This window comes from Equus asinus, chromosome 30, assembly GCF_041296235.1.
Source record: "Equus asinus isolate D_3611 breed Donkey chromosome 30, EquAss-T2T_v2, whole genome shotgun sequence".
Taxonomy (NCBI): Eukaryota; Metazoa; Chordata; class Mammalia; order Perissodactyla; family Equidae; genus Equus; species Equus asinus.
This window is the reverse complement of record NC_091819.1, coordinates 19,145,443-19,420,912: the sequence shown is the minus strand read 5'-3', so window position 1 is coordinate 19,420,912 and position 275,470 is coordinate 19,145,443. Positions and strand designations below refer to the sequence as shown.

At 40.1% G+C, this 275,470-nt stretch overlaps 2 protein-coding genes, 1 long non-coding RNA gene and 1 pseudogene across 5 annotated transcripts; 3 read left to right on the top strand and 1 right to left on the bottom strand.

Moving 5' to 3' along the window:
• Positions 1–5,765: 5,765 nt before the first annotated feature.
• On the top strand, positions 5,766–20,422 carry LOC139042568 (uncharacterized). The gene is made up of 3 exons (XR_011499438.1): positions 5,766–6,037; positions 16,391–16,547; positions 16,706–20,422. It is a non-coding gene; the product is annotated as an uncharacterized lncRNA (long non-coding RNA).
• A 74,062-nt stretch (positions 20,423–94,484) lies between these two features.
• MARK1 (microtubule affinity regulating kinase 1) lies at positions 94,485–212,255 on the top strand. 3 transcript variants are annotated; one of them, XM_044762753.2, is made up of 18 exons: positions 94,485–94,618; positions 150,891–151,094; positions 152,261–152,314; positions 165,857–165,905; positions 166,985–167,050; positions 170,858–170,928; positions 173,963–174,019; positions 177,403–177,639; positions 177,728–177,847; positions 188,648–188,747; positions 189,824–189,936; positions 192,534–192,687; positions 192,991–193,184; positions 197,614–197,714; positions 199,157–199,321; positions 200,287–200,538; positions 206,236–206,280; positions 210,161–212,255. In XM_044762753.2, the coding sequence occupies exons 1-18, from the start codon at positions 94,568–94,570 to the stop codon at positions 210,513–210,515; spliced, it is 2,388 nt and encodes a 795-aa protein (XP_044618688.1). In that variant the 5' UTR covers positions 94,485–94,567; the 3' UTR covers positions 210,516–212,255. The 3 variants fall into 3 exon arrangements, with proteins under 3 accessions (XP_044618688.1, XP_044618689.1, XP_070357520.1); XM_044762754.2 differs by lacking the exon at positions 206,236–206,280; XM_070501419.1 differs by lacking the exons at positions 173,963–174,019; positions 177,403–177,639; positions 177,728–177,847; ... (7 more) ...; positions 206,236–206,280; positions 210,161–212,255 and adding an exon at positions 171,690–171,843.
• LOC139042545 (HIG1 domain family member 1A, mitochondrial pseudogene) lies at positions 120,081–120,588 on the bottom strand (annotated as a pseudogene).
• Positions 212,256–229,075: 16,820 nt separating the features above from the next.
• Positions 229,076–240,915, top strand: C30H1orf115 (chromosome 30 C1orf115 homolog). Its single transcript, XM_014838704.3, has 2 exons — positions 229,076–229,453; positions 238,435–240,915. The coding sequence occupies exons 1-2, from the start codon at positions 229,163–229,165 to the stop codon at positions 238,552–238,554; spliced, it is 411 nt and encodes a 136-aa protein (XP_014694190.3). The 5' UTR covers positions 229,076–229,162; the 3' UTR covers positions 238,555–240,915.
• Positions 240,916–275,470: the final 34,555 nt, after the last annotated feature.

Sequence of the window (275,470 nt, the reverse complement as noted above, 5' to 3'; positions counted from 1 at the left end):
ATAGCTACCAGGGAGAAGGTGACACACACGGCTGTCTTTTCCATTGCATAGTAAACTCAGCAAGTCCATATTGGAAACCTTGCCCATTCCTCCAATAGAGATTGCATGTAAAGGCAAGGATAGCTTTTAAGATATTGCTGTTTAGCAATCCCTTCTCTGAGGCCTAAAGCTAACTTCTTGATTAATTCTTTGTTTTTGTTTGTGTTTAAAATGTGTTGATTACATGCTGTTGATCAGAGCTGCTGGACTTGGGACCCTAGCCAGCTCCTCAGAGGGCCTCAGTGACACTGTCCTCGTGTTGGCCCAGGCTTGACCAACATGAAGGACAGCAATTTTCTGGGCTGGCAACTCTGGAAGGAAGGTTACAGGGCAAGCAGCTTCCACTAGATTAAATGACTGTTTATTGGGGACCTGCTTGGGCCACATTCTGTGTTAGAGCCACATGCTGGGAATGTAAAGATAAATATGATGCAGCCACTGCCTCTAAGAATGTCACAATCTGATGGGAAAAAGCACATAAAAATTAATGAATGTAATATGATAAATGCTAAATTAGTAATATGAACACTATTTTTATATGCAGGCCTCAGGGTTAGGGGAGGGCCTTAAAAAGTCCTTCAGCGGGAGCTGGCCTGGTTGCATAGTGGTTAAGTTCTTGTGCTCAGCTTTGGCGGCCCAGGGTTCATGGGTTCAAATCCTGGGCACAGACCTACACATTGCTCATCAAACCATGCTGTGGCAGCATCACACATGCAAAAAATAGAGGAAGACAGGCACAGATGTTAGCTCAGGGCCAATCTTCCTCACCAAAACAACAACAAAAAAAATTGAAAAAGTCCCTCAGCAAAAATCACGGTCCAACAGGATTTGTCTGGACTTAGTACAGAGATCTCTTTCTCTTGAACCCTGTGTCAGTGGTGTCCAAAGTAAGTGTGGGTACCCTTAAGAGGTACAGAAAATAATCATGCAGATACACAAATAAAATATTATAACATGTTTATGCTTTTTAATGTATCCTTGTATATTTTATTTTATTTTATTTATTTTTTTTGGTGAGGAAGCTTGGTCCTGAGCTAACATCTGTGCCCATCTTCCTCTGTTTTGTATGTGGGATGCTGCCACAGCATGGCTTGATGAGCGGTATGCAGGTCTACACCTGGGATCTGAACTGGCGAATCCTGGGCCAACGAAATGGAGCCCTCAAACTTAACCTCTACACCACCAGGCTGACCCCCTACATTTTATTTTGCCTATTTTTCATAACATGATGTAACAGTTCGGTAGAAAATGTCTATCATTTACAAAAATAAGGCACTATATTGAGAGGGAGGTTCATGTTCACAAAATTTTGACATGGGAATGGGAACAAAAGTTTGAAAACGATTGGGTCCAGTTGTTCCCCGCCTCCAAAGTCCTGGACGTCCTCCCTCAGGCCTCTGGGCAGGGTCTTAGCAATTCTAAGCTCACATGACTGGATTCCATTGCCTCGGCTCAGGAAAGAGAGGACCCTCCAATTATCTGCATCCTTTCCCCTTTGAAAGCTGCCTGTAATTGTATGACTTTCCCTCCTTTTATGTCATAAATGGATGAGGAGGCAGATGCACAGATAGATGAAGTAACATCCAGCATTACAGGACTAGTAGTACTAATGGGCTTTCTGGCAGAAATTGAGAAACAGAACAAAACAAAACAACCGTGATATTGGCTGCGGTGTTGTGCTAATAAGAAATGGGCCAGTCTTGGGCAGAAAAGCAAAAATCACAAAACCTGTTGCTACAAGAACTATAAAGGCCATGAAGGGAATGAGGGTAAATGAATCAGCATAAGTAATGGCCACCTGTGGAACCGTGTAGTCATCCAGGCTTGGGTTAAAATCCCATCTTTGCCCTTTAGTGCCTACGAGATTTAAGCAATTACTAAACCTTGCTAAGTGTATCACTTGCTGTTCTTGGGTTGCAAGGAATAGAGACTGGATCTGGCTAACATAAGCATCCCCAAACAGAAGTTTTGGGAAGAAAATGGGGTCATTCTCAGAATCAAAGGAAGAGCTGAAACCAGGCTTTGCGAAGGACAGTATCAGGGCAGTTCAGGGATCTTGGCGGTAATGTGAAACCTCTTGTATCTTTAGGGTACTCAGCTCTGACAACTCCACTGTAACTGCCCTTGACTCCTGGAATGTATCTCCACCCAGAATGCAAATTCTCAGGATGAGATTCTAATTGGCCTGTTTTGGTCACATGCCTATCTCTGCCGTTCTATGATTGGACAGAGCTGGAATTTAAACCCTAGTAGTTTACAGAGTGAAGGCCCAGCTGGTCCTCAAAGGAAGAAGAGCTGAGCAGAAAAACTCAAGTCATGTCTACTACACTGAGCTTCCGCTACCTCATCTGGAAAATGGGAATAAAAATATACGTCTCATAGAGTTGCTTTGAAGATTAATTGAACAAGATAATGTTTACAAAGTCTGGCCCTCAGTAATTGTTCAATAATGGTAACCATTGTTATTATGAATTATATGAGATCATATGGGAATTACTAAAAGGTCAGGCTCCCTTTCTTACACAGTACTGGTAGACGTGGCTTTATGTGTGGAAATCTCATAGAGGGATCTATCTGAATGCTAATGATGGAATGAAATTTGGAAGGGTAAGTGATAATACAATTACTCCAGTGAGAAATTTCAATTACTTTTACCCTCTGCTTTGTGCATGGAGTCCTGCTCCTCGTCATATTTCATTATTTTTAAACTCTGTGATCCCAAGTGCAAATCTGCAAAAAATAAAAAATTAAATCATCCTTTGACGTCACCCCCTCCCCATTTGCTCTTTCCGTAGATCTCAAGGTTCTTTTCTTGGCTCCCCTGAACTCTCTAAGTGCATGTTGGGTTTGGGAAGGTGGGAAAATCCTGCTTTTGGGGATAAGTTACTCACAGGAAGTGTCAGCTCAGCATCAAACAGCCAGTCGATTTTGTAAAGAAGCAGTTAAACCCATAGACAGAACTGTAGATAATTAATGGAAGTTTTTAGTCATTGGGCTGAATTAAATGCATGTTTAAACATCACATCAATAGAACCTCGGATCTGGTATTAATTTGTCCCGGGGTTGATAAACAATCTCCAGTTGTATAATTATTATCAGCTACATGACCCACGTCCCACGATCGGTCATGGTTTGTGATGGCTGATGAATCTGCATGGAGAGGGAGGCGGTGTCGCCGAGCTGGGGCCATGTGAACATGCAGAGTCAGGGCAGGTGGGATGTACCACGGCCCCACCTCTGCTCTGGCAGCATTGTTATCTCTCTGGCATAGAGCTGATCTCTGCCCTAGGACAAGTTATCCCAGAACAGAAAGTCTTGTGAGAAAGAACCTTGAGATGGGAGCCGTTAAACGTCTTGTTCAAGTTCAAGATGACCAGAAAAATATTCAGAAAAGATCCCAGACAGCCTGTGTCAGCTGCAGAATAAACAGATAGCTCTTGCATGCAAATGTGAGCCGTGCTTATACGTGTGAGGGTAAGGTTCCTGCTGACAAAGCAAAATGGGAAACTGGAGCAATGAGCTGGGTAATTCAAGCAACAGGCTCATTTTTGTCTGGCCGAGCTGAGTAATTCCGAAAGGTCCGGGAGCAGAGTTTCAGCAAAACAGTCCTTTGATCTGTGGCGTTTCTCCGAGCTGGGTTTAGCAATGTCCTCCTCCTCCCACCAGCAGGTCATTGCCTTGAGCAGTCTCTCCCTCCCCTCCCATTACACCAGCTCACCGCGTCCTTCAAAACAGACAAACAATATTCCACATAGACATCTGGGGAGATTCCAGACAGTTCCTTCCCTCCTCCCTCTTCTAGCCTTAAAAATAAAACACACTTTCATTAGAGATTCTTACCCCTCAGATAGCTTATTGTGGGCGTGAAGTAAATGACAACGAACTGGTGTCTTTCTGTCTGAAAATTAGGCAGATACCTAAGGCAGTGGTTTTTACTCTCTCGGGCCATTAAATCCTTGCAAAGGACAGCAAAGCAAGAGTTTAATAAATGGTAAATTTAGCAAATGAGTCAACCATAATTTTATCCTACTTTAAGCCAAGACAAATTGACTATATTCATACACTCACACACACATATGCGTGTGTGTGTTCAGTAGATAAAATGCTTACAAGGGGTTCTTTAAATAGCAAGGTCCCTGAGTACATTTAAAATATGATTTGATTTGCAACATGTGACTTGAACACAACCTTTGGGGAACGCATTCTTTTCATAAATGGAGGCAAATGTACAAAAACAGTGTTTAAATGCTATAAAAATCTTTGGCTGAAGAGTAGTCAGCTACATATATCTTTGGTTTACAAGAGGCCTAACATCCAATAATTTCCAAAAGAAAAAAACAATGTTTCCCAAAACCTTCGGCCAGCCTGTGGTTCTGGGTCCTCATAATTTGGCCCAAACCTTATCTTTTCAATCTTCTTTCTCATTACTCTCCTACACAATTCTTCTATTTCTCATTCTTACAAACTAAGTGACTAAACATTTCAGAGTGCACAAGACATTTATGCAGACTATGGAGTCTCTATGGTTCTCAGGTCTTGGGGTCGGAAGAACTGAAGAGATTGGGGTTCCCAATGAGATGTCATCCCTTCTCTCTCTCTCTCTGTCTCTTGCACATACACACCTCTGTAGAATATGGCAATACTACCAGGTACTAATAGAAAGGGGAGAATCCAACATGATGCTGAGGAACATGAATGGATGTCATGGGCAGATCTTACTTCAAAAGATGTTTTAACCAAGTTGACCTCAGGGATCACTGGCTTGAGTCTTGCGTTAGGGTTGAAGCAATGGGCTCAGTGGCTAAAGCCTACTTTGTGGACTGAGCCTGTCCAGTCTTTGGCCTAAGACCTGTGTGACACTTCTCTGCCTTTCAAGCTCACTTGAATTCTGCCTTTGACTATGACACAAATGAATCCTGTCTGTCCAACCACACTTTGTCTCTGTCTAGGGGCAAGGGGATCCCAGCTGAAATAAACTGTGACCTGCTGCCTAACCCTTAAGTCCTTGTCCAAAAGCCAAACATCCATCCTTCTGTGCAATGGCCCACCTCTGCCTTGTGTCACAGTGTTACTGAACCAGGTTCATTTTGCCTGCCACACAATTATGCCAATCACCAAGGTGACGAGTTTGCAAAGAGAAAGGATTTAATCACAAGGCTTCTAAGTGAGGAGACAGGAGAACCAATCTCAAATCCACCTCCCTGAAAAATGGGGCTTAGAGATATTTATGGGATAAAGGGGCAGGGTAGTCCAAAGTGGGAATAGATGATTGGAGGTAAGGAAAAGTTGGGTAATTGATGATCTGTGCCAGCATAGTCAAGCTTCATGGCTCTTCACAGAATGCAAGTTCATAAAATGGCGGTGTTATCATAACCTGAGTGTGGAGTTTTCAGTTCCTTGAGATCAAAGGGTCATCCATCAGGGATCTGTGCAGGCCCAGTTGATGAGTCAGTGGTCTTAACCAGCCTGAACTGGACAGAGTTGACTCTCAGTTCCTGAAGAACTCCAGTACCTGTTACCATGGTGACCTAGGCATGAGAGATGTTATCTATAGGGTGGATTTTAGTAATGCATTATCTAACTGCTTTTGCAAACAGACAGCTATTGAGTGTAGTTAAAGCAAGTTGGCCCCTGGTTTCAACAGCGTCTAGCACAGTGCTCTGTGCAGAAGGGAGGCGGGGAACGCTTGAGCAAATAAAAGAGTTCAAGAACTATTTGAGTGGGAAAAACTAAACAAAAAATAAATGTAAAAAATCATTTGCGTAATAAGCTGAATTTTCACGTTTTAATTCCAACATGTTAAAACCACACAGACCAGTTTGTATTCAATCCTCTCACCTTCCAAAAGTATCTCTAGGAGATGAAGCAACATTTGACTACTGCTGGCCCTTCCCTGGCATGGGGGCTCAGAATGGCAAAGCAAATGGGTGCAAGCCTGGGATCAGGAGACTTGAGTGCGAGTCACATATTCTATAGGAGCTTTGTGACCTGGATCAAGGTAAATTCTGTGAATCTCAGTTTCTTCATTTGCTCATGGTAAAGTTTTGAGGATAAAATGAGATGTTGGTGGGAACCTACTTTGGACATTGTCGCTTTTTATATAGCTTTTTTTCTACTGGTAATATATAAGCACAAAGAGTTTAACCTATGAAGATCTGAGGGGTCAAATGGTGTATCTTCTTACGCCACGGCAAGAGTAAAATCTAAACTGTGCAAGACAATGCTTTGTGTATTTAAAAGGTTCCCAGAAATGGAAAATTCACAAACACATTTGGCAATATGTTCAAAGCTTTAATTACTTGGATCCTGGGAAGGTTTTGCATGTAACATAGTTCAGGCTGCCTTTGAATCCTATAGCATCTATCAAAACAACTACCAATTAACTCCTGATGTGAGAAAGCCCCTCCCTTTTCTGTCCACAAGGGTGTGTCTCTAGCTATCCTTTTTGAGGAGTCAGAGCAGTGTGGGATAACACGCTACTAATGGCCACTTCTTGCTGTCCCATGGTCCAGCATGCTGCCCCTCCTGACTTTTCCTGAGGTAACCCCACACTGGACCTCAATAAAGACATGAGACATTTTTTTCTTTTTTTTTTTTTAAAGATTTTTTATTTTTTCCTTTTTCTCCCCAAAGCCCCCCAGTACATAGTTGTATATTCTTCGTTGTGGGTCCTTCTAGTTGTGGCATATGGGACGCTGCCTCAGCGTGGTTTGATGAGCAGTGCCATGTCCGCGCCCAGGATTCGAACCAACGAAACACTGGGCTGCCTGCAGCGGAGCGCGCGAACTTAACCACTCGGCCACGGGGCCAGCCCCACATTCTTTTCTTTTTTGAGGAAGATTAGCCCTGAGCTAACATCTGCTGCCAATGCTCCTCTTTTTGCTGAGGAAGACTGGCCCTGAGTTAACATCCGTGCCCATCTTCCTCTACTTTACATGTGGGACACCTACCACAGCATGGCTTGTCAAGTGGTGCCATGTCCACACCTGGGATCCAAACCAGTGAACCCTAGGACGCCGAAGCGGAATGTGCACACTTAACCCTTGTGCCATTGGGCTGGCCCCAACATGAGACATTTTTAATGGCTTTAGGTGATCATCCCAAAGGCACATAGAGTGGGGAAGAAGATTTTGATATTGTGATTTATAATAAGAAATACATATTTGGTCTTGGTTCCCACTTCTGGCACAGAGCTCCTAAAACCCTTGGAATTTCCTAAATGATGAGAGCCAGAAAGAAGTCTTATATCTTTTGTTATGTTAATGAGGTGACTTTTGGACCACATCACCTAAGGTTGGGTCTAGTTGCCAGAAGAACCAAACGATGTGATTAAAGACTTGGAACTTGCAGTCCCACCCTCCTACCTTGGGGAGGGGAAAGGGACTAGAGGTTGAGTCAGTCACCAATGTCCAATGATTTAATAAATCATGGCTATGTAATGAAACCACCATAAAACCCCAGAAGGATGGGTTTTTGAGAGCTTTCAGGTTGGTGAACACGTGGAGATTTGGGAAGAGTGGTGAGCCCAGAGAGGGCATGGAAGCATCATGCCCTTTTACCATACCTTGCCCTATGTATCTCTTCCATAAGCAAAATGCTTCTCTGAGTTCTGTGAGCTGTTCTAGCAAATTACTGTAATTGAACCTGAGGAGGATGTTGTGGGAACCTCCAATCTATAGTCAGCCTGTGAGAAGCCCAGGTAGCCTAGACTTGCAATTGGTATCTGAAAATGTGATACTGAGCCCATCACTTGTGGGATCTGATGCTATCTCCAGGTAGATAGTGTCAGAACTGATTTGAATTGTAGGACATCAGCTGGTGTCTGAGAATTGCCTGGATGTGTGTGGAACCCCTGCTTGCCCTAGCATACACACATTGGCATTGGTGACCAAAACCTTTAAGGATGGAGGAGGAATTGGCATTTTCCCCAGGTTATTTCCTTGGCCCCTCTGGATCACACAAGGGTCAAGGTCTCAGTGCCTAGGCCTGCTAGGTAAGGCTTACCTTGATGTTTCCCAGGCAGTTTGAAGGTGCCCTGCAGACTTGTCTTAGTCCTAAACTCTCTACCTACTTCTCTTTTCTGAGAGCCCTGTCTCTTCTTCCTAGTTCAAGGGCCCTCACCTGCCCTCAGAATGCCCTCCCTATGGAAGTCATCAAATTCCAAGTTCTCTTTCAGGTCTTGTGAATTTCACAGCCTTCATTACTGGATGTCAATGGCAGAGGGGTGGGGTACCCTCCCTGTGTTTGCCTGTCCCTCAGGATCTAGTCCCACGTGTGGGGAGGTAGGAACTCTAGAGCTTTTCCAGGCTATGGCTAGTTGCCTTGAATGAACTGAAAATCAAACATCCCCACAAAGATTGATTTCCTTCTTTTTGGTCTGCAGGAGAAATTGTTATTCCACCCCTTGACATAACTTTGACTCTCTTTCTTGTGAAATACTTTCATCATCTTTATTACGCAGAGGGAGTATTGATGGCTCCCTCCCTGCCCTGAGTTATTTCACAACCCGTCTTATATAAACTTGACACTGAAGAGCAGCATGTCTAATCGCCTCTCCTTAAATCCTCAGGTGTGGTGGTGGGGGAGATGGTGGGGTGGAGGAATAATCTCAGTTGAGTCCATCATAGTCATCATGATGTATTCAGTATTGGCTATGTGTCAGATTAATAATAATAGTAACTCTAATAGCTGACACTTTTGACTGCTTACTCTGTGCCAGACAGTGATTAGGGGCTTTACCTGTATTATGTATAATACATGTTGTAACTTCATGATGACCCTATATGGTAAGTACTATTGTTACCTCTGTTGCACAGAGCAGGGCACTGAAGAACTGGGACTAAGCTGTTGTGTCTGTGGTCATAGACAGGAAGAGGTAGTTCTGTGTTCAAATCCATGTCTGACGAACTCCAGTGGTTTATCTATTATTCTGACTATGGTTGGCATTTTCTAAGTATGATTGATTGATTTTTCAAAAGAACATTTGGATCCTTGATATTGACAACACAAGGTATAGTTTTGTGCTGTTGGTAGTGTTAGAGAAATCACAGATGTCTACAATAAAGACAATATGGGCATTCTCAGTTGAAGTTAACCCTAGCCGAAATGGTGTTTTTAAAAGGCCTTCATTTCTGCCTTGCTAAGTGAATTTAATGCTCTAAATGAGTGCCAAGTTGGCAGCCCACAGGACAAATTCCACTATTTATGCAAGAAATGGACACAGTGGCCATGTGCTTCAACCCCAACCTTGAAGGACCTTCTCCGTAGAACAGCAGGTTAATGCATCCTTCGCATCTTATTCCATCTTGGTCCCCACTGATGTAGATGCTGGGCCAGTAGATATCATTGTGCTGGGAGCGTTTACAGCTGTAATTCCCTAAACCTGCCTGTGTATCAAAGTCCCCTAGGGACTTTAAAAATATACAGATTCCTAGGCAATTGCCAAACTTTCTGAATCAGAACCTGTCCAGGAATCTGTACGTATTTTCTAAATTCTGCCCCAGGTTTGGGAATCACTGCATTGGGGAAAGGTCTAGCCTCTGTGGGCTATTGCCCATTTTTCTCCTGCATAGTCCTCAGCCATACGCTTACTTGTCTACCCTTCCACCTTCACGCACATACTATGAAGCAAGTATCTTACTAGAGTCAGAAAAGCTAGAGAAAATGTCAGGCTTTGTCAGCTGAAGTCAATATTTACTTGAGAAGCCTTTTGGCACATCTGTGTTACTAACTAATGTCTATCCAAACTGCTCAAAAAACGAAACCTTAATCAGCAGGCTATATTTAAATACAGCCTCAACTCCGAAGTTGCATTCACATTTTTGTTAACATATTTTCCTGATTACTTCTTCTCATTGTGTTCCATTGTTTGTTTATTTATTTCTCAAGAATTGTTTCCAGAGACTGGAAGTCAAACAAAATGATGCATGGTTAGGAACGGATTGAAAAAAACAAATCCCAACCCCTTTGATAGAGACTAACATAATAAGCTTTTTGGCAGTTGTTTAAAAGAAATATTATTACAGTACGATAACCTTGTAGTGATTACTGTGGAATTGGCAATGTTGCAAATCTATGGAGATTATAGGCAAGAAGGAAGATGTAAAATAAGTGGCCCAAATTCTTTTGTAGGTGTTGGGGGAGAAGAAAAGGGAGGATGATAGAGAAAAATATGCACATGACCTTGATTTTGGATGATCTTAGCATTATCGCCTTCCTTTTTGCCTTATGTTTTTATTAATTATATATAATCTATGTGTTGAAGAGTCCTCTAGTTATGTGATACAGGTTTTCACACTAGCTAGAATCAGAAATCTGGAAAAATACACTCTACAGGAGTGTGTTTCTTCATAGTAAGAACTCAACATAAAGTTGGAGAAAAGATTTAATGAATAGAAAATTGCGCCAATAGAGCTGAGTTCTACAATATGCCTCTGTGTTTCACAGTCTCTCAGAGGAATCTTACCCTGACTTCAGTGATTGTTGGACTTTTCTTTTAAAGCAATGCAACTCTTTTTTTCCATAAACAAATTTTATTCGGAACCTTTCAGGGTTAGCTTAGGCGGCTATAACAAAATACCATAGACTGGGTGGCTTAAACAACAAGCATTTATTTCTCACAGTTCTGGAGGCTGGGAATTCCAAAATCAAGGTGCTGACAGATGTGGTGTCTAGTGAGGACCTCTCTCCGGTTTGCAGATAGTCGCCTTCTTGATGTATGCTCATAAGGCAGAGAAAGAGATCATTTCTCTCACGTTTTTTCTTACAAGGGCACTAACCTTGTCCACAAGGATGTCATTCTCATGGCTTAATTATCTCCCAAAGACCCCACGTCCAAATTTCATCACATTGGGGATCAGGGCTTCAACATATGGATTTTGGAGGGACACAAACATTCAGTTCATAGCAGAATCCTAACATATAAGACAGATAAAAAGCTGTGGTTCTCAAGTGGAAGTAGGGCAGAGGCAGAGCAAGTGCCGTGCAGTCTCCCCTACCTTAGGAAACCTACCAGGAATTCGAGGGCCAAACATGAAGACTTTGAGTCCCACTCATCAAATGAGTGAGTGTGAGGACTCTTCCCCACTGGGCTCACTGACTGCTATCAGCCCTGCTCTTCTGCTCTATTTTTTCTGCTTGAGGCCAACTCATGCCTATTCTCCATGCAGGGACTTAATAAGATGCTCTGTTATGAGAACGTCATCTATTGTGCCTGTCATCCATATGGGGGCCCATCACTTCCTTGGGTGTGGTTTGCTCTCCCATGCCAAGCTGGTGTTTCCCTAGGATAACACTCCCCATCCTACCTCCTACCTCATTCATCCAGGGCTCCAATGGTCCATTCTGAGTCCAGTTCTGATTATGCAAGGAGGTATCTCCCTCTCCAAGGGGTGTCTGTTTTTCTCTTTAGTGTACAGTGCAATAGTTAAGAATAATGTTGACACAAAATAACCAATAGCCATTCTATAGATAAGAGAGATAAAGTAAGTTTTACTTGAGGCACGGTGAGGATTATAATCCAGGAAGGCAGTTTCCACCTAGGAAGAAAGCATTCTGGAGAAGCACGGTTTTCCGTACAATTTTATACCTTTGTAGAGCAAAGAATTTACGTTAAACACACCCTGGATACATATTCATCAAAATTTCAAAGAGGTATTCAGTTGCAAATTAGCAGGTCAACACGACCTGGATGTCAGGAAAGGGACTAATACTGGGCATTACTGATAGGGCGGGGGAAGTATGAATTCTTGTCTTAAGAGAGTGCATTCTTTCTTTTAATAGTTAAAGCAGATGTACAGTGTACGTTTGATAGGCCATAAACCAAGCTTCTTTGGTTCAAGCTGAATCAGTTTTGAATGTGAATAGTTACCCCATATACCTCAATATATGAAAATCTCTTGTCAATGAATGCTGACTTTGGGGGCTAAAGCTTGTCAAATTTGAGACGGGGTTCTTCCTTTAGAAAAATGATACAAATGGACAAATATAAAGTGCTAGGGTCCCTCCCAGAATCTTGGAAGCAGCCAATACAAGTGAGGGGCCCTGAAGCTCAGTTTGATTAGCTTTACAATAAATCCTCTTCTGAGATCACTTTTGTACCTCCTTCCAGAGCAACCCCATCCACCCCTTCCCACATTTGCTCCCAGGGATCTTGAATGAAAGTGACTCATCTCATTCCGGAAAAGACCATTCCTCTTCCTAGAAGAGCTAATCTTTGGACTCAGGCTGCAGAAAAAGAAAACAAAAGACTCAAAATGTGCCAAGAGTTACATAAATTTAAATCTAATTGAATCAGTCTCATTGAAAACCACAAAAAGGTATTGATGATGAGGAAGCCGCAAAAGGAAGGATTCCATCCATCTGTTGAAGATACTGGAGTTTTGCTCTTCAAAGTTAAGGGGGAATAGGGAAAACTGAGTAAAACAAAACCTGCAAAGATCCAAGTCTTCCTTTAAACTGTGGTTCCCATTAACCAAAAGCTATGGAATCTTTTCTAATGTATTACCACACAAAGTAAGGGAGTGTTTGGGGGGAGGGGGAGTTGAACTATTTCCGGAATAGCAATGGCGGTCAACCATCTTTGGGGAAGAGATTCAGAGGTTAGGAAGTTCGTCTTCCTAGGATGAAATGACTTTGCCAAACAGGAAGTTGAAGGTATCACTGGTTTTAATTGACCCTGGACAGAGAGAGAATTATCAATTTAGTACAGATTTTTCAGATATTAATGAGTGTACCTGGCAGATCCAGATCCAGACACATGAATTAATGTCTTCTTTACATAATACAATTTCTTTTATTTTTAATATTAATGGCAACTAAACAAAGTTTCCCATTGAAAAGGAAATGCTTTGAGGATGCATTGCAAATATTAATTTTAATAAATTAATCAAGAATGTTTCTAAAAAGAAGAAAGCAGTTTGAAGTTCAAAGTCTAAAATAAAGAATTTGGGGGGAGTTTACAAAATAAAACAACAACTCCTCATAAAATGTTGAAAGACACCAAGTTATATTAAAGATTGAAAATGAGTAATTGTGATGAAAGAAAGCTTGGAAAAGGAGTGTGTGTGTGTGTGTATGGTTAAAGGTGTGTGTGTGTGTGTGAGAGAGAGAGCACGTGAGCCCAACCTAACAACAATCTGAAGAAGATGAGGATGCTATTTCCTGGCTGTTTTCCATCTCCACTGCATAGAATACAAGGGGAAATGAGTGTCAACTAGAACCAGAGGCTTTATGTTAGACAAAGGATTTCCGGACAACTGATGGCTTGTTAATGTGGGTTAATGGGTGGGGTTCTGCGTCACAGCCCTTCATACGTTGAAGTAATTGGGGTGTGGTCCTGAGTGACTATAGGGGAAAGGTGGAGGAGTGAACCGCAGCAGACCAGTTGAGTATGGTTACTGGGAGGTCTGCTGCCTGGGAAGATTTTGGATAGGTCAATAGGAGGCAGGTTTTATCCTGACTTGAGTGGGGTTGTCCGTTTCACCCACCTCGGGCATTCCAATACGAGGCAGTAATGTATAGCAGTTAGAGCCAGGCTCTGAAAGAGACGGACACCATTTACTGCCTATGTGACCTTGGGCAACTCAGATTCCTCAGCTATAAACTAAGGTCAAGGATAGTATCTACTTATTTGGATTATTATGAAGGGATTAATTTAGATAATATGTGTAAAGCATTGAGCATAGTGATCAGAACTTAGTAAGGACTCAGCAAATATTAGCTTTTATTATTTTAATATTATTTTAGAGTGAACAAGATAGATTCTCCCATCTATATCCTTTCTTATTTAATAGATTTTTTTCACATCTCTTAGCTTACTACTGCAGCTGCTCAGATGCTCTCTACCCAACTGCCTTCCATTCCCTCCCTGCCTACATCTGCCAGGTGATGTCCTCATTCTCTGTTTCACGTTGGCCCATTGCAGTGGGTTGAATGGTGCCCACCGAAAGACATGTCCACACCCGTTCCCCAGAACCTGTGGCTGTTACCTTATTTGGACAAAGAGTCTTTGCAGATGTAATTAAGTGAAGGACCTTGAAATAAGGAGATCATCCTGGATTATCTGAGTGAGCCCTAAATCCAATGACAAGTGTCCCTTAGAAGAACGAAGCAGAGAAAAATGTGACAGACAGAGGAGGAGGAGGCAATGTGACCACAGACAGACTGGAAGGATGCAGCCACAGATGAGGAATGCTGACAGTCACCAGAAGCCGGAAGAGGCAGAGAACGGCTTCTCCCCTGCATCCTTCAGAGACAGCACAGCCCTGCTGGTGCCTTGATTTAGACTTCTGGCCTCCAGGACTGTTGCTTTACACTATCCAGTTTGTGGTCACTTGTTTGGCAGCCACAGGAAACGAATGCAGCCATTTTAGGATAGAATGCTTTGTGGTGGGTCTGGTGTGGGAAGAGGAAAGTAGAAAGAAAAGAATTTCCCACAGGAACTCCCTCTTTCTCCTTCCCTGTCTCCTCCTGCTTTAGCTTCTGCACTCCCTGGGTCTACCAGTGTCTTCTTTCTCCAGACATCCTTCTATCCTTCACTAAAGGGCTCCCACCAATCCCAGCTCCTATGATGAAAGGCCCAGAATAGTCTCAGTCTGGTTTTTCAATGAAATGTAAATAAATTTCATTTCAGGCCTTTGTAAGCCCAAAGAGACAGCATCAAAGTGAGGAAAAGAAAAAATTGAATAAGGGAGGCCAGAATAGAAGATGAGTTTTTATGACTATTTTCTAAAGCTACTATTCGAATTCTTTAAAAGCCTGTTATGTGTTGCTTCAGAACCCAGAGGATAGGGAAAAGTTGTCAGTCTGATTTCTGTTCAGTGGTAGAACAAATCATCAAATTGGCGGCTTCAGATGGTCAGAGTGAGGAAAATAATTCTAATCATAATAGTAATAACCATATGATGCAGTCTGGATGGTGGCTGCATTTTCTCAGTATCATTGAACAGTCTGCCCCAGTCCTAGCATTCGGCTCTTCGAGCCTCACGTACCCTGCCTGGTGCCACCAGGACCCAAGTTTTTGCTTTTCTTATTACCCATGTGCTTTTTTTCTACCTCTATCTGGTTCTTCCAGCCTCTCACCGTGATTAAACTCCCGGTCATCCACCTAGGCTTCATATCATGGTAGTAGATCTTGTCATTCTCCTTGACTAGTAGGCTACAGTAATCTTCCAGGAAACATTGTTGAATGAACCAACATCCCCAGTTTGACCTAGTTTCAGGATCCCTCCGTGTTGAGTACCATCGTCATAGACGGTACACCACCTGGCTTCTCTGAGGCTCATGGACAAAATCAAGGTGGAACCAGATTATCACAGATCTCTCCCAGCTCTTAGCTTCTCATGTCCTGTTTTTCAATTGGTAGAAATAGTAAAAGAAAATCGAAAACCTGATGCCTAGGAATCAGCCTGGGCAAGGAAGTATTTCTATGGATTCTGTTGGAAGAAGCCATGGACCCCATAACTCATAGCACATGAAGTTCTAGCCCTAAATTTCCCCCACTTTCACGGCCCAGCATTTGAGAAATTGAGATGCTTTGGAATAGAAAGGGGAGGAGATGTGTTCCTGGCATCCCCACTTGGAAGCTTTGATGCGTTTTCCTGCAGACGTGGTTATACATGGTGGTTAGAGTTTAATAACAGTAACAACTTATATTTGTAGAACATAATAATGTGCATTATCAACTCATTTTCATAGAATCTTGTGAAGTAGATATTTGTATCAGTCAGGGTTAAATCAGAGAGGTAAAACCACTAGGAGTTGTACATAATAAGAGATTTATTATGGGGACTTGACCATATACAATTGTAGGAGCTGGTCAAAACAATTTATGTGTGACTGTTGTCTTGTGTCTGGTGCTGAATTCAGGACCCTGTAGGGAAATGTGGTAGCCAGCCTCTAATTTGGCCCCAAGGATTCCTGGCTCCCGGCATTCCCACCTTTGTATAGTTTCCTCTTACATTGTACCAGTATTGGTCTGTGTGACCAACAGAATACTGCAGAAGTGATGGCATGTGACTTCTGAGGTTCGTTTATAAAAGAGACTGTAGCTTCTGCTTTTATTTTTGTCTTTTTTTGAGGAAGATTAGCCTTGAGCTAACATCTGCTGCCAATCCTCCTCTTTTTGCTAAGGAACACTGGCCCTGAGCTAACATCCATGCCCATCTTCCCCTACTTTATATGTGGGATGCCTACCACAGCATGATTTGCCACGCAGTGCCATGTCCGTACCCGGGATCCGAACCTGCAAACCCCAGGCCGCCGAAGCGGAACGTGCACACTTAACCACTGCGCCTCCAGGCCGGCCCCTGTGGCTTCTGTTTTGATCGTTCACTTTTGCTCTCTCCCTTAGATGACTCATTCTGGAAGAAGTCACTGGCCTCATTGTAGTAGCCCCACAGGGAGGCCCACATGGCAAGGAACTGAAACCTTTAGGCAACAGCCAAGGAAGAACAGAGGTCAGTCACTAAACACACAAGTGAGCTTGGAAGTGGATTCTTCAGGCTCAGGTAAGTCTGTAGCCCTGTCCAACAACTTAACTAACACCTCATGAGAGACCTTAGGCTAGAATTACCTGGCTAAGCCACTCCCAGATTCCCCCCTTAGAAACTGTGTAAGATAATAAATTTTGTCTAAAGATGCTAATGTGGGGTTATTTGTTACACAGCAATAGATAACTAATACAGGAAGAAAAGATGGATATGAAGTGGAGAAGAACAAAGATAAACTGGACCCCACAAGGATAAGCTGGAACCTCAGGGGCAGACTAGAACCTGCATTGGTCTTACACTCCTTCTAAGTCTTCATCTTTGATGATGCTGGTGACCTGCGCGAGAAGCTGGAATCTTTCATCACAAAGCTAAGCATGCACCTGCTTCAGTAGCTGGAGGAGCTGAAGGAGCATTCAGCGGGAGGATATAGAATCATCAAGGTGAGCTGCCAGATCAGCAACAAAGTGCACGAGCTGCCATGGCACCTGGTGCCTTACGCCTAATGCTGAGCCTAAAAATATGGGACCTGCTTCACCTCTGCCTTCCAAACTGTGTGCAGAACGTCTCTTGTGGCCCATGCCAATCCACAACTGTGCAGAGAATGAAATTCTGGGAAACATAGTTCCAGCTTAGCTAAACTGACACAATACATACCCACCGCAGCAGTATCTCATTTAATAGGTGTCAATTTAGAATCTGACAGATAAGTGATTTTTCAAATGCCAGACAGCCGTCAAGTAGAACTAAACTGAAAACCAGGCCTATAGACTCTTACCATGACATTTATTAGAACGCTTCTTAATTAACTATTTGCTGGCAACATAGGCTATTGCAGGTGGGCCTATGGAAACAAACCATTCTTGATACAGGAAGCAATCACTTACAAATGAATGTTCCAGATTCCACGCTCTGTGTGCAGTGCAGTTGCATGTCTGTTCTGCTCTCCTGCTCCTACAGTCATGTTCAGGACACCCAGCGGGGCTCAAGACTCACGGGCTTGTAGGCTGCCCTCTTGTCTAAGTGGGATTTGCCAGCTCAGAATTTCCGTGGTTTGTACCTTTTCTCCGGACGTCTATCCCCTTACTCTTGACCACAGTGAGGCCGATTTCCTGTTGTTCTGGCTCCTCTCACAGCATGACTTTCTGTGGAGTGTCCTCACCAGCGTGACCCTCTGTATTGAAAGAGCTTAAAGTCTGTTATCTGGAACTCCCGAGAATAGCCTGACTTCTGAGGCAGGAATTCACCTGGGTGGATTTTCTCTCATAATGGAGCAAGTGAATAATTGAGAGCTTAATCATTTTACGTTAGATAGAAACATTCACACACAATGTTTTATTTCAGCCAACACTGCATAATAATAATGAAAAAAATAACATATGTTGGTCATTTACCATGAGTCTGATCCTGGACTAAGTTTTACATGTGAATTTTTTAATTTAATCCCACAACAATCCTATGAGGTAGATACTGTTATCATTCCCATTTCACAGAGATGGTATGCAGAGACTGGCTAGTTATTAGTTATCAAACCACTTCCCTTTTCTCTTTGAATGTACAGCTAGAGTGTATGTTCCAGGCACTCTTGCAGTTAAGTATAGCTAGGGGAATGTGGGCATAAGTGGTATACGTCATTGGCCCATAGGAACCACTCACCCAACCCTCCAACCTGTCTCTCTTCCCTTGTCTGCTGAATGGATGCAAAGGATCCAGCAGAGAACTCCAAGGCAATAAGGGCTTGTTGGGGCCACTAGATAGAAGGAGCCTGGGTTCCTGAACGAGTGTGTGGGGCAGAACACACTCTCGTGACCTAAGCATGAAATACATATTCATTCTGGTTGTTTTGTTATATTAGATAGCTTACTTATATTGGTGCCTTGAAGTGAGGATTCTGCCAAAACCAAACTGCAAAATATATGACCTTGGCTTAGCAGTTGGGTAATGGGTAGTAAAGAAATCCACATCAAAGGCTGGAGAGGGAGCAACCCACGTGATGCAGTGATGAGATATCCAGTAAAACTGTTGCCTCCCTTAATTTGGAAGGCAGTTTACAAGTGCACTGACATTGTAGCTCCAGGGGAATTGTTGGAAAATATCAAAGTGTTAGCGAAAGTACGGCTATTATTGGCTATCTTTGACGAAGTATGACCAAAAAAACCCAAAAGCTCAGGAGTCAAGTGGCCAGTTAACAAGCTACCATGGAAAGGGATAGAAGGAGTCCAGGAATTTCGGGCAACAGGAATTTGGGGAAACTGACTTCTTCTAGATGCCAAAAGGTAAGACTCTTAAAAAGTCATGAGTGATAAAGATCTAGTAAAACTCACCTGAACAACGTGACTTCGCCCTGCGACAAAAATCAGATTAGTTGTGCCTCCTTCCTTCATATTGTTCCAGATGACTTCAAGGTAGCCACCCTTAAACAGAGAGAGAGAAAGGGAGAGAGAGAGTGAGAAAGAGAGAGGATGACAGAGGCAAAGGAGGAAAGAAAGAAATCAGGTTTGAGGATTATATCTAGGCAAGAACTTTGGGTGCGGCTACTGGCACATGGAACTGATTGGTGGCAAGTACGCTAGAAGCCTGTGAAGTGTTTGAGAGAACTATATTGCCAGAGAAATCATGAGCCTGGATTTTCCAAGATGTAAACCACCACAGGGCTTCCAAACTTGATTCAGTTGGAAGCGAATTCCTATAAAACTTCCAAGGAAGATATGTATCCCAGACCTCCCTTCAGACATGGACAGAGATTATTGACTGGAAGAAACACCACAAAGAGCAGAGTCAGGAGCCACAGACAATGAAGGATAGAAGAGCTCTTACCAGAGAGCAAAATTAGGATCTAATGAAAGTACTTTTCCAACCTCAGGGAAGGGAGCCTTCTTAACGCCTGTCTAGCTACAGGCAAATGTTACCGTGTGTCTCCCTTCTGCTCCTTTCTAAACAGGATTTTCTATTGAGAATACACTTCCCCTAACCCATGATTGTATACTGGGTGTGTATTGGAGAGGAGGGTGTATAAGTTGTGTTTTAAATCTAAAGTCACAGTTCTCTAGACTAGAAGATGGAGGGGACCATGCATCCCTCAGAGATCCTAGACTTCAGCTGGGTGCAGAGGCTGGATGGGGCTTTAGGCTTTAGGTTGTCTCCTATGGATTGCCTAGGTGACGGAGGAAGCGTAAATAAACATTTGATGACCAAAATGAGGGCCTACAGCAGAGACTGAATAATTGTTCATGCAGCCACTCAGTTTTCTCCGTGGCATACAGTTACATGACATTTTCTATTCTCCCTTATGGTTAGGGGCTACCATGTCACTGAATTTTGTCCTGTAGACTACGGATGGATGTCATGGATGCCATTCCAGGCCTGGCCCATCAATAAAAACCTTCTGCACAATCCTCCATATCTCCTCTTTTCCCTCATTTGCCAGCTTGGCTTAGAGGACTCAGCAGAGAACTCTGAGGGGACAATGGAGCCTGATGGAAGGAGTGTGGACCTGAATATCTGTGTGAGTGGAACCCCCTTCCAACCTGCGCTGGACTAGGACATGACTGAGAAATAAACCTGTAATGTATTAAACCACTAAGATTCTCAGGAAGCTTTTTATAGCCATTTGCCTACCCTCATGAATGGAAATAGATTAGAACAACTAAGTAACCTCCCCAAGGTCAAACAGCTACCAAACAGTAGAGCAGAAATACAACTGAGAAGTAAGCTCCAAACTGGGGTCTGGAGAAGAATATGATCAGATTACTTGGGAACTTTCTCAAAATACAGACTGTTCCGCTCCACTCCAAGAATGCTATTTCTTGGGGGGAGAGGAGTAGAGGGGCTTTAAATCTATTTTTACCAAGCTCCCTGGGTAACACTGCCTAACCAATGTTGAGAAGCACAAAATACCAACAGTTATTCTAAAACGTACAAGCCGAGTTCCTGTGGAGAGATGTCAAATGAGTAGGATGGTCATCTAATTTACTGTCCATTCTGAGACACTTCCGAGAGTGAAAAGAGGAACTATTAATAATTACACTTGGAACCCAGACATAAAACAGGACTTTCCCAGGCAAATTGGCACATAAGAGCTCTTACATTTGAGAGCAAAAGACAGGACAGCTGTGTTCTCTACTAATAAAAATGCTATTTCCTGTTAAGAGAATTTTCAATGTTTTGAAAGAATGCTATCTGCCATCTGGGCAAGACAAAGGTGGCCTTCAAACTACGGGAGGGAGAAAGCTGAGATCTGGAGGGAAGTCCTGAGGGGCAGCCCCAGACACTTGGAGTAACAAAACTAAAGTGTCTTGCGGAGTTGGAGAAGGGAGACCAGGGTATCCACAACAGCTCACACAGACCTGAGTACCAACAAAGACTTAAAGAGTAAACACAAGCAGCAGAAAATGGGTGGGAACAATCCTGAGGGAAACCAATAGAAGCTAAGAAACAGGCAAAGTGCAGAGCCAGCATCCAGGCTAGGGTGAGAGAGATGCAGTCAACTAATTTTCCAAGAGAGAATTTTGTGCTCCAGCCTCTCCTTTTGGATGCTCTCGGACCTGGTAGCACCTACAATGTACAAACGATGCTCAATTTGAGTGTGAAAAGGAAGTACTGGAGTTCAACTCATGTTCACTCTTGGGACCACACTAAAATAATTTTGGTGTTCTCCAATAGTTTGTCATCACTCAGTCACTTATTACTGAGCAATCTAGCAGCACCGTAATCTCTCCAAGTCTCAATTTCTCATCAGTCGAATGGGGATAATCATACCCTGCTTATTTCATAAAGGGTGATTGGGTGGATCAAACACCGTAATATAAATAGTAACGCTTCATAAATAGTAAAGCTTATTGAAATGAAAGACAACACCTGTGTTAACATTAACAAAAAAATATCAAGCATAGCATCAGGTAATAACAAGTTTCCCAGGATATATCAACATTTTCTTTGTGAATTGAGTTGATCCTTTTTTTTTTTTTGTAGTATGTTTTTTGGGCTTTTTTTTAAAGATTTTATTTTTTTCCTTTTTCTCCCCAAAGCCCCCCGGAACACAGTTGTGCATTTTCAGTTGTGGGTCCTTCTAGCTGTGGTATGTGGGGTACCTCCTCAGCATAGCTTGATGAGTGGTGCCATGTCCGCGCCCAGGATTCGAACTGGCAAAACCCTGGGCTGCTGAAGCAGAGCGCGTGAACTTAACCATTCAGGCACAGGGCCAGCCCCTAAGTTGATCCTTTAAAGCAGGAAGTAAGCTAGTGTTCTCCTTTATGTAAGTCAGGGGTGTGAGAGTGTGTGTGCGTGTGTGTGTGTTGTGTCCTTTATACTTCATATATCACTATCTCTTGGGGCCGCTTGGTAAAATGTCAGATTTGTGAATCTCTGGTAGTAGGGCCCAAAAGTCTGTGGTTTTAATAGGTGTTCCAGGTGATTCTTATGCATCATTTTTGAGATCATTTTTGAACTGCTTTAAGCAACAGGGCTCTGGGAATCAGCTTCCCCTGGTTTGGAGGCTAATTGGCTATCAAATATTGTTGTAACTTGACCCGGTCAAATCTATTGATCTATCAATTCCTCTCTGAAGCTGACAAGGTTCTCCAATAGGAAAACTAGTCATTGCTGTGTGTGGGGTGATGGGACTGAGTATCTTCTCTGAATTACCTAATAGAACCCAACTGTGGATCGTGGAACCTGATTGGTGGATCATAAAGGAAGAGGAGAGTAGGAAAGCTTCTTGCATCCATTCTGCAAAGAGCAACCTGAAACCAACCACCTGGACTTTTCCATGCATCTCTTCAGGTCTCACTAGAGCTTATGAAGATATGAATGAATTTCAGTTCCAGAGCATGACTGTTGGTTAGATAAGGTCTCATTCAAGAAAGTGAGAAGCATTAAAAATGCTTCTCACATCTCTCTCTGTGAGATATCAGGAAGCTTTCATTCATTTTGGACTAATATTTATTTCATTCATTCAACCAATATTTCTTTCTTACATGTTATGTGCTATGGATGCATAGCATATAATGAATAAGACAGACACAACCCTTCAGGTTAAGGCAGCTATAGATCCTACTTGTCAGACTTGCTTTCTTATTCTAGGCTAATCTTGAATGTTCCCGTGATAGTTAATTTTATGTGTCAACTTGGCTGGGCCATGGGGTGTCCAGATATTTGGCCGAACACTATTTTGGGTGTTTCATGAGGATGTTCAGGATGACCTTAACATTTAAATCAGTGGAGTTTCAGTAAATCAGACTGCCCTCCATAATGTGGGTGGGCCTCATCCAATCAGCTGAAAGCCTGAAAAGAACAAAAAAGCCAGTCTCCCCCAGCAAGAAAGAATTCTCCAGAAGATTGTCTTCAGACTTCGTCTGCGATATCAGTTCTTTCTGGTTCAAAAGCAGACTATCTTCAAACTCAGACTGGAACATCAGCTCTCCTGGGGCCCAAATGCAGATTTTGGACTTGCTAGCTTCCATAATCACATGCGCCAATTCCTTATAATAAATCTCTTTGTATATATATATATATACACATCCTATTATTTTGTTTCTCTGGGAAACCCTAACTAACAGTTTCCTAGAGTGAGCTGTAATCCAGAGAGATAAATGCAGCTTCCATTTTTCCCTTGGGTGCCCCAATACGAGCACACAGAGAAAATTGAAATATTAAGCACCGGGGGCAGACAGTGAACCCCAATTCTATGACAGGGTGGGAGGAATGCAGAAGGCCAACTGCTCTACCTGATTCTTGCTACTCACCGACTAGCCCTAGAAGCACAGATGACCCCTAATAACCCATCTCCAATCCCATGGACTGGTGAGAGAGGCTGGTAGGGGGAAAACAGGTCCCACCTCCCCATGGATTCATCCCTCAAACATTTATTGGAAAGTGCAGCTATCATGAGGATGGGGAGAATCCAAAGTGAAGAGTGATGTGTGCTTTGCTCTCGATTTGCCTCAAAGCTATTTGAAAAGAGACCAATGTTCTCTATAGACTAGAAGGTGTGAACACTTTCAAAGCAACATGCAACTACAGTCACGCACTGCATAACAACGTTTTGGTCAACGACGCACCACATGTATGATGGTGGTCCCATAAGATTAGTACCGTGTAGCCTAAGTGTGTAGTAGGTAGGGTATACCATCCAGGTTTGTGTAAGTACATTCTATGATGTTCGCACAACGACGAAATTGCCTAATGACACATTTCTCAGAATGCATCCCCGTCGTCAAGCGATGCAAAAATAAGGGAAAGCTCATAGGTATAGCTCTTGTGGTGAGGCTTGGTCTGGTTCAGGGTGGTTCTTGATTGCATCTCCTTAACATGACAAAAGGAAGAACCAATTTGGAACAACTAAATGCTTCCAAACCCACCCTTGAGTTCCTGGCTCTACCTTTGATGCTTGTTGTCTTTAAAAATCTGATGCAGGATTTGATTTTTGTCTTCAAACATTTAGAGTTAGGCGAAAGGAATTCCCCGTAGAAAATAGCAAGAGAAAGAGGAAGGGATATATGCAGACCTCTGTGAAGTGGTAGGTTTTGAGTGCAAAATAAGCTTGTGGTAGATATGAAATACAGATGCCTAAGCTGTGAGATATTAAATAATTTATTGCCTATTTTAGCTCACAAAAATCATTGCCCCTTCTTTTAACTCAAACCACTATTTGCCATAAGAGTTTGGATTGGAGTTTTCATATTTAGGCCCGTGGTTTTCAAACTTAAGTGTTTATTAGCATCACCTGGAGAGACTGTCAAACCACAGACTGTTGGACACTATTCCTGGAGCTTCCAATTCAGCAGGTCGGGGTGGGGTCCTGGCGTTCGCATTTCTAATAAGAAGATGCTGATGCTGCTGGTCCAGAAACCACATTTTGAGAAGCACTGCAATGACTAAAGAGACAACAGTCAGGTGAGAGAATTGCTGGTGAGGAAAAGAAATGGTTCATTAGCATGCTCACATTGTGTCTCTGAACTCCTGTGGCAATTATCGTCTGCACAATACATCTGGCAATTAATCATGTCTTGCCTTTTGACATGTCTTTTCTTTGCCTGAATGTTATTTACATATTTTTGTTGGGTTTATGCTTAAGAACCAGGCAGGAAGAGAGGCCAGCAATGGGACAACCAGTGGGAGAGAGAGGAGGGGTATCCAGGCCCCCAGGGAAGCAGGAAAAGGATCATTAGACAGAAGATCTGTCTGTGGGAAAGCGGAGTTAGGGCTGGACTCAGGCTAAGATGCAGGAGGGAGAAAGCAAGGAGAAAGAGAATTCACACAGTATCCGGAAGGTACAGTATGGGAAAGGCAGGCAGGCACCAGAAATGCTATAGGGTAACCTCATAGATAAATGACCCAGCCTCCAAGTGGGATAGAGCAGGGGAAGGGTTCATAGAGAACGTGGTATAGCCTACAAAAGGAACCCAAAGTTTGTTGGGCATTTTCTTTTATCCTCTGCAGAAGAAAAGAAACTCTGGTAATCCAGAAAGGTGCTAAAGTGTGTTTGTTGAATATGAAGAGGGTTGTTTACTACCAGGAGGCCGAGTTCATAGACCCAAGCAATTTGGGTAGGTGAGTTCCAGGAAAATGGGTTGGGGTCAAATGCCTGGGAAAATGGCCATTTTGAAAGACATCGAAACAAGAGGAATGGAGCTAGAGCCTGAATCAAAAGAAAAGCCAGGCTGTGGGTTGGTTTGGAAGAAACAGAATTGGGTCCTTGTGATGGGGTGGTCAGTGTTGTGCTTTAGATTGCTGTACTCCTCCCTTTTGCGGTCCATTTGCAAAGGGCAACATTTGTTTTCTTTTCCTTCTCACTCTCCCCCTCCTCCTCTCCTCCTCCTCTTCCTCCACCTCCTCCTTCCCAAAGCCCCCCAGTACATAGTTGTATATTCTAGTTGTAGGTCCTTCTAATTCTGCTATGTGGGAGGCCGCCTCAGCATGGCCTGATGAGCGGCGCTAGGTCCGCACCCAGGGTCTGAACCTGGGAAACCCTGGGTGGCCAAAGCAGAGTGCGGGAACATAACCACTCAGCCATGGAGTGGCCCCAGGGCAGCATTTCTTGACTGAATCTGACAGGTGAGTTAATCTGGAGTGCTAAACGTTTCAGGGAATTCTTGGGAAGCATCAGCAGCCAGAGATGTCCTAGAGAAGGGGGCAAGTTCCTCAGAGGAGCCATCACTTTTGGACCAAAAAAACAAACCAAAGAGCTTCTGGTGAAAAGCAATAGTCTCCTCTACTCCTCTCTACCCACGACCCTGCTTTCCAGAAGCAAACCCTTTTCCTTGCTTCTATCTCTAGTTCTTTGGACATATTCATACATCTAAATAATGTGTTTATACTCCTTGTTGTTGACTTATCTACGTATTATATTTATTGACTGCTCAATAGGAAAGTTGAATATTTAACTTAGTAACATTGTTTTCTCCCCTGGTCTTCCTACCAATGTTTCATTTTTTTAATTATTTTTAGTCCTTCTATGGTTACTTTCAAACTTGACTCTTTAATATACTAAAATTTCTATTTCTTGTTGGGTCAGCTTTGTACAGGATCACTCGATTCTCTGTTTCATAAAATGAAGATATTTTCTTCTCTATCTTTTCAGTTATTTTTTCTCTGTCCCCATTTCATTCCATGTTCTGGGCAAATCTTTCTATTTTTAGACTGTGTCAAAATTGTTAACCTTTACTTTTTCTCCTGCACAAGAACCAAGTCTTCGGTGCTGAGTCCATAGTTGACTCGAAAAGTTAAAAATCAATACACGCTTTACATTATTTTTGTTGGTCCACGCTATGCTTGAGGGCTATCATTACATTCCTTTCTGGGAGTCCAGTGGAAAGTTTCACAGGCTAATTAAAATAAAATGGTTCTAGCTTCAAGGTCAAATGGATATTCTTTTTTACATTGCATCATTTGCTTAAAATCTCAAGGTGTTTTTCTTTGCTTAATATTTGATCAATGTCTTTCTTGGATAGTATCTGTTTTTCCTGGACTTGCTAATTTTCTGTTCCCTTTCCTCATAATTTATCATATCTTCAAGTTTTTCCAATCTTTAACTCATTTCATCTACTCTATAGTATCTTTTTCCATACCTGCTCCTCCTGGAGTCCTTGATCCAGTTGAGGTTAGCTTCCCAGCTGACATCTGAGAATTCTCTCTGCTTTCCTGAGTTGGGTCCTCTGGATTTCATGTCATCTCTCTTTTGGTTTCCCTCTTATTTGCTGTGTCTATCACCAAGTAATTTCCTAAGAAGCCATGAAGTTTCATGTCTTTGAACATTCTTTGTTGTGCCCTCACACTTGCTTAATAATGTGCTGTGTATGCAAGTCTAGGTTAAAAAACTATTTTGGAGACAAATATTTGACATCCAGTGTTGCTGGGGAAACTTGGTGGCCGACAAATCCTCAGTCTTTTCTAGATGACTTGGTTTATTTTCTCTGAGAGCTTTGCTCTCTCTCTTTTGTCTTTTGTGTCCTGAAATTTCTTATCAATGAGTTGAGGTATACTGGATTTTTATTGTTCCCATCTGGCATTCGGTGGGTCTTTTCCCTCTAAAGAATCATGTCCTTCTTTAACTTTAGAAATTTTAAATTTATTGCCCCTTTAAAGATTTCCTTCCCTTCATTTCTTGTGTCCATTTTTTCCTAAGATTCATATTAGTCTGACATGGAACCAAATCTTTTAGATTATCCTTATGCTGTTTGTTCTGAGAGATTTTCTTGTTTGCAGTTCTTATACTGATAAAAATTTTCGTATTTTCCTCTTTTTCCATATCGTTTTATTATTTTATAGATATTATACACTATCTTTTCAAATTTCTCTGAATATATTAAGTAGAAGATTGTTGTTGTTAGTTCTTTTCTGTTCCGTGGACCATCTGTGCTATCCCCAGGGTCTGTTTGTGTGTGTGTGTGTTTTGGCCTCTGCATCCACACTGATTCCTCACAGCATATGCCTGAGATAAAACTGGTGTCCTCTTCGTTCCTTTCCATTTAAGAAAGAAGGGCCAGGGCTGATGAGCTGGTATATGGTTCCTGTGATATTACGGGGATTCTGATTTGGATCTCTGGGTAGAGTGGAGCAGGGTATAAGGACTCGAAGACTTTGCTTTAGGATAAATAGGAGTGAATTTAGCTTTCAAGCTGTGGGCCCCACAGCCATCCCAAATGCCAACTCCCACTCCAGAAGCTCAGTTAAACTTTTGTTTGTGGTGTGGTGTTATGCCTAGTTATAAATGTTGGCTCCATTTATTCTCCTGTTTACAACTTTATTTCTCTCTCTGACTTCTACAGACAGGCTGGCCCATGGCAAGATGCTCCCCAGGGATCTACCAGCAAGACTGGTTCCCACCTCTCAGAAACCCTCACACACTATATTCTCAGTACTGTTTTTCTCCTCTTTCATCTATCTCTTGTCTGCTTTTCATCTTCTATAAATTAGTTGAAATTTGCCTTTTGTCCATGTTTCTCTTCCCTATTATGAATTTATTCCTTTTTTCACCTCCAGGGTTTTATTTCAGTGAGTTCTTGGGAAGCAAATATGTGTGGCTAGTCTGCCATCATGAACTGGAAAGCAGGAGGATGATTTCAAAGATTTAGGTGCCTCTTAACAGAGGAATTGTGTTTCTTGGTGGCCAGACTATCCTGAAGAATTCTTAGAGGTTTGAATCTCGTGAATTCATTTGACATTCACTGGGCATTTCCTATATATTAGGCGTGATGGTAGGCACTGGGCCCACAGCAGTGAACTACACAGATGTGGTTCCTGACTCTAATGAGCTTAGATTCTGCTAAGGAAGACAGACACATACACAATTATAACACAAGGCGACGTGTACTACAACAAGATAGGCACAGGTGCTAAGACAGCATTATAGGAGGAGGACCTACTAAGTTTTGGGAGGGGTCATAACAGGTTTCTCAGAGGGCTTATTCTTTCCAGTGTCTGGCCTTCTGAGAATTGTGTGGCCCTTAGTCTGTAGGCCCCTCTAAGAAAGAGTTAGCCTATCTCCTCCCCTGCTCTGCCTTCCCACAGGAGCTGCCCTCATTCTGGAGACATAGAATCGTGACTACCTGAGCCTTTCTTCATACTCAGGGACATGAAGCCTAGAACCAAACAATTTTCCTGTTCGAATCAAAGTACATGGTGCAAAGTACAGTGTGTCTAAAGAGTTTATAATGAGAATCAGCAGTCCTCTGCCCACTCCCTGCAGGCTTTTGATTCTCTCTCCTGGTTCTTCAGGTATGTACTTCCATATTTCCCAGCAACGGGCTTTTAACACTACTTCTTGATTGATCAGTGTTAGATATTATGTATTAACTTCTTTTTCTGGCAGGTGAGGACATAGATCTACTGCTTCATTACTTCTCACTTTCGCCTTCCTCATTCTCCTTCCTCCAAAAAGGTGACATCTCCATTTTTTGATCAAATCGATTATGTTTATCTCATGATGATGATGTAAGATTTCACCAAGAGTCAAATTGTGTACTATAATTTACAATTACCTTTCTGTCCCTAGACAACCTTTTGGTTTTCTGATGTTAAATGCATCTTCCTATTCATTTCCTTTGTTTTCCAGGTATCTGACCTGACTTTCCCACCTGCTTCTTTCTATCTGTGGGAGAAGGTATTTGTTGGTGGTTAAGAGCACATGTTCTGGAGTTGAATCTCTTGGATTGATAGAATTATTGTGAGGATTAAAGGTGGTGATATACACAACTTGCTCAATAAATCTCATCATTTTTATTATTTCTTATAGGCCTGTTGATAATGTTTTGCAAACGGTCAAACATATTAGATAATCTATAAATGATGTATTTTTCCGAGAGACCTCTATCCTGGATCCCTTAGCCCTCCTTGCCCAATCTGCCTTATTTTCCAAGATTCTTCAGAGACTTCGCTTCATCTTCGACTTCCCTCCTTCCACTCTCCTGTGTGGGAGTCCCTATTTCCTGATTCCTCGTCTCTCTGTTGCTCAGCGTACTTCCTTGTCTTTCTGGAGCACATCTTCCAGAAGCTTCTCAAGAGAAGATTCATGAGAGATAGTTTTAAAATCTTTGTATGACTAAAAATGTCTTTATTCCATACTCCTTCTTGAATGATAGTTTGATTTGAATGAGAGTTATCATTTTGACAGTCATTTGCTTTTAGAAGCTCGAAGGCAATTTCCCATTTTATTTGTATTCTTTTTATGTGGTAAAATATACAAAACGTGAGATTTTACCATTTTAACCACTTAAAGTTACAATTCAGTGGCATTAAGTACATTCACATTGTTGTGCAACCATCCATTTCCAGAACACTTCCTTCATCCCAAACAGAAACTCCCTACCCATAATATTACCCATAACTCCTCATTCCTGTCCCCTCTCAACACCTGGTAACCACTAATTCTACTTCCTGTCTCTATGAATTTGCCTATTGCGTGTAAGTAGAATCATATAATATTTGTCCTTTTGCGTTTGGCATATTTCACTCACGATGTTTTCAAGGTTCCTCATGTTGTAGGATATGTCAAAATTTCATTCATTTTTATAAGGCTCAGTAATATTCCACTGTATGTATCTACCACATTTTTTTATTCATTCATCTGTCACTGAACGCACTTGGATTACTTCCACCTTTTGGCTATTGTGAATAATGCTGCTATGAACATTAGTGTAGACATATCTGCCTGAGTCTCTGCTTTTAACTCTTTTGGGAATATACCTAGAAGTGAAATTGCTGAATCATATGTTAGCTCTATGTTTAACTTTTTGAGGAACTGCCAAACTGTTTTCTACAGTGGCTGCACCATTTCACATTCCCACCAGCAATGCATGAAGATTCCAGTTTCTCCACAGCTTCACAAACATTTGTTATTTTTAATTTAAAAAAATACATATCAAATATATATTAAATAGTATTTATTATATTATCACATAAATTACATATTATTATATATTATATATATACATATATATTAGCCATTGATGGGTCTAAAGTGATATCTCATTGTGGTTTTGATATGCATTTCCCCAACGACAAGTGATGTTGAACATCTTTTCATGTGCTTATTGATCATCTGTATGTCTTTGGAGAAAAGCTCGTTTAAGTCCATTGCCCATTTTTTATTTGGGTTGTTTGGTTTTATGTTCTTGTTGAGTCGTAGGAGTTCTTTATATATTCTGGATATTAATCTCTTATCAGATATATGATTTGCAAATATTTTCTCTCCTTCTGTAGGTTGTCTCTTCACTCTCTTGGTAGTATCTTTTGATGCATAAAAGTTTTTAATTTTAATGAAGTCTAATTTGTCTAGTTTTTTCTTTTGTCGCCAGTGCTTTTGGTGTCATATCCGTGAAATCACTGCCAAATTCAATATCGTGAAGATTATTGCCTATGTTTTCTTCTAAGAATGTTAAAGTTTTAGCTCTTACATTTAGGTCTTTGATCCACTTTGCATTAATTTTTGTATCTGGGTGAAGTAAGGCTCTGACTTCATTCTTTTGCATGTGGATACCCAGTTTTCCCAGAACCATTTGTATGAAAAGACTGTCATTTTCCCATTGACTGGTCTTGGCATCTTTGTCAACAATCAACCATGAACGCCTCACTGTCTTTTAACTACCAGTGTTGCCATTAAGAAATTTGCTGCCATGCTGATCCCTGCTCCTTTGGAAGTGACCTATCTTTTTAGCTTTCTAAAAGATTTTAACCTAGTGTTGGGAAATTTCATGATAATGTATCTGATGCGTCTTTTTTTCATTCATTTTGATAGGTACTTGGTGGAGCCATTCTGGGGAAGTTTTTCTTGAACTGTTTCTTTGATAATTTCCTCTCTTCCATTTTGTCTATTATCTCTCTGTGACTTCTGATGTTTGACTTCTTTTCCCTCCTATTTTTCACGTTGTTCTCTATTCTGATCTACTTTATGGGAGATTTCTTTGATTTATATCATACAAACCTTCTATAGGATTTTTAAAAACAATTTTAGCCCCATGGTTTACTTTTCAAGAACTTTTTAATTTTTTTGCTGAAGAAGATTCACCCTGAGCTAGCATCTGTTGCCAACCTTCCTCTTTTTTTGCTCGAGGAAGACTAACCATGAGCTAACATTTGTGCTAAACTTACTTCATTTTATATGTGGGTTACCACCACAGCATGGCTGATGAGTGGTGTAGGTCTTAGCCCAGGATCTGAAGCCAAGAACCCAAGCCACTGAAGTGGAACATGCAGAACTTAACCACTATGCCACAGGGTCTTCTCCTTAAGAACTTTTGATAGCTTACTGATTGTTTCTTTTCATAGCATTGTATTCTTGTTTTAGGAAAGTCACATATTCTCTTGTCTTTTAAGTAGCATTTGATATTTTCTTCTGTTCCCTTCAGGGTTTCTTGCATGTTTCTTTTATCTGTTTAATTACTTGAGGTTCTCTCTTTCATGTTGGAGATTTTCCTCAAATGTGTGGTGATCTCTGCTCTTTACAAGTAAGGTACTAAAATATTGATTGAAAGCTTTATAGTGGGGGCGGGGGTTGTCTTTCAATGGGTGTCATCATAGGATAAGCAAATGGAGCTGGCTTTTGTGGTGGGAACTCAACAGTCACTATGACTTCTTTTAATATTTTTCTTCTTCTCATGTTAGACCATGAGGTCCTGGAGTCTAGAGACCTTGTTTTATAAATCTTTTTATTCCCTTCAATACCTATCATTATGTTCCAGTAAGTGATTAATTAATGTTTATTGATTCAATGATGATGCAGTAACAGAAAAAGAAGTGGAAAATTCCATCAATCAAACTTTTTTTTATCAAAACAAGAAGTTTGACAGTCTTCACCTTTCCTCTCCACCCGAATGAATCGGTCATTTTTCACATACAGATCTGGCATAAGGATATGTATTTGCATTCAAAACCCTTGTCTATATTTCTGAGTTACACCTTTGAGATGGTGGGTGAAAGTGGACAGGAGCTACGGCCTCAGGGAGAGGGCCAACAGTCAGTGACCAAAGTCACACAGGGGCATGAAAAAGCCATTCTTTGTCCAGAACATTCTGAGAATTCAGCAGAGATGGTGGAGGAGGAAGTGAGACAGTGAGGAGGGTGAGAGGGAATTGGTCAGAGAATGAGGTGGAGCTGCTGAGTGTGTGAGGTGGAACAGCTTGGCATCAGATACGTGGTTCTGAAAGTAAATATTGGAAAACGCAGAAATAAGGCTTGGACCTCAGAAAATGAGAGGGCAGGAAAGGGGACTCTGGCTAAATAATTACAGTGTGTCTAATAATTAGAGTGTGGAACACCATTCTCATGAGATGGTCTTGAGCAAAATACGGACTGTAGAAAAAAATGGTTGTAAGGTCAGATATTATCCCTCTTGCAGATTTGTAAAGTTCAATAACACTTTAAGAGTTTAAGAAGCTGCATGGTGAAACATTTCTCACTTTGTTTAATCCAGCCTTTCTTCAAATTCATTAACCTCTTGATTTCTGGTTCATGGTATACACTTTAGGAAATGTTCAGCCCTGGGGAAGGCAGAGCTCCACTCCATCCTGGCCTCTCTCCTCACTCTCTAAAGTTCTTTTAGCTCTGGATAGAACAGAGCAATATTAGACGCACCAGGAACCCAGGAGAGAGCCCAAATGACTTTGTGACAGAGACCAAGTCCTCTTGTTACCTGCTCTCACTTTCTGTGGCCACTCAACTAAAGACCACATTTCCCATCATCCCTTAATTGTGGGCAGAGCATGTGACCGATTCTGACCAATGGGATGTCAGCAGAAGTGATGTGTGCAATTTCTGAGTTTTGCCTTTAAAATGAAAGGATCATACACTCCCCTTTTCCTTCTCTTCTTCCTGCAGGTGGAACGTGAATTTAGCGTGGGAACAAGAGCAGCCACCTTAGACCATGAGATGGCTGCTGTGTGTTGAAGAGGAAGTGCAACAAGGATAGAAACAGCCTGGGTCCTTGCCACCACGGGACCCCCATGTCCATGCTGGGCTGCCCACACTCAGACTGTTGCAGAGGGAGAAAAAATCTTCTCTCTTATTTTAACTCCTGTTATTTTGTCTTTTATTCCAGCAACTGAACTGGTATCCTAAAAATACAGTGGTATCCTGGGATTTGCCTCCTGATATCACTGAGGAAAACAGCCAAAACTGGCCTCCTCCGACTCAGACAGCAGAGCAAAAATGATTGATTTTCGGCTTGGTACATCCTATAGGTTCTGTGAAGGGAGAAGCAGCCTAAAGATGTTTCCAGTTTCACTGGGATATGGTCCAGCCCTACAGAGCTCCTCTCCTCTTTTTTTTAAATCTTTCTAGATTTATTTATTATTATTATTTGACTTTTTTCTTTTTTTTTAATTGAGGTGACATGCTTTATAACATTGTATAAATTTCAAGCATTCATCATTATGTTTTGACTTCTATATAGACTACATTGTGTTCACTACCAAAAGTCTTAGCTGCCATCCGTCACCATACAAAGGTGTCCCTTTACCCCTGATCGCCCTCTCACCAACCCCCTTCCCTTCTGGTAACCACCAATCTGTTCTGTGTGTTTGTTTGTTGTTGTTGTTGATGTTGTTTTTATCTTCCACCTATGAGTGAAATTGTACAGTATTTGTCTTTCTCCATCTGACTTATTTCGCTTAGCATAATACCCTTGAGTTCCACGCATGTTGTCACAAATGGAAAGATTTTACATCTCAAAAGAGGGAGACTTCAACACACAACTGAGGCTATGACATTAATTTCAGAACCGTGTCCCTCAGACAGGTCCTCTCATTGACTGTGTCCTGCTTCTCACCCTCATCCTGCTGTCAACCCCTGCGGTTTGTTTCTCTCTTTCTCTGCTTGTATTTGCAGCACATACTGAGATCCATTTCTAGATCTGTGATCTTATCTCACCTTTAAAGTGATTTGGCCAATTCAGCTTAGTTCCTTCTTGCATTCCAGTTTTCCCTCTCGAAAGATAACTTTGCGATGAGCAGAAGCTGGTGCTTTTTTTAGAGCATAGGTTGATACAAGGGTATCCTTTGATTCCAGTTAAGGAAAAAATTAATTAATGGAAGGACACCAAATCCTTGGTAAATGAAGAGAAAATATCTGCCTAAAACACCTGTATGCTAAAACAGATTTCAAAAGAATAATTATTTTTAGTTAAAACATTTTATTTTGTAGACTAGATATAGTATTAAACACAGACTAGGAAATGGAGTAATGTTTCTATTTCTTTGAACAAATTGATGGATCTTGTGTTCCATAAATATTTGTTGGCAGAGAAGCTATCACCTGTTGAGCATGTTGCTAATGTGGAAAGAGCTAAAAGGTAAATGAGCTAAAAGGTAAAAGAGCTAAAAGGTAAATGAGATACAGTTCCTGCTCTTCAGAAGCAGAGAATTGAGTCAGGGAGAAAGAAATGAAACAAAGATACTATGTAATACAACGGAATGCTATAAATATGGTGAGCTCATGAACCTGATTGTCCTAAAGAGTACCCATTTAAAATACTCTGTTCTGCATACTTGTCAAAATATATGTACCAATTTCTGGCTTGGAAAGGATGATCTCTTTGGCTATAAGATTGTGTACAAAGTACTTTGTGAAGTCAGAGGTGGAAACATCTCATTCTGGCAGGGAGAACTGGGCAAGGCTTCAAGGAGAGCATTACATTTAAGTCTGGTCTGGAAGGGTAAGAGAGGAGGCTGACAAGCAGGTGAGTGGAGAAGACACACATGATAGGGAGAGGGAAATGAAAGACTAAGGCTTCCTGGAAGGACATTGCTTTCCATTGATTGTTTTCTCCCCATCCTTAGGTAATGCTATGTACATTAATTCACTGGAGTCTTATAACATCCCTATGAGCTATTGTGGTGTATTATGATCCCCAAATTTTAGATACCCCATGTAAAGAAGTCCCTGGAACAATGCTCCAGAACCTTGGTATTTCTCCAGATTCTGCCTCCAACCCACAATACTAAATAAGATTGTCTGCCTGGGTAACTCCAGTTTCCACGTTTACCTTCCACCTCTCTGCCCAGCCTTTAGTCAGATTTAGATTCCCACTTTACTTCCGGTGCTGTCTTTGGCACTCTGTCGGCCCTTTGCCCTGTAGCTCTCGAATCAAACGCTTCCCCCCGGGAATTCCTCAGCCCAAGACCCGGAGCCCAGGTTTGTAGTAAGTTTCAGTGTCCTTCATCTCTGTAGGTGATTTGGTACGGGCAGACATTAAAGAGAAGTAGGAATGGGTAGGTAGGCAGGGTTTGGATCAGCGTGCGTGGCCTCATATGCCCCGCTGTAGAGTGTGGGTTTTATTTTATAGGCAATGAATAAACCTTGTAAAAGTGACATGGTAAGATTGCTTAGTGAGCCTGGAGTTAGAACAAACGGCAACACCTTTATGATCAGATGGGTCAGTAGCCTGGGTCTCTGCCCCACAATAGAGGCATGCATCTCAGGTCAACAGATCCTTGTACCAGCATGAAAGACCACTCTCGGGGCCAACCTGGTGTTGTAGTGGTTAGGTTTGCGTGCTCTGCTTTGGCTGCCTGGGGTTTGCAGGTTCAGGTCCTGGGCACAGACCTATACACTGCTCCTCAAGCCGTGCTGTGGTGGCATCCCACATAGAAGAACGAGAAGGAGTTACAACTAGGATATACAACTATGTACTGGGGCTTTGGGGAAAAAAGAAAAAGGAAGATTGGCAAGAGATGTTAGCTCAGGGCCAATCTTCCTCACCAAAAAAAAACAAAGCATAAAAAAACAAAGAAAAAGAAAAATCACTCTCCTCTGCTAAATGCTTGGATGGGAGCTCATTTTTGACTCTAGGTTGCCAATCATCTTTCTCTTAGCCCATCTTTTTGTAAACATGGGAGGAAACAATTGATTGCCATGTTTCCATATTTCCTTCCTGAGATCATTGCACTTGAGAGTCCTCAGTCTCTTCAGAACCTGTTTATAGGTCATCTGCAACCTCACCTTGTATTTCCTGCCATTTCTCTCACTGATTCCCAGCACATGTTCTGCATTTGAGCTACGCTGAACTATTAACAGCTCCTGTACACACCATGGGTTCTGTCCGCTCTCTTTTGCTTATAGTTTCCTACAGTCCAGAATGTTCTACCTTCCATCTCTGCTTGTTGAAATCCTATCCATCCTTGGAGACTTAGTTCCAGCGTCACTTCCTGCCTGAAGCCTTTTCTGACTCCCTGCAATGGGTGATCTCCTTCTCGGCTGTGCCTACGACCCTTACCATCCTCTGCCTCCCAGGGTTGTTGCTGTTTGCATGTCTGTGAATTTGCACCAAGCAAGCACAAGGAACTTCACCTTTGAGCCCTCCAACAGTGCCCGGCCCCAGCAGGCGGTCTTCTGTAGGGATCCGCGAATCTGTTTAAAATGAGACTAACTGCTCTCATCAGGCTGATGGGAACTTGCATCTGAAAAAAATAAAAAGATGTTGATAGAAAAGTTAGCGATGGTAGCAATGGACAGTACTGGCAATCATAAATGTAAATAAAACATCCCAAGCCAAATATATGTATGCATGTATATTTTTTTAATGAGGGAATTAGTCCTCACTCAGATGTAGCAGAGAATCTCTTTGATTTGGAAAAGGCAAGTGACAGCTTTTATTTTTGAGAAAAAGACAATTAAGGAAAGTAGCAACTAAATCAACTGCTTGATTCTTGCGTGAGTCGTGAGTGGGTGTTGAAATTTGAAGCAAAGATGAGTGAAAATTTTATAGAAAGGATTTCGAAAACTTAGTCGAATTAAGTGAACAAAACAGAAGTTTAGTTGATTTACATCATTATTTTGTAAGTTTTCTCCACTTGGAAATTCTCAGTGAGTAACTTATATAGCTAATTTAAGGTTAGTTCAGAATTTTCCAGTTTTTTCAGTTGTGGTTCTTAAATATCTGGTCCCATTGTTAGCAAAGTCTATGGTCTGTAGTGAAATGTATTAGCTGAGTTTTACAGATTGGCCAGAATTCTCTCAAACCTTCAAAATACTAAGATATTACAGCAGCTCCACCTCCCTCTTTAGTTTGTTCTTGCTCCTACTTAGAATTCGGAGAAAAAACTTTTGACGTCTCCTGCTCCAAACTTCTTGACTTTCAACACCCCCTGACGCTGGGCAAAGACATCCTTCTTTATAAAAACTGGTGAATTTACCTCTGACAACTCCTCATTATCAATGCTGATCTTCTCTGCTGTAAAGACACATGTTATCTCAGCATGGTGTGCCTGTGACATTGGGAACGCTAAAGGAAGTCGAAATTGCATAGTCGTTCTCTTTCCTGGTCCAGGCAACAGGAAGCACCAACTGTTCAGGGAAACTAGATGCATCCTAGGTCAGCAGGTTGAGATTGTTCTTGAGTCAGAACAGATTTTCTCTTTGGAAGCAGGAGAAAGGAATAAAACTTAGGAGAGTCATCTGGAGGATTCTTTTCAAAAGCAATGGTCAGAGAAGCTGGTATGTTAGTGAGCTGAGTTCTGCTCAGCCAGCACAGCTTCACTAGATGACCAGGCTTAGTTATTGCCACCTCCTGTGCTGCCCAGGCTTCCTGCCAGCATCCTGGAATTTGAAACCAAGAAGTGAATTTTTCTAATATTTAGGTCCAGTGTTCGGATCCTCTTCCTCTGCCGCAAAGGGTGCTATTTATGCTCCATTTTTTCCATCTGTCTCCTTAAATGTGAGACTTGCTCTGTTGGGCATAAACCCCAAAGACAACACCAACATGGAGAAAATCTTTGCAGAGTAAACATGTTGGATTTGACCATCATCCTGTGTTAATTTGAAGTGGGGAATGATCATCACAACAGGATTTATAAGGAAGGTTTTTTATGAGCTTTTATCACCATCTCTCTTTTGTGGGTGAGAGGTATTCGTACTTCCTTACCTGTACAGGGAGAAATACCGGAGATCCTGTGTGAACGAATTTACATGATGTTTTATCTTCCTGCATTGATTTTTGCTTTTCTCCCCCACGGTCCTTCTGCTCTTCACATACTTAACAAAGTTGTTCCTTCCTCCTCTGGGAACTGAGAAGAATATGGTAGAATATTTCCTCTACGAGGCACAAAAGGTCAGGTTACCATCCTTTCTCTTCCATTCCCTGGAAATATGGTGCTCCAAGGGTCTTTGGATACTCCAGAGAGATGTAAATGGAAAAACTCAGATTCTCTTTCTTTTTTTTTGTTAAAATTCTTTAATTATTTTTTAAATTGTGGTAAAATGCACATAACATAAAATTTACCATCTTAATCATTTGTTTCTTTTTTTGAGGAAGATTAGCTGAGCTAAAATCTGCTGCCAGTCCTCCTCTTTTTTTTTTTTTTTTTTTTTTTGCTGAGGAAGATTGGCCCTGAGCTAACATCCATGCCCATCTTCCTCTACTTTATACATGGGATGCCTGCCACATCATGGCTTGATAAGTGATGCATAGGTTTGTGCCCAGGATCTGAACTGGCAAACCCCAGGCCTCTGAAGTGGCATGTGTGAACTTAATTGCTATGCCTCTGGGCCGGTCCCCCATCTTAATCATTTTTAAGTGTACAGTTCAGTGTATGTTCGCATTGTTGTGTACCCATCATCACCATCCATCTCCAGAATTCTTTTCATATTACAAAACTGAAACTCTGTACCCATTAAATAATAACTTCCTATTCCTCTCATCCCAGCTCATGGTAACCACCAGTCTACTTTCTGTGTCTCTGCATTTGACTACTTTAAGTACCTCTTAGAAGCAGAAGCATACTGTTCATGCTCTTTTATGACTGGCTTATTTCACTTAGTGCAACGTCTTCAAGGTTCATCCATGTTGTAGCACGTGTCAGAATTTCTTTCCTTTTTAAGACTGAGTAATATCACATTATATGTACACATCCCATTTTGTTTCTCCATCTATCCATCAATGGATAGTTGGGTTGCTTCCGCTTTTTGGCTGCTATGAACATAGGTTTGGATCCTCTTCTTTTTGAGAGGATGTAAAAAGGCATGGGAGAATTGTTGAGAGGAAAAGTTCAAGATAAAATAATTTTATCCTTCTTGAATATATATCATAAAAATTCAAGCAATTCTGGAAAATATGAGTCACTCTAAATTCTACCACCAGGAAAAAATCACTGGTAGCATGTTAGTGGTTTTCTTTCTAGTTGTCTCTGTATATGTCTATGCCAAATGCATTTTATATGAACAGATAGTATCTTTCATTTTGTTCAGCAACCTGATTTTTTAATTCAGCTTTATAATGTAAATCTCTTTCCATATTAATAAATGTACTTTTATACCGTTCTTTTCATGGCTGCATACTTTTATGGATGTAGCATAATTTATTTATTCAATCCTCTATTTTAAGTTATTTCCTTTGTTTTTAAAATGTTATTAACACAAAGCAGTGTAACAAATATTATTATACATTTATCTTTGTGTTCTTGTCTCATTGGACCCTAAAATTGGAATTAAGTCAAAGAACTTAACCTGACATTTTATTTATTTACCAAGCACAATTTGTTTATGTGAAAAGTCTGATGTCTTAGATCTCTTATTCTTATATATTTATCTCTGACAGAATAAATACTTCACATCCTAAATGACAGAATGGGAACTCTTTAGATCTTTTCTGGGGAATGCTCTATGGGAAGGAGATTAGAGACACTGGGTTATATCAAAACATTATATTGTATATGAATGCATGTCAATACAACGCAGTAGAGAAGGTTAGATGTTACCATCTTTGTGGGCTCAGCCAAGGAATGTATATGTAGTCATTAGTGAAGGGGGGGAGAAAATCTTGGAATGAAGCAAGTAATGACCATAAATTCAGTTATAATTTGTGCTAATCCAGAATGCCAATCAAACCCAAAATTGGTACAGAGCAGATCAAATTACAGTGTCCAAAGGGCTGGATTGGCCTGTTTTGTTACTAAATGGTGTGCAGTGGTGGAATTTCTAGGTAAATGGAATTTTTAGAATCTTACAGGTAATGGTGTCATAATTTAAAATGGTCTATTGGTCTGTCTGCTAAAGGGATGGTGAGTAGGATTCAACAATTTGTGAGAGTGGACAGGTAAGGTTTCCACAACGATTCTGATCACCAGCCCAGCTATCTAAAATTTGAAGCTTGGTCTTGACACAGGTGGGGTACTGGAGTGCAGGTAGCACTCTTTCACAGCATGAGTTTCCAAGAAAACAGACTGAGATGGAGATTTGCATGCAGGAACTTATTGGAGAGTGCTCTTAGGACCAAGACCTGTAAGGATGTGAGGGAAGCAGGATTTATCACAGGGAGAAGTGAAGTCATAAAGCCGTCGTAACAGAGGTCTCATTCAATCCCATAAGGAGCTCTGAAACCTGAATGGCCATTCAAAGATATCCAAAATGCAGCAAGGGGTCAGGTCTTTGGCCCCCACATCGAGCAGCTCTTGGATATGGGCAACCCCCAAAGAAGGGTTGTAATCTTGGGCAAGGCAGCTCCCTTTGGTTGAGGCTAATTCCTAAAGGGAGGATTTGGATGGCACACAACAGCATCCCTTATAGACTCTAAGGCTTCCAGCTATATGAACCAGGCAAAGATAGACACCCTTAGTTCACCCCAGGCATATCAGATGCAGCCAGACTAATTTCATATCTTCCCTTTATACCCTCACCTCGTTTCCATTCCATCCTACCTCAACACACAAACACATGCTGATGAAAATGGGATGCCAGCATTAGTCAGGATTGAGTCGGTAACTAGGTAGGGTTAGATGTTGGGGAGGAAAGTCTTTCCTGTTTACAGTTGAGCAAGAAAGACAAGGCAGACATGGACTCTAGAGAGCATAACACGAAAAAAAAATCACCCTTAAAAAGCAGAGATTTAAAGATCTCATATGCAAAGTTCAGATAAACTAAATTATTTATATACTTCTTTTTAAATAAGAAAGTCCAACTCTTAATCAGCCCTTTCCATTATATCACTCATAGCAAAGACTATGTTCCAGCAGCATTACAGAACATCCATTTATTCATTTTTAAAATATTTTAAAATTGATTATTATACGCTAGGCACTGAGCTAGATTCCAAGAAGTCAAAAATAAATAAAACACAGTTCCTGTTTTCAAGGGCTTCCCAGCTAGTTGGGGAGAGAGATAAGACAAGACTATGGAATGAGTGTTAACCAGGCACTCCAGGGATGTCGAGGGCTCTCTATTAAATGGAGTTGAGGGCATGAAAAAAAGCTTTCCATTCTGCATTTCTATCAACATTGCATTTAACAACAGTTGAAACGATCCTTTTTCATGTTTGGCAGAGTGATCTAGAATTTTAACTTCAGATCTAGTGAAAGCTGTCTGGCTTTCATTTGCAGAGGAAAAAATTACATTATAGTATAAAAGACAGTGACTGTAGTCAGAAATTAAGCCAAGCCCCTCTAAGATTATCCAAGAATTGGGGTAGGTATACTGTTAAAATATTTTGGAACTCTAAGAATCGTTGAAACGGAACAAGTCTTTCCAAGTTTCTACCTTTGTCTTCACTTGCTCTCTTTTATGTACTTTGCCCGAAGGCTTAGGAATGAAGTGACTTTCTTATGGAGCCAATTCTGTGGTTCCAACTGAAAGATGTGTTTCCTGGCTCTCCAGCATCCTGATTTTAGAATTTGCATTTGTATGCATCTTATTTGGGAAGCACTTCATCAAGTTTTCCATAGCACATATCACTTTCTAGCATACTATATAATTCACTTATTTATTTTATTATTTATTGCCTGTCTAACCCTGCTGGAACATAAACAGCACAAGAGCATGGATCTTTGTTTAGTTCATCATTGCAGCCCTACTGCCTAGAATAATACCTGGCACATGGCACATACTTTGAAATACTTGTTGAACGAATGGTATAAAATGAAAAGGGAAAATGCTTTGCACAGACCATTGATGATTATGTGTTATGAACTGAAGAGTATAAATAACTCAATCATCTGTACCCCTGAAATAAATTAAAATATAATGTCAGGTTGTTCGCCATTTGTCTGTGCAGAGAATAACCAATCTATAGCTTTTGAACCCCAAGGTTGTCCTATGTAGTATATTAGATTTCTACTCCAGACTTCTCTGGTCAGACTCATTTCACCCTCCATTTCTTGGGCCCATTTTGATATGGTTCACTTTATATCACATGGATCTATTAGAACTTCTTTGAGAATATTAGGCACATATGTGGAAAAACAAACTAAATCCAGATAGAGGCTTGTTACATTTGCATGTCCAATAGCACACAAAAATATCAGAGCTCTTCTGAAGAATACGTAATCAGTGAATGGAAACATTCCTGCTAGTCCGGCTAGTTTCTCCTCCTACCCTACTTGTTAGAATGAAGTTGTTCTGCCTCTAGTTCGAGTGCCAGGGGCGGATTATTTTGCAAATACATCTCTCTGATAAGGACTACCTTGACATTTTGACCTTCGAGACACAGTGTTAATAGAATCTTCTTTTTCTTATGCCACGTGGTTGAGTGAAAGTAAGAGCGGAGTGGTTTCACTCCTTGAAGTTCCAGTAATATATGACCATCATAAAGAGGTAAAGCACATGCGCAGAAATACAACCCACTCGTGAATGGACTAATCCTTTTGTGGGTAATAAACGAGGCTGTCTTAAGGCAGAGAAGCAGCTTGCTTCAGATCTAAAGTTCCTCAAATGGAGCCAATAAAAAAAAAAATAGAATATTGTGTGCCAGTAATGAATTTTAAAGCCCTGAAAACAATTTTTTTGAAGTTACAAATACAACTGGTGAGTCTGATTATTAATTTTAATGAATTTATCATCATAAAGGTGTGTTTTAACTGGATTTCTATGGTTTTTAATCCTGGAGTCAAGCTGTAGGCTCTAGAAGGCTACTACTCCCCAGAGCGCTGTCATCCAAAAGGACAGGCCGTTATCAACAGAGACAAGTTGGGGATCAGAAACCTGGGAGTCCAATACAGTGGAAATAATTTTGAGACTCCACATCTGATAAATGGGAAGTGAATAGGCAGAGGCATGACAGTGACCCTGTATGTGCTACATTACATAAGGGGGACCATTCCAAGGGCCCCTAATTCATGCCGGGCAGAGGTAGCAACTATTGGAAACTTTCATGCTATAAGAATGACCTTGATTTTACCAACACAGGGAAGTTGCCTCTTAAGCCTTTGTCCCCTTTTGCTTATATGATCGTTGGTCTCCAAGTCTCCTGAAGACCTGCAGAAAAAGCAACTGAAGATAGGTGATAGGACGTGAAGCACAGATTTTAGAACCAGATGACACCTCTGACATCCTGGAGCTGACTTATTCAAGCTCTTTTACAATCAGAAGGAGGCAGTCTAACGCACCTTTCACAAAACACCAGATTGAGCTCCTCTTTGGGGTGGCACCTCCTATTTCCACTGGTGAAATAATCCTCACCAACTGCTCTCCCCAATTCCCCATGGTCATTCTTTAATCTTACCCCAACACCTATCCCCTCCCACTTGAGGTGTCCCAGTGCTGTCTTGCCACCCCATGAGAATAAGGTCCCTTGCTTTGACCTCAAGTCACCTCAGTGGACTCTCTCAGTCTTCTTGTTCCTGAGGATGTGTTTTCTCAGGCTGGTGCTCAGCTCAAGCATCAGAGTTGAAGCTAATTTGTACAGATGACCCAACAGTCAGTTTACGAACATGCTTGGTGGATGAGCAAAAGTCAGGCAAAATATTTTTGAAAAGCTTCACTAGTTCCTATATTTTGTTTAGTTTATGCATTAGGACTGCTTTAATTTGGAGTTCCACATACAAAGGGTGCTGGAGCACATGGTAATCTTTTTCAGTGCTAAAAATCTGCAGAAGTCTTTATCTCGCCCTGATTCCTGTACCTTAATTTATTGTCTTTTCTCTGGATCACACCCCCAGATTTTCCTTAAACTAATCTCTTTCCTTTGAGTAGGGGCAATTGACCTACCTTTGCTGCTGTTTTCTCAGGTCCTGCTTTTCTTGAGTCATTCTATCTTTGCCTCCTTTTTTTAGTGTCATCTCCACTGCTCTCTCTATAGATGCTACAAACATACCTGTGGACAACGTTTTGGCATGAATTCATTGGTCCCATGTTCTATTTCCTTCTTGTAATAATCCACTACCTACCCCCCAACGAAAAATAAATGCATAAATATTTATCTGGCTAGTTCTTTTCTACAGCTAAAATGGGACGGCTAAACTACTACAATTCTTCACCCCCAATCCCAGTGTGTGTGGGAGGTTTCCACCAAGCACTTCTCAGATACCAGCTTGATTTCCTACAATTCAACTCAACGCTGACACCATCTGCCTAGAGATCCTACAAGTTAAGGGCTCGTAACTGCCCTACATGACTACCCCCTGAACCCCCACTTCAGATGACAGTCGCAAGTCTAGGTTGTCACCCGTGCTTCTGACCAACCAGCCATAGACTGGAATGTCGATGCAAAATAATCAATAACCATTCCACAGATAAGAGAGAGAAGGTGAGTTTTAGTTGAGCTAGAGTTAGGATTATAATCCAGGAAGGCTTTTTCTAGAAAAGAAGAAAGCTTTCTGAAAAGCATGGTTTTCAGTACAGTTTTATGCCTTTTTAGAACAAAGAACATACATTAAACACATCCAGGATACATATTCATCAAAGTTTCAAAGAGTTACTCAGTTGCAAATTAACAGGTCGACGTGACCTTGATGTCATGAAAGAGACTAATAAGGGCATTACCGATAAGGCATAGGAAAAGTAGGCATTCTTGTCTTAAGAGAGTGCATTCTTTACTTTAATGGTTAAAGCAGATGTACAACGTGTGTTTGATAAGCTGTAAGTCACCCTTTTTCAGTTCAAGTTGAATCAGTTTTTGAACTCATATACCTCAGTGTGTGAATATCTCTTGTCAGGAGATTCCAACGACCCCCACCTTGGGTCTGATTAATTTGCTAGAGTGGCTCACAGAACACAGAGAAACATTTTACTTACTAGATCATCAGTTTATTATAAAAAGATATAACTCAAGAACAGCCAGATGGAAGAGATGCACAGGGCAAGGCATGGGGGAAGGACTCAGAGCTTCCATGCCCTCTTCCATGGCCCCACTCTCCCTGAATCTCCACAGGTTCACCAACCCAGAAGCTCTCTGAACCCTGTCCTTTTGGGTTGCTATGGAGGCTTCATTACAAAGCCATGATTGATCAAATCACTGGCCATTGGCAATTGATTCAACCTCAAACCCCTCACTCCTCGCAGAAGGTGGCAGGGGGAATGAAAGTTCCAAACTTCTAATCCCATGGTTGGTTGTGCTGGCAACCAGCCATCCTTAGGTGCACACGTCACCTCATTAACATAATAAAAGGCATGTTTGTCATTCTCATCACTTAGGAAATTCCAAGGGTTTCAGGAGCTGTGTGCTAGAATCTGGGACAAAGACCAAATGTATGTTTCTTATTATAAACCACAATATCACAACTATGTATGCCATTATATAGAGAACTCCTAACCTCTTCCTCTCCTAACACTGCTTTCCACAGCTGTCTGAGCAGTTGGATCCTGAGGTGGGTGTGAGGTGAAAAAGAACAGCTCGCCTGAAATTGCCTGGAATCATCCACCCTCGCTGACAACAGCAGACCAATGCTGTCCTACAAGCTGGCATGGTGACCCAGAAAGCTTGAGAAAATGCATATTTTTACTTGTACAGGGTGATGAAAAAGTGTCATCACTTCACACTTACAACAGCATTAGAATTAGGTCTGTGGTCAACAAACACCTGAGGAATAAATTAATATGTCTTTCTGTGTATATGTGTGTGAGATAGAGACAGACAGAAAGAAATTAAATATATTTGTTTCCTATGGAAGGATCTTTTCTGTTCTACAAAGTATTTCACTGAAATACAGGAGTGTCTCCTGATAGAGTGAAAATGGGTCATATGTAATTATTCCTCATCACACCCATCCCCTATATACATATAGGCAGGTCCCCATCATCAATTTTTTTTTTTTACATTTACTGCCTTAAATTGATACTACCAATATTTAAATACATTCTTATTGTAAATTACTCCGATAATACAAAATACAAAAAGTACGTGGATGTAAACGTCAATATGCTTATTCTTCCCACTCTGACTCATCTACCTAGAGGAGACAATGTCAGTGTTTTGGTGAATATGCCTGTGGTCTTTTTTTTTTTTTTTTTTTTAAAGATTGGCACCTGAGCTAACAACTGTGGCCAATCCTTTTTTTTTTTTTCTGCTTTATCTCCCCAAATCCCCCTTGGTACGTAGTTGTATATCTTAGTTGCAGGTCCTTCTAGTTGTGGCATGTGGTCTTTTTTTTTTGATGGTTATATAGCTATACACACTACACACACACAGTTTTGTTCGGTGGTTTTTGTTTTACACACATGTGATCATGATATGTAGGCAGACCATTCTTCAACTAACTTTTTCACTTAACAGTAGATTTGGTGGAGATTTGTACGTCACTGCATGGAGCTCTGCCTCCTTCTTCTAATGGCTGCCTGTATTTCATATTATGGATACAACATATCTTGTATCACCACCTCCCTGTATAACCAACAGTGAGCATCCTGGCGTATTCATCTTTGTGAACATATCTCAGTATTTCTTTAGGATGGGGAAATTGCTGAATCAAAGGGTATATGCATTTAAAAAAACTGTTCTTTTAGATTCACCCATCCCTCATATTTTATATTACACAACAATTCCAGGTCAAATATTTGATACTTTCAATTATTTTAATTTTTTAACAATCCGATAGGCAAAACTTGATACACAGTTTTTAAAATTTTTACTTTTCAGATGATAATGAATTTGAATATATTTTATTTACTATTTATTTATAATTTCTCTTCTGTAAATTTTTTTCTCTCTTTTGCCCCCTTTTTAATAGGCTATTTGGCATTTCCTATTAATTTGTAGGGATTCATTATATGCTAGATATCAATTCTTAGTCCTTTAAATGTGTTACAATGTTTCCTTTTTATCACATAATTTAATTTTATGTATAATGTCTTTTGTTGTATTAAAGTTTTTAATAGAACCAGTCTACCACTATCTGCCTTTATGGCTTTTTTGGTCTGGTGTAGAAATTATTTCCTCATCACAAAGTTGGAGAAATACTCTAAAATGTTTTCTTTTGACAAACATTTTAGGAATAACTTTAAATTCATCTGGAGTTTATTCCAGTGAGTGGTGTTAGGCATGAAGATATTTTTCAAATATATTAATAGTTATTTCACTCAACATAATTAGATAAATTGTCCATTTTTCTAATTGATTTGAAATGTCACTTTTATCATAAACTAAGTTATTATATATAGCTGGGTTTGTACTTGGATACTGGTTAAGACTTCCATGTTCCAAGAAAATTTGGCATGTAATATTCAACATTAGAAAATATCCAAAGAAGTTTTAAGAAAAATATGAAGAAAGCACAAATACACAAAATTAAAAATGATAAAGGAGAAATAACCACATTAAAAGAATCTTTAAAAATGATGGAAATCTATGCAAAGGAATTTGAAAGCCTAGATAAAAATGAATAATTTTCTAGAAATTTACCAAAAGTGGTACCAGAAGAGCTAGAAAATCTAAACAATCTGATTTTTGTAGAAGAAATTGAGAAAATTGTCAAAGAGCTACAACCTCACAAAAGCAACAGGACCAGATAGTGTTACAGGTCAATTTGACAAAAGCATCGAAGAGTAGCTAATCCCAATGGCTCTTAAACACTTCTATAACTTTGCAAAAGAAATGAAACCTCCACATTCTCTCTACAAAATAAGTGTAATTAAAGAAAAATCCCATTTATAAATTTTGATATAATAATCCTAAATAAAATATTTGAGAATAGAATCTGAAAGAACATTAAATTAATAAAATCATGGCCAAGTAAGGTTTAGTTCAGAAGGGCAAGAATAATTTAGGATTAGGAAATCTATTAATATAATTTATCAAATTAATAGTTCTTAGGAAGAGAAACTATTAATCCTCTTCCTAGATGCTGAAAAACATTGACTAAATTCAACATCCATTCTTGATTCAAACAAACAAACAAAAAACAGCTCAATAGGGCAAGATAGATATTTCCTCAAAATGATTAAATAAAGCTCTCTCAGTCCAAAAGCTGAGATTATTTCCATTGCAGTCAGAAACAAGACAAGGATGCCCATTAGCATTACTATTATTTCATACTGTACAGAAGGTACCAGTCAATGTAATTAGAAAAAGGGGAGAAAGTCAGAATTACGAAATTGGAAAGGAAGAAATATAGGTATTACCATTTTCAGATGATATGAAGACCTGGGAGAATTGAGTGGAAAACTGCTATAAAAAATAAGAGAATCCAGTAAGGCAGCAGGGTGCAAAATTAATATAAAGACCGACAATGTTCAGATACATAAACACCACTACCTAAAAGCTGTCATGGAAGAAAAACTCTTCCAAATTATTCCAATTATAATAACAAAAAATAATTAGTGAAGAACTTAACGTGAAATGGTAACATTTACGTGAAGGAAAGCTCGCAGCACTTTAATTGGAGTCCCAGAAGAAGAGAGGATGGGGTAAAAAAAGTATTATTTGAAGAGACAATGGCTGAGAATTTTCCAAAATTGATGGAAGAGGTTGATTCCTGGGTTCAAAAAGCCCTGTGAATCCAAAGCAGGATAAGTGATTACTCATAAAACATGCAGCAAAACAACAAATGTGAAATCTCAGTTTATTGGGGGTGGTGAGTCCTTTCGTGCTCTTGTGGCATTGGAGGAGGGGAAGTTGGCCTCTTTTGATTGTCCTTGTAACCCACTTCTCAGACTTCCCAAGTGAAGCTTTCTGCTCAGGTCAGGTCTCTGAGTCTCTTTATATTAGCGTCTACTGAGATGTAGTTGGTGAACTCTCCTGGCTGAGTTAAGACTGAGTGATTCTTAGCAGTCTCAGCCCACCTCGGCTCTCTATGATCCTGTATCTTCTAATTCTCCATCACACCCCTCACTAGGTCTATCCTGCAACTTCTTGATATGGTCACCATCCTCTTGCTACAGATGTCCCTTGGCAATTCCTCTGGCTCTCAGTTCAGTTGTTTTTAACTTAGTGGTTAAGGGCATAGACTTTGTGACTAGATTGTCTTTGCATTCAAATTCTGGCCCCATTTCTTACATCAGTGGGAACTTGAGCAAGTTAATTAACATCTCTGTGACTCAGCTTCCACAACTGAAAAGTATGAAGAGTGCCTACGTCATTAGGCTGTTGAAAAGATGCAATAAGATCATTACTGCAAAGTGCCTAGAATTGTTCCTGGCATGTCAGCATTTGATAAATGTTAACTATTATTATTTTTTGAGGTTTGAGGAGGGCCAATAAATAACATCTCATTTCCCTACCTGAGGGCTGAACTAATGAAGACATATGTAAGGAGTAAAATAGATGGAGATCAAAATATAAGATTTGTTACTGATAACGTGTTATTGTACAATGTGCTTTGTATCTCTGGGCAAGTGATTTCCTTAGAATCCAAGAAGTAGAAGGACTTACCCAGCCACAGGTGGCAATGAATTGGGGCAGGCCTGTCTCTGTAAAATTTATAGCAAAGGGAGCTGAACTGATGCTTCTGTGACCAGAGCATCTCCTCTTTCTCTATCTATTACAGCAATTATTGCCTAGATAATTAATTTGGCAATCAATCCCATGCAGCCCAGTGCCACCATAATGGAGGTGGTCAGATGTTGTCAGCGTTCCTCTCATATCCCATTAGCACACTTGGCCATTTCCGCGCACACTGTTCACACTGATGACACACTGGTGTGCTTCCACTTCCAAGAGCCAGTAGATACACCTCTCTGTCGAAAGGCTGCTCGCAAGCAGCTGTAACCTGCTTTTGCCTTTCAGTAAGATAGCAGGAAATACCTGGAAACTTATTGTCACCTCTTACCCTCATACCCGCGCTCAGGTTGCCCCATAACCTTGGCTGATGAGTGGGAGGCATAAATACTCCAGCTCCCTTGCCTTAACCTGGACACAGTCTTCAAGTCTCCCCTGTGAGACTGAGCTAAAGTTACCCTCTGTGGGACTTCCCATCCTGGCCCCACTTCCCCACTCCCCAAATCATTTTCGCTTTCATACAAATCCCCATCTGGGGAGCCCAACGTAAGATAGAAACCTCTTCTTTTATAGCCTAGTGCCGTTCATATTTTTTTCTTGTTTTCAGTTGTTTTCCTGCACTCAATGGTTGCAGTAAAGCGTTCCATGGGGATAAGCAGAGCCCTGACAGACTGCAGTCTTTACACTCCTCACCGTACAGTTCTTCACATAATAGACACTAGACATTTTTTATTGCTTTCTCAATTGATTCTTAAAAACTGACATCAAGTAGTCTCAAACTATATGAAAAAACAAGGTGTTTGGAGACTGTGTGTATTTACCATGCAAAGGATGTTATTCACAGTCATCAGAATTTTAAAGTTATTGTCTGAATACAAAACTATGTTATACACATTTACAAAGATCTCAGAGAATATTTAGGTTGACATGAATATTGTATGAAATTATTATATGGGATTGAACAACTCAGTGTGTGCTCTTAGAGACGTTTTAGTGTTGAAGTTCCTTTTAAGAATTATTAACTAGTGAATAATTAAAATGTTGTCAGAATGGATTCAAGGCCAATTAGCTTGGTTGCAGATAAAAGGTCCTAAGAAATCCATGACTGCCAACGAGGGCAATTAATATGATTTTATTTGCATGCTAAAAAAAATTCAGCACGGGTACCAAAATGTGCATTTTCTAGAATACAGTAATTTAGCTTTCATGCCCAAACTGGAAATGTGATACTAACATAAATGAATCCAATAATGGAGATGCAGAAAAATAATGGCGTAGTAACAATAGCTCACATTTGGATATGCTTTTTTACTTTTCAAACAAATTCTACAGCTCTTTTATCCAGATTGCTGGACCTAAGACCTGTTTATAACAGTTTATGCAGGCTATAGTTTCCTTCACTTTGATTTATGAATTTCAAATGACGAATCTGACATTTTTATACAAACTTAACTGGTTGTTTGGCCAAACCAACTGACTTGACCTGTCATCCTGGTGACAAGCAGATAATTCCTGAGACAGTCTTGGTCAGTCTACGCCTTACTTAGGCATGCTCAGCCCGTCGGTCTCCAAGAATCAGATTCAGAACATGTAGTTGTGCAGGTACATATCCCCAACTCTGCATTCTACGAAGCACTTGGGGCAGGGGCTCTCCAACGCCTGTGAGTGGGCTTGCATCTTCCTTTACTCCTACTCTTTGTGTCCTTTGCTCCAAGATCTGTTTGTATATTCTGCTCTCCTAGGTGGCTCTCCCAGCCCTAATTCTGCCATTCTTCTCTCAGTTCTATCCACTGCCAACAGCAATGAACTCCATGCATGCCTTATAATAGCATCATACCACTCAAGACCATATTCAGTTGTGTTTCGGGTGAAAATGTTACTTCTAGAAAAGATATTTGGCTAAATAAATACAGAAGCTTTTCCTACTAGTAATATCAGTAGTAGTAATCATAGTAATTTTTCTACCTAGACTCCTTGTATTTAAAAAACTATAGTCAAATAGCGTCCTCAGGCATTTAATAAAATCTGTAGATGTCTTTTGATTATTAACTTAATTCAAAGCTCACGAGGGATATTTAAGTTTCTCTAGCATTCAAGCAAGTTGTGGGCCAAAAAAAAAAAAGGAAATAAATCTAGGAAGTTTTCTATACATTTTAAAACAAGGCTCTCTCTTAGCAAATTGGAGATGTTAGTTGAGGGTATTTTGTGGATGACCAGGGTCCCAAAATATTTTGAGCTGAAATATTCCAATCCCTAAGAAAAAGTATTTGTTTGGCTGAAATTGATAGGTTAATTGTTTTCATTTTTAATTTACTCCTTAGCATGTACATAACCATTTATTGTCTACTCCATTCTACTCCTGGAAATTTAGCCCACTTCACCAGTCTTCCAATAAGATAATGACAATCATAACCTTTTGGAGAGACTCATTCATTGGTGATTCAAGGAGGAAAAATTTGCATTCCTTTCCCCTATGGAAGCAGTGGGGCAGCCACATGTGCATATTCTATTTTAAGGCTACAAGAAAGTATCTTGGCCAACTAACTGCCCACATGGATTTCTAGCTGGAAAGAGAAGCTCTTTTTTAGAGCCAAGTAAAAATTTCGTTCAATAGTTGAATGCTCAAGGTTAAGGTACTCAAGAAATTTTTTTTTCTTTTTAATGGCAGGGGAACATCAAGGTCATTATTTGGAACCCAGGCGATGACATGAAAAAAAATAGATATTCCTTCAACAATAGCAATCTATTTCCTTCTTTGCCCTCAAGAAACCCACACTATTGCCCAAGTACATTTGAGAGCACCAGCCAGCGCCACAATTTATAACTTGCCCTCTTTGTAACAACTATGAAGTCTCGTTGGATTCATCTTTTGTTTTGTGCTTCGTTTTGACAAATCACTCGGAAGACTGCCAGAGATAATAATCTCCCTTGAGGAAATAAATATTTCATACCATTGCTTTCCTCCCAAACTGAAACTCTGGATCACTACAATCTGGTGTAGTGTCCTTTCTTAAATCAACTTCTGGCATAAAATTTACCCCATGGATTAATGGAAAAGAGTTTTTACCAGTTGTTTACACATTGGTATAGAGTTCCTCTTATTAATATTTAGTCTTTTGACCTTTTTGAGGCATCATCAATTGTTGGTCTGCACTGTGATGGGATGTCAGCCAATCTTAGAACAGGTCTAGACAGAGCAATCAACCTGGCCGAGGACAATTCAATATTCAATCATTTAAGTGGATGACCGTAACCTGATGAACTGTGTGGTAGTTTGATTCAGATTTTGTTGTTGAGATAGACCAAGAAGCTTTGTCAGCTATGTCATGATCTTTCAGACACGGCAGGAAGTTGTTTCTACATGGCTTTAACCACCATTGAAGAAAAGAAATCTCACGTGCTATTAAAGCAAACGAGCTGCGTCAGAGTGTTAGGCCATCGGTCTATATAGACACACAATCCTAAATAATATTACCATCTCTCATTATGGAGTACTTACTCAAGTGCCAGACATGACTCAACTCAATACTTTTCATGTGTTAACTCAATGAATCTTACCAGGACCCTATGAAGTAGGTACCATTTTTTATCCTTACTTTACAGATGGGGAAACCAAGACACACAGAAGTTAAGTAATTTGCCCAAAATCGCACAGTTGGTAAGTGGCAGAGTCAGGATTTGAACTGCCGGTGGTACCACCTGTCTGTAAACACTCATCTCAACATCTCAAAGTGCAGTGATCATCAAAACATAGGCCTAACACTTTTGGATCCCCTACATACTTTGGTAAAGTAAAGCTACATGATCTAAGTAGTGGGGCCAGTTCTTCATTTCACCCCACATAGGTAGCCACGACTTCATATTCTATGTGCTGAGTCATTGTCTTTTCTATGCTGAGTAGTGGAGAAATAATAGGTGGCCCACCTTCTAGGAATCCTATCATCAGAAGTGTCTTTGCTACTGGGAAAGTCACAGCTTTAAGAGAGAAAGTCTGACTTTTACAGGATCTTCACATAGATGCCACCGATGGTGACTCCGATAGCTCAAAGCATAATGTTGAGAGTGTGTCTTGTACTGTTCGTTAAATTTCTCTCACACCTCTGCTGGCAAATCAATTGTTTTATCCTCCACTTAGGACTGCATTTTGCCGTTTTAGAAACTACCTTAGAATGACTTTAAACAACTCGTCCTTGGAGAGTTAGTTTCCTTATCTCTGAAGTGGGTGTAGAAATGTAGACCTTTAAATGTTATGGCAAAAAAAATGACAATGAAAGACATCTAAACCTTTTAATAAATGTTTAAGTATGCACAGCATTCCATAGCTGACTGATGATACAGAATTTCAACAAATGCCTTCAGAAATGGACATTCATTTCTTTGTGTATATGGTTTCATAACAGTTGAATTTCCTGGCTTTGATCATTGTAATCAATTCAGCTTCATTTAGGGATATTTCATTCTTCGTGCAACTTTTTTCATAGTGTCTGTTCTTATTTTCAATAGCCATACACATTTTGGAATTTCAGGAAAAAAAGAACCATGAAATATATTCCCTCATCCCTCCCTCTCCCACTAGACTGTAATCTCCCTGAGGCCAGGAAATTTTGTTTAATTTGTTCATTGACTTATCACCAACCTCTGGCACATAGTAGACACTCAAGAATTATTTGTTGAATAAATGAATCTATAAATGTACATATCCAGATTTTAGAGGGAATTAAACTATTTTTGCTATTAGCTTTTGCAGTCTCAAGATTCTAGGTTAGAATTCCAGCACTAGTTACTAGTTGTGTGACCCAGAGCAAATTCTTAGGCTCTTTGAAATGCAACTTTCTTATTTGAAAATTGAGGGTGATATCGAATTCACAAGGCAGCTGTGAGGATGAGGAGCTCATGGAGGCAACATGTCTGGCTAGTGTCAAGCACCAGCTGAAGCCCCAGCCCCTAGGAAGGCTCAATACGTGTTAGCTCCCACCTATCTGTGATCTCAAAGCACTTAGTTATTTATGTGTAACAGGCAGGTAAAGTTTATTTCCTAGCCAATGGGAGGGAAAAAAGGCATGGTTGGCTAAAGACTATTCAGGAATCTAGCTATTTGACTACAGTTACACCTTGCTTGCCTCAATCTCTAGGATACTGAGGGATGACTTGAAATTTAGAACAAAGTTTGGGAGTTTGAGGAAGGTGACTCTGGGAAGCCTCTTCACAGTGCCTCGTGTCTTTGTAGTCACCCTCAGCAGCAAAGAAGAAACCATGGGTTATCAGCCCATGACTTGAGGTTTCACCCCTCTGGGAGGAGGCGGGACTGTGGGGATCAAAAGACACGATAAGAGAGCAGGTGACGACATGCTCGATGACTTTAAAATGTTATTTATAGTCCACTGCGTTGCTCACAACAATTTCCATTGCAACTTTCCTCTGGAATTCTTCGGGCTGCGAAACAGCAGCTTCAAAGTCTGCTTTCTTAAAGAAAACTGAGAGTGACCTTTTGCTGACAGTGTGTTTGGCGGGTTAGGGTGGTGGCTGGGCGGCTGACTCTGGATAAACATCTCCACATTGCAGTGTGGGTTTGCATGGCCTTCTTGCTCCTTGTGGTAGGGGACGCTGGGCTTAGAGGAGGCTGGAGAGGGAAGATTTGCCCATTTATGTTTGCAAGATAGTCTTACAGGTTCCAGAGCAAAGTTCCAGCCCCAGTCAAAGAGAAACACATATGTGCTGCATGTTAAACTCCTTCTGGGATGGTGTGGTGGGAGGGAGGAGAACACAGAGAGACAGATAACAGGAACCTTTGGATTGACGTTTCCAAGGAAAGCTGGTTTTGGCTGTCACCAGCATCATCCTTGCACTGGCAGCATGATTGCGGAGAAAGAGCAAACCGATAAGTCTTGGCAGAACACTTCCCATTCCTCAGTTTTTCTAAAATATGGCTCGAGATGCTGTGTTTGGTGGGAAACTCTTAGCTATCACTTCAATGCCATTAATTCTCCACTACTACATTAATCATACAACCATCTCTTTAAGAGGATCTTGTTTTTTATTGTGACACATCTCAAGCAAGATGCTTTAAGAGCATGTTGAATAAAACTGTTCCTGATTATGACCAGGACAGTAAGGGTGACTTGATTCTTCCATTCTGTCATTATTCAGGTGGAACTGATCAGAGTGATGAGTTGGAGAAAGCCAGGACCAGACAGGACCCAGAGTGGAGAGCAGTCAGCTGGCCACATGGAGATGGAGAGGCCAGTGCAGAGGATCCAGACCAAAAGAGAAGGGCACACCAGTAGGAGATGTGAGCAGGCATTCAGATCAGCAGAGGTCCAATTCACAGAGGAGGCGAGGCAGCCAGAACCCAAGCCATCAGTTTCTGGACATTCATTTCCTTCGCTGCAGGATCCCAGACAGCAGCTAGGTGTATGAGCAACAGGGAATGACAGAGACGGAAATGATGTCAAGACCCCAGTCAACAAGATGGGCTTTCCACAGGGCTCAAAGCTCAGGGCCAGGCACAGTTGGACTGTGGGCTCTGTGAGGCAGAGTCTGCATGTCTTCCGTCTACATCTAGGTCTTGATGCCAAGGACCGTGCCTGATAGGAACATGCACCTACTGAATATTTGTCGAATGAACAAATGGAAGAAAACAAAGCAAAAGGCAAGCCAAGCCATCCAGGCTGAGCTAATATTGGGCTGGGCAGGCAGGCTAGGACTAGGTGGGCGTGTAGGCACTTAGGAGAACAACAGCCTATGGGCCCAAGGCAGCAAGACCAATTAAGTCCAACCCCACCCCCCCCCCCACCCCCCGACCCCAGTGGATGGGCTGAAGTGGAAGGACTATATCCTGCCCACGACATGACTGACTCAGGAACTGCCAGGGACAAGGCCTTTGGTTAGAGGAGGGCCATCCCTCCCAGGGACCCCATCCCCAAGGGCTGGCAGAGGTTGATATCTACAGGTTAGCCTTGGAGGTGGTCTCCCTGAAGCAGGTTTCATTCCCTTGTGTGACATCCTTTTGTGACTCTGGCTCTGTCATGAAGGACAGACACTCAGATTACACACTTAGCGTGTGATGGATCTAGAGAATTTGAAGGCTGGAAGGGGTTTTGAAGGACATTTAATCCAACTTCCTTGTTATTCAGATAAGGAAATCAGGACTGAAAAGAGATTAACGACCCGGACAGAGTCCAAAGTATTTTCTCTTTTATTCTGTTTGTTTTCCAGTTTTACGTGGTTTTTCTTTTGTTCTGAGCCCCTAATAGGTTGCAAACGCCCCAAGGAAGCTATTTTCGTAATATCACCATCTCAAGTACACATGGCCTAGTTTTATGGGCAAGCCGTCTCAAATACAGCTGTTGGCTGACTGATGGAATGAGTGAGCAAATAATTAAAAGAATGCATTTTTTAAAAGGCAGAGTGACTTGTTTTGAAATTCTGATTCCCTGCATAACAAAAAAGGTACAGGGAGCTCAGTGTAGCTGCGCTTCCTCTCTTGCTTGTCCAGTCTGCAGGATTCAGAGTAGAAGTTGTGTTCCAGGTAACACCACCTCTGCTCCAGGGCATGGTACTGGAAACAGCAGAGACAGCTCTGGGGATTTCTTATCTCTGAAGACAGCAGATTCAAGCCCAGGCAGGAAGAGCATTTTTATCTTAATTTAAGGGGACCATAAACCAGAAACATCACTTAGTTCTTTCTTTTTTTTCCAGATCTAAAATTTTGAGATTTTTATTAATTCAATTTTAAAAATGACATGCTATCATTTAAAAAATTAAAGCGTGCCCTCCATATCCTTTCTAGCTATGCATTTATTATGCGTAAATGAAAATTGATATTTTATAAACGACAACTTCATTCCTGTCAAATTTTGCTATTTTACAAGTTATCCTTCTTAATTTCATTAATAGTATACTAAACTGATTTAGGAATGACTAGGCCATTTGCAATCTAAAAATCAAAACAAACAAACAAAACAAAACAAAACCAAGTTCATAGATACAAAGAATAGATTGGTGGTGGCTGGTGGGAATGGAGGTGGAGGATGGTGGAAACTTCCAGTTACAAATTTCAGTCCTGGGGATGTAACGTACAGCATGGTGACTATAGTTAATAACACTGTATTGCATATTTAAAGGTTGCTAAGAGAGTAAATCTTAAAAGTCCTCATTATAAGAAAACAAAAAGAAAAAAATTTTTGTAACTGTGTAGGGCAACAGATGGTAATTAGACTTATTGTGGTGATCATTTTGCAATGTACACAAATATCAAATCATTATGTTGTACACCAGCAACTAGCATAATGTTATATTTCAATTATACTTCAATTAAAAAAAAAGGAAATAGTCAATTCCAGCATTGAAGGCAGGCAAAAAAAAGTCACAAATTCTTCCTCAGAACAGTTGTTTTTTTTTTTTTTTTTGCGGGGAAGGATTTGCCCTGAGCTAACATCTGTTGCCACTCTTGCCTCTTTTTTTTCCTTCTCTCCAAAGCCCCAAGCATGGTTGTACATCCTAGTTGTAAGTTCTTCCAATTCTTCCATGTGAAGCCGCCATCACAGCCCGGCAACTGACAGCAGCCGGGTGGTGTGGTTCAGCGACCTGGAAACGAACCCGGGCCACCAAAGCGGAAAGCAGGAACTTTAACCAATAGGTCATCAGGGCTGGCTCAACAGTTAGTTCTTTTAAAGTGGAAACTCCTCATTTGGGAAACCAAGTCTGGGACGGTGGCCATACTGGCTAACGGTCTTTAGAGCATTGGCTTGAAGCCAGGAGTACACATCCTGGGGCCCTGAAGAGCTCTTTAAAAATACATGGCCAGGCCCAACTCTAAACAAAATTCAAGAATGGAGCCTAGGCAATCTATTTTGAAAATCTCCCCAGGGAGTTTTGATGTATACCTTTATTAACTGGATTAGAAGAAAAACCAAATTATCAGAGAGTGTCCCCTCAGTGCCTACACCAGGGAAGGTGAAATTTCCCCTGGAGTTTCAATTTTGAATTATCTTCACCAATTCCCACCAGCCCCTACCTCCACCAGTGTCCGAATAGTCCAACTCCCGCCCGTTCAAACTGCTCTCACGAAGGATCTCTTAAAGTCATTCACACTACACTGTACATAACTGGTAAGACTTAATCCTTATTCCCACTTTAGGGCTAATTTGATTTATTTTTCTTTGAAATAGTATTATAATACAGCTGAAAATGCAGAGATGACATCCCTTGAGTAAAGCAGGGCCTGTGAACCTTGACACTGTTGACGTATGGGGCTGGATACTTCTTTGTCATGGGGGCCATCCTGGGTATTGTAGGATGTTTAGCAGCATCCATGGCCTCTATTCACTAGATGATAGTATCACTCTCCCGAGTTGTAACAATGAAAAATGTCTCCAAACTATTTAGTGATTACTGGGGGGACGTGGGTGGGGAGGTGGGCACAAAGGGTGAAGGGGTGCACGTATATGGTGGCTGACAAATAATAACGTACAACTGAAAATTCACAATGTTGTTAACTATCATAACCTCAATTAAAAAAAGAAAGTCTCCAGACATTGCTAAATGTCCCCTGGAGGACAACCTGGCTCTGTCTTGAGAACCAGAACAATCCAATATGGCATATCAGTAGGCAATAGGGTGCTTAGTGCACAAAGGTAGACCCTGTAGGTATTCAGAAGTGGGGAGGACCATGGTGGGCTAAGAAATCTGGAGAGCTCCATATAAGAGGCAGAACCTGTTGGACCTAGATTGAGAAGAAGAGGGCATTAGTGCCTTCACTCATGTTTTTGTACTCTACATGTAGAATGATTTGAATTTTCACTATGGTCAAAGGACAGGAATGACTCAAATTATGGAATTTTAGGCCTCAGTTAATTCATGGCCAAAGTGTTTGAAGAATTGGAGAGACTTTCCTGGTGCTCCCCAAATCCAGGTGCTCACCTAAAGGTAAAAATGGCCTTGAGGAAGCAAACCCTGGTCAAAAGAGGCTCTGGGAAGCTGGAGACAGCTGAGGTAAATTGCAGAAGTTGGGTCACCGAAAAGTTGCCCACTTCCCAGTGCTGTCACAACACTCCAGAGCCCTGTGACACTGGGCAAAAGACAGCCCTGGCCCTCTTGGTAGACCTTACTGTAGAAACAGTCACAGTTCAGAAATAGTGTTGCTGTTTGCCGTGAAACAATAAAAAATAACGATGAAGGGTGCAGCACCAGCAGGCCAGAGAGGCCTCCACTAGGAGACGTTGCTGAAATCTGAAGGTGTCCATAGGGGTGGTGTAAATAACTTCCCCATTGATGAGTCCTGAATCAGAGGACAGCATTTCTATGGTGTCAGGCAATCGTCCTATTCAGGCTGGGCTGTCACCTGACAGGAGCCAGGGGAGTAATGCCCTGGGGAGTAGCTCCACTGTAACCTTCTGCCATGTCCTCTCAGCGCCTAGTTTTAATTACACCAGGATCCAGGGTTTCACATTTGTCCTGGATGACACTGTTCCTTCCAGCTACCTTCCCATTGTTTTACCTTTCTCTTGGGCAACTACCATTTCGTATTATTGACTCATTGCCATGGTTTCCATTTGATGTGGGATGATGTCACAGCCAGTGAGGAATAGAGCTCCCTGTTTTCTCTGTTTACAGCCTGCTACTGCTCTCTTTTCACACTTCCTACAGCACAGCTAATGCTCACGCAATCGGTTCTCTTTTACACGGCTCTGCCTTTCACTGGACATGTGATTTCCAGCAAAATGAAATGAAAACTGGGGTGCACAGTGTCAATGGTGAGCATCCAGAGGCGGGTTTGGTTCATTATCACAGAAACAGCCTCAGGCACAGGCAGTAAAAAGTCCTGATACAGGATGATAAATTCTACATCTTTTAAAAGTTTTTTTATTACACAAATAGAAAACTTTAAAAATAAAGGTCCATAAAAAGACATCAAAACCATCCATCATCAGACCACATAGAGCTCACTGCTGTCAACATTTTCACTCGTATCTAGACTTTGTTCCATGCATATGTGTAGCAGGGATGGGAGTCCCTAAATGGAGATTGGGTGTGTGGACACGGCTTCACCTTTATCAGACATAGAACGGTGTGTTTTGTTATGTGCCGATACGCACAGGGACTTTAGCATTCTGGATGAAGGAGAAGGGATTTATATGTTTACTTGGGGGAAAGAAATGAGGCTCTCCCAGGTCCCACTGAGTGATTTTGAGCCACTGTGGAAAAAAAAGCTAGATATAATTAGATCCGGAAGGAGCTAACTCTCCTGAGACTCTGGGACTCAGAGCAAAAGCCACCTTGCTCTGGTGGCCTAGTTGGCAAAGAAGGACACAGAATAAAGGGAGGCCCTTTCTCCCTGGGTCCACCACAAACCACCATGAAGCTGAGGCAGCCTGAGGTTTCAGGCCTTCTGTGGCTCAGGAAGGAATAGCCTTTTGGATGTCTCCATGGAAACGCCTTGCAGGCACTCACCCTCGACGTGTCGGAAACCGAACCCTTACCAAATCCATTCCCCTCGCTGTGTTCCCAACCGGTGAATGTCACCGCCACCACCTACCAGTTGTACAAGTGACACACTTGGGAGTCACCCCAGCCTTTTACCTCACCCTCATCTTCCATATCCCATCACCCATCAAGGCCAGCAGAATCTACACTCCACTTTTCTCTTGAATCCATGTCCACTGCCACTGTCCTAGTTCAGAACAACATCATCTGGTTACCTGGATTGTTCCATAGCTTCCTAGAAGGAATGGTAGCCTCTGTCTCAGCCCTCCTCAATACCTCCTCCCTAATGCTGTTGGAGTGGTCCTTCTAACACAAAATGGAACCATGTTACTCCGCTGCTCAGATGATGTCAGTGGCACCTCATTATCTATGTAGCCTGGCATACAAGGCTCTTCACAGTCAAACCTTACTGGGCAGCCTTATAATTTTGCCTTAGCCCATCTCTGCATCCTATTCACTCCTCACGCTTTTATAATGTCAAGCCATGTGAAGCTCCCTGAACGTGCCATATTCTCTCCCCCTCCCTCTCTACTTTCCCCTACTTATCTTCCTAAAAAACACTCTCTTTTCAACTTTCATTTAAAAGATTTCTCCTCTTTTAAGCCATCTCTGGCTCCTCTAAGGAGATTTAAGCATCTCTTCTCCTATGTTCTTATTGTAGCTTGTTCATAAATTAATTTTAGTTTCTTCACATTCTACTGTCATTGTGGGTGAGCAGGCCTATGTCCTCAATAATTTGTAAGCCCCCTTGAGAAGAGGAACATGCCTTTTGATCTTGAGGTCTCAGCATTTAGCACTGACCGTCATTAGTACACATGGGGTGTTCAGGAAATATTTGACATATATACAAATGAATGGACGAATAAACAAATGACAAACAAATAAACCCCAAATCCTAAACTTAAACAAATAAACCCAAACTTTTGCCCTGTCCTTAAACTTTCCCCTCGGTGTGGATACTGCACATCAGCATAAGGCAGATTCTGCCTGAGCCTATTAACACAACAGGAGGTTAGGACTCATGGAAATTAGAAGCACAAGCTTCGGAGTCAGACCACCCTGAGTTCAAATCTGGGTTGTGTCACTTATTAGCCATATGACAGTTAATCTGCATGAGCTTCTGTTTTCTACTAACCTCGGGGCAGCCTTATAATCTTACTCCTCTCTATCCATCTGTGCAGCCCAACTCCTTATTTATGTGATGCTCCCAAAACATGCCATTTCTGTCTCTTTCTGTTCAATGAAAGGATATTATACATACTTCCTAGTGTTTTTGCAAGGATGAAATGATGTATTTTATGTAACGAATTTAGCATAATACCTGACATGTAGGAATTGCTCAATAAATGACATTTGTTATTTCTATTATTTTTAGAGTTTATTTCACTACTGTGTCATCTAAGCACTGCAATAATTGTTCTTAACCTTTTTAGTGGCAAAGAACCTCTTAAGAGTCTTTCCACATAGACACAAATGTCACATACAATTTCAAGAATGTCAAGAAACTCTCCAAAGAGTCCCAAGGAATCCACATTGAGACTCCTCATACTAGAAGGTGGAAAAGCAAGAAGCATTATGGTTCTAACTGTCTTTTGCTTTTTAAAAAATCCGAAATGTAGTTGCAAATTGTCAATGACTAGGGGAAAGACCACAGATACATCTGAATTTCTTAATACCTCTGGCAAAATGCCATCAGACTAGGATAACTATTTGAAGAAAAACTTTGACAGTTTGGGAAATTCAGCCCAGGGACTTATCCTAACTTTCTAGTGAACCCCATTTGCTCCTCAGTTGTACATTGGCCCGTGATTCTCCTAAAACTTTTCAAGATGGATAAAGTCAATGGCAATCTGTTAGCCACAGAGTCACCTAAATTAGCACTATCAAATATTGCATTATAGGAAAGTTTTAAATCAAAATATGTCCCTGAAACCCCCTAGAAATGCCTGGAGTCTTCCTTACCTACTACAGAGATGAAATTACACACTGTAAAGTAAGTGTGTTACTGAGAGATAACACACATCTTAAAAAAATTCAGAAAAACTGGGTGTTATTCTGAGTCTCCTCCAGTCAGCCGGGAGTAGTATGCTCCCAGTGTCTGGAAATGACACTGACAATGTGGCAATCAAAACCTAATCGGTGCTTGCATTTCTAATAGAATTTATCAGGTACAAGTTTTTTTTTGTCAATAGGGGAATATAGATTTTTTCTTTTTAAATAAATTTATCTTTTACAGCCTGCTACAGCTCTCTTTTCACACTTCCTACAACACAGCTAATGCTCACACAATCAGTTCTCTTTTACACTAGAAATGCACTAGAAGCCCTCTTGAATTAATGAACTGTGATGATGAAATGTATAAAAAGTTAAGAATCCTTCTCTTATGTTAATAATTACCCAATAATTTGAAAATTTTCTAAGTTTGGATTTTAACATTTAAGGCATGTAAATAACAAAATACAGCCACATAATGTTGAGGTAATCTGTAATGCACTTAATTTTTCTTTCTACTTCGGTAAAACACCTCACTTGAACTGACCCTCATTTGGACTGAAATTAATATTTTAATCAAGTAGAAAATTGCTCATCTAAGATTGGCAGCCTTGCCTGCCAACATACAGTATTTTCTAGGTAATCATCATGGCTATAAACAGAATGTCAGAGCTGGGACAAATAAACATCTGTTGCATGACTTGAAAGTAACAAATTAAATGTTCAACTCTCCATTCATCCTTGGTCATTTTGGTGAAGACTGCTTATTACTTCCCAATATCCATCCTCTTCTCTTCCTTTACTAAGAACCTCCCTCTCAAGTTTTGACAGAACATACGGCTGATCAACAAAATGTGCTCCAGTTCCCACCAATGAGATGTGAGTAGGAGTGATTTGTGCAACTTCCCCACTGCATTACATCCTTAAAATCAGTTAGATTCAGTTCTTATTCCCCTCCCTTTCATTCTCAGGGATTAGAGTGAAGATGAGGTCTAAACCAGTTTTGACCATTGGGAGTAGAGCAGCATCCTGGGGGAGGGCTGAGAAACAAGATAAAAGGAAGCTGGATCCTTGGTACCTGGGGAGGCACAGCCACCTCTTTACCTTGGATTGCTTGCTGGCCTCTGGTCTGTTATGAGAGAGAGAAAACTAAACTTCTATCCCATTTAAGCCACTGTATGTGAATTTCTTTGTTACAGCAGCTAGCTTGTACCCTAATTGAGCCACGGTCCACTTTACGATGATACATGGTATGTTAGGTAGCCTCTAAGATGGTCCCCAACAATCCCTGCCCCCTGGTATGCACGCCCTTGTGTAAATCCCTTTCTGTTGAACGTGGGCTTGCTTAGTGACTCTTTTCTAACCAACAGAGTGTGGCAAAGATGATAGGATGTCACTTCCATGATTGTTTCAAAAGATTATAACTTCCCTTTTGCTAGCAGATTCTCTCCTTTGCTGGCTTTGATGATGCAAGTTGCCATGTAGAAGAGGCCTATGTGGCATGGAACTGAAGGGACAGCCAGCAAGACACTGAATCCCTCAGTCCAACAGCCTACAATGACCTCAATTCTTCCAACAACCCTGTGAGCTTGGAAACCGATCCTTCCCTGGTCCAGCCCGAAGATAACTACGTCCCAGCTGACAGCTTGTTTGCACTCTGAGAGACCCTGAAGTATCAGAAGTAGCTAAGCTTTGCCCAGATTCCTGACTCACGGCAACTCTGAGACAATAAATGTGTATTGTCTTAAGTTTTGGGGCGGGGGGTGGGGTGGTGAGGAAGATTTGTCCTAAGCTAACATCCGTTGCCAAAATTCCTCTAATTTGTATGTGGGATGCCTCCACAGCATGGCTGATGAGTGGAGTAGGTCTGCGCCCAGCATCCAAACCCACGAACCAGGGCCGCTGAAGTGGAGTGCGTGGAACTTTAACCACTCGGCCATGGGGCTGGTCCTCTATTGTTTTAAGTTTTGTGTTCATTTGTTATGCAGCAATAGTTAACTAATGCCACAGAGACATAATTTTACTTCTGTACAATGATACGATGTAGACGTAGTGTGTTGAGGTGAGAAAGTTAATTTTAAAATATCAGAGAAGGAGGTAGGACCTCACAGAGAAGGTTGGACCTCACAGGGTATCAGTTCTTCGACGTGCCAGCGAGTTCCAAGGCATGATCCTCTGCTTTGGAGGTCCATAGACTTGATTTACTAGTAAGCCCAGAGTTGTTCATGCTCAGGGGAACTTAACTGGCTAAATAAACTCTCAAGAGGGTTCTATCTGAATCAGAATGCTAATTTGTTAATTTACCCTGAGGAATAAAACTGCCAAGTGGATCAGATAAATTATATCTTTATAAGGTGGAGCTTTTCAAGGCTCATTTCAATGCCGCCTTCTTTTCTTCTTCTAGACTGTCTCCAGAAAAATCTCTAATAAACATACACACACATATAGATAGATAGATAGATAGATAGATCTCACACATTTTCACATTCAGACTATCTTTTGCGAGCTCATGATACCACTGATTAGGCCATAGCTTGCTTTCACAATCAGCCATACCTTGATTAGATTTCTAGATCTGGTTAAACCCGGTTGGTCCTAGTAGACATCTGAAGGCCAAATGAGCCTGGATCTTCCCATCTGGCCTGCTTCCTTGGGGCTGAGTCTTGCTCAGGCACAAGATGACTTTTCATCCAAATTCCTTTGGAGTCCTGGCCAAAGTTGCCAAGGGCTGACGGGACTGGACCATGGCCATTAATGCCATCCATCTTCAGCACCCCTGGTGCCTATGCCTGTGTTGGCTTTCTATTTGTTTCCACCTACTGCTTACAGACAATGACTTTCTTGCCCACTGTAACAGGGACCTCTTGTGCCCCACCTCACGTTCTCTCTGTCCACCTTTTACTCTAGTCACTGCTGTGACGACCAGCTTCAGGTGGGTTTATACCTGATGGCATATTGCCTCAGCTGCACTTTGTTGTCTTTTGATTTCTACTGGGGGCCTCTCAGAGGTTTTAGAGTAGGACACCTGCAGAAAGCTGCTTGGTACTCACCCTGGTGCAGCCTCAGCTATGGGGAGTTTAATCCCCCTAAGGCGACCCTGGACTAATGAGGGAAGATGCCAGTGGATCAATACTGAGGTCCATTCTGTTTGTCTTCCCAGGAGTTTCTGAAGGCAGGATGGAGCCCTCCTCACCTACAGTGTTGATGACTCAAAAGTGTACCCTGGCCTTGGCTCTCCCTCTCTCCTTGCATCACCCTCCCAGTTCCCCAACTCCTGTTCCCTAGGATTGCTTCCCCAAATCAACTAACTACATGCAAGTCCTTAACTCAGGCTCTGCTTCCTAGGAGAACCCTGACTGAGATTTACCCCAGAGGCTCATTCCCTCTGGGCCATCCCTCTGTGATGCCATCACTTACTGATTTCCCTGTCAGTGCTCTGCTGATGCCTTTGGCCTCTGCTACTACTGCTGGCATCCTACACAACAAAGAAGACCTGTTTACCTCCCAAGTCTTACATTTTACTTTAGTCTTCTCTACTTAAATGCCCTCCACTCCACTTTAGCATCCACACTGGAAATTGACATTACCTTCCACAGCTCCCTTTCTGAAATCTTAAACGTCAATATCCCATCCTTATACATCCATATCCTCTCTCTGTCCTGTTTCCTCATTTTTAACCCCATTCTCCCATCTTTAAACCTCATTGAGGCCTCTGGTTCTTGGACCACTCTATCTTCATTCCCTTTGAGCTCATTCCCTTCCCTAGCCATTCTAGACTTTAGACTTTGTTACTTCAATTACTCTGCAGGAGGGCTCTTTGCCTTTCTGCATCTGTATCCTTTGCCTTCTGGAACTTATTTTTTATCATCCAAATCATCCAATGATTCAATTCACAATCAAGCAGCTGTGCACTGCTGCACAAAATCACACCATCAGGCAGAATGGTGTCACTCTAGATATAGTCTCCAAACTCAGCTGAACATTCCTCACCACCCAACCCTGTCTAATTATGTGTCCTGCTTCTATGCTATCATAGCACCCTTTGCATTTGACACATACACACATCATTCAACACATATTTCATTAGCATTTATTATAAGTCAGGTGTTGCATTAAGTGTTAGAGATGGAATTCTGAATGACAAATATCGTCCCTGCCCTTTGTGATGCTCATATTATACTCAAATGATTGTACTGTACTTGGCTGGGTCCATCATTAGACTGACCTCGCCTTACTTATATTTAGGATCCAAAGTTTGTGGCCTATAGTAGAGCTTTTATATATTTTTGTTGTATAAATGAACAAATGACTGGAAAAGATAACTACTGCAGACAGCTAAGCCTATCTGTAATATCCAAATTTTCCTATTCAACACTTAAAGGGTCATCTGTTCTTAGGGTAACTACAAGGTCCATGAGAAGAAAAGAAGCATCACTTGATTCTACTTCACTTCCCCGAGTGTTTATTGTCATTCTCCGTTTGGATGCCAAGTTTTAAAAAATCTGTAGAGAAGTTTAGCCCAAATTATGCCCAAGACAGTACATCTACCCTCATGTAACTTGCGTGCGCTTCCCTGTCCATGTCTGCTAAGTTTCTATCTTTTGGCCTCTGCCTCCACGTGTCTCTGAGGGTCCTTTCTTGTTGGCTGCTCTCTGTCTGCTCTAGACATTAATTCCTGGGTTGGGGCGGGGAGTGCTGCAGTACGTAGGAACCATCTAGAATACCATGCAGTTGCCTGTTGGTTGGAGGAGATCTCTGTGGCCAAATGGGACAACAAATTAAGGGGAAAGCATGGCAGTGAGGAGGGTCTTAAGACAGATAAGGCTCCGGGAATTAAGAGGAAGCTCCCTTCCTTCCAACTCCAAATGTCTATGTCCAGAATGCTTTTATTTCAGAGTCTTTCTACCTAATTACTACATTGATGTGGTAATTGAGCACATGGTCCTATAAAGCCTGGATGAATAGCAATCATCAGGCAATAGGAGAAAAGGAAGAAATTGCAAAGACAACAATTTCCCCTGATATGAACCATTGCCTCCTTGATGAGCCTTACCCAGACACATCATTTTAACCCGATGGCTCCAGATCTGGGTTATAGGAACGCCTTTTACAGCTCTCCTACAAAATCTCTCTTTTACACCTCTCTCTACAAAATCACAGGAATTTGTAGTGTTTCTTTGTAAGTTTCCTAGACCATGGGCACATTGGAGAGATATTTTCTTATGTAACTCCAGGACATGGCTATTACCAGTTATTCAACCAATTCTGTGCTAATTAATTATTTTCTTCTCTAAAACGCATAATATTCAGATAAAGAAAAGGGTTTCAAACCCAATTTGTAACACACCAGCATATTGCTATTATTTTGAAAGTTGGTCAAGAAAGTCTCAGAAAAATTCTTCAAGTAAAATTAATTTATTTTGTATCAATAAAATACATGTATTTTTTAATGTTTTCCTTTTTTTCCGATAGGCCTGTGATTCAGGTGAGGAACATAAAGTGAAGCCGTAGTTTGATCGTATGTCCCAGTTTTAGAGAGTTGGTGTTAGATGCCAAGGGGTGCCTTTAAGGTGTGTACTTCTGACTCAGGAGTTCTGGTTCCTCCAGGGAGAAAGGACGCAAAGTACCAGCCCAGATTGCAGCTTAGGTTTCAGTCAAGCACAAGATAAAGGAAGGAAATGGAATTGATCACAGAGGGTTAGAAAACCGAAGATGTGGGAGCCAAACACGGAACTTTCCTCTCCAGCCTCTCCTTTTTTTTTTTTTTTTTTTAAAGATTGGCCCTGAGCTAACATCTATTGCCAATCTTCCTCTTTTTTTATTTTCCTCTTCTTCCTAAAGCCCCCCAGTACATAGTTGTATATTCTAGTTGTAGGTCCCTCTAGTTCTGCTATGTGGGACACCATCTCAACATGGCTTGATGAGCGGTACCATGCCCGTGCCCAGGATCCTAACCAGTGAAACCCTGGGCCGCTGGAGCTGAGCGCATGGACTTAACCACGCAGCCATGGGGCGGCCCCTCCAGCCTCTTCTTGACTATTCCTGTCCTGCTCCATTTGCACCCCATGTCACAGCCAAATGAGCTCCTTTGTCGACTCTCTTCAAGTTGCCCATGCCCAAGATTGACCATAGAAGAATATCCAGCTCTTCTCCGGACTTTTAAAGGAGCTAGGAATTTTGTTTTCTTTGTATTTTCCCCAGCCCCTTTTCAGGCAGGTCCCATTCAAGCAGCTTTGCTGCATTCTCCAATTTCTACTTAGGCAGCTTCAGATCCAGACAAGACAACAACAGCTAATATTTATCAAGAATATACAGCTGCCAGGCACTGTATTCTATGCCTTACATTGATTCATTCATTTAATGCTCTTAGCAACCCCATGAGACAGGTACCATAACAATCTCCATTTTAGAGATATGAAGACTGAGGTGCTGAGGTTAAGCAACTGTTAGTCTTCATACCTGTCCTCATTGACTCTGTCCTGGCTCACTTCTTACTCAAGACTGATGATATCTTCCTGGATGTTAGATGGTTCTTAATCTGGGAGGTATATCATGGTCCCCTAGATTTTTCAAAGTACACTGAATCAGAATCTATGCAGTGAAAAAGGTATTTTGAAAAAGCTCCCTAGTTAAATTGAATAATCATCCTAAGAACTTCTTGTGAGAAACAGACTAGGAGTCAGAAGTACGAGGCTGTCTCCATGCCTGGCAACCATGACCACAAGGATTTCAACCAAACCATCAGCTGTACTTGGCAGGAAGAGAACCAAGAGTACCTCACAGCTTTCTCAAATTATGCTACTGTTATACAAAGAATGTGCTGATCTGTTGAGTGGTCACAACCATTTTAGGTACTTCCAGCAGACTAACGACACCATGGAAACTTCTGCCAATTTGGAAGGAGCAGTTCTGGGCAGGTGCAGCTTGTTCCCTTCCCTTTCAACACAGTGGGTAGGTAGTATGGGCACACCACGGGGGACTGGAGGAGGGGAACATTTCTGCTCTTCTTCTTTGCCAGCTCAGGCCCTGATGTACACATGGCCTAAATCTCAGGCATTCCTGTTGCTGCCTTATCAGTAATGCTGGACCCATCGTCCGTTTATCAGTGTTTCACTGTTTTTCTTGGGAGATCCTTCCTTGAAATTACAGTCAAGATTAAGAAGTTCAAGTCCACAACTTGTTCTGTAAGTGTGTCAGGGTGCCGTGGGGTGGGGGCAGCTTGAAGTACGGAAGGAAAAGCTACTGACAGATTTTATTTTCTTGGCTTGACACCTGGCTGACTATCCCACCTTCCCTGACTGTACTGGCAGGTTTGGAATTATTGCCTAAGGTGGGAAGGCCACCCTCATTAAAGCAAAGAACACATTTTCCTTCAAAGCATTTGTACTCTTTGTGTCTAGTGTATCTTTATCTGGTATGGAATAACAGGGACACACAGGAGACATTTACCCTAATGCTAATCCATTAAGGTCAAGCATCACATAGCAGACAGCACATTCTATACCCACTTTGAGCCCCAAGGCAGCTGACATATTTAAAGTTGTGTTCTTGTTTGCTTATACCTACTATAAGTTCTCCACTTTGAACTCTTTGTAGGACTGCCTATAGTGTTAGAACATTCTAGGTTTCTCCCTAAAGATTTTTTCCCCTGTTTCTCCTGAGAAACATAAGAAGTCTCTCACTGAATACCAATAACGTAAATTGGAATTTTGTATTTCGAGAAGAAAATCTCCATCTCTCTCTCTCTCTCGACTTGGAGTATAGAGGCGAAGGAGAAGGGTGGGGATTCTCTGTCTAGTTCTTCATCTGAAGTGCCATCACTGTATCTGAACACCTCGATATGTGCATAAAAACTCAGGTAATAATGATGATGATAAATGTTGTGAGCGATGTGCAAAGAGAAGATGCTAACAGACCTACCAGTGATAAAATGACGTCCTGTATTTCTTCAGCTCACTTCCTTGATACCCTAGGGTGTCAATAAATAATAGCAGATTTCCTCTACCTTCTAAGGTGATGAAAACCTGATTGGAAAAACCTCCATTTGTGGTTCCAGGATCATCTCTTGATGGGAGAAGAGGAGATTGATGCCATAGGCTGGTGAGACCATATTTTGGGGGCTCTTGGGGTCTTTTAATGCCCTAAAAGTTAATCCTCCTCACAAGATGGCTTCTATTATTGGCTACTATCTGCAATACAGAGCACTTTTCTCTTGCTGCACTATGATGTAATACGTGGTTCTGTATGATCATAAAATTGGTTTAAATGCAATTATTTCAAGACTAGTTAATGGACATTTATTATTTAACAGTGCCTTTAAGGTCATTTGCAGCCAGGAAGGAAAAGCTAACTTCTCTATCCTCTCTACTCCACTAAGAACCTTATGTGCAGTACTGAGACTACTCGCTAATGACTTTGGCTTGTTTGTTAATTTAGGAGGTTTATTTCTTGATGAAACAGGGGTGCAGTTATTTGGCTACCTTAATTGGTAGCAAAGAGTCTTTTAAAGAGAAACACTTCGCTCCCATTATTGCACTGGTTTCTGAAAGGCTATAAGCTGCCATTTAGAGGTGTTCCCAGACTTTCTCCCCACATGAATTCACCTTTCAAGCTACCTTCCTCAAGGTTATTATCTAGTTCAGGCAGAGCCTGCTATTATAGAAAGCCAGAGAGCTTTCTCCTATTCATTGGTGACCTCTAAGACGTCTTCACCAATTATTGTTTTGATTCTAGTCTGTCAAAAGCCACTACCGGTAAAATCTATAATAATTGTTGCAGCATCGTCTCCCTGTGATCCTTCATCCCAGGATAGCAGCTGGATTGTCTTTGAATCGACAGCAGTTCAGCCCTCCCAAATGTTATGAAGTCCCAGGGAGTGTTTATAACATCAGCCTTCAGATGGCTGCTCAGCTCAGGGCAACCGTGTTTTCTCTAAGGTATGTTGGGCAGAGGGACAGGGCTCTGCAGGAGGGAGAAAGGAAGGTGGCATCTAATGAAATTACATTTTCGAGTTTTGGAGCTGGAAGGGCTCTTGGAGTTTATTTAGGCTGTCGTCATCATCAGTCTTTGTCTTAACAGGGTCAAGCAACACTAAAATCTTTCTCTCTGTTGCCTGCAGCAGTGGAATGTGCAAACCCAGACCTCACCAAGAGCACAGATCATTAAAACAAGGAGGGATCTCAAAGGATATTCACTCTCCCAACCCTGCCCCAGGAAGAACAGGAAGAGAAGCGATGCAAGGTCTATTTGTGTGGTATGGCGCTGGGTGCTAGAATATGGGGCATGGTTCTAGCCCTCTATGGCTCCCAGCCTCGTAGGGGAAAACAGACAAGTCAATCACCCCTTCTTCTGACATGGCCAATAAGTGCAATTATAGAAGCTTGCGTGGGGCACTGAGAGCACAGAGGAGGGCATTTAAATGTGACTGTGGAGCAGGTCACTGCACGCTTCCTGAAGGAGGTAATGCTTGAGCTCATTTTGAAGAATGAGTTAGAATCAACTAGTATGAAGATAGCTGCCTGGGGGCCGGGAAATCTGAGTTCTGCATCCAGCTATGTCATTCATATGACCTTGGACTAAAATGTCTCTGCGGAAAAATATGTGGCAAGAAAACCTTATACAAGGGCTCAGAGAAAAGCAAGACCATGTTCCTTTCCCGAACCTGTCTGTCCTTGGACCCCTTCAGCAGGTGAGAAGACTCAGAGAGGAGCTGTTCACTAGTGCTTGTCAACAGTAGGAGGCCCTGGGAATCTGGTGATGTTTTTTTGTATTTGAAATGACAAGCGAGAATAATCACTCTCTGAGGTCTTCTGCCCTGAAAACCATAAGCGTTTGCAAATTGGGAATTTCTCTGATTGCCCTCAGCTCTTGCACAAGCTGTTGCTGTTCACACTTCGGAAACTTGTACGGTTGCTTTAGCCAGAAGCTCTCTACAGCAAGATCCGTGTCCTTCTCCCAGATGTATAGACTCTATGTTGTTATGGCTTATTTATTAATTCATTATTAACATATACTAAGTTTCTTTTTAGTGCCATGCACTAGACTAGAAACAACTATACAATGATGACACGGTCACAATCCCTAAGACACGTGCAGTTCAGCAGGAGAGACTAATAAAAAAATCAATGATTAAAGGACAGCATCATAAATCCTGTGACAATAGCACACATTGAATGGACATAGAGGAGGGCCTCCTGGGTGGGACAAGCCAGAGAGGGATTCCTGAAGAAGACCAGCCTTGAACAGAGATTTTGAAGGAGAAAGAGAAATTAGCTGGGTGTTAGCGGAGGGTGGAAAGGGATACGGTTAAAACAATCTTTTGAACACACTGATTTCTCTGTGCCATTTTGTCAGGTATTTTGAATACAATTCTAACTGCTTAGTACTTAAAAAACAATCCCAGAGGGATTTTCATCTATTTCTCAGTTTTAAACTTAAGTACTTATGAAACTTGGTTTCCCCACGCAGTAAGTGTTCAGGATAATCTTACAGTTGGAGGAGATGTTAGAGATCATTTCTTCACAGTCCTCTCTAGGGCCCAAACTTACCATGCAATGTCCTTGAGAAAGAACTTTTCAGGTATTTCAGCAAAGATAAAGTAACAATATAGAAAGAGTTCAGTAGACTTGAACTTCCTCTTGACATCTAGAAGAACATTAAGCATTAAGGGTTAAGAACATGGGCTCTGGAACAGACTGTCTGGCATCAAATCCTGACACTGTGACTTTCTAGATGTTGACCTTGAGCAAATTGCTTAGCCTCTATTATTCTCAGGTTCACCGCCTTCAGAATAGAGAGAGGGAAGCACATCTACTTCATGGGATAGTCTTTGAAGTGGATTTAACACAGGACCTGGTACAGAGTAAATGCTCAATGAATTACACTCTATCTATCTATCTATCCATCTATCTAATATCTATCCTACTTACATAAACCCCACCCCTCACTCCTTCCTAAATAGGCATCTGGACTATCTACAGTTCCTCCTCTTACACTTGAGTTAACATTTGCTCTCACTGAAGTCATCATGAAGCCTCAGGGAAAGCATAAAAATAAATTTCATTAGGAAAAAGATATGGCTACTTGCATGTTTTATAACAGTTTATGATGTGAGAAATGAATACCTCTTGGGAGATGATTGTAAAACTGGGAACATTAAATTTATGAGAAACTGCAGGGTGGATGTACATGGGCACCTACCCTGCCCTTTTTGTGTCTCAGTTGACATCCTTTCCAAGGACTAAATGACCCAGGACACATATGCCAGTGACACTCCAAGCTATGCAGCAGCAGTGATATGGATGAGTAGGCTCATGGGGACACAGCACTGGTCCTGTCTCTCCCTAGTGCCCACATAAAAAATTGCTGACATTCTAGCTGACCTTTATCATACCTGGCTTTTCTTCTCTCCACTCTCAACATAGACCTGAAGATGGATTAATATTTATTTCAACCAAACTGCAATTTGATTAGCACTGTGCTAGGACCTGAAAGGGAAATGAAAGTCTCAGGTGAAATAACTTAATCACAACACAAGCAAGTAAATGATTACGTTAATTCTTATTGTGTTGGCTTAACAGTAATGCTATGGTCACTGGGGAAAGGGAAATAATAGAGTGAGTTATAATAGCCAGAGAAGATTTTCAGGAAGGAGTTGGATATTTAAGGTTAGTTAGGATAGAAGAATCAGGAAAAATGATTTAAAAGTTGAACAGGGATAAAAATGTAAACCTCCAGATTGGGTGCTCAGGTGCTGGGTCACACTGTTCCTCGCCAAAGGGGATTAAAATATTTACCCCAGAGTTTTAGATGTTGAGGGATTCGACATTGACAATAATGTTTGCTCTCTTATGACCACAGTGAGTGACTTAATGCAGGTTCGAAGCTAAGGAGGAAATTAAGAGATGAGCAGAAGTGCAAGAGCAAGACGAGTATAAGAACACAGCAAGAAAGCTACAGAATGATACCCGGTTGGTCTGGAGTGCAGTGTTTTCTACGGGGAATATGGTTGGTATGAGAGTATACGCTACTGGGAGTATTTCAGAGGCTCTTTAGGGTGGAAAGAAGAAGTACCTGGGTATATGAGTTCTGTGGAGATTGGTCACATCGTTTTCTCAGGCTCCATCAGAGATGTGGTGAACTTAATCCTGTTGAAGGGAAAGGTAATGTCTTGTAAGGTCTACACTAGACAGAGATGATGAAAGAAAAAGGAAGGTAAGATAGAGACAAGGGCATGACAAAATGGAAAGGAGAAGCAGAAAGGTGGTGAGGAAGAGAGGATGGGGCAAGAGATGGGAGACAAAAGGATGAGTGGGGTTTTTGTCTGCAGGCCTTTGTGGTTTCTGGGTAAATTGATTCAAAGGCTTAGGGCTGCAGATGATTGATAGGTATGTTGGTTAAATGATTCCCTTAATTTTTTTTATGTTTGCAATATTTCATTTAATAAAAAGATAATTCTGCAAAAATACTAGCTGAAGAAAATGGTTCTGTGGGTAATTCAAACTCCTGTACCTCCACAAATAAAACTTAAGAGATGTTGGGGCCGGCCCCATGGCCAAGTGGTTAAATTCATCACAGCTAGAATATGACTATGTACTGGGAGGCTTTGGGGAGAAGAAGAAGGAAAAACAAAAAAGATTGGCAATGGATGTTAGCTCACATGCCAATCAAAAAATAAATAAATAAAAAATAAGTGAAAACTCAATGGATGCTAACATTTTCCAATATTTGCTTCAGATCTTTTTTTCCTTCTAAAGAAAGTATTCATTATACAGGCTGTCTTGACCTCTCCTCTGAGCTCCAGATTCACCTACAGGTTGAATATCTCCAACTGGATGTCCCGTAGATAGCTCAGACTCATTGTGATAACAACTGAACTTGCTACCTTCCCCCTAGAATCTGCTTCTCTCCTGTATATTCCCTTTATTAAAGAAGAATGCCATCATCAATTCTAGTGGTCCATGAGCTTGCTTCATCTGCCCCACCATCACTTTGCTCATGAATGCACAGGCTGGTGCCTCCATCTTCCCCTCTGCCCTTGCAAATGGGTCTTTGTAACCACAGAAATGATTTGGGTATCTAGCCTTCAATATATAACGGAGTATATATATATAGATATAAAAACCAGGCATGTATTGTTCTCCAAACCCTTACTTGTCTCTATACATGTTTTGAAGTGCATCATGCCCTTGTTTCAGCCAGCAGCTGCCTCGAGCAAGGATCTCTTTTTTTTTTTTTTAAAGATTTTATTTTTCCTTTTTCTCCCCAAAACCCTCCAGTACATGGTTGCATATTTTCAGTTGTGGGTCCTTCTAGTTGTGGCATGTGGGACGCCTCCTCAGCACGGCTTGATGAGCGGTGCCATGTCCTCACCCAGGATCCGAACCAGAGAAACCCTGGGCCACCAAAGTGGACTGAGTTAACTTAACCACTTGGCCACAGGGCCTGCCTCCTTGAGCAAGGATCTTAACACCTTCCTGCTAAACTTTGAAACTATATATTTCCAGAGCAAAAGGCAGGAATACAAACCTTATCAGTGTCCATTATCTTCAAGTCCAAAAAGAAGACTTAAATCCAAGTTTCTGCCATTTGTCAATTGGAAGATTGAGAGATGCGTCTAAAGCTATGTTTGTTTTCTGTGTGTATTGTGTTGGGTGTGTGACATTATTTTCCATTTTATTGCATGTGATTTCCTCAGCCTAGAATGCTTTTCTTTCTCCAACTCTATCCTCCTGTATTAGATGTCATTTTATTTAGATATCTTCCCTGGCTCTCCACCCCTGCCCATGATGCATTAAAGTTGGGAGTCATTCTGTATGTGTCCATGGAGAATCTTTCATGGAGAATCTTCCATGGATCTCCATGGAGAATCCCTACAATGGTGTACTGTGATTGCCTGCTTTTTTAATTGTCTGCCTCCCTCACTAGAAGGCAAACTCTGGGAGGACAGGGTCATGCGTACCTTGTTCACCATTGATTTCCCAGGGCACAGCAGAAGCTCCTGCACTTAGCAGGCACTCAGTGGATACTTGTGGAGTGAACTAAGTCTTTTCAACGATTCTCAGATTCCTTCCTCTTTTTTTTCCCCCTCCACTCTACTCCTACTTCTACTGCTCTCATCATCTCACGTGTGGATTATGGCAAAACCTCCACTTCCCTCCCCACCTCACAATTCTCATCCCCCCAAATCATCAGATGTACCAATGACAGGTTATCATGCCCATACTCTTCCTGTCACTTCCTTGAAAAGAGTTTGTAATTGTTTTCTATTGCCTATCAGATTAAGTTTAACTTCCTTTCACCATTCTAAGATTTTAATGCTCCAAGCTTACCTAAATATACAAACTTGAATATCTTCTATTCCTAAATATAAACTCCTATCTCTAGATAGCCTGATTTTCATACTAATCCTCCATACATTCTAAAATCAGGCTTGCCTCATTTACTTTTTGGTGTTTCCCCCGTCTTCTCTTTTCTCCTTCGAAGTTTAAGCCCAGGGCCTCCTCCGCGAAGACTTCTTTCAACCATTCATGCACACACTAATCTTATAACTTTATAACCATTTCCGAAATTTATAACCAGTTACACATTAGTACTCTGTGGTTTGTTTCTAATTTCATAGACCATTTCCTGAACTCCATTTTAAGATGCTTGACGTCAGGAACAGTGCCTTGAAATAGCGTATCAGAACTTGACCTACCACATTAGATTGACTGATAGACTCTTCTTAAGTCTCTTGACTGACTGACATCCCTGAGAAGTAGTCCCAGACATCTAAAAAGCCCTATAAGAATGATTTAAAGTTTTAAGTACTTTCAAATTAAACGTTACCTTGTTACCCAATGGAATAAGTAGGAATCCTCTACACACCTCAACTCCATCCCAGGCAAATATTTTTATCGGGAACACAATTGACAGTTGTGACATTTGTCATGGGTCCCAAGCATTGAGGCCATTTGACATTGCAGTCACCAGACGACTGGAGCTTTACTTGGCAAACCCAATAAGCAACAATCAAGAAGAGGTAGAGATGCCAATTGGTGCTGGAGTATAGTCAGGGCCTGTGCAAGCGCCCTCTCCCCTCTATCACTAAGGAGATGGAGGATGGACTTTTTTATGCTGACAGGGCATGTGTAAAAGAACGAATCACAGTTCCTGCCCTCTGGGCACTTGAATCCAGTAGGAGAGATAGAGGAGCACACACATAACCATAAAACAATTTGTGTCAGGTGGAATAGGTGTATGTAGGGCTAAACTACAGAACATTCCAAAGACTTGGTCTAGGATACTGAAACAAAATGGAAAGTCAGGAAAAGAAGCCACTGTGCGGAACAAAGATGCAAAATTTGGTTTTGGAACCATCTGAGATTAAGGCATTGAAGTAGAAATGTATTTAATTTCATTGGGGGTGAATCAGAAACAAGCGGCCTTGGTGGGAATGTAATCTGGCAAGGTGGGGGCATGGAGGTACCAACTGAATTATGTAGATAAGTCACCCAGAGGTTGTGAGTGAGTTTTCCTGAACGTTATTTTTTCATCTCTAAAACAATGTTGATAGTAATTGATTTCTACTTCCTGTGAAGTTCTGAGAATGACTCTTAAATCTCGAAAGTGCTTTATTTAACTTGTACTGACTGATCAAGGGAGTGGGCTTTCATCTGGCTGCTGAGAAGTTGCTGGGAGGCTTCGATAGAGGGGAGGGGGCAGGAGGTTGCTCTCCCCTTGCACTCAGGGCGCTGCACCTGAAAGTGGTGGTGTCTTGGCTGACTGTGGCCCCTGCTGGAGGGCACTGATGGAGGTGGCACATCCAGGACGTGTCTGAATTTGTACACTGGTTCTTCTTTCAAACAACCAAACTGTAGGACAAAGCATCCTGGAACCTAATTAAGAAAGTTCACATCAACTCATATCATTGTCATAACAGCTAGCTTAAGCACATGTTAATTATACCTTGGTCTATTTATAGCGGAGTGCTTTGTTCAAAATGTTTTTATATAAGATGCCTTATATTTATACTTAAATGTGCTCTAGCTAGATAAAGCTGCCTCTTTTTGAGTGTTTTCTATATGTTAAGCACGGTATTAGATGCTTTACACACACAGGGCTGGCTTCATACGTGTGCACCTGTGTGTTTAGTTGTACAACACGCTGGGCTCAGAAAGACCCTGTGCTTGGCTTATGCTCTGCTGTCGCCATCTGGAAATTCTGAATAATTTTTGAACAAGGGGATCTGCATTTTCATTTTACGGTAGGCCCTGTACATTATGTAATGGATGCTGTCTACACGTTATTTCCTGTAATCCTTACAACTCTTCTGTGTGATAGGATATTCAATGCCCGGCTCACGGAGTAATTTGCCAACATCCTTAACGCGCCTGAGCTGATCTTTCCACCCCGGTCTGTGTGACTCCCATACCTTTGTTCTCAGTCCGTGCTTCCAGATGAGTGTTGATCTGAATGTGCCCACAGTCTACCGCCCTCAGGTTCACCTGAGGAACTTGTGTACCTGCAGATTTCTAATAAGCAGGTTCTGTGGACAGAGCCTGGGAATCTGTATTTTAATTCACTGCCCAGGTGATTCTTGTATACACTCAAGCCTGAGAACTAAAGTCTACTTCAGTAGCTTTCAAACCTTTTTGGCCCCACTCACGTAAGAAGTACATTTTACCTCAAAACCTGGTAAACACACATGACAAAAGTGTCATGAAATAGTACTCGTCCTTACTACATGTGAAGCCCTGGTGATTATTTCATTCTATTCTAATTTTTTAATGCCCAGAGTGATTCACTGTACAGATCACAACTTGTAATTTGGAAAACACGGTGTCTAGATGAAGAAGAAACCTTACCTAAGGCTGGAGGCTAACACCGTAGAGAACCGAGGCTGAAAGGGAGCTACTCTTCCATTTAGGATTGCTTAAATAAGAAATTTGAAACTTTTCTTTCAAGAGTTGTATGCAACTCTTGAAAATCTGATTAAAATGAAGGCCCCATTTTACAGGAAGATTCACATACGCACATGCTTTCTCATACCTTTTCTGGGAGTTTCTGGGTCTCCCTCGCTCTTAGACTCCGGATAAACAATCCTTAATTTAATCGTAGCTCCATGAAGAAGCAAGAGTAAGGAGTGGGAATCTTGCATCATTAAGTCATGGGGGGAGGGAGGGGGTGGAGCTTGAAGTTCCAGGAATTTATTTCTTTTCAGTCCTAAAGTCATAAAGACTGATACCCATTGGCTGTTGTTCTTTATTTTCTAGTTATCTGATATCACAGGAATGCAGTCATTAGAGAAAAATGTTGCCAAAGGATAAGGATGGCTGATTGGAAGCATTTTTTGAGGAGGCAGAGGTCGTTAATCCAGGTGGCAGAGGTCTCTAACGACAAAGGGTGGGAAGAAGGAAGGACTTCTGGAGTCCTGACTCACTTGAGTCCCACTGGCTCTGGATCAGAAATTGGGCCATGGAGGACCTAGCATTTCCCTCAGATGTGTGTTTAACTTTTGACTAAGCACAGCCACTGCACGTCTCAGGAATCCTCGAGAGAGCCCAGGAGTGGTGCACAATTTTGGAGTTGTTTGGGCAAGCCTAGATTATTTTATGCCAATTCCCAGTGATTAAGGAACTGCTCAGACGCATCTCTGGACCTGAAACAGAGAAAAAGGCCGAGAAGATGCTGTCTCTAAACCTCCTAGCACTAACTGTGAACTTCTCCATGCATAGTCACACTATTAGAGTTAAGAAGAGTTTTAGTTGGAGCCGGCCCTGTGGCCTAGTGGTTACATTTGGCATGCTGTGCTTCATCAGTCTGGGTTCGCATCCCCAGCATGGACCTATGCCACTCATCAGCCATACTGTGGCGACAACCAACATATAAAGTGGAGGAAGATTGGCAATGGATGTTAGCTCAGGGCGAATCTTCCTCAGCAAAAAAATAAATAAATAAAAGAAGAAGAAGAAGAAGAGTTTTGGAGGAAGGGCACAAGAAAAAAATGATGGAAATAGAGTTTGGAAAGGGTGCTTGAGAGCCATGCTGCTCAAAGCATGGTTGTTCCACACCTTAGTGCCAAACTCTGAATTGTTCATTCGTTGTTCAGCAATGAGCTGAACACAAATCGGGAATGTTTAGAAACATATAGAATTTGACAGAGTAATTTTATGTCTGTTGAATCTGCAAATACATTTAAGCCTTTATTTTGTGTGTCTACATTTTAAATTTTTCTATGAATTCATTCTTGTTGTATTTGACAAAAGTGGCAGTCTTTGACAGATTTGAAATTTGGGAGAAAAAAACCCTGGCCCATTCAGCATAGATAATTTGAGAAGCACTGTTCTACAGCAATATATGCATCTTCAGACACCGAGGGGAGTAATTCAAAAACCAGAGCTGGGAAGCGCTCCCTCAAACCTGGGTCACATACAAATGAGTACAATTTTCAGTGTCATTTTGTTCACCCTCTAAGAGGGCTGAGGTCAATGCTCTATTCTGGGGACTTTTTTCATGCTGTCACAGAGATTTTGTATTTTTACCATAAATAGGAGGGAGTACTTTCAAGCCTATATTTATATACTTATTTATCTGTATTATTTATTTATATTTGCACTTATTAAGACTTTGAATGTATTTTATAAGCATTTACTGTGAAGTGAAAAATGGCTATCTCTATTTAATATAGGTAGAGAAACTGAGGCACAGAGAATAAACATAACCGAGAGATGTTGACACCAGGAGCCAGACCCAGAATTCCGATCATTCCATCCATCTGGTATGGCTTAACATCAGACCCACTTCCTCCCCAGAGGAGATTCTGAGGCATTGGGATTGTGTTCATTTATGTTTATTGTTTAAAGCTCTTGCTATTGCAAATAAATGGTCTATAAAAATAACAGGCAGCAAAGCAAACACATTTCTCCAGTAACGCATTAAAGTATCTTATCAACATGAGTTTCCACATGTTGAACTGCAAAATATTTTTCCAGTGCAAATAGCTGTGGTCTTCTTTTGGGAAAGAATGTCAGAAAACACACAATAATACATTTCAACTATAAACTAAAATTGTATTCCGTACTCAGGGAAATAGAAAGCTTTGTGATTTTTCTTTTCTTCGGGTCTATAGACCCAAGGGAGTGAGTGATGCTAGAATTCAGAGCCGCCCAAAGACAAGGAGAATGAATGGTCCCATTGGGAGAAAACTATTAAGGAATTGAAACAACCGTGCAATGGTTCCCAGTATTATTTTCAAGCCGCCTCAGTAGAAGCTCATGGTCCCACTCAGGGAGAGACGACTTTCACAGATAAGCACACACAGTTGAGTCCTTAAATATTTTTGCGCATGAATGATTCTTCTGGCCTGCTTAAACTTTGTCTCAGTCAAACAAATCTACTTGTCGTCTCCTGTCTACAGCGTGCTAATTCTTGCCTCTGTGCCTCTGCCCATGACATCCTCTTCAGAGAATGCCTGGCTCGCTCCTCTTCCTTTATATTGGTCGTTTTTGTCTTTTAAAATGCACCTTACAGCTCTGCTCCCCAGAAAGTCTTTTCTAATTAACCCCACATAACTCTGACCCCCTAGCTGTTTCCTCATAGTCTGAATAGGTGCATTTTATGCTATATTTCTATGCAGTTATTTTCCTGTATGGGTGCTTTTCACTTTGGGGGTCTGTGTGTTGTGTGGTAGAGCAGTGAGATGCGGTGAGTAGGGATCCTGGTCTAACAGATTTGACTGGAGGCTCCTTGACAGTAGGGACGATTTCCTGTGGTGGCATCAGGGTATGGTGGAATCGGCCATATTCCACAAGTGTGTGTGACTTTGGGCAACTCCCCTAGGGTTGCTGTGGAGAGTAAATGTGAACTGCAGGGTGCTCAGTAGTGTTAAATAATAAGAGCCTTCTATTTTTTCCATGATTCTAGTACAAAGCTTAGTACGTGAGCTCCCACTTCCTGAGAGCTGGGTGTTTTTGTTGCTGTTGTGGTTACTTGCTAAGAATGGCCCACATTTACTCTTCCGAAATAGCTAGATGGTCATCAAAACTGACCCTGGCATTTGGGACACACTAAGTGCTCATCTATCTTGGGCAGGTGGTTATGAGGTTAGTATACTTGCATGGGCTGGGGTCATTGCCTCCTTTCCGGGTATTTCTGGAGCATATCTAATAATAATAAGCAACAACAATAAATAACATTACTGAGAGATTATGGTGCTTAGAAGTATTTCATACATTTTCTGTGTATTAATGCACTTAACCCTCAGAACAACTTTGCAAGAAGCGCTCGCTACATAAATTGTGGGCCTAGGGCAGGACCCCTGTTTAAAAATTATTCATTATTTCAAGACGGCAAAACCGGAGCATTAAACCAAGCACGGGGCCCCAGTGAGTGTAGGGCACTGTATGATTGCATAGGTTGCCTGCCTATAAAGTCAGCCTCACCTACAGGAAAGGTACAAGTTTTCTCATTTTTGGCAGTTTATTTCTTTTTGTCCAATTGACAAAGAGGACTGGATGGTTCCTAAATCTTCTGAGGGTCCGCCCACCCTGCCACCATTTCCTCAGTGCACCAACTCAAGCATTTCCAGACTTTCACACACTTCAACTGCTAAGCAGATTCAGGTGGGATTTCATATCCGATTCCTTTGCTGCTTGGTGGCCTGTCTATTCTTAAGTGTGCACTGATGAATATATGAGTCATTTCTGGTGTGATACTTGCTTAAGCGATTTGACCTCCTCCCACTAAAAGAAAAGACCTAATATCTTTAACAATAGAATTAGCCCACAAGACCTCGCCCAACCATCATCCAGGTGCAGTTTCTCTCTATTTCTGCATATACACGTCTTTCCCCTTCTCCTGCCGCCTCACACACAAACACATACCCTCCAGGCTGAAAGTGACATCTTTTCATGATTTCTTTCCTATTTCTAGTTTGCCTTTGGTTTTAATTCTTATCTGATTTCATCCATATAAAAACATCTAACAAACTCCATAATGCAGTTTGGCCTGGATCCCACCTCTAGAGCCAGACCTGGTTTTTTTCACATTTATAGCAGATAAGCTCACAACAGTTATTCACACATTCTTCTGTCCTTAACACCTACTTTCATGTCTCAATTACACTTTTGTTCTCATATTCAGAAGGCTGACATCAGTTTTTAGGACGAATGAAATAGAAGAGAGATGAGAGCTACGGATGTGAGAGTCAGCGGTCCTTATGTAGATGCCCAGATGTAGATGTGAGAGCCTCAGAAATGAACGAAAAGAGGCCTGGGTTCCGGGCTGGAGGACCCAGGTTTCCGGATCAGGTTGTCATGAAATGTATGCTAGTAGGAAATCATTTCACCTTTTGAGGTTCGGTTTCTTCTTTGAGGAATGAACTAAGAATATGAGTCTATTTACCAGATTTAGTGTGGATTACAGGAGATAATGTAAACAAAAGGCTTTAGAAAATACGCATAAACATTGGCTCTTTATTTTGTTTTGGTTGAGGTATAATTGACATGTAATGTTATATTAGTTTCAGGTATACGACATGTTGATTCCGTATTTGTATATATTGGGAAATGATCATCACAATAAGTGTAGTTAACATCCATCACCACACATAGTGACAAAATTTTTTTTCTTATAATGAGAGCTCTTAAGATCTACTCACTTAGCAACTTTCAAATACGCAATATAATATTATTAACTATGGTCACCATGCTGTATATTACAACCCTATGACATTTATTTTATAACTGGAAATTTGTACCTTTCGACCTCCTTCACCCACTTCACCCACCCCTGACTACTTTCTGCTGGCAACCACTAATCTGTTCTCAGTATACTTGTGCTTGTTTTTTTTTTTTTAAGATTCCACATACAAATGGGATCATATAGTATTGTCTTTCTCTGTCTAATTTATTACATTTAGCCTAATGACCTCAAGGTCCATCTATGTTCTTGAAAAATGATGAGATTTCCTTCTTTTTTTATGGCTGAATAATCCCATTATACATACATACATACATACACACACACATATATATATATATATATATATATACACTACATTATCTATTAATCCATCAATGGACGCTTAAGTTGTTTCCATGCCTTGGCTATTGTAAATAATGCTGCAGTGAATGTGAGAGTTCACATAGCTTTTCAAATTAGTGTTTTCGTTTTCTTCAGATATATATCCAGAAGTGGTATTGCTGGATTATATGGTAGTTCTATTTTGGATTTTTTGAGGAACCGCCATACTGTTTTCCATAGTGGTTGCACCAATTTACATTCCCACCAACAGTGCACAAGAGCTCCCTTTTCTCCACATGTTCACCAACACTTGTTATTTCTTGTCTTTTTGATAACAGCCATTCTACAGATGTAAGGTGATAGCTCATTGTGGTTTCAATTTGCATTTCCCTGATGATTAGAGATGTTGAGCATCTTTTCATGTACCTGTTGGCCATTGGTAAACATTGGCTGTTAAGGGAGATGATAATGATGTATACTGATGCTCCTTTATGAAACCTCTTCTTCACCTTTGTTTGCCTCTAGAATCTTTTGGACACAACAATTAACACTGTATTTTATTATTTAAATTCTCACATCATTCTATCAAGATCGCATGTTCCTTAACTGCATGAGCCATGTGACCACACGTAGAAGTGATTCTAAAACAATGAGAACATCTCTTAAAATAGTTACTTCTCAAGGTTTTATGCTTATTCCAAAGATATCATCTTTCAGTGTTTTAAATGCTTCCTTCAAGCATGATCCAGCTTGATGAATACAAGAAAATATTGTTGCAACCATTGCCTTTCTAATGTTTAACCAAACATGAGATTATCCAATTTAATCATCCATACTATGCATCAAAAGTGATTCTGAATGACTCTTGGTTAAAAATAAGTACTCAGAAAATAAAGACCTACCACCATTGGGAATACACAAAAGCTTGTTCCATAGGCTTTAGAGGGAATTAAAGAAGAGGAGTTTCTAAGGTGTAACATCACATCAGTATATAGCTTCTCAGAGTGAGCACTCCAAAGGGTCAACTTTTGCTATATAAGTCTTGCTATATTTATGTAAAAATTGCAATGTGCTAGCATCAGCCCTTGTGCACGGTTCCTCTTTGAATAGTACTGAGCACATAGTAAGCCCTCAATAGTATGCAATTGATTTGTAGCTTAGTGTTAAGGTGGAATTAAGATTTGATATGAGACAAATAGATAGTAAAAGAATGGTTAAAAATATTGCAAAGGAAATACATTTTTTCACATATATGTAAACCTAGATTCTAGCCATGGTAATCTTCTGAGATGCGTATTCCATAATTTTAATGCTTTCACAAAGAGGCATTTATAACTTTAAGAATTTGGATGCTTGTTTGAGAACTGGAAAAAGAAGATATTGGCAAATAGTGGAAAAAGTCAAACCAGGAGATTGTCAATTGAGCTTTTAAGCAATGGATGGCAAGTGCCCAAGGAGTGACTACGGAAAGTTAGTTTGGAAAAGTTGAAGGACACTTAAACTGGGTCCTTCACTTATGAGTGGCAATATGCTAAGGCTGTCTGGAAGAAATCTGGGATCTGAAAACGTATGTTCAAACTCAGAGAACTTATTAAATTTATGATTCATTCCTCCAGTCAACATTAACTGAATAACTCGCATACTCTAGGCACCGTACTAGGCACTGGAGACACAGTCCTGGAAGCAACACTCACAGGGCCTCCCTGTTAGTCGTTATTATAAGAGCTATGAAGGAAAAGTGGAATAAACCACCTAAGTGAGTAATAGGGGGCTTCATTTTTATAGAGTGCTGGGAAGAACTTTCCAAAACTTTCTTTATCTGAAAAAAAAGTACTGCTAAAATGGTTATAAACATAGATTCCTATTTATTATATGATTCTTGCTGCTTATTAAAATATTGACAGTTTATCTAGGCTAATGGAAATAGGAAGAAAACTACCAGTGATTGAAGAAAAAGCAACTCATAGTGATGAAATGTAGTAAGTATACTGGTGTCAATATAATAAAGCTCGGAAAATATTACAGAATGTAGCTCAAATACAAGTCACCTGGTCAGCAAGCTATCTTTATTATGGTTTTAAAGTACCAAGCTACTGGTGGAACCAGTTGAAGCTGTTTATACAAAAGCTCATTGGAGAAAGGCCAAAATATTAAGAGAGCAAGCAACTACCTTTGGATTCGAGAAAAGATCTAGCCACTGCAATTCATTATTTAAAAAAAATTAAACCTGGGTTCTTATGTTTGTTAAAAGAGAAAAATACCCATGCATAACATAAAGTGTTATTTCGTTTATGGGAGCCTCTGGTTTTGAACTGTCTAGACACTGAAAGTGCCCATCAAAATGTAAACTTCATGTGGGCGTGGATTTTTGTATTTTGTCTACTGATCTTTCTGAAGAGCTTAGAATAGTGCCTGGCATTAGCAGGGCTCAATATTTTGAATGAATGAATGAGTGAAAATCAATGTAACAAATGAGGTCAATATTTATGTAGGAAAGAAAGAAAATCATCAAAATGTAGGTAATGTAACATTTAACATACAAAAAACAATTTGAAGGGATTGAATAAATGAAGTTGAGTTTATGTAAAGAAACTTACAAAGCTGATATTTTTATACCAACAAAGTAAGTATAAAAATATAAAGGAAGAGTTCATCCAGTATGTTGTCCATGAAATCAGATATTCAAATCACAAGGTTGTTTAAGAGGGTGTGAATTACATGATGTTCAATCTGTATTTGCAAGTGGCAAGTGGAAGATAACCAAACTCTTCCTTTGGGGTGGCTCTCATAAGACTTTCAAAGAATTGTTTTGCTTCCTATGTGACATTACAAAGCTACAGTTTGGAAGGTACGACAATGTGGGTGTATCCACACCTCTATGAGTCTATTCGTAACCAATGTCCCTTTATTTGAAGATTATACTATTAATGCTGAATTTCATCTGCATTTTTTTCAATGTTGCTCAAGACCAGTCATCACCAATAGTCACTTCTGTGTCTCCTGTCTTTTGTTTTGCTGTCCCAATTTGCAATGCCAAATGATGCGTGACACTCAGTCTGCAGAAAACCTTTTGCTTATGAAGAGTCACTCAGTTTCTGATGACTCTTCCCTGGTGTTGGTCTGCTAGCTCTGTTACTTTCAGCACTCTGTCATCATGTTGTTCCATTTTTGATTTTTCAACGTACCTTTGAGGTGCTTCCCCTTGACCAAGTACTTGCTGTCAGTACTGGTTTATGCAGATACTTGTTTAAAAGACTGTTTTATTGAAATATCAGGGATCAGCAGCCTCTATGTATGGATAAAAATGAATGATTACAGTAAAACCGCAGAGTGGTGAAATTAGCAGCACCATATTAAGGTACTACTCTGTAGGGAACAGAGCAGTCACTTTGCTACCTAGTCAATAATATTTATTGGGAAGATATTTTGTATACCGTGTGAACTCCTATTTACTCCGATGGTCCTTAGTTGTAAACTTTGATGATTCTCCTATAATATATTTTTCAATTCCTATATGAGGCTTCTTAGAAATTGAAAAGAATGTGGAAGTGCAGGAAATTTTACAAGATGGGACAAGTCAATAAAAGTCAGTTAGGAAATTGGGTGTCTACTAATTGCTAGGCACTGTGCTAGGTCCTGGACAAAAAGAATTAAATAAGACATACTCCCTCCCTTGACCCAGCTTCTAGTCAGGCAGGGGACCAGCCCAGCGCACGGTGCAAGGAGAGCAATAGCAGAAGAATGCCCGGGGTACAGAGGTAGTACAAGAAATCTGTGGGTATGGGAAGGAGTAGGAGTGTCAGAGAAGCCTTCCAAGAGAAGGTTTTAAAGACCAACTCTGAGTTCATCAGGCAGAAAAGAGGGGAGGACGTTCCAAAAACAGAGAGCAGACGACAGAAAGGTGCAGAGGAGTCAAGCAGTGTGGTGAGTTTGGGGAATTCCAAACAATGCAACATTGCTGAACCTTGCGCGCTTGTGGGGAACGGAAGGATATTAAACGTCACTTAGATATAGATTGCGTTTGTGAGGTGTGGAGGGGCCCAACCTAAGCAACTCCATTAGACTTTCTCCTGGGTTGACACTGACAGCTATGAAGACAAGTGTTGTGTGTATAACCACAAGGACTTTTCAGTCTTCTATGACCATATATACAATGTAAAAGGCAGCAGCCTTAGACAGTTTTTAAGACAAAGTATATCTTTTCTCTTGAGGTCCTTTTCCATTTCAGTGATTCTACGTTTTAAGTGGTGACTGTTGACTTGCAATAAAAATGTACCTTGTTGAAGATAGGAGAGCAACGGGACCCAGTTTATTTTGTGTAAAGAACTAATTGTTCTTTTCCTGCTGCACATTAAGCATGTTTCTCTCTGGCTGGGACAACTCTTTGATACCTTACAGAACTGCCCATCCTGTAGTTTTTTTGTGTGGGTTAAATCAAAGATTTTAAATAACTTTGTATCATACTGAAACAAAGTATGGTCAATAAACAGTTATTGGCTGGGCAAGTCTAGCACACATTTGATACATTTAAAGCACGTGATAAAAGAAATGTACAATTGTATGTGTTCATTATGAACTCTGCTGAATGTGTCATATTTGATGAATTCTTTGTTTACAAATGACTGCAATCTGTTCACACTCATTTGTATGAATTCATCGTGTTTTTCATTTAGCTCTCTAAAAAGAATATTATAATGCTAATTGCTGATAACTATTAGGTGAAGAATATTCCCTTTGAGCAATGCTTGGCATGTGGTAGAGTGGTACTTAATAAATGTTTGTTGAATCAAAGAACGAATTATTAATAGATTCTAATCAAGGCCTTTGATTCATCAGCAACTAAACTTCTTTAGTCTTAATTTTTACCTTATAGAGAAGTGCTGTCAATAGAGATATGACTTAAATCATATATGTAATTTTCTTTCAGTATCCACATTTGAAAAAGTAAAAATAAATAGTTGAAATTAATTTTAATAATATATTTTATTTAACCCAATGTCAAAATATTGGGATTTCAATATATAATCAATATATTTTTATTAAAGAGCTATCTTAATACGTTTTAAAGATCTTTAAGGTATCTTAAACTCTTTTTTTCCCTACTAAGTTGTTAAAAATCTGGTGTGCATTTTATACTTACAGTATATCTCAATTCAGCTGATAAATTTTCATCAGAAATACTCGATTTGTATTTAGATTCAGAATATTTATAGTTAAAAAGGTAGATTCATGTACTCATTTTTTCCAACATAATTAAAATTTTTCCAATATCTGAATCAATATCAGTTTTTAAATTTAAATTGTTTAAAATGAAACTGGGGGCCGGCCCCGGGGCCGAGTGGTTAAGTTTGCGCTCTCTGCTGCCGCGGCCCTGGGTTTCGCTAGTCTGGATCCTGGGCGCAGACATGGCATTGCTCATCAAGCCATGCTGAGGCGGCATCCCACATGCCACAACTAGAAGTACCCACAACTAAAAATATACACAACTATGTACCTGGGGGCTTTGGGGAGAAAAAGGAAAAATAAAATCTTTAAAATGAAATCAAATAAAAAAATTCAGTTCTTCAGCCACACTAGTGACGTGTCAAGTGCTCAACAATTACACGTAGCTAGTATCTGCAATATAGGACAGTGTAGTTCTAGAGAATTCTGCACCATTGGGCTGCTGGTAGGCAATGCTCTTTTAGCACGTGTCAGTGTGGGTTTAGCACCTTGCAGATCTTTATTTTTCTTTTGTTTTCTCAGAACGTCAATTTTTTTCTGAAACCTTTGTTACTCTACCACTTTAGGTAGAAATCTCTAAATTAAACATGCCACATTTGGTTAATAATCCTAAAGAAAATTACTCAAAGCCTTAAAATAGTCCTTTTGTCATTTCTTCATGGTGACAAGCACAAGAAGTTATATATAGTGACACAAGAGAATTTTGCTCAAGAGTATTCTCTTTATTAAAAATGATGGCTAAACAGTTTTGTTTTAATCACAATTCTGCCTCATGCCATTTTAAGAGGAGGAGAGCTCACGTAGGGTACACACTCAACTCCTTTTCAAAAACGCAATGACTTTTTCAAACCTAGGCTAAGTGAATTTTCATTATACATCAAGCCCAAAATTCTGGGTATGAATAAGGATTATTTGAATGCTACTTTTTGGATAGATAGAGTTGTTTCCAGTCTATTTTATCTGCCAGAATTATGGATTTGAGTTACCCACCCAATAACAACTTCCTTTGAATACAGTCCCACTGTTATAAAACTTGCTTTACGGGTTGATTTTAAAAATAAGTATCCTTTACTATTATTATGTAATACTCAGTAAGTTTCAATGTGTGAGCAGAGTGTAGCAAATATAGCTAAGGGATTTGCCCTTGGCTTTTAATGTACATTTTAAAGTCTTAGAAGCCACTACGCTAGGATCCAGGGCTCTCCTTTGAGCTGTCTCTAGCCATTGTAGGTTCTAGGTATAGTGAACCTTACAAGGGTGAGGCTGTGGGTCTTGTGATTGGTGCAAGATTGAACAGTACTGCATATTCCAGTTATCTTTTTCTGTACACTATGAACCTGATGAATCTGTGATCTTGAATAAGTCAATTTAGTAGACTTTTTAAAATGGAAATAAATATGCCTGTCTGGGTCACCACAAGATAAAGACTTAGATACTGTGTGATTGGGCATTGAAAAGCAAAATCCAAGCTACCAGTTGAAGGAATGATTCATATTCTGATGGGGTTGAACACCTTTTCACAGACAGTTGTTAATTCCCATGTTAACACGATTACTATTGTAACACAGGTACTCTTGAGTGGCTGTAGCAGTCAAGGGTGACACTGTGGAAACGCTGACACTCTGTTAGCAGCCCCTATAGGCAGCAGTGGCTCCAGTTGATCAGAAAACTACAAGTTTCTGCCCTGGCAACTTCAATACATCTTGGTGATTCAGGATTTCTGCAGAGGGACTGTAAAAGCTTGGCATTCCCAGTTGCACACCATAATTCAGGAGGCAGCCTTGCAGTTCCAAAGCCTGAATTCTGTTTGAGGAATGGTGATGAACACCAAAGGGATCTTGTGATTTTATTTGCTTTGTGAAATTGAGAAGTGTTTACAAGACGAAATGCTAAAGAAATAAATACGTAGATGCTGTTCTAGAAGTGAATATTTACTGGGTGGGAATTTTTTTCTCAGACAATCTTTGTATTTGCTATTTTTAGGTCTTTTGAAACGTTTTAAGGGTCAAGTGTTAACTTTTCAGAAACAACCTTTAGTGAGTCAGGATAAAAACCATCTGGTGCAAGGATGCTGCCTTCAAATGGATGGGAAGTAGCTCAAAAATCGGATCTATCCTTTTCTATCTATTGCCGCTTTTATCTTTCTGCCCACCATGAAAGGATGTGAAAAAGAAATATTAGAAAGAAGAGGAATAGAGAGAGATGGTAAGGTTTTTGTCCCAGAGGCTGTGTGCAAAACATAAGCTCTCAAATCAGACAGAAAGCAGCAGCATTGCTTTTTAGGGACTAATGGGCCCTGGACGATGCATTATGTAGGGATGTCTGCAGGATGTAAGGAGTGGCAGGCGGGTGGAAGGGTGAGGAAGACACCTGGAGGAGGTAGGACAGGGCCCAAATCAGCCCTCCTCCCTCCCTAAACAAACTCGCCCAAGTGACACTTCCTTGTGTCCCAGGAAGTGACGATCAGCCAGTGTAGACGTTGTGACTCCGGGGTCTCACCCACTCAGGGGGTGCTGCGGTGGGCGCCAGGCAACGTCTTCCGCCGGCCCCATTCCCGGGGCGGCCGCGCGGTCGGGGCCACCTCGCCAGCCGCCTGGCCTGAGCCCCTCGCACGAAGGATTCTCGAGCAGCCCCCGCGAGGCTGCGGACGCTTCTTGGGGCTTTTGTGCGCTTTGCCCAACTCTTAGGTTGACCTGAACCAAAGCTTCCCTGGAGAAGGCGACTGAGAGAGGGCTCGGGGGGAGGACACGAATCGAAAAAGCTTGGAAACGGGGGCGCAGGAGAAGACGACTCTAAGAATGGGAAAAGTCCCGAGGTGGGAGACAGGCGGTGTAGGCTCCCGGGTAGGATCGTGCCCAGATCTTCCCAGGGAAACAGACAAAAAGGGCCCCCGCACTGCATCAGCGCCCTCTCACCTCCGCCCGGCAAAACCCAAACACGAATAAAAATAAAAACCACCAGAGGCTCTCAGACGCCCGTGCTCCGCGGGGGGGCCCAGAATCGAGAATAAACACGGGCCCCGGCGGCCCGGAGCGCGGGAGGAGGCGGAGGAGGCGGCCCCGCATCCCTAATGAGGGAATGAATGGAGAGGCCCCCTCGCCTGGCGCCCGCCCACCCGGCGGCGGCCGCCAAGTGCCTCTGGGCGCTGCGTGCCGCGCCCGCCGCTCCGCGCGCAGCCGGCTCGGCCGCTCCTCCCGGCTGCGGCGGCGGGGACCGCGCGGAGCGAGGCGGGCTGGCGCGCCGGGGGCGCCGGGAGCGCCGGGAGCGCCGGGAGCGGGGGCGCCGCGGCCGCTGGGCCCCGCGCGCGTGGCTGCGGCTCGGCCGGGCGGCGCCGCACACCTGAGGCGGGGCGCGGGCGCGCTGTCAGGGCCGCGGCCGCCGGCCCCGCGCCGCGCTCGCCGGCCGCTGATTGGAGGCGCGAGTTCACCTTCAGCCATGGCCCGGGCTGCCTAGCGGGGCCCGGCCGCCGCCCCCGGCTCCCTGCCCACCGCATCCCGGCCGGCCCGAGCCCGCAACCGCCGTCGCCCCGAGCCCTCCCTCGCGCCGCCCGCGGCCCCCGGCGGCGCCGCCGCGGGCAGCGGCTCCCCCTCCTCTTCCTCCGCGTCCTCTGCCCCGTCTCCGCGCCCGGCGCCCCGCCCGCGGCCTGCGGGAGCCGCTCGCCCCGGCCCGGGCCCGGCCTCGCGCCCGCCTCGGCGCCCGCTGCCCCTCGGCCCGGCGCCCGCAGCCCCGCGCGGCCAGCGAGCCCCCGGCCCGACCCCGGCGCCCGCACAAAATGTCGGCCCGGACGCCATTGCCGACGGTGAACGAGCGGGACACGGAGAATGTGAGTAGCCGGAGCCTCCTGGGCAGCGGCGGGGCGAGACCCTCCTCCGAGCCCCGCTGCCCCTCCGCGTGGGCCGCCCCCTGGCCCCAGGGCGGTCCCCGCGCGGCAGGGCGTCCCCCTGGAGCCCGGGTGCCCCTGGCCCCCCTCTCAGCCCCCAGGCTTCTTTGCAAGCTCATTTCGCTGCTTGCCCCTCAAGGGTAAAGGTGGGGCATGTCACTGGCGCCCTGTCCTCCTCGGAGGTGGTCCTCCAGGAGAGGCTGGGGTGATGGAGGGCAGAGAGCTAGGAGGTGGCAGAGTGGGCATCCCGGATTGCTTTCTTTCTACCTCGGCATTCCCTTTCCCCACCCGACTGTTTGCTTTCCGATAACAGACAAGCCAGCTGACGACCTCGGCCACCCCTGCTTTTCTGGTTCTTTCACCCCTTTGCACCCCCGTCTCCCCCGCATTGCCCCATGACTTTGCTTTTTGTAGCATCGTGTCCACGTTTGGGGTCATGAGCACCCAAGGGGGAAGGTCGGGAGTGGAAGGGACGAGAACGGTAGTAGAGATGGATGTGTGTGTCTGTGTATGTGAGTTTGCATCGCTGTGATACTCTTCCTCAGAGATGAGTAGAAGAATTTCACCAACAGCTTCCGTGGCCCTGGGGTTACAGCAAAATGTTTCAAAGCCCAGTGAAGCCCAGGGCTTTTTATTCTTTTCCTGAAGCCAGTGGCAAGAATTCAGGGCAGGTTTTACTTTAAATCTCTCTCCTCCTTCTTGGAGTGTCACAAGGTGCGTTTCTTTGAAGGAAGGATTTTCTGTGTCTTTTGATCAAATTGCCCTCAGGAGTTTTTATCTAGATGCAGATGTCCCTAGTGTTTAAACTCTTGAAAAAGAACAAGATTAGCTGTATTTCCACCATCTGAAAAGTACAATTGTGTGTGTATGTGAGTTCCTTGGTGGGAAAGGTTTTTTTTGTTTTGTTTTGTATTGTATTCCAAACCCTCCTGACCTGTAAATAGGGCCTTGGCTGATTTTTCTGACTGGTTTTAAGGAGCTAGACGGGTACCAAGTTTTGGTCGGCTGTCCAGATCTCTCTGGTTGCCTAGTTAGTTCATCACCTCTCCAGCTCTTGGTGTACCACTGTCTTCATAGGGCTGGTAAGATGAAATAATGAAGTGCTTTGCTGTTCTGAGACAAAAGGCATGAGAGAGAAGAGATACAAGCTCCTCTCTGAAGTGTTGGAGGGAGGGATAAACAGATTATTTCATCTTGGAGAGTAGGGGGGCACAGAAACTTAATATAATTATATGAAGGGAGAAGAAGTTCTAGTAAGAGACTATTGTTAAAGGCTAGGAAGGTGTTTCAAAGTATGCTTTTGTCCTCCCTAGTGTGGTGCCTTTAAAATGGTAAAGATAGTGTAAGGCTGCTGATATCGTAAATTGTAACTTAATTTGCATCATAACTGTTTCAAAAAATATAATTGTATGTAATTTTGATTGAGAGATTGAAGAAGATGAGAAAGAGATGAAACATTTGATTAAAGTTGATTTTAAAGCCAAGTTGGTACAGAATTTTTCCAATAGGAACTCTAAAAAAATTCCTGTCATTCAGTGTGTCATTTCAGTGTGAATGAAAAGTAAGACAGATGATGACCTTTGTTTTTATTTGCAAAACACGGTGTGTTTTAACCCAGCAAGGGTAGAAAAACACATTGCTTTTATATTCCTTTGGATTTTGAATAGTATAGCTCATTCCATACTTGTGTGAGTAAGGTACTGTATACAGACATGAGATAGCATTATAGAAATGTGCAGCAAGGAATAGTAGAAAATGCAGCATCGCATGGAAGACCAAGAAAAAGGATTTTTAAGCTAAGTAATAATAGTGTGTTAAATTTTATTGTACCTTGTGAAAATGATTATGCTGTGTAAATGCATTTGCTCTCTTTCTGACCGTGTTATTTCAAAGTCACTTTTATGATCTTGTCCCAATGTTGTCATTGTGTTGTACATAACTTATACCTCCATTTACGTTACTTTACCCACATCCTGATTTTCTCCTGATTGCTGTGGAAAATATCTATAGTACTGTGCTCTTAATTTATCAGTAAGTATGCGCTGAGCTCTGTGTTTGAGCTGGAAGGGATATGGAAGTAGTATTTAAGATAAGACTCTCCCCTCAAGGAGTTTATAGGAAAGGTAGGTGTAATCCCAAAGAGTGTACAGTAGAAAATGCTGTGTAAGTAGGGCTAAATTGGTTTAGAAGTGCTGTAGGTGTTTATCAAAGGGACCACCAGTGATGCCTATAAAACCACCGTTGGTGTCTCTCTTTATTCCCTGGTTGGTAGTAAATGTCATTATCCATTCTTACTTACCTCTCAGCAATGAAATAAAGTCACACACCTGCTTGTTAGCTAATTTATTAATGCCAGTATGGCAATCAAAACGTACATTTGTTTGTAGTCGTTTTCAGTTACGGTGACATGTTTAAAAAAATGGTTGTGAAAATTTAGATTCATATGACTTTTAAAGGCTTCTAAGTCTTTTGGAATATTGAGGACATAACTAAAAACATTTTACTACTGCTAGAAATGTTTTAATTTAAACAAATATGGAATTTAAAAAGCCGTCTTTGTATTTTATTGTCATTTGCAGTTCATATAAAAATTTGTTTAGTCATACATGAACATATTTGGATTTTGTATCCTTGGGAATATTCATTATGTACCCTTGCCCACGTCGCTAATGTATATTCAAGCTAAATTTAAAAATTCCAGAGAGGAATGTTATAGCACGGATCTGTTTACTAATACTGGATATAGTAGAGTAAGGAAGAATTGCTTTTCTTTGAGAAGCTTCTGTGTGTTCTTTTTCAGGAGTATTTTCTTAAATGAAGGATTTGTGTGTGCATTGGTAATAGGCCTCGAGTGGCTAAATACAACAGAACAACCAATGATTAAGTTGAAAAGCAGTAATGCTTCCTAGCGCAGTAGAAAAGACATGTTGCAGAGAATAGAATTCATTTATGCAAAGTGTGTTTGATTTTGTAGAGTGTAAGTCCAGAAAAAGAATGAGCCTTTGAAATATTTTTTTTTCTTCTGTTAGATTATATTTGGATAATTCCAGCATGCATATAGATAATATATTACCATTACTGTTACGTGCTTTGAAATGAAGCAAAAAAGAATTTTTTTTCATGTTTTGGAAAAACTCTGATTATGCTAATTTTTATGGATCCAAAATGTCTAGACTAGCTTTCTGTGGTGAAATTTTGATCAGCATGAAGAAAATTGATTTGCCTCCTTCTTGGGATGTTTTAAAATGGGCTTTTGTTAAATTTATTTTGAAATTTTTAATAACGAAATTCTTGGCGGTGATTCTTTTCATAGATCTGAAACTCACTGGGATGACAAGTACTTAGTGTAACTAAAGTGGCCATCAGTAGTTTGCCTAATGGGAGCCATTGTTAACAGTGGGAACAAGCAAGAGGGAAGCATGCATGGCTTTGCCACCATCCTTGGGTTTGCTCAAGTAGCATGTGCATCCCTCACGTGTCACAGGACCTGTCACACTGCATTGTAATTGCTGATTTGCTTTGTTTCTTTTATTCCGTATTGCCAGTACCCAGCACAGTAACTAGTAATAAGACGAAAGAGATCAGTGCTATGGCCTTCCCCTTTTGAATTTTTTCACTTGTCATCAATATATACTAGTGACACTGGGAAGGGTAGATGTTACATGTTACACACTGAGAGACAGAAGCCTTCAGAAAGTTAAGTGAGCTGCCCAAGGTCATAATGAATCTCTGACATCTTCCACTGTTGTTCTGCTCATGCGGTTCCTCCTTGGAGGTAGTTTTTTGGTTTGTTTTGTTTTTGTCTTAGAGATTTTCAAAGAACATGTGAAATGATATGATACTTTATTAGAGGAAGAACAGCTATGCCATGCTCATCTCTACTTCTGAACCTTTGCTATTTTTCCCGTTTGGCGTACCCTGCTCCTTTCCCCTTATTGCAAACTTACAAATTCTTTATGGCATGGCTCATGTCTTTAAGATTTCTGAAATGATAGCAGCCGGCATTTCTGTCTGCTCTAGCTAAATATCTATCTATCTATAGTCTACACCGTTAGTCTCCAAAGTGGGTGTGCGGTACAATCTGTTGTGAGAAAAAACGTCTTTACCTTCGTCTACTTCCCTTCTGACCTACATGCCGCCATTAACTCTTCTTTTTTATTTTATAAACCTCAGGTTGTTTAGAATCAGCCACATCATTTTTAAGTTATTATATTTTTTACCATTCCTTCTTCCATCTCAGACTTTCCTTCGGGGGTCATTTTCCCTTTTCCTCATGAACATCTTTGAAGTTCTTTTGGTGAAGGATTGTCAGTCATAAACTTTCTTTTTTAAACCTGAAAATAATTTTGCTCTTATTCTTTTTTTTCCCCCTGAGGAAGATTAGCCCCGAGCTAACATCTACCAATCCTCCTCTTTTTTCTGAGGAAGACTGGTCCTGAGCTAACATCGGTGCCCATCTTCCTGTACTTTATATGTGGGACACCTACCACAGCATGGCTTGCCACCCGGTGCCATGTCTGCACCCAGGATCTGAACTGGTGAACCCCGGGCCGCCGAAGCAGAACATGCGCACTTAACTGCTGTGCCACTGGGCTTGCCCCCTGCTCTTATTCTTGAAAGATAGCTTTGCTCAGTCTCCATTTCTTAGTTGATGGTTATTTTCTTTCACTCCTCAGAAGGTAATATTCCATTGTCTACTGATTTCCATTGTTTTGGTTCGGAAGTCATCTGCCTGTAGGTAGGCAATCTTTTCTGTCTCTTTTTAAGATTCTCTCTTTTTCTTAGGTGTTGTATTTTCACTACAGTTGTGTTTAGGTATGGATTACTTTTTTTTTTTTTCTGCTTGCTTTCTATGTCTGTGCATTCATGTTTTTCATTAGTTCTGGACTTTTATCAACTATTCTCTTTTTGGATGTTGCTTTGCTTCTGGTCTCTTTAGAGTTTTGTTGTGGGACTCTGAGTAGATTGTTAGACCTTGACTCTCCCATATGCATTAACTTGTCATTAATTTTTCCCGTAAGTTCATTGCCTCTCTGTGTTATGAACTGTTTAATTTGCTTAGATCTAAACTCTGTGGATTTATATCTTTCATCAGTATTGGAAATGTGCCAACCATTATCTTTTTGAATAGTGCCTTTCCTCTGTTCTCTCTAGTGTTTCTATTGCTCTCATTAGATATGCTTAAATATCTCATTCTAGCCTACGTATGTTTAAACTCTCATTCCTTTCCCTATTTCACTGTTTCTCTGTACTGTAATCTGTAGTACAATTTACAGTACAGTTACTGTATGTAATATGGTTAGATGTATCTTTTAGTTAGCTAAATCTCTTTATCTGTATTTAAATCACTAACTCCTCTGTTGAATTTGTCTTTATTGTGATAAAAAAACATAACATGAGGTCTACCCTCTTAACAAAATTTTAAGTGTGCAGTACAGTATTGTTAACTGTAGCACAATGTTGTACAGCAGATATCTAGAACTTTTTCATCTTGAGTGACTGAAATTGAAATTTTATACCATTGAATAGCAACTCCCATTTTCCTCTCTCCCCATTGCCTGGAAACCACAATTCTACTTTCCGCTTCTATAAGTTTGACTACTTTAGATACCACATTAAGTGGAATCATGCAGTATTAATTATTCTGTGACTGGCTAATTTCACTTAACATAATGTCCTCAAGCTTCATCCATGTTGTAGCATATGATAGAATTTCTTTCCTTTTTATGATGGAAAAATATTGTATTGAATGTATATAACACATTTTCTTCATTTGTCTATCTGTTGATGGACATTTGGTTTGTTTTCATATCTTGGCTATTGTGAATAATGCAGCACTGAATGTGGGAGTGCAAATATCTCTTTGAGATCCTGATTTCAATTCTTTTGAATAAATACCTAGAAGTGGGATTGCTGAATCATATGGTAGTTCTATTTTTAGTTTTTTGAGGAACCTCTATAGTGTTGTCCGTAGTGGCTGCACTATTTTACATTCCCACTTAGAATGTACAAGGGTTCCAGTTTCTCCACTTCCTTGCCAACATTTGTTATTATCTGTTTTGTTTTGTTTTTTGATAATGGGCGTCTTAACAATTGTGGCGTGATAACTCATTGTGGTTTTGATTTGCATTTCTCTGATAACTGGTGATGTTGAGCATCTTTTCATGTATCTGTTGGCCATTAGTACATCTTCTTTGGAGAAATGTCCAATCAAGTCCTTTGCCCTGTTTTTAATCAGGTTTTTTTTTTGCTAATGAATTGTAGGAGTTCCTTATATACTTTGGATATTAACCTTTTTTCAGATAGATGGTTTGCAAATACTTTATTCCATAGGTTGCCTTTTCACTCCGTTGACTGTTTCCTTTGTCATGCAAAAGCTTTTTAGTTTGATGTAGCCTCACCTGTCTGTTTTTTCCTTGGTTTCCTGTGCTTCTGGTTTTATATCCATGAAATCATTGCCAAGACCACTGTAATGAAGGTTTTCCCTTTGTTTTTCTTCTAGGAGTTTTACAGTTTCTGGTGTTATATTTAAGTCTTTAATCCATTTCGAGTTGGTTTTTGTGTATGGTATAAGATAAAAGTCCAATTTCATTCTTTTGCAAGTGGATGTCCAGTTTTCTCAGCACCATTTGTTGAAGCGACTATCTTTCCCCTCTTGTATATTCTTGGCACTATTGACCATATGTGTCTAGGTGTATTTCTGGGCTCTTGATTCTGTTCCATTGTTCTATATGTCTGTCTTTTTGCCCCTACCATACTGTTTTGATTATTGTAGCTTTGTAATATGTTTTGAAGTCAGGAAGTGTGAGGCCTCCAGCTTTGTTCTTCTTTCTTAAGATTGTTTTGGCGATTCAGGGTCCTTGTGGTTCCATATGAATTTTAGAATTGTTTTTTCTGTTTCTCTAAAAAATACCATTGGGGTTTTGATAGAGATTATATTGAATCTGTAGATCTTTTTGGGTGGTATGTATTTTATCAATATTAACCAATCCATGAACACAGGATCTCTTTCCATTTATTTGTGTCTTTAATTTCTTCTAGGAACATTTTGTAGTTTTCAGTGTATAAGTCTTTTGCCTCCTTGGTTATGTTTATTCCTTGAGGTATAGAGTTGGGTTATTTGAGATTTTTTTTCCCCAGTGTAGGCATTTATTGCTGTAAACTTCCCTCCTAGTACTGTTTTTGCTGCATCCCATAAGTTTTTGTATATTGTATTTTCATTTGTCTCAAGATATTTTCTAATTTCCCTTTTAATTTCTTCCTTGACCCTGTTGGTTTTGTTAAGGAGTGTGTTGTTTAATTTCCACATATTTGTGAATTTTCCAGTTTTCTTTCTGTTATTGATTTGTAGTTAGATGCCATCAGTTTGGATAAGATATTTGGTATGATTTCAGTATTCTTAATTTGTTAAGACTTGTTTTGTGACCTAACATGTGATCTGTCCTGGAAAAATGTTCCATGTGCGTTTGAGAAGAATGTGTATTCTGCTGCTGTTGAGTGAAATATTCTGTTTATGTCTGTTAAGTCCATTAAATTTATAGTGTTGTTCAAGTCCTCTCTTTCCTTCTTGATCTTCTGGCTGGATATTCTATCCATTATTGAAGGTGGGGTGATGCAATCTTGTACTGTTATTGTGTTGCTGTCTGTTTCTCCCTGCAGTCCTGTCAGTGTTCATCTATTTAAGTGCTCTGATGTTGGGTCTATAAATATTTATAATTGTTATATCTTCAAGGTGAATTGATCCTTTTATCATTATATAACGTCTTTCTTTGCTCTTTTGACGGTTTTTGACTTAAAGTCTATTTTGCCTGATATGAGTATGGCCACCCTCTCTCTTTTGATTATCATTTGTGTGGAATATCTTTTTCCATCCTTTCGCTTTCAGACTGTGTGTTCTTAAACATAAGTGAGTCACTTGTAGACAGCATAGAGTTGGAATTTTCTTTAAAATCCATTTAGCCACTCTATGTCTTTTGATTGGAAAGAGTAATCCATTTATATTTAGAGTAGCTATTGGTGGGGAAGGTCTTACTATTCCCATTTCATTGCTTTCTGTTTTCTAGTTCTTTTGTCCAGCCTAACATCTTTTGCTGTCTTTGTATGTGTTTTGGTGATTTTTTTGTAGTGACATACTTTGATTCCTTTCTCGTTTTCTTTTGTGTATCATCTATATGTATTTTCTTTGTGGTTACCATGGGGTTTACATAAAACAGCTTATAGTTATAACAATCTATTTTAAACTGATAACCACTTAACTTTAATCTCATGAAAAAATTCTGCACTTTGACTTCTCCCTCTCCCACACTTTATATTATTGGTGCCACAAATTGTATCTTTTATACTGTGTACCCATTAACCTTTTTATAGTTTTTTTAAACACTTTTGTCTTTTAACTTGTATACCAGAATTAAAATTACTTATGCACCATCATTACAGTATTATGGTACTCTGTATTTGTCTGTATATTTCCCTTTACCAGTGCACTTTATACTTCCATATGCTTTCCTGTTGCTGTTTAGCACTTTTTTGTTTCAGCTTTAATGCTCCCTTTAGCATTTCTTGTAAGGCAGAGCTGGTGGTGATGAACTCTCTCGGCTTTTGTTTATCTGTGAAAGTTTTTATCTCTCCTTCATTTTGAAGGACAGTTTTGCTGAACTGAGCATTCTTGGTTGGCAGGTTTCTTTTTTTTCTTTCGGCAGTTTGAATATATTAGCACATTCTCTCCTGGTCTGCAAGTTTTCTACTGAGAAATCTGCTGATAGGCTTATAGGGGTTCCTTTGCAGGTGACAAGTTGTGTTTCTCTTGTTGCTTTCAAAATTCTCTGTCTTTGACTTTTGACAATTTGATTATAATGTGTCTCAGTGTGGACATCTTTGGATTCACCCTGTTTTGAGTTCTAATCCTATTTAACTTTAATCCCCTTTCTTGGGTTTCTTGAATCTGGATGTCCATTTCCTTCCTTATATTTGGGGACTTTGCAGCCATTTTTTCTTTAAATAAGCTTTTTATCCCTTTGTCTGTCTCTTTTGGGACTCCCATAACACGTACATTGATCCGTTTGATGGTATCCTCTAAGTCCCTTAATTTACTCTTTTTCATTATTTTTTCTTTTTGCTCCTCTGGATAATTTCAAATGACCTATCTTCAGGTTCACTGATTCTTTCTTCTGATTAATCAAATCTGTGGTTGAACTCCTCTAATGAATTTTTCGGTTTAGTTATTGCATTCTTCAGCTCGAGAATTTGTTGGTTCTTTTTTATATTTCTTATCTCTTTGTTGAAATTTTCATTTTGTTCACGCATCATTTTCATGAGCTCATTGAACATCTTTATGTCAGTTATTTTGAGTTCTTTGTCAGGTAATGCATATACCTCTGTTTCTTTAGAGTTGGTTTCTGGAGATTTATTTTCTTCCTTGATTAGGCCATTTTGCCCTGTGTCTTTTGTAACTCTGTGTTGGTATCCACACATTTAACAAAATAGCCACCTCTCCCAGTCTTTCTGGCCTGGCTTCATACATGAAAAGATTTTCACCATTCAGTCCAACTGGTGATTCTCAAGGCTTCCTAACGTTTTCTGTAAATGTGTCTTCTCTGGACTTATGCATGTAGCTTCCTTATTAGAGTATTTGCTGGTTTCTTATTTTTAAGAGCTTGTAATCTCTTGCTCCTTCTGGTGTCTGTCTACTGTACCGTGGTTCCCCTGAAGCAGTGGCACACTGAACAGTTCTTTTTGTTCTCAGCAGCCCCCAGGTGTCTAGCATATGCCGATTCCATCAGCACTCTGAGTTGAGCTGGACAGAAACCAGTCCCTTGGGCAGTTCCCTGCAAAGTCAGAGTGTTAGATGCACACTGCTCTCGTTTCTTTCTCCATCTGTTGCATTTTTAATTTCATTAATTCTGTTTTTCATTTCTAAAAGTTCGAAGGTTTTCTCTCAAACCAGTCTGGCTTTTTTAGTAGTCTCTTGGTCTTTGTTTATTTTTGTGATTTCTTCTTCTTTTTCTTAAACATTTAATATATGGTTATTTACATTCTGAATCGGGAAATTTCATTATCTGAAGTCTTGGAGATATAGCTTTATTGTTTGTGTCTCCTGATTCTCATCCACTGTGGCTTGTTTCTTTTTGCACTTGCTAGTCTTTGCTGATGAACTCATATTTGCCTGATTTTTATCTGTGCGAAATGGTGTGTCTGAATTGAGGATGACTTCCTCTAGAGAGAATTTGTGTTTGCCCCTCATGGGAGCCTCTACTGACCTGAGACACTTTAGTGTCCTATAGGGATCCTGACTCAAATGAGGGAGTTTGTAGGTTCAGCTTTCCCACCTTGTAGGGGTCCAGTGCTAAGTATTCGACCCCAGGGAAATGCTGGCTTTTGTGGTAGCTTTCAGATTTAAAAAATTTTTTTAATTTATTTTTCTTTTGAATGTTTCCCTTACTTTCTTCAAGCTGAGCAATACATTAAAAAAAGTGTTTTGTCTTGGAGGATCCTTCACAATATCTTGCCTATTATACTGCAGAAAGATTGGAATTAGCTTTTTGAAAGTAAGTGTTTAAAATTACCCTACTCATGTGATTATCCTGAATTATGTGTGATTTCTGAAATTCTCGCATCTAACCTGTTTTTAAATCTTCTAGATCAAAAATCTTAGTAGATTTTGCAAATCATTTGTTACAATTATTAAAATAATAGTTTTCAAGAACAGCTAATTGTCAAAAGGGAAGGTATCTACTAACATGACTTTTATTAAAAATTTCCACGTAATTGGTGATTGGATTGAAATGTGAGAATCACAATTAAAGAAATGCAGCCAATGATGCACTACTTTTACTTGTTTGAGGTACTGTTTTTTAGCTATGACAGCCATTGAAATATCAGCATAAACTGAACTTACAATTAGTCCCTCAAATCTTTGTATCACAGATTTTTAAGCCAAGATTTAAAAAATTCAAGAAACATTTATATTTCGTAGTATTAATAATGTGATTTACTAATCACTGAAAAGTTTGTACTATTAAAATTTAATATGTTTCCAAAAACTTTCATCTTTTTAATATGTTTTTAAATGTACCTGATGTGTTAGTAAAGTAATACATATGTAACTTATAAGTTACTGTCCCTATAGTGGTCTGTACTTAAACATTTTAAAGATGGAGGTACTTGATCTAAAGTTTGAAGGCCATTCTATACCATAGAGTTTAGCATTGTTCTATAATTCCTCTGTGTGTACACTTTTTCTGCCTAATTAAATTGGGAATACTTTGGGGTCAGGTGCTGCTTCCAGCATTACTTCTGTATATCCTGTACTACCTGTCATAGTATTTGCCATATATTTTGGCACTCAACAATTTAATAAATGAAGATCTAGTTTATTCATTTATTCTCAAATACAGTGAGTCTATTAACCAGCTGGGGAGATCATTTCAAACTCACATTTCCTAACCTATGCTCCCTCCCACTCCATGTTTTTACTCAGTTTTAGGGTGGTATCCAGGAATCTCAATTTTCCTAAACCCCCAGGTAATTCTGATGCTGCTATCCACTGACTAGGCTTTTGAAAACTCTGATTTATATGATGATAGTGATGATTACATTGTAATAAATCTTATCTTTCGATTAAAATGAGAAAAAGAACTATAGTTGATGGTTATATTATAGAAAGTGGGGTGGGAGCAATGATGAATCAGTCCTTTCAGTAGGTGATTAGTAGAGAACAGGAAATAACAGGGCATTGTCTGGCTTGGAGTTAATAAGATTCATGTGTGTAATATTTGCGGGTATAAGATGGTAGAAAGGGTAATGAGGAATTTCATTCCCTTCTTTCCCCCAGCGTTACGTGGTTCCTGTATTGGTAGGGCAGCAGCAAAATAAAGGAGTTCACCATGTAGTGCCTTTGGTTATAGGCTGAATCTTTCTTTTGAGAAAGTATTATTTAATGCTGTTTTGAGCACCGTGTCAGTTTAGTTCAGGTTGTAAACAAATCAGAAGGTTAGGACCAGTCCAAAGTTTTAATGAACTACCTGTAAAGGATATAGTAACAGGTTTATTTTAAATCTTTAAAGCATGACTACCTTTCTTTTTGGAATCAACAGTGCTGCTTTCACAATTTCAAAAGAAGGTTTGCTTTTATTTCCTTTGTTCTTTGTTTCACCTCAATTGGAGATGATTGGGATACAAAGGCAATGAAACCTGTTCCCTGCTCTGGAGGGACTTAGAACCTGAAGAGAGATAGACGTAGAGACAAGTGCAGTCGAAAGTTACAGTTCCTTGTCATCTCAGTGATCAGAACAAAGGAGAAAAAAGGAAGGGGGAGGTGGGAGGGAGCGCTTGAGAAAGGTTCATAGCCTTTGAACTGAGGCTTGAAAGATAAGTACTCCTTTACCAAGGAGCTCTGTGGAAAATTGAGTTGTGGGAAGAAGAGAATATTGGGCTGAAGGAACATTGTGCACAAAGGCCCTGAGTGTGGAGTTGAGAGGAGGGGGTGGCAGCGTTTAATGAGAGGACCAGGCAGGAGAATAGGCAGGGCCTCACATGCCTTAGCAAGAACTGGTCCTGGAGGCAGTGGTAACCCTTGGATGGTTTAAGTAGAGGGTCAGCATGATTAGCTTTGTATTCTGCGTATGCCTGCGTATTTTAGAAATGCTCCAGTTTTTACATTTAGTGGGCTGCTTTCTCAGGGTCCATGAAAGAGCTTTTAATATGGTATTTGTAAAAACTTTATTTGGCATATTGGGAGAAGAGTTTGGTAAAATGCTAGTGACAGAGACTCCTTCCTTAACCCAACGTTAGTTAGGCTCCTCTGAGCCTTCTTCTCAACTAGGCTTTGACCTTGGTCTTCGTGTCTGTCTTGTCCTCGTGGGGCCTGCTAGCCCAGTCTTAGCAAAGAATTCTGCAAAGTCAGTTTAGTGAGAATTGCCCCACCCTTGATATCTGACCACTCTGGGTATCTAATCAGGTTCCTCATCCCACATCTTTGATGTCTAAGTTCTTGACCTGCCTTCAGCAAGAATCTTGTTCTGCCAGTTTAGCAAGAATCCCCAGACCCTTGATTTCTCCTCTTAGTAATTTTCCATCCACTGACTCCCGCACTCTGTGTCTTGGCTGTAAATCCCCAGCTGTCTTTGCTGTATTCAGAATTGATCTCTCTTCCCTATTGTAATACCCCTGTTGCAATAATCTTGAATAAAATCTTACTTACCATTTTAACAGGTGTCAGAATAATTATTTCTTTCACACCAGTTAAGAAAAGATCACATTTTGTAATGAAATCTCATACACATTTCACTGTGGTACCGTGTATTGGCAGTGAGGTTAAAGTAAGGTTAAAGAAGCCCATAGTAACCATAAAAATATTAGTAGACCGGAAAGCAGATCCCCTCCAGACCTAGGGCAGAAGAATATGGTGATATAAAGGGGCTAGGACGAGAATTTGGGAAATGCTAGGATTGGTAATTCATTATTCTTTAATGGCCTCCTGTCTTTTTGATTTTCATCAGTGGTGAATACAGTTGACCTAAGGGGGAAGATTATTTAGCCACTAATGAGTCACTAGCTGGTTTATCTTGGGTAAGTCATTTAACCTTTCTTCCTTCTGGCACTTACAATATATCTCATTTTGGTACTTACCTATACACTGTCTTTCATACTTTTCTGTATAGAAATTATTTATTGACTGAATAGCACTTAGTAAATTATGCCATTGATCCTTCTGGCCACTCTAGATTCTTTCTGTTTGCTGCTTAAATACTGAAAACTAGAGGGAAATAAATTATGTACCAGTGGCCACTTGTTTAAACCTGGAGAATTGACTTTCTAGTACATTCTTAACTGCTAGTGCCCAAAGGACGTGCTAAGGAGGGAAGCCTTAAATGGAGAAGGTTGGTACCTGCTTGGTTGATGGCTTCTGCCTTTCCCTTCTACCTCCCTCTCCAGGAGGGGAAAAAAACCGAGGGGAGGGAAAAGTATGTCAAGGAGGAAACTCCTCTTTCTATTCTGCCAGAATTGAATATTTATCATGCCTCTAATTCTACCTTGTATGTACTTTGGGATAGTGCTTTCAAACTGTAATGCAGTTTTCTTGAATCATTCCCACATGTGATGCTGCAAACTCCTTGAGACCAAGAATCCTACTTCTGATTCGTGTGTCAATCAAGCAATGGTTCCTGGCATAACTGGTTTTCAAAAGTTTGCAGAAATGCTTGCTGTGTTGTATTCAAAACAGTAAGAATATGTCAGCAGAATACATTCTCCCTCTTAAAGTACTTTAGCACAGTGCTGTGCACATAGTAGCTACGCAATGGATGTTAGTAAATATATACAATTAAGATTCACTCATTCTCTGGAAACTTTTGAAGTATTTTAAGAATCTGAGGTGCCTTTAAAGATACAGTATTTGCTTTTAAAATTCTGGCTATTTTTTAAAATGAACTTTCAGGGTCTTTTTGAGAGAGATTTTCCCCTACCCCTCGTATTCATGTTTGTAAGTTCAAGTCATGAGTTAAAAATTTATTCAGAAAGTGTATTGACGTTTAAGTTGATATGATTATTAGCTTATATTAGGGAATAATTACTGGATTTTGTTAGATTTACTAAATATATCTGAACCAAAGATCTTAGAATAAAGCTTTGACTACTAGAGTGTTAAATTAAATCAAATCTAATGATTTAAAGAACAAACATCCATTGTGATTTTTAGCATGAGTTTGCTGTAAGGTTTTTGCACTTGTGGGAGTGAAAGAACTAGAAAGTTTCTAAGAGAAGTTAACAGCGTATTTTTAGATATAATTTAGGCAGATGCTTTCTTTTATCCCCTGGGGACTCAGTTGTGTCAGCTCGTAATGTTTTCTGGCGAGCAGTAGTGAAAGCCCTCCCAGAGGAGATTTTTGGGGTGTTGGGGGGTATTTTAGGGAGGAGTGCGTCTAGAAATAAAATAAATACAGCCTCACCCACCCGCTCTCTGCATCCTGGAGAGGAGTTATTGCCCTTTGAACATCCCAGTTCAGGGTAGAGGCAGTATAGCTTCTTGGTTAAGGGCGCATGCTCTGAAGTTAGACTTTGTGGGTTCAAATCCCAACTCTGCCCCTTATTAGCTCTGTGATCTTGGGAAGCCACTTAATTTCTTTATGCCTCAGGTTCTTTATCTGTAAAATGGAATAACAATGGTGCCTACCTTATCGAGTTCTCAGGTTTAAATGATGGAACACATGCAATGCCCTTCGAACAGGGCCTGGCTCCTGGTACAAGCTATTTGTTAGCTGCTGCTGTTGTTGTTATTACATTTAGATAAAGGAAGTAAATATGCCAAAGTTTTAAGTTCTTACCTCAGGGTGACTGCATTATATGTGATTTTCATTTTAAAAAATGTGTGTATTTTAAGGCATGAATTTATGTTCCTTTTATACCCCCCAAATTATAAAAATTGTATTAAATTTTAATATAGGAAATTGTATTAAATTTACTTTGCAAAGTATAACCTTCTAGTTTACTGGAATGCGTGTATTAAGTGTAAGAAAGCCGAGTGGGAAGCCAGATTATCTGCAGGTGGCCTGGTGAACGAGGAATCGGAGCAGGCGGCAAGGAGGATAGTGCTTTAGTGACGCTGATGTTCTCAGTGGGAGTGGACGTACCTGTGGTGTGTCATGCTTAATAGCACAAACTTTGTAGACAAGACATCCCTGGAGTTGGTTAATTCCCAGCTTAGCCATTTACAAGGTATATAACATTAGACATGTTTGCTTATCTGTAAAGTGAGTATAATACATACCTGCTTGGGTGGGTTGTTGGTTTTAAGTTATTAGGTGTATATAACATACTTTGCAAAAGTAGGTGTTCAGTAATGGTACCAAAGAAACCGAGAATCAAAACCAGGGTGATGAGAAAATTCACAGTTGCCCATCAGAATGTATTTTCTCCTAGCCCACGGTGATGAAAATATACAACTAAACTCATGTTCTTTGGTCTTGCCTTTTTCCCATGCTTACCATTTTCTTCATGTCAGTATATTCATCCTTCTGACTGAGTACAAATATACTTGATTGATTAATGCTTTAAACATGCTAATGGGATCTCTCTTGAGACTGCATTGATTTTACTGAACCCAAATATAAAGGCAGATCTTAAGTCAGGCATTTACAAGCTGAAGATAATTTGGTAATGTCATCGTGTATGCTGGAATATAATGTTCTTCTGTTGTCTTTTCTGAATCATAATGCTTATATTTTGCCCCTGAGAAATTATAGATAATGGCTTGATGGGCAAGGTTTTGGTGGAGTTATGGAAAGTTCTTGTAATTCTGTATTTGTCCTCCTTCTCTTTAAGGAACTGCATTTGTCTTCATCTTTCTAAAAATAATGTTTGATAGGTATTTTTTTTATTCAGAGGAATTAATTTCACCTTAGTCAAGTTTATGTAATAGTGACTTAAATTAGAAATACAATCCCACGTTCAACTACCTTTTAAAAGTAAGAACATTGCAATCTTACTATATTATTACATCTGAGTTTAGTCGGGGAAATAGAATCCTGCGAGCAATATAGATTAAGGCTTTTACTCTGCGATTGAAATGACACAATTGTGGGAGCTGGTTAAGCATTCTGTATATGGTTGTTGCTTTGGAGTCTGGTATTAAGAGGCTGAAATCCACCAGGCCATTAGTCAGGAAGGAAAGAGGAATGTGAAGTGAGGGAGAAGAAGACACTTTGGAATCTCTGAGCACGAACGGGATCTCGTCTCTCTCTCTCACTGCTTTCCACCCTCTAAGATGGGTGGCTGCAGGACAAGCTGATGCCCTTCATCATAGAGCTGCACGTGCACCTGGATCAGGATTCAGAGCAGCTGAAGCAGGTGATCCAGTGGGAGCTGAAGGAGCTGCGAAGCCTGGCTGCTGCTCCATGTGCACAAGATGTGTCAACAGATCATCTGGGTCAGGTGTGAGCTGCAGCTGTGTCTGGCCCTGCACTGACCTTCAGAGCATATAAATAGCCACTTTTTCAGTTCTGCCTTTCAAGTCTTGTGTAAATTTCTCTCATGGCCAATACTAATTTAGGACCATAGAGGGAAGGGAATTCTGGGAAATATAGTTCCAGCTTAGTTAACGTACTAGAAGCCATCACAGCCCATCCCATGTTGCCTTCGCCATCCCTTTTAAGCATGAGATGTGGCTACGCTTCTCTTATCCATACTTAACTTCCAAATAAAGATAATAACAACATTATCCTTTTCCTAACACGATGCAGCTATCCTAGGTGTACCAAAAACATGCTAACTCTCTCCTCAAAAGATGATATAAAGTCCTTTTATTCATCTTTTGGGTGATGTTCATATCTCTTCTGAGTCACACACTCCTTTTTGTATCCTGTAACTTCAATATTAACATAAAAAGTTAGCTGATGTTAATACTTTAATGTTGGGTGATAGGGAAATGGGGAAGGGGAATAAAAAGTAAGAAAGAATTTGTTAATATATACACAGGTATATTCATACCGGAATAAGGAAGAAATACTCATAAGTATTACAGTCCTTGTTTCTGCAACTGGTCATTTGGTCATAGATGGTATTTGTAATTACCTCTTTCTACTACTAATTCCGTATTCCCTTTGCCTTTAGCAAACAGTTCTGCTGATTATAATTCATTGCCTGGTGAGGTAACCCAAACCTTCATTCCTACTGAGTCTGGGCCATCAGAAGTCTGGCCTGTATTGGGTTGTTGTAATTTTCCATTGACTTATCTCAGAACATGGGAGTAATAAGAGGTGCCCCCAGAGGATCTCCTGCATTTAGACATACTCCTTCTTAAGCCATTATGTAAGGGCAACCCAATTTCCCAGTGGTAGTCAGGATCAGTCACCCTAGCCAGTATAATAATCCCCTTCTTTGCCTATTGATTCACTGCCATGAAGCAGTCTCAACTTGCAATTTAATGGACCATTACTCTGACACCTGGTGGAAGCATTCCTCCCTTAGGTACTAAGACTTTTACAGTAGCAGAACCCAAAGTTGTGGAGACTAGAAAGAAGAAATTCACTGGTGGATCACTAAGGGTAATAGAGGACCCATTTCTATCTCTTTTTTTTAAATTATTATTTAAAAATTTTTTTGAGGAAGATTAGCCCTGATCTAACATTTGCCACCAATCCTCCTCTTTTTGCTGAGGAAGACTGGCCCTGAGCCAACATCCGTGCCCATCTTCCTCTACTTTATATGTGGGACGCCTGCCACAGCATGGCTTGACAAGTGGTACATAGATCTGCACCTGGGATCTGAACCGGCGAACCCTGGGCTCCCAAAGCGGAATGTGTGAGCTAAACTGCTGTGCCACCAGGCTGGCCCCCATTTCTCTCTCTTGATTCCTGGACTACAAATCCTAGCTGTGGGAGAAATAGCACCATGTATTAGTCACTGATTCAGAGTGCTCTGCAAGGTGTTGTTACCCAGGTGGCATCATAGCAGAATCTTTAAAGGGCTGTTCCACTGTTTTATCAAGCTAGCTGCTTCAGGGTATTGGGAAATATAATAAGACCAGTGAATTCTTCAAGCATGAGCCCACTGCCATGCTTCATTTGCTGTAAAGTCAGTTCCTTGCTTAGCAGCCACGCTGTGTGGAATACCGTGATAGTGAGAAATGTATTCTGTAAGTCTACCCATGGTGGTTTTTGCATAAGCATTATGGACAGGGAAGGTAAATTCATATCTACAGCAAGTATTTATTCCAGTGAGATCAACCCATTCTATGATGAAAGTAGCCCAGTATAATCAACCTGCTACCAGGTAATTGGCTAGCCTCACCCCCTCCTCTGGGGAATTGTGCTGTCATTTGGCCAGCTCAGTATTGTTCTATGCAATTGACAGATGAGCCTTGGTGAATGTTAGTCTATATTGCTAGGAAGATGGATGGCTGGAGAAAGAGGCTGACTGATATCTACAGCATGAGTCATCTTTGTGAGCATTCACATGGGACACAACTATCTCCACATGCTGTGATCATTCAGCGAGACCTATTCACATACTTCTTCCTTGTCATTAATATTCAGACCATGTTCCTTCTAGGTCCTTGATCATTCAGCCAAATCATTAGCACCAGTCTGTGGATCTCTAGATCCATGCTTCACACTCTCTCTTTTTCAAAGCAAAATAAACAACCAGGTGCAGTGCTTAAAGTTCCACCCACTGGGGAATTTTCTCTTCACCATTCTTCCTTCAGCTACTCCAGAGTGGGGCTGTAGTGCTACAACTATCCACTTTTGGGTGATACCAGCATATTGTACAGAACCACCTGTAAACTTGAATTTTTTTATTCCTGTATCAACTGAGAACTCACCCTGAGGCCATAGGTGTGGATTTAGACAGGACAAGCACTGTAGCAGGAGTATGGGCCTGGGGCATCTTAGCCACTTGCACGTGCAACTTAACTTATGCCTTCAGGACCTGCTCAAGCCTTACTCCTTTTAATGGTAGAACGTTGCTGCACATGCCCAACTTCTTGGCTTGATGGATCAGCCAATACCCAGGTCAACAAGAAGCTCATATTGAATGGTAACTTGGTGGCCTGTGGTCTACTATTTAGTCTCTGCTGGGGTCCAACAGCAAGCTAGAAGTTGTTTCCCCAAAAGAGAGTGGTTATCTGCAGAGGATGGCGTAACATTGCTCCAAAATCTTGAAAGTCTGCACCATGATTTACATATAGGAGCCTGCCAAAGGCTCAATACTTGATCTCTCTCTGCCACAGATGCTGCAAGCGCCTGTGAGTTTTCTGGCTTCCGTGGCAGAGCAGCTTGATGACAGCCTTAGACCTGTTCCAGATCCCTGTTTTTCTGGCCCCCATTTAAAATTGGCAGGCATTCGGATTACCTGTAATGGTGATGAAGTCTATGTTACCTTCAAAGTCCATGTACCTGGTGTCCCTTTCTTAAGGGTAGGAGGGATCAGATGCAGCAATTTGTTCTTCACCCTGAAGAGAGATCTTGACACATCCCAGACCCCTAGACTCCTAGGAATTTCACTGAGGAGGCAGGCCTCTGAATTTTTGTGGTATTTATTGCCTACCCTCTGGCACACAGGTATCTTATCAAGGGGTCTAGAGTAGTTGTGACTTCTCGCCAGATCCAGTCAGCATAATATCATCAACATAATGGACCAGTGTGATGTCCTGTGGAAGGAAAAGTGATGAAGGTCCCTGTGGACTAGATCAGTGGTTCTTAACTGGGGGCAGTTTGTCTCCCAGAGGACATTTGGCAACATCCAGAGATGTTTTTCTTTTTCACAAGTTGGGGGCGGGGTGCTACTGGTATGTAATGAGTAGAGGCCAGGGATGCTGTTAAACAAGCTATCATGCACAGAACAGTCCCCTACAACAAAGAAGTATTTGGCCCCAAATGTCTATGGTGCTGAGGTTGAAACCCTGGACTAGGTTATGACGTAAGGCTGGAGGTCTGAAATAGCCCCGAAGTGGCATAGTGAATGAAGCATCAAACCGCTTCCGATGTTCTTTACTAACCAGTATAGAGAAAAAGGCATTTACCAGCGCAGGAGCTGCACACCAGGTGCCAGGGGGTATGTTGATTTGATCCAGCAAGGAAATCACATCTAGAATAGTAGCTGTAATTGGAATTACCAACTGAGTAGGTGTTGATAACTTACTGTCACTTTCTGGGATTTATCTGTCTTCTGCACAGGCCAAATGGTGAGTGGAGATGTGTGGGCTGCGTCTTTATGGTGACACTACCCTCTGTAATCCCTCCAGGAGGCAATATTGCTTTTGGTTTACTATTTTGGTAAGACCATGTAGTTCTCATAGCTTCTACCTGCCCTTTTCCAGTATAATAGCCCCTATATTAACTCGCAGGCCAGGAAACCAGTGTGAAGGTTCTGGCAGGTGCTGAGTGTGTGTATTCCAGAACTGGGGAAGTAACCACAGGCCAGATTTGGGGATCCACTGGTTCCACTGTGAAATGGGCCTAGTCCACAAGTTCACTGATCATCTGATTGGCTTAAGCTCCTGCTCTGACTAGTGGAACGCAGTGGAGTTTTGGGTCTTCAGGAGTTATCGTTAGTTTGGATTTTTTCCCCACATCTCCAATGTGTAGTCACCCTAGTAAACTGCCACAACTCCCTTTACGAGAAAGCTAGGAGGAAGATTTACAGTATGCATTTTGGGGTATAAAGCATTGTCTTTCCTCAGGGACGTAGCCTTCCCTTCATTCAGGGGACTCTAGGTCTTTGAACTAACTCAAGTCTGTGACTATATTTTGATTCAAGTCACAGTGTGAGGTGTAAAAGCACCTGACTGAGATCCAGGGCATAACGGTCTGTCTTCCAAATATTGCCCAATTTCTCATGGCCGGTGATAACTCACAACCATATAGGGAAGGGAATTTGGGGGAAACATTGCAGCTTAGCTAAGTTGACGGTACAAACCACCACAGTAAAGTTGAGTACAGAGAAGTTGTTGTTATTACTCGTATGACCGGTACGACCAATTAAATAGTATTGACCATTTAACTTTCCAAGCTGATCTATGTTGCTTATATAAAGTCATATCAATTGCTGCCTCAGTTTAACTACCCATTTGGAAGAGCTGAGATCAGGGCCACTGAGTGTGACTGTGTACAAGTCCAGGGGCATCATTCGCATGGATTGGAACGTGAAAGGTATGCCCTGGAGCTGTACAACACAGCAACCTGGCTAGGGTTAATAAGTGACTCTGTGTGTGACCAAAGAGGATGAGGGTATTCCTGGCTTCTGATGGTTTGAGCTCTTTTTGATCAATGTTAATTGGCGATGTGCATTTAGAAGGTATTGGCTTTTGAGAACTACTCTTGCAAGGCAGTGGTTTTGTACAATTTGTTCAGATAACACATAGGAGATGTTTTTCTCTATAAATTTTGGACAGTGTTCAAAACAGTAGCTTTGGCAAATGAAATGCCTCTGAACATAGTCTGTGTCTTCTAAAAAATGGCTAAAAATCTATATATTTTTATTCCTTGTATATTTAGAACAACTGGATGTATATATTTAGTGTTCAGCTTTCTAAACATCTAACGATCCCATAAAAACCAGGCATTTGAGTCACAGTTAAGTAAAAGGTTGACGGGTAGTTATTTTAAATTGAGATAACATTTACATACAGGGAAATGCACAGATTTTGGCACGACAGTTCAATGAGTTGATAAAAATATATACCACCCCCACTCAAGATAAAGAACACATCCATTATTATCCCAGGAAGTTCACTTCTGCCTTTTTCAAATCAGCACACTCCCCCAAATAGACAGCACTCTTCTTATTTCTGTCACTGTAGGTTAGAGTTGCCTGTTCTAGAACTTCATATAAGTGAATCAAGCAGTGCATTTTCCTTACTTCTTCCATTTATCTTGGGTGTGAGAATCATTTATGTTGTGTGTATCAAGTTACTCATTTTAGTTGCCAAATAGTATTCTTTTGTATGAATATAGTAAAATTTGTTCATCCACTCTCCTGTTGATAAACATTTGGGTGCTTTCCAGTTGGGGCTATTAGGAATAAAGCTGTTATAACATTTTTGTACAAGTCTTTTTGGACTTATATTTTCATTTCTTTTGGGGAAACACGTAGAAGTGGAATTGTTGGGTCTTAGCAAAGGCATATTTTTAACTTCTTAAGAAACTGGCAAAATATTTCCTAAGTAGTTGTACCATTTTACACTCCCACCTACAGTGTACAGGAGTTCTGACTGTTGCAGCTTTTCACCAACATTTGGTGTTGTCAGTGTTTTTTATTTTAGGCATTCTAGTTGGTATATGTAGTGGTATCTCATTTGTAATTTTCAATTTACATTTTCATACTTTTTTAGTAGGCTTATTGGCCATTTGTGTGTATTCTTTTGTGACGTGTATGTACAAATCGTTTGCCTATTTTTAAAATTGGATTGGTTGTCTTTAAGTTCTTAATTTGTAGGAGTATTTAAAAATATATTCTGGATATAAATTTTGTTAGAGGGAAATTCAAGGAAGAGTTACAGTGGAGATAAAGTTTTGGGAGTCATATGGGGCAGATAGTGTTGAAAGTCACATGACTGAGTAAATTCACCTAGGGAAAATGTGTAGCTATAAAAAAGAGGCGAGTACAGTACTGTGGTGGACTGAGTTGACATGGTTCCTTCCTTCTTGCCGCAAACGTGTAGATAGGCTTAAATATAATTAAAATACGTAACTTTGGCTTTAAAGGAGGCAGGAATGAAGAGAAATCAAAGCCAGAATGGTGAGCACAGCCAACAGCGTGACAATCCTCAGTGCTTTTGGATCTAGTGTAAGCATTGTCAAGTATGGAACCCTCAGGGGGACGGCAGATGTGGCATCAACACCACCTGTGCTAGGGGAGCAGAAATGAGCCTCCTGTATGAGGCTCGAAGCCTAGATGGCTACATCTCCATGCAAATAAAACTAGGAAAAACTCTTCTTCTTGCTTGAAGGAGTTGACAAGGAAGCTTGCCATCTACCTAAGGCTTAAACTTAAAGTGAGGAAAAAGTTACTCTAACTCTGTGCCGTGTCTGGAATAGAAACCCTAAACTGAGAAATTAACATAAAAGTAGTTTCATGACTTTGGCAGACTCTGGTAGAAACAGATGAAAAAGTGCTTAGTAGAATTACAATCAAAATCTGGAGCTCATAGGACTATCACCAAAAAAAACCCCACTATGGATTACATGAGGGAACTAACTGTCTTTGGGGAGAATTAATAAATGCAAAAAACAAGAGAAATACCACCCCAAGAAGTGGAAAGAATGGAACAATTTGAAATAAATGAAAATATAAATTTGTTTAAAGTAATTTTTTTTAAAGGCAAAAATAAAAATCATAATGAAAGAGTGAAAAGAAATAAGCTGGTTAGGAAGAGAGCTAAATAGAAATTCTAGAAATGAAATATGTAGTCACTGAAATTGAAAACTTAGTAGAATGGTTAAGGAGCAGATCATAGCTAGCCGAAGATAGACTTGATGGACTTGAATATAGATCTTAGGAAATGACTTAGAATGAATCATAGAGAAATAGACGTTGAGGATATTAAAGAGCAATTAAGAAATATGGAGCATAGAATGAAAAAGTACGACATAGATTTAATAGACATTCCAGAAAGAGATAATAGAGGAAATCTTTGAGAGGCGCTATTTGAAAAGATGATGGCTGAGCCTTATCGAGAATTGAAGAGATATGTCTTCAGATTGAGGCACACCAAATACCTAGTAGAATAAATAAAAAGAAATCCATACCTAGTGGAATCGCAAACTCAAAATAGGAGGAAAATCTGAATAGCAGTCAAAGAGAAAACACTTTTTCCAAAGTAACAACAGTTAGATGGACAGTAGAGTTCTCATCAGCAATAATAATATATTAAAAAATGGGATAATATCTTTACGTAATGTGAGAGAAAATAACCATCAACCTCAAATTCTCTTAACTAAATGATCCTTTCAGAATAAGGACAAAATAAATGTATTTCCAGAGAAATAAAGACTGAGATCTTTTCTACCTACATATCCTTTCTTCTTCTTTTTTTTTGTGTCCACTTACTTTAATAACACTACATTTACCATGTTATCACCATGGAATGTAAATCCAGGTTAGACAAGAGAATTTTACAACTGCAATAAAGCATTCTGTAGTATACCAAAACCTGTGTATAATACCTGACCAAACCAGCTTGCTCATAAATTAATCACTTCCATTGTAGGTAATTTGTTGAGTTTAACATTTATGATCCTTACAGAGAAAATAAATATACTGCACACATTTAAAAGGTGTTTTTCATTTACTTTTGCATTAGCAGTGAAAATACATATTTCTATTTCAAGATGAGATTTAAAAATTATTCTACTATAACAGCAGCAAAAATAAAATTCTGCAATTACGAAAGAGCTAAACTGGGATCCGTAATTAAGTTACTCTTATGTTTACGAGTTTGATTCTGAAATAAATAGTACTTCTAAGTAGCTGTTATCAGCTTTTTAGGTTTGGTTTAAATACACACACAGTATCCATTGTGGGGAGGCTTACGATGTTATATTCCATGCACTGTTCTAAAAGGGTTCTTCTTCAAGGGCCAACTAGCCCTAAAAACCAAAGCACTCAATCAGTCCACATGGCAGGCAGAAAAGTTAACTGGGGTAAATAGGATTCCTACATAACATCAAAAGCATGTGATATTCTGCAGCAACTGGGAGTACTCCAGGATTGGTGTGTTGTCTTCTTCAGAACTAATTTCATCAGAAGGGTTGAAGAAGGTAGACATTTTACCACTATCAAGTGCATTTAAAAGTGACATGTTTCTTTTGTGCTAATTTGACTCCCCTGAATGACCTAAGTTAGTGAACTAGTTACTAGTAATCTGGTCACCAGGCAAATCAAGCCTGCAAGAAAGGAAGCCAATATTCAAATTACCATGTTATTGTCTGACCCAAATGATTTATTTTCAACATAAACATATAACCTCAATATGAGATGTGTAACTAAAGCAAGCACCACCAAGAAGACCAAGACAGCATCTCTTCTTCTAAGGTTTGGGTTTTTCCCAGAATTCCTGATACATGTGATAGCCCATACCAAGAGTCATTGCTCCCGCAACAAAGCCTTGGGCTGCCACTCACATGTGGATCAGGTGAATGGACATTTTAGTATTTCCCCTGCTCTTCAATTTATATAATCCACATGCAACAATTGCTGCAAACCCTGCCATTCCAATGGGGACCAATGGTGCCTCTTTAGCTTTTTGGATAAGTTTAGATCCCTGATCTTCATCATATGAAGAAAGAGATACATCTGTGTTGGTCGACATAGTGAGTGAAGAATCTTCCTAGAACACAGGAGCGCTCACCCTCCAACCGGTTTCTGACCCCTGCCCTCGTGTGCTGCCAGCCGGCCTGTGCCTACCCTTTCTTCTTGAACCACCAAAAAAATGTAGTTCAGGAAGAAGGAAATTGAATCTAGAAGAAAGGAGTTGGATGCATGAATTAAAATAAGCAAAGAAATTTCAGGTTGATAAATATAAGTAAACACTGACTATAAAGCAACAAAAAGCAATTGCTTATTTTTAAGATGTTGGGGAAAAAAGTGAACAAAACTTGCTAGATAAGAATAACATGGAAGATGACAGGGGAAACATTGGAGCTAAAACTTCTGAGGTCTTGTGTTACTGGGAAGCAGGATAGAAAATGGATTATTTTTTTTCAGCATATTATGCATTTTAAAATTTAAGAGAAAATGTTTACCAGCTTGGAGTGGGGATAAAAATTAAACTAAATCTTGTAGAAGGAGGAAAAGGAAAAAAAAATTAGATGAAATAATCACAAAATAAATATAAGAGAATTAAACTCTCCTATAGAAATGGTTTCTCAGTTTGTATAAAAACTAATAAAACCTAACTTCAGCTATTTAAAAGTCATTACAGCTTAATGACAAAGGTTGAAAAAAGGTCATAAAAATCTAGCATATTAACATTAATATCAGACCAGCAAGATAAGGGTGTTATTAGAGATAAAGTCATTATCCTAAATAATCAAAGATATTATTCACAAGGAACTATGTTACTGAGTCTGTAAGTATGTAACAACATAGCTCCAAATATACAAAACAAGAAATTTGACATATTTATCAAAAAAATTGATGGAGACAATTTTTAAAAGCATGAAACAGATTTTTAAAAAGTAATGAAGCAAACAGAAATAAAATTAGTAAGAATAAACACAATTTGAACAAGCAGCATAAATTTTATTCAGTGGAAATGTGTAGAATTGTATCCTCAAGACAGAGTACACTCTTTTCTTTGAACATATGTAGAATATTTCAGCTAAAGTAAAATTAAGATGAAAATTTATTACCCTGAATGTACATATTAGGAAATAAGGGAGTAAAAATTAATCAGCTAGTTTTAGAAAGAAAACTAAACAGGTTCAGGTCAGTTTTGCAACTTAAAGAACAGGTTAAACATAAAGGAAAGTGGAAAGAAATAAAGAAAATTAGAGCAGACATTAATGAAATAAATCAAAGAAAAATGAGAGAAATTAGTAACATCGAAAGCTAGCTGTTTGAAAAGATGAATAAAATAGAAAGAAGTGTTCAGAACAGGGCCCTGGCGGATGCCAACATTGGCACTAGAGAGGGAGGAGCAGAGAGCACTGAAGTAACTGTTAGTAGATTAGGAGGAAATCTGGAGAGCGTTGTGTTGCAGAAGCCAAGAGAATAAAGAAAGAAGGGTCAACTGTGTCAGATGGAGCTGCTGGGTTTTTCAACATAGAAGTAACCGGTGACCTTGATAAGACTAGTGGAAAGTGGAAGCAAACCTGGTTGGAGTAGGTTGAAGCAAAGACTGAGAAGTGATGACAGCAACTTACAAACAACTACAAAAACTTCTTTTAAGAACTTTTTCTGTGTAGGGAAGCAGAGATGTAGACCCATAGTTGGAAGGGGACATATGGTCATGGGAGAATTTTCTCTTTTAAGATGAGATACAAGTGTATGTTTATGTGCTATTGGACGAAGTCCATCTGAGAGGGAGTAATTGACGATGCAGGTGAGCAAGAGTAAGTGCAGGAGCAAAGCCGTTGAAAAGGTGAGACTGAAGGATCCACAGCATGGGAGGTGGTTTTGGTTTTTGATAACAGCAGGGACATCTCATGAAGGTTGTGGATAGGCTGTAGTTTTGATGTGGGTGAATAACTGAGTGACTCTCCGATTGTTTTGTATTATTAATGAGCTATAAAACAAAACATCAGTTGGCAAATGGGGATGTAAGACGAGGGAGGAGAAAGCTTTCATGAAATGAAAGTTTTAGAGTAAAGTGAATGTACCCAAAGTGTAGAGGATTGTCAGCTGCTGTTGAGTCCTCATTTGGGATTTGTGGCCAACAATGTAAGTGAAATCAGGTAGCCCATTTGTATATGTGTCTCTAACAATGTTGAGCTGTACAGGTGTGGAGTAGGGGCATGCGTGGGTTTCACAATGGTAAGGGTTTGCCAAGGAAATATTGAAGAGGGATGGAAAGGAGGGGAGTTAAGGATATTTACAAGGGAGTAGAATAATAAAGGATCATGGCATATCACCTGAGGAAAGAGATAAGTGAGGACACGACAGGGTTGAATGGTAGTGAGAATGGGGAAGGGTCAGTGGATTAGAGATTTTGAGGTTGAAGAAAGCTTTGAATATTCCAGTGCAAGATATTGGGGACAGGAGTTGACCACATCAAAATGAATACTCTCAATGCTCTCAGCTTGTCTATGACAAGACTTACTTAGAGAGGATGTGTGAAAAGTAAAAAAGTCACACACAACAAAGTCAAGAGCACAGTTTGGTTATAGTGTTTATGTCAGTGCATGACAAGACTTAAGCATTTTCGGGAAAGGTCCATACCGTTTTCAAACACCTGGTCAGAAAAATTTTGTTAATATTATCTGAGTTATAATTAAGATCTACTGAAATAGTAGACAATGGTTAATGAAAATTGGGCTTACGTGAATGAGGAGACACTGTGTCAATGAATAAAAGACCAAGTATTCTGCATTTGGAGTTTGGCCAGGCAGCTGTTAATTGTGTTCTGTTTACTTCTAGATGTTCTGGATTTCAGAATCTCACTGATAAAATTTGTAAAAATTAAACAAATAAGCAAAAATAAAAACCTTTTGGGAATGGGATGCTGTTGCCAACTTTTTGTTTGTCAATTAAGTGGGGAGAAGCTCACCATGAGCTGTCAACATAATTACTTATTTAAAGAAAGGACAGTTTAACACCAAAATGAGTAGAAGGACACAGCCTCAAAATAAGGGATGGTCCTTTTGAGAGTGAACTTTTGGCAATCTTATACTAACGTGTATGTACATTTACATACACAAATATATTTTCCTTAGTTTGCTGAGGACCTGTGTAAACTTCTATTTATTTGGGAATAATTCAGAAGCATCTAACCAGCTTAAATTTGAGAACCTAGGCAGTAACCCAGTTTGCCTTTTGGTGATAGTGTTATCAAGAAAAAAAGTAGCTAAGGTAGAGTTGTAGCCATAATGAGTCAAGGAATTTGAAGGTCCACATAGAACTATGTGGAGATCTCCAGTAAGTGGTCAGCACCCTTTACAAACTCCCACCTCCCCTAACTCAATTATGGTCTGTACATATCCTCCTTTCTCCTCATAGTGCCTTTAAGTAGGAAACTTGGCCAGAGGCAGGCACTAAACTAAGATGCAAGTCTCTTGGCTAACTGGACTGCCTTTCACTGCTGTATCTACAGAAATGTGTTCCTAGTATGGTGCCCAGCAAATGTCTGAGATGGACTTAAATGAAATAATCTGTCCCAGTGGCAGCTCCTAACAGTGGAAGGAAGAAGTTAATGTAATTCTTGATTTTGGTGAATAGTAAATGAAACCTTCAAAGAGGGTGACGGAAATTCTTTAAAGAAAGAACACAAAAGCCTGAATTATTTATTTGAATAATAATGGCTAACATTTATCGAATGTTTACAGAATACCTCTCTCTCTGTTGTATATTATTCATCCATTTACTCAACAAATATTTATTGTGTTCCTGCTTGGGTGTATTGGGTACTTTCTAGGCACCAGGGATATAGAGGTAAATAAGACGGACAAGATTTTTACTCCTATGGGGGAAGTCATATGACAACAAATAATTTTTAAAAATAATTTTAGATAGTAGTAAGTGATACGAAGAAAATAAAGGGGAATTAAAGGGTGGAGAGAAACTAGTGGGAGGCTGTTTTAGAATTGGTGGTCAGAGAAGGCCCCTCCGTGCACTCGGGTGACAGTTGAACATAGCTCTTTGAAGTAGTACTATCCTCACATCGTTTTCCACTTGTAGGAAGCTAGGAAGACCCAGGTTAACTTGCCCAAGGTCACACAGCTAATAAGTTGCAGTGCCAGGGTTCCAGCCAGGCAGCCTGACTCCAGACCCATTTCTCTTCATCACTATGCTAAACTCTTCGGAAATGAATAATCGAATCATATTTTCAATGGAAATGTTTTGTTTGAACCCAGTCATTTTTTGCTTTAAAAAACTGATAATCCTGTTTATACAGACTGAATGCTGTCCTCCTTCATTGTGCTGTCTTCCTTTTGTCGATTTCATTGTAAATCAGCACTTCTATTACAGGATCGCAGTAAAAAAGAGAAGGATTGCCAAGTTAAAATGGATTATATTCTCATTTATTAAAAACATTAGTTTGGTGAGGGGAAAAAGTAGAAACTATGGCATGAAATGGCTTTTAAATAGTCTGTGGATTTAATTTCTCTCTGTTCTCTAGGATTTTCGTTTAATACAAATACTTCAGAGTTTTTGTTTTATGACTCTTTGGTCTGTAACTTCTTTCTGTGGCTTGGAGTGAAACTGTGTTTAACTAAAAGCTGTGTGTAATCTAGTGAATATTGGAGATTGCATCGAGGAAGCCCGGTCGTTGGGCTGTATATTTTTGGATGTTCACTCATTTATTCCACATGCGAGAGCCTGTTGTAGGGCAGGTATCCTGGACCAGGTGTTTTGCTTGATGTGAGACAAACAAATCAGCAGTTTTTCTGCCCTCCGGGGATGTGCAATTAATTATTTAATTATGGTGATAATTGCTGGAAAGGTGAAAGACCAGATGTATATGCAAATTGTTTCCTATATATATTATCCAAATAGGTTCCATATGGTACAAGGTAGGTAAAAGAAGATTTACTGAATGACAACTCAGGTGGCCTGAGAATACTGTTTAATGTCAGGAAACAACTCCAGCTGATGGAAAAATAGCACCCTGTGTGTACCTATCTTATTAATTACTATGTCATATCAAAACTGTTTGTATTAGATTTTCCCACTAACCTTTAGTATTTAGGGTCATTTCTTATAATCATGTTTATTCTTTCAACAATTGTAGGTTCTCAATTAACATTAGTTAAGTTAAACTAAACAATCCTGAAGTAATTCTATTTTTTTCCTCTTTAAGACGGTTTATTCAAATATCAAAGGGAAAGTTCTCCAAAATGATTTCTTCTTTATTCTCATTCTCTTTTTTACAAGATTGTTTTCGCCTTTTTTCTCATTCCGCTTTTTTGAGAGAGGAAAATTCTGCTTATGTTATAATTTAGGTCAGAACAAAGCTACCTATTTTGTGCAAAAGGATACAAAATCCCAAGTGTGTACCATTCTGCTTTTATGTTTCAGTAAGGCATGGTTTGCAACAGCTCTGGCCTTAAGAATGGAATAGTAGGTGTGAAAAATGGGTAAAATTTAAGGGGGAAATTACTACATTTTAATCGTATCCCTTGGATATTTTTCCATTCCTTTCTCACTGAGCATTTAAGCGGTGGCATGGATGATCAGTTTTCTCAGCAGTGGCCATCACTTGGAGCCTGTGAATGTCCTCAATCAGCTAACAACCGACTTCAGATGATGCCACAATAGTGAGGTCCTTCTGGGGGCCACCAGTATCCCGATGGTAATATCCAGAGAATACTACCTTAACACTTGCTGTGGTAAAGTGCTCTGTAACCTTGACTTGTTGACGTCGTCCTCAGAGTTTTGAGGACTAGAGGGAAATGCTGACAGATGAGAGCGTGCCTGTACTTTGCTGTCCTGTGAGGGTTGGCTACTTGGTGAGCCCCTGGTCTTGGATCTACCACACAGAGGGGCATTTGGAGCAACAAACTATACAATTGGGAGCAGAAGGAGGCAAAGGCCTCCCCAGCCCAAAAGCTCTGGCTGAGGACTCTGCTGGAGGAACTGCCCATGTCGTGGTGGCCCGTGAGAGATAAAAATGGGATTTCTTCTTGTCTGTGGCCTTAGGAACTCCCACCAGATCTTTGACCTCTTCCTGCCACCATCTTGTTTTTAGTTATTGGCTGGCAGAGCCTGCCCTGCAGGTGAATGAGAGCTGATAAGGACACGTGTTCTTGTAAGCACTGAGTTCAGGAAGGGGTCCCGAAGGACGGCTATAGATATTTTCAGACACTGGTAATGTTGGGATAGGAGGAAGGTTTTGGGAGGTAACTTAGCATTCTCCTGGAGGGCATAGGCTTTAGAGTGAGCCGTACCTGGCTTTGACTCCTGGAACTGCTGTTTACTAGCTGTGTAGCCACTGGCAATTTGTCTTACTTGCCAAGCTTCTGGTTTCTCATCTGTAAAGTAGGTAATGTTATCAACTTCTCAAGCTTACAGTGAGGATTAAATAAAATCATGTTTAAAAAAGCACTAATCACAGAGGACTCTGTAAGTGTTGAGTAAATAATGGCTGCTATTATTATTGGACTAGTAGTGTCATTATTCCTATTTTCAGCAATTACAAGTAGTTTCCAGTGTGTTCTGGTGATAGTAAGAGTCAGGACAAAGTGAGGGAGGAGCAGCCAGATGAGAGAAGCACCATTTAAGACATAAATCTATGCTATTTAGTCTTGGTTGATCTATTAATGGATGATATTGAGTCACACGGTTTCACCATAGCTCTGACCACTAGAATTTTCTAGTTTGGATCTCCATCTGTAGGCCAAAATTTATTTGCACTTGAAACTATTATCCATCAAGCAGTTTACTGAGAGCAAACCACTGCTAGAGATTTTTTTTTTGAGAAAGGACGTAATGGGAGTAGATGTAAGTCCACTGTGCTTGCCATGCTCAGTAAACGCGTTTGACTAAGCATGGTGTTTCCTAAGATTCACAGCATTCATCAAGTAAAGAAATCATGAAATTAAAAAATGTTTTTGTTGAGAGATAATTGACATATGTTATATTAGTTTCAGGTGTACAATATAATGATTCAATATTTTTATATATTGCTAAACGATCACCACAATGTCTAGTTAACATCCATTGCCGTACATAGTTACAAAATTTTTTTCTTGTGATGAAAACTTTTAAGATCTGTTCTCTTAGCAACTTTCAAATCTGCAAATACAGTATTATTAACTGTATTTACCATGCCATACATTACAGCCCCATGACTTCCTTATTTTAGAACTGAAAATTTGTCCCTTTTGACCCCCTTCACGCATATCTCCCCACTCCCCATCCCCCACCAACTTGTTCTCTGTATCTCTGAGCTTGTTTTTTTTATTCCTCAAGTAAGTGACATCATGAGGTATTTGTCTTTCTCTGTCTGACTTATTTCACTTAGCATAATGCCCTCACGGTCCCTCCATGTTGTCACAAATGGCAAGATTTCATTCTTTTTTATGGCTGAATAATATCATATTCCATTGTATCTATATGCCACATTTTTTTTGTCCATACGTCTGTTGATGGACACTCAGGTTGTTTCCAGGCCTTGGCTATTGTAAATAATGCTGCAGTGAATGCGGAAGTGAGTGTATCTTTTCAAATTACTGTTTTGATTTTCTACGGATAAATACTCAGAAGTGGAATTGCTAGATCACATGGTGGTTCTGTTTTTAATCTTTTGAGGAACTTCCATACTGTTTTCCTTAGTGGCTGTACCAATTTACATTCCCACCAAGAGTGCAGAAGGGTTCCCTTTTCGCCACATCCTCACCAACACTTATTTCTTGTGTTTTGAAACTAGCTTTTCTAACAGGTGTGAGGTGATACTTCATTGTTTTTTTGATTTGCATTTCCCTGATGATTAGTGATGCTGAGCACCTTTTCATGTACCTCTTGGCCATCTGTGTGTCTTCTTTGGAAAAATGTCTATTCAGATCTTTTGCCCATTTTTTAATTGGATTGTTTGTTTTTTTGCTGTTGAGTTGTATGAGTTCTTTCTATATTTTGGATATTAATCCCTTATCAGATATATGATTTGCAAATATTTTCTCCCATTCTGAGGTTGCCTTTTCATTTTGTTGATGGTTTCCTTTGCTGTGCAAAAGCTTTTTAGTTTGATGTAGTCCCACTTGTTTATTTCTGCTTTTGTGATCTTTGCTTATGGTGTCAAGTCATGAAATTGAACATTAAAACTTCAACACTTAGGAGGTATTCAGTTAACATTTGGTGAATAAATTCAGGCTTTATCTAATTTGCCTATCACTGATAGAAACTAACTACTCAGTAGTCTTTTTACTTTATTTAAATGTTTTTGATGACAGGTGATACATTCAAATAGGCAAAGAATTAAAAAATTGAAAAGGATGCATCAGTGAAAAATTTTCTTCTTAATCTAGTCCCTAGTTTCTTGAGTTTGCTTCCAGAGACATTTGATGCATGTACAAGCAGACATAGATATAGATCCCCCTCTTTACATAAGTGGCAACACTATAATGCTCACTTTTTTCCCCTTGATTTTTTTCTTTTAAGAGTATATCTTGGGGGCCGGCCCCGTGGCCAAGTGGTTAAGTTTGCGCACTCTGCTTCGGTGGCCTAGGGTTTCGCTGGTTCGGATCCTGAGCGTGGACATGGCACTGCTCATCAGGCCACGCTGAGGCAGCGTCCCACATGCCACAACTAGAAGGACCCACAACTAAAGTATACAGCCATGTACTGGGAGGATTTGGGGAGAAAAAACAGAAAAAAAAAGTATATCTTGGAGTTTATTCCATATCACTACATAACGATCTTTTTAGAAAGACATTGTTTAGTACTCTAGTGTGTGGATATATTTAACCAAGTTTCCTACTGATGGCTATTTATTTCTGATCTTTTGTTATTACAAATGTTTTATTGCAGTGAGTAAGCCTGTCTTATACATGTCATTTCACATTCCTCACAAATGGGAGTTTATTTTTAGGCTAAATTCTTAGAAGTAGAGTTGCTGGCTCATAAAATACTTAAGAAGCCTCCTAGAGGGCATAGTAAGTATTTTTTGTTTTACCTGAGAGGGAAGGAAAAACATAGTTAGCATAGGCTCCTGTTATGTGGTAAGACTTTCAACATTAAAGGCTTCTTCAGGCCTCTTCAGATACCTGAATAGATGTCTGAAAGCTAGAATCACCACTCTGGTGTTCCTTTCGTTTTAAAACAGCTCTTCTCAGGACTGTATTTCTGATAGCAGAGCTATTGAAAGGCATTTGTTCCATTTTGGGATATAGCAAGGGCAATAATTACACTAGGTTCCAGTATTGATCATGTGCCAGACCCTGTGCCAGATGCTTTGTTTCATGTAATTCTCATTAAAAACCCTTTGAGGTATAGATAATATTGCCATTTTGTAGATGAGTCAACTGAGGCTCAGAGGGCTAGCTTCCCCAGGATCACATAGCTAATAAGTGGCGTAGGCACTACTTGATCCTAGGTCTGTCCAGCTTCAAAGCTTATTTTCTTGATTGCCACATGATTCCTGTTTTCTATCCATTTATGTTTGCCTGGTATTTTTTGGTGCATTCTGTTACTTTTAACCTTTTTGACTCCTTTTGTTTTAGATGTGTCTCTTAAAGGCAGCATATAGGTGAATTTAGGTATACCCCTCTACCAGCGTAAAAGCCTTTTTCTTTTGAACAGATTATTTTGAATAACCCACTTATGCTCCACAATATGATAGATATATTTAGTTGTGTTAAGTTATTTTACTTGAACCTTTTTAGTGCTTCTTGATTTTGCACTTTCTCGGGCACTTTGAATATAACAGTAAATGAAATAGAGAAATCTCTGTTCTTATCCGGTCGGGGAGGGGAGAGAAAGCTAATAAATAAATAAGTAGAGCAAGGGGGAATGTGGTATCACATAGGTCAGAATAAGCCTCCCCGAGAGGACAAGGTTTGGAGAAAGACTTGAGTTGCTGAGGGAGCTGGCCAAGCAGGTATCAGAGAAGATGGCTGCAGGCGGAGGGAGTAGCTAGACCAAAGGTCCTGTTGTACAAGTGTGCCGGACATGCTTGAAGAACACCTGTGAGACCAGTCTGGCTGGATCAAGGTGAGAGAGAAAGGGAGTGGTAGCAAATGAGGTCAGAGAGTTAATAGGGGGCCAGATTTTGTTGGTCCTGCTCAACAGGCCATCATAAGGACTTTGATTTTTAAAACTGAGTAAAGCGGGGCAAGGTTAGAAACAGGGTGACATGTTCCCAGGCTGTTAGGAGGCTAAAGCAGTAATAAAGGTAGCCCAGACTTGGGTGGTAGCAGTAGGGATGGTGAGAGGAGCTGGATTCTGGATATATTTTTAAGGTAGAGCCAGCAGGACTTCTTGAGAGATTGAATGTGGGATGAGAGAAAGAGAGAGAGGGAGATTTGGAAGGGTCTGAGTTAAGGATGACCCCAGAGGTTTTGGTCTGAGCGCCTGGAAGGATGGATTTGTCATCAGCTGAGATGGAGAAGGCTGTGGTGGAGCAGATTTTGCGGGACTTGGGGATGGAGATGAAGTTGGGGTATGTTGAGGCTGAGAAACCAATGGACATCTAACTGGACATATCAAGGTGGCAGTCTGGAGTTTGGGAGAGAGAAATTTTGGAGTTGTCTGCATATACATGTGATTTCAAGCTGTGAGACTGGATTGGATCACCAACAGAGTTAGTATAGTGTGGACAGGGAAGACGAGAACACGAAGATCTGAAGTCCTGGGGCCCTTCAGTATTAGGAAGAGGGGAGAAGAGAAGCAAACAATAAGGTCTGAGAAGGTGCAGTCAGGTGGGGGAAAATGTGAGAGCTGAGTAAAGACAGTGTTTGAAGGAGATCAGCTATGACAAAAGATGCTCATAAGTCAAGTTAGATATTTTTCCTCTATTCTGGTCTCTGGTTTTCATCTCTTTCCCCCCTCTTAATTTAATTTCTCTTGTTTGAGAGGTAATCTAGAATAGTAGTTAGGAATGTGACTCCTGAAGCCTCACTCCCTGGCTTTCAATCCCAGCTCTACTATTTTTTTCTTCCTAAAATCCCCCCAGTACATAGCTGTATATTTTTTTTGTTGTGGGTCCTTCTAGTTGTGGCATGTGGAACACCGCCTCAGCATGGCCTGATGAACAGTGCCATGTCCGCATCCAGGATCTGAACCGGTGAAACCCTGGGCTGCTGAAGCGCAGTGTGCCAGCTCAACCACTGGGCACGGGGCCGGCCCCCCAGCTCTACTATTTAATAGATAGCTGAGTAACATTGGGAGCTCCGTCAGGCTGGCTCCTGTGTCTGTCTGACACAACTCCGTTAATAATTGCCAACTTTCTTGCTTCGGGCACAAGATATCCCAAGTTTATTTTGTAAATCTCCTGCTCTCCAGACCTGGAATCAACCATTTTCCTAAAGAAGGTGCTATTGTAACTGGGTGGTCTAGGCCTTTTTTGTAGACAGAGTCAGGAAATAGACGTTTTGTTAAAGTGAAAAAACATGAGTTCATACTGATATTTCTATTTCAAATTTAATATTGCATGATTTGTACTTTGATTTTATACTGAAACTTTCAATAGCATTAGTATATAATTATTCTCTTTCTTTTTGTATATTTGTGTGTGTGTATATATATATATATTATATAGTTTCAAAATAATATCACTGTTAATCAGACTACTGAATGATATTTAGCAGTTCTTTGTCTAAAAGTATATTCCACCAAGGATGTACAGTCAAAATACAGTTCTAAAGTCACTTAAAATAATTTTTTTCTTTCTGGTTTTATTACCAGTTTGACATATAGTTAAATTAATTTGCTTCATTTTATTTTAAATATTTCAAGATTACTTTTTTCTTTTAGTTTTGCTTTGGTTTTTAAGCGTTTAAAATATTTACATGGGGGCCGGCCTGGTAGTGCAGTGGTTAAGTGCGCACGTTCCGCTTTGACGGCCTGGGATTCGCTGGTTCGAATCCTGGGTGTGGACATGGCACCACTCAACAAGCTATGCTGTGGCAGGCATCCCACATATAAAGTAGAGGAAGATGGGCACGGATGTTAGCTCAGGGCCAGGCTTCCTCAGCAAAAAGAGGAGGATTGGCAGATGTTAGCTCAGGGCTGATCTTCTTCTTCTTCAAAAAATAATAATAAAGGGGGCTGGCCCCGTGGTGGAGCGGTTAAGTTCGCGCGCTCCGCTGCAGGCGGCCCAGTGTTTCGTTGGTTCGAATCCTGAGCGCGGACATGACACTGCTCATCAAACCACGCTGAGGCAGCGTCCCACATGCCACAACTAGAAGGACCCACAATGAAGAATACACAACTATGTACCGGGGGGCTTTGGGGAGAAAAAGGGAAAAAAATAAAATCTTAAAAAAAAATAATAATAATAATAAAATAAAATATTTACATGATTTCTAAATTGAAGTTATATAACAAAGTGTATTCAGAGAAGTCTTACTTCCCTCGTAGTCTCCCTCGTAGTCTCCCTCGTAGTCATTCCTGTTCCCTCCCTCCCCTACAGCTAACCATTTTCGTTAGTCTTCAGTTTATCCTAGTGCTCTTTTGCAGATATAAACAAGTGTGTGTATGTGTTGCAGAGAAGGTTTGTCGAAGTGTTTTTTTCTTTCCTGTTTCCTGGAGTAATTCTTCTTCATGATTTCTTCCTCTAGTCCTCCCCCCCTCCACCATCTGGTGTCTAGGCACAGGTCCAGTGTTGCAATCTTTTACATACAGCTCATCCTCTGAATGGGGGATTTTTGCTCTTTGCTTAAGAGTAATCTAAGTGGATTCTTCTTGATTTACCTCCCCCTTTAGTGGAAATAGAACTTGGGCTGACAGTCAGGCATAAGTATTCGTAGTCTGATAGTCTCTTTTCAGTCTTTCAGCAGCTTGAGGGAAGTGGTGAGAGGAAGGGGACTGAGATTGTGGTGGAGGGTGAGGCAGAAGGGGTCAGGGAGCCTCGGGTGAGGGTATTTCCTTACAATAGTTTCACTGAACATTAAGGGTTTTGGAGTCACATCTAGTCCATGGGGCAATGCTCCTTGGATTTTGGTCTTCCTTCCCAGAGTGAACAGATTTACTATCCTTTTGACTAGTTAGGAAGTTGAGTTGGAGAAGGTTAAGACGATCTTACCACATGGTTCTTTTTTCAGGCACCAAGTGGCCTGCCTGTGCATCTGGTCATCTTCTCTCCTTGTTAGGGATTATTAGTGAGGTCCCACTGAAACTGTTCACTTACTGTTTTTTATTTAATTTGAAGTTTGAGGAATGGGGTTGTGGCTGTATTATTATTATAACTTGTTTCTTTCCAACTTTATTTAAATTTTGGTGAGTTTTACAGAAGGAGTTTTGCAAATGTGCTGTCATTCTACTATTTGCCCCCAAAGCTCTAGTCCAAATTTTAATTTTTAAAAATGTCTCCAACTATGTTTATAGCAATTAACATTTGAGTTTGAATCCCAGTAATGCAGCTAACTATTGGATTGAATTTGGGTAGTTATTCAACCAGTCTAACAGAATGTATGGCACATATGGGCATTCAGTAAATGCTGGTTCCCTCTCCCTTTGCCCGTTCTCTTAGACAAATTCTTAAGAATTGCTCGTTTCATCATACTGAATAGTTAATATATGTGCAGATAGAACAACATTCCAAATATTATAAAAAGTACATTAGAAAAAGAAAGTGTTCCCTCTACTGCTGTTTCCCTGTCCCCTAGGTCCCCTCCTTAGAGAGAACGACTTAGACTTGTGTCTCTTGTGTCATCTTTTGGAGATATTCTATGCTTATTGAAGCATGTGGATGCATGGATGTGTGCAGGTGCACATGCGCACACAAACACTCTCACACACTCACAAAGAGCATGCCACACAGGCATAACTGGTTCCCTATGGATGGACATTTGTGCTTGTTTTATTTGTGCTATTACAGAAAGTGCTGCAATAAATATCTTTGTATGCATTCATCTTTTTTAGCTCATTTGTGACTGACTGTACAATAAAGTACTAGAAGTAAAATGTCCAGTCTAACGATTGTAGGAATTTGATAGATATTGCCAAACTCCTTTACATAGAATTTGTATTGGTTTTTGCTCTGATCTCTGATATATGAATGTGCCTATTTCTGCTGTAGCTTTACCAACCAGTACTGTCAAACTCTAGTCTTTGCTAATCTGATAAGTGAAAAATAATATTTCATTGCAGCTTTAATTTGTACTTAACTTATTTGGTTGAGTGTCCTTTCATATATTTAAAAGTCATATATATGTCCTTTTCTGCGAACTATCTGTAGCTATCCTTTGCTTATTCTCATTTTCTCATTGAGTTTTTTTTTTATTGATCTGTCAAAGGTTTTAATATTAAAAAATTAACCATCTGGGGGCTGACCTGGTGGCATGGTAGTTAAGTTCATGCACTCCGCCTCAGTGGCGTGGGGTTTGCTGCTTCGGATCTCACGCACAGACGTACACACCGCTCATCAATCCATGCTGTGGCAGTGTCCCAGTACAAAATAGAGGGAGATTGCCACAGGTGTTAGCTCAGGGCCAGTCTTCCTCACCAAAAAACCCAAAAAGCAAAAAATACAAAAAAGTAACCATATGCCTGCCACATTACAAATTTTTTTCTCAGTTTGTTAATTATCTCATTACTTTGATTTAAGGAGAGTTTTTTAAAAATCCAGTGTTTTGCTAAATTTGACATCATAAAATTAAAAAAATTTTTTTATGGCTTCTGTTGTATGTCGTAATTAGGAACACATTTCCCATGCTAAGACTATAAAAACAGTTGCTAGCCTGTCATTTTTTGTAGTGCTTTTACTTTTATGGCCTTCTTGTCTTTGTATTTTTTTTTTTACATTAATATCCTTCATCCATTGGGAATTTATTTTGGTGTTAGGAGTGATATATCACTCCTAGAGATCCAACTTAATTTTTTTCCAGTTGTTACAGTACCATTTGTGGAGTAATCTATTATTTCCCCATTGATATGAAATACTAACATTTACATTGACCTATCACTAATTCTCCTTTGTTTTTGGGTCTAAGGAAAATTAGCTGCAAAGATTCAGAAAGTATATCACTTACACATCTATCTGAAAAAATTTCACAAGCCAGAAAAAGTGAACCTAAGAAAGGGAAATGCAGGCATGTAAGAAACTACCATGAATAATGTAACCAGTGAAAATTATAGATAATTAAAAGTGATCTAATAGTGTGGCTATGAAGTTTAATGCAGTTCTTTAAAACATTTAAAAAATGGAATAGGCACGTGTGTAAAAAGTCTGAAAAAATGCAGTAAAATTCTTGGAAATTTTAACAAAACATTCTGTACTGGTAGCTTCTGGTAATTGTCCTTCCTATATCCATATCCGCTCACCCACGTCTCTGACTCCAAGTACCTGGCCACCTAGCAGCGGCTTTCTTAGCCAGTCTTGCTATAATTGTTCTCTGACCTCATTCGGCCGTCCAGAATATTGGCCTCTACTTCTCCCTGTCCGTCAACTCTTTCTTGTTGTTTCCTTCACTATCCAGCTTAGATTTTATGATCCATCATTTCTCTGAACTCATATATCTGTTCCCTTGGTAACCTGTCCGTGGGCATATGAGTATTGCTGAAGAAAATGACACAACCGGACAGATTAGAGCCACAATAAATTCCCGGTCGCTAGCCTTAACTAGATTGTCAGTACTGCCTAGCAGCCCTACTAGGCTTCTTTGGTTAACTTGTTTTTCCTCTTTCTGTGGAGATTATTTCATATCTTTTCTACTCTCTGCATACCTCTGTGGCCCTCTTCGCTCTTAGCAGGTGGCCTCACCCCCAACCACCCAGAGAAAGTAAGAGCCACCTATTGGAACTCCCTCAGCTTCTCCTGTCAAATGTATGCACCTTTCGCCATGTAGACCTGATTTCTCCTCCTTCCTGCTTGTTACAGGAGAAGAGATGTCTTTCTTCCTGCATCAGGGTGATCTCTCCATCTGTGCTCTGAATCTTCTCACTTTCCACCTTCCCCGGAACTTTATTTTTTCCCTCTCTTGTCTCTTCAGCCTCTCTCTCCACTGGATCTTTCCCTTGGGATTTAAACATGCTCAAGTCTCTCCCGTCTTAAAACAAGCAGGTGAACAAAAATCGCCCTCCACTGCATCCCTTTTTCTTCCCAGCTGTCACACTGTTGCCTCTTCTTCAGAGTCACACTTCTCACTGGCCTTATCTCTGCCCTAGCTGCCTCATTTTCTCATTTGCTGCTTTTCCCCAGCCCACTGCACCTTGACTTTTAGCCTTAAAATTTTTAGAGTAACCACCAGTAGAATAGATGCAGGAGATAGAGCTTCCAAATCACTGGAGGAGAAGAAAAGGAAAATCCAATGAATATAGGGAAAATATAGAAAAGAGAAAACGTTTAAAGTAAAAAACAAAACAAAATGCAGAAATAAGTCCAAATATGTCAGTAATTACAACAAATGTGATAGGTTAAACTCTTTATGGTGTGATCTGTTTATCTAACATTCTAGAAAAGACAAAAGTATAGTATCAGAAAGCAGATCAATGAGAGGAAGGCATTGACAGCAAAGGGGCACAGGGGACTTCTTGGCATAAGAAAATGTGTTATGTATTAATTGTTGTTGTGTTTCATGACTTTATATGTTTGTCGCAACTGTTCAAGTTGTACACTTAAATTTGGTGAATTTCATTGTGTGTTATTTACACCACAGTGAAGCTGACAAAAAGGAAGTTTAATAGAAGCATCATTATATACTACTTGACTTCCAATGAGTTAGCATTTACAAGATAGAATCATGTAAACACAATACTTTTTTTTTTTTTAAGATTTTTATCTTTTTTCCTTTTTCTCCCCAAAGCCCCCCAGTACATAGTTGTATATTCTTCATTGTGGGTCCTTCTAGTTGTGGCATGTGGGACGCTGCCTCAGCGTGGCTTGACGAGCAGTGCCATGTCCTCGCCCAGGATTCGAATCAACGAAACACTGGGCCGCCTGCAGCGGAGCGCGCGAACTTAACCACTCGGCCACGGGGCCAGCCCCTAAACACAATACTTTTTAACTGAAAATTTGATTATATTACATTAGGAGGATGAGAGGAAGAAAGGGGGGGCTAAAAGATCTTAATCCTAACTGACTGTAGTAGGAAATTGGGAGAATGTCTAAGAATGATGAACCAAGAATTAGCAAGGAAAGCATTTTGTTTAGAATCATCTCAGCACATATTAGAAGAAAAAGCTAAAGGAAAAGACTGAGGAGCAGGCTTGAAGTCCGGAAGGGTGGTACAGGGGACTGATATTTTTTCTTAGTAGCGTGTTAGAGTTGTTTGACATTTTTGACCACGTGCTTATACCATTTTAATAAAAATTAAAAATTGGGGGCAGTGCATTGCTAGAAATAACTATAGAAAGACCAGAAATGGGCCTTGAATCCAGCTTAGTTGAGGGTGGAGTAGACACTCTGATGTGACCTATGGCCTTTCCTGGGAGGTGCTGTCTGAGCTGGGTATGAAAGGATGAGATAGGAGCTCACCAAGTGATTCTTCCAGAATGTGGTTCATTGTTAAGGATGTTTCTTCCCTCTTGTAACTTTGTTGAACTCAAGTAGTACTCCCAAAAGATATTTTATTGATTTACTTGCATTTTCTAGGTTTATGTTCATGCCGGTGATGGAACGATGTTACAAATAAATCTTTCCCCTGTGTGTTTTTCTTCTTAAAAAGCCTTGCTGAAGTCCGACACTATGTCCGCAAGTCTTCACATGGTCAGTTCATCGCTCCCTTGCCATGGTCAGGCTATTTTACACTTTTAAATTATTTTTGTTCTTAGCTATATTTTGATTAATTTATATCCATGATGGATTGTTAATCAAAAACAGGAAGCATGGATGTTGAAACACAATCTCTTTTTAGATGATTGTAGAAAAATCGATATTTTTGCAAATTTGCTTAAAATGATTCATTCATTTACTTAAAAAATATAGACTGAATGGCAACTGTGTATCAGGTATTATGCTAAACATTGGGTCTAAAATGAACAAAACAGACAAGATTTCTACTCTCATGGATCTTACAGTTTAGTTGGTGAGATACTAAATAAATACAGAAATAAAAATATAACTATAAACTTATGATCACTATGAAGAAAATGACCAAGGTACAATAAGAACATAAATTGGAAGTCAGGTAAGACATCTGTGAAAAAAATTAGTATTTAGGATGAGATGTGAATGATGAAAATTTAGATCATTCCAGAAAAAGAAATGAAATAGATGTTGGTGCCATTGGGAAACAAAACAATACCATTGTGGCTACAGCGTGGGAGCCAGAGGAAACATGCACTTAGAGAGTCAGGCAGTGACAGACCCTTGTTGTCCCTAGTAAGGATTAGACTTTTATTCTAAGTGCCACTGGAACTATTAAGCAGTAGAATAAACTGATTTGCATTTTCAGTGATTATTTATGACTTCTATGTAGAAAGGGCTAGGAGAGGAGTGAAGTTGGAAGTAGGGATGCCACTTAGGAGGGGATTGCTGTATTCCAGGGAGGAATTTACTTTGGTGAGTGCTATAAGCAAATCTACAGAGTGGCTCGGACTCTGGTGGGGGCAGTGGAGATGGAGAGAAGAGATATTTGAGAAAGTTTGGCCTGTGAACTGGATGTGACGATGGGTTTTTGGATATGGAGGATGAGAAAAATGAAAAGATAAAGTTAGTCTTTTGCTGTAGGTCCAACACCCAGAATAACACTTGGCACAAAAGAAATAATAAATATTTGTTGAATGAAAAAAAAAAAGCCTTGCTGGTCTCTCTAGCACTGCTGTAATGTTGAGTGAGAGCATTTGATGGGATATTGTTAGCTTGTTTCTGTTTTTATGGCTTATCACTCAGTGCTGCTCCATGTTTTTCAAATTGAAGTGATAAAGTGTATGATTTTTCTTGTATAGAGTTAACTTTGCCTTCGAGTTATGTACGTAATTGACTGTAATGATAATTATTTATTATGTTGTTGACTGGTATTGGTGAAGATTTTCTTTAGGTTCCTTGGATCTCTATTAATAAATTGTATTGGCCACTTTTCTTCATTAGTATCATACTTTTTAGGTTTTAAATTCAAACTCATTTCTGGCTCCTAAAAACGGAAAAATGGCCACTTATAATATGAAAGTTTGGGAAATTATGCAGTTCTCTTTAGGGACAGGCAGGATCAGCACACTGTGTGACTTTGCCCCTGGATTCGTGGAGTGCGTGGCCTGGTAGCTGTTGGAGGGTTTTCATGGCAATTCATTTTAATAACTTTTTCTGTTTTCATTGTCAGACTTCATTTTCTGTGTTTTATCCTTCTACAAATAGTTACATGAGTGTCTTATCAAATCTATTGGCATCTTATTGAAGTAAACTTTACTATATAAGATAAAATGGGTTTTTTCCTATTTGTAATTTAGGTGTGGTGCTTACAATAAAAGATAACATATTTAGTGAGTCCATTCATGCAACAGCCACTATTTGAATGATAAAGAAATGTAAAAGGTATAGTGCTTTGACAACTTAGAAGCTCACAATTTAGTACAAGAGAGTTTTTTTTAAAAGGCAGTTGCACTGTAAGGTGTTAAGCGTTGTGGAGAAGAGTGTAGGGTCCCAGGTGTTGTAGGAACACACAGGAAGGGAATCCATAGGCCTTCCCTTTTCGGTAAGCATTCTTTTTCCGCTGTTTAAGTTTCTGACACTCAGAAATCTGCTACTTTCACTGTAACCACTCATCATTGTGCTATTTAAAATGAGAATTTACCTTGTAACACAGAAATCGGGCAAGGAGGGAAGCATTATTGTACAATAATATAATAAAGGAAGCATAAATGTTGAGAGAATCTTTCTGACAAACTCAGGTTTATTGCTGGACTCCTTCTGACATAGGTGTTAATCACTATTAATGAGATCTTATACAGATGTGGCTGTTCGTTAAGTTGTCCTTGATAAAACAGCTGAAGTTGTCATTCCAAAGAGAACTAGAATAATATGTGTGTGCAGTTTTTCAGTAAGGTAATTTGATATGTAGCGCTTCAAGGATCTAGAGAAAGTTCTTGACTTGGAGTGTGTGAACTGTGCTTCAAGGAATCTGTAGCCCACCTTAAGTTGATAGTGTTGTTCAGATCTTCTCACCCTTACTGCTTTTTTTTCTGAAGTTCTTCTTTCACCTATTGAAAGTGATGTTAAAATCTCCAGTTGTTATTTTGGATTTGTGTATTTTTTCCCTTTCATGCTGTCAGTTTTTGTTTACTGAAACTGTTACTAGGCACATACACATTTAAGATTGTTATATCTTCCCGATGAATTGGCCCTTGCATCATCATGAAATGTGTCTTTTTACTTGTTAATACTCCTTATATTGAAACCTATTTTGTGTGATTTTATTACAGCTTCTCAAACTGTCTTTTGTGTACTGTTTGCATAGTATATCTTTTTCCATAATTTTACTTTGTCTATCTGTGTATTCATACTTAAAGTATATCTCTTGGAGACAACATATATTTGGATCTTTTAATTTAAAAATTTATTTGATAATCTCATTCTTTGAATTGAAATTTTTAGTCTATTCACATTAAATATAATTATTGATATGTTTTGGTAAGTCAATAATTTTGCTCTTTTTTTTTTTTCTTTTTGTCCCATCTGATTTTTGTTATTATTGGTTCTGTTCCTCTAGCTTCCTTTCTTTCCCACTTTTGAGTTAATCAAATATTTTTTAGTATTCCATTTTAATTCCTCTGTTGACTTCTTACTCATGCCTCTGCATTTTTTCAGTGCATTTTTTTTCCAGTGGTTGCTAGAGATTACAGAATGAATCCATGTGTACAGTCTACATAGGGTTAATATTGTACCAGTTTAGATAAAATGTAAGAGTCTTGTAAGATCTTTTAATTCCCCTCACCTTTTTCTTATATACTTCCATCTGCTTATGTTGTAAGCTCCACAATATGGTGTTAGAATTTTCTGCTTTAAACATTCATATGTCTTTTAAAGAAATAAGAGATGAAAAAATACGTACTCTTGTATATTTACCCACATATTTACCATTTCCAGAGCTCTTTATTCCTTCGTGTACATTTAGTTACCATCTATGGTCACTTCCCTTTAGCCGGAAAAACTTTCTTTAGCATTTCTTATAGTTATGTCTTCTGCCAGCAAATTCTTTCAGTTCTTGTTTATCTAAAAATATCTTTATTTTGCCTTCCTTTTTTGAAGAATATTTTCACTGGATAAAGAATTTTAGGTTGCATTTGTTTTCTCTGCAGCACATCAAAAATTTTCCATTGCACCTGACCTCCATTGTTTCTAATGAGAAGTGAACTACCGTTTATAATGTTGTTCTTTCGTATGTATTTTGTTGTTTTTCCCTGGCTCCTTTTAAGGTTTTTTCCCCCTCTATACATGGTTTTTAGTAGTTTGACTGTGATGTGCCTACTTTTGGTTTTCTTTGAATTTATCCTGCTTGGAGTTCACAGTTTAGAGGAATTATATGGCCATTACTACTTCAGATACTTTTTTAATCCCTTTTATTCTTTCTCTAGGACCCTGTTTACAGATATGTTAGTCTGTGTGATACTGACCCACAGATTATAGAGGCTATCTTTATTTTTGTTTAATCTCAGTTCTTCAGCTTGGCTAATTTTTATTCATCTGTCTTCAAGTTCATTGACCCTTTCTTCTTTGCAATCTGCTGTAGGCCTATTCAGTGAATTTTTCCTTTAGATATTGTACTATTTAGTTCTAGAATTGCCATTTGTTTCTTTACTGTAGTTTCCTCTTCTCTGCTGATACTTCCCATCTGTTTGTTCTTTCTGATCACATTTTCCTTTACTTTTAAAGACATGCTTATCCCAGCTGCTTGAAAGTTCTTGCCTGCTGATTCCAACTTCTGGACCATCTTGGACTCTGTCTCTATTGACTGCTGTTGCTCTTGACAATGAGTCACATTCTTCTGTTCCATTATGTATCTAGTAAGTTTTGATTATATAATGGACATTGTCAATAATACTCTATAGAGACTCTGGATATAGTTATCTTCCTCTAAACAGTGGTCATTTTTGCTTTACTAGGCCGTTAATTTGGCTTCACTCAGACTTCAAATTCAGCCTCCTCTGTGGTGGTCAGCAGCCAAATCTCCATTATTTTCTTAACCTTCTAGCTGTCTCCTTCCAACATGTTCCCTGGAGTTTCTCTTGCTCACTTTGGTTCAGGGCTCAGCAAAGCACCTATAGTTTATATAAAGATTTCACAGTTTTTTTCTTTGTGAAATCATTTTTGCCAGAGTTTTCTTTTTCACTCTCCAGCTATTTTTTTTAGCCCCCAACTCCATCCTCTGACTCCATTAGCCAGTAAATCTTTTACTTTCTGCTTGAGTTTCAGTCACCTGGAACTAGGTGGACCAAGGTTTGCTCCAGGTGGAAACTGTAAAAATGAAAATTTCACCCTGTTTGGTTCCCTTTTTACAATGATCAACCTCCCTCCAGTTTTTGCCTACATTTTTTCTAGCTCTTCAGGGCCTTCAAACAATTGCTTTTAATATTTTATCTAGAGATTCTGTTTTTATCTGCTAAGCTTAGTTAAATACAAACTATTCATCCATTGTTGGAAGTAGAAACTTCCCTTTTTAAAAAAATCACTTTGAGAAATAGAAATTTGGTTATTGTTTCTAAATTGCCGTGGCCTGTATTGGTGCTAATGTCAGCTGACAAAAGAGTTGTTGTGGTGTGCAAAAGTAGCGTATTCTAGAGTCCTCGGAAGGAGGGCTGTGGCAGCCCTAACTTCAGGTCTAATACATGATGTGATATCTCAGGAATGTTTGAATATTCAGTCACCAAGCAGATCCAGTGGCTGTTATCAAAGACATGGTTTACTTTGATATTAGAGTGAGTTTTAACAAATTGATATGGTTGACACTAACCATAGCAGAGAATAAGGAGCTGTATCTGTTCACCGTTGGATAATTTGGAGAGTTTGTTTTCTTTCTTTTTTTAGTATCCCTTTCAGTCAGTATCACCTTTTCAAGTGTGGTGAGAGGGCATTCATAAAGGAGAAAATCCAATCCATTTTGAGAGTTAACAGGCTTCCTTATCTCTGGGACGTGTTTGCTCCTTCCTCATGGTTAGATACTAGGTATCCTCAACTTGGAGAAATGTTAGAGGGATAAAGATCAGTGGGTTTTTGAGGAGTGTGTGTACACATACATATGGGAAGAGAATAAATAAATGTAATTTTATTTTTCAACTTTGATGTTTCAAAAGGAAAGGTAAATAGGAAGTGCTTATTTTTTTGAAGAATTACTTACAAATTAGTACCTCCAGCCCAGACCTCACTCCTGACCTCTAGACTCCTTCCTTTCATTCAGGCCTTGACAAAATGTCACCTCCTCAGAGACCATCCGTGACCACTCTTTCCTGTTTCTTACCCTGCCTGATTTCTCTTTTTGTTCTGTAAGCCGCAGTTGGCATTTTATCTTTTTACTTGTTTGCAGATTTATCATCCTTTGCTCTTCCCTCCACCTCCCTCTGCTAAAATGTAAACTTTCTGAGGGATTTTTTTATGTTTAGTTTTCTCTCGATTCTCTAGCATGTTGGATAATGCCTTGCATATAGTAGGTCAAAGTAAATTTTTCTTGATTGAGTGAGTAAACGAGTCACTGAATAGTGAGATAGGAGGTGGACTTCAAAAAGTAAGATGAAGCAGAAGGCTTTGGAGTTACTTTGGTGACTTTCTGTTAACTCAAGATTTTCTAACGCCGTTGTGAGTGCCATGTGGGAGAGCTCTTCCTGCTCAACTGTTGGTAATTATGTGTATGAGAAGATGTAGTGCTTGTCCTTTTTAATATCTGATTTGACAACAGTTGATGGGTAGTGAAAATCATAGACAGAAATAAACCTTATCCAAGCTAGTGAGGTAGCATGTGGAAGAACATCGTCCTTGCTTAGGAAGAAACCTAAGGATAATACATCCTTGTGGGAGGATCTAAGTTTAGCAATTAAAATTGGGACCTAATTTTGAGGTATATTTACCTGTGGCATGAATACAGGGAACAAAATTGTGGAAGCTTAGATCCTAATTGACTTCTAAGGCACCTGTTCTTCTTTGATTTCCTAAACCACATTCAGTAGCTGAGATCTTTATAGTCCCCAGGCAACTTTCTCATTTTCACAACAAAGTCAGAAATAGTTCAGCCAGTTGAAAAACTGCAGCCAAAATAAAACACCCAGTGAAGTTTTCCCTTTTCTTGCGCTGGCAGCATAATCCATCCCATTTTTAAAAATAGGACAGTTATCTCTATTCCCTCAAAATTCCAGCCCTTTGACTAACTCTACTTACTGTCTATGTGGTTTAAATAAATGTATGCCAGTTTTCTTTTTGGTATGTTCCCAGTGTGGCCAGTGTTGTCCTTGGGAGTTGATAACTTTCTGGATGACCATTACGCTATCCATGTTAGGAATAGCATAAAATCACGTCCACTAATTTTTTGATTGTGAAATTTTTTATCCAGGGAATAGGATGTGGAGATATAAGCTCATAAAGACCACACCTACCCCAACATACACACATTTGCACCTTGATTGATATTTATATAGGACCTGGTATTAACACTAGAAGAGTCAAAATCCAAGGGGACGTAACCTCTCCGAGCCGTTATTTTTCCTATCTGTAAAAGGGGGATCATCGTGATGCACTTCTTGATAGAGTTGTTATGAAGATTAAAAGAGGTAATGCATATAAAGCATCTAATACAGCCCCTAGCACCTAATAACCCTGCAATATGTGATAGCTTCTATTACCATTTTCCTTCTGGATAACTCAGATTTTGCAGTTCTCATATAGTAAAAAATTATGAAAGCAGAAATTCTAGTCCTAGCCAGATTTTCTCTTGATTTCAAAAGTTGTTTGATTCAGGCAGAAAAGAAGAACTGTTCAGGATTAAATTAAATTGTGAGATGGAGATGCGGCTTATCTTTAATCATTTGTTTGTTGCTTGATTTGTTTATTCATTCATTTATTCATTCATTTTTAGCCAAGCTGCACCTTCTTTTGCCATTTAAACTTGGCTTGGTATGGTCGAATGTACAGGGATTTATATCTGTAACTTAGACAGTTTGAATGCTAATAGTATAAAGTTGTAGTTTTTCCTTTGATACAACTGAATTTTCAAGATGTAGGCCTTTGAAAAGGGTATCTGGTTTAATGTACTGTGTTCTTAGGTATTTTTCTTCTTTGAACTTACAAAGCATGATCTAACCTTGGGATTTTTCTATTTATTCATTTCACTGCGTGGAATGCTTTCCCTCTGTTTATCTACCTCCTTGACATCTTTTAGGTCCAGCTCCAACAGCATCCTTCCCATACATTCTGTCTAAAGTAGCACTCACCCCAAGTCCGTCCCTAGTCACTCTTGTCGCGTCACCTCATTTTTTTTTCTTTTTAGCCCATATTACCAAGTATAATTATCTTATTTTGGCTATTTGTACATTCTTGTCTCCTTTCACTAGAATAGAATTTTCATCCTTCAGGAGTTTTCAGGCTACCTGAAAAAATTCCTTTTCTTTTCTTTTCTTTTTTGTTTTTTAAAGATTGGCACCTGGGCTAACGACTGTTGCCAATCTTTTTTTTTTTTTCTGCTTTATCTCCCCAAACCTACCCTGTACATAGTTGTATATCTTAGTTGCAGGTCCTTCTAGTTGTGGGATGTGGGATGCCGCCTCAACGTGGCCTGATGAGCAGTGCCATGTCCGCACCCAGGATCCAAACCCTGGGCCGCCACAATGGAGCACGTAAACTTAACCACTCGGCCACGGAGCCGGCCCCCAAAAATTCCTTTTCTACTTGAGTTAGCCTGAGTTGGTTTCTGTTGCTTGCAGACAAGAAACCTGACTGATACAGAAATTGGTGCCAGAAGTGGTTGCAGGCAAGAGATGCTCAGGGAAATGGCAGAAATGTGGGATTGGTTGTCTGGTCTTGGAGGTGGGTTATTTTTGTTTCTTTATTTATTTGTGTGGTTTTAATTAACAAAAACTTATATATAGTGCTTATCATGTACTATTCTAAGCACCTTTATTAAATTATTTGATCTAATCCTCAGAATGACCATGAGGTAGGCTTTATTATTATCCTCATAAGGAAACATGCACCTGAATGTTAAACAGCCAGCCCAAGGATGCATAGCTAGTGAGTAGAAGAATTTCGTTTCAGTTGGTATTGAAGGCAGAGGAAGTTCTATTATTATTCAGGAATTGGAGTCTAGTAATGTATGGGATGCAGACTTGAAGAGTTGATGAAACTGTTACCTATAATCAGGGCAAGCTTTAGTGTCATGTTGCCACTGCTGCAGAAAGAATGGAGGAATTCAAGGTCTATCGGATTGAGTTGACACCTTGAAGAAAGAAAATGACAAATCTGAATTTGTATTTTTAGGTACAGATGGGGACTAAAACTTGTAGACATTCCGTAATTGAGCTAACATAACTTCTTATCTCTACTAGTCTTAGGGCTGAGATAGTTCTTAATTAAACTCACCGTCTAATCCAGCATGAGCTGAATTCGTATTTTTGCCAGGTTTCCTATTGGAGAGTTAAGCGACTGATCAGGGAGAAGTGAGGTCAGTTAGCCCAAATTACTCTTCAAAGAGTTTGTTAAAGAAAAGATTGTGCTCCTGAGGGATGCAGTGACAATCCTAAGGAAAGATGATTTTTTAAAAAAATACTTGTTTGAGGGGGCTGGCTCTGTGGCTGAGTGGTTAAGTTCATGCACTCCGCTGCGGCGGCCCAGGGTTCAGATCCTGGGCGTGGACATGGCACCGCTCTTCTGGCCACGTTGAGGCGGCGTCCCACATCCCACAACTAGAGGGACCTGCAGCTAAGATATACAACTATGTACAGGGGGTTTGGGAGGATAAAGCAGAAAAAAAAAATTTGAGTGAGAGTTTTATAATCAGGATTATATAATATAAAACATATGCTATATATTCTATTTTACTTTCTAATTTAAGACAGCTAAATGCATTTTGTGTAATTTCAATGGCTCATAAAATGATCATGCTTAATGTTGAAAGTTAGAAGATCTCATTTTAAAAAAAGGATTTTGGAGAATATACCACCCTTCCCAATTTAGGGGGTGGGATAAGAAGGAATGATATTTTGGGGAGAGCCCTCTGTCCTCTTCTCTGCTCTCCAAGTACAGACACAGCCATGCCTGTGCTTTTCCTGGAATCTGCACTCTGTTGGTAGAATCAGCCAGAAACAATTTAATCCTGCATCCCAAAATATGATGTGTTACACTAGGGGTCAGCCAACTACATCCTATCGGCTGAATCCAGCCTTTTGGTGTGTTTTTGTATGGCCCTGAGCTAAGAAAGGTTGTTATATTTTTAAAGAGCTGGAAAAAAAATGAATATGCAGCAGAGACAGTGTACAGCTTGCAAATCCTAAAGTATTTACTGTTTGACTTTTTACAGAAAAAGTTTGCTGACTCCTCTGTTTTGCTGTTTTTGCTGGGGATACGAAATAGTCAAGGGTTCTGCCCCTATGTAGCTTACCTGATCAAGAGTTTCTCCTTAGGGAATTGATTATATAATAACCCCCCCCCCTCTTTTTTTGTTTGCAGACTCTACTAGAATTTGAACATGTCTGATAAAAATCTCCTAATTGTTCATTGTTCCCTTATGTTTATCTCTTAATCTAAAAATTGTGAGTTTTGTGTATCAGTGGTCATTGCTGCGTAACAAATCATCCCAGCACCCAGTTGCTGAGACTAACAAGCATGTATTACTTCTCATGAATCAGAGGGGTATCTGGGGATCAGTTGATTTAATCCAGGCTCAGCTGGGAGTGGCTCTGCTCTGTGTATTTCTCATCTTCCTTCTGCCATTAGCCTGGCCACGTCCTTCTCATGGTGATGGCAGAAGTTTAAGACAGCAGGTTGAAACACATCAAGGCCTCTTGATGACTAACTTAGAACTGGCATAGTGTCACTTTCAACTTATTTTATTGGCCACAGCAAATCATATGACTGAACCCTAAAGAGTGGGGAACTATGCCCTCCCCTAGTGGGAGGATATTGGAAAGATACCTGGCAAAGGGTATGAAAATTTGGGGCTAATAATGCAGTCTGTCATAGTTTGGTTTAGTGTTATAGTTTGGTTTAGTGTTAGGATATACCCTGCAACCAGCATTGGGAGCTAGATTACAACTCAAATATTTTAACTCATCCTCCTATTATTCACATCAAAGATTTGGACAGCAAGGAATCATTCCTTAGAAGTCATTCTGTATGGGCATTAGGAGCACAAGAGTCCTAAATTCCTTCAATTTAGCTAAGTATGCATTGAGTTCTTTCTTTGTGCCTAACATTCTATTAAGTTAGGGAGCTCAACAAGCTTGGGGTCTAACAGTGAAAACGCACCATGGATGCACTCTTAGAAGATGGTGTGGCAATTCCAATAGTAGAAGTTTTCCCTGGATGTATAGATGGCAGTAGAAGACAGAGGTAATCAACTCTGCTCTGTGAAAAGACATAGAAAGCTTTGTTGAGGAGAGATAAGATTAAATCTTGAAGGACGGACAAGACCACATTCCCTACAGAACAAGTTGAGGTGGAGAAGTACTATTTGTGGGAAATATCACAGCAACCTGTAATACTTCTGTTCTCAGAAAATGGTTATAATTAAAATCTCTTGTTTGTGCTCAGATAGTAGAAAAGTCTCTAAGAGCCGCTGAATAACTTTGTATTTACCTCCTTTTCACATTGTTTATTGCAGTAGTTTTCAAACTTTGGCAGCATCAGAATCACCTGGAGGCCTTGTTAAAACACAGATTGCTGACCCTGCCCCCAGAGTTTCTTATTCAGTAGGACAGGAACAGGGCCAGAGAATTTGCATTTCTCACAGGTTCCCAGATGATGCTGGTGGTGCTAGTCCAGGGACAGCATCACGAGAACTATTGATTCTTTGAATCTTTCCTTTGTGTCTGGCACTCTACAATGTGGTGTATATAGAGATGAAGAGAAAACATCCCTGCCCTCGAATTGCTCACGGTGGGTGGCAGAGACAGAGAAGTAAGTGTCTAATAGTACAGTGGAATGGTGCTGACATATATGGAAGTACAGTTTGCTGTGAGAATACACCGAAGGAGCACCAACTCAGAATGAGGCCAGGGCTGCTGGTGTGTGTAAGACACTGAGAAACCCTTTGATACTGAGCCAAGTTAAAAAAAAAATCAGAAAGTAATAACAGATAGAAAAGTGACCTTGACTTGTGCTTTGCATGAGACTGGGAAGTGGAGTCATTTTTAATGTTGCCTCTAAGAAATTTCTGATCACAATTTTTCACAAGCTTTGGTCAAATACTTAGGATGACATGAGGAGTCTGAATTAGTTACTTTGCAAATAAAAGGTATCCCTTTCTTTTGCTAATTTGTTCTACTCATCTTCAGCTATGTTTAAGAAGCCAGTTAGAGAAAGATGTTATGTTTATCGCGTGTGATTCTATGTTTTCACAAAAACTGCTAGAAGTTTTACGTATGTCAGAATGTAGACAGGGGCTGGCCGGATGTACTGGTTAAGTTGGCACGTTCCGCTTCCGTGACCCGGGGTTCAGTGGTTTGGATCCCAGGTGCAGACCTACGCACTGCTTGTCAAGCCACACTGTGGCAGGCATCCCACATAAAATAGAGGAAGATGGACACAGATGTTAGCTCAGGGCCAGTCTTCCTCAAAAAAAAAAAAAAAGGAAAAAATGCAGACAAAACTAGACAAGGGCAGAGTTTGTGAGGCAGCTTTACCTGGAACCTCAGGCACTGAGCCTGCAAGTGAACAGGCTCAGCTATTCATTGCAGTTGTAGGCTAGTGTGAGGCTGAGACAGAGTGACATGTTAGCCTCAAGAACAGCACTGAGGAGGAATACAGTGGGTGCTGGGTCATGGATCCAGGCAGGGCGATAGATATCTCTTGCTTGGGCCTGGTAAGCTGTGTGTGAGGGGGTTGGGCAGGCGTCAATCAGACATCTACTTGAAGCTGGCAGCTGGTTGGTCAGCTGGCCAAGTTATCTGCCCAGCAAATGAACGAGTGACCATGACAAGTAATTGGGCTAGTTTACAGAAACAGAACTGTACTCTTAAGCTTGGTTTTCTTGGCATTAAATACTCTGCCCTTTTCATGAAGCAATCCTAGACTGTGTTGTCATCTCAACCTAAAGGGGTAGCACCCTTAGAGGAGTAATGCTCTGTGGGCTCCCGGCTATCTAAGCGTTATATTTTTTAATCACATCATATGCCTAAAGCACTGCAGAACATTTCATTTTAGATAGTCATATTCCCCCTGGCAAAGGGAGCCAAAGTCAAGTAGAAATTATAAATAGAATGCTCAGACTTTAAAATCATGTAGTGCAGTGTATTTTCACTGAAGATGAATTTTTAATGAAAATATTTTGTAGATTTTTTAACTGTCCTTTTATAATGTACCTTAATTAACAATGAAATCTTGTAACCTTTTTCTTAGCATACATCTGTGGATGGATATACTGAACCACATATCCAGCCTCCCAAGTCAAGTAGCAGACAGAACATCCCTCGGTGTAGAAACTCCATTACGTCAGCAACAGACGAACAGCCTCACATTGGAAATTACCGTTTACAAAAAACAATAGGGAAGGGAAATTTTGCCAAAGTGAAATTGGCGAGACATGTTCTAACTGGTAGAGAGGTAAGTTTTCGTGATGCCTTTTAATATTTCCTTGGACCTCTCCAGAGCCTTGTTAAAAAGCTTTCCTGTAGCCGATGCCGGGAATAAATGACAATTGCAATATGGTAAACACGGGGATGTGTGTGAATGGAGCATACACAGGTAGCGCTATATCGTACCATAAAAAGTTGACCTTTTAGTCTTTAGAAAGACTCATCCCTATATAGTAGCATCTCTTATAAATCAGGTGTGCTACAGATGAGTTTTTCTCAGACTTCTGCCTTCCATTATATGGTTTATGTAAACATTTTTGATTACGTTTGCTTCCCAAACCCGGAAACAGGACTTTTATTAATTACTGGCTAGGGTAAATTTGGTATAAATACGTAGAAAGTTACCAGTTTTTATCTATTTAGAGACCACATTGAGCAGGTGTTGTTTTACAGATGGTTTTCTTAGGTAATAAGAGAATTGGGTTTCTAAAATCCCGTGTGTTTTACATTATGTATGTTTATATATTTAATAGTAGTTATTAATATTATATTTAATAACATATATTAAAGATGAAAAATAAACATCTAACATTCTATATTACATAATGCTTACTGGATCCAATTAGGACATTGTGAAAAATCTTTGTCAAAATGTTTTTAATAAGTTCCTTTTATTCTAGACATAATGTTATTGTCATTCCACTTGAATTTAGTTCTCTCTGTCCTTTCTGACCCCAGGAACTATTCAAACACAGGCTGCATTAGGCAGAGACTTAGAGGACATTCAAATCCATTTTGTTGGTTTGCCGTAAGAAGCTTGGGTATCTGGTCTCTCTAGCCACTTAATCATTTTATTCACGTAATACTTAATTTACTGGAAGCTTATAAGCTCCTCTCCTATGATAATTGTAATATCTTACCAAGATCATGAGTAAAAGATCAAGATACAGATGATTTTTACTTTAAAGGGAGAAACTTGGAAGAAATAAAATGTAATTTCATTGACTCGATCCAATAGGTTAAAGACTTGGGTCCATGGAATATATTCTGAGGCTGCCAAATTATCAAAACTTTACCATCCAAATATAGCTAAATTATACGTTGTTAGGAATGAAACAAAAGACGTTTTCTTTATAAGTTTTTATTCATTGAAATATATATTCTCAAATATAGTTCAATGATTCTCTCTTTTAGGTTGCTGTGAAAATAATAGACAAAACTCAGCTGAATCCGACTAGTCTACAAAAGGTATTTAATTATTTTAATAGTAAGTAATTACAATATGAGTTTATTAATTAATACATGATATTGTGTAAAGTCAGTTATCCTAAATTTCCTGTTAGATACAATACTACGTTACATTAATATATGAAGAAAAGACATGATATAAAACATACTGTTTATATTTAGTAACATTTAAATAATATTATCAAGTTGTTATTTGAGAAATATCTACTACTCAAATGCATGTGCGATATGGAAGGAATTTGTGTGTTCTAATTCAGTAGAATAAAACTTTATATCAAATATTTCGAAGTATTCAGGATTCTGCTTTGTTAAAAATCTATTTATGAGTTAACATTGTCCATAGGTGGGTTTCCTTTTGTTGCTTCACTCGCTTTTCTTCCTTCTACAAAAACTAGCTTTTCAGCTAACTTACAGGAAAAGATATGAACACTGCTTCAAAGGGTGAAAATCTAAAACGGCAGGGGGAGGGAAAAAAGCGATTAGGATGGAGATTACCTCGTAAACCTGGTAAAGCTGTTTCCTGTTGCCTTATTAATTGCTTATGTGGGAAAACTTCCTCAGGTACACATTTTAGTACTTTAAAATGAAGCAGATGTTTTAACATTTATGCTGTATATGTTAAGTTTGTATATAGTAAGATAATAGACGTTGTGATTTTTATTAGAACATAAGATCGTAGTCACATATTTAAATGTTATATGAATAATTTTGGATTCCTAAAACAGATTGAATCTTATCATAAGAAATTTGTAGTACACTGTGTTTAACTATACCTGATGTGATTCTAACATTAAATTAAAAATTTGAGTCTGATGATCAAGGTTTTCTGCTTGGCTTAGTGCCAGATAATTCAGTTTATTTTATGTATTTCTACTTAGAGATCTGTCTTTGTAGTTATTGAGATTCCTTTTAAATTTGACAACCAAAATAACTTTTCATAGCGTTGATATTTCTAATCAGTGAGAATATGAAAGGGTTGCTAGATTCTTTTTTCTCTGTCAGTGTGAGATAATATACCTTATGGCTGTCTTCTGCGAGAAACTTCTAGCACCAGTCTTTCAGCAAACCATCATGTAGTAGTATGAGTTACAAAAAGGCATCCTCCCTTCTGGACAGATGAATTGTCCAAAGATGCTGTTTTTTCCTAGGCTGGAGCCACAGTGGGACAAATTTTTCCCGCCCTTCTGCTGGGAATCCTTTTAAGATGCACGAACAACATAGCTATGCCCACTGGCCCTGTCCGTGGCCCACCTAGCTTTTCCACTTTTCCTGGATTAAGCTATATGTTACTTTGGTAAATTGAGTGCTTTTCAGTGACATTTAGAGCTACTCCAGGCCTGTTGTGCTAGTTGGATATATAGTAATGTGACCCCCACTCTGTCTTTCCCAAGAGGGCGCAGAGAAGGTTGTGGAACCAAAGTTAGGCTTGTTGAAACATGCAAACATGAAGCTAAATGTTGATTTATTTACTGAATAAAAAATGTACTTGTTGATGATCGGTAATTTCTGTTATAAGTTCTGCTAATCTTGCCGATAAAATTTTACTTTTCCAAACAGGCATATAAAGAATGATGACAATTTTGTTTTATTTAATCTGTGAAAATTAAAGCAAGGAAAGATTGGAATTCACTAAATATAGTCAGTTCACTGTGTGCATGTTGTTGTTTTTTAAATCATTTTCATTTATGTTCATAGATTTGCATTCTGTTGAAAGTTTTGGAAAAAAAGAGATCAAGGCTTGATTAGTTCTCATACATTGTAGAACATTCAGCATTTGGCCTTACCCATTAGATGCCAGTAACATCTCCCGGTCAGTTGTAATTCATTTGTTTTCCTTAGCATTGACAGTCAAGTTCTATAGGTAACAAATAGCAAAATATGCTCTATATGTCTTAAATGTGCTTGTTAAAAGAGAGGTAATGATAGTGCGTATATTTGAAATAATGATTCATTTTAATCTCATCTCCAGTAGTATTTGGTTAAATCTTGTTCTGGATTTGATCTGAATTTAAGCCGATTTTCCTTCTTTATCCTCTTGAGTGTATAACATTTATAGGAAATATTACTTTCCTTTGCCAACATCAGTGATAGATAAAAGTAGTCTAAATTTGGTGCTCCAACTGTTCAAAACTTCTAAAATATAAAGTTCTTAAAAACAGTTTGGTCTTTGGAATTATTAAGCATCTTTGGCTTCAACATTGTTCACCTAATATGCTCCTTTGTTTGTATCACATATTTTGAATTAATGGAATCCAGTTTAATGAGTTTTCATAATTTAAAAAGTATTGAGATAGATGCTGTATTACTGCTTCCTTTTTGGAGCATGAGTCCCTCCTCATACGTTAGTGGTTTTTGGAGTGGGTCTATGAACTATATTAGTGATTCCTAGGGATCTTTTAAGCAGCCTAAGAGGAAAAGCAAAACAATGAAGCAATTTTATTCATAGTTCACATACTTAAAATGTAAGATTATAAGATTATCGTTTTCTCAGAAAATCCACTAAATTTTGAAACTTGGACACATTAGTGTATACACAGATGACAAAGTTTGTGTTAGCTTGTCTCAGCTCACAGTTGGCAGGGTACGGTTTGCTGTCTTCTGTGTATTGTCAATTTGTATTTTCTATTGTTTTACTGTGTTGCATTGTATTCCCAATTCACAAAAATGGCTCAGTGGTTCAGAAGAGATTTGCTGAGTAGTAAAACCTGTAGTGGAAATAGAAACAAGACTGGTACAGCTCAGAATCGTGTCATTAGGTAATAAAGAGGACTGCTGCCTTATGGTTACGGAGAAGGTGAACCTCTGTGCGAGGATAGTGGTTTTGCACAAGCAGGGAAAGTGTGAAAAAATTTCAGTAGTTGACATCTGAAAATTAGACTTATTAAATGAATAATCCATTTACTGCTAGTGTCTGGTGTGTTATCTATTGTATAAAGTGTTGTCAAATGGTGACGTAAGCCTTTTAAACTTGAGTGAGTTTTCAGATAAAGCCCGTAGACCTCTCTGCTCAGCTAGTCAAGTTTTCCAGAACATCTGCGTAATAATCTCTGTTACGTTGATGAATTTTGTCACTCTAGGTAGAGAAGAGGACAGATCCATGGAAGCAATATTCAGAATTAAATTTCATTTAGTAAATTATCAAGAAACCAAACTTGTAAAAGCAATCGTAAAATTATTGACAAATATTTTGATCCAAGGAGAAAGCAGAAGAAGCTGTTTGGCCATATTCCTTAGCAGATATCCCTCTCGGACGTATGTTGAAATGTCAGTTACTCTCACATATGCATGCTTTATAGCACGTTTCGCTTTATCCCTGAACAAAACCACTTAGGTATTGAGGACTTCTTCCTTGTAGTCCTTTTCGTGTGTGCGGATCAGTTGAAGGAAAAGTCTTGACCAATTCTTCTGTGGGTCAATGAAAACCTACGTGATAAGAGTTAGCATTTTGTGAGCTGGGTTGTAAACTGCAGAAGTTGTCTTTGATTCAGTAATAAGATAACACCAGGAGGGCTTTTTTGGGGGGAGGGGGATATTCTGCAAGGAATGATACTGCTACGTGAATAAACAATATTATACCTAACGCCCACTTGTTGCTTCATTCTCCATGAAATTAGTGGTCAGCAACATGCCTCTGATCTTGATTTGGTTTTGAAGGAAATACTGAAAACAGAGGTTATCGTAAAATCATGGCTATTGAAAGATGTCTCTTTAGCACAGTGTGAAGAATTGGTGGGAAGTAAATCTTTCCCACTGAACTGTGATGCATTTTGAGGGAAAAAGTGTTCAAACAAGTTTCTTTTAAAAGATGATGCCGATAATGTTACTGCCTAGTTAAAATATCAACAGTTTAAATGTTGAAGATAAGATAACCAGATTTTCTGAAAAAAACAACTGTGTTTCAAGCAGTCCACTGACCAAAAATCTGACTTTTCTAAACTTGTGTAGTTATAGACAAAGGGCAATAACATATGACATATTATTGGGATATTTAACATACAAATGCTACATCCAAATATGAAAAATACCTTCCGGAGCAAGCATATCTGAAGAGTATATTAAGAATCCATTTACTGTTATCCCTCATCGAAACTTCCAGTCTTCCAGCTTTTGAGTGTGATAAGATCAGCAACCTGGAATCTGGTCTGAGAGCTAGACATAATCTTCAGGGAGGAATACCTTTGTAAGGTTGGATCCAATAATCAAGCTGAATGTCTCTGACACATCAGCTAATGTTTGTCCCATTCCCATATCTATCTGCGATTGTGACTTAGGGATTTTTAATTTAATAGAAATAAAAAGTAAAAAAAAAAAAAAGAAAACTAGAAGTGGAAACTGTCTTATGATTGGAGCTAAGTGTCATTGAGCCAAATACGTGTTTATTAATTATTTCTTAATCTAACAAATATTTATTGAAAGAAATACATATTTCTCCTTGTGTTTTCCTCTGCCTTTTAGGTTCCTCCTTTTCTGTTTAAATAGAGTCATTGTCCTTTTTGTTGGCCACTCAGTGTGGGGGTTTCACAAGGCTTAGTCCTAGGACTTCTCTTTCTGTGTTCTCTTCCTGGCTGTCTCAAAGGTAACTGTGGTTTAAATTATAAACTGTCGGCAAACTCACAAATTTATATCTTCAACTCAGACCTCCCCTAAATTTGTAATCTCTCAGAGATAGCCCAAATTCATTATGTCCAAAACAACTCCTGATCCCCATGCCACCACCTCACCCCCTTGGTCCTCTTCCAGTGTCCTCTCTCAGTGAAGGACGCTGTCCCCAAGTTGTGCAAACCGGAAACCTCAGAACTCTCTTTACTCCCCCCTCTTCCTCATTCTCACCACTGATCCATCCTTGAGTTGTACTGATTTTATTTCTTATGTATCTTTTTTTATGTCTACCTTTGCTTTTTTCCATCACTACCATTATAGACAAAGCTGCTATTATTTCTCCAATGGGCTACCCCAGTAACCTTCTTTCTGCCTCCACTTTGCATCCCTACACACACACACACACATACATGCATGTGTGCACACACACACAGAGTTTAAAATGTAATCACGGATGCAAAATTCATCTCTGATTATACCATCCCTTTATTTAAACTTTTAGATGGCATTCCATTTTTGGTAGCATAGAAATCAAATTCAAGGCCCTACCTTCCTTTTCCACCTCACTGTCCGTTAACTCCCTCCAGCATCTCCCCACTCTGCTCATCCCCTGCTCTTCCAACTTCAGTGACTGTTTCGTTTCCTATTCTTACTGGTCATTCCAGCCACCAGGCCCGTGCAGCTTTGCATCGTACCCTCTGCAAAAGTTAGTTAATCCTTACTCATTCCTCATGTTCAGCCTTAGAGTCATTGCTCAGGGAATCCTTTCTTGTCTCCACAACTGTTAAATCCTCCATCCTCCTTAAAATTAAGCACTGATAACCAAGGATTTTTCATAAAAAGTCACTTAATTTTTATTTGTTTTGGTTTTGGTAGTCGTTTTGGGTTTCGATGTTTGTATTCTGCCTCTGCCTCTTAAAACCTCTATTCTAAGTGCTTGGCCTTATTGGCTGTACAGCGTACATCTATTTCTTTATTCTCAGGAAGCTACGTGAGATTTACTAAAATAGATATGGAAGAATTTTCTCTTGGAAGTGGAGGAGGCTAGGGATCTTTAAATCACCTATGATTTAGACTGACCATCTGGCTGTTTTAAGTAGTATTCTCAGTTATTTGAAGAGTCATACTCCTATTTTTTTCTAACTTGGGCAGATTGTTGACATAGTAAACTAGTCTATTTTTAATTTTTTGATGGGGACTGCAGAATGTCTTTCTCATTTTAAAAAAGTTGCTTTCTCATGATTTTTTTTATCGGGCTAAATGTTTCGTTTCTAATCTTTTTTTTAAAGAAGTAAAACGTTACAGATGCTCTTGAAGCCCTATGTGTCATTTCTTGGTTCTATTTCTGTCTTTTCCTACCTAGAAATTACTACTATTCTGAATTTGGTCTTTCTTATTCCCATTCAGAATTTTTTTCTGGTTTTCACGTGTATCTGTACATAAAATACTTAACATTATTTGTTTTTAAACTTCCTATTCTTCTGCAACTTGCTTTTTTCATTTAACAGTCTTACGGTTTTAATTGTGTTAGTCTATATAGTCTAGTTCATTTATTTTCACTACTATTACTATATGCCATTATATGAATATGCCATGGTTTACCCATCCTCTTATTAATAGATATACTACAGTTGGTCCGTTTTTCTGTTGGTGGATATTTAGATTGTTCCTGGTGTTTCTGTGTTTCATTTTGTTTTTTTCCCAGCTCATTAGCTTTTTGTTATTGCTATTACAGACAATGCTGCAATGATCATTATTGTGTATATCTTTTTGTGAAGATGTACAGAATGATATATCTCTCCAAGAGAAATTGCTGGGTTGAAGGGTATGCGTATCCTCAGCTTTACTAGATAATATCAAATTGCTCTTCAAAGTGGTTGCACCAATTTATACTTCTGCTGACATTGAATGAGATTTACTGTTGCTCCACATTCTTATCAACACTTTATATTATCAGATTTCTTAATTTTTGCCAATTTTATGGACACAAAATGTTATCTCCTTTTAATTTCCGTGTTTTTTAGTGAGGTTGGCCATCTTTTCAAATTTAATCTATTGTAAGTTTAATAACTTCTCTCTGAAGTTATTTGATTTGATAGCCCAAACAATTACATTTATTGAGCACCAACTTGAGTCCAAAGTTGTACAAGGTCTTGGGAAAGACTCAAGCAATATGAAATTGGTACTAGTTCATAAGAAATAAGAATCTTATAATCTATCTATAAAGATAGAACTTTGAGAAAGTGCCACAGCCTATCATTTAAAGAGTATTTTCTTCTAGTGCTTTGCAATGAATAACTGACTACAAGTTGTCAGGTTTGGGAAGTAATACTGAGCATCATTTTATGTTTTTAGTTAGAAATCATCTAATGTGTGTTCACTTAATTATATTCAGATCTCTTTTCCTGAACTACTGTTTCATGGGAAGAACTTAAGAAGTTAGCCTGAGTTGTTATACTGCTACTAGTAATAACTTTATAAAATATTTAGTGTCCCAGTAAGGTGTCTGAAGGCTAAAAGAAGAGTAACACGATGATCCTAGAAACTAGAAAAGTTGAAAGTGTAATCTGTAGGGTTCTGTTAATGTACAAAAGTCATATATAAAATCTCTCAATGAATGGCATCTCTGAGAAAGTCTAATTCTATCTCTTACAACTGAATGTCATCTACCAGGTAAAGCAGCGCCCACACTTGGCATTAATAGGCCAGTAAACTGCTATCAAAGATACAGATAGAATTTTTGAAAAGATTACAGTAAAGGCAAAGAAGAACTCCTGCCCCTCCCCAAAGCCAAATCAGAGCAAAATACTTGACAGGCTAAGAAGGCTGTGTTGAAAGGTACCAGAAGATCTGAACATCCCTCCTATAAGCCTAGTTTACTGGGACTCTGATGACAGCCTGGAAGAGCTCTCCCAGTAGGAACAAGCTTGACCACTGCCTTTGTCACGTTCCCCAAGGCCACAGAGTTGTCCCCATCTGCCTCTGGAAGAAGCACCAGTGAAGTCCTGTGACACTGATGAGGCCAAGGGCAACATGGTGAGCAGGGCTGATGGAGAGAAGATGTGCGCATTTGACTAGCCCCTGAGTGTGGTGCTTTGGGTGTAAATAGAGTGGGGATTGTCTGTAAGCCATGTCTACTTGGCTACTTCCAAATAGAACAGGTTTTCCCACCATCAAAAGGGGTAACAGGCAGAAGGAATGGAAGAGGTAGGAAAGAAGAGAGTAAGTAGTTGAGAGGAGAGAAGGAAAATGCTCATAACTGAGGCAAATGTTGATTAACACTAATGGAGTTTGACTAATCCCGACCCTAAGCCCTAACCAGGAAGGACTCACTTGAAAAGGAAATCTCTCTCCACAGAGTTGAGGATTGTTTACTAGCTTCAGTTATCTGGAACAAAGCCAAGGACCAGGAAGGAAATAATAAAGGCCTCTGAACAGCTAGAATATCTGCCACACAGTTTGAACAGTGAAGCCCCTGCCTTTCAGTCATAGAAGACCCGTCTCAAGCCTTCACTCAGGACTGACTTCTCTAGTTCACCACGCAATTTTAAGAAACTCTGGCTTTAGTTTCTAGCCCACAGCAAAGTTGAAACAGTAAGTTTGAAGGGCATAGTGAATTCAGAACTCGCCTGCTAAACTTAGGATATCACAGTTTGAAAATGAGAAAGAAAATAATAGAGATAAAATTAGAATCAGAAACTCAAATAATAATGTGGAACTATTTAGTCTATTTGCAAACCTCAATTTTCCTTTTGTGTGCCTGGGCATATGATACATACAATAATTGACTTCCTTTCTTTCTTTCTTTCTTTCTTTTTGGTGAGGAAGATTGGCCCTGAGCTAACATCTGTACCAGTCTTCCTCTGCTTTGTATGTGGGATGCCTCCACAGCATGGCTGATGAGTAGAGTAGGTCCGCACCCAGGATCTGAACCCACGAACCCTGGGCTGCCAAAGCAGAACGTGCGGAACTTTCACCACCTGGCCACAGGGACAGCCCCAATAATTGGCTTTTTAAGTAATAACTCTCCATTTCAGGGTAAACTTCTTATCATAGATCTAAATGTTCAGCTCTCCTTCTCTCAACCCTCTTTACCTTTCCTAAGGAAAGCGAGCACTGATAAGATTGACAGCCTTGCTAGTAAAGATCTGCTCTGTATATGTGACTCACCGGCTCTCGCCCTCTCTGTTCCCTTTGACTCATGCAGCTGGTGCAGGAGACTCTGACATTAGTGCAGATTCTGTCCTCTTTGCAGCCAACTGGAATATTAGAGTTTAGGAAGGGGTTAGGGGGCTGTGGAGGTGAACAGACGCCATAAACCTTTACTGAAGCCATGTGCTTCTGGTTAGTTGGCTGAATTCTCTAGATTTGGAGCATTAATGACCCAAATATAGCTGATAATTCAAGTGTTTCTTTGAGAGGAAGGGTGATTGGTGGGCCAGGATTCTGGCATTTCATTATCTTTAGTCAATATACCACTTAAAACACCATAATCACTTCTTCCAACAGCAGCCACTCTTCCTCTTTCCACAACTACCTATTATTTTTAGCCAACCCACGCTCAACCCACACACATGCTGTTGCTTGTTATGTTTTTTTCTTATTCCTTGTCAAAAACTACTGAAGGAGAGGAAACTAAGGATAGAACAATATATGCAAGACAACTTTGAGATGTAGAAAGCCAATGGCTGTGTAGTATTGTTTTAGCTCGCGTCAGAATTACTTTCAGATGACCTTGGCCTTTCCTATGGAGATGGTAAAAAGATCAGTGATTGCCAGGGATTTGAGGGAAGGGAAGAACGAATAGCTGGAGCACGGAGGATATATAAGGCAGTTAAACTATTCTGTATGATATTATAATGGTGGATATATGTCACTATACATTTGTCAAAAGCCGTAGAATATACAAAACCGAGAATGAACCTTAATGTAAACTATGGACTTTAGGTGATAATGATGTATCAATGTAGATTCATCGGTTATAACAAATGTACCACTCTGGTGTGGGATGTTGATGATAGGGGAGGCTGTGTGTATGTAGGGGCAGGAGGGTAACTCTGTACTCTCTGCTTAATTTTGTTGTGAACCTAAAACTGCCCTAAGAAATCAAGTATACACACGCACACACATACACACGCACACACACACACACACTTCTGATGCTGTATTCCTCACCTTGTCCTGGTTCACATACCTGAGTAAGGCAATTTGGTCAAGGAACACCACTGGGGGACAGGTATTCAGTTTTGATAGGAGCCTAGTGGCTAACTAATAGCTGCTTTTTAAAACTTGTTAGCCACGTTAGGAAGAGGATGATGAGTCCAAAACCCCAAGGGCCCCCTCTGAGTGGAGACTGTCTCCTTTCATCAGACTCCAGTCACCAGAATCATCAGTAACAGAGATTTGTAGCTCAAAGCAGTCAGTAGGGCTGTGGGGAGCAAAGATAGAGAGGGCCAGGCACAGAGTAGACACTCAACATTTCTTGAGTTCTAGGCTTTCAAGTGCAGAATGGAGGGAGGAGGTAATTTGGCAAGACCTAATAAAGTTGAAGATGCATATACACCATTATCAAAAAATTAAGCTTCTACAGTTCTACCTTAGAGAAATACGTTAAAAATGTTTGTTATAGCACTGTTTGCAATAGTGAAAATATGAAAATAACTTAAGCATCCTCAGTATGAAAATGTATAAACTATGGTTTCATCATATATTGTAGTAGAACACATCAGTTATTTATAGATGAACCAGATCTATACGTAACAGGGATAGAACTCAAAAACATAATGTTGAGTGAAAGGTTTAGAAAGATATATTCAATATGACTCCATTTATATAAAGTTAAAACACAAAGAATAATTTTGCTATTTATATATACACGTAGAAAAAGTATAAAAGTATGTGGAATGTTATATACCAACCTTAGGGTAGTGGTTATCTCTAGCGTGAGAAGGAAGAAAAAGGGATGACGATGAGTCTCTAGCTTTGACCATAATGGTTAATGTCTTAATATTTTATTTAAATAAAATTATTCTTTAAAAATTCATAATTTTTCTTAAAGATAAAACTCTCATGCAAATGTGGCATGAATATTAACATCAGTTTGATGTTGGCAGTGGATACAGAGTTGCTAGATTGGTTTCTGTACTTTTTAAGAAATTTAAACTATTTCACAATTCTAAAAGTGGATGAAAAACATTCTTTCCAGACAGAGAGGAACAGCTTGTGCAAAGGCCCTGAGTAGAGAAGGATCTTAGCAAGTTCAACTGAGAGAAAAATGCTGGATGACTGGAGTGATGTCCACCTGGATGTTATGTAGAGTGTCATGAGATAAGCTTGGCCAGGTAACCAGGATCTTGATTTTCAAGGCCGGGTAGCCCAGGTTAAAGGTTGTGGATTTTGTTCTAATGGCACTGGGAAACCACCAATGGATTTAAAGCGATGTAGTGCTGTGCGGATAATGGATTGAAGGATGGGAGGACAGAAAAAAGAGTGCAGAATGGATGTACAGAGACCAATGGGATCTAGTGACAGTGGTGCCAGTATGGATGGATAGACATTGAGAGATTTGAGATCAATTGTGGAGGTAGAGTTGACAGGTCTTGGTGATGTATCTTATGTAGAGATTTTGGGAGACTGTGTTGTTAAGGATGATTCTAAAATTTCTGTAATAAGGTGATGAATGGATATACAGAGCTGGAGGAAACCAGGGAAAGATCAAATTTGGTGTGAGAAATCAAGTGATGAGTTTGAATTCCTGTGAGACAACCAAGTGAAAATATTGACTGGTTACTTGGTTATAAAGGTTAGGATAAGAAGAATGCTCTGGATGAGAAATTTAAATTTAGTAGACATCAGCAGATTGATGATAGTTGGAGCCATGATAAATCACCCAGGAAGAACACAGAGAGAGTAAGAAGACAAAGGGTCTAAGAACTAAGCCTTGGGGAGCTCTCTGTTGAAAGATTGAGTGGAAGGGAGAGGACCCAGCAAAAGACTGAGCAGCCAGTGAAGCAGAAGGAATGTCCAGAGGATGTGCTGTCAGAGCCGAGGAAGGAGATGGTCTCAAGTACTGAAGACTGAGAGGTTAACTGCATGTTCTTTGTCCCAGTATGTTGAAATGAGAATGCATTTCACAGTTACAGAAAATAGCATAGCTCTCTTGAACGGGAATGAATTTTCTTTGACATTCCGTTTATTGATGTACAATTTTAATTATTAAACTTATAAGTATCATGGATTTCATAAAAATTTGTTTATATGAAGCAGACACACGCAGACTTATGTACTACCTGGATTTGGTATAGGAATTAATGAGGATAGCCAGGACAAGATTTTTGTGGTAGATAAGCCTTAAGTAGGTTTTTCCATTGGTGTGAAATTTTCTTGAGGCGTATCAGCACATTATATTTCTGTTTTTAAATTGTGATAAAATATACAGAAGATTTACCACTTTAAGCATTTTTAAGTGTACCATTCAGTGGCATCAACATTCACAACATTCACATTGTTGTGCAGTCATCACCACCATCCATCCAGAGCTTTCTTTATCTTCCCAAACTGAAACCCTACCCATTAAACAACAAACCCCTATGCCTCTGTCCCCCACAGGCCCTGGCAACCACCATTGTACTTTCCGTCTCTCTTAATTTGACTGCTCTATTCTAGGTGCCTCATATGTAAGTGGGATCATACAGTATGTATTCTTTTATGACTGGCTTATTTCACTTGGCATAACGTCCTCAAGGTTTGTTCATGTGCTAGTATGTGTCAGAATTTCCTTCATTTTTGAGGCTGAATAATATTCCACTGTATGTATGCACCACATTTTGTTTATCCATTCATTTGTCAGTGGGCACTTGGGTTGCTTCCACTTTAGCTGTTGTGAATAATGTTGCTGTGGACATGGGTGGATAAGTATCTGAGTCCCTGCTTTCAAGTCTCGTGGGTATATACACTTTCTCCACATCCTTGCCAACACTTGTTATTTTCTGGGTTTGGTTTTTTTTAAGCAGTAGCCATCCTAATGAGTCTGAGGTAATATCGCTTTGTGGTTTTGATTTGCATTTCCCTAATGATTAATGATGTTGAGCATCTTTTCATGTTCTTTTTGGCCATTTGTATATTTCCCATGGAGAATTGTCACCTCTGAAAGCACCAACTTTAGATTTTATTCTGATAAAATGCATGTGTCATATTACAGACTTTTTAGAATATGACTTATTGGTTGTTCTATTTTTTAAAACTAGTTCTTGATTTTGAATCGATGACATAGTCAAAGAGAACATAGAGAAAAAAATACCAAATCCTGTTTTTGAAAAATAGGCCTTATATAGTTTAAAAAGTAAAATAAAACGAAGGGAAATTTTAACATTCGTATTTTAAGTGGCTTATTTTCATTTTTGCTTTGGTTTTATATGAAGTGGTAAATATATTTTTATTATTCTTTAATCTTATTATATAAATCTACCTAAAAATGCTAATGAAAATAGTTTGTTTCCTTTTCAAATTTCATTTAAATGTAGGTTATATCATTTAATATTTCATAAAGTGTCTGATCAACTGATAGAGATGACTTTAAAGAGTCAGACCCTCAAGGAAGGTTGTTTTTGGATAAAAATCATGTGAAAGACCATTTAGTTTCACTTCCACAGTGTTTTTCTTTTATTCCTAGAAATGAAGAGTAGTTGAGTTTTATTGTAAGTGGTACACACACACACACACACACACAGAATCGTTTAAGTTAATCTGGTTAAAATTATCCTGGAAACCAAGTCTCATTAAAGTTAGATTTGGAACTGAGAAACAAATCTCATCCCTTAGTTCATTACCAGGACCCTGCACTGTCTTGTAAACGGTTGAATTTCTTCAAATGGACGTTTTGATTGGCTCTCTGCTTTAGTGTTCTTTTTTAACAGAAGTGTGTCTGCTTGTTTTCTTTAACAGTTGTTTCGAGAAGTACGAATAATGAAGATATTGAATCATCCTAATATAGGTACGAAATTTATATACACAATTAATGATGAAGTATTTTCCTTAATTTGAGGCTATTTGAAAAGATACAATTTTAAGAAGGTTTTATATAAAAAAGAAGAAAAGTGATAACCTGAGAAAGTGATACTTCAGGTAAAAATAGAGATGTTAACTGAAGGTTACAAATTGCTGTTTTCTACTACCTTACTATCTTCTACTCTCCACTAAAATATATATGACTTGAAGGTAATGCATACAAGTGTGTTCTGTATCTCTTTAATAAATCTCTCTAAGTAGATTGCATGCCATTTAGGTATTGATAAAAAAATGAATTCCAGATCATTTGATAATATGCATTTTAGTTTGATCATAGTTTATAGGCAAAGTAACTAATTAGAATTTTAAAGAAAGTAAAGAATTGATTTCAATTTTAGTGAATTTATTTCCGTAAGTTCTGATTTCCCCCCATATTTACAAATAAATATTGATTACGTATGTATTATATGAAGTCATTGAATTGTAAGAACTAAAAAGCAATGCTTTTTTTAATCTGTTTACTTTTTAAACACATATTCCTTGCACCTTTAAAACTTTTATGTTTATTAGAGATACTAATGTGATTGTTTTTGGTGTATAATTTCCACTACATAAGTCTGATAATTTATTGGTTTTTTTAACCAGAAACTTTTATAATATCACATAGTTTTAGAATTTTTTTGGATTTGTACCAAATATTATTTAACATTTTAAGATAGGCTCATTATAATATAGTTTCTTTTTAAGCTTTAGTTAAAATTGTATTCTGATTTTAAGATTTTCCTTTTTATTACCTTATTCTAATTAGAAAAAGTAATGGTTTTTTAATCCCAGAAACGTAACTCTCTTTTGACCCAGCAGTTGGTTCCAAATCACTTCATGGTAAGTAGTTTTCTTCCATAGTAGTAATAACCCTTGAGAGAATTTTTAAACTTAAATTTGTAATTAATAATTTTTAGTAACTACTTAAGTTTTCCACTGGTTTAATGTTACCTTAAATTTTCTTAAAATGTATCTATTAGGTGCTAACCATTGCAGAGTTATATCTCTAATTTCTTTTTTCAGTAAAATTGTTTGAAGTTATTGAAACAGAGAAGACCCTCTATTTAGTCATGGAATACGCGAGTGGGGGTAAGGATGAGGGGAATTGAAAAGTTATCTTGGATGAGTCATACGGAATTATCAACACCCAAAGGTTCATTGTATTATTTATGTTTCCATTGTTGTTAATGAATCTGTAATTTTATTAAAATGCCTTTAAGTGATATCTTAAGGAAAATTCAGTGTTTGCTTTCAAGATCTATTGATCTTACATTTGGAAGTTAGATTTTGACTTATTTAAAAATTACTTATGGACATTTTTCAAAGCTCTAAATTTGCATTGTTATCTATGAATGTTTCAATTCTCTTATCTAAATATTATATGATAATATTATGATTAGAAGCTTTAGACTGTGAGCAAGAAATCTCAAATTTAGAATGTATTTAATAAAGTTTATAGTAAAAGCATATTCTAGGTCAGATGTTTATTTCATTCATTGTTTATATATGACAGATTCTCAATGTATATACTTTTTCAAAATAATCCATAAAATGTTTCAATTTGAACGAGTATTGATCTATATATTTTACAAGTTAGAAGACTGAGTTGACAAGGAAATAGGAAGATGCATTTGTAGTAGAATATAATGTGTATTTTGACTACATAGTGTCAAAAACAGGAATGATTTCTAAACACTGAAATATAATAGAAAATTATTTTCATCTCCTGGACTTTCCCTAAAATGAGAGAAACGTCAGCTCAAAATCACTGTTCTGTTAGGCATAGTACTTAACGTTTTCGGAAACAGGTTTAAAATTTATGGAGTTAAATCATTTAATAAGTAAAAAGAGAGCTCTTGAAGGTTTTAAGGGCTCAGAGAATTTAAGCAATTGAAGGAGAGGGCAGCTGAAATTATTTAAACCACTTTGGTTAACTTTTTTGCTAATCAATAGAAAAACTTCGTGTTGGATTGTATTGAGTCCTTTTAGCTAAAAAAGTATATATATTTTTATGGTGATTCAGATTTTATGTAACTAGAATAAAGAAGATTTATTCTAGCCTAGAGCATCTAAACTATGTGATTTTATATTCTCTTAGATTTCTAAAATTTTTTACTACAGATATATATTTTTTAATTGCTTTTTCAGTTTTTTATGCACTTTGAAAGTTTTAGTAAATTTGGTTTTTTGCAAAGCTTTATTTCATCCTGAAAATATTTTGGTGTAGGTTTTTGACTTAACCTGAAAACCTGTGTCATTAATGTTTATTATTATAGGATTTCGAATAAGTATCGTGCAATTCACATAAAATATAGGTCTATAATAAAATTAATGAATCTAAAAATACCACATAATGAACTATTTCTCTATTTTTCTATTCTTTAGTTAGATTTATATAATAATTTGTCAGCTTGGGCACCCTGAGTGTTATTTTTAGTTCAGTTATTTTTTTTTTTAGTCATCTAAAGTCTAAAGAAAGGGGCTAGACATGCTTTGATACTTTCGTATGAGAAATAGACTGCTAAAAGTCTGTGGACACCATTCTGTTTTTATGAAGGTCCACCGAAAGGCTGTGTTAATATTAGTATGTATACTGTATTAACGATCCATGGTAAGTACAGTCAACTCTCTATTGGTGCTCATGAAAGGGAGCAATGGCTGGAGTAATAGAGCACACAGGGTCGTCGCTGATCTCCTTCAGTAGCATAGCTGGACAGGCAGTGTCGTGTAGAGAGCTGTGGACTGGAACGCAGCCCCAACCAGGTGGTCCATCACTCAATTCTGATTCCTGGTGATGGATTTTCTTTGGGTCTTGCCAGTCAGTGATCCTGTAACAAAACCATCATGGTTCTGTGGCAGTAAATCTAGAAGCATTTTCTTGCCTTTTTAATCTATAAGTGGCAAGGCAACTCTGGAAAATAAAACACTTAGTATTTTTCCTCTGAAATTTCCAGATATTTTAGGATTGAATCTTACGTGCACACTACAAACCTAGCACGAACAAGAGTTGAGTCAGACAGCTCCCTCTTTGCCAGGAGTAGATCAGTTCATTCTGGTTCACTAATGGGGCAAAAGCTCTTCAGTGATTAGAAAAGTAGGGAACTCCTTTATGATTTTGAACCATGTTTAGTCCACAGGAGCCCATTCTCAGCCCATCTGAGAAAGCTTCTAACCATTAGAAGTAGGTTTCAGGGCCACTCTGGAATGGTGTGTTTATTCCTTCTTTCATTCATGCCAACAATATTTATTAACTGTTTACTGTGTACTAGGTAATATTCTAAGGGCTGGGGACACATGGGTGAGCAGAGACAAAGTCCCTGCCCTCAAGAAGATTGCATTCTAGTTAGGGAAGCAAATCCTAAGTAAACAATATTTCACAAGTGAAGGACTGAGTCATGTAAACGTCTGAGGGATGAGCATTCCAGGCAGAACTTAAGAGTAGTCCAAATCTTTGAACTCTTGCATATATCTTTCCCAGCCTAAATTCACATATGTAGAATTAACTGCTATGATGGGTCCACTAGGGCATCCATTCATTTCTCTGTTGTCATCATCCCATTTAATCATTTAAGTCTGCTTGATATATGCTGTCTGACATTGTAGATGTATTAGTTTCATCTGACATACGTCATTACGTATTTGATTTTTAATATTTTACTTATATCTTAGGACTGATATTTCATATATGTGTATGTAATATATCTGTATACCTGGATACAAATATATAATTTATTGAGTGCTTACTATGTGCCAGTCACTGTGCTAAGCACATGCATTGTTTCATTTAATCCTCACAACAGCTGTGTGAGAAAGGCCATAGATAGAAACTGGGTCTTAATGAAGTTAAGAAATCTTCATAGTGTCTCCCGATAGCTCCTTAAGGCTAAACCAGGACGTACCAAAATTGGTCTGATTATAACGCCTGAGTTTTTAAACACTTTCTGTACTTTCTAAGAGCTCTTTAAGCCACTTTGTGTGTTTTTGATACACATGTTTATCTATATGTTGCAAATTATAAGAGCACAAAAAATAAATTTATCCCTTGCACTGAGATATTTTATTTTTAATATTGTAACTATACATTAATTTTTTTTACTATTATTGACTAGAGAAAAATGAAAAGCCTTAGACATGTAAACTAATGGATCTATCACAAGATTTCTACAGTTTCTAGTTATCTTTAAATTATTTCAACAAATATGTTTTGTCTGTCCACTTTGTGTTCTGTCATGGGGATGGAGATACAGATAAAGTACAGACAGGGTGATATTCAAGTAGTTTGCAGTTCATTTGGGGTAATAGGAGATGCGCACAGGATGATTTAATTCTGTATTATAAGAAGTTAAATACCAAAATAAATGAAATGAATGTAGTGAGAATAAGCATAATCAGAGTATAGGAAGGAAAGAAAGAAATCAATGTGGATGGAAGTAGTGAGACGGAATTTGACTAAGACTACATGACAAGTGGAATTTAAAAGAGAGAGATCCAATGTAATATGACTTTTGCTATTTTGTTTCAAACATAGGCCCCAAATGCAAAGCCAAATGTAATTTTTGATTGCCCATACTGTGGCTTCCCTTTATTAGAATGGATAATAAAGAGTTGACTGTATTTTTACATACTACTTGAAAGCAGAAAGCAAGTTTCCTTGGTTGTGTTTTCATGACTTTCTTAAAGAGTTTTGCTAAATCATAAGATGCTACAGGTATTCAATTTTATATGTAATTTTTTTCCTTTTTTTCTATTCATGTAATGGTTTGTGATTTACGTAGAACTATCAGAAAATTGTAGGCCAAAACCTCCTTTAAAAACAAGACAAAAACTTGACGTTGCATATATTGTTAATTGAAAATCTCTGTGTATTTTACTGCCTGCTTTGCCTTTCTGATTCAGGTGAAGTATTTGATTACTTAGTTGCCCATGGAAGAATGAAAGAAAAAGAGGCCCGTGCAAAATTTAGGCAGGTATGGAAAGTAGTTTTCAACTTTGTTTTTTGATATTTTTAGTGATGTACAGTGCACAGTATCACAAACTGGACTTCAGAAGACATGGTATTTTAAAAAGAAAAATTCCTGTTTTCTTTTTAAGAATGGAAAGCTGAAAAAGAAATCTTTTCCTCCTGAATTTAAATTTAAAAATAGTTACAAATGATTATTTTTAGATTACCATAAATAGTGAAATGTTTACAGATGAGACTCGTCTTATTAATTCCTTGATAGTCTTAGAAATGTAGACTAGACTGAGATAGATAGCAAAGAAATACTTCATCCTTTATCCAGTAATTCTTGCCAAGTATTATTAGTTTTATGTATGTAGTATAAATATGGCTGTTTAAAGAGGTTATTATTTTATTTTCTTTTATAATTAGAGATGTCTTGGTGTTAGAACTCATATTTTGTAGATTTAAAGACTATGGTCAATTTTATTTAGTCAGGTAGGCAGAGAACTTTGCAAATGTGGCAGAAGAATATAGTGATATTTGTATTTCTGGTTCAAGTTGAATATGACTTGTTACAGAAATGATAAAATAAGAAAAAGTAATTTAAGTTCATCTAAGATTTCTTTTTTAATTTTTAGGAATGAAGTGATTAAAATTAGCATTCTTTGTAAATTACTGTGGAAATGAGAAATTAATGAATTGTAAATTGTTCATAAAATTGACTTAAGTAAAGTTTCAGCAGACAACTTACTGTATCCCAAACTTAACCTCTGTGAATGTTTTGAGGTGGGAGGATCTCGCCATTGAATAATGCAGTAAAACTTGTGCATGTGGATGGGGATTCCAGCAGGAGTCAGAAGCCAGAACTCTTTCATGGCAGAAATTCCACCCTGCTAGAGAAGTGTGTAATATTATAAACCTCCAGGTTTGACTGCTAGAGGTCAGTGGTCATAGAGTTTGGGGAGAATGACAGCATTCTCTTTAATTATCTTTCCTTTCTTAAGTCTTTAAGTCTCAGGAGATTTTGTTTTCTAGAAATGCCTCTAGAACTGCTTCATAGAGACCATTCCGTCTCATGTGAAATGCATGTTTGATAACCAAATGATTGTCTATAACATGCCTTCTTCACTGTATCAAGACAAAGTGATTTGAAAAAGATAGTGTCATTATCAGCGAGTTTCTGTCATCCATGCTAGCCCATGTAGTATGTCAATAAGATGTATTAATATTTACAGATAAAAGTGTATATCCATTGGCTAATGAACATGACTTTAGTGAAAATTGGATATTAGAATTTTGAAGCATATTGCTTAAGAGAACTAATACTATAAATGTTCATTGTAAGATTCTGCTGCATTTTGGGGGCTCACACTTCAAATTGATCATAGTCATTCACAGTGGCTCTGCTCAAAAACATTTAATGGCTCTGTAGTACCTGCTTAGTTTGGAATTCAGAGACTTTTACCAACCTGTCTATCACGGTTTGACTCCCACTGTTACCCTTTTCCCACCTACATTGTGTTGCCCCAACATCAGTGCCTTTCACCGCATTACCGTCTACTTCCCCATCACCAAATCTCCACGTTTTAAAATATTACTGTCCTTCAGGGATGGCTTAGATCATCCAGGAAGCATCTCTAACTGAAATTTTTCTTCATGATTCCCCCATTTCCCTGTACCTCTGCTTCTGTGATTCTGCCTTGTATTACAGTTACTCATATACATGTTTTCTTCTCCTAATCAGACTGTCAGCTCCTGAAGGGCAGGGTCCATGTAGTGTTAATTTTTGTATTCTTCTAGCAACAAGCACATTTTCTTGCACATAACAGGTACTCAATAAAATGTTGAGTCAAAATAAATTTAATTGAATTACATATTACTCATTGTGTGTTGATTTTCTTTTGAATTCATGTTTTCTCTGTTTGAACCATGTTAGTATACATTAGCATAACTTTATAAAACAGTACTGAACTATCAATTTCATCACTTCTACTTTGAAGTTCCTTTTTTTAACCCATGTTTCTTTCAGCGTGGTCATACTTCACATCACCTTTGGGTTTCTAACAATCTCATTTCTATCTCCATTTGTCAATGCCTAATCAATATTTAACATTCAAACTGGGTTTACATTTAACTGAATCCACAGAATTGAACGTTCTGCTGTGCATTCAAATGGTCGTCCTCCTATACATCAGATATAATTGTATGTACAAAATAGTTCTTGATTGCTCTCAAATTCTTGCCATTTCTGTATTTTATGTAGTAAATAACTGTCATAGAATGTTCATAACCTATTTCTCATTTGTATCTTTGACCCTTAAACTGTTGGGTTCCTCCCTGTTTAGCCTTGTCCCCAAAGAGCCCTGTGTAATGGTTAAAAATCATGACTGTATACAAAATATAGTTACCGTTGTAGAATGCTTTGCCTGAATTAGTGACAAGTTTGAGATTGAATTTCTTTTTTCCTTCTTTTCTTTTGATAATTGGGTTTCTTTTTAAGGCTCAAAAATTTTCCCATTTCTTTGTATGTGAACAGCCAAATAGAGGGTGTTGCTAAATACCCCATTGATAAGTTCTTAGTCAGTTGACCTCACTAAAGAAACATGCTTTGAACACATTTTATATAATTCCTAAAATAGACTCTTGCTTTTTGAACTTGAATCGACTGTCTTGGGATACTGATTCGTGTGTACCAAAGCTCTTATTCCAACATTGGAATAAACCATTTGACCAAAACTATAAATTGTACACATTTCATCATGTAAATAGAGAAATGTAACAACCCATAAAAATCATCACAAACTCTGACAGAGAAATATTTTAGTGTATTTCAGCAAGAGACTACTGCTTTTCCACATTTTCCACATTTAAGAGTGAAAGTTTCATCACTCTGACTTTAATGTGTATAGTTTTCTGAACTAAATGAACAGTGAAATTATTAAATATTACTTTGAAATCCTAGTTAGTAATTTATCTAAGTTGGAGGTGATAATTGGGGAAAAATTGCGATGTTTTACCATAAAATCATTTTGAATCTTTTATCCAAATGTTTATTTCAGATTGTATCTGCTGTACAGTATTGTCATCAAAAATGCATTGTTCACCGAGATCTTAAGGTAAGCAACTGATTTTATAACAAATTCTTAATTATTAACAGATATAGTATTAGAGCTATCTTTTCGTTGCCTAACTGTGCCAGGTACTATACAAGGAAATTAGTTTTTATTTAATCCTCATAACAACTTTATGAAAGGCAATATTTTCACTGAGGAAATGAGGAAAATATGAATGAGGTTATCTAGCATTAAAGGCTAGAGGATTTGTTTCATCATTAATTAGCTTATTTTAACAGAGAAATGTGGAACTTTGTCCCAGACTAAGAATGCCTGAGGTCCCATTCAATCAGAAGCAAGGTCAGGGGACAAATCCAGGTTTGTCTGATGTAAGAGCCAGAGTCCATTTTTTACATCAAAGCTCAAAGAAGTAAGGAAATTTTTTAAATGTTTTTATGAACATCAAATGCTTGTGATTAGTATAAACTGGCATCTGTTAGAATCAGAAGTGTGTGATAGTCAAGAAATGTTTGTAGTAATGAACTTGGAAGCAAAGATATCTCTTTGAGGTACCGATTTAATTTCCTTTGGGTATATTTCCAAGAGAAGGATTGCTGGATCATAGGTAGTTCTATTTTTAGTTTTTCGAGGTACTTCCATATGGTTTTCCATAACAGCTGTACCAATTTACATTCTCTCCAGCAGTGTACAAGGTTTCCCGTCCTCCACATCCTTGCCAACATTTATCTTTTATATTTTTGATCATAGCCATCCTAACAGGTGGGAGATGATATCTCATTGTGATTTTGGTTTGCGTTTCCCTGATGATTAGTGATGTTGAGTACCTTTTCATGGACCTCTTGATCATTCGTATATCTTCTTTGGAAAAATGTCTACTGAGGTGGTTTGGGCCATTTTTTAATTGTGTTGTTTGGTGTTTTGCTATTGAGTTGTATGAATTCCTTATGCATTGTGGATATTAATCCTTTATCAGATATATGGTTTGCAAATGTCTTCTCCCAGTCGTTAGGTTGTCATTTTGTTGATGGTTTTCTTTGCTGTACAGAAACATTGTAGTTTGATGAAGTCTCACTTGTTTACTTTCACTTTGGTTGCCTGAGCTTTTGGTGTCATATCCAAAAAGTTAATGGTACTGTCCTGAATATTGGAAATTTGCTAAGAGAATGGATTTCAGATATTCTCATCACACACACACAAAAATGGTAACTATGTGCGGAGATGATATGTTAATTAGCTTGGCTATTATAATTATTTCACTGTGTGTATGTACATCAAATCATGTACACCTGAAATATATACAAGTTTTATTCAAAGATAAACAGAAAAAAAAGAAAGTAATGGTTGTGGCCAAGTAAGTTTGTTTTTATTTAATGGAGGTAGAAATATGTCCCTGAGCTAAAATAGTTTGTCTTTTTTTCCTTTTTCCCTCTTCTTCCAAATTTAACTTACGTTGTTTCTTACCTTGGAGTCTAGTTTTCTTTTTTACTTCTTTTCCTGTGGCCTCTGTCAATTACTAGCAGTAGTTTATATTATATTTGAAAGTACTGTACTGCATAGTTGTCAAAAGTCTCATCCTGGGGCCAGCCCGGTGGCTCAGCAGTTAAATGCACACGTTCTGCTTCGGCGGCCTGGGGTTCGCTGGTTCAGATCCCGGGTGCGGCCATGGCACCGCTTGGCAAGCCATGCTGTGGTAGGCGTCCCACATATAAAGTAGAGAAAGATGGGCACGGATGTTAGCTCAGGGCCAGTCTTCCTCAGCAAAAAGAGGATTGACAGCAGATGTTAGCTCAGGGCTGATCTTCCTCAAAAAAAAAAAAAAGTCTCATCCTGTATTTGGCTTTATTTTTCTGAGATTACAGACTTTCTACTGCTCCAAATTTTTCTATTTCTCAATTTCCTCCCTCAGTCATTTTAAAGGGAGATCATTTCTGCAAAGAAAGGGAAAAAGAGGACTATTCCCCTGCCTGTGTGTTTGACTCCCAATTTATCTCATTTCTTATATGAAAAAAAAAATCACGTTCAAACCCTGTGTTTTCCTTCCAGTCGAGTGGAGGGAGTTTCCTGTACAATTCTGGAAGGAAACCTCAGAGGCTCCTCAAGCTCTCCTCCTCTGAGGCAGCTTGGGTACTTTGATATCCATCCAGACATCTTCAGAGAGACTGAGAAAAGTCAGCTTGCTCACACGTGGCCTTAGATATTTACAACGACCAGGCCCTTACATCAGAACATCAAAATAACCTGCTTTTATCACACAGTCCATAAATTATTTATGTTATGGTTTAATATAAATCTCCCAAATTTATGTGCTGTTATAATATTTATGTCATAAATCACACCACATTTTGTTGTGTATTTTTGGGTGTTGGATGTATCTCCATTTTCCAAAACAAATATCCCAAGCTAGCATACCTTAAAAAAAGAGAGGAAGATGGGGGGTGGGGGAGGGAAGAGCTCTATGATGGGCAGAGTGCCTGGCTGTCATGACTCTTGGACCTCCAGTGGTGGAGAAAACTCTGATCTTCATTTTAGTCAAATTTTACTCCCTTATGTGATCTCATAAATCACTTCTACAAAGTAACGTATAACTTTGTTAGTCTGTCAGTTGTAACGTCCAGTTTGAAACAAAACATGTACAGAAGCAAATCCTGTATTGAATTGCTTGCATTTACCAAAGGCACATTTAAAATGTTTCCTTTCAGTGATTCTGATGTGGGATTTTAGAAAACCAGCATCTCAGAACATGAGGGGGAAAAAATCACTGCTTTCTACCAAAGTATACCTCTAGGAGAGGTCTCGTTTTAGAACAGGAAGAGGAAGCTTCAGACAGACAAAGTCTAATGGAGGCGGCACTGTATTGTTTCATTTTACTGGAAGAACAGGACTTTGTTGAGGAAGCGTTCTGTAAGAGAGGACGAAGGATCGAATTCAGTAGAACAGAACCTCTGCCTGGCAGTTATTTTAGGTATACTCTAGAGCTTTGCATTATTAACCAATGATACTCTATTAAAATGGAGCACTGTTGGGTAAACTTGTTGATTAAGCCCAAAATGGATTAACATTACCTTGATTTATAAGTTCTTTAGAATAGGTCACGTTAAGGTACAGTTCCAGCATGTTTCTTACCATGAAGAAAGAAATGGGTTTAAAATATCCTGTGAAAGAAAATGGGTTTTAAATAACCTTTCTTAGAGAGTTGCAGTTATGCATATAAATGAGAGCTTTCCTGTTTTAGTGTTAAAATTGAGTCTTATATTGATGTAATTCTGAGAAGCTATGCGTTGAAGTACCAAGCTGAGCTTATAAATTCGATATTACATTTAAAAATGAGAGGCAAGGAATATGTGTTTGGGATCTGAAATAATTATAGTGAACAGTTTATTTTACATAGGCTTTTTACATTGTCCTTTTTATTATCTTCCTCTTAGGCTGAAAACCTTCTCCTTGATGCTGATATGAATATTAAAATTGCTGACTTTGGTTTTAGTAATGAATTTACAGTGGGGAACAAATTGGACACATTTTGTGGAAGCCCACCCTATGCTGCACCCGAGCTTTTCCAAGGAAAGAAGTACGATGGGCCCGAGGTGGATGTGTGGAGTCTTGGCGTCATTCTCTATACGTTAGTCAGTGGCTCGTTGCCTTTTGATGGCCAGAATTTAAAGGTATCAGCTAAATCCAATATTGATGTTTTATCCCCAAGCATGATAATTTCAAAAGTCAGTTATAAGTGCTCTCTTTCGCCTCTTTAAGGAGCTGCGGGAGCGAGTCTTACGGGGAAAGTACCGTATTCCCTTCTATATGTCCACGGACTGTGAAAATCTTCTGAAGAAGTTGCTAGTACTGAATCCCATAAAGAGAGGCAGCCTGGAAGTAAGTCCTTTTTTATACTCCAGTTTTAAGTTTAGCAATTAAAATATTCCAGGAACTGAAGAGCATTTTAAATAATTTATTTCCTGTGTCTTTTTAGGAAAATTGCCGAATCATCTAATTTGCCTTTTGTTTAAAGCTAGGGAAAGCGACATGCTTCTTTCACTGCTCAAAGGTTGTCACAGTAGGTTTCTTTAAAGACTGTTATTTCTTCTTTGTCCTGCAGTGGAGTATTAAGTTAAAACAGCGTAAAAATAGAGATAAAATTGACTTCTAGTTGGAGAAGGAGGAAAACCTAGACTCTGTCAGGAATTGCTTGATCCAATACAGAAAGCTTGTATTTAGTAAGTACAAATCTTTTGAGAATAAAAGAAGATAGTGGAAATTCTAATCCAGTAAATACTTCATGGCTGTATCTGATATTAAAAAAATTCCTTAGAAACCTCTCGGAATCAGTACAGAAAACTTGCGATTTAAGTAGAGCATATTGGAAACAGGTATTTCATTTCTTAACACATTGTTGTGTTGCCTACCTACGTTCCCTATGTGAGGTTATTTAAAATAATAGACACTGTTATAAATGTACTCAGTATGTGACATCCAAATGACCTCAGAGGTTCGCATAACCAAAATGTCCAACCTTTTTTCCCCTGACACAGCAGTCAGAACAACTCATTTCTCAAGTATTTTTCCCATCTGGTTTTTAGAATGATATACTAAGATAATTTCAGAGATTCAGCATGTATTATTCATTAGTACTTTTTTGTCCTCGTTTATTTGCCTTAGTAGATAGGGTAGAAAATTCCGAGAATTAACCTCATTTAAACTGTGCTTTTTTAGTGTAGCAGTGGGGCTTTCTGGCACGGACTCCATGCTGGTTAGGAGGCAGCCTTGTAGGGAGCCATCCCTGGGCACAGAGCTCACAGGTTAGTTTGGGCTGTGTAATTTTATTCCAAAAATATTTTTCACGAAAAGACACAGTATGTTTTGATGGAGTTAAGATATGGTCAGTTCCATTGGGAAATTATTTTCAGTGCTTTATATCAGTGAATCAATTATCAGATATTTTTTACTGAATTGTTTGTTTAAATGTGATTACTCCCTTCCTATGATTTTTGTATTTTTTCCTTTGGCGGTAAAAGGTTATGTTAATAATGTTTTAATAGAGAAGCCTGTGCAGTAGAAAAGCCCATTTTCATATTAACTGCTTTTCTAAACTTACTTTGAATTGTTATTCCTAGTTAAAAAGTTAAAATTGTTGACTCTCATATCATTTCTAAAATTTTATGGCAACGTAGGTCTCTCTTAATCCTGCTTTCTGACCCACTTTTATCATAGGAACCTGGTTTACCTGAATGTCACTTAGAAAATGTCCAGTTGAGGCACCAGCTCATCTGATGAGCAGAGCAAAAGACATACAAAAATTATTTGGGGGGAATAGATGTTACGATCTCTGTGGACAGACGATAAGATGTACTTAGTGTCTTAAAGGTGATTAATTTACAGTAGCCAGATATTTATGTCTTTCATTCTTAGTATTAAAATGCGAAGGATTAAAGTATTAGAATTTTCTGAGCTTAATTTAAAAGCCGAGTTATGATTATTGAAACATTTGATCATCAGAAGCTGAGCTTGATGTATTGAGTCTGGAACCTCCTGCTCCATCTTATCAAAACTAAGTTTTCAGCCATGAAACCATGAGTCTACATTGGAAATATTGTCATAATATTACAGATAATCACTATACAAAGGCCAATCTCCTTCACAATTCCCAGAAATAACTTTCCAGAGAAATCTGACACCATTTAAAAAAAAAAAGATTTTTTATACCAGACCTTAAGAAACTCCCTTTGAAATAGCAGTGACGTTGAAAATTGTCTTCACTTTTATTTTTCATACTAACTTTATTATCAACTTTCCAGCAAAAGAATCCGCAAGCTGTGTTTTCAAAACACTAGTCTTCAGTGTGTAAACATAAATTTTTATGCAGTGTTTTCATGTCATGGTGCATTCTTTTTGTTTTTAACATAAGAATTTTTGGTGTGTACTTTTTGCTTTATCATAAACGTGAGCTCCTTCCTTGTCAATAGCGGTGTTGTTCTCCTTGGATTATGGATTATAATTTATTTAACTATTCCTTGTTTGTTGCATATTTAAGTTGTTTTCATTGTTTTTGCTAAAACTAATGTGATATACTTTTTTTCCTTGTGGGATATATGCTTAAATAAAGTCTCCAGAATTAGTAGGTCAAAGGGTATAAACAAACTGATAGGTCTTATAGATTATTGCCAAAAGATCACATGTGATCTGAGGCATTTGAAGGTACCTATTCTCCACAGCTTGTTTCAGTATTGGATATGATAGTTTCTTGTATTTGATGCCTTTATGGTAGTAATATGGTTTGTCATAATGACTTTAATTTGTATTATTTCATTAGAGATAATTCCCAATTTTTTAAATAACTAGTTATCCGTGCTTCTTCATGTATAAACTCTCTGTCTCTGAACTACTTGTCTAAAGAAGTCTAGTTAATCGGCCTTATAGATTTGTATTGGCTTCGTACATTTTAATATGGAATGTTTCCCCTGTTCCTATATTTAAGAAAGTGAAACTTTATGTATTTTTTATGTCACTTGAGTATCATGAGTTATTTATTAAACACTAGTCTTTCTTCACTATATAATTTGTTATTATTGAAATTTGGCTTAGAGAATCTTGTTCAGCCGCCTATTGTCTTATTAAACTTCTAGTTTGACTTACACACCTTCCTGTTGCTTCTCAAATATGGCTGCATACTTAAGTATTTTTTAAAGCCTTATAAGTTAAGCACCTTATTTATCTTCCATGAAAATAAAATTAATGAAATTAGTTTTACATTCTACTTGCTTGACCTATGGTTGTTTCTAGACCTAAACAGTTATATAATTTTTCAGGTCATATGTATGAATACTGTCAGCACTTGCTCAATTGAACTAATAATGGGAGGGACAGCATCACACCTGATTTTTAAAGGATTTGTGTTTTATGTTGTACACTAAGGGTTTTTCCCCCCTATTTACTGGAATATCTGTCTAGATTTTTTTGTTAGAAAGAAACTGAAAAACTTTTCTGCCATCCTCTCTATGTATATTTTCTTTCATTCTCCCAGCCCTTAGCCGGCATGGGCTGTTACCTTTCAAAATAATGCAAAATTTGAGCCTAAAGCAAAGCTCCTCCTTATTGCTGTTTCTCTTTCATCTTACGTTCTCCTCAAAAAGTATTTATTTTTACTATCAACACTGTTTTCAGCTGTTGCTAAGATAATCTTGAAAATCTTGTTTATGTCTGCCCAGTACAAGTGACAGTAAAAAAAAATAGTTTATAATAATATTTTTTAAAAAATGAAAGATTTCTAAGTACAAATTCAGAAGTATCTACTTTACTTTACCAGGATTGAAACTATTTAAGAAAAATTATTTCCATCTAGCCATCCCTAAAGTCCGTAATTTTTTAATGTGCACCTAGGTGTAGGGTGTATATTTCTGCTGTTAATTTATTTAATTCTTTATAATTCATCTGAATCAATTATTTTGCCAGAATTTCTCAGCAAGTAGTCATTTATGTTCATTGGCAGTGACGGCTGAAATAAACTTTCTTTTGTTAAATTTGGTATCTTGTTTGACCTCTTGTTTCTCATTTTGAGATATCGCAAGTGAAATCCGAAATGGATTCGTTTATTCAACTGATTCTATTGCAGTCTGTTGACTAGTGCTTTGTGCCCTGCCTGAAACCACATAGCCGGGGTCACCTGAGCCCTCTCCTGTCAGCAGCACCTCCGTTTCCTGCGGACATTCCTCCCTTGGCTTTTCATGTTACCTCTGTGGTTCCCATGGAAGAATTTTGTACAGACATGAGGTTCAGACTTCTAAGGGTGCTTCCAGAGGCCTCTTCTCTTTCATGCTTCCACATCTTGTTGCTTTCTATGCCTTGTTCTGGGGAAAGACCTTCAAATTTAGAATTAATAGAGCTAATTCCCGTACCTGTTCCCCTAAGCAGATCTTCTTCCTTCCCACCTTTACCTTCCATTCCTTTTACAGAAGGAAAGTTTTCCTCAGATTTTTTTATTTTGCTTTGAAATAGAACTTTTTATGAGACAAACTTTGCTAACTGGACTCTTGGCGATTCCCGATGACTAGAATAATAAGACAGGAAAGCACAGCTGTGTTCTTTCTCTGGTTGCTGCCCAGTTGCTTTTGCTCATCACTGTAATTTTTCCACTTTCCCTGGATCAGCCTTCCCTCAAATTTATTTTGTGTGGGGACTAGCAGAGTCAGTGCCCCTTCTACAGGTCCTCAGGTGGTTCTTTTCCCAGTGCCGATCCTAAAATGCTGCTCATCCTCCTTGTTAATAAAATGTAGCGTTTCTCCATTGCCTATCAGATCAAGTTTAAATTCATCATCTGAAAATACTGACTTTATCTCCCATTCTTTGACTGCATATTCCCTCTGTTCCAGGTCAAAGAAGAGAGCTTCCTCACTATTCCCTATTCACATTCCTCCGCCTTGACTTTTCCACCAATCCAAATACTACCTATATTTCAAGAGTCACTTCAAATCCTACCTCTTATGATTCCTTCCCTGAAAACTCCAGCCCACCCCCCAGCTTGCTCTTTTTGGTCTTTATTAATAGTCACAGTTTTGAATAGTTAATTCTGTTGTGTGTTCAAATATTTTCATGTTTCACGAGTAAATCTTATTTCCACAAATCAAAGACAAATTGCCTGAGTGTTTCATCCACATACATATTTTTCCTCGATGTGGACAGATATGTAGTGGTTTAAGAAAGGAGCACCAAATAAACATAGTTTGATTGAGCAACATGTCTTAATTTTACTTTTACTTGCTTATCTTTCAACTGTCAGATCTCTCATTGCCCCTGTATTGCTTACTTAATTCACGGATACCCTATTCTGCTGGGCACCTGAGTTAAAATCCTCAGGGCCCTCTTGGATTCCACCTTTTCCCTTACTCCCCAAAATAGATTTTGTCATCAAGTGCTATAGATTATATCTCTACAGAATTTTTTCTTCCATTTTCTCATGTCCAGTTCAGTCCTCTGTTGTCTGTCTCCTGGACATTTTAACAACTTCCTAAGATGTCCTCTTATTGCTAATGTCTTCTCTGCTTTTTATCTTACCCCCAGGGCTTCTGTAGCAGCCTTATTTTAAAACACTGCCCTGTTCAAAAGCAACAAAAAGCATTTGTGCTGAGAAAGATCATGCAAGGCACAGTCTTAATCCTCAAGGACTTTAATAGAGTGAAGGAGATAGACCCATACACAACTAGCTGTATAAAAAGGTAGAACATGGTAACGGGGACAATACGATATAAACAGAATTCCATGGGAACACAGAGGAAGGACAGATGAGTAATGCAGAGAAGAGGTTTTATTCATTCAGTCTACAAATATGTCTTGAGCATTTGAGGGGTGGGTATATTTAGGTGCTGGATATGCGATACTGATCAAATCACATTGGTCAATCTTTGTTCGAGTTTATGGTCTAATAGTGGAGATAGATAATTAAAAGGTAAACACAAAATGTTTACATAGTGACAAGTTGCATTAAATTGTAGGCAAAGATCAGAGTACTGTGGAAGAGTAACAGAAGGGGTCCAGATTTGTGTCAACATTGTAAGATAAAAAGGAACTTAGGTGGAAAAAGTTGGGGAAAACATTTCACACAGACATCCTTGTCTTTTACTCCACTGAGAAAATAGAAACCAATGGCCATGAACTCTTGATTCCCGCTACCATAGTCTTAACATTACTGTCACAGTGAAGAGGCGTCTTTTCTCTTGTCCAAGACTTAGCCATTCATTCCTGTGCTGGAGTTAGCACGTATGTGCCCTCTCAGTGCCTTGCTCCTTCAGTAAAGCTCTCTCTTCTGTACCATCCAAATCTCCTCTCTACCAGCTCCTTTCCCTCAACCTTTATATGTGCTTAAAGATGTCCCATTAAAAAATACAGTCATCCTTCAACCCCATGGTCCTTGTCCAGTATTCCTTCTTGCTCCTCTCATTCTGGCCAGACTTTTTAAAAAGTATCCCCAGTTTTAGTCACCAATTCCTTGCCTTCCATTTGTCTCCATGCATTGCCTTCTGACTCCCAGTTTCACTACTCCACTGAAACTGCCCTCAGTAAAGTCACCTGTCTTTGTTGCTAAATGCAATAGATTACTTTTTTAGTTATCACCGTGTTTGACAGGACGCCACTGCCTCCTCTTTGAAAATCTCTTGCCTTGCCTTCCATGTCACTATGCAACTTCTTCTCCTCCATTTCTTGTTTGCATTATGCTTCTTTCTGACCTTTAAATGCTGGTGTTCCTTGAGGCTCTACCCTGGGCCCTCATCTGTTCATCCTTAATTCTCTTCATTGTTTCTGGAGAATCCCACCCACTCCTACAGCTTCTGTCATCATCCGTTGGCTGATTCCTAACTATCCATCCCTAGCCCAGATTTCTCTTGAGCTTCAGAATAAAACGTCAAGGTGTTTACAGAATGTGTTTATTGTATATCCCGTAGCACCTCAAACTCAGTTATCTGAAGCCGAACTCCATCCTTCCCCATCCAGTCTACTTCTCTTTCTGAGTTTGGTTTCTCAGTAAATGGCATAAACCTCTGCTCAGTTGTCTAAACCAGAAACCTGGCATCATCTTCAATTTCTCTGAGCCTTTTCACCTCTCCCCACATATCCAATCACAGAGTTTTGCTGATTTTACCAGCCAAATATTGAAAATGTCTTTTTTGTTTTGTTTCCACTACTTGCATTTCATTCAGACTGGCATCATCTCTTTACTATATTCTAGCTAACACCTCTTAGTTGATTTCTCTGCCTCCGGTCTGGAACCCTGCCAATCCACTCTCCACACACAGGCCCGAGAGACTTTTCAAAATCACACTCTTCAAAGATACCCCTTACATGATTGAAGGAAACCTTCATGATTTGGTTTAAATTAGCCGTATTAATTTCCACCCCCCCATCTTGCTCCACAACCCATCTTATACTGTGCTCTTCAGTCATACTGAACTTGCCGTCCCCAAGACATAGCCTGTTGGTGTTTGCCCTGCACCCCCTTCACCTGCCGTTTCCTCTGCCTGGATCACGCATGTTTTTTTGCTTCCCTTCCAGTTCCTCATTGCATGATTCACTCTTATTTACTCTTCCAGAATCTTTCACTTACTTAGGATGCTACTATTTATAAACCTCATTCCATTGGTTATTCTTTTCAAACTCTTAACATTTGTAATCTTAAATTTGAGAACACTAAGGACTTAATTTGAGTTCCTTTGAAAAACCAGAAGTATTATGTCTAGCTTATGTTAGTTTTTTTCTGTGGCCAATCTCATTTATCATAAGAATAACCAATCTCTAAGAGCTCCCATTAAAAAGTAATGAGTTGATAAAAGGGCAGTTAGATTCTTTTGTTTGTACTGGTATGTGTGTGTGTGGTGAGGTGGGACTTGTTATAGATTTATTTGAAACATATTTAAAGGCTTTCATTTTTAAGCATCAACTGAGCTGCCACCTCCGTGTGCCTCCCTTCGTTACTAGATTTGTGCAGTCCAGCTGTAGAAATGAGTCAATAAAGGCATCAAGGAGTAGGTGGGCTGGGTTAGAGCCTGAGAAGCACAGAGGGATTGTATGTGCTGTGTAGCTACCCATAAGTAGTTCATTATATCCTTAGAGGATTTTTATCTCTTCACCTTCTAACCCAGGAAATTCTGCTGACAACACAGTTTTACTACTGCAGGTGCTGGTACCTGACTATTGTCTAGGGTTCTGCCAGACATAGTGTCTGAGAGAGGGGAGATGAGGAACCTTAATGTTTTGGGAAATCATGTGGCAGGAATTTGCAGCTCTGCTTTTTTCTTTTTTTTCCCCTGAATGTGCACCCTCCCCAACACTTTTCCCTTTATTGATGAATAATCACTAAAGACTTAATGGCAGCATTATTATTTTTTAAATTTGTAGTGGGTCTACTTTTATTTAAATTAGTTGGATAATGTCCTTAAGTTACCATTGCTCAAAGTGGTTATAAGAAATAAGTTAGGACTGCGTAATCTTTCACTGTGTATATATGTACCACAACTTCTTTATCCATTCATCTGCTAATGGACACAGGTTGCTTCCGTGCCTTGGCCATAGTGAATAAGGCTGCAGTGAACATGGGTGCAGATGTCTCTTCGAGATAGTGATTTTGTTTTCTTCAGGTATATACCTGGAAGTGGAAAAAAGAAGGAAATCCTGCCATTTGTGACAACATGGGTGGACCTTGAGAGCATTATGCTAAGTGAGATAATTCAGACGAAGACAAATACTATATGATCTCACTTATATGCGGACCCTAAAAAAAATGAACTGAGGAAACAGAACAGATTGGTGGTCACTAGAGGTGGGAGTTGGGGGGTGGATGAAATGGGTGAAGATGGTGCAAAGGTCCAAACTTCCCGTTATAAGATAAGTTAGTTCTGGGGATGTATTGTACAGCATGGTGACGATAGTTAACAGTACTGTATTGTTTATTACTAAGTTATTAAGAGAGTAGATCTTAAAGGTTCTCATCACAAGAAAAAAATCTGTAACTGTGAGGTGATGGACGTTAACTAAATTTATTGTGGTGATCGTTTCACAATATATACGTACATCAAATCCTTATGTCATTTACCTTAAACTAATACAAAGTTATATGTCAAATATATCTCAATAAAATTGGGGGAAAAAGAAGGTCCTAATCTTTTAAGAGTTACATGTCTGCATAATCATATTTTAAGCGTATATGAATTATCTACAAATTTTTATTAAAATATGTGTCGTGTGACCAAGACCATTGGAAAACTCCTCCCATCTAACACAGCAGTATTCTTATAGATCCCAGCTATTAGAGCTCTGCTCTGGAGTTCTTATGTTCTAGTAAATGATTATGGTAAATATTATTAAATGAGGGGAAGGTACCTGAGCATTCAAGGAATTAGCCTCAAAAATATCTGTGCATGGAAAATTATTTTTCTAATTAGTAGAATATTGGCAAATAAAGTTTAGAGATGGAGAATATACTTTGCAGGACCTGGAAAAAGAATATTAATATATCAGCACCTAGAATGTTGCTGAATGAAAACCTAGAACTCTATATTAATAAAATGTTAAAAATGTTTCTAGATTAAAAGAGAATTATTCCCCTCTAGTTTGCCCTTTTTTGTGTGTGGTAAAAAATACATAATACAAATTTATCTTTTTTACAATTTGAAGTGTACATTAGAGTGTTGTTAACTATATGCACGATGTTTTACAGCAGATCTCTAGAATTTTTTGTCTGACGTGACTGAAACTCTATACCACTGAACAACAACTCCCCATTGCCTCCTCCTCCCAGCCTCTGGAAAACACCATTCCACTTCTTGTTTCTATGAGTTTGATTACTTTAGATACCTCATATAAATGGAATCATGCAGTGTTTGTCTTTTTGTGATTGACTTATTTCACTTAGCAATGTCCTCAAGGTTCATCCACATTATAGCATATGACAGGATTTCCTTTTTTAAGGCTGAGTAATATTCCATTGTGTGTATACCACATTTTCTTTATCCATTCATCCATTGGACATTTAGGTTGTTCCCTATCTTGGCTATCGCAAGTAATGCTGCAGTGAACGTGAGTGTGCAAATATCTCTTCAAGATCCTGTTTTCACTTCTTTCGAATATATACCCAGAAGTGGAATTGCTGGGTCATACGGTAGCTCTGTGTTTAATTTTTTGAGGAACCTCTGTACTGTTTACCATATCAGTAACACCGTTTTACAGTCACACCAACATTGCACAAGGGTTCCACTTTCTCCACATCCTCACCAACGCTTGATATTTTCATTTTTTTGGATAGTGGCATTCTAACAGATGGGAGGTGATATCTCATTGTTGTTTTTATTTCCCTGATGATTAGTGATATTGAGCATCTTTTCATATGCTTATTGGCTATTTTTATATATTCTTTGGAGAAATATCTATTCAAGTCTTTTGCCTGTTTTTAATTGGGCAGTTTTTAAATTATTATTGAGTTATAGGATTCCTTTAAAAATTCTGGATATTAACATCTTATCTGATAATGGTTTGCAAATATTTTTGCCATTCCATGGGATGCCCCCACTCGGTTGCCTTTTAACAACCAGGACTGACTGTTTCACAGCCTCAGCTTAAATTTTACTCTGGTAATTCACAGTGACCCGTGTTTTCACCCTAATTCTTACTAATTCCTGACTAGAGGCTTAAATTTTGATAACTCTCCCCTCCCATATTCTCTGAACTATCTTTACTGACTAACCCTGATTTCCATTCCCCATGATCTCTTCTTTCCTAATGTTTTATAAGTGGTGATTTTAAAATGCAGGTGTATATTTGGTAGAAGACCAGGAAAAATTATAATATCTTCATTAATCTTAAATGTAAAAATTTGAAGCAGAGGTTAAAATCAATAGGTTCTTATGTTAAAACTTTCAAATGTGAAAAGACTCCTTTTAGAGGACTATGGGCAGCAGGTTATTTTGAATCAGTGCATTTGGTGAGTGTGTGGGATGATGGTCATAGCTGTCATAAGATAGGTAAATGGGTTCCAGAGCCCCACACCCCTTGTTGGCCTGCTTATCAAACTGGAAACAGTCACTTTAGTTTGAAAACACATGATTCTTGCTGAGTGAACCAATAAATTTCACATTTGCCAAAATAAGTAGCTGAATGTTCTGATTGGCCAAACATAATGTAGAGTTTATTTCCTAGCAAATAATGAAAGATCGATGGATGAATGTTGGTCATGAAGAAGAAGAACTAAAGCCGTATGCTGAGCCTGAGCCAGATTTCAATGACGCGAAAAGAATAGGTAAGTATGTAAATATCGTGAGAGCTGCTGTCCCTGTGCTATGAGTCCTTTAGTCTACCAAAATAGTGTTTAAAAATATAAATAGAAAGCAATTTTTATTTGAAAAATACTTGAATTATCATCTTTTCCCCCAAATATGCACTAAACATTGCAAATTTCAAATCAAGTTACTTAGTTTGTTCTCATGCATATTATAATCTAATTCAGCTGTCTTCCACAGGGATATAAAAATTAAAACAATGTAGATAAACTTCATTCTTTTCTTTGCACAGTCCCTATAGCAGGACGAATGACTGATTTAAGTAGCAGCACTGTTACCTAAATGACTAATAAGTATCAGCGAAAACAGAGCCTGTGTTTTAACCAGAAAGCAGAGGCACTGACTTAGGGATAAACACTGGGGCTCTCCCTTTCTGTTTCCCACGATCTCAGCAGGGTCCATCCTCCCATAGCCAGGCAGCGCGCTCTGCTTCCAACCTGTTCTCTTTCTTTTTCTTGCTCCATTCCCAAAGCCATCAGAAAGTCACAACTGAGTCATCTCAGCTGTGCTCCTATCTGGCTTGAGTTCAGTGTGGACAGGGAGGAGCATTCTAGGTGTTAGGAATCCTATCAGAACAGCAGCTTTGGAATTCAGGACTTCCAAAGAAGAATCAGCCTGCCTTCAGATCAGAAAGCAGAAATTGTTAAGAGAGGAGAGAAACCACTCCATGCACGGCTGAGAGTGTGTTGAGAGATAGGGAAGAGATTTTGTGTGTGTCACAGATGGATAGATACTGTGTTTCTGGCTGACAAGGGAACTCAGCTCAGGAATGTGCTAGGCAATGAGAAATGGAGCAGGCCCATGAATATATAATCCATGATACAGGTAACTTCTGCCTAAAAAATTGTGAATGTTATAGTATCTGTGACTATACAATATCTGTATGTTAATAATTCAGAAGTTTTTATAATTAATATTACACTTTAAAATTTCAAAACTTAGTTTTGATATATAATGTGGACAAATTTGCCTATTTTGTTGGTTTGTTTACTAAAAAAATACATTTGCAGAAAATTTGCATTCTTTTTATTTCTAGACATCATGATCACCATGGGTTTTGCACGAGATGAGATAAATGACGCCTTAATAAGTCAGAAATATGATGAAGTTATGGCTACTTATATTCTTCTAGGTAGAAAACCACCTGAAGTAAGTTTTTCACCTTTTTAGATTAATGTGAATTATTTCTTGAGCTAAGTGACCCCTAAGATTAAGATATAAATAACGTTAACAAATATATTCTATGTTGTATCAAAAATAATATAAAGACTCTAACATTCTTATTTATTAGAATTCAAAACTCAAGATGCTAAGTCCTGAACTGATTTCGTTTCCAAGTACTAAGAGAGATTCTGTTACCTTTTGAAAGAACAGGCCTAGTGCCTTGCTGGGCACCAGTCACAGTCTAGTCTTTGAGAATAACATCCCCCAGAGTTGCACATCCAAATGCAACAGCCCTGCCAAAGATAATATGATTGTCCTGGGTGTGCAGAAAAGACAGTGACTGAAACAAGAGAAAACGATAGCATTTAAAACAAGCTGTATGTCTTAAATGATTTATATAGGTGGGAACCCAGGAAAAGGTTGTTTGGTGATATTTTGCTTTGTAGAATGTCAAGCGGCTTTGATATATTCACTTGGGAATTCTCAAGGCCAGGAGAGATCTACAATAATGAGACAGATTCAGGAAATAACTGTATGCAAATGGTGATTAAACCATAAAAGCAAATGATCATTTGGGACAGCAGATATAAAGGTATAAATTCAGAGTCAGAACAGAGCCCAGAGCATTGACAGTTTGTTGAAAATTAGACATCTGTGGGAGGCATTTTATAGAATAGACTGAAATTATTTATAGTTAGATAGTAACTATTAGTGAAGAAGTACATTCAGCTGACATTTATTGAACCTACTCCGTACCAGAAGCTATGCTGTATACTGTGACTAGAGAGATGGGAAAATCTCTGCTCAGTCTAGAGGGGAGAGAAGCAGTCAACCGCATGGTACAGTGTGTACATGCTCTGATCAGGGGGCTGTACAGGATACTCTGGGGTGTACAGGAGGACAAACGTTTACAACAGGCCAAGACTTGTAAGAGGTAGAGTTAACAGTACTTGGTAACCTGTTAGAAATGAGGGATAAGAAACCCTCAGATTTCTAGCATCGGTGACTGGTTTTGTAAGATGTATTTGCCAAGATATGAAATGAGTGGATTTCAGGGGGAAGATAGGAAGTTCATTCAGTTTGGGGTGGTTGAATTTGAGACTAATGATGGATGGAGCTGTCCAGTGGACATTTGGTAGGAAGACTGGATCTGGATGCAGTGATTTGAGTAGCATTCCTCGATTTGGGAGTGGTCATCAGAGCACACAGTAATGTGTTAGGAGCTGTTCTAAGGACTTTACACCTATTCATGTATCTAATCCTCTCAATGACCCTACCGTGTAGGTATTATTACTATAGTGAAGGAGGGGACTCTTCAGTGGAGACATTAAGAGCTGGAGGAGTGGTATCCAAGAAGCCAAATCAAGAGAATTTTAAGAAGTGGGAAATGGTACAAATGGTTACTTCTAAAGTCTTTGAACTGTTTCTACTTAGGTTTTAAATTTCCCTCATAAGATCTTTAATTTTCCTATTAATTTAAATATAAGGAAGCACTGATTCCCCAGTTATACGGCCCGGCCCATGCCTGAGTTAAAATGAACTTGGAATTGCGTTGAATATAAACTAAGGAGGCTCCTGTAAGTAGTAAGAGCCTCAACTTGGGAGCCGGTTCACTGGGTTGAGATCCCTGCCTCTCGCCCACCCAGCACAGGCACTAACTATGTGACTTAGGCAAGTTTTGTAATTTCTCTGTGCCTCAGTTTCCTGCTCTATAAAATGAGGATCATAATAGTACTTACCTCTTAGGGTCGTTGAGAGGGTTAAATGAATTAATACTTGTAAAGTCCTTAGAACAGCTGCCGGCACATTACTGTGTTAGCTGTTATCTATTATGGTTTTCATCATCAATATTATGTACTGCACTATTTGTCATTAGTATCTTTACATATGAATTTAGATTTCTCTTTGGGATGCTAACGGTTCAGTCAAGAGTTGACTGGCAACAAACAACTTTTGTGTCACAGAGAGAGGGATAGCCTTTCATCCCCCAATTTAGCGTGTTAAGTCTTAAGCAGATGCAATTTCTTGATCAGAGCCAATAAACCAAATTTTGTTCTGTAAATATGTTGGAGAAAACAAAACAAATCAAAAACTGTGTGTGTGTATAAGTTAAAATTTTAGGTTTTATCCTAAATTTGAATCCCAACTATGCCTGAGTTTGAACCCCACTGATGTCCTTTGACTCTCTTAACCTCAGTTTTTCCATCTATAAAGTATAGGTTAATAAATCATAGGTTTGTTGCAATAATTCAGCAAAGTAACATAAAGAGCTTAGCACAGTGCCTAGTATATAATAACCATTCAATAATTGGTAGCTATTATTTGGTGTTTTGACTAAACTGAGGCTCCAAAGCCATTTGTACAAAATACCGGAATTTCATATGTACTGATGGAAGCACATTATAGCCACTTCCCTCTCTTCCTGTTTGCCAGCTCTCAGTTCTGTATCCAAACTTTTTTTTTTTTTCTCAGTTCTGATTACTCCTTGTATGACTTGGGATAGATTAGAAAATCAAGAGTATATATTGTTTGCATAAACATTTTTTTGTTTTAAAATCCTGTGGTCTTTCTTCTTCTTATAGTTTGAAGGCGGTGAGTCATTATCCAGTGGAAACTTGAGTCAGAGGTCACGGCCCAGTAGTGACTTAAACAACAGCTCTCTGCAGTCCCCCGCTCACCTGAAGGTCCAGCGGAGCATCTCAGCAAATCAGAAGCAGCGGCGCTTTAGTGATCATGGTGGGGGAAAAGTCAAAGAAGTGAAAAGACAGACTAATTCCACCCAAACTTCTGTTTTTTCAGCATTCCACATTCACATCTTTATGTGCTTGTGTCATCCCAGTTATCCCAGGTTTATATTGCTGAATGATTAATATAAGGCCCTTTTCAGGGGCTGACCTTAATTGTGTGATCATTCAGTTTAAACTTAGTTCAGAGTAAAAAGTATGCCAATAAAGATATTTTTTAATACAGAGTTTTTGTTCATGAGAAGAAAATATGTCAGTGTTTTAATCTAATTATGCTTCTTTAAAAAAATTATAGCTGGTCCATCCATTCCGCCTGCCGTATCATACACCAAAAGGCCTCAGGCTAACAGCGTGGAAAGTGAACAGAAGGAGGAGTGGGACAAAGATGTGGCTCGTAAACTCGGCAGCACAACCGTTGGATCAAAAAGCGAGGTGACTGCGAGCCCTCTTGTAGGGCCGGAGAGGAAAAAGTCCTCAACTATCCCAAGTGTGAGTAAATATTCCAGCAGATTGCAATTTATTGTAGTTTGTGTTGTCAGAATTTTTTATACAATCTTTGAAAATTTTTATCTCTTTTTAAAAAACGTTTCAAAATTTTAAAGTGAATTAGACATTTAAAGAACATGCAAAAGAGGCTAAGCTTCTCATAAGTGCTATTTAAGGACAAAAAATAAAATATGAATTCTTGAAATAGCACTTACCTCAAAATAAAATAAAATATAACCTCACCATAGAATGGTGTATTCACCTTTCCTGCCTCATTTCTCCTGTTTGTAATATTAATATTATATTGGCACATTTAATTTTACGTTTACAAATAATTGGTTCAATTGAAGGCAGACTCCATTAATAATTTATAAAGTTAGCTCACATCCTTCACTTAAAACGGTAAAGTCTAGAAATTATATAATGGGAGCTAGAAGATAGATTGAGAGTTGAAAGTGATCAAATGACTCATTAAAATATGTATGTGGTAACACGCACGAAAAAGGAAAAATAATGAAAATTCAGAACCAAACCTCTGGACAACATCCAGGAAGTGAAGATAAGGGTGGAGAATAATGGAAAAGATAAGAAAGATAGGGCTAAGTTTTAAAAATCAGGAGTGGTAAGCAGACCTGAGTTCAGGAACTTAAGTGCAGACAGTAGAAGAACGACAGTAGAATTTACAACTTTTAAAACAATAGGAGGAGAAATATTGATCTAGCCCATGGAAAGTAGGAAAGGAGAGAAAATAGGAGAAAAGTACTTTAAGTAGAAACATGAAATAAGGTAGCAAAAAGCCCACGTAATCGTAATTGCAAGTGAGTTAAACTCCCCACTAATTGTTTTATATAGTTAATTGAAACGACACCTTTTAAAAATATGTGATTCGATTATTGCTTCCTAGTTTACAAAATAGGCGTGCATAACCATTTTAAAAATTGATGGATATAACTGCTTACCTTCCAACTGATCTGTTTGGAAGTGAATGAACTATAATAGGGTTTAATATATTTTTTGAAAAAGCAATTTTCATAGGCAAGCCGTCATTTTCCCTTATCTAAACATCAGCTAGAGGACAGTTTCCAGAGCGTTGTCACCCCACTTAACAGAAAGAAAGAATTTGGTCTCTTATTTTCTGCACTCCCCGATGTTAACCTGTCATTCAACTCAGCTTGGTCTTGTTTTCCCATGAAATATTCTGCTGCCTGTTTCCACACCCATCTTCGTGTTGGGCTTTTGCCTAAAGTTCCCCCTCACGTTATGGAAATCCTGTTTCTATAGATCATTTCGAGTCCTGTCTCTTGGATGGAGCCTCCTGTGACTGAGTACTCCACATCTCATCGGCCTTTCTGATTGTTGTGTCATCTTATTAGCTCTTGGTTATATGCTGTCTTGTATTGTTCACTGGTGTTTCCCATGTAAACCTCATCTCCCCATATTTGTAATCTCCTGTTGTCTGTAGACATGGTAGCTTCTTCAGAATCATTAGTGCTGAAGCCCATAGTGGGCATTCAGAGCACATTTATCAATTTAAAGAAGGCAGAAAAACTAAGGCCTTAGTTTAAATTCAAATTATTTATGCCACACTTATCAGCCATTATTTTTTGAAAACATAAGCCAAAAGATTCTGAACAAGAGAGAAATTTTGTTCTTAGCCACTTAGTACAAGATTTTTTTTTATTTATTGTTTTAGTTTTGGTAATTTGAGAAATCAAAGTAATATATTTTGTTTAATTTTAGCAGTTCAGAAGTGTCTAAAGTAAAATTAATACTCTCCCCTTTCCAATCCATCACTTTCTGTTCTTGACTTCCAGTATAACTAGTGCTAATCATTTAGGACAAATTCTTTTAGAGATTTCCCTTCATTAAAGAAAACATAAATTAATATCTATGTACATGTGGGATTATTTTATTATATTTCTTATAAAAATGAGATTGTGCTATATCTATTATATTTTAATTTTTCTCACTTAAAATACTATGGGTCCTTCTAGATTGGAACCCCTAGATCTACTACAGTCTTGTTAATAGCTGTGCATTATCTCGTCTGTATTAATAGATAGATTCATCATAATTTATTCAACTATTCTATTCGTGGGGTGTTCACAGTTCGCAATTTTCCAGCGTGTACATCCTTGTACATTTGTGTTAACTGTTGTATTTCTGTTAAATAGGTCCTCAGAAGTTTCGTTTCTGGCTGACATGCTTTTTTAAGCTCAGGTGCAGAGAGTAGGGCTCATCCCGCCCCTCAGCTCGTGGCACAGTCACCCTTAGTTGTGAAACTTCCGTCCTCACTCCGGTGCCCCCACCTAGAGCGCCAGCTCTGATGCGTTTTAATTTGTCTGTCCTTGGAATATGCACATTTAAGTTTGCTAGTAAATACCGCCAGAGTAATTTTAATGCTTGGGATAATTATATCTCCACAAGCTCATCAACAGGTTGATATTATTGATCTTTAAAATTTTTGCATATCTGAAGGGCAAAAAGCAAAAAATATATCCTTTTGTTTTTAATTTGCATTTTGCTGACTGTTGACATCGACAGTGTGGCCTGCAAAGCCTGAAATGTTCGCTTTCTGGCTCTTTACAGAACAAGTTTGCTGACCCCAAAACACAAAAGCCAAATACAGAGCTTTAAACCCTTTTCTTTGAGGTAAAGGCCCGGGTGGAAGGAATTTGAGCGTTTACAATCCAAGCTCTGTCGTATTGTAAACTATTGATTGAACAAGTAAACATTCTTACCAGTGACTATTACTTGTCTGTAAGATTGAGTATAATGGAAAATATCTAGTCCACTCGAATGGCATGACTTGGCTCCTTACTCTCTGAATAATAGCCTTAACGTGCATAGGTAATTTAGTAGGTGATAGTTTGACAGTGCTTTTAATGTTTATAAAGTCAGAAGCCTTTTTTTGACCAATAGTAAAAGCTCTTAGAAGTATGATTCTGTTGACAGTATTCCTTAGCATTAGTCTAATATGTTGACTTACGGGTAATGTCGACAGATGATGTTTAGACTGTCCAGTTGGTGGACAGCAGTGGGGCGAGTTCTGAAACTCGCTTGGTGAAATTTGTTGGTTATCTGAACTATTTGTTTTATTGTTTATCGCCCACAACTCTTACAGACGATAAATGATGGGAGTGTTACTCGTTGTGAGAGAACTTAGGACTCTTTCTGTGGATAATGTGCAGGAAAATGTGAATAATGAACAATATAAAATTTTGTCTCCTCTAAGAAAAGTATGAATCAACTTTTTTTGTAAAACAAAAGGAAGGAGATATTTCTTCTTTCAGGGAGACTCAGAAAGGTTAGGGCTGCTATAATGATGATTATGTAAAATATTTTACATAAAAATTGCAGTGTAATTATATAAATATAATCACTTTAATATAGAATAAGCCCAAAGGAGTAGTCTGCAGGGTTGGTTTCTTGGGAAATGCAGGCAAATTTATATAAATTATATATATATATATACACACACACACACATTATATAAACGTGCCCTATTCAAAGATTTGAAATCTGCACTTACACAATTTTATTTATATGATGCTTCTTTGACTCTCTAAGCCTAATTCAAGCATATATCTATTAACTTTCTAGCCCTCATGATTAAACAAATTTTAAGTTAATTATGTGTTTTAAAGAATAGCAAAAGCTGGGTTAGCCAAAAATAGGGAATTTTTTTTCAGTTGGTGTAAGAATTAAACAGAAGAGTATTTTATCCCTTTTGAAAATCATTACTATATAGTTTAGTGCTAGTAACCAGTCAAGGTTTTGGCAGGCACAACAGGGGTTTTAGATCAATGGTTGTGGGCAGAGTGTTACCCACAGTGAGGAGATTCTGTCCCCTTTTGCTTATTCTTTCTCTTTTCTCCAGAGCTCAGATTTGGCTTGCCTCCTAGCTAAAACCTTGGTGGCTTCAGCTGGGCCTGCCTTTGACCTTGCAGCTTTAGTCTCCTTACCGTTACCACTGACTGTGGGGCTTTCCCAAGCAGGTGAAGAATGGCCACCCACAGGCCTCCCGGTGGGCCCACTACTTTCACTGCCACAGGTGTCCTGCTTGTGGTAATATTTAGTGTGGACTTGTCCCCCGCTCCTAGCCCCATGAAGCTGCCTGTACCACTCCCCGCCCTTCCCACCACCAGATTACAAAGGAGAGAGTAAAAAACCAGCTTTCTTGTTGCTTCCAAACAACTGCTTGCTGCTGCTGCTGTAGGACAGTCAGCGTTCTGCGACGGGCTTGTTATGCTTGCCTTTTACTCCTGTGGTCTAACTGAGAGAGGTGTGAGATAGGGCTTATTAATATGATTCTGAGAAATTAAAATTCCACCATGGGTTTTTTCAAAGTCATCGCAGCTTAAATTCATTTCTTTGGCTTTCCACATCTACAGTTAGAAGTTTTAAAAGGCATTTTTTTTCCTTCTTCAAGACCAATGTATATCCTGGAGGTAGCATGGCAAGAAGGAATACATACGTGTGTGAAAGGACCACAGATCGATACGCGGCATTGCAGAATGGAAAAGACAGCAGGTAAGTGTTTCTGCGCTATGTTAGCACTCTTGCTGTAACGCCTGCCGCTGAATGGGTCAAGAGGAAAGGAAATACAAAATAGTAAGATTGCGACCTGCCATTCCTACTAAGATGTCTCCCCTTCTGTCCCCGCATGGAAAGATGGGAGAATACTTAGGGAAGACAGGAGGTAAATCTCTTAACCTGAGAATTTCTGAATCAAATCTGATAGTAAATATCTCCCTACAGCAAAGCAGCTCATACTGTCCTAATCTGATCTTCATAATTTGAATCTTATTCTCTTATATACCTGCTGCTTCCTTCTCACCTCCTTCCATCTCCTCTTCCCATCAAGTCATTATTGTATCCACACAGTGATGGCTTTATTTTCCTTCCTCTACGGGAATGTGGTCATCTCAACTGATCATTGAGAACCAGGCAGTTCTCAAAGTGTTTTATTTTAAATAATGATAAATCACATTATTTTTATTATTTAAAAAATTTAGCTTTTCACCGTGAGTTGTAAGACCTACACATCAGTATAGTACCAAAGGACAGGAATCTTATTCTAATAAGATTCTATTCTTAGTTCCATCCCTGGTCATTTCAGTAGTCTGGGCAGACCATTCTTATATTTGTTTCCTCTTAATTAATAGATATCATGTAAGTGTTATTATAAGGCACAGGAGGTAAATGTATCTTCCTTTAGAATAAGAGCCTTTAGGCTAGAAAAATACTTGGGAATTGATTTCTGACTTATATGTTTCCTGTACTAAGTCCTAATCTATAGCTCCTTTAATCTGTAGCAGTTAACCTATTGATTAATGATATGAGCTGAAAATGAGGTTTCCAGAGATAGATTTTTTTTTTCTGAACAAGATTCACCCTGAGCTAGCATCTGCTGCCAATCTTCCTTTTTTTGTATGTGAGCCACCACCACAGCCTGGCCACTGACAGACGAGTGGGGTAGGTCCACTCCTGGGAACTGAACCTGGGCTGCCGAAGGAGAGTATGCCAAACTTAACCACTAGGCCACCGGGGCTGGCTCCAGAGACAGCATTATTGTTATAATTGTGAATTCTTATTGTATAATGGACAATGAACCACAGCAACACATGACACCAAACTGATTTTTAGAAAGTGAAAAATGTCTCCAGTCATAATTACTTTATCCATAAGAATGATTCCATACCTTGTCAGGTTGACACATATTTATAGAGCAAGTGTGTGTGAGATCTTTTCCATGGGAGGGGGTGGAAAATTCACCCTGTACATTTTTAACCAGAATATTATTTGGTTAGTCACTAATAGTGCCACTAATGTTAATTTCTTTTAAGTGTTTTAGTCATGAAAGGTGTTAGTCAATTTAGACTTTTAAAAATCTGATTCTTAAATTTTAGTGAACTGCAACTTTTCTCTTTTTTTACTTTTCCATGGTCTTCTCAACTGTTTCATGTTGGAAGCCTTACGGAGATGTCCGCGAGTAGCATATCTTCTGCAGGCTCTGCTGTGGCTTCTGCTGTCCCCTCGGCACGACCCCGCCACCAGAAGTCCATGTCTGCTTCTGGTCATCCTATTAAAGTTACACTGCCAACCATTAAAGACAGCTCTGAAGCTTACCGGCCTGGGTAAAGTGCTGGTTGCATTTCCTTTTGCTGTTAAGACTTTTTAAAAATATATCACCGTATGAAAATACATGACGGGCACTATCATATTAAGAGCTTTCTGAAAAGGTTCGGTGTTTGTGGCAGAGGAGAAGTTGGATTGTAACATCAATTTACTACATCTGCTAGCTGTTTTCAAAAATGTTGCTTATAATTTAAATCACTTTCTAGAGGAATCTTCAAGGATTTTATTTTAAATTCATCTGTAAAGTATTGCTGCCTAATTTATCATTTAGGTAAATTGAGTTTTTTATGATCTAAAAACAAAAAAATGTGAGACTGGGAGTTGAGACTTGGGCAATCATCCTAGCACCTCCCAGTTTCTGGTTCTTAATAAAACTGGCCTTTTAATTTCCCTGCCAATGAAACAGACGATCTCAAAGACCCTTTTCACGTATAAAATTATGTGACTATTTTTCTAGTATTTGTCTATGTTAGGATTTCTCAAGTTCAGGTACGTCTTTGATCATTAGATTTGTTAATCATATTTGTGGTGTCCTGTAGCATTGTGCTACCAGTGAAACCTAAATTATAAAGAGGAAATGATTCTATTCAAATGCTTTTTCACAAACAATAAAACTCGTGTTCCACGTTGCTGAATAGCTTAAGAGAATAGTAAAAACGTGTATGCAGTCCCTCTGGTGTCTGACACTGAAGAGTAGTTATCTCTGTGTCCCTGTTTCAGTAATTTCTTAATCTTCAGTAACGAAATTTTTATAAAAGCCATTTAGTTTCAAACTGAAGTTTTATCCCTCTGTGTATGATGATATGGTAAATACAGTTAACTCGTGCATCGTGTCTCTAATGTGAACAGATAAAATAGGGCCGAATAAAAGTAGCCATAGCAATTTTTTTCTGGGTTTTAAAAGCATGAGTGAAATTTCTCCCTCTCCTTCTTCTGAATAATATATCTTAATTTGTCCCCACAGTACGACCCAGAGAGTGCCTGCTGCTTCCCCATCTGCCCACAGTATTAGTGCCACCACTCCAGACAGAACCCGTTTTCCCCGGGGGAGTTCAAGCCGAAGCACTTTCCATGGGGAACAGCTCCGGGAGCGACGCAGCGCTGCTTATAACGGGCCACCTGCTTCCCCCTCCCATGAAACGGGTGCATTTGCACATGCCAGAAGGGGCACGTCAACTGGCATCATAAGCAAAATAACATCCAAATTTGTTCGCAGGTCAGTACCAGTGCACTGTGGTGTTTTGTTTCCTCTAGGAATTATAAAGAAGGCTTGCTTTTATTCTTTAATCTTTATATTGATTTTCCCAAATAGTTTCATGACATTTCATTAGAACTGGTCTTTACAGAAGTGTGAAGAAAAACTCTTTAAGACAGAGAAAAAAAAAAAAATGGACAAAATGAGAATTTTAAAATTCTGTAAAATAGAGTGGAAAGAGCAAACCTTGACTTCAAAAATGTGTTTTAACAAAAAAGTTATCCCCTACATAAAAGCCTTGATTAAGAAAAAGGAATTAAATGAGTTTACATTTATCCTTTAAATAATATTTCTTAAGAATATTTTAAATTGCTCGCTAATAATAGTTTACCTTTTTTAAAAAATATAGTTTACCTTATTTTTCTTCCTTGTAAAAAGCCTATATACTGGAGTCACAAAGATTACTTATATAATTTAACATCGTAAAATCTTAACCTCAAAACACAGTTAACACAAAATGAATACAGTAGTATAGTAAACTTCTAATAAAAGCATAAAATTGTACCTTTTTCTAAAAAGTAAATGTAAATGTACAGCACACATTGATTATACAGGTTGCCGAACACACCGCAGGTGGATGTCAATTTCACCTATTAGTAGGTCCTAGGAAATGCCTACTAAAGCCCCTTATGTCCAGAGCACTGTGCTAGGTGCCGAGCAGGATCCAGAGATGCAGAAGACGGCACATCTGCCCTCCAGATTCGGACAGTCCTGAGAGAAGCAGACCTGTGAACAACTCGCCGAGATGTAAAACAGAATGTGTGGTGCGAGGAGATGTGGGCACCGTGCTGGAGGAGTCCAGAGGAAGGCACAGTTGTCTCTGACTAGGGGAGAGTTAAGGCTCCCTGCCATATAGTTATTTGAGTAGAGCCCTAAGTGGTAGATAAGAAATTATTAGACTTGCTTTTAAAAAACATTAATTAAATAGTTAATTTTCAATATTATTAGTGTTCCTAGGATTTCAAAGAGTGGCTGTGAGGAAGAGAAGTAGCAGCTTGAGTCTCCTGCCTTTTCATGGAGCCATTTATGGACTCAGTTCCTGGGTCAGTTTGCCCAGGATCACATAGCTGAATTTAAAACTTTAAATCCTGAAAAGCAATGTCAGTCACTGATTCTGTACCATTTGGGTAGTTACCATGCAGCATGGCACTTTGTTAGAGAAAGATCTAAAAGCCCACCACAGGGTCAGCATGACAGTCAGGCAGTGGTGCTTGCTGCCCGCCCATCTGTAGGGTGCTGGTTGGATTATCAGTAGTTTCTGCTGTTGGAACTTGGCTATTTAAAGCCGTTTTTAGCCAGTACTTTCTCGTGGGTAAGCCAGGATTAATTTTAAAGTGAAGGAGAATAGGCTTTGAGTTTAATGCTTGATTACTAATTGTGCATTAAGCATTGTGCAGAATAAAATATTTCACTTTACTTTGCAATAAAAATTTAGATTTAGCGGGAACATAGTGAAGAGCACTGGACAAGAAGTCAGGACAGAATGTCAGAGCAAGGAAGTGCCATCGAGATAGTCTGTTGGGAGGTTAGGATAAAGGATTGTCATATAGTCATTTACCAAGTATGTGAAGACCTACTGTGTGCTAGATACTCTACTGGTGCTGTTGATAGGGCAGTAAATGGGACTGACATTGCCCCTCCCTTCCTGGGAGCAACTTCTCATCTTGCAACATTCCACATGGTTGAAACATTTTCCTCACTTGTCTTCTGGTTTTCCTCCTGCCTCTCAAACTAGCTGTCCCTTCTCAGGCTCCTTTGCTCATTCTTTTTAGGTTCCCTTGCCTCTCCCCCCCGACCCTGAAATGTCAGACTGCCCCAGGGCTCAGTCTTTGGACACATTCTTTTCTCTGGTTATGCTCACTCTCTTGGTGATCTCATTCAGACCCGTGACATTAAATTCCATCTTAACGTTAACAACTCCCACATCTGTATCTTTAGCTGAGATCTCTCCTCCGAACTGCAGACCCACATATCCAGTTGTCTGCTCAGCCTCTCCACTTGGATGCATAATAATAATAGACTCTCAAACAGAACGTGTCCGAAATTCAACTCGCAATCCTCTTCCTGAAACCTGTCCTGCCCTGTTCACCATTTTTGGTAATGGCGACGCCATCCTTCTGGTCGCTGGGTCTGCGAGCACTGGGTTATCCTGGACTGCTCCTTTTCTCATACCACACAGCAGTTCCGTTAGCAGGTTGTGTTGGCTCTGCCTCCACAGTATTTCCCGAGTTTAACTGCCTCCATCCTCCCACTGCTGCCTTCATGATCTAAACCACTGCTCATCTTCCAACTCCTAACAGGTCTTGTAGCTTCTGCCGTTGTCCTCTATTCTGTGTTCAACAATGTAAGTCCTCAGTTTAAAGCCCTCGACTTGCTTCCATCTTGCTCAGGGTATAATTCAGAGCCCTCACAGTGGCCTCCGAGGCCCCACATGGCCTGGCTGCCCGTTTCTGTTCTGACCTCCTCTTCGCTCACTCCTCCCCTGGCTGCTTCCACACCAGCCACACGGGGCCCTGTGCTCGTGTTGAACTTTGAATAGTGTCAGTCAGTGGAGGATTTTGGGGGCAGGGGGAGAAGGAGGGAAGGAGGAGGTGGTTTGCTGGCTTTTGTCAGCAATTTGGTAGTGTTTTTAATGTCTTCATTTTTAACATATTTTAATTAATTCTGGATTTGGTTAGAGAAGAAAAAAAAAATCACACTTATCCTCCGAGGTCACTTGTCACCTTGTGAACGAACAGCTTGGGCTTTACAGATAGGCTTGTGTTCACTGCAGTGCGTGAGGTCTCCCCTGATGTCGCATCTGGTAGCTTGAGCTTGGGCTCTATGGGGCCTGCGCCACAGACGATTCAGTGCGGGAGGAAGAGCCGTGTCTCAGTCCAGGAGTGAACCTGCCGAGTTCTTTAGCAGCTGACAGCCTGGATGCAGTTGATCTCTCTGCACTTGCAGCCTATTGAACTTTTGGGATGGTTGGAGGCTTGGAGATAAACCAGAGTATTTCTCTGTGTTCAGGATATATTCCAGCCTTTTCATTTAATCTTCTCAACTCAGTTCTCAGGTTATCAGTCCTTCCCACTTGTCTCTTCTTCTTAAGTCCATCCTGGGGTCAAGCCTGCCTTTCTCTCTGTTCCCTTTGCCTTTCTCACTTCACTGTGTCCAAAGCATGAAGAAATGACGCTGACACCCCCGTGTGACCAGCACTGGAACTGGGCATGCTCAGGGGCGGGACTGACTTTGAGTCTAACTTGATTGCCAAGACAACGCACAGACTTTGGGACCAACTAAGCTGATGTGCTGCTCAATGCTTAAAAGGATGAAAAATAGGATTTTATAGGGGAAAAAGTAAAGGATTTGGGGTTGAAGAAAGGAAGGATAAAGAATAGCTCAGAGTTAATTTTTCATGTATTTGAAAACCATTATTACAAAGAGGAAGCCAGCTAGTAGCTCTCCTCGGCCAGTAAGAATGCTGTACACTGAAATAACCACACAAGAGAGTTATTCTCTGGTTCTAGGAAAGCAATTTATACTACAATCATCTATCAAGGGAGGATGTAGACATACTATTTCAAAAGTCACTTGAATAGCGTTTAGAACCATATGCTTTGGCTAAGTTCAGTATAACTACTGAATAAACTGGAGGTTATATCAAGCCTTAGGATTTTCTAACCATGGGTCACTCTTATACAGGGGATAACCTCATTATTTTAATTGACTGTATATGGCTCTATGTAAGATACGTGGCTCTTTTTAAGTTTTAAGTATTGGAGAGCAATGCTACACTGCACGTGCTCGGACAGCCACCTGTGCCTTCCGTTTCCCCAGCTACCTCCCACCGTGGCCCCTTATAGCTCACTTACTGGACTATTTAGAACCACTGCCAGCAGCAGGAGTTCTTCAATCGGTGTTCCAGTGGCGTCCAGGCAGGAACAGGGTATGGGGAACAATGTGATGAGTCAGGTGCTGTTTCAGCGATTGTAGCAGGGGCAGTAGGTCCAAGGGCTGTTTCATTCCTGATGCTCAAAGTTCAGCAGCAGTGGAAGAGAGGTCTGCTAACAGAGATTTATAAGGCAAAACATAAACAGGTGAGAAAACTCCAGTGAGACATGCGGAATTTTATCTTAGCAGCGGGAATCAACAGCATTACTATCTTGCTGGCCCAGCTGATGGACTGCCCTTCAGTGTGTGTCAGTTCATCTCCGCGTAAACAGAAATGTACGCTCCACTTGGAGCCTGCTCAAAGAATGTTTTGTTTATTTCAGTGTGCTATAATGAAAATAGATTCGTATAGATGGCGTTGAATTTTTATTATACTTGCCAATGAAAATGCCAGTTATTAAAAAGAGAAATTTAAGAAACCCCATTTAAATGTGAAAATACATCTTCTTAATCCTTTTTAATTCAGATAGGAAGATGGTTTTTGCACAGCATGTTTATCAGGAAAGGCCTATAGTTAAAGACCCTGAGAAGCATAAGGCATTCATGTTTTAACCATGAGTTAAAGTTTTAGAGCGTAGCGTATGAGTGAGTTTTATTAATTTGGTGAGGAAAGTGGCCATGTGCCACATAACAATGTTTCGGTCAATGATGCACCCGCACATATGCAGCTGTGGTCCCATGAGATTAGCATCATACAGGCGTGTTCACCTGGGTGTGTAGCAGGCTGCACCATCTAGGTTTGCGTAAGTACACTCTATGGTGTTCACATGATGACAAAATCGCCTGACGATGCATTTCTCACAATGTATCCCCGTCACTAAGTGACACATGACTGTAATATAAACGTTTCTGGAATGGTAAAAACATTCACTTAAGAGTTCGAGTTGGTGATTTTTCCAAGCTGTCTAATAGTATTTTGCTGTATCACTGGGCATCTCTTAATATATTTAAACTGGTTTATAACTTGATACTCCTGTGTAGATATTTAATTACCTTTGAAAATGACAAAGTAGTTAAAATTTTGGTAGACTTAAAAAATATTAATTACATTCAACAAAAGGACAATTAGTAGAGTTTTCCTGGTTTTATTTCACAGGTGGATATTGAGGTAAGATCAATATTTCTGTTTAAGATTGAATTCATGTTTTTAAAAGACTCACCTGCTTTGGTAGGCTGTTGGTTTGCTGCAATATTTTATCATGTGCATGAATTATTAGCCTAACTTCTGAAATAAGTTATTGCTTATTTAAAGTTTGGATTTTTAGAAATATTTGTTTATGTGTTGAGCGTTATTTCTAACTAGAAGGTTAATTTATGTGCTTTGTAAATTGAGCGGCTACTAGAATTATGTGTAATAACAAATATGAAGTTGAATCTTGCTGTTGATAATTATTAAATAGTTTTAACTTGAGACTGAACTAAACTAAACCAAAAGATAAATTATGACTTTAAAATTGTGGCTGGGAATTGGAAGATAATGTAAAAAAAAAATCCTAAACTGTCACCTAGCATCTCCTCTATGACAATACCCAGTAGACGCTCAATAAATGATAGTTGTGTGGTCGTGATGAAAACAAGAGAAATAGTGTTAGACTGACTGGTAATAGAAAACTGTCATGCTAGAAGTTTGCTCAACAAGTTAATTTTGAAATCATTTTAGATGTAGGTTTTCTTGATATATTTTTTACTCTTATCATTAAATCTCAACCTCCACTTTGTTTTGAGGGATCCAAGTGAAGGCGAAGCCAGTGGCAGAACCGACACCTCAAGGTGAGGAGCCACTGTTAATACTTCGCTGCCAGGCCCCGTGTCCGGAAACGCGCTTTCGAAATACTTACAGCACCTAACAAACATGACTAGAGCTAATCGCTAGATAGTATGTGCGTTTTAAAGTTTGATGTTGGGATGGGTTTTTCTAATGTTGCCTAGCATTTAATGAAGTGTAAGTTAATTAACTTTATGTTTGTGTTTCCTAAACATTTTGAATTGTATGCTTTGTAGAGAAGTATCCTTTCTGTCCTATAAAGTATGTCTTAGCAGAAGAATTAATAGATTAAAATGTACTGATCCTTTTCTCAGTAAAGGGATGTAACTAAAATTAGATAGCACAGAACTCTGAGCTAACCAAATATGTAGGAAGATTTGATATTAGTAATGTATTTTAGGGGAGTATTCAGTGGTGGACCACATTTTAAAACTCTGATTTTTGAACATTTCATACCGGTTGTGCATTCGTTCTGGTGATGGGTCTCAGACTCGAGCACAGTCGGAATCAGTGGAGGGCTTGGTGAAACAGATGGCTGGGCCCCACCCCAGGGTTTGTGCTGGGGCCCTGGGGTGAGGCACTGACGCTGCTGCTCTGGGGACCACATTAATGACATGTTAGTCCTGCTGTTCATATTTAGAAATGGGAAATTTAAGAAACGAAGGCATCACATCATTTTGAGTGTACACCAGCATTAAGGGACCCGGTCTGAATCAGAGAAGCTCGATGAGCAGTCCTCCGTAGGGCAAATGCCCCAGCTGCATTCAGGAGTTATTTTTGACCAGCTGAATGCAAGCCTCAGTTTAATTTCTACTTTTTAAAATTATTTGAACTATAAAACATAATGAGTTTTGGAAAAACCTTATTGAGCATCCCTATGTAGTCTTTTTTCCAAACTGTTGTGCATTTATTTATGTTTAGTCATAAGAGTTGAAACGCCCCTTTATTGAGTTAGGGACCTGCATCACAAAGGAGGCAGGACAGAGGTATTTCACGTTCTTCCACCTACTAAATGCACTTGAAGGACTTTGTTTTCAGCCCCTCTCTCACTTAGTCATCACTTTTCAGCCCGCATCTTGCTGAATTTCCCTCAGAGACATTTAATAATGTGTGTAGTGTCACAAGTGGCCGCTGATATTGCAGTTAATCTGCATGCATTCTGTCCTTTTAACATGGCTGCATGTCCCTTTTGTTTGGTCGTTGTTGGGTTTTCTTTTCTTTTTTCGCTTTTGAACACACTTGTCGAATACCTATTGTCTATCAGGTACTTGCTTGCTGGTCGTTTAATCCTTACTGCAACCAGGTGAAAAGTATCCATTTTACGGATGAAGAAACAGTAAGGAGCATAGGTGGGGAACCCGTTCTAATGAGGCCCTGTCCTTTCAGGGACATGTCAGGTGTGATGGAAAAAGGCACAGGCGCTCAAGCCAGACCGTGGGGGTGGGAGCTGTTCTACCACTTCCCTGGCTGTGTGTGACTTCAGCAAAGTCCCTTTAACTCCTCGTGCCCCCATTTCCTCATTCTCCCTCCTAGGATTGCTTTGAGGGGTGAATGAGTATATAATACCTGTTAGGCTCTTGGAACAATTCCTGGCCCCTAGTAATGCTCAATAAATGTTTGCTGTTACTGTTCATATCGGCATTTCCAGGAACTTTCTACAGTTAACATTTCCAGTGGCTATGCCTTTGAGAAACACGTAGAAAAGCATCTTGTATGTATCTGTCATCCTAAGGTCACCAGGTTCCCTTGGTGGGACTGAAGGAAACCAGACCTGGAATAAAACACCTGATTTCCAGTCTTCACTTCTCAACTCATTAGCTCTATGACCTCTGAAAAGTAATTTAAGTTTCCTAGCCATCAGTTCTGTTTTTAAAATGAGTGTTGGATCAGGTGACCTCTTGGGTCCCTTCCAGCCCTAGCAGGCTGATTCCATAACCTGAGGTGTACATGTGGTCCTGGTAAATGACTGCTTGGATCTGGACCCCCAAAGAGGCTTAGATGCAGTGATCAAAGAGAGAATAATAGAGAAGACAGTGAAATAAATACTTTCCACGCTTATTTAATAGTCTTTGGAAATTTATTTTCTCTACTTATTCCCTTTCATATTTTCTCAAGCTTGCATAGTTTGCAGAGCTTTGGGGACTTAGATACCTAGGAATGCAGAGGGAAGCACATATATAAATGTAGACATGAATGTACATTATATCACATTGATAGAAAATGTATGTATGGATAATAAAATATATAGAAGATTATAAACTCCTTTCAAAGTATATCATTTCTTCTTCTCCTTTTTCTTTTGGTGAGGAAGATTGGCCCTGAGCTAACATCTGTTGCCAATCTTCCTCGTGTTTTTTTCTCCCAAAGCCCCAGTACATAGTTGTATATCCTAGTTACAAGTCGTTCTAGTTCTTCTATGTGGAATGCCACCACAGCCTGGCCTAATGAGTGTTGTATAGGTCTGCACCCAGGATCTAAACTGGTGAACCCTAGGCCACTGAAGCAGAGCATGCAAATTTAACCACTCGGCCATGGGGTAGCCCCCTCATTTCTTCTTTAAATCACATATAAATGAGATAGGTTACAAGTTAAAATTGCAGCATCTGTATTTAGATAATTGCTTAACAAATTTAATTACAGGGTCTTCTGAATCATAAATAATCTATTAATTTTACTTTTCTGTGATTATTGGAAATAGGTTTTCTGGCTCTATATTATTTATGGGAGACCTACAATAAGAAAAATTCAGTTGAGTTGCTTTCATTTAACAAACATGTGTTAATCATCTACTGTGTGCCCAGCACAGTTCTAGAGACCTGAGATGGGTCAGTGAACAGAACAGACAGTAGTCCTCATCCTCCTGGAATTTACAATCTCATGGTAGAGTCAGACAATAAAGAATAAATAAATGTGTTCACTAGTACATTAGAATGTGATACGTGCTGTGGCGTAACGAATAGATCAGGGGAAGCGGGTTGGCCAGGCCAGGGTAGGAGTCGGGGTGCAGTAGGGTGGTCAGGGCGGACCTCATGAAGAAAGGAGCAGAGATTTGAAAGAATTAAGGGAGTTAGTCATGCAGCTGTCTGAGGGAAAAGCATTCCTGGCAGAGGGACCAGCGTGTGCAAAACCCTTCAGGCAAGAAAATGCCCCGTATGTTCAAGGAATAGTATGGAGGCCAGTGTGTCCTGAGAGAAGTGTGCAAGGAGGAAGATAACAGGAGAGGAGAGGCTGGGGTAGGAGTGGGAGTGTAGGTCGTGTGGAGCCTGCAGACTATTTTAAGGGTGTCTTTAGCAAAATGTTGAGACCGTTAGAGGACCGATGTCTACGCTCCCGCGGCGCTGTGACCTGACAGCTCACCTCATTGCAGGACAGCGTTCTTGCTCAGCAGTGTCAGGGCTAAAATCCCCCTGGAGCCGTTACCACTGTCCTTGTTCTCAGTCCTTCTACCCAAAGCAGGTAGAGACAAGGAAAATTTTCTCTGTATTTCAAAAATGTGTATTCATAAGCAGACTGCTGGTGATCTCTGTGTAAATGTACAGAAGGTGGAGAATCTGCTTTTGCAAACTCACACAGAGAAATATGGAAAGAACTGAAAAGTATTAAGTTCTTCACTTCCAGCTACAAACTCATTTCCCACAAATATATTTAAGGAAATATGCTATTTTAGATTGAAGGTATTAAAAAAAAGTCAAGACAGATGGCTCCTGCGGTCTGTTTTTGTAACAGCAAGATGGCATAAATCTTTGTGTCTACCTGAAGGCAGTCTGCAAATTGGGTAGTGTTAGTAGGCACTGAATTATGACCACTTAGACCTTATGTGTGTCTTGATTTCTTTGCTGAATGGAATTTTTGTTTTCGTTCTTTCCCTGTGCCCTCTTCCTCCAGAAGTACATCAGGGGAACCAAAAGAAAGAGACAAGGAAGAGGGTAAAGACTCCAAGCCACGGTCTCTGCGATTCACGTGGAGCATGAAGACCACTAGTTCAATGGACCCCAATGACATGATGAGAGAAATCCGGAAAGTGTTAGATGCCAATAACTGTGATTATGAACAAAAGGAAAGGTTTTTGCTTTTCTGTGTCCATGGAGATGCTAGACAGGATAGCCTCGTGCAGTGGGAGATGGAAGTCTGCAAGCTGCCCCGGCTGTCACTTAATGGGGTCCGCTTCAAGCGAATATCTGGGACATCTATTGCCTTTAAGAACATTGCATCTAAAATAGCAAATGAGCTTAAGCTGTAAGGAAACTCAAATTTACAGGATCAGGGAAGATACATCCATATCTGAGGTACAGTTTTTGAATGTACTGGTAATGCCTAATGTGATTGGCCTGTCAATCTCCCCATGTAGAATTCGCCCTTAATGCAATAAGGTTATACATAGTTATGAACTGTAAAATTGAAGTCAGTATGAACTATAAGAAATATCTGTAGCTAAAAAAGTAGGTTCACATGTACAGGTAAGTATATTGTGTACTTCTGTTCATTTTCTGTTCATAGAGTTGTATAATAAAACAGATGATTGCTTAAAAACTTGTATAGTTGTCCGGATTTCTGCACATAAATGTACGTTTGATGCTTTGAGTTGAAAATGTTCTTCCCTGTTATTTACATTCTGGTGGGTTTTTTAAATTCTTATCTCCATCATGCAATTTTGAAAATTGTGTCCAGAATTAAAAGTGCACAAAAATAGTCTTTACAATTGTAGCATGGACTTTTAAAAATTATTTTAAAATCATATTTAAATTTAATCCAGAAGCTGATAAATAGGTCAGCTTTATAATGCATAGAATTATTCCTGCTTCTCTTTGCTCTTATCCTTGGGAAGATACAAAATGTTTACAGTGTTGGCACTTAGAGTTTTTAAAATAAAGTACATGAAAATAGTAATAGCTTTGCCTTGAGCTAACTAAGAAGCACTGGGAAAAAAAGTTAAACCTACGTCCAATTTCTTTAAAACTTTAAAGTGTTTTCTGGCCCACTGCTAATCATAGCAGCAAAATTAAAAAGATTCAATACTTCATCTGGCTAGTATAATGTAAACTGTCACTTAGATTTGCTGCCTTCTGAACACCGCAATGAAATTGCGGAAATAGAATAATATTGGGACTGTTTCATAGCACAAACTCATCTTTACAGTGTTGATCAATGCATCAGTTAAGAAATAATGCCACCTCAGGAATTAACTGGCATTGGGAACATTTGCCTCATTCTCCTCCCATCCTCTTCATCCACCTCGACACAGTAATATCTGTGAGTACTTAAGAGACTTTTGAGCAAAACACACTATTTATAACGTATATTATTGATTTATGCTTCTGTGATTGTTGAGTTTGTTCCCACGTAACCTGTTTGTTTTTAATATTTTGCCAGATTTCTTGTATTTATTCCACATCATTATGCCTATAATGTACAGCTTTGTAATTGGGCATTTGCCTACTTTTCTTTCCTAATTAGTGATACATGCGATGTAAAACCACTAGTAAAGGTACATTTTAATACTTGTTATTTTATACTGAATTAGCCTTGGAGGTTGACTGTGCAATGTTATTTAATGTTGTAATTACTGTAATATCAACATATGGGCCCCATCTGCACACTCCTGAGAAATAGAAAGTGGGTATTCAAATTTTATCAGTTTAAAGAGAAATAAAGCTGTGATAAATACTGTAATCTGACCTACATTGGAAAGCTCTAAGTGTAGGTGATGTGCCATTCCATGATGGCCTCCAGACTAGGGTGAATTTTACCTTCTGTACTGTACTGTGATGTAGCTTTCTTCTGTAACAGTTCTGTTCTAAAATGAAGTGTATTTTTGCCTTAGCAAAGGATGGTGTTTGGAAAAAAAAAACTGTGTAGCCCCTTTTTAACCTAGTGTTCATTCAAAAAAAAATTGATGCGAATCTTGATTCACTTTCACTGGTGCACACTGAAATTTTACTTGAACAGTTCTCATAATAAAGCACTTGTCTTTTGCTCTTTATCAGAATGTGGATCACCTGTTTTCAAATGCAAAAGTATTCTGTATGGGGAGCTTATCTCGTGTGTTCTAAATTTAGTTGCCAGGGGGTGAAGCTGTGTGGGTCTTCAAGACGTCTTTTTGAAAAGAGAAGTTGAATGTTTTTATAGGAATTCCTATCAGTGGAACATTTTAAAGAAATAGACATCTTGCCTTTTCCAAGGTAGAAACTAATGTTTTTTTACATATTCTCATGCTGATTTCTCACTTTTCTGTGTTGGTGGCAAGAAATTTTACTTCACTAATTCTTATGAACTAAAAATGAAATCTTGAAATTCACTTTAGATTTTCGCATTTTATATGACAACATAACTATTTCTTTTTTAAGATTTAGAGCAACTTGACAATATGTTTGTATAAATAAATACCACTTTATGTTCACCAGCTATGTGATACCAGGATTTCCTTGGTTTCTGTTTAAACATTACTTGATATAATACCCCTAATATTAAATTAACTATTTTATAAAGAGGGGGACACAGTATTTAACTTGATAAATAAAAAACTTGATAAATAATACAATGAAATATACTCCAGAATCTTGACCCAAAAATATTCTGTAAGGTAGGATTTGATTTAAAACCCAAAAGACCTCATTGTGAAGTGTTTTTCATCCACAGTACCATTTCACAATGTGGCAACAAAACTAACGTGATGAGTGAGACGCCAGTTTACTGTAAATGATTACGTCAGCATGTGTAAATTAATCAGGATGATCTCTGCCTTCATTTTTAAAATATCTATCGAGGTACCTACTGTGTCTTAAGATATATAAAGGAATTGTAAAAGATAGTTCCCACTTCTCCAAGATTTTGGTCCATTTGGGAACACAAAATGTAAACACACAGACAACCACAAAAACAAACCCAAATGGAAAACAATGAAAGTGCTCAAACAAGCACAGACAAGAGATGCCATAGGAATTCAGAGAAGGGTGAGTTCTGTGAGAACAGGAGAAAGGAACGCCTTTTGAGGGATTTGAGGATGGGTAAAATTTAAGAGGCAGAATGGAAAAGACCCTTCAGATGGAAGGAACATGTGAGAGAAGGCTTCAAGTTAGTAATGGCTGGAAGACACATGTTAGAAATGAGGCACTTATTCTAGAGAGCAGCAGGGTTCACGTAGATTGATGAGCAGCAGATTATGTAAAACACTGATTATTACAGCCTCAGCTTGGACTTGATCTGTGGTTAGAGGGGAGCCATTAGGAGGCTTTTCAAGCCAAGGAAATACCTAATAAATTGGTTGTAAAAGAACAGCAATTCAGGGGCCAGCCCTGTGGTGCAGCAGTTAAGTTTGCATGCTCTGCTTCAGTGGCCCAGGGTTTGCCGGTTTAGATCCCATGCGCGGACCTACACTCAACTTAACAAGCCATGCTGTGGCAGGCGTCCCACGTATAAAATAGATGATGATGGGCACAGATGTTAGCTCAGGGCTAATTTTCCTCAGCAAGAAAAGAGGAGGATTGGCAGCAGATGTTAGCTCAGGGCTAATCTTCCTAAAAAAAAAAGCAATTCATTAGTTTAGAACTTTGTCAAGTGCCAATGTATGCCAGATTTTAGGTTCTGGGACAACAGCAGTAACAAAAATAATCTATATCTAATGGAAATTCATGGGCAGATTGAAGGCTAGAACCAGGAAGATCTTTTCAGAGGCTATTAGTAATACAGCATGTATGAAATAGAGAGCCTAGATAGAGGTAGTTAACACAGGATTGAGAAGGGTGTAAAGGGGTATATTTGAGAGACATTTCAAAAGATGTGTCAACAAGATATCATGAATAGGATGCGGACTATAAAAAGGATGAGTGGGTGGCAGGGAGAGCTTCCTGGCATATGATTAAAGTTTTCAGTTTGCACATCGAGACTTCCACTTTCATCTGCCATGGAAAACAAGCACCAGAGTTATCCTTCCGCTTAAAACAAGAAGAAAACAGACAAGATATATGGAACACCAGATTCATACAATGTTTTCATTTTGATGAAATGTTCTCCAGACATTGGTCAGTGAAGGACAGTGATCCCTGAGGGAAAACAAATGAAATGAACCCTATAATTGACCCAGTCATCTGCCCAAGAGAATTTCCAGGCTGTGGCACAGGGAAGGGAAACCCAAGTGGAACCCAGTGTATACCCTCCTGAAGGAGTCAGAGCTGAGAGACCAGGGAGACCAAGACAGCAGGGGTCTGGAGGGGACAGAGCTGTACAAGAACTCCAGAGATCTGTAGCGATCAGCACATGCATGTGAGAAGACTATGGAAGGCCAGCAAAAGAACCACCTGAAAGCATTGGAACAAACATCAAACCTCATACAGAAATAGAGCCTGTTCCAATCAGTGACAGTGAGAAACCTCATAATTCATGGGTCAGTAGGTAGAACACTCAGAAGTTTTGCCTCAGTAGTTTTGCTTAGTAGCAGCCCTAGATTCAATAGTGCTTTGGTCCTGCTTAACAAAGCTTAACCATATCCAGAAGGATAACTTAGTTTCTAAGTTACTTAACTATGTCCCAGATCAAAGTTCAGGAATATTAATAGGCACAAAAATGTGCATTCAGCAACATGGTAATCACAATATGTAGCATCCATTCAAAAGTTTTCCTGCATGCAAATATGCAGGAAAATATAACCATAATGAGGAGAAAAAAATCAGTTGAAACCCAGAAATGGTAGAGATGATAGAATTAGTAAATAAGGATATTAAAACAGTTGTTATAACTATATTTCATATGTTCAAGAAGCTAGAGGAAATGCTAAATATGTTAAATAGAGATGAGGGGCATTTTAAAAAAACACAATTCAGACATCTAGAAATGAAAATTATAATTTCTGAGAAGAAAAACACACTGTATGGAATTAGCAGATTAGAGCAGATTAGACATTGCAGAAGAGAAGATAGTTTCTATTGCTGTGTCTTCAAGTTCACTATCCAAAATGAAACAAAAAACAGCTGAAAAAAGATGAGCAGTGTGTCAGTGAGCTGTAGGACAACCTCAGCCTAATGTATGTAGAGAGTCCCTGAGGAAGAGGAGAGATGGGGGAGGAAAAAACACTTGAAGATATAATGTCCACAATTTTTCTAAATTTGCCAAAGCCATCAACCCACAGACCCCAAACAGTTAACAAATTTAAAAGGCATATCACAATCTAATTGCTTTAAAATCAGTGATATTTTTAATCAATTTTTTTAAAAAACTTAAAATCAGCCACAGAAAAAAGACATATTATGGAAAGAGGAACAAAGATAAGAATGACAGCAGATTTCTTGTCAGAAACAGTGTGAGCCAAAAGAAAGTACTGGAAAAAATTAAACTGTCAAACTAGAATTCTATACCCAGATAAAATATCTGTCAAAAACAAAGGTGAAATAAAGACTTTCAGACGTACAAAAGCTGTAAGAATTCATCAGCAGCAGACTCAACACTACAAGAAATGTTAAAGGGAAATGTTAAAGGAAGTCCTTTAAGCAGGCAGAAAAGTATACCACATGGGAACCTGCATCTTCACAAAGGAATAAAGAGCACCAAAACTAACAACAATGTTTAGAGCAAAAATAGTAACAATGTATTGTAGGGTTTATAACATGTCAAAGTAAAACTTATGACAACGTAGCACAAAGATCTGAGGATTTTTTCAAGGTTGTTATACCATATGTATAGTGGTATAATATCACTTGAAGATAAATTTTGATAAAGATATATACTATAAATGTTAAAGCAACCACTAAAAATACACAACAGAGTTATAGCTAATGAAACAACAAAGGAGATAAATTAGAATTAAAAAATAATCCAAAAGAAGGCAGAAGAAGAAACAAAGGGAACAAAAGAACAGATGGGAAAATAGAAAACAAACAAGAAGTGGCACTTTTAAACCCAAGCATATCAATAATTACATTAATTATAAATGGCCTAAAAGCCCCAATTAAAAGACTGCAATTGTCAGAATTAAAAAAAAAATCAAGACCCAATTATATGCTGCCTAGAAGAAACCCACTTTAAACATAAAGACACAGTAAGTTAAAAGTAAAAGGATCAAAGAATGGTGAGCTACCTGGTTTAGAGGTAAAATAATGTTTGTTTTCAGGCTTCAAATCCTAAAATCATATAATAAAGATCATCAAGCTTAACCACTCTGTTTCAGAGATCAATAGATTGCAGCTCAGTGCAATAACTTAGATGCTGGCTGAGGTAATGAACTCTGAATGCAGAGATTATAAATTGTAACCTGGGTGAGAAGCTGGATCTAAAGGCATATTTGGGTGTTATCAGCTAAGATGTGATCAGAAACTCAAATAGAGAATATGTCATTATGGTCCAATGAATGGTGCTTGGAGGAACAGTAAGTAACTATAGATGTTTTCAAATATGAGAATCATATACCCGGTGTCCATGGGGTTTGGAAACATTAAAAATGAATTCTCTTTATTTTACGCTATACATAATTTAATATTTTTCTTTCTCTAAATTAATATTCTAACAATTATTTATTGTCAAAAATTAGATTATACATATATGTAGAAACTTGTCTACATGGCATTTATAATTTTTTGTAAAGCCAGCGTGGTTAAAAAATAAGTATTTTTTTCATTCATCTCACCGGTCTCTAACATCATTTGCATTTTCTGTGTATGTGACAGAACACTACAATACCTTTTCATGAGTATAAAGCTAGAGGTGTGTGAAGGAGGGGGATATATGATGACGGTGAATTATCTGGAAAAAAACTTACAGCTAGTACATATTTCAACTTTTGTCAAGGCCCTTAGCATATACTGTGTAGTATGGCAAGAAGTCCCCCAAACCATTTACAGATATGGAATATCATATGTAAGAAACGTCGTCTTGGGTCTTTTAAAAAAAATTCTGCCTAGGGGCCGCCCCGGTGGCGCAGCAGTTTAGTGCGCACGTTCCACTTCTCGGTGGCCCCGGGTTCGCTGGTTCAGATCTCGGGTGTGGATATGGCACCACTTGGCAAACCATGCTGTGGTAGGCGTCCCACATATAAAGTAGAGGAAGATGGGTACGGATGTTAGCTCAGGGCCAGTCTTCCTCAGCAAAAAGAGGAGGATTGGCAGCAGTTAGCTCAGGGCTAATCTTCCTCAAAAATAATAATAATAATAATAATTCTGCCTAGACAGTAAAATCTCTTCTGTATGATCATTGCAAATAGACATATTCTGTGAAATTTCCTAAGGAATTGCTGCTCACTCAGCTTACACTCAGTGGTTTGGTGGTAATACATTTGAAATATAGACCAAATTTGCGGAAGTGGCATTTCAATCTTGATCTTTTATTTTTGTAAGAAGAAATACTTTTAAAAGAAAAGTGGTATTTACTTTGAAAATTGGAATACGAAGTTGAAAAAAGCTGGCTTTCGAGGCACCCTAGTCTCAGATCATTACTACGTAAGTCATATTTTAACTTAGATGGCACCATGGGGAGCAAAGCAAGTGAAATGAAAGAAAACTCCACCTAATTTAATGTTTGTGGGAAGTCAAATTTTCTTAAACACTTTATATAATGTCCAACTGATGTCTTTGTATATATGAACAAAGCCAACTAGAGTTCATTACAGATTCTCAAGATGCTAATTTTATAAAACTGGAGCCTGAGTTATATTCAGTTGATTGTTTTTCCTTTATGCCATCAGTAGTTAAATTATTCTACGTGAGGCATTCTGAAGTTGGATATCACTGTACCCACTTTGAAGAAGTTTTTCAACTCTAATAGTAATTTGTATAGATTATTGTTATCCACGTCTAGATTAACTGGTAATAAACTTAGTCCAAGAATCCATATATCATGGATTGAAAGGGCTCTTATTATGCTGAATCTACTATAAGCTGTCTCCCAAAGCTGGTCATGCTGTTGCTGCTTCAACAGCAATGGGGACAAGGCCAGTGTGCCCTAAATATTTGCAGGGCCAGATGCAAGAGCACAAAGAAGACCATTGTCCCAAAGCACATCCCTCGTGCCCAGCCTCATCCCTCCCAGCTCCATCCTGCACTGGGAGGGGCCTGAAGCACGAGCATGGGGACAATCCATGAATCTGGGTGTATTTCATTTAACCAGTTATGAGTCTTTTCCATCCATGAGTCATAAAATAATTCAGAATAGCAATAAAAATAATCTCATACTCTATCCTATTTAAAGAATAATTCCTTTTCTCATCAAAGTGACACCTGTTCCATGAAAATTTAGAAAATATAGATAGGCGGTTGCAGTTCAAGATGGCAATGTAGGAGGATCCTGAACTCACCTCCTCCCATGGACACACTGAATTGGCAACTACGTATGGAACAATTCCCTCTGAAAGAAATCAAAAAACTAGCTGAGCAACTCCTACACTTGGATGAATGAGAAAAAACCCACATCGAAACAGGTGGGAGAAGCTGAGACACAATCTTGTCATAAACCCCACTCCTGGCTCAGTGACCCTCAGTCGAGAGGAAACTCAACTTCCAGCTTCTCCGTGAAGAGAAAAGAGTTTGAACCCCACATTTGGTACCCCAACTTCTAAGACCTGAAACCGAAAAACTAGAAGAAAACATAGGCAGTAAGCTCCATAACATTGGTCTTGGTGATGATTTTGTTTTGCATTTGACACCAAAAGCAAAGACAATAAAAGCAAAAATAAACAAGTGGGACTACATCAAACTAAAAAGCTTCTGCACAGCAAAGGAAACCATCAACAAAATGAAATGGCAACATAAAGAATGGCAGAATATATTTGCAAATTGTATTATCTGATAAGGGGTTAATACCCAGAATATATAAAGAACTCAACAACAAAAACCCCCAAACAATCCAATTAAAAAAGGAGCAGAGGATCTGAATAGATATTTTCCCAAAGAAGACATATAGATGGCCAGCAAGTACATGAAAATGTGCTCAACATCATTAATCAACAGGGAAAGGCAAATCAAGACCATAATGAGATGTCATCTCACACCTGTTAGAATGACTATTATCAAAAAGACAACAAGTGTTGGTGAGGATGTGGAGAAAAGGGAACTCTTGTACACTTTTGGTGGGAATATAAAATGGTACAGCCACTATGGAAAACAGTATGGATGTTCCTCAAAAAATTAAGAATAGAACTACCATATGATCCAGCAATTCCTCTTCTGAGTATTTATCTGAAGGAAACAAAAACACTAATTCAAAGAGACATCTACACCCTCATGTTCTTTGCATCATTCTGTACAATAGCCAAGACATGGAAACAACCTAAGTGTCCACTGATGGATAGATGGATAAAGAAAATGTGGTGTGTATATATATATGTGTGTGTGTGTGTGTGTGTGTGTGTGTATATATATATATGAATGATGGAATATTATTCAGCTATAAAAAAGGAGGAAATCCTGATATTCACGACAAATGGATAGGCCTTGGGGGCATTATGCTAAGTGAAATAAGTCAGAGAAAGACAAATACTGCATGATCTCGCTTATATGTGAAATCTAAAAAAACCCACATAGATACAGAGACAGACTGGTGGTTGCTAGGGGCAGGGGAATGCAAGGTGGGCAAAATGGGTGAAAGTGGTCAAAGGTACAAACTTCCCAGTTATAAGTAAGTCCTTGGGATGTAATGTACAGCATGGTGACTGTATTAAATATTGTATATTTGAACATTGCTAAGGGAGTAGATCTTAAAGTTCTCATTACAAGGAAACAAATTGGTAACTATGTGTGGTGATGGATGTCAAGTAGGCTTATTGTGTTGATCATTTCACAGTGTACACATATATCGAATCATTATATTGTACGTCTGAAACTAATATATGTCAATTATATCTCAATTTTTAAAAAAAGAAAATATAGATAAGCCAAAAGAAAAAAAATAAATAAACATCTTGCCATCCAGAAACTACTGTTAATGTTTTGCTATATATCCTCCAGTCTATTTCTAGGGAAATTCTCTGTATAATTGTAGTGAGTGTGAGGACTGGGGACTGATCAAGGAAACAGCATGACCGCAAGATGGCAGTGGCAGACAGTGGGCGTCATTTGGACAGGGAGCAGCACAGGGGGGAAGTCCCTCACAGCAGGAGCCCTTCCAGAGACAGCATCATGGGGCCTCCACCACGAAGGAGAAAAGGACAAGGAAACTCCAGAGGAGAGGAATCGGGAGAGGAAGTGTCTGTGTCTCGGGCATGGCTCTCAGCAGCGTGGTGGAGTCTCTGAGTCAGAGAGCTCCGAAGAGCATCAGCAGCTTGGGATCCTTTATAGCATAGTATCGCTTATATGGGAAATCTAAAAAAAAAAGTCAAACTCATAAAAACAGAACGTATATGTATATCATATAACTTTGTACCCTTTAAATATGTTACAATTTTGTTTGTCAGTTATACCTGAATAAAGCTGAATAAAAGGGAAGAAAAATAGAATTGCCATATGATCCAGCAATTCCACTCCTAGGTATATACTCAAAAGAACTGAAAGCAGGGACTCAGATACTTGCACACCTGTGTTCATAGCCTCATTCACAACAGCCAAAGGTGGAGGCAACACAAGCGTTCACTGACAGATGAATAGATAAACAAAATTTTGTATATGCATACATTGGAATATTCTTCAGCCTTGAAAAGAAGGAAGTTGTAACACATGCTACAAAAATGGATGAACCTTGAAGGATATTATGTTAAGTGAAATAAGCCGGTCACAAAAAGAAAAATACTGTATGATTCCACTTACATGATGTAGCTGGTAGTCCATTTCATAGAGACGGAGAGTAAAATGGCGGTTGCCAAGGGCTGAGGGAAGGGGAAATGGAGAGTCATTGTTTAATGGGTATACAGTTTCAGTTTTCTAAGATGAAAAGAGTTCTGGAGACTGGTTGCACAGCAATGTGAATGTACTGAGCTGTACACTTATAAATGATTAAGATGGCTAATTATATAGGTATATTTTACCACAATTAAGAAAGATAACAGCAACAACAGCAAAGGGCAGACTAATCCCAGCTCATAGGAGGCATGTCCTCACTTTAGGGAGACATATATTCTGAAGAATGAGTATTGTTTTCTAAAATCATATGTATGTGTGTATATGATGTAAAATCATATACATATATATACACATATATGTTTCAGTGCCTGCAGCTCCATTTAGTGGGCCCCTTCCCATGTTCTCCTTTCAAGGTAAGTGATTCCAAATTTGTATACTTTTGGGTAACTTTGCATCTTAACATCTCCTTTTGTCTTCAGAGTGGACTGATTTGGGGAAAGAATATTTGACAAGTACTAGAAAACACTGAAATTGAGCACGAAGAAGTTAAATCTTTCCTGGGCTAGAAGAAGAGAACAAAAACTCTGAGAGAAGCTTTACTAAGGGCAGCTGTGCATATTCAGCATAATCAACTTGTTTAAAACTACCCAGGTCCTGTCCCTCTTTAGTATATAAGTGAGCTGTCTTTCCCGAGAAGTCAAGGTCCAGATGTCAAGATTCAGCCTGACAAAGCCAAAGGCAGGCTTAAGATGAAAACTAACCAGAAAAGTCCAGACCGTCAAGGGAAAAGAAATTCGTCTTCAAGGCCAAACACAGGCTGGTGGGAAGGTGCCAACCAGCAAGGCCACACGCTCCCCATCCCCTCCCTAAAACCCCAGCACATGCTCCCCTCCCCTACCTAACACCCCAGATGAAAACCCCTACCTTTTTCTCTTCAAGGAGGTGGATCTGAGTTCTGACTCCCATCTCCTCGTCTGGCTGCCTTTCAGTAATAATAAATCCTCTTTCCTTGCCACAAGCCTGACATTTCAGTTATTGGCCCTACTGTGCAGCTGGTATTGGCCCTACTGTGTTTGGGTTCCATAACAACACAATGCTGCAGATTCTGCCCTGATGGCATTTTGATTTCACTAGCATCAATATGGTCTCTGTTCTCTCTCTAAAAAGACAGTCCCTCTTTTTCACTTTCCCTCCGGCATTCTTGCAACCCTTCTCCCCATCAAATGAAAAAGGCATTCTTTGTATTATTATTATTCGAAAAGTAGATGGCTTCAAAATAGGCATACAGCAGACGTAATTTTTTTTTTTCTCGGCTGTTTGTCAAGAGGCTGCAAAGGCTGGGCTAACCCAAGCCTTTTGGCTTCAGATGTTAAGTACAAAATGGGATCTAAAACTTAAGCAGTAATGTTTTCTTTAACCTTCTTCTTTTAAAAGTATGATCCTGTTTGTTAGGATGGAAAGGAATGTATGGAAAGAAATGAATCCATGAAATGGAATCACATGGAGCCCTTAGAATATGACTGGCACTTCGCATGCCCCCAGTAAATGTTAGCTATCTAAACACAATAAAAGTTTGCTGTTATAATATTTGTCTTATTTGTGTCCAACACTCTCTTTTACTTTGCTTAGTGCTCTCTTCTGAGTTATTCGTCTTTCCTTTATAATTTCTTTCATTACTCTTACTCATAAAAAGTCTTCTCCAATCCAGAGATTAAATATTTGTTTTCTTGCAGTTTAAAAAAAAGAAACAGATATGAATCCAGACTGAGAAATTGGTTCAGATTTTTCAACTCTTAGAGACTTGGTTTGCAGAATATCAGAGACGGATGTGGCCTGAGAAGTCATTTCATTCACGTCCTCATATCTCTGATGAGGAAACTGCATTCAAAGATGTTGCAAGTCATTTCGTCCACATTCTGGCCCAGCAAGGTTATGCACTCCGGCTTCTGGAATCCCAGCTTGCTGTGCTGCTAGTGCTTTCTCACATTTTTATCAATAAAAACTGCTTTCACATTTTTCTTTGTGGGCCCAATTTTAGAAAAGTTTCATCTATCGAGCTGCATTTAAGTAACAATGCATTTGTCAAGCAAAGGTTCTGGTCGGTGTGAGAGAGTCCCTGCTACCAGATTAAATGGATATAATCCCAGCCAAAAGCACAGAAATGCCACGCCATTTCTTTTCAAGTTTTTGACACATTGAAATGGTTAGTTCCAGTTATTACCAGATGGAACCACTAGAGGGCAGAGCGAACCCCTGTCCAGGATGCAGTGTTTGCGTCCCACCTGCACAAGACACCTCATTGCACTGGGAAAGTAGATGGCTCACGTTCCCTAGATTTAACTAATAACATGTCACATTTCTTCTGCCTACAAATGGATTAGAGGCGAAGGTCCCTCACCACTTCAGTTGGATTTTCCCCTTTTTTAACTTGCTTAGATTATTTAAATGTCTTTCCATCTGGCTACAAAGTCAACTACTTCCACCCCATTGGCTCTCTCCCATCGAAATGTAATGCTTTCATAAATTTTCTTGAAACTGATGGAATTCTGCGTTCTTTTCATGCTGTGCAAGTCTAGCAAGGCCAAAAAACAGAGATATTAAAATGATATGTAAAAAGAACAGTCTTTCATAGCCATATTCTTTTTATACCATATACTTTTTGCTCTTAGAATACCGTTATGAACCAATGCCTTTTCATTGACTCAATTGGTTTCAATTCTTTTGTAGTCATTTGTTCTTTTTTGGTGATCAAAATGTCACAATTTAGCCAAAGGAATCCTTTAACGCTACAAAAAGCCATGTAGCGTTTCGACAAAAAGGCACAAATTTTTCAAAGTGTCTTTGCTTTCTGGTAACAAGATATCCCAGGGCCATCTTAATGCCTGCTGTGTCCCAGACATGCAACCAGCCACTTTTCTAAGCCCCAATTCCTTCCAGTGGAGATTGATATTAGAGACCAACTGTGAACGCTAGGGGGGTTTCTCTGACTTTGTGCCACTGGAATGACCTGAATTGTAGGCAGTGGACAGAGATGGAAATATAAATATATATTACATATGATAAATATAATAAAGATATAAAAATAAAAATATATATAAATATACATACACACATATATAATAAGTTCATAGCCATTTTCAATTTAGTCCTAATGTTTCTTCACAACCATAATATTTAAATTCTTAACCCTATATCCAAACTATAATTATACCTCCTTTTATAATAAATGACTCATATAACTGTCACTCTGAAGCTCTTGATTTATAACAAAGCTAACATGATTATTTATTGGCCAATAAAAGAAATAGATTCAAAATAGTGACACCAGTCTTAATACTAACCATAAAACTGCTAAATGAAATTCACATTTTCTTTTGTACTTGCCTTTGTCCTTAGCACCATGGGATATAGAGTAAAATTACTTTGGTCCAGAGAACTCTGAAATAACTCCCACTCTGCGGGTTATGGAAGTTCCATCCACATATTTCAGTTCATTTTCAGTCTGGAAGGGTCAGCATTGGACAGTTCTGAGTTCTTAAGATTTTAGCTTCTACTTTCTACTTCTGGCATCATCTACAGCCCCTGCAAAAGGTACCTTGGTTTTATGAGTTGACATCATGAAGAGAAATTGAAATACCTCCACAGTTCAGTCTTGAAAGGACTGAGCAGGAATTTCACCTAGTCACTGTCTGGCTCACCTGCCATGACTCATTCCAGTTACGTGTGTGAGATTTATATATGTGTGTTCTGGACAAACCCATTCTGACTTCTACTATTCAATTTCTACTAATATATTTATAATCTACAGTTTCATGTTTCCAATTTTCATTGTACTAAATCCTGTCCTAATATGAGATTTTCAATTACCTTCTTTCTCCACCTGCCTGCCAGCTTCAAGTTTTTCTTTTCTCTGTCATGCATGATAGTGTTCCCTTCCAATCAATATATCGTGCATGCTAAGTGTTGTCATATCAAACTGCAGGTCTAAATTATAATAATAATTTATTTAGTTTTCACAGTATATATGAGCCAAGACAATTTTCCATGTTTCTGTTTTCTAAATACAGTATCGGTTATTAAGATTTCTTAATCTACCTCCAGGAAGAAAATCATATATATATATATATATACACACATACACATATATACATTAGAATATATATGTACACATGTATATGTATATACATATTCATGAATATATATGTATATTAGAATATCTATGCATATTAGAATATATATGTGTATATGTATATTAGAATGACATACTGTTGGCAAGGGAGAATACATACCAATGGGGGTTTTCTAGGTTTTGTCAAAAATATTCTTTTAACTCATAAGGTCATATTCTGAGCTTAATTCTCTACACATATATTTTCCCATTATCTTATTATTAAGTGCAAATAGCTCAGTCGTTTTCCAAATCTTCTGTGGTTTTTGGATAAATACAAGCCAATAAGATATAATTCCATTATACTGTTGAAGAATTATTTTGAATGTTAGATGTTACGCCTTAGAGCTTTCTCCACAGGAGACTACTGATATAGAATTATCAAAGAGGCTCTCGCTCTGGTGGTAACATACAAATAAAAATCATATTCTATGGTGGTATCAAGGGGTGGTGGATGCAGGGGAGCCTGTGAACGAGATTCCAGAGGGACAAGCGTCTCATGGATGAGCAGCTGGCTCCGGCTGCTGGACAAGTCTGAGCCGGAGGGCGGGCAGAGGAGGGGCCCTGCCTGGCACTGAGGGGCGACTCCTCCGGGATAAGGAGAAAGAGCCAAGCTTTCAGTTACAGCGCGGGCTGGCAGCCTAGGCTGGAATCTGAAAGAACCCCTGATAAAAAAGGAGCAAATCATGCAGCCCTGCAATTGCCCCCTCAGCCCCAGAATCGTGCTGAGAAAGCGCAAAGGAGGAGCAGCAGAAAGCAGACAGCACGTGGGCTTTCGATCGTTCGCACAGTGGTGGATGCCAGGGCCCTGCTGGAGTTGAAGTCAGAGGTGAGCCCAAACGCTGACACTGAGCCCCCATCCCCTCCTAGTCCAAACGCTGACGAGCTCAAAGATCAGCCCCTCACGGTAGCCACAAGACAGGAGAAGGCTGGCTCTCTCCCGGAAAGAGAAAACAAAACTTTTAACTCTTCTTCATATTTCAAGAGAAACAATTTATGGAAGACCCCAGTTTTAACGATTTTAGCAAATTTTAGTTGTAACATCCCTTAACTGTAACCTCATGTTTACATTGTATTTACCTCAAATCTGTGCTCTTTAGTTTGGTGCAGAAATCCAACCCCTTAAGAGAAATGAAAATGTCCTTCACCTGAAATTCCCAATTTTGCCTTCAACGGGATCTGCATGTATGGGATTACCACCTTAAGAAAATACTTAAAATGTTAAGTCAGATGTTACATTTCTCCTTTCTATATGCCGTCTGTTTTATCACCTTTTGAACTAAAAGATATTTAATATAGAAGGACTCAAATTAAAAATAATCTTTTAAAAAAATAAATTTTTTAACCTAAGAAGGGGTGGGGATGACCATCTTCCCTTTTTTCGGCTGCTCAAAATCCAAGACTTAGCTGGGGTGCAAAACTGCTCCCCACTCACTTTGAGTTGCAATCTTTGGAAAGTGAAACCTGTTGTATCTGTTCCGTTGTTTATAACCAGTCCTTATCAGCTCCAGAGATACACTTCTTCTTGAGCCTAAGCCAGTCTATAAAAATAAACTAATAGTTTTAAACAACTTTAATTCCGAAAACTTCAAGTCCATACAGATCTCCTCCCCACTTCCTTTTTTTCCTTCTTTCCAAATTCACACGTTTATTACAAAACCAAAGATTAAACTATAAAGTCTTTCTATGTTTACAAATGGAAACTGTTTTCACTTAAATATCTGTAACTGTTTCTATGCGAGTTATTCCAAATAAGCAATTATTCTTAAGACTCTGAGGTCTCTAAGCTTTTTTTTTACTCAATAACTGATGAGGTCTTTCTATGAATCTTAGCTCTCCAATGTTTTTGCCCCTTGAAAGGCAGGTTCCTTATTCTGACCAGTACGGAAAGATTCCCGTGGATTGGCACGCAGCATCCTTTCCACCCTCTTTCCAATGCGCAAAGTCTAAGAGATGTTGTGATATTTGAATAATATTTTGTATGGGCAAAACTGCATTTAGATCCCATGGGCATTTCAACTTTGTCTCCATTTGTACGTGGTCTAGGGTTCTCAAGTCAGTTTTATACACAGAAAAGGGTCTGTTAGGGTCTCTTTTTGTTTATAAATTAATAGTTACATTAGAAAAGTTACAAATCCATGAATCTAATTTCCCTTAACCTTGTAAATTCAACTTGCATATATTTTTTTAAAGATTGGCACCTGAGCTAACATCGGTTGCCCATCTTTTTTTTTTCTTTTCCTTCCCTTCTTCTCCCCAAACCCCCCCAGTACATAGTCATATATTCCAGCTGTAGGTCCCTCTGGCTGTGCTATGTGGGATGCCACCTCAGCATGGCCTGATGAGCAGTGCCATGTCCGCGCCCAGGATCCGAACCAGGGAAACTCTGGGCCACTGAAGTGGAGCCTGTGTGAACTTAACCACTTGGCCATGGGGGCTGGCCCCAACTCGCATATTATTTTATTTTATTTACAAACCTAATAAAATTTAACAATCACCATAAGGGGGCTTTTACCATTCACTTAATTTAATTATCTTAAACATTTTCAATGACTTTTATAAATTTAGTATGTTTGATGTTCTTTTCAAGTACTTCAACTATGTACAAGACTACGTAATTCTTATAAATATAGTAAATTAAGCTGATTTTTTATTCCTTTGAATTTAAAATTCTAAATCAATTACTTGATTATACATTTTAAGTTGGAATCATTAAACTAATTTTTATATTCTAATTATAAATGTAAATATTTTACAAATATTATAAAATTATAAATAATAAATATAAATTACAAATATTTTATGTGCTTATAGCAATATATTCAAATCATTCTTAAAGTTATCACACATTTTAATAATAAAATATTAATGAAATTAATAACCCATAGTATTTTATACTTAACTCTAAGTTTCCAAGAATTAAGAGACATTTACCCACATTAGAAAATAAGCCATCCTGAACAGGTTGAGATTCACAGCACACTGAGAATGCAAATCTACCAGAGTGGTATTCTTGAACATGATTTTAATGATTACATCACATAATGTCATATACTGGCGCCAGAACTTAGCTTGCCACTCCACTGTTGATTTGCTCCACTTTTTCACTGATGTCTGACTGTGACTGACACCGTGCACACGCTGCTTTGCGTTTCCGAATATTTTCTTATCATAGATCCCTACAGAAAAGTGTAGTCGTGGGGCCGGCCTGGTGGTGCAGCGGTTAAGTGCACACGTTCTGCTTCAGTGGCCCGGGGTTTGCCGGCCTGGATCCCGGCTGCGGACATGGCACCGCTTGGCAAGCCATGCTGTGGTAGGCGTCCCACATATAAAGCAGAGGAAGATGGGCACGGATGTTAGCTCAGGGCCAGTCTTCCTCAGCAAAAAGAGGAGGATTGGCAGCAGATGTTAGCTCAGGGCTGATCTTTCTCAAAAAAAAAATATAGTCTTTTTTCAGAACTCTTGATCAATATTTTCTGATTGCCTTCCCGTTTGCATCCCATGAATATTGTATTGATAATACAGTGTGACATGATACAATTGATATGACATGATCGTCTCGCCATTTCCTCACCAGCACTGAGTATAATCTTTATCATCATCATCATGATCATCATCTCTGCCAGTTTGAACGTGGGCAAATGAAGTCTCATTATTCAGGGTTCATTTGTTTCGCTGCAAGTGCGGTCGAACTTACTTTCTACGTTCTTTGTGCTTTGAGCTTTCGGTGTATCCCTCACGCCGCTGTCCAACAGGTGGTACCCGGACAGGTGAGGCTGAGCGCTCCTCGCCCCGAGGCCAGGGCCCGGGTGGAGCGGTCGCAATTCTGGGCCCCACGGCCAGGGGGCGCTGAGACCCCGAGTCTCCCGCCGCGTCCGGGCTGGGGCGGGCGGCGGGGGTGAAGGCGCAGGCGGGGACCAAAGGTTGGTGTCTTCGCGCACCGACCTTCGGCGGAGGGGCCGCAGCATCATGGCGGTGGGAGCCAGGCTCCGAAGCAAGGCGGCGAGCGGCCTCCCGCGCCGCGGGCCCCGGGGGCGAGGGCGGACGGAGGGGGACGAGGAGGTGGTCGCCATCCTGGAGCACCTGGAGTGCGGGGACGAGGCGGCGGAGAGCGAGGCGAGCGCGCGGCGCCCGGGGGCCCGGAGCGCGCGGCGGGTGCACCTGGCCGTGCTCCCCGAGCGCTACGAGCCGCTGGAGGAGCCGGCGCCCGGCGAGAAGCCCAAGAGGAGGTACCGGCAGAAGCTGAAGAAGTACGGCAAGGTAGGGCCCCGCGCCTCCCTCTGCCCCCGGGGGTCGGGGTGTGCGGGGCGCCCGGCCCGGGCTTCCTGACTGATCGGCCGGGGGGCGCTGGAGTCGGTGCCCTCCGTCTGACCGCGCTCAGCCTCTCCAGGCCTCCCCTGCGCCCCCCTCGGCCTCCCACTCCCACCCCCTCGCCAGCATCCCCTACTGGAGTCCCCAAAACTGTTCGTCTGTGACCTGGGAAGTGAGCAAAAAGTTGCAAGTAAAGGAGGGAAATTAAGTGAGAGATTTCTCTGGGCGCCGCTCCACCCGCTACCCCGCTTCTGGCAGCTTAATGATATTCCCAAGGGGCGCTTATCCTAGTTGTCTTCTCACTCCCCTGTATAGTTGGTAGACGGAAATCTGTCCCTGTTTTACAGATGGGAATACTGAGGCCTGGGCGTGGTTAGGTGACTTGTAGAAGGTGACCCAGTTGGAGAGTGGGGAGCAGCCCAGTTTGTCGGCTTTCCGGCAACGTCCTCTCCGGGATATCCCACTGGCTGAGAATTATTTGGGTTAGTCCCTCAAATATTCCCGAGGTTATTTCCGGGGCCTGAGAGCTCAGCAAATACATAAATATGCTCTTGTTGAATCTACTCTTCTCTTCTCCTGGTCGGCTATCTTTGTACTCCCCTCCCTGCAACCATTAACATTTGCCTTTGCCGGGAGGAAATAGAGGGGGAGAGAGAGAGAGAATGTGAATATGAGTATGGGATAAAATGACAGTTTCATGCTCAGAGATCAAAGCCCAAAGGCAGTTCCCAGGTCTGCTCCCTGGGGCTGGACAAGGCCAGCCAGAAAGAAATCACGTAACTCATAGTGTCCTGGCCAAAGGCCAAAGGCCAAAGGCCGTATGGGATTTATTGTCCAGCTGTGTCTTCCAGTGGCCTCTTGTCATACCTGAAACCATCCAGTCTCCATACCTGGAAGCTTAGGTTTATCATCGTCTTTAAAGGTGTGTCAGCAGCTTCGGGAGCAGTATACAAACAGTGGTCAAATAGATGAATAAAAGCTGTAAAGTTGGGACTTTCAGACTTAGGGTCATGCTCAGACCGTCCTCCTTCCTGGTCCCAACTGAATGCAAAGAAGCCACATTTGCCTCTCAGCCAGTGAACTGATAATGTGGAAATCTCAGCTCAGAGGCTGGCACTTGATGATGTTTTTTGGGTGCTCACTGGGTGCCTGGCATTGTGCTAAGCCCCAGAGATACAAAAACGGATGTGATGCAGTCCTGCCCTAGAGAAGTCCACAGCCTCCCAGGGAGACGCTGGCATAGCTGGGGCACCACCATGGAGCTGCAGGGTGCAGAGCCGGGCAGTTAATCCCGAGGGATAAGGTTGTAAAGTCAGGGAAGTTTCAGATCAGTGGTGACGTGAAAACTGGGCACAGAGGATGAGCGTAGGTTTCACAGGTTAATAATGGGGTACTACTTCACACCCACTAGGATAGCTGTATTCACACACAAAAAAAGAAAGAAAAGCAAAGAAAATGGCAAGTGTTGGCAAAGATGTGGAGCAATTGGGATTCTTGTGAACTGCTGGTAGAAATGTGAAATGGTGCAGCTGCTGTGCAAGACTATTTGGCAGTTCCTCAAAAAAAGTAAACATAGAATTACCATATGTTCCAGCAATTCCGCTCCTAGATACTGTCCTCCGGCAAAAACAGAGACCAGTTTAAGAGGCAAAGCACTTATTGGGATCAAAAAACTGCAATTTGGGGAGCACAGATTAGGGTAGAAACCCAAATAGTATTCCGATTACAGGAGAGGGGCTGAGCGTTTTTGTGGGAAAAAGGGAGGAAGATGAGGTGAGCTGTATTAAGGCAGAGTTCATTGGTGCTGGATGAGGTGAGGCTAGGTTTGTGCTTCATAGATGGGCTTGAGATGTGGTCATCAGGCCAAAGGCTAGACTCGGACTTCATTGATGGGGCAGTGATTTGGTCATCGGCAAAGTCCAGTTTCATCAGCTCTTACAAACAGGATCTTCTTGTCCTTACTGACTTCTTGGAATGTTGGCAGTCTGGTCCGGTTTGGAAGATAAAGAAAACAAAACATGCAAGGCAATTCCTCTGAAATGGCTGCTCCAGCTCTCTTTTAATATGGCTCATGTCATCTTTTGTGGACATACCCGAAAGAATTGAAAATAGATACTCAAACAAATATATATATGCACACACATATTCAAAGCAGTATTATTTGCAATAGCTAAGTGGTGGAAAAAACACGAATGTCCATCAACTGATAAATAGACAAAATGTGGTGCATACATGCAGTGGAGTATTTTTTGTTGATGGTGCTGTTAAGTCAATTCTGACTCCTACGGACCCCGTATCCAGCAGAGCAGCACGCTGCCCCATCTTTTTGTGCCATCCTCTCACTTTCTGGCACTGTATCAGACATGCTCCACTGCTATTCATAGGGTTTTCGTGGCCAATTTTTTCGGAAGTGGGTGGCCAGACCCTTCTTCCTAGGCTATCTAGTTGGGAAGCTTTGCTGAAACCTGTCCACCATGGGTGATCCTGCTGGTATTTGAAATCTCAGTGGCAGAGCTTTCAGTGTCTCAGCAACACGCAGCTGCAACAGTATGACAACCGACAGATGGGTGGTGGTGTTCCCTGACTGGGAAACAAACTCCAGCTGCAGTGAGAGCACCGGATCTTAACCACTAGACCACCAGGCTGGCTACAGTGGAATATTATTCAGCCATAAAAAGGAAGTAAGTACATGCTACAAGATGGATGAACCTCTGAAACACTATACTAGTGAAAGAAGCCAGACGCACTAGGGCATCTTTTGTACATATGAGTCCATTTACATAAAATATCCAGAATAGGTAAATCCAAGGAGACAGAATGCAGGTTGTTGGTTGCCAAGGACTGGGGGTAAGGAGGAGTGGAGAGCAACTGCTGAATGAATATGGCTTTTCCTTTGGGGGTGATGAGAATGTTTTGGAAGCAGATTGAAGTGGTGGTTGCACAACGTTGTGAGTGTGCTCGACACCACTGAACCGGGCATTTGAAAATGGTTAATTGTTATGTTATGTGAATTTCACTTTTTAATTTTAAAAAAGAGAAAAAAATTCACTGGATAGAGAAGCTCTGGCATCCAGAGTGCAGCTTCAGCTTCCACTTTCTCGGAGGCAACCGAGAGGGTGACCGGTTAGGCACCCATGTGGAAGAGGAAAACAGCCGGGCCCTCTTTGCTGAAAATCCATTCGAACAGCCACGGCTCAGCTAGAAACGCGGAAAGGTGATTAATTCCTGCTTTAGTGGCTAGGTGAAATTTTACCGTACTTGGGTCCAGTGGAATAAGGAGTGGTCCACAAAGGGCTCCACATTATTAACAATCGTTTTTCCTTCCAGGAGGGGTGATTAAAGTTCCTATTCTTCTGTTAACTGCTCAAATCCTTTGCCCACATCCCTTCCTGCTTCTATTTAAAGAAAGGTCCTTGGCCTTTGTGAAATGTGGAAGGGTAGGCTTCCCTTCCCCATGGCCCATGGCCCCAAGCAGGGCTCGACCCCAGTGCTGAGCAGTCCGGCTCTCCTGGAGGTCTGGGCTCCCTAGGCTGTGTGCCTGGGACTCCGGTTCCCAGCCGATTTTTAAGGAATGATACTCGTGTTCATACGGTGTGTTAATTGTTTTTAAAGTGCCATTTTCCGGGTCCGGGGGAGGGGAGGGGACATGTGTTTGCTGTGCTCTTACAGGGTGCGGAGCGCTCTGCCCCACATTTCACAAGCGTCATCTCTGAATCCTGCCAACAACCTTGGAAAGCTGTGGATCCCCATTTTGCAGTGGAGGAAACTGGCGTGTGAGGAAGTTTAGCCACTGTTCAAGGCCGCTCGAGCTGGGGGCGGGGCCGCACCTGGCTCCGGCTTGTGCACAAGCAGTTGGGGTGAGGGGATGAAACCCAAAACCTAGCTTAAAATAACAGGTCCCCTTTCCCAGGCATCTCTGAGAGCCACAGGGGAGGTGTAGATAAGGAAAGTAATTAACTTGTGTTAAGTGGGCAGCTAGAAGAGGGTTGGGGAAGGAAACTATAGGGTGTTGGAGTAACCTTGAGCTCAAGAGGGAGAAAAATGTCCCCACGTTCCAAGTAGGTGGTTAGGTCAAGGGCGCTGGTGGTGTGTTATAATCCCTCAGGCTGTGCTTGCCTCTCTCTGCCTCAGTTTCCTCAGCTGTAACATGGGATTACTGGTAGGGTGTGGTAAGGAGTATGTGAGTTAATGGGTGTTGAGATCTTAGCACATGGCCTGTGACAAAGCTTCTGTAACTGTTGGCTGTTATCTAAGAGCTGGAGGAGAGGCCCCGATGGCTGTTTCTTCCTGATTAGTTTTTAATGAGCTCTAACTCAGAAAGAAATCAGCTTTTATAACCTCCTGCCCGCCTCGGCTTTGTGCCTGGGACCTGACCAAAGGTCACCGCTGAAGGCCTGATCTTTCTATCAGGGGAAAGTAACCTTTATTGAGAGCTGGTTTCCTTTGTGAAACTGGAGGGGGCAGGGGATCTCTGACATCAGAGGGTTTGTTGAATACCCAGGAGCCCCCAGAATGCCTCTCTCCCTGTGCTAGTTTCCTATGATGGCTGTAACAGATGACCACAGACAGAGTGGTTCAAGGCAACACAAATTTATTCTCCTACAGCTCTGGAGGCCAGCAGTCCAAAATCAGTCTCACTGAGCTAAAGTTGGCAGGCTGGTTCCTTCTGGGGTTCCACGGAAGAATCCATCTCTCTGCTCTTTCCAGCTTCAAAGAGGTCCCCTTCCTCCGCCTTCACAGCCAGTAGCATAGCATCTGCATGTCGCTTTCTCTCTGCCCCTCTGCTTCTGTTACTACATCACCTTCTCTCTAATTCTTCCTGCATCCCTCTTAAAAGGACCTTTGTCCTTATTTGGAGCCTTATAAAGATATATGAATCCTTATAATTGGGCCCACCTGGATAATCCATGATACTCTCCCCATCTCAAGATCCTTAATTGAATCTTATCTGCCAAGTTCCTGTTACCATATAAGGTCACAGATTCACAGATTCTGGAGGTTAAGACCCGGGCATCTTGGGGGGGGCATTATTCAACCTACCATGCTTTCCCGTGTTCCCACATTGCCCTCCGCCCCTCTGCAAGATTATTTGGGTCGAAAGCTCTGCTAAGATCAAAGAATTCAAACTGCTCCCTGGAAGGATGCTGAAATGATCATTGAAAGATATTTACATTTCCTTTCATCACCTTTCTCAAATCTGTGTTTTGACAGTATTCCAGCTAATGAGCTATTTTTGTAGCTTTTTTCTAAATTGCAAAGATGAAGTGACAAGCAGTTTTTTTAAAAACTGCAGCTGAGGAAAATGGATGCACAAACACCCCAAGTGTAATGCAGGTCATCCATGGTTCCGATGGCATTGCTTATAAAGGATGCTCTTGACTGTTGTACTTGCTCCCAGAGAACAGTTTTGTTGTTGTTGTTATTTCAAACAGATAAGTAAAATTCTCCCACTGAATCTTATTATGCATTTATAGAGATGAATCTCTTAGCAACATCACCCCGCCATACACACACTCACACGCATGCACCCTAATGTCTCATTGAGAAGTTGAAAGGGCAGAGTCCTGGGAATCAGTGTCTAGAGAAGCCATTGATGCTCCTGGCTCTCCCAGAGCTCCTCCTTTAGCCCGAGAGCCACCAAAGGAAGCCCCAGGCCCTTTCTGGGTACTAGGGCTACAGTGATAAGCACTAGAATGTTCCCGCCCTCATTCTGTTATCGTGAGGATGATGAAAGCTGAAGCCAGGACTAATAGGAAAGTATACTCTTAAGAAACTTTCCTGAACAGATAGCAGAATATCTTTGATTTATGTATTAGCACCACCCACCTAAACTACTATGTAATATAAGGAGGCAAATGTTGTTTTACAGTAAGAATAGCTGACGTTTGGGGCCACGTGTACTACCTGGAGTTTGCGCCAGGCTCTGTTCTAAGTGCCTTCCTTGTATGAACCCATTTAATCCTCTCAACAACTCAATGAGGTGGTTACTAAATATTCCCATTTTATAGGTGAGGAAACTGAGCCCAAGGAAAGTTAAATAAGTGATTGAGCTGGAATTTAAGCCCAGGAGGCAAGCAGTTGGCTACAAGGTTACATGGGGCCTTCATTAAAGAAGGGAAGTATAATGTGGGGCTTAAGGACGGGGGCCCTGAGATGAGATTTCTTTGGGATTGGACTTCAGCTCTGCCTTTTACCAGCTGTATGATCCTGGATAGATGTAGCTCCTTCATGCTTTCTTCTTGTTGAAGCCTGATAGCCAAAGGCCATGAGGAACATACTGGCAGCCAATCCAAGTTAGGTTTACAGTCATGCACCACATAATGACGTTTCAGTCAAGGACAGACCGCGTATACAATGGTGGTCCCATAAGATTAGTACCATACAGCCTAGGTGTGTAGTAGGCTATACCATCTAGGTTTGTATAAGTACATTCTATGATGTTCGCACAATGACAAAATCGCCTAACACGTTTCTCAGAACGTCTCCCTGTCGTTAAGCAACGCATGACTGTATCTGCTTAGTGCAACAAGGGAGGGTGTATGCCAGAGAAATCACAAGGTCTCAAAAAGTGGAGACCTCAAGTGGAGAGTGGAATATTTGAGTCTGAGCCAAAGATATAAATTTAAAAGTTATCCACATCCGGGAGGTACTTAAAATCATTGGAAATGGATGAGACCATTTAAGGAGAGATTATACTCAAATAAAGAAATAAAAAATAGAGAAGAGGACCCAGGACTGAGTAGTGCAGAACTCCATCAGTTTACAGTTTGATAGAAGGGATAATCCAGTAAAGAAAGCCGAGGAGGGGCTGTCTGTGAGGTAGGGGATACCAAGAAAATATGGAGCCAAAGAGGCCAAATGATTGTTTCATGAAGTATGTCAAAAGCTGCTGAGAAGCCAGGGAAGGGAGGAGAGAAAAGTGTCCATTGGATCAGGCAACATGGCAGTTGCAGATGGCCAGGACCAAGCAGTCTTGGATGGGTGACGCTAGGAGCCAGAGTAAGAGGGAACAAGAATGGAGGAAGTGGAGGCAGTATGTGGGGATGGCTCTTCCCATTGGTTTAGCATATGGAGAGCAGAGACCCAGGGTGGGACGTAGAGAAGGATGTGGACTCAAGGTGATATCTGAGCATTTGTGTAAGCTAATGGGAGTGATCCAATGGGGAGGAGGAGAATGATGATGCAGGAGCAGGGGAAGCCAAGGTCAAACCAAGAGAGGGTACCAACAGCAAGTGTCAAGTGAATGGCCTTGGGGGAAGAGGACAATTTTTTCTGCTGGAACAAAGTGGGAGAAGCCAGGGCAGGTATGGGTTTGTAGACAGTGCCGGGAAGATGAATGGGTTCCCCAGTGACTTCTGCTCTTTTCAGTGAAAGATGAAGTGGGATCATCTAGTGAAGGTATGGAGACTGTGTGTCTGTGTGTGTTGAGGGTGGGGAGGCTTGCGGAGAAAGGAAAAGTAGTATCTGGAAGAGAGGGGAACTCAGCCTCCTAGACAGACAGAGTAGGTTTGAAAGGCAGTATTGGAAGTCAAAGTGAAGTTTGTGACTGTGATCAGGGATTTTAAGTGAAACTAGGAATTTCAAGTGTTTATTGGGTAGAAAAGTCAGAGGGCCGAGAGACAAGATTCAGGTCATCTACATGGATATCACTGTCATCAAGAATGATGACAGAAGTTGAGAGTGGGGAAGAGAAAGACTTGGGGGGCAACAGCACAATCAGTGTTAGTCGTGGTGGTGATCTTAATTTTTCTGTTGCAATTCCATCTGAATCCCTTGGACACCCCTGTCTAGCAGCAGGCCTTACAGAAAAGGAGGAGAAGGAGTGGATACCAAGAAAACATGGCCCAGTCCTTACCCTCCAGGAGTTTATAAGTGTAATGGAAACCCAAGACTTCTGTGGATCACAGCAATCAGAGAATGTTACCGAGCTCAAAGACAGGTTCTTGTACCTGTAGCACCGTAGGGCCAATAACTGAAACATCAGGCTTGTGGCAAGGACAGAGGGTTTATTATTATCGAAAAGCAGCCAGATGAGGAGATGAGAGTTAGAACTCAGCTCCACCCCATCGAAGGGAAAAAGGTAGGGGTTTTTATCTGGGCTTTTAGGTAGGGGACGGGGAGCATACGGTCTTGCTCGTTGGTGCTTTCCTGCTAGCCTGCATTTGGCCTTGAGGAGTGAATTTCTTTTTCCTTGACGGTCTGGATTTTTCTGGTTAGTTGTTATCTTCAGCCTGCCTTTGGCCTTGTGAGGCTGAATCTTGACGTCTGGACCTTGACTTCCTGGGAAAGACAGCTCGCTCATATCCTAAGAAGGGGCAGAAAGACCTGGGTAGTTTTGAACAAGAGTTGATTATGTTAAATGTGCACAGCTGTCATTAGCAAAGCTTATCTCCAAGTTTTTCCCCTAGGGGAAATTTTATAACTCGTTAGCTCTTGGTTTCAGGAATAGTAGCACACTTTAAAGAAAATGTGGGCGTTGGACAGGAATATGCCCTGGTGGGAGGGGGAGGACAGGATGGGCTCTCAGATAAGGAGAATGAAGCAGAACTTGACCCAGCCTTTGGATGATCCAGTAACTTCGTTGGAACAGAGAAGAGAGTGGGCTTTGGTTTAAAAAAAACTAAAACAAAAGTTGTTTGGTTTTTAGAACTAGCAGCCTCACTGCTGTTTCCAGGAGGATGTCTGAATCATGTGGAAATACGCAGTGCTTGAAAGCACTTTGCAGGATGACAAAGTCTCTTCTGAGCCCCCACATGTTCTTATGTTGGGGGTGGGGACGGGATGCCAGAGATGTGGAAAGGTGGTAACTGGCTCATTGGTCCTGGGAAAAGGAGGCAAAGTGATTGTTTAAGTATGTCACCATGGTGCCTGAGGGGTGACAATGTGGCCTAAACTAACCCCGTGCTTTTCTCTTCTCTTCTGAAAAATAGAATGTGGGGAAAGTCATCACCAAAGGCTGCCACTACGTCGTCATCGGCCTGCAGGGATTCGCGGCGGCCTACTCCGCCCCATTCGGAGTAGCCACCAGCGTGGTGGCGTTGGTCCGCTAATGGGAGCTGCTGGGGCAGACGCCACAAGAGTGGATGGAAGCCACTGCCCCGAGAACAGTGCAAATCCAGGAGCATTTCAGACTTGAACCCTCAAAATACTCGGAAGAAAAAAATGTCTGTGTTGAATTGGATGAGTGTTATGAATGAGCCATCCCCACCCATCTGGTCACGTCTCTTGGACACGGATGGCTCCAGTGGACAATCCCGCAGAGCTTAGAGCTGGTTTGCTGACACCGGAGCCTTCATGTGAAGGTGGCAGCGGGCTGGCGTGGAGGCAAACACTTGACAGATATGAGCACTCTGGGTGGGAGGCAGAGTGGTGATTATGAGGGATAAGAAAGGGTTTTGACCTGGAGTGAGATGGTTATATTGTATGTCATATTCTCTTGGAAAGGTCGCAGGCTGACAGCCCTTGGCTGCCTCGGTTCTGAGGGCAGGAAAGGAGCTGTTTGTGTCTGCAGTTCTGCCCCCTATCTCCTTCCTCCACCCCTTTGTCACCAGGAGTTTAATTACAGGCTTGAGAAGAAGGAAGGAAGAAAAATCTCTTTGAAGGCTATGATGCTTTGAAAACTGTGTTGACGGTGTGTCATGACTGTTCAAAGTAGATAAAAGCTTGTCACTTTTGCCCTTCTCTGCCACGAATGTGCAGTTGGCCAGGAGGGAGTGAGGGATGGCAGGTTCAGTTGCAGCTTGTATGCGGAGTGCTCCTGAGGGCTGTCGTGTCCAGGCCAGCCACACATCTGTGGCTGCCTGAGGTCATGGACCTCCTGACTCAGCTGCCCAGTACCATTAGTTCATTCCTGACAGCTGCTTAACTCCTCTTCCACGCCAGACTGATGAAGGGTGCTGTCTTGGGAGAGAGGGAGACGCTACACCTGGAAATGAAAGTGTATGGTTTAGAGCAGGAACCAGTAAGTAGGAGAAAGGTATGAAGGAAGTAGAAGGATGTTGGATGAGAGAAATGGGAGTACAGGAGCCAGGTCCAGGGTATCAGCACTGGGAGATCTTAGGTGGGCCCAGCCTTCGGCTCCAGGTGGGAGCCAGGGGAGGCTGGGTGACCGGAGATGCCGTGGCTGGTGCTGAAACCCCTCTGAGGCCCATGAGCTCACATTGGCTGCCTTTGTGGCGTCCTTTCCTCTTCTGTGCTGCCCAGTTTGATGTCATCTCACCTGGATTCAAAGTTAGGGTGGTCATGGATCTTGGGCCTGACACTCCCCAAGGATGACCCGTGGACTGCTATAGGGAGGTGAAAGAAAGAGCAGGTCCCTCTTACCATGCCCCTCTGCTAACCCCCATGAGAGGCCACTGTTCTGACTTTGTTTCCAGAATATCCAGAAGTCCAAAATAGTTATTGCTGATCAGTCTGCAGGATCGGTGACAACACCTACCCAAAAAGTTTCCCAGGCCATGCAAAGGAGGTTTGACTTGAGGCCTCAAGCCCAACAAGGTGGCACTGAGAAGTGGAGAGGATGGGAAGACAGGCAGATGGACAGAAAAAGGAATAGGTGCAGGAGAAAGCTGTAGCCATGAAACCAGACTCAACTTCCCGTTCTGGAGGCTCATGCTGAAGATGAACTTGGACCCCATTTCTGCATCAGTAATGTTTGTGAGGAAAAGAGAAAACAAATGGTCTTGTTTTAGCTCAAATGATAAAAGTTGATAGTGGTACATTTTCACACATGTAAGATAATTATAGCTTGCCTGGCCGCACTGGGAGTCAAGGAGAAGAAGAGATGTAAGTGGAAGAAGAAGCATTTAGTAGTTAGTGGGAAAGAGATCAGGTCTCTGTGGCCTGCTGGTCACAGGAAAGGAAGACGGGAGGAAGGAGCCAGTGGAGGGTTTGGAGGAGGCCAGCCCCAGTGGCCCAGTGATGCTGACCAGCCTCGGAGAAGCCCACCAGGTTGCCTTGGGGACATGGAAGCGTGACCTGGAAAGGGACAAGAGGTGCTGAGGCTTGTCTAAGGAAGGCCTTCTGCATCCCACCTCTAAATCAGAGACACAATAAGGCCAAGCACATTTGGCCCTGAAATTCTTGAAGTCTGGTTAAGAATTAACCCAGAAATTTCGAAAGTTGCAATCTCGCGGGATTGTCCTGGGAGCCAGATTCCCATGTACGGAAGATGGACTTCTCCGAACTGTCGCTCAGCCTGAGTAGTCATTTCCTCAGCGACAGGGCATCCATGTTGTAGATTACCTTTCTGCCTTTTCTTTCTTTTCGAGGTTCTTTTAAAACATATCAGGGTCCATACCCTACAAGAAATTGAGTTTTAGAGCTTTCCCTTTACATGCTGGACCAAAAGGCTTCTTTTGTATCCTCTCTTGCCCTATTACGTAAGTAAAACCCCCAATTTGTTTAATGTTTCTGCGTGTGATGAATTTTTCTACCCCTCATTGGGGCGAGGAACCTCCCTGGGGCACCCAGGAGGAGCCAAGGCTGCTCCCCACAGGGAAGGAAAGGGGCTCTGACACCTGGGAACTCTGCTTGGGTGTTAAAGGGGGGGCCGTTCTCTAGAAGCCCAGCAGACCAGGCCTCAGTGTTGTCAGGACACTCGGCTCAGGAGTTGGTTAAAAATGAAAACTTCTGGAACCTCCAATTTGGATTTAGAGTCTAGCGTGGGGCCAGGAAGCTGCATTTTCCACAAGCAGCCCAGAAGATTCTGAAGCAGCTGTTCCTCTGCCTGAGCAGGGAAATGCTGGCCCCCAGAGGCGGGCTCCAGGATGGGAGGCTGAGGTTGGCACGAGCACGGGCGAGGGGCCTGCCAGGTGCCAGCCCCATGCTGAGCACGGGTAACATGCCCACGTACTGAGTCCTCACGGAAGCAGTGGGAAAGGTCTTGGTGGTGGGGAAGGTAGAGAGGAAAGGAGTGGTTCTGGGCAGCCGTCCAGGCAGGGTTGGGGGCCATGTGTGTCAGCTTGCTAAAGCCGAGGACCTTGATGTCTTCAGCTGTCTTGCAATCATCCCGGTTGTCCCCCTGCCCAGCAACTGTGCTTTGTCAGCGAAGCCCTGACTGGCACCCGTGACCAGGAAGCACCCAGAAGCAGGACTGAAGCTCAGACCTTCTGCAGATCTCAGATCTCCTCCTGCACCCCGAATAGCCCTGGGCATGGTAGTGCCCGCAGCAGAAATGGTTGTGGGGTTGGGAAACAAACCACATTGCAGTTTTAGATTTAGGCAGCTGCTGTTGTGGGGTTTGCACCCGTGATATCTTTTTCCAGCTCCTGACTCTGCGGGAGTACAGGTAAAGTGAATTTAACTTTCGGATGTCATCATCCTCAAAATATTTTGAAATCTTTTTAGCTCTTCCTATAAATTTATAGTAGAAATTACACATAAAATAAAGAAAAAAATAAGGCCCTCAGCGTCCTTGTAAAGCCTGCATTTGAGACACTCTGTGGTTTGCCCAAATGGTTCTTGAGTAAAAAATCTCAAACGCTCTTGACCATTCACAGGGAAATGTGGCAAAAATTAATAATATATAGATTTGTGTGTGTGGTTTTTTTTAGAGGTAAGATGGTTTTTTGAGCCAAACCACTCCACTGAGCAATGTAGCCGTGGGGGAAAGGAGATCTCTTCAGATTTTCTAGAAGGCTTGGTGCCAGAGCCTGGTGGGTGCACAAGCCACAGAGGGGCAGAGGCTGGGAGGGGAAGAGAAGGTGAGAACAAAGTCTCGCTTGCTGGTGCCCGAGGTCAAACCTCCAACCACAGGGTGCTCAGTGCGTTCCATCCTGCAGCTCCATCCAGGGACGTAAATCAGGATCCGAATTCAACACCTCCAGGTCTGGTTTTGCTTTTTTTTTTTTTTTTTTGGTGAGGAAGATTGTCCCTGAGCTAACATCTGTGCCAATCTTCCTCTGTTTTGTATATGGGTTGCCACCACATCATGGCTTGATGAGCAGTGTGTAGGTCCACACCTGGGATCCGAACCTGTGAACCCTGGGCCACTGAAATGGAACACACAAACTTAACCACCACGCCACCAGGCCGGCCCCTGGTTTTGCTTTCTTTAAAGGTGTTTCTCAGGTTATTCCTCTTGCATAACCTGTTGACAAGGCTCTAAACAAATGTATCTGGTTCAAAGCAGACATAAAAATCAGGGCAAAAGTGCCAACAGACACAGAGCTAAGAGCTCACACCTCCTCGCTTAACTGAAATTAAACTTGCTGTTTAATTTCACAGTAAACCACTTCCCCCCAGACTTGCTTTCTTCACTTAAAATGGAGAGAAATAATTTGTTTTGTTTTCGTTTTGATTCCTATGAGAGATGTTTAGAATTGCTGCAGAAGTAGAAAGTGGTGAAATAACACCCTTGTAAAATTTTTTATTTTTTGTGGGGGACTTACCCATTGGGAAAAACACTTTCCAGGTTTATCTTCTTTAATCGCAGTCATGGAGCTGGGAGGCAGAGATACCTTCTGTTGCTACCAATGATTTGTGCATTTTGAGTTCTTTAGAGGTGAAGAGAAAAATAGGTAAATTATTTATGAACTTTCTTTATTGCCATCATTCTTCCATACCAGATCAGACTTGAACTTGTCTTGCAGTGTTTTCATTTCAGTCAATCAGTGAGCCATTCCTGTGATCCCACAAGCCCGCGATTCCGCCTGCTCCCCCTGGGCAGGGATCTGCTGCGTGTGGGACCAGCGAAGAGAACCAAGATGCGGTCAAGCATCTCCTGGTACAAACACTCTGTTGGACGGCTTCACTGCAGCATTTTATTTAATTCTCTACTTCACTTCCTCCTCAGTGAGCTAGATACTATTATTACTGTCTCGGTTTTCTAGGTGAGAAAACCGAAGCTCAGGGAGGCTAGGCACGTCTGCTCCAATGCTATGGCAGGAGGCAGTGAAACCGGGACCCACGGCTGTGTGCCTTCTGCCAGTTTCAGCTGCCTCTCATTTCTGTTTCCTCTTGGACTCCTGTTATTGCCAGTGACCATGAGGATGCGGGAAGCTTTAAATGTAACCACATCCAATGAGCATTCCTCGTTCCAATATTGTGATTCAAGGAGTTAGAAAGGCTTTCAAAAAATGACTCAAGTTGCTTACCAGCCCATCATACTCGATTTTTGAGATGCTGAGATTGCTTAGCTGCTGCTTTGCCAAGGTCAAGGCACAGAAAAGAGCACACGGAGCTGGCCCCACAGGAAGTCACCTGTGACCTTAAGTCAGTGCGGCTGAATTTACTTTATTTTGCAAACTTCCTTGGCGTGATTTCTCCAGCCACAGTTACTATTCCCATTGACTGGTAACTGTGTTCCCATAGAGCCAGCCCTCCATTGTTCACCCCAGGGGCCCAGGGACCACAATCCAAAACCCCAGGGCCGGCAGGAAGCCACTCTGCATACTAGGAACGGTGCTGGCATCGAACAACCTGGCTTCAAATCCTCCGGCCTTGTGACCTTGGATGAGTTCCTCGACTCCTTCCGCTTTCAGAGTTTGGTTTGATTTCCTTTGAAAAGTAGAGTGAATGGCACCTACCCCAGAGGCTTCTTTGGAAGATCAAATATGGAGCTGACTAAGAACCGAGCATGTGGGACGTTAAGTGTCTCCTTCTCCAGCTGCCCCGAGCTGAAAGCCACCTCATCATTTGTCCCTGACCTGCGGTGGGGAGGGAAAGAAGGCCTGAAGATCAGCGGTGGGGGGAGAGCGCGAGGGAGGGAACCTGGCGGCAGTGGGAGGGAATGGAGAAGAGAGACACAGCCTGCCTCTCCATCCACCACGTGGTTTTCTCTCTTCCCCTGAACTCATCCCTCATCTGCCATGAGCAGCTTCCAGGTTCGTGCTCAGATTACCCCTTACCCTCTGCTTGAAAACAAAGCCGGCTGGAGCTGTTGGGGACCTGGGGTGGGCTGAGGGCTCCGGAGCAGCGGGAGGGAGAGGATCAAGAAGACGAACAACTTATCTGAGGGGGGGTGGCTCGAGGTGACAGGAAAGGGTCTGTTTGTAGCTTTTAGTCTGTTCCAGCCACCCCAGATGAGGAAAGACTCTGAACTTCACCTTGAATTTGGTTCTGGTTTGCCAGTGGCCTTGTTTCCGGACGTTCAGACTCTCCTTATCCGTACGTAACACGGCAATGCAGAACAATCCTGCCAGCTCCCCGGCACGCGGCGTTCAGAGGATGACAGGAAGCTGAGGGTCAGTGGGAGGGCCCGGGGGTTCTCAGGAGGGGTGCCAGGGGTCTCCACCACCCCTCATTGCAAACACGCCTGTGAGAACCGGGAAGGTAAATATGCACGTCTGTCAATCACCCAAGGAGTCTCTTCATTCGTGTTCATTTGTTCAGAAAATGTTTTTATAAATGAAATATATTTGACATACGACATCGTGTAACTTTAAGGTGGACAACACGTTGATTTGATACATTTATATATTGTAATATGATCGCCGTTGCAGCCTTGGCTAGCACCTCCATGACGTCACAGAATTATCATTTCTTTTTTGTGGGGGGAATAATTGAGATCTGGTTTCTCCGCAGGTTGGATGATTACAATGCAGTATCATCGCCTGTGTTCGCTGTACTGGGCCTTAGCTCTCCAGAACTCACTTATCTACGTGCTAGTTGCAAGTTTGTACCCTTAAACTACATCTCTTCTGTTCTCCCCCATGCCAGCCACACCATTTTACTCTCTGTTTCCCTGAGCTCAGCTTTTTTAGATTCCGCATGTAAGTGAGATCACGCAGTCGTTGTCTTTCTCTGTCTGATTTATCTCACTTAGCCCAACGTCCTCAAGGTCCATCCGTGTTGTCACAAACGGCGGGATTTCCTTCTTTCTCACGGCTGAATAATATTCCATTGCATATATACCACATCGTCTTTAGAACAAGTAAGTTTTGAGCATCGGCGTGTGTTGGTACCACGCTACATGGAGGGGCTGCTTCATTGGAGGCAACAGGATGGAGTGGTGACGGCTGTGTCTTGGTGTCAGACAGACTGTCGCAGGCTGGAGATTAGTGTGCGGATGGTTATTAGGCGGTGCCTTGGGATCAACCCCAAGGTGAAGGAGGCAGGACTGGGCAGAGGGAGAAGCTGAGTTGCAGTGGGGACCCAACAGCGGCCTCAGCCCACCCACGGGAGCTCTGAAGCTAGAATGGCCCTGCCGGGTTGACTCAGCTTGTCCCCGGATGGCCATGGATGTGGGCTGCTCTGGGACGGGCGTGCCTTGGGGTGAGGCGGCTCTCTGGAGCTGGGGCAATCTTGAAAGGGCTCTTAGCTGGAAAGCTTTCTGCTGACAACACTCCCAGCAGGTGGGGCAGAGTCCTTCCTCGAAGGCAGATCTGGGTAGCACATTGCCATGTCCACTACCCTGGCTCTGAAATCTGATTCTACCGCTCACTCCCTGGGTGACCTTGGTCAAGAAACTTAACCTCTCTGAATCACAAAATGCTTATCTGACAAATGTGGGTAATAACTTTACCCACTTTGTGGAGTTATCCGGAGGATAGGGTGAGTTAATTCTCACAACAGAGAAACTCAGACAAAGAGGTCCATGTGTATCATGGGGTTGTTGCTATTATTTCTAGAAATAACAAATAATTAAGGTCTGGCCTTGAGGGAACTTGTAGTGGGTTGTACAATTTCAGGCAACTATAATCTGGTGCAATGAGCATGTGCACCAAGGGGCCCTTAGGGGCCAAGGGTCCCTTAGGAGGGAAGATTTCCCAAAAGGTAAAGATGTCACAGTGATGAGGATTTTCCCGCATCAACAGTTGGGACCTGCAGGATGAGCAAGCAGAGGGCGATGGAGCCGTGGGGAGGAAGAGGGTGTCAGGTAGTGGGAGTCACATGTGCAAAGGCCAGAAGGTGAGAGAAAACATAGTGATGGTGGGACGGCAGTGGGACGACCAGGGGTGGTAGGGGAGGGCAGTGGCCCCTGCCTGAGTCATCAGCACTGACCTTGGCAAAGGCCTTTACAGAGGAGGTGGCTTCTGCTGTGAGTGCTGACTTCCCTGTTTGTCCTTCTGATCCGCTGGGGCTGGAGCCAGGCCTTGCAGACACCCTGGGCCCTAGAGCCGTGGAGGCTGGTGGGCAGAGAAGCACCACGCCAGGCCTTGACCTCCAAGGCAGCGAGTGGAGGGTCCGCAGGCCCCTGCCCTGGGCCGTGAGGTCTTCACAGGCACTTGGGCAGGCTTCTCTTGCCTGGTTGGGGCTTGGGAACCATCCTCTGCTAACACAGGACGGAGGGAGAAGGGACCCGGGTCTTCCCTTCCACTTGCTCTCAGCCCCAGGAAGCAATCTGAGCACCATACAGGGAGTCAGGAAAGCAATCGGCTGTGTGGCCTGGAACCAGTCACTCCACCTCTCTGGACCTGGGCATCCTCTTCGGTACGATAATGGGGTTGAAGTGGATGGTGTGTTAGTTCCTCCTCACTCTGGTATTCTGATCCTGAGGAATTTTCTCACAGCCTGCCACTTCGAAAATCACTTCTCGTTTCCTTTGATCGTTGCTTATCTTTTATATCTTCGAGGGGGCTGTTTCCTATTCTGCCTCTGTCTTGACCTCTTAAAGAGCTCTCAAGGCCGCTCTGAGGATCACCAGGCCTGCCGCCTCCTCTCAAGCAGCCCCCCACGGAGGAAACAGAAGCAATAGGAATCTCTTCCCCGGCCGCCTGTCTGTCCCCTGCCAGGCAGGGGGATTCGAGCTGTTTCTCTGGCACTGCTGCTGTTTTCCCAGCCCCACCACACTGTTGCCCTGCTCTCCCTGTTGACCAAGGCTCCCCGTGGCAGAAAGACTGCCAGGATGGATGGGCCAGGAGAGGCCACCCCCACTGCCCCCATCAGCCTTTGCCCCCTCCTGTCAGCTGCCACCAGCCCTGGATCTGGAATTCTGCTTCTCTCTTCAGGCTCAGCTCAAGGCCACCTCCTCCGGGAAACCTTCCCTGATCTCAGCAGCTGGAGCGAATCAGTTCCTCTGGACACACGCACAGCAGCATCATGCATCTTAGTCCCCATTTTATTCTGCTCTGCGTTAGAGTTAGTTGTTAACGCGTGTCATTCCTCCATCTGTCCCCAGCCTGATGTTTGCATATAGTAGGTGCCGGATAAGTGTTTGTGGGAGGGAAAGAAGGGAGGGAGAGAAAGAACGAAGGAAAGAAAGGAAACAGCATAAATCTCTATTCGAAGCTTGGGAGTGCCTCTAGGGCAAAATCGGTCCCTGTTCATTGTTTTCTGGCCAACACAAAACATAAAAGAAAAACCTGCAGAAAGTGCATGGGCCTCAGGCACTTCCAAGGAATGGTCTTCTCAGGAGCAAGGAAGTAGGCCATTGGTTAGTGTGTAATTGCTGACAGCACTGGAAAAGTCACTCGGAACAAACGCGCTCCTGTGCTCGGCTGTCCCTTGCCCTGAGTGTATGGAAAGTGTGTGTGGCCAGGAGGGTGGGACCCCGAGCTGGGGTTCAGGGGTCTGGTCATGGGGCTGCCCTAGGTATGATCTGGGAGTGAATGGAGTTTGTCCCGTGTGCTGCCTGGCCTGAGTGAGGAGCAGCAGGATGCCCAGAGGAGTTGGGGGTGCAGTGGGAGGCTGGGGGCGCAGGGCTGGTGATAGGGCCATGATGCAGGCCTGTGGGCCATGGTGAAGACGTGGCTCTTGCCTGCAGCGAGAAGAGTGACAATTGCAGGCTTTGAGCCATGAGAGCAGGACCTGACTTATATGTAACAGTGCCCTGGGGGAGGGGCAGTCATCAGCCCATTTCACGGATGAGGAGACTGAAGCAGAAAAAGTGAGGAGCCCATCTGAGGGGGTGACTCTCCATCGCAGTGCCTGCTCCCTGCCACCCCATCCACGCTGCACTTACTTCTCTTTCAATTGCTCGCTTGTTTGGGGTCTCACTCCCTCCACTTGCATGCAAGCCCCGTAAGAACAGAGACTGCCTTGGTTCCCTGCGGCATCCTCAGTGCCTTGAACAGCCCTGGCACATCGTAGGAGCTCAATGAACCTTTGTTGATGAGCAGACAAGGACAGAGGAAATGCAGACAGCCCAGAGGAGGGTGCTGGTGCACTGGATGCTGAGTTCTCCCTGAAGGCTCAGCGCTTAAGGTTCCCTTGGGAATTCCTGGGGCTCTAAGCAGCCTGAGGTCAGATACGTGGGTGTCTGCTCCGGACCTCTTCCTACCCCACCACGGCGCTGTATCTGGGAGGGTGAGAGAAGGGTGCTTGGCTGTATGGGGCCGTTCACTTATCAATTCCTCCCCTCCTCCGCATGGTCAGTCACTCAGTTGTCCAACGAGTGTTCCCTGAGCACCTACTCTGTGCCTGATGCTGGGCTGGGACAGCGCACAAGTAACCAAGGTCGTGGTGACTGTCCCTTGCCTCCCAGTGAGGGGCAGACCAATGGGAAAAGATAAATGAATCAACAGCTGCTATAGAGGAAGCCAGTAAAGGGCCTCGAGCCTCCGGTGGGTGGCAGGGAGTATTCCAGGCTGTCAGGAGGGAGGCCTGCAGGAAGGAGGCATTGTTCAAGAAAGGGAAGCCAGGGGGCTGGAGAATCATGCAGGGGAGAGAGTAGCGGGGGAGGTTCCACGGAGAGGTGAGAGTCAGGTAGCAAAGGGCCCTGGGGACCTTGGCAATGAGGGTAAGTGAAGGGTAGACTTTTGATGGGTTCTCAGTAGTGGGGCTGGTGACAGGATCCATTCTGTCATTTGAAAACACCCCTCAAATGCAGTGGGACAGGATGGGTCTGGGGTGGGTATTGTGGAAGTGAGGAGGGGAGGCAAGGGGCCACGGGGTTGTTCCAAAGAGAGAGCCTATTGCCTGGAGCAGTGGGAAAGAGGACACTCAGGGATCTCTATTGAGAAAACAGAAGTGATAGGATTTGCTGAGGTGCTGTAGGGGTGAGGTAAAGAGAGGGATCAAAGTATTCTCTCCAATTCTGGCATGAGCTCCAAGGAAGACACCAGCCAGGGCAAGAAGCAGAGGAATGCCAAAAGTCTTTTGAGCTCAAGGCCAAGACTGCTGTTTGTTTAATTTTCACAATGCCTCTTTGCCGGGCCAGAAATACAACACACAAGACCAAACCCTGGGGTTTTCTTCTGCAGTCATGGTATTTCCTGTGCTGTTGTTGTCATTTTTACCTTGGAGCCTGGGCAGTCACATGACTGGCCCAGTCCCTGACCTTGGCTTCCCAGGGGGAGGTGGAAACACTGTACACACTCTCCCTACTGGTCTCTCCTGGCTCAGAGGTCTGCGGAAAGGCGCATTCCAGGCCCTGGGTAGGGGGAGGAATGCCTAATGTGCATGCATGCGAGGCAAGGCTGTGTGGAGGCAAGTCACATGCACACCTCAGTAAAATTCAGGCCCTGCTAGAGCTCTAATAAATTAATAAGGAAAAAGAACATTTCAACGGGAAGAAGTGAAAACCTCATGAAAATACAAACTTCTCTCAAATAAAATGACTAATAAACATATGGAATTAAATTCATCCTCACTGATAATAAAAGAAAAAAAATTAGGAAAAAATATGCCATTTTAACCTATCAAATGGACTTAAAAATTATTTTCCATTGCTCCCTTATACAGACCCTTGGCTGGACCCAAACTTTTTCAACCTGTCCCTCACATTCTCATCCTTTCTGCCTTGGTCCACAACACGACCCACCTTTGAGGCCACACACTCAGCTCCTCTCTACTTTCTTTTTTATTTTTATTTTTTGAGGAAGATTAGGCCTGAGCTAACATCCACCGCCAATCCTCCTCTTTTTGCTGAGGGAGCTTGGCCCTGAGCTAACATCCATGCCCATCTTCCTCTATTTTATATGTGGGACGCCTGCCATAGCATGCCTTGATAAGTGGTGCATAGATCCATGCCTGGGATCTGAACTGGTGAACCCCGGAAGCAGAATGTGTGAACTTAACCACTGCACCACCGGGCCAGCTCCTCTTCTCCACTTTCTTAAGAACAAATCTTCACCATTCCAGGCTCAGCTAAAGTTCTCTGTTTTTCTAAAGCTGTTTCTCTCTCTCCCTTGAGGAGCTCTCCTACCTCAAAATCCTATACTTCTCAGCATGTCACTCAATTTACATCACCATATTGAACTGCAGTTTGATTTATCTTTGTATGAAAGGATCTATTTCCTCAAAAGAATATCTGCTGTTTCTAAGTTGTGGCTGTATCCCCTGACCCTAACAGGTCTTTTCATATAAGGACAGTTAGCGTGTTTTTGTAAACATAAGATCTATTGAGATATAATTCTCATACCATACGATTTATCCATTTAAAGGGCATAATTCATTAGTTTTTACTATGTTCCTAGGGTTGTGCAAGTATCACCGAAATCAAATTTAGAACATTTTCGTCACCCCCAAAAGAAATCATGTACCCATTAGAAGTCACTCCCCATTTCTTCCTAGCCCTGTACAACCACTAGTCTACTTTCTTTTTCTGTGGATTTTTCTATTCCAGACCTTTCGCATACATGGAACCACACAAGATGTGGCCTTTTAGGACTGACTTCTTTTGCTTGGCAATGTATTTTCAAGGTTCATCCATGTTGCAGCAAGTAAAAGTACTTCCTTCCTTTTTATGGCTGAATAATATTCCATTGTATCAATATACCACATTTTGTTCAGCTATTCATCCACTGATGGGCATTGGGTTGTTTCATTGTCAAGAGTTTAGCCAAGCTACTCTAGGGTATTGGTTGGCCAAGTGGCCTACTGGGAGCTTAAACTGACTCTAGCCCCCCATGTACGCACATGCCCTAGATAGCAGTCGGTAGAGTCACAAGCACATGTACGTTCCTGATGTAACTTCCCCAACAACCCTTATGATCAACGGTCTCCCTTGCCTCCCTGTGCCCGTATCCCTTATGCGTCCCTTATATAAGACCTCCCTGGGGCCTATCAAAACCCTACTCTTTTAGTTTGAATTGACCAATCTGGTCCTAGCCTGAAAAATCCCAAGGCACTCCACCCACAGACTCTAATAAAGGCACGTGCCCCAGGTCTGCTTCTCTCTCTGCTCGTACCCTGCCTTGACCTCCCCATGTATGGTGTACTTCCTCCAGGACCTGTGAATAATAAACTGCTCTATTTCAATTTCTTTTGTGGTCTTTTGTTGAACCTCAGCTCATCATCTAGCACCTTGTACTCCACTTAACAAATGTTAATTTAACAAAGGCCTAACGTCCATGTTTTGGTTATAAATAGTGCTGCTATAAATATTTGCATACATGTTTTGTGTGGGCATATCTTTTCATTTTTCTTTGGTGTATACCTGTGAATGGGATTCTAGGTCATATGGCAACTCCATGTATAACATTGTGAGGAATCGCCAAACTGTTTTCTATAGTGGCTGCACCATTTTACGTTCCCACCAAAAAATGTATGAGGGTTTCAATTTCTCTACATCTTCAACAACACTTGTTATTATCTGTCTTTTTGAGTATAGCCATCCTAGTGGGTGTCACATGCTATCTCATTGTGGTTTTGATTTGTACTTCCCTAATGACTAGTGACATTGAGCATCTTTTCTTATGCTTATTGACAATTTGTATATCTTCTTTGGTGTAATATCTGTTCAAATCCTTTGTCTATTTTTAATTGAGTTCTTTGTCTTCCTGTTGAGTTGTAACAGGTCTTTTTTTTTTAAGTAGCCACAATAGTTTAACTGGAATTGAACTGTTTATAAGATATTTACAAGACAACCAATTTTAATCATCAGAAATGGTGTCAGAAGTACGAATGACAACAGGCCGGTGGCGTAGTAGTTAAGTTCGTGCACTTTGCTTCAGTGGCCCAGCATTCAGAGGTTCAGATCCCGGGTGTGGACCTATATACCACTTATCAAGCCACACTGTGGCAGCATCCCACATACAAAATTGGGGAAGATTGGTACAGATGTTAGCTCAGTGACAATCTTCCTGGAGCAAAAAGAGGAAGATTGACAACAGATGTTAGCTCAGAGCCAATCTTCCTGACCAAAAAAAACCCCAAACAAAAGTATGAATGACAACACAGACAGCAAAATGAAATGGGCATAAAACAAAGCTTAAGTGGACAGACAAGCAATTTCTCTTTTTAATTTATTAGCACTAGCTTAAACTTTGTTAAAGAAAGAAACAAGGAACTATTTTTTATGAGAATTTCAGGGTCTTCAGTTCAAGATTGAGTTTCACAGGGCTGGCCTGGTGGTGTAGAGGTTTAGGTTTACATGCTCCACTTTGGTGGCCCAGGGTTCACCAGTTTGGATCCTGGGTGCAGACCTACACACCACTCGTCAAGCCATGCTGTGGCAGCATCCCACATACAAAATAGAGGAAGATTGGAACAGAGGTTAGCTCAGGGCCACTCTTTCTCAAGCAAAAAGAAAGGAAGATTGGCAACAGGTATTAGCCCAGGGCCAATCCTCCTCACCAAAAAAAAAAAAAAAAAAACACAAAAAGATTGAGTATCACAGTGTTGTTTTCCATGTAGGGAAAAAAAATAAGACTAATTTCCCCCTACACTCTAATACAATCCAATTTTGCTCTTGGAACTTTGCTAATCTTCTCTCCCACCTCCTTCTCATCAAATCTCCACATATACAAATCAAAGGAGAATTGATCTAGAAGAGAGGACAATAAAGTAAGAGGTCCTAGGGAGAGGGAGAACCAAGGAAATAGAATCCACTTAAGTCTGTCCAGATAGCACCTCTGTAGCAGTTCTTTATATATGCTAGATACAATTCCCTCATCAGATATGGAATTTCAGATATTTTCTCCCATTCTGTGGGTTTTCTTTTCAACCTCTTGACGATGTCCTTTGAAGCACAAGAATTTTTAATTTTGATGAAATCCATTGTATCTATTTTTTTCTTTTGTCACTTGTGTTTATGGTGTCATCTCTCAAGAAGTCTTTACCTAACCCAAGGTCATGAAGATTCACATATTTGTTTTCTTCTAGGAGTTTTAAACTCTTACATTTAGGCCTATGATCCATTTTGAGTTTATTTTTGTGTACGGTGCACTTTCAAATGTGCACATCCACTTGTTCCAGTGCCATTTGTTGAGAAGACTATTTCCCTTTCCTTCCACCCCTAATTGGATGGTCTTGGAACTCATGTCAAAAATTGACTGAACACAAATGTAATGTTTTATTTCTGGACTCTCAAGTTTGTTCCATTGAACTATATACCTATCTTTATGCCAGTATCAAAAATGTCTTGTATTTTTAGCCTTGTGGTAAGTTTTGAAATCAGGAAGTGTGACTCCTCAAATTTTGTGGGTTTTTATTTTCAAATTTCTTTTTCTATTCATGGTCTTTTGCATGTCTATATATATTTTATGATTAACTTGTCAAATTCTGCAAAAAGTCAGATGAGATTTTGATGGGATTGCTTTGAATCTGTAGATCAGTTTGGGGGAATATTGTCCTCTTAACAATACTGTCTTGCAATTCATGAACGTGGGATGTCCTTTCATTTATTTAAGCCTTCTTTAATTTCTCTCAACAATGTTTGGTAGTTTTCAGAGTACAAATTTTGCATTTCTCTTGTTAAAGTTATTTCTAAGTCTTTCACTTTCTTTGATGCTGTTTTAAATGAATCGTTTTCCTAATTTCCTTTTGGGATTGTTCATTTGCCTGTGTATAGAAATACAATTGATTTTTGTACATTGATTTTGTATCCTGCCACCTTGATAAATTCATTTACTAGATTTAATAATCTTTTGGTGATTACTTAGGATTTTCTATATGTAAGATCATGTCATCTGCAAATTAAAGATAGTTTTACTTCTTCTTTTCTAAGATGGGCACCATTTATTTCTTTTTCTTGCCTAATTGCCCTGGCTAGAGTCTCCAGTGCAATGCTGAATTGAAGTAGTGAAAGCATCCTTAATTTGTTGCTGATTTTAGGGGGAAAGCATTCAGTCTTTCACAATTAGGTATGATGTTAGCTGTGGCTTTTTCCTAGATGCACTTTTTCAGCTTGAGAAAGTTTCTTTTTATTCCTAGTTTGTTGGATGTTTTTATCACAAAAGGATGTTGGATTTTGTCTTATGTATTTCCTGCATTTATTGAGACGATCATGTGCTTTTTGTCCTTTTGTGCTTTTCTATTGATATGGGCTATTACGTTAAATGAGTTTTGGATGATAAACCAACTACGTTCCTGGGACAAACCCCACTTGGCCATGTGTTGCTGGCCTGATTTGCTAGCATTTTATTGAAGATTTTTGCATAAGAGATAGTGTCTAAAGTTTTGTTTTCTGGTGATGTATTTTTATGGTGTTGGTGTCAGGATAATACTGGCCTCATACAATGAGTTGGGAAGTGTTCCCTCCTCTTCAATTTTTTGAAGAGTTTGTAAAAATTGGTTGTAGTTCTTTAAATGTTTGGGATAACTCACCAGTAAAGCTATTTGAGGCTGTTTTTCTTTGTGGGAAGTAGTTAATTACTGATTCAATCTCTTAACTTATTATAGGTCTATTCAGATTTTCTAATTCTTCTTGAGTCTATTTTGGCACTTTGTTTCTTCCTAGGAATTTTTCCATTTCATCTAATTTATCTAACTTTTATATGGTATTTCCTTATAATCTTTACATTTCTGTAAAGCTGATACTTATTTCCTCTCTTTCATTCCTGATTTTATGTCTTCTCTCTTTTTTTTCTTAGCCAGTAAAGCTAAAAGTTTGTCAATTATGTTCATCTATTCAAAGAATGAATTTTTGGTTTTGTTGCTTTTCTCTATTTTTTCCTATCCTCTATTTTATTTATTTCTGCTACAATGTTTATTATTCCCTTTCTTCTGCTTCCTTTAGCTTTAATTTTTTTCTTCTTTTTCCAATATCTTAAGGTATAAGTTTAAGTTATTGATTTGAGATCTTTCTTTTTTTTTTTAAATACAGGCATTTACATCTAAAATTCCCTCTAAGCACTCCTATAGCTCTATCCCCTAAGTTTTAGTATATTGTGTTTTCATTTTCACTCACCTCGAGGTATTTTCTAATTTCTCTTGTGATTTCTTCTTTGATCATTTATTATTTAGGAGTATGTTGTTTAATTTCTACATATGTGTGAATTTTCCAACTTTCTTTCTGGTACCGACTTTCTAACTTCATTGCATTGTGATTGGAGAACATATTTTGTATTATTCCAATACTCAAATTTTTTGAAGCTTGATTCTTTTATTCTTATAGAATATCCCTCTTGATCACTAGTAACATATTTTTTAAGTATCTATTGCCTGGTATTAATAGAGCCACATCAGCCATACTAACACTAATTCTCTTCACTTGTTCCTTAGGATTGCGGTTACCAACTAGCATTATTCTCATATTCAAATACATTTTTGCTCCCACCAATACCTTTGTGCTCTTTTTGTGCTCCCATGGATTGCTGTTTGCATGGTATCAATCCTTTTTGTGTCTTTGAATCTAAAGTGTCTGTTATGTTCTTTTGTATTAAGTGAATATTTTCCAGTGTAACATTTCAGTTCCTTTAAATATGCATATTTGAAGTTATTTCCTTAGTGGTTGGCCTAAGGCTTACAATATATATCTTAACTTACCAGACTCTGTATCAGATTTATTCTAACTTAACTCATGTGTTTAGAAATGCTAGTTCTATATAACTCTACTATCTCTTTTTTTGTGCTATTCTTGTTACTGTTCTTATGTCTACATGTTAAAAACTCAACAATACGGTGTGAGAAGTATCACTTTATACAATTTTATGTTTTTTTAAAAAAGCTAAGAGAAGAAAGGAGAACAGTATATATTTAGAGGGTTTGTTATATTTACCTCCTTGTTTATCATTTCTTGTTCTCTTGATTTGTTTTTTTCAGATTGGAGTTGCCATCTGGTGTCGTTTCCTTATTCCAGTGCAGTTTTGTTCCCATACAACTTCTTTGCATTGTTATTGTCAGTATGTTATGTTCTAGATGTTACATGGCCAGAAATACATTTATGTACATGTTGTTTTATATAATTGCTTTTTAAATCATTTAAGAGAAGAAAGATGCAATTATGCTGTTTTTACTAATTATCTACATAATTATCTCTACCAGCACTTTTGTGTGTGTGTGTATTTTAATTATTGTCTGGTGTCACTGCTTTCAGTTCGAAGAACTTCTTTTAGCATTTAGTTAAAGATACACATCTGCTGGCAATGAATATTCTCAGTTTGTACTTATCTTAAGATGTGTTTATTTTACTTCCATTTTTGAAGGATAGTTTTTCTGGATATATAATTCTTGGTCCATGGGGTTTTCTTCATTCAGTGCTTTGAATATGCCATCCCACTACCTTGTGACCTTCATTGTTTTTGATGAAAAATCAGCAGGAAATCGTATTGTGATTCTATTATACACAATGCATCATTTTTCTCTTGGTAATTTCAAGATTTTCTCTTTGTTTTTGTCTTTCAACATTTTGAGTATGATGTGTCCGGGTGTGGATCTCTTTGCATTTGTCATAATTGGGGTTGTTGAGTTTTTTTATATTTGTATATTAATGTTTTTCATCAAACTTGCAAAGTTTTCAGCTATTATTTCATCAAATATTTTTTCTGCTCCTTTCTCTCTTTCCTCTCCTTCTGGTATTCCCATTACATGTATGCTAATACACTTAATGGTGTCCCACATTTCTCTGAGGCTCTGTTCATTTTTTTTCATTCACTTTTCTTTCTGGCCTTCAGATTGCATGATCTCTCTCAACCTGTCTTCAAACTTCCTGATTCTTTCTTCAGCTCAGATCTACTGTTGAATTCTCTACTAAATTTTTCATTTTTATTATTGTAACTTTTCAACACTAGAATTTCCATTTTGTTCCCCTCTTAAAAGATAAATAATATCTATCTCTTTATCAATATTCTCTATTTAATGAGACAACGTTTATCATATCTTTCTTTACTTCTTTAAGAGTGGCTTCCTTTAGTTTTTTGAACATATTGATAATAGCTGCTTTGAAGTATTTTTCTGGTAAGTCTGAAATCAGGAGTCTTTCAAAGGCAGTTTCTGTGTCTGCTTTTTTCCCTATGTATGAGTCACAATCCCCCCTCCTTTTTTTTTTTTTTTGCAAATCTCATGGTTTTTTCCTTGAAAACTAGACATTTAAATATAATATATTGTAGCAACTCTGGATACTAATCTGCACATGCCCTTCCTTTCTTGGCTTGTTGTTGTTATTGTTTACTTTTTTAGTAACTGGGCTGGGATACAGTCATGTGTCACTTAATGATGGGGATCCATTCTGAGAAATGTGTCATTAGGTGATTTCGTCATTGTGCAAGCATCATAGAGTGTACTTACACAAACCTAGGTGGTATAACCTAGCACATGCCTAGGCTGTATGGTACTAATCTTACAGGACTACCATCATATGTGCAGTCCATATGTTCAGTCCAGTTGACTGAAATGTTGTTATGCAGAGCATGACTGTATTTTGTTGATGTCTGTTACCCCCACAATGTGTAGCCTCTGATGTTCTCCTCAGAGAGTGCAGCCTTGGGCATGTGCATGCACAGTCACTCTGGATGACAGTGATTTTAGCAGTGTTCCCTGCGACTATCTCTTTTTCTGATCTCCTTATTAAGCTTTCAGCTGATGTGCTGTGATTGGCATCACCCTTAACTGTTAACCCCCAGTAATTGCCAGCTGATTGCTCATACATTGCCCCATAGTCTGATCCACTTAAATTTGAACCCTCTTTGGAGGGATAGTCTTTGAGGCCAGACTTTTAGGCTTGTTTTGATTCCCAAAGGGACTTTCGTGGCTGTATCTTTTCTTGTTTTTTCCTTTTAGACTTCTAGCTGGTTTACATTTGTGTTGTTGCTTTTATGTTGCTACTAGCCTCCTCTTAATTGCTTACCACCAAAACTCATTATTTTTAATAGTATCCCTAGGTTTGAACTTCCCTAAACTCTATTCAAATAAAATCAATCTTCTTGGGGAGAGCTCTGGAGCTGTCTATTCTTCCAGCCTGCTTTTCTCCCTGGGCAGAACTTCTGTGCCACTGATCTGGAGCTGGTGGTTGGGAGAGTGTCCTCCTGTAGTGACACCTGGCTTTACAAGTGGTGTGCTTGGTGGGGGTGGTAGCTCCTGGTCTTCTTGGCTTGCCTCTCCTAGTTTTGAACCTCCACCCTACAAGCAAGCTGGGGTCATTGGGGACCACTATGCTTGGTCAGTCTTGCCTGGGGTAGGGTTTCTGCCCTGCAAGTGAGGGTTTGGTGGAGGAAGGGAGCCTGAGGCCTCTTTGCCACACTGGCCTAGAATACAACTTCAGTAACACAGAGATGGGGATCTGGGAAATGCTGGTGGCCTGCCTCTCCTGGGGAAATACCATACCCCTCGAAAGAAGCTGTGGGAGAGGGAGCCCCATGTTCTTGGCTGCAATACCTGGGGTAGAGCTTCCACCTTGCTGAGCTGGGGATGGTGGTAATGGAGCAGGTTGTGGCTCAGATGCCACAGGCTCTCACTGTTCAGTCCCCAGAAGTTCCCCCATGCTCCTTCCAGTCACATCACCTATTCTCCTCCCCTGTAAAGGAAACCACAATCCTGATTTTATGGTTATCACTTGCATGACTCTCCTTATAGATTTACCACCATCTTGTATATTCTTTAACATTATATCTTACTTTTTCCTGGTTTTCAGACTTTATAAGAATGGAATCATACAGTATGTATTATTATATTTTTAAGATTCACTCATTTTTCTTGCATGTAGCTGTAGTTAATTCATTTTCATTGCTGTACATTAGTTTATGAACACACAGCAATTTACTTATCTATTCCTCATGTTGACGAATTTGGGTTCTTTTTGGCTATCACCAATAATGTTGCCAAAAAACATTCTTGTACGTGTCTGAGTTTTCTAGTCTACTATTACTGCAAACCAAGCCTCTCTTTTTGTCATTTCTGTTGTTACCACTGCCAGAGATGCTTCTTTGGGGCTTCAGGATTTTGCAAAAAAGAAAGTGATCAGTTTGGCCTAAAGAAACTGGGGAACCATTGTTGATCTCATTATGGCCACCTTGAAGGCAGGGTTGTTTCTGTTTACCATTAGATCCTTAGTGCCTACCAGATACAGTTGGTTCCATGAATGGATTATGGAAGTGGGTTCTGCACCATGTCAAGCCAAGCTAAAGTAGTAAATCTTTCCTGAATTTCCTGTAAGTGAAGCCTATATCTCCTTATTATATCTTCTAGTTAACCATTACACCACACACCCCCACAGGGTCATGATAAAGAGGGCCAGATTTGGGACATTTTGATGCTTCTCTTCTGAGTCCTTATGGGTTTTTGGAAATTTTTCATTAATAGTCCTAATAGTTGGCTAAAAAAGTTCTAGGCTTGAGACTTGTGGGCTCCCTGTATGACACTTGAAATCTATAAGACCTTCCCCTAAGAATGTCATAATTCTAAGATACCTCCATTCCTATCCATATGATTGAGGATAGCTTGTCCTTTTCTCCTTGTTCTTAAATATGGAAACAAGCTGTAAAAACTTTAAACTGGAAGGAAATATCTAGAAGCAGTGCACTTCGATTAGGAAAAATGCAGGATGTGAGAGAAAATGTTTGTCATCATGATGGTTTTTAATTAAGGGAACGAATATGGACAGAAGATGGATATTCAGGCCTTAAAAAATAAATATTTGTGCAGCAAAAGGAAGGAAACAAGGTCTCAACGTGACACATGTAAAAATTCTCTCTTCCTCTAACTGAGTATCCAGCATAGATCACCTGGGTATTTCTTTTTAAACTTCTCTTAATAGCTGTCCTGATACCACGGTGAACTCTCCACTCAAAAGTATGCTTTTTTGGCCTTTCTCAACAAAAGGGAGGGAATCTTTCTCTTCACTCCAGTCTAAAGTTATTTCTCCTCCCTTTGAATCTCCATATCACAAGATTCCAACCTCCCACATGACCTTTATCACTTTTCCACCTTGTATTATGTATATTTATTTATAGATTTATTTGTATGTGTATTTTACATACTTGATTGTAAGTTTTGAGGGACAATGCCTCCAGATTTGTTTTGAAAACCTAGGGAGTCTTGCATATAATAAATTCTCAGTCATAACTCATATGGATCAATATGACAGTTGGTGGTGAGCCAACAATGAGAAAAGAGATAAGTGAGGGGTAAGATGGGGTGGACGTTACCCAGTCTGCTGGTTCCTCATTCTGATTATTGAAAGAGAGAGACAGAGAGAGAAAGAAAAACATTTTCACACTGTCAAAGGCTCCAGTGAATTATCCAAAGCAAGAGAGTTTATTTGGTTTTCTGTTTGTCATGAAAAACTCTTTAAATGGCAGCATTTGTTCAGTTGAGTTATAAAGAAGCGTTCTCTGCCCGACAGCATTCATTCTCCAAAGCTCCTTTGTTAGAAGTTTCAATCTAAAATCAGCCAGGACTCCTTCTGTTAATGTCAACAAGTGTTTTAGCACATCATTCAGATGAATTTACTTCCTGTTGTGTTTCACAGGAGGATCAAGGATGGGCTGATGGTCTCAGATCGACACCCCACCTACAGTGTTCCTGCTTTGTGCTCATAAAGATTCTAATTCTGTATTCCCACTCCAGATCCACGAAAATATACACCTTTGGCTATTTTTCTTTTTTCTTTTCTTTTTTTTTAAAGACTTTATTTTTTCCTTTTTCTCCCCAAAGCCCCCCGGTACATAGTTGTGTATTTTTAGTTGTGGGTCCTTCTAGTTGTGGCATGTGGGATGCCACCTCAGCATGGCTTGATGAGCAGCGCCATGTCCGCGCCAGGATTCGAACTGGCGAAACCCTGGGCCTCCGCAGCGGAGCGCGCAAACTTAACCACTCAGCCCCTTGGCTACTTTTCGATAGATGAGCTGTGCTAAAAGTGAGCTCTCTGTGAAGTTGATGGAATTTCTATAGCAGGATGCGTTCAACTCATTTTTTATGAATTAGTTGATAATATCAGTGTTATGTTTCATTGGATACTTTGATGGGAACACGAAAAGAGGACAGCTCTAGAGAAAGATCTTCCACATTTCCTCAATCCCTCACACTCTTATAAAGGGCATTGAGTGCCAAAGCCACCCCCTGAGGCCCAGGCCCAAAGAGAGCCCAGAAGTCCTCTAGAGAAAAGGCACAATGAAGGTCCACACTGTTCTGCCCATTTTACAGTGACGTGTACCAAGTGTTCTCAGACCTCTTCTCCATCCCCTAAACACCAAAACATAATCCCTGAATTGATGAGGGTAGGAGATTTGCATATCTCTCTATGCTGCCTGCTCTCCTACCCATCCCCATCTTCCTCTCCACGGCTTAGGACAAATTATCCAGCATCCTGAGGGTTACTGTCAGGTGTCTCCCTATGGGTACTGTGCAAATATCCATTCATCCTCTTTCTTTGACCAAACCCTAGCTAGGCTCCTCTGAGCCCTCTTCTTGACTGGGCCTCAACCTTGGCATATAAAGACTTGAGCAAATACTAACATAGTTCCTAACAGCTCGAGGCTGTTTTCTTAGGGCGACCCTAGCTCTCCTTCAGCCAGCACCTGAAGATGGGGGCCCTGTCTCCCAGTCTCTGTGGGAGGGTAGAGGCTGACTTGGATAAGCGCCACTTAGCAAACCCAGATGGGTTCCACATGGACCGACCCCCTTCCTTCCCGCTTTGTGTAGTTTGTCACTTCCCTGATTCTACTAAGCCCCTTCTCAGCCCTGTCTCTGCTCCTCCAGTCTCCCCTTAAAATGCCCAGTTGCCTCTGTACAAACTGAAGTTGAGGTCCAGTTCATGCTGGACTCTTTTTCTTATTGCAATACTTACTACTGATGAAAACCTGTGCTTACCACTTTAACTAGTGTTGGACATTGTTTAAAATCTTTGACAACATAAGGTCAGTTAAGACCATCTAAATAATCCCTTTATTGCTTGGGTTAAGGATGAAAGGGAGGCGCTGGCCCTGTGGTGCAGCGGTTAAGTGCACACATTGTGTTTTGGAGGCCCTGGGTTCGCCGGTTCGGATCCCAGGTGAGGACATGGCACCACATGGCAAAAGCCATGCTGTGGCAGGCATCCCACATATAAAGTAGGGGAAGATGGGCACAGATGTCAGCTCAGGGCCAGTCTTCCTCAGCAAAAAGAGGAGGATTGGCAGTTGTTAGCTCAGGGCTAACCTTCCTCGGAAAAAAAAAAAAAGAATGAAAGGGATATTGAATGATAAGGGATAAGAATGAAAGCTGATCAAAGGTACAAACTTCTAGTTATAAGATAAATTAAGTCCTGGGCATGTAATATACAGCATGATGACTATAGTTAACAATACTGTATTGTACATTTAAAAGTTGCTGAGAGAGTAGATCTTAAAAGTTCTCATCACAAGAAAGAAAAAAATTGTAACTATGTAAGGTGATTGATGTTAACTAAACTTACTGTAGTAATCATTTCACAATATATACATATATCAAATCATTATGTTGTATATCTTAAACTAATACAATATTATACGTCAACTATATCTCAATAAACTGGGAAAAAATGGAAGGGAACTTCATATATTCCTGGTGGGAATGTAAAATGGTACAGCCAGTGTGGGAAACAATTTGGCAGTTCCTGAAAAAGTTAAACATAGAGCGACCACATGATCCACCAATTCCACCCCAGGACATATACAAGAGAATTGAAAACATACGTTCTCACAGAATTTGTACACAAATATTTGAAGCAGCATTCTTAATAACAGCCAAAAGTGGGAACAGATGAATGGATAAACAAAATGTGGTACATACATACAATGGAATATCATTCCAAAAAGGAAGGAACTACCAACACATGCTACCAACGTGGACGAACCCTGAAAACATTACACTAAATGAAAGAAGTCAAACACAAAAGCCACATGTTGTATGATTCCGTGAATGTGAAATATCCAGAATAGGCAGTTCCAGGGAGACAGAAAGCAGATCAATATCTGCCAGGAGATGGGTGGGTGGATAAGGGTTGGAACTGACTGCTGATAGGTATGGGGTTCTTTTTGTGGCGATGGAAACGTTCCGGAATGAGATAGAGCTGATGGTTGCACAATATAGTGAAGATACTAAAACCCACTGGATTGTACGGTTTATAACGGTGAACTTTCTGTTGTGTGAATTGCATCTCAATTTAAGGAAAGAACGTGACAATGCTTGCAATCTAAGTGTTACAGACTGGATCACACATATGCCATTGTTTTCTGGTCATAGAGGTGTACCTGGTTTACAAGAGTCCCCATCAGCAAAAAGATTATGACTCGCTGAAGGCTCAGATGATGGTTATCATTTTTTAGCAATAAAACATATATTTATATTTTTGTGTGTGTGAGGAAGATTGGCCCTGAGCTAACATCTGTTGCCAATCTTCCTCTTTTTGCTCGAAGAAGATTGTTGCTGAGCTAACATCTGTGCCAATCTTCCTCTATTTTATGTGGGATGCCACCACAGTGTGGCTTGACAAGCAGTGCTAGGTCCGTGCCAGGGATCCAAACCTGTGAACCCCGGGCTGCTGAAGCGGAGCACACAAACTTAACCACTACACCACCAGGCTGGCCCCTAGCAATAAAATATTTTCAGCTAAGATTTGCACATTGTTTTTTAGACGTAATGCTATTGAACACTGAAACTACAGAATAGTGTAAACATAACTTTTACATGCACTGGGAAACCAGAAAAATTCAGGTGACTCATTTTATTTCAATATTTGCTTTATTGAAGAGGTTTGGAACAGAGCCTGCAATATTTCCAAAGTACACCTGTACTTCTGAAAGATGTTCAAGACTTTGGCAGGTTAAGTTAATAAATAGAACGAAAGGGAGCCTGGGCACTAGAGGTTATTTTGTGACTCACGATGGGTGAGGAGATGCTTTGAATAATTTTTGCTTGGAGGAGTGAGTGGAGAGGGGGAGGTTGGAAGGACCTAGCAACAGCCACTTACCTTATAGGGGCCCTGTTTTGGAAAGGACGGTCCCAAGCCAGGAGGTTCTCTTCCTTTCCCAGACAATGCTTCCGGCTATAGCCTTCATCCTTCACTCTGAGCAGGCTGCTGAGATGAAAAGCAAATCTCCCCAGAGCAGCCAAAGAAAAAAAAGGCAGAGAGGAAAAAAAAAAAACAAAAACACAACCCTGAAAACTGGGAGAGGAAGCAGGATTCTGCATCCTGGCTGATAACATCCTCAAAATCAAGACACGTGGTCATGGGGATTGGAGGAGCCTGGGGAACACCCAGGGCCAGGTCGGCCAGAAGTGGGAAGGGCCCTGGCCCTCAGCATCATCGGTCCAAGCCCCTACAACTTTGCCCTTGACGACAAAGGATATCAGTGCCTTCCCTGTATACAGGCAGAGGGCCAACGAATTCCTTGATCATCTATTCATTTATCAAATATAAACTGAGATTTTACTGTGCCCACGATCCACAGGTAGACGCACAAGCCCCATCTGATGGAAGGCCACCTTACAGGGAGGAAGTTTGCTGCGACAAGCCCACCTCAACTTCTTTCTTCCCGCCCGTCCATTCCTTGCTCCCTTCGTCTTGCCGCATATTCCTGCCTCCCTCTCCTTGTCCCGGGCATTCTCTCTCCTCCATCTCCCCACGGAGGGAAAGCGGGAGGAAGGGACCACGGTGGGGGACCTGCCTCTTCCTTGCTCTTAGGTGAGACAAGGGTCTCAGCGTCTCCGCTAGTACCGGAACAGACACCTTATCAGAATTCTGACACAGGGTTGCTGTGAGGACCAAATAACGTTGTCTCTGATAGAGCGTTGCTGACCGCAAAGGATTATTCAAACGTCAGGAGTAATATAAAGGGTCGCTTTGTTTCTCCTCCTTCTATTTCAAAATACTTGGCCTGCAAGTGGCTCTCAGTCCCGACTCCTCCCTGACTTGGGCGAAGGGAAGTTGTGCCTTGGGACTCACTCTCAGGAAGGAAAGGACGGCTTCCTTTCACCGCGCTGTGCACCCGGCTCCGAGCGCTTCCTCCCCGCCCTTCTCTCCAAACGCCGCTCACAGCGCCCCCTGGTGGCAATCCGGAGCACCTGCCCGGGAGCCCTCAGACCCAGGGCAAACCAGGGGTGCCAGGGGTCTGGTTGAACTCAGGGAGGGCGGGAGTGGGACCCCGTGAGTAAAGGGGACAGCTGACTGTTGTCCTGCAGAATATAGACCCCGCATTGCCAGATATTTTGATTTTTCAAGACAAGCTAGAAACTTCCCTATTGAAAAAACCAAAACCAAAACCCCAAACCAACTGTGTAAGCCAAAGAAAACAAGCCATGGGCGAGAATTTGAGGCTGCAAGTCATCAAGAAGCCTTGATTTCTGTGGAAAAAACGAAACCCTGAGAATAGTTAATGCCAACACATAAACAAAGGAACAATCTTGGAAATAGAAATATTTTGTATAAAATATAAAAATCTTAACTATGAACATTTGAAAAGGAGAAAAAAAGAACAAGATTATTTACTTACTGCTGAGGTTTTCCATTTATATTTGTTATAGTGTTTTTTTTTTTTAAAGATTTTATTTTTTCCTTTTTCTCCCCAAAGCCCCCCGGTACATAGTTGTATATTCTTCGTTGTGGGTCCTTCTATTGTGGCATGTGGGACACTGCCTCAGCGTGGTTTGACGAGCAGTGCCATGTCCACGCCCAGGATTCGAACCAACGAAACACTGGGCCGCCTGCAGTGGAGTGCGCGAACTTAACCACTCGGCCACGGGGCCAGCCCCTGTTATAGTGTTTTTTTTACTTCTTATATTAACCAGCAGAAACTAGGAGATTTCAGTAAGAATTATGAGAAGAGGGGCCGGCCTGGTGGCCGAGTGGTTAAGTTTGCAGGCTCTGGTTCAGTGGCACCAGTTTTGCCAGTTCAGGTCCTGGGCGAGGACATGGCACTGCTTATCAGGCCATGCTGAGGCCGTGTCCTGCATAGCACAGTCAGAACGACCTACAAGAAGAATGTACAACTGTGGACTGGGAGGCTTTGGGGAGAAGAAAAAAAAAGATTGGCAACAGATGTTAGCTCAGGTGCCAAACTTTAAAAAAACACGAAATTATGGGAAGAAAAATGCAAAATAGAAAAAAAAAATCTTTTCATTAAGTTATTTTTTTCCTGCTATTTGGGAAAAAAACATCCAATTTTCCTAAAGGTACATATTCACCAGCTTCCAGAAGAGTAATGTCCATGAGGGTTTATTTGAACTTTCTAAGAAAGAAATTCATGCTCCTTAGTAACACATGCAAAGCCTGCAGAGTTTGGCCTGGTCCTGCCTGATAGCCCATCTCCGAGTACTTCTGTGCTGTCCTGATCATCACATCAAACTGCTTTCTTCTAAGAACATTCAGCCATTTTCAGAAAATTCTATTTCTCTTTGAGTTGCTCTTCCTCTATTTTCCATTTTTAAAGCTCCTATGCATCCGTCAAAACCCAGTTTACGTGGTACCTCCCCTAACCTTCAGGCACAGTAAGCTGCCCATCCCCAACCTGTGCTTTCAAAGTTCTAAGCCCATATCTCTAGTGTAACAATCATTTTGCTCAGATTATAATTATTTCTTCTACATCTTTGGGAATCTACCCAAAGGTGGGCTCTGACGGGATATAAAGCCTTGAAAACACCTCCTAGATGTGAAGCTGGTAGGGTAGGTTTGTGGTCTGTTTTACTCACCCAGAGCCTGGTATACCATCAGATTCATTGTAAGTAGGATAATTCAAACATAAGTTTTAAAATACTTCTATTTTTGAATTTTTTGAAGAAGTAATACTTCAAATGGTTCAAAATGCACAGGGGTAAATGTGGTGTGTACAGGTGAAAAGTTTCCACTTCTCCCATGCTTCCAGCCACCCAGTTTCTCTTATCAGTAAATAATGTTACACAATTTTTTTTTTGTATCCTCTGGATGAAGTCCACATGCCTGTATGCCCAGTGCAATTCTTTCTACCATCCAGGCTTGTTTATCTTCCCAGCCCTCTCCCTCCACCCGGCCTTGGCCCTCTGCTTTCCAGCCTGTGCTGAATTTAGCTGTGTTCTGTGTCACTCTCTCCCTCTACCCTTTCATCATTTAACAAAATGTTTCTCATCGTTCGGCCTCAGCTTCCCTGTCTGCAATGGGGGCCGGGTGTCCAGTGGGTTGAAGAACCCGCTCACCCCTCCTCCAGCTCTTGTCTCCTTGTAACCTAATTATTTACTGAGGGGATCCTTAGTAGGCTCTTGGCTCCTTGAGATCTGCCGCTGTGTTCCTCCATCATTGTTAAAGACCAAAGACAGCGCCTAGCACAGGTCAGGGCTGGAACAAGGTTGCTCTCCCCCAAACAACAATGGGCCATTGTTCTCACTCTCCTTGAGGCCTTCTGAGCCCTCAGCCTCAGGAAGCTCTGAGACTCCCGTTTGGCAGCTGAGGCATAACCTCCCTGGGTGCCATGCCCACAAGCCCCCAGCTCCATGTGTCTCCTTGCAGCCTCAAGGAGGCGCCTGGCTAGCACACGAGTTACCCCGTGATCTGGTTGTGCTCCCTGTTCAACTCTCATTGAGAGGACGAGGCAATCTTGGTCACACTGATGCATGCGCAAGCTTGTGGGCAGGCAGAGAGTTTTCCTATTAAGAAGGAAGAAAATGGCATGAATGTTTGCATTATCAGTCTCTTGTGAACCTTGTTAGCAAAGTTCCCTGACTCCACTCAACTCGTGGACACTGAAAAGTTAGACTGTCTGCTTTAAAAGGCTAAAAGGCAGATTCTGAGCCCTCGTGAATTTGCCTAGTTCATCCTCTCAGTGAGGACTTTCTTTTTTTTTTTTTCGAGGAAGATTAGGCCTGAGCTAACATCTGCCACCGATCCTCCTCTTTTATGTGCTGAGGAAGACTGGCTCTGAGCTAACATCCGTGCCTATCTTCCTCTACTTTATATGTAGGACAGCTGCCACAGCATGGCTTAATAAGTACCCACGATCTGAACTGGTGAACCCCGCGCTGCCGAAGCGGAACATGCGAACATAACCACTGCGCCACCAGGCTAGCCCAGGGACATTCTAGATGGACACCCAGCTGTCTCTAGGTTGGTTGGTTTGTTTGTTTTTTGGTACAAGGATCCAAAGGCCCTAAAGAGGCACTTTGCTTTTTTTGAAATTAGCATTTTATTTACTTAAGTTTCAAATTCAAATATCTCCTTAAACTTTTAAGCTCATTTTACATAGCTTATTATTCCTCTTTTATCTTTCTTTCTTTTTTTTTTTTACAATCACTTTTTAAAGGGGGCCTTTGATTAATGTTTGGCCCTAAAGACTTTTGAATTGCATTCATAAATTTAATCTGCTTTTCAAGTACTTCAATTGCTTGATTAAAAACAGACTTTCCCAAGTATTTCAATAGCTCGTGTAATCTAATAAATTAAACCTATAAATATGGAAATTCTTAGATTCTCTGAAACTTCCCAGTACCTTGGTTTACAAGCCAAGAACATTTTTTAAAGTTTTTTTTGCTAGGTATGCTTTTCTTGGTGAGGAAGATTGGCCCTGAGCTAACATCTGTTGCCAATCTTCCTCTTTTTTTTCTATTCCTCTTTTCTCCCCAAGGCCCCAGTACATAGTTGTATATCCTAATTGTAAGTCCTTCTAGTTCTTCTGTGTGGGATGCCGCCACAGCATGGCTTGATGAGCGATGCGTAGGTCTGCACCCAGGATCTGAACCAGTGAACCCTGGGCTGACAAAGTGGAGTGTGTGAACTTAACCACTATGTCACCCGGGCCTATCCCAAACATTTTTTAGTTAAGACATTTAGTCACCAAAAAATCAAAATCAAGTAAGCAATTACATAATTGAAATTGGAATCTTAAGGGTAATCTTTTAGATCTTCTGCTATTCCCTGCTAGTCTCTAATATATTAAATTCTCTTAAGTATTACAAATACTTAAGATCCCAAACATGGAAAGAACATTCTTGAATTTAATTAATTAATTAATTTTAATTAATTTAAACATTAATATAAGAACTTTTACTTACTTCTATATTATCTCTATAGTTAACTCCAAATCTTCAGATTACTTCATTGAGTAATTTTGGGTTTGGAGATTTTATCAGAGATGGATGAGATTTTCAGTTGAATAGAGATTTGGGTTGGGATGGGGGTGCTGAAGCTACAAACACCCAAAAAGATTTTCTTATCCTTTTATCACCCTTTTATGCCAATAAGGAACTTCAAGTTCATGTCCTAGAAATGGGGTGGCCTCTCCCCTGTTCCGCAGGGTTCAAGGTACGTAACTGCTGATTCTCACTACTGAGGAATGTGCAGTCAGCCAGTTTTCACAGCACTTGACTGAGTTCAAATAATCAATCGGCTGCTTGATTCCATTTTGCATTCTTTTCAAATTCTTCCTGTTAGCAGGGCCACACCCCTTGCAGATACCTAAATGCACTCCTCTTTGTCTATGTAATTTATGTATGGGGCTCACTCTGTGGTCACAGGTTTAACGTCACTCTCTGAAAAGCAAGATTCAGACTCACCACCAACTCCCTGCTCCAAACTCAACGAGACGATGAAGTTCATCTCTGGGAGAGGGTGTTACCTGAACTCTGGATGAGATGAGCATCCAAACGGATCCATTGGTTGCAGCGGAAACATACACCCCTCACTCCCAGCCAGCTGTCTAGAGGAAAACCATTATGAGCATCAGATAAATGAAGTACTCTCCGAATTAAGTGAAATAAATTATATTCATGTATCAAGATATGTATGTTGGGGTATACATTAAAAGAAGTTGCAGTTGTCTTCAGTAACTGTGGTCATGATGCTTTTTTATCCCATTAAGATTGGAACCAACCCACACCTTGCACCCCAGTTTCATTTTTTGTCAAATTTTGGGTATGAGGAGTAGTCAGTGCTCGCTTTCCTGCTCAAGGCGCTGGACTGGCTGGTGAAAGGTGGCTATTAATGCAGTCCAGCCCACACTTCTCTAAGGAGCTTCTAGGCCCAACCTGGAAGGATTTATTCTATAGCCTCAGCTGAGGAAGAGTAAGTCTGGAAGAAAGAGGCAGGAAAGGTCTCAACACAAAGGAGAAAGCTCTAGATGTTGGGGGTTGGCATAACCCCTTCATGTTGGTGGGGTGTGAGGAGCAAGAGGTGAAGTTGTAACAATATCAATATAGTATTATCATGTAGAAATACTTAGATGCTGGGTGGGAAGGAGACCCCTAGTCTCCCATCTCCTAATGGGACAGCCTGGGAGAGGGGAGGCATCAAGGTGTGTGTGGAACAGGAAATCTGTTCTGGATCAGAGGCTAAATGTAACTGTAGCCTGTAATCCACTACTGATTGCTCAATAGTAGCTAAGACTTGGAAAACAAGGGTTATATCTCTACCGTTATTGGATAAAATAAATAGAATTTAAACAATGACATTCAGAGAATGTCCAGCTTCTCACTCCCCAGCATTAAATGCTCAGAGGGTAGATTCACAGCAGATTGGGTGCTGTGATGACAGAGGCGGTGATCACCACTAGTTACCCAGCTCCAGCACTCACTGGAGCCATTAGAAGGTCTTCTCGGGAGCCCAGCACTGTCCCACCTGCGGGAATGTGGGACCCAGAACATATACCTCTCTGCTAAGTATTTAGTGTTCTGGATTCTGAATGTCTATAAGTATTTAATTCAGAAAATTGGAACAAACTATAATTGCTTTCTTGAGGGGGAAAACCAGATTCATTAATTTTTGACCTCCAATGTTTACTAGCTAACATATCTGGACCATGTGTTTAAAAGTTTTCAGATAAGCAAGGAGAAAAGGCTGGAATGATCCATATGGTGTTGCATTAGAGTTAGAGACATTGGTATGAACTCACGTCTAGCTTAATATAGTTACAGATGGTTATATAGAAATATTTATAGACGTGTGTACACATGGGTTAGTATACACATATATTTCCTTGTTCTGTCAGCTGGGAGTCTGAAAATTTACTTAGTAGATTTGTTGCTGGTAGTGGTATTGTGTAACTTAAAACTATTTTGTGTGCATTGTAGGGTATAATGATGTTGTTGGGGACCAGGTGTTCACTGTGGAAGTAAGAGAAAATATGGAGAGGAGAAAGATAAGAAAGTACCCTGTGATATTATCATTCCTATTTCTGCCCATTGAATGGGCCTAGAAGCAACCCAATAGCAATGAGCACACCTGTAGCCCAGATCTTGGTTTCTAAAAACCATACTCTCTCTAAAAGGAACCAGATCTCCTTGAAAAAATGGTTAATTCAAGGTCTGGGGCAAGGAAACTTAAAAGTAAGCCTATAATATCTTGTACTAGAAAATAAGAAAGTGCTCAAAGATTAATGAGATTAGTGAGGTCATAAGATCTATACTGGTCAAACCTGGGACAATTTGAGCATCAAATATTAATAATGCTTCAAAATTAATCCATGAATCCATAATGATGCCAAAAATAAAAGTGGAGGAAGGAAAGCTCTTCTTTACAGACAAATGCCAGGTACTCAGTGTAGTAGTGATAGTACTGGAAAAAAATCACTGTTTTATAACCATCAACATAATAATTGTTACAGGCAAGGATCATGAATGGATGCTAAAACAACTGAGTGAAAGTTTGTTGGAATATAAAAAATTCAGATAATATCCAAATATCAAATCACAGATATCTTCTTAATTACAATAAACACCACCTGGAGCATGTGATCAACCGTAGCATCACCACAATCGGATAAACTGACGTTAGATGTCTTCTGACATGACGCAATGGAAAGTGCGAAATGTTACCTGTACATTATTCTTACTAAATGTTTTACCTGAATCTAATCATGAAAAACCAATCAGACAAATGTAGACTATGGAGTGTTTCACAAAAGAATGATCTGGACTCTTCAAAAGCATCAATGTCATAAAAGACAAAAGAAAAAAAAAGACGTGGACAGGACTGTTCTAGATTAACGGAGACACAAAAGAAATGACAACAAAATGCAATTTATAATCCTTGATTGATCCTGAATTTTAAAAAACAGCTATAAAAGACAGTTTGGTAACAGTTGGAGAAAGTCGAATATGGACTTTTATGGAATATGAGATAATATTATATTGATGTCAAATTTTTTGGGTGTGATGATGGTTTTGTGGTTATGTAGGAGAATGTCCTTGTTCTTAGGAGACACTTACTTAAATACTTAAAAGTGAGTGTCATGATGTCTGCAACCCACTTTCAAGTGTTTCAGGAAATGTACATATATATATGGAGGGGGAGAGAGATAAAGAGAAACAAACATGACAAAAGTTAATCATTTATAATCTAGATTAAGGAAATATAGATATTGTGTTGTACGTCTAACCTTTCTATATGTTGAAATCATTATAAATTATAAATTGGGATGAAAAAAGAGAGAGTGATCAACAAGTCAAAGGCAGCTAAGGGGTCCTAAGAAAACAGAAGAGGGAGGAGAGAGAGATCCTCCAGTATCTAGGTGAGGGAAGAGCAACAACCTAGAAGGAGCCGGGGTCCTTGAATGACTGCATGGAGTCCAATGACTCAATGGAGCCTGGCTCCATTGCTGGCCTGCACTGAATTGGAATGTAAGTGAGAAACAAACTTTTATTTTCTTAGACTATTGAGATTTTAAAGTTGTTACAACATTTTAGCCTACCTGACTCATACATGTGTTATGTGAGTTGAAAGTTGATTATCATCACACTCTGATAATCTTGTTACAACATTTTAGCCTACCTGACTCATACATGTGTTATGTAAGTTGAAAGTTGATTATCATCACACTCTGATAATCTGATTTGTACATCTTCCCAGGAGAGATTTACAGCTGAGTTGTCCTAATTATGCTTCTGTTGGTTGCTGGGCACCCACCCTTCTGATGAGGGCCTAGCCGGGCCAGGGCAATATTTGCCTCTTAGATTCTTTTTTTCTCTGCTTCCTGGGTTGGTACTCTAATCAACAGCCTTTTGTTTAGATAAATCAGTACCTCTAGGAAGACAGTGAGGTCTTATTCATTAGAAAGGATTCTTTCTTTTTAAGCAGAAGTTGCCCCCCAAAATGACAAACTAGGGGGGAAAATCAACAACTCTGAAACACGCATAATAAAGAGCAATTTTTTAAACTTACAGAAGTCTCATAAATCAACAAGAAAAATATAGACAAGACAATCTCTTGTATCAAAAGGGAAAAGAAAAGCAAATAGCAAATAGAGTAACAGACCTCCACTCCTGGAGATAGGCAAAATGGGGGAAGGGGTTCAAAAGGTACAAACTCCCAATGATAAAATCAATAACTCCCGGGGCTGTAATGTTCAGCCTGATGACTATGCTTAATACTGTATTGCATATGTGAAATTGGCTAAGAAAGTAGATCTTCAAAGGTTTCATTCCAAGACAAAAACTTTTTTCTAACTATGGTGACAGATGTTAACTAGGCTTATTGTGGTAATCATTTCGTATTAGACACAAATATTGAATCATTATATTGCACACCTGGAACTAATAGAATGCTAAATGTCAATTATAGCTTAACAAATAAAATACTAAAAAAAGAATCTATGTATAGCATTAGTCTTACTTTCTATAGACACTGGGAAAATTCTTTTTGTATTACTACTTAATGATAACATTGCTAGTTTTTACTTATTTAAAATAGTGAAAGTTAGTTTATCTGGCAAACCAATAACGTGAAATCTCTTTACACTGTTAGTTCCACGCTCACTATGGTGAGCTTCTGGAGCAGCCCTTGCATTTCTGAATCCCTATGACTTAGCAGTGTGCTCCTTGCAAAAAATACCGACAGTGACCCTTGAAGGTCATAAAGATGGACTGGAAAACTGAAGTACTTTCTGAACCTTAAAAAATTCTGTACAGAGTGATTTCAATGTAATTCAGAATTCGAATTCTTTGAAAATCAGTAATCGGTATCTGGTATATAAGATAACTTATTCTCTATTAAATTGTGTAATGCTCAATTACTTGAACAGAGAAATTATATCACCAACTTGCTAAACATGGAGTTGCATCAGTTAAGAAACTAAACCGTCAAGTGTGTGTGCATTAGCTTTTCTGCCTGAAAGTAAATGATAAGGCAAATCATCTATGTCGGTATCTTAAATTTTTCAGCAGAAGTGAGGACCTATATTATTAAAAATTCTAACTCTTAGGGCTGGCCTGGTGGCATAGTGGTTAAGTTTGAGCACTCCGCTTTGGTGGCCCAGAGCTTGCCAGTTCGGATCCTGGGTGTGGACCTACACATCGCTCATCAAGCCACGCTGTGGCAGTGTCCCACATACAGAATAGAGAAAGACTGGCACAGATGTTAGCTCAGGGCCAATCTTCCTCACCAAAAAATAAATAAATAGTAAATCTTTCCATGGGAAGACCATTTTGTTATGTGTTTGGTAGTAAGAGTAGCTGCAAGGACTGAGTCAAGGCAAGATCCATTCATGTTTGGATTCCAGTCATCCTGTCTTCAGTTGGTAGCAGTTAGGAAATGCTAAAACGGAGTCATCACCATTGTATCCCTACCAGCTAGCCTGGGGGATGCTTAATAAATATTTGTTAAATGAAAAAAGAAAAAGGTTAGTGCTATCAGTAGAAGCCTTTAACTCTCTTGTGTTTTAATCTCCCCACACTATCCTACTTTACTTCCCTGCATAGTGATGCTATGAATATCAATAACGTCGTGTGTGTTACACATCACGGGCTTTTAAACTGCATTTTGAGGCGTGTCAATATTTTTAAACATTGTTAGAGTTCCGTGGCTTATGACAAAGGGTTGGTCACTGTAAATGTAGTTAGCACAGCAGCGTCTGCTAGCCAGCGATTGCGGAAGCGAGGATTCTATCCTCCCTCAGAGACTGGGAGCCCAGCTCTGTCCTTTTGGATGATTCCATTTCAAAGGAACGGCTCTCAGGTCCTTGAGAAAGCCATTTCTGACTTGTAGGAGATACATACATATCTCAAAGGGACAAAGGAAAGATTCACAGTCGTAAGTCGTTTTTAGTAAAAGTTCAAAGAAATGGAGGTCAGTGG

Excerpts from the sequence above, each read along its gene's own strand:
- C30H1orf115 (XM_014838704.3), top strand. The coding sequence starts at position 229,163 with ATGGCGGTGGGAGCCAGGCTCCGAAGCAAGGCGGCGAGCGGCCTCCCG. Across the intron at positions 229,454-238,434 it reads AGCTGAAGAAGTACGGCAAG|AATGTGGGGAAAGTCATCAC; the intron begins GTAGGGCCCCGC and ends TCTGAAAAATAG.
- MARK1 (XM_044762753.2), top strand. The coding sequence starts at position 94,568 with ATGTCGGCCCGGACGCCATTGCCGACGGTGAACGAGCGGGACACGGAG. Across the intron at positions 170,929-173,962 it reads CCCGTGCAAAATTTAGGCAG|ATTGTATCTGCTGTACAGTA; the intron begins GTATGGAAAGTA and ends TGTTTATTTCAG. Across the intron at positions 177,640-177,727 it reads TTGATGGCCAGAATTTAAAG|GAGCTGCGGGAGCGAGTCTT; the intron begins GTATCAGCTAAA and ends CGCCTCTTTAAG.